The 247262-nt window shown below is 48.8% G+C and overlaps 8 protein-coding genes across 25 annotated transcripts; 4 read left to right on the top strand and 4 right to left on the bottom strand.

Annotated features, from left to right (window-relative positions):
* Window positions 1-17328: 17328 nt before the first annotated feature.
* Window positions 17329-38592, top strand: SMTN (smoothelin). 8 transcript variants are annotated; one of them, XM_032883438.1, is made up of 21 exons: window positions 17330-17485; window positions 19223-19350; window positions 22913-23061; window positions 23463-23556; window positions 23648-23726; window positions 23823-23920; window positions 24840-25160; window positions 25247-25319; window positions 25918-25995; window positions 26077-26598; window positions 26800-26972; window positions 30023-30175; window positions 30263-30338; window positions 31446-31610; window positions 31708-31770; window positions 31990-32056; window positions 32970-33143; window positions 33360-33477; window positions 34058-34209; window positions 35173-35338; window positions 38291-38403. In XM_032883438.1, exons 2-20 carry the CDS (start codon window positions 19300-19302, stop codon window positions 35315-35317), a joined length of 2751 nt encoding a protein of 916 aa, XP_032739329.1. In that variant the 5' UTR covers window positions 17330-17485; window positions 19223-19299; the 3' UTR covers window positions 35318-35338; window positions 38291-38403. The 8 variants fall into 8 exon arrangements, with proteins under 8 accessions (XP_032739328.1, XP_032739329.1, XP_032739327.1 ...); XM_032883437.1 differs by lacking the exon at window positions 35173-35338 and having other exon boundaries at window positions 17329-17485; window positions 33363-33477; window positions 38291-38592; XM_032883436.1 differs by lacking the exon at window positions 35173-35338 and having other exon boundaries at window positions 38291-38592.
* A 162-nt stretch (window positions 38593-38754) lies between these two features.
* On the bottom strand, window positions 38755-41445 carry SELENOM (selenoprotein M). The gene is made up of 5 exons (XM_032883445.1): window positions 41266-41445; window positions 40038-40073; window positions 39609-39643; window positions 39190-39268; window positions 38755-39112 (listed from the first exon to the last, which is right to left on the bottom strand). The coding sequence occupies exons 1-5, from the start codon at window positions 41383-41385 to the stop codon at window positions 38954-38956; spliced, it is 429 nt and encodes a 142-aa protein (XP_032739336.1). The 5' UTR covers window positions 41386-41445; the 3' UTR covers window positions 38755-38953.
* A 7203-nt stretch (window positions 41446-48648) lies between these two features.
* Window positions 48649-57400, top strand: INPP5J (inositol polyphosphate-5-phosphatase J). Its single transcript, XM_032883446.1, has 13 exons — window positions 48649-48852; window positions 50454-51613; window positions 51976-52092; window positions 52248-52356; window positions 52594-52710; window positions 53051-53226; window positions 53603-53714; window positions 53856-53965; window positions 54106-54289; window positions 55871-56008; window positions 56135-56212; window positions 56325-56429; window positions 56632-57400. The coding sequence occupies exons 1-13, from the start codon at window positions 48742-48744 to the stop codon at window positions 57136-57138; spliced, it is 3024 nt and encodes a 1007-aa protein (XP_032739337.1). The 5' UTR covers window positions 48649-48741; the 3' UTR covers window positions 57139-57400.
* Window positions 57401-57478: 78 nt separating this feature from the next.
* Window positions 57479-64788, bottom strand: PLA2G3 (phospholipase A2 group III). 3 transcript variants are annotated; one of them, XM_032883454.1, is made up of 8 exons: window positions 64528-64788; window positions 62333-62537; window positions 61184-61316; window positions 60804-60938; window positions 60186-60493; window positions 59422-59551; window positions 59197-59313; window positions 57479-58626 (listed from the first exon to the last, which is right to left on the bottom strand). In XM_032883454.1, exons 1-8 carry the CDS (start codon window positions 64687-64689, stop codon window positions 58428-58430), a joined length of 1389 nt encoding a protein of 462 aa, XP_032739345.1. In that variant the 5' UTR covers window positions 64690-64788; the 3' UTR covers window positions 57479-58427. The 3 variants fall into 3 exon arrangements, with proteins under 3 accessions (XP_032739345.1, XP_032739344.1, XP_032739343.1); XM_032883453.1 differs by lacking the exon at window positions 64528-64788 and having other exon boundaries at window positions 60819-60938; window positions 62333-63097; XM_032883452.1 differs by lacking the exon at window positions 64528-64788 and having other exon boundaries at window positions 62333-63097.
* A 13534-nt stretch (window positions 64789-78322) lies between these two features.
* On the top strand, window positions 78323-115721 carry RNF185 (ring finger protein 185). 2 transcript variants are annotated; one of them, XM_032883456.1, is made up of 7 exons: window positions 78323-78388; window positions 103760-103980; window positions 106619-106637; window positions 107812-107924; window positions 109343-109397; window positions 112720-112837; window positions 114325-115721. In XM_032883456.1, exons 2-7 carry the CDS (start codon window positions 103805-103807, stop codon window positions 114420-114422), a joined length of 579 nt encoding a protein of 192 aa, XP_032739347.1. In that variant the 5' UTR covers window positions 78323-78388; window positions 103760-103804; the 3' UTR covers window positions 114423-115721. The 2 variants fall into 2 exon arrangements, with proteins under 2 accessions (XP_032739347.1, XP_032739346.1); XM_032883455.1 differs by lacking the exon at window positions 78323-78388 and adding an exon at window positions 101456-101506.
* Window positions 115722-120727: 5006 nt separating this feature from the next.
* Window positions 120728-179562, top strand: LIMK2 (LIM domain kinase 2). 4 transcript variants are annotated; one of them, XM_032883448.1, is made up of 16 exons: window positions 120728-120854; window positions 132520-132619; window positions 162573-162708; window positions 163365-163474; window positions 164052-164240; window positions 165434-165539; window positions 165901-166097; window positions 167995-168181; window positions 169020-169106; window positions 170007-170138; window positions 170300-170356; window positions 172439-172504; window positions 173498-173672; window positions 174391-174446; window positions 175464-175621; window positions 177733-179562. In XM_032883448.1, the coding sequence occupies exons 1-16, from the start codon at window positions 120839-120841 to the stop codon at window positions 177875-177877; spliced, it is 1917 nt and encodes a 638-aa protein (XP_032739339.1). In that variant the 5' UTR covers window positions 120728-120838; the 3' UTR covers window positions 177878-179562. The 4 variants fall into 4 exon arrangements, with proteins under 4 accessions (XP_032739339.1, XP_032739338.1, XP_032739342.1 ...); XM_032883447.1 differs by lacking the exon at window positions 120728-120854 and adding an exon at window positions 132324-132423; XM_032883451.1 differs by lacking the exons at window positions 120728-120854; window positions 132520-132619 and adding an exon at window positions 146187-146246.
* A 1111-nt stretch (window positions 179563-180673) lies between these two features.
* On the bottom strand, window positions 180674-191575 carry PIK3IP1 (phosphoinositide-3-kinase interacting protein 1). Its single transcript, XM_032883457.1, has 6 exons — window positions 191491-191575; window positions 190410-190526; window positions 190204-190323; window positions 189071-189271; window positions 188895-188973; window positions 180674-182365 (listed from the first exon to the last, which is right to left on the bottom strand). The coding sequence occupies exons 1-6, from the start codon at window positions 191573-191575 to the stop codon at window positions 182161-182163; spliced, it is 807 nt and encodes a 268-aa protein (XP_032739348.1). The 3' UTR covers window positions 180674-182160.
* Window positions 191576-216090: 24515 nt separating this feature from the next.
* Window positions 216091-234764, bottom strand: PATZ1 (POZ/BTB and AT hook containing zinc finger 1). Of its 5 annotated transcripts, none has more exons than XM_032883179.1 (5): window positions 233106-234760; window positions 231645-231708; window positions 224986-225157; window positions 219062-219199; window positions 216091-217594 (listed from the first exon to the last, which is right to left on the bottom strand). In XM_032883179.1, the coding sequence occupies exons 1-5, from the start codon at window positions 234374-234376 to the stop codon at window positions 217179-217181; spliced, it is 2061 nt and encodes a 686-aa protein (XP_032739070.1). In that variant the 5' UTR covers window positions 234377-234760; the 3' UTR covers window positions 216091-217178. The 5 variants fall into 5 exon arrangements, with proteins under 5 accessions (XP_032739070.1, XP_032739069.1, XP_032739071.1 ...); XM_032883178.1 differs by having other exon boundaries at window positions 216091-217597; XM_032883181.1 differs by having other exon boundaries at window positions 217439-217597; window positions 219062-219134.
* Window positions 234765-247262: the final 12498 nt, after the last annotated feature.

Raw genomic sequence — 247262 nt, forward strand, 5'->3', positions numbered from 1 at the left:
GCTGAGGGTATGGACACAGATCTGAGTCCAGACCCAGTCTCTTCCTCTGACTGGAAAGGGAGTGAGGGCAAGTCACTTTCCCTCTCTGAATCTCAGTTACCTCATCTGTAAAATGGCACCAAGCTATAGGGATGGTTTCCTGCTGGATGAGCTTGGCACACAGTAGCAATAAAGGAATGTTAGTAAATTAGCCTTGGCCTGGTCTGATGTTCTATGTTAAGCACTTAGCACAATAATAATTCATTGTCTGAGCACCCACTGTGTCCCAGGCACTGTGCTAAGTGCTTCTCAAGCATTATTTTATTTCACCCCCCCAATACCTCTCAAATGGGTCCTAGCACTGTCCCCATTTGTCAGAGGAGAAGAGGTTCAGAAAGGTTAAGTCACTCTCCCAAGGCTGCACAGCTAGCGAGGAGCAGAGCTGGGATCTGCTGTACTCTAAACACTTCATACCATGGCTTCAAGAAAGATCTAGCAGCTAATTCCATGCTCTGCTCCTTGAAGCCAGGCCACCCCCTGATGTGGCATGTGACCAGTGCAAGGGTCTCAGTTCCCCCAACTGAACTATAGGGAAGATCCTCCCTGCTCTGCCATCCCCTGTGGGGCTGAGGTGAGGATGCCAGTGACCTTGAGAAGGACTTTACGGGTTATGAGATGGGACAGACCCTCTCAAAGGCTTAGAAAGGGGAGCCGGGGGAAAGAATTAATCCTCTCTAGCCACCCTGTTGAGTGTCAGCTCCAGTCACAGAGGGGCTGGAGGAGGGAAAGTAAGTGAGGGACAGCTGTCTCAGAAAGGCTCTGGGTTAAGGTGACTGACTATTCAGAAGCTAAGAACTGAAGGAGAAGGACACCTGGGTGGCTCAGTCGCTTAAGCATCTGCCTTTGGCTCAGGTCATGACTCCAGGGTCCTGGGTTCAAGTTCCACATCGGGCTCCTTACTCAGCAGGAAGCCTGCTTCTCCCTCTCCCTCTGCCTGTTGCTCCCTCTGCTTGTGCTCTCTCTGTATCTCTGTGTCAAATAAATAACATCTTTTTTTACAATGTTATTAAAAAAACAAAGAACTGAAGAAGTGGTCCCAGTCCTCCCCCCAAGGGCCTGACCTTCATCATGATCTGTCCCTCCATTAGGAGTTGGGTCCTACTGCCTCTGGAGTCCAACAGATCAGGGAAAAGTCTCAGCTCTGCTCCTCTCTGCTAGGCATCCTTGGGACTTCCCTCTCTCAGTATCAGTCTTCCCAGTGTGAGATGGAGGTGATAATAATAGCTTCACCAGGACCATAGTGAAGATAAGCTTTGGGCCATGGATAGTGGTTGAATAATTATCTTCTAGTGCCTGGTCTGCAATCCTCAAGAAGCTTCTAGTCTGCAAGGAGAGACTGGCACATAAAGTGACTGCATAGGTCAGAACCCACTGGATGGAAGGAAGGAAAGAAGGAAGGACAAAGGGAAGGGAGGGAGGGAGGGAGACAGAGATGGATGGATGGATGGATGGATGGATGGATGGATAGATGGATGGATGGGTGGATGGGTGTGATGTGTGGCTCCAGGCCACATAGTCCAGAAGTATCTCTTCCGGATACCTCACACTGGGCACCAAAGAATACACAAGAGCTGGTGAGCTGGCCCAGGTAGAGGGGACTTCATGAGCAAAGGCTTGGAGTTAGCAATTACTGTAGCATGGATGAGACACTGGTCTCACATGTTCTCCTTCAGTAACTTGCTCAACAAGATCCCACAAGGAAGGGGATCTGAACAGAGGTTCTCCCAGAGTCCTCTGGGGCAGAGCCAAGAGGTTATATCGAGAATAGGGCTCCACGGCCCAGATGAGCAGGCAGGAGCAAGCCCAGCCTGGGGGTTGGGCCTCAGAGGGCCCGGTCTCGCCATATTTGGTTTTCAAGGAACTGGGAAGCTTCTTATGGGCTCTGCTGCCCACGCACAGGAGCAAGGCCACCCACAGTTGCTGAGTCAGGCAGGCAGCTGGGGTCGGGAGCAGAGGCCCACAAAGGAGTGACTGTATGGAACACAGTTGTTCAGAGCCTGGCCTCTAGAGTCAAAATGTGGATTCAAATTCTGCCGGACTCCAAGAACTGTGTGACTAGGCCAGCCACATCACCTCTCAGAGAGTCTGTTTCCTTCATGGATAAAACACCAGCAGCAAGGACAAGCACCGCATCTGAATTTGCTTATATATCAGTCTGTGCCGAAGGCTCTTCCTGCATTATCTTGTTTCCTTCTAGTCGTGATAGAGAAGCATTACCATTGTACCCAGGAAACACATCACGTGAGACCAGTGTTTCTCATGCAAGCCACAGTAATTCCTAATCCCAAGCCTTTGTTTCAGACCCCTCCACCCGGAGCACCTCTCTCTCCCTAAGCAGCTCTCTGTGCGATTCAGTGCACAGTGCGACATCCTCACTGTGGGACCTGGCTCTCTCCAGACAAGGAACCTGAGGCACAGAGAAGTGAGGTCACCCACAAGTAAGAGATATAACCAAGAATAGCTAGGAAGTACTTAGTGACCTCCCTACCTTCCCATTTCAAAAATTTCATCATTTTCTACTCAAATACTCCCAACTGCCCCTGTAAAACAACTCCTGGCCCCCGTCTCTCCCTGCTTCAAGTTTCCAAATTGCTGCCAAAGCCTTACTCAGCCCCTCATAAGAGCCCCATGCAGAGGTAGACTAGACAGCACCCCCATTTTACAGATGGGAAAACTGAGGCTTGGAGAAAGAAAGTGAGTTGCCTGGGAGTTAGCAACCAGCCAGCGGGGAAAGCAGAGTTGAACTGCAATGCTATATGACTCCCCTTCCCGTGCTCCCTCCCCACCACGGTGAGCTGACCCTCCACGTTCTGAGAGGAGAGTTGCCATCCCTCCTCCCAGTCAAGCTGCCCTTCGTTGGACATAAGGATAAAAGAGAAAATTAACCTGAGGTCCAATGGAAAGGAAAGGTTAGGTGGGACGAGGGGGGAATTTTGCAAATAGATAAATCTGGCCTGATTTGAAAATCATAAAAGAATGAAGTGAACCAACAAGCTATAACAGTTCTGAATCAGATCATCCCCCGTGACAGGCAGGAGATGAGAGCAGCTCTCTAAACCCATTAGCTCATTTCACTCCTTTCCAAGGTATGCCCTGCCCTAGAGTATCAGGAGCCTGCTGGGAGAGCTAGGCGAGGGCTCTGGCCCAGAGGAGTCATTACCTGACCAGTGCTTCCCAGACTCTGGGATTTGACATCCCAGCGAAGTGTTCTCCCGAAATGGGGCATCATTTGTTATTTGTCAAAGAGCACCAAAGAAAAGGAAAAATAAAGCATTGCTTTCTACTGTCACCATAAAATTTAATAAGGACTAATCTCAGAATTTAGCAATTAAAAACAATTACCTTTATAACTCACCACTTCTAGTTTTTTCCCTAGCTGCAGGCCAGTGAAAACTGTATCTCAGTGGGCATTTGGCAATCTCCAGATGAGTGGGAGAAAGAAAACATTTAGGGGAATAATTCAGAGTAGCTATATTCTTTGAGTGTCTTCAGGTTGAGAGCTACATAAAACTATCCTGGCTACCTTAATAAAGATTTATTGGGAGGAGATTTTGTTGGGAGATTGGATTCTGGGGATTATGTAGTAGACAGTAGGGTTAACCGACCAACCTACACCTGGCAAGAACAGAAAACTCCAAAAACGAGCAGAAACGGTCTCTCTCGATCTCACTCTCTGCTGCTCTCTGTGTTATCTGTCTTCTCTCGCTAGTGGCAGACAGGGATCCCCCTATGTAGCAGAGAAGGTGACGGCTAACAGCTTCCACGTTTCGTAACTCCCAACACCAGCCTTCACAGACAGACCAATTAACTTCTCAGTTCCGGAGGTGGGAGGGAGGGGTCCAAGAAAGTGTCTGATTGGCCCAACTGAGTCACATGTCCACCCCTGGACCAATCAACTGTGGCTCGGGATGGGTCTGTAAAAACAAGGCAGCTCCAAAAAAAACAAAAACAAAAACAAAACCGTGGCAGCTCCAGTCAGAAAGTCGTGGTTGGAATCAGAAGGGGAAAGAAGAGCCAGGCAAGAGGACTAGGTGGAAAATACCATAATTGTCCATCATGGAGATGATAAATACCCTAATAAAGGGGCAGATAAAGTATCACTGGAGTTTAGGGGAAGAAGATATAACTCCTAGCTGTGGAGATCGAGAAGACCTTGGAAGACGTGACTTTTGAGCAGAGAATATGTAAAAGGTACAGAGATTATAAATGCCATCTCAAATCAGAAGAGAAAAAATAAGCACTGGTAGAGGAGACGTTATCATCTGAAGAAGCTACATATTCATGCTTTACTTTGTCAAGATTTGTAGTGTTTTAAAAATTGAGATATAATTTATTTATCATCAAATTCATAAAGTGTTTTATCATGAAATTAAACTTACAGAAGTTTGCAAAAACAAGTTCAGAGTTCTACTAAAATCTTCACCTTCTGTACCCCTCACCTAGCTTCCCCTAATATTAACATCTTACACAACTGTAATACGATGATCAGAACCAGGAAATCAATACTAATATAATACTATTAACTAACAAACAGACATTGTTTGAATTTTGCCAATTTTCCTTTGAAGCTAAGTCAGAATCCCACATTGCATTTACTCGTTATGTCTTTTTAGTCTCCTCCAGTCTGTGACGGTTCCTCAAGCTCTCTTTTCACTTATAACCCAGACACTGAAGAGTGCTGGTAAGTCATTTTATAAAATATCCCTCAATTTGGATGTCTGATGTTTTCTCATGATTAGATAAAGATTATGCATTTTTGGCAAGAATACCACCAAGCAGTGTTGTACCCTTCTTAGTACATCATTCAGGGGCTACATTCTGTCAACATGATTATTACTGATGATGTTAACGTCGATCACTTGGTTAAGGCTTCTGCCAACTTTCTCTATTGTAAAGGGCCCCTTTGTAATTAGCAAGCATCTTGTGGGGAGATACTTAAGACTACACAAAAATATCCATTTCTTGTCATTTAAAACGTGCTATCAAATGTATAGTCTCTACTTGTATTCCACAAACATCCGCTGTACACCCACTAAGCCCTGGTGCTAGAAGCATGGCTTGGTTATGTGTTGCTCCAGGACCTTGCTAGACTTTAGGATCCTTATCTGTAAGATGGGTATAATTCTATCTAACCACTCAGAGCTGCCAAGGATAAAGGATGACCACACTCTCAGTAGTGTTCTGCAATGCTAACTAGGACTGTTCATTCTTTTTCCAGGGATCTCAGCTCTGTCATCACCACCACCTGTTATCACGTCTCCATTTCCATCCTGTGTGCATCCATGTCCCCCTGCTTCTATCTGCCCTCACTGGCTGGACTCCCTCCCTACTTGCCAAGCCTTGCTTGTAATGTCATTTAGTAAGTTTTGGAGACCTAAGGTGAGCCCCATAGAGACTGACAACTTCCTTCTCCAATCTGTCTGTCTGTAATTTTGGGAGCTGCCTCAAGGTGCCAAGTGACACCTCACGTCTGTCTCTCATGACAGAAATAAGTAGAAGAAGTAGGAACTGCCTTCCTCCAATAATATGTTGGCCTTGAAAAGGAAACTCACACCCCACCAAGTAATGAACAAGCTTGGATGGAGGCTTGTTTCTTACAAAGAGCTCTAACATGGGCATACTTTAAATGAACAACTTCATAATGTGAAAGGATGAGCTCACCCCTGACCCAGCCTCCTAACTCAACAGCACTTCTAATTTGAGAACAGAACTTTAACAAACCAAGAGGGAGGTATAAGTTAAGTAGCAGCTCTCACTAAACCTAGCTGTTACAGTCACTCACTGGGTTGAATTCAACCCGATTTAGAGGCAGAAGCCATCCATGCTTGGCTGTTTCTTTTTGGTCCTTTGTGCGAGATCATTATGAAGATCGAATATGATAAAGGCTAAAGGGCTTTGAAACTCCCCATAGGGCCAAATCAATATTGCTACTCTCATTCTGTGCCCAAGGGGAGCTTTTAGGAACTGCTTGCCCAGAGCAAAACAGGACGGTTGAAGGTCCCCAGCTTTGACATCAGCCCAGGCCACCCTCTGACTTCTTCCACCAAGCATATGACTGCCTTGAAATAGAGCCCCCTAAGTAGAGACCCAGCAGCATACAGGGCATCCCCTCTAGGGTCAAAAGTGGCTTCCTCCTTTGACAAGTCACAGGACTGGGTTTCTTTGGCCCATCTCCCACCTGCCCCACTAGCACCTGGGCAGAAATTTGCAGCAGCAGCTCAAGACTGTTCGCCTATTTTATTGACCTCTCCCCAGTGGGCCCTGGAAAACACCCACCTCCTGTAGACCACCAAGGAAACAGCTCTTCTCGAAGGCCTAGGAACCTTCAGGTTTATGAACCATCCTCCTTCTCAGCACCCAGTTGATTCTTGTGGCCACAAACTCAAACTGTAATGTGAACATGAATCTCCCTGAAAATCTTCTTGAAATACAGATTCTGGTTCAGTAAGTCTCAGGGGAGGCCTGAGACTCCGTGTTTCCAACAAGTGCCTAGGAGATGCCAAACTGCTGGTCCACCGACCACACTTTGAATGCAGGAAGTGTGTACTTCTTACCAACAGGCTGATCACAAGGAAGCCTGGAAACCAGAAAACAATTTGGACTAAAACAATGAGTCTGCTGTTTCTAGAGTTTTATAATCTTGATACCACTTCTGATGGCCTTCTAATAGTGTCCCTTCTGCTGAGGGTGATCCATGGAGGTTTCTAATTTTTGCAAAGAACATTTCCTAATACCCAAAAGCATTTTGCCCCCCGAAGTAAGAGCAGGTTAGTCTCAGTCCCCCTCCATACCTTCCAGTCCCAACCACTGCAGCCTGGTTAGACCCACCTGCTTCTCAAAGGGACCAAATACTTTGAGAGGGGCTTCTGAACATTTACATCTCCTTCAACAATATAAAAGAGTTTTTCAAAAATTACCCTGGGGATTCCTCATTGCCCTCTTAATATTTTTCCAGAAAGAGACCTGAGGTTCCTTTCTGAGCTTCCGTCCCTTGTTCTCCTCCCAGCCCCCTAGCTCTCTATTGTGCATTAATTAACTGGTAACAAATTACTCCCTAATTGCAAGCCAGTTTACCCATTATATACAGGCTCTCACCCACACCAGCAACACCAGGTCATGGGCATCCCTCTTCCCTTTGGCAGAGACTGGGGGCGGGGTTTACTTTTCTTGGCCCCACCCCTCCATTATTCACCTGATTGGTCAGATTCCAGAATCCTGATTGCTTCTGGGTGGAAAGTAGGGCATTCTTTCTTCAAGGTCCAAAATTCCACAGGCCCAGTGGGGGCTTAGGGCAGAACCCCTTCATTGGAGGACTGACTTCACAAGGGAGCAGCTATCCTGGGGGAATCCAGACCCAGGCTGGAGACTACGGTGAAACAAAAATGCAGATTTCCCTGTGAAATTTCCTGATTTTTAAATATCAGCGACAAATTTAAAAAGGTTTTAAAAGCTGTGTAGGGGCTCCTGGGTGGTTCAGTCGGTTAAGCCTCTGCCTTAGGCTCATGGTCCTGGATTTGAGTCTGCTTCGAGCTCTCTGCTCAGCAGGGAGTCAGCTTCTCCCTCTCCCTCTTCTCCTCCCCTGCTTTTGCTCTCTCTCTGTCAAGTAAATAAAAAAACCTTTCAAAAATAAAATAAAATAGAAAGCTTTGTGGGCCAGAGATATGTCTGTGGGCAGGACCTGGCCCACCAGGCACTGAGAGGTGCGGTGGGGAGTGGTAAATGCCTAGAGGTAGCGGGGATGGAGAGGAGGAGTCAGGAAGGACACTGACTACATCCTGGACCCTGGAACACAATTACCCTGGCAAAGATGGGCTCCACGGGCAGGTATCAAGCAGCTATTATATGCAAGGTCTGTGCTAAGTTGGTGGGATGGGTTACAGAGCACACTGTGAGGCTTCACACTCCTCCAAGGCAGGGTGGGAAAATGTCAGGAGACCTGGGTTCTAGTCCTGGCTTGCCCTCCTGTAATTGCTTTGTGTTTGAGTTAGTTCATCAACTCTGGGATTCAGCACACGGCCTGGGTTGGCAACAGGTTAACTAAATCGTGGGAGGGCAGATTATGAAGGACATTGAGTATCTTGTAGGGAGTTTGGGCTGGATCTGATTGGGGGTAGGAGCCATTACAGGTTCTTGAGCAGGAGAATGCCCTTCTGAGGAAAGCATTTCAGGAAATGAATGGGACCACCTGTACAGAGAAGAGGGTCACATACCACCCAGGTGTATAAGCAGCTAAAGTTTATGCAAATCAGAGCTTATCACCCCTAGCTCAAGAGCCTTCAGTGGCTCCCTCCAGCCCTCAGTGAAGTCCTTCCTTCTTACCATGGTCCACAGGCAGGAACAACATCACAAGTGTATGATCTGTGCAGTGCCACGAGGTACCACACTTGGTTTAATGCTCTCCTGTCACAATCTTGAAATTCGTAATGATTTTTGAACACGGGGTTTCCTGTTTTCATTTTGCACCAGACCCCACAAATTATATAACCATTATCACCTACGAGGACCCTTTGGCCTGGCTCCTGCTCCCCTCTCCCTTTTCATTCCCACCTGACTCCTCCCTTACCCTTCACACTGCAGTCACATTGGTCGTCCATCAGTTCCTGGAGGTTGTTCCTGCATTTGCACAGCCCATTCCCCCTGCCTAGAACACCACCCCTCACCCCAAGACCAACTCAGTTCTTTGTTCAGCAAATTTCTTCTTATCCTCCAGATCTGACCATAATTATCTCCTGAGAGACACCTTCTCTGACCTCCCAGGATTATCCATTCGAGAAACACATCTTGAAAAATGATTTCAAGAAGGCTCCCAGGATGTTCTCCCATGGTCATGTGGCCCCTCCTTCACGAGCTCACCTGAATCTGTGATGATAACTGATTATCTGTCTGCTGAGTCTGTCTCCCCATCCAGACTGTCAGCTCCACGAGACCTGCCAGGTTTCAGCATATCCTCTTGAACCTCTGGCTGGCTGGCTGCAAGGAGAGGCTCAGAGATGGCTTACATGGGGAAAAAGGAGGGGAAGCCACTTCTTACCCATCTTGGACTTTTCCTCTGTGTGACAGACATTTGCAGAATGCCCGGACCACACACCCAGCAGGGTCTGCTCTGGCTCTGGCCTTTTCCCAGCTGGAGCCCATCGGCTCCAGACCCTCTCGCCCTGCCTCTTTCTCAGTGATGGGATGTCCTAAGGGTGCATTGGGAAGGGGATGTATTTCACAGGGCCACGCTTTAGTCTAAAAGGAGCCATAATGAGGGCATTTCAGACCTCTGTCAGCAGAACACCCATGGGTCTTTGGGGGCTTCATGCTTGTAAAGGATTGTTGAGTGACTAATAGCCAACCGAGGAAAAGTTTTCCTCTCTTAACCAAGTAAATAGACCATTCACACCACAAGACGTGGAGGGAAGGGGTGGAGTTTGCACAAAACATATAAAATTGTTGACCCTGGCAAGGTAATTTCAGAAGTAGCATCACATCTGTTCAGATAGCTAATACTTATTAATAAGCAGTGCCCACATACCAGGATCTAACCTAAGCTCTTGACACACACAAGTTCCTGAACGCTTACCCCCGACCTTATGAGGTTGGACCTATTCCTCTCCCCATTTTGTGGATGAGGACATTGAAGCCCAGAGAAACTAAGTAACTCTCCTAATGCCACACAGCAAGGAAGTACCCAGATCTGTCCAACTCCAGATCTGTCCTGAACCTTTACTACCACAAAACAGCTGCTCAGCTGGCTCACTGTGTGATTTGGGGCAAATTCCTCAACCTCTCTCAGCCTCAGATTCTTCACCTATAAATTGTTCCTTATTCAAACCACCCTGTGCTAGGTGCTAGAATTAATTCTTTATAAATGTTAATTCTCTGCTTGACCCCTCATGACAGCCCGGAGAGAGAGAGAAAATGTGGCAGAAACAATGCTTTGGGTTCTCTAACCTATTCCCTCTTCCTGTGCACACAGGAAGGGCACAGCCTCAACCTCTCTTGCAGTCCTGGGCAAAACAATTAAGAGTGTGTGAGCCTCTTTTGATTTCTGGGTTCCCTTTCTACATGTGTAAGACTCAAAAACAGATTCCAGGAGGGTGTGAGGGAGTTGTTGCTTGGAAAAGAGGTGCCTTCCAAAAGAGATGGGTTAGGAGAGCTCTGCCCTTTATCAGAGTTTGTGTGAGTGAGAAATAAACTCCGATTGGGTTAGGCCACTAAGATTGTTGGTTTGTTACGTTAATTACACTGAATAAAACTGTATACCTGGGCACCTGGCTGACTCAGTGGGAAGAACATGCGACTCTGGATCTCGGGGTCATGAGTTCAAGCCCCACACCATGTGTAGAGATTACTTAAATAAATAAACTTAAAAAAAAAAAACCTGTATACCAGTTATTAATTGCCACAGCAATGCTGCATAACAGATCACCCCAACCTTAGTGCCTTAAAACAGCAACCATTTATTTAGCTCATGATTTCACCGATGGGCAATTTGGGCTGAGCCTAGCTAAAGGTTCTTCTGGTCTCAGTTGGGCTTACACATCCATCTGTGGTCAGCTGTGGGATCAGCCGGTGACTGATGAGCACAGCCACAGCTCGGACAACTCGTTCCTGTTCCAGTGGTCTTTCATCCTCATTCAAGAGACCCCAGTCTGGTCACATGCCAGCCTGGAAGTTTCCAAGAGAACGAGCAGAAGCTACAATATCTCCCTAAGGATTCAGTCTCAGAACTGGCAGTGTCACCTCCCCTGTATTCTGTTAGCGAAAATAAGTCATATGGCTGAGCCCTGATTCAAGGGGAGAGGAAACAGATTCTGTCTCCTGATGGGAGGGGTTTCAAGGTCACATTGCAAAGGGTCTTACTTAGAAGGAGCAAAGCATTGCAGTGATTTTTGCAAACAATCTACCACGGGAGATGTTAGTAACCCCCAACTGAAAGACAAGGAAACTGAGGCCCAGTAAGAAGAAGCAGATAGTAATTGGAACAGAATCCAGCACCCTAGCCTCCTAGGAAAGAGGGCCCCAAATCTGGATCTTGCTCTAGCCTTTGAGGATGGGGAAGATCTTGAGCTCCAAACCCAAAGTATCTGTGATTTCAGTGAGCTGGGACTGGCAGACAACTTTTCCCCTCCTGGCCTTCGCGCATCGTATGTCCCTAAAGACCCACCTTGCTGTGTGACGCAGGCATAGCCCACACCCACTCTGTGCCTCAGTATCAGAGGCAAAGTATAAAAAGATAAGAGCTCAGCCTCTGGAATCATAGCACTGGGTTCCAATCCTGACTCACCTGCTATGCATCCCAGGCAAGTCCCTTTCCCTCTCTGAGCCTCCTGTTTCTCTCTTTTCTGCAAAACGGGGGGACGAGAGGAGTCCCCATTTCAGGGGCTATTGTGAGAATTGAATTCGTGAATGTATCATGTAAATGCATACTATAAACCACTTACTACCCCCCCAGATGGGCTTACTATCTGGCGGGTAGAATAGTATCTTCTCAGCCAAACCCCCATTTTAAGAGGAGAAAACAGAGGCTAGGGCTAGGGATGCAAATTGCCAAGGCCACACAGAGCTAAGGAGCCATGATGTCCCCAGCACAGTCAGGTTTGTCTGATTCCAGAGGCCAAGGTCTTAACTTCCCTAGAGTTTGGGAGTCCTGGGTTTGAGTCTCGACTCTGTCTCTTGAGCCACGTGACCTTGGGCAAGTCCCTTTTCTCTCTGGTGTTTTTTTTCCTCATCTCAGTAAATGCAACCTGCCCCTAATGCCTCATGTAGTTTCCTCAAATGGGAAAATACACGAAAGTGCTTAGCACAGCGTCTGTGACAGACGTGTATGTGCTCAGCAGCTGGAGGCAGCTGCAACCATCAGAGGCAAGCTGCTTAACTCTCTGTGCCTCAGTTTCTCTATCCTTCAAATAGGGCTAATAATAATCTTATCTCAGTGGATGACCGTGAGGAAAAAACGAGTTACTGTGGGCTAAGCCTTAGCACCAATCTTGGCACCTGTATGTGCTTCATAAGCCCTTGCTATTTTTTTTTTAAAGTTCTGAAACCTGTTCCAGGCCAGCATGAGACAATGGGGGGGGGAACCCCAGCCCTCCACTTGCTGTAGCTCCGGGCCCTGCCTTTGCTGCCACTCAGCTATTATTAGGCCCAGAGTCCTCATCTCAAATCCAGATGGGGAGCTAGAAGGACGGGCAGGGCCAGGCCTGGCTGGCGGATATCTGGGAAAGCTGCTCCGGAGGCGGGTTTGGGTTTGGGCCCCACCCCGCCTGCCCTCCCTCGCCTGCAGCGGGTCCAGCCGCCACGTCTCCACTTGGCTCTAAGGCCTGCACAGAGCACTCCCTCCCACCATGGCCGCCTCCTCTGGGAAGGTTCAGAGCATTTCCACAGCCTCAGCACTTTTCTGCCTGGCCAGGAGAGGCCAGGCCTGCGTGGAAACTACCAACTGGATCCTGCTTGCCTCTGGAGCTGGCAAAGGGACCATATGCCCTCCGGCCTCGAGGTCTGTGCCTCCCATGAGGGCTTTCAGGTCCTCCAAGGGGAAGGGGCCACACAACTGGGCTCAGGCCTCAGCCCTACCACTGACATGCTGTATCCACTTGAACAAGTGACTTTCCCTCTCTGAGCTTCAGTGTCTTTATCTATCAAATGGGTATAATCGGAGCATCTACCTCATAAGGCCGTGGTGATGATTAAATGAGTGAAGGGCACATAATGAGCACTCAGTATGTGCCAGGTGTTGGTATCTCAGGCCTGGGTGTGCCAGGCTGAGGGGGAAGCAAGGGATTTGGGAGGCTAGGATCGGGGGTACGGAGGGTCTCCACTTCCAAGCTGCTATATAATCTAAAGCCTGTTCCTTGCCCTCGTTGGGACTCAGAGCACTTATTCAGATCACAAGGTGGGCATCTAGGACTCGACAATGCCAAGATTCGGCTGCTATGCTGAATAGTTAAGAAATAGGACAAGACCCATGTGGGCAGATGGCAGATCCCAAACAGCAGAGGAGAGGGCAGGGTATTGTGGTTAAGAATAAGGATTCCAGGGACACCTCGGTGGCTCAGTCGTTAAGCATCTGCCTTCAGCTCAGGTCATATCCCAGGGTCCTGGGATCAAGTCCTGGGATCAAGCCCTGTATCGGGCTCCCTGCTCTGCAGGGAGTCTCTTCTCCCTCTCCCACTCCCCCTGCTTGTGTTCCCTCTCTCGCTTTCTCTCTCTCTCTCTGTCAAATAAATAAATAAAATCTTAAAAAAAAAGAAAAGAAAGAAAGAATAAAGATTCCAGGTTCAAATCCTGTGTGAGGTGTGGACATGGCCTGGTCTCGCTGAGCCGGTCTCCTCTTCTGTATAATAATGGTCCTTCCTTAGAGGGCTACAGAGCTGTGAGGGTCTTGGTAATAACAAAATTGCCACTCATGTATTATAAGGGCGATCTGGAGCCAGGCTCCAACCCACTAAGGGGCAATTACACAGGGCTACTATCATGACCTCAGATGGATGTCAGGCATCAGAAAACCCCCCAGAAGTCACAAGAGGTCCAGGCCAGCCCATCCTGAATCCTCTCCTTTTTCCATGAGACTGGGTTAGTGGGGTTCCTGGGCATCTCAGGCCCCCTTCTTCCCGGAGACCACTTGCCTCCAAGCTTCCAATGAAGAGTCACTCCTTTCCCATCCTTCAGCACTTAAAGCCAGGCCCCCTTCTTCTCCAAGGCCGGAAGTTTATCTGGTACTGTTGCTCAGAGAACACAGCAGCTGGATGACATCATACAGGCGACAGCCTTGCCAAACTGGTTTGCCAAACAGGTCCCCAGTCCTATTCCTGGGGCTGCTGGCCATGACCGTGGGAGCCTCCAGTTCTGCCTATGAGGAAGAAGGTTACAGCCCTTGGATTCCACCAAGCTCAATAAGGACCAGTTCTCCTCAAGGACCTTATGCTCTAGCTTCATCTACTTGACATTTTCCCAACAAAATCCTCACAGTCCTACCTCCCTTCCTTTGTTCATGCTCCTCCCTTCACCAGATTGCCCTTCCCCACCCCCCTCAGCATGCCAAACAGCAAGTGAGGGCTTCGTTCTGTACAATTTTTAGAGTCCACATACCATGTCTCCCCCTACTCTGATTAGGCTGTGAGATCCCAACAGCAGGCACAGCTCTGATCCATGTCTAACCCTCCTTGTGCCCAGCAGCCACTGGACTCCCTCATAGACCCAAGGTTCTGGCCTTGGCTGGCCTCACAGCCACTTGTGAGCATATCCCAAGGTGGGGCCTCCCTGAAAGTCTTGGAATTTTATGTTGTATAGTCTAGTGGGGAAAGGGCTTAGGTAGCTCAGGCCATAATTCCTCCACTCTGCATATAAGGAAATTGAGGCTTTGAAGGGACCAAAACTTTGCCTGGGGCAGAGCCATTGCTAAGACCCATCATCTCTCTTGCCTTCTGCAGGACCCAAGCTGGGGGAAGGGGAAGCCAGGGTGATTCAGGGATCTGGCACTGCCAGCTTGGTAAAATATTTATTCTCAGACTCGGGCACTGGAACAAAATATTACCCTTAGCTCCTGAGCTGCTCCATCCACTCCCTGCTCTGCCAGTCCAGGACTGGACCTGGAGGAATCTGGACCCTTTCTGTTATAGCCCCTTGCCTGGGGAAGGCCTGAAGCAGGCCCGTCAAATCCCCTAATTTTACAGATGGATAGACTGAGGCCCAACCTCCCCAGTGCCTTGAAGATACGTACATTTTGCTCACCTGAGATTCAGGGCCCACCTCCATCTCCATTTCCTGTTTCATCTACAACCCATTTCTCCTCCTTTTCCTACTTACAAACCTCCCAGCCTTAACTCACACTATTCCCTGCCACAAGTACCCTTCCATGCCTTTCCCCATCTTCTCTGTGTGATGGATTTCTTCACACCCTTCCTCAAGGACCAGTAATGCAAATCACCTCCTCTGAGAAGCCTTCCAGGATTTCCCCCATCCTAGAGGAAGCAAGATGGAGGAAAGGGCCTTAGGCATGGGGCAGAATTCCACTCAAGTTTGAATGCCATTACCAGCCCAAGGTGCCTTCACTTCCCTAAGCTTCTTCCTCTGTAAAATCCAGGTAATACTTATCTTGCACAGTGCTTAACTTGCAGTAGGCCAAACCCTGTGTCTGACACGCAATGGGTGCTCAATTACTGAAAGGCTCTCCTCGTGGGATGTTTACTCCTTCCTGGGCTGTGGATGAAGGCTTCTGGGGCACTGTACCTGGCTACCCTTTGATCTTTGTTTTGCCACCCCCGTCATCCCGCCCCACCCTTTGCAGGGAGGAAGAAAGAATCTGGGCGGTAGATCTGGAGGAGGACCCCAGCCCTGAGGGTTCAACCTCAGGAAGGGACCCACGCACCTCTTCCGTACTGCCAAGACCTGGTGAGCGTGTGCGAGAATTGGTAAGCCCTAGTAAGTCCGCAGGCATAGAATCACCTGTGTGGTTCCTCCCAGCCTGCAGAAACGGGGTATTGGGCGGGGGGGCGGGTGTGGGGCTAGCAAGAAGCAAGCCATTCATTGGAGCCACACAGGCAGGCCCTGAAAAGCTGAGGTAGCCTAGGTGTACCCCACCCCAACCCACTGTTCCGAGGGCCGCACAAGGCTTCAAGTAGGACCAAGTTAGCCTTGGAGGGGGCTGCCCCTCATTCTGGTGAATAAGACAGTATCTAGGTCAAGTAGAGAGGGCCTAGATGGGGCCCACCCAGAAGGGGACCTCCAAACGTGGGCTCCCAAACTGGGTTCTGTTTGCTCCTCCTACTGTGTGACCTTTACAAGTCTCTTCCCTCTCTGTGCCTTGGTTTTCTCAGGGGTAAAGTGGAACCACCCCTCAGGGAGACGGGGATGAAATAAGATGACACCTTTTAAAAGAGTCTGGGAGTGTACTGGCCCTATCTCTAGATGGGGTTGAGGTGGGTTGGGTGGGTGGGTGGTCACAAGGATCTGGACAGCAGGGCTGTGGGGTTCTGCTGGGGCAATAGGCAGAAACTACTTCCCTCATAACCCCACATCACAGTGGATAAAAGCAAATTCTGGGCTCAAAAGGTGCTGGGATGAATCACAGTTCCACCATCAGCTTTGTCCTCAACTGTAAAACGGAACAGTAACCCTGGGCTCAAATGGTCGTTATAGGGAGTATATATACCTGGCACGCGGCAAGTACAAAATAAAAAAGCTGGAATTTTTTTTTTTTTTTTTTTTTTTTTTTTTTTTGGATAGACAGGACTCCAGACCCCACCTCCGGAGCTCCTTGAACAGGTAGGATCCAATGACCCTGGATCTGGGGGTCGGTGGAAAGGTCCTGAGCCTCCAGTACGAAATACCGGGGACCACCCTCCCCAGTGGATCTGAGCTCTTGGGTCCCCTGGCTGACTCCTGGTGTTGTCTTGGGCGTGTTCAATCTCTCTGGGCCTGTTTTCCCCACTTACTGAATGAGAGTCTGGACTCCGTATTCCCTATTTAGGACGCTAGCGCAACCAGAGGTGGTCCCTGGCCGGGACGGGGGCTCGGAAGGGAAATGCATGACAGATAAAGGCGACGTCCGTCCAAAGGTGTGTCGACTAGGGAAGGATAGTTGTGATGGATCCTACTCCACCTGAGATGCTCCTCGAGATGCACCAACATAGGGTCGACGTGCTGCCCGGTCACAAACCCTGCTCTTGGGACGCCTGGGTGGCTCAGTTGGTTGGACGACTGCCTTCGGCTCAGGTCATGATCCTGGAGTCCCGGGATCGAGTCCCACATCGGGCTCCCGGCTCCGCAGGGAGTCTGCTTCTCTCTCTGACCTTCTCCTTGCTCATGCTCTCTCTCACTGTCTCTCTCTCAAATAAATAAATAAAATCTTTAAAAAAAAAAAAAAAAAAAAACCCTGCTCTTAGGTGGCCGGGACCAGGTGTCTCGAAAGCAGCTTGGGCGGCAGCCAAACCCTACCGCTAACGCGAGAAGGGGGCGGAGTCGGGGGAAAGGACAAGGTCTCACGAACAAAGAGGAGGGCGGAGAGGGGCTGTTCTGAAGACTCCACGAGTCGGACGAGCCCGCGCCACTTACCCCGGCTTGGGGCGCCCTCCACTACTTTGGTGCGAAGCTGCGTCCTCCTGCCCACGCCTGCCCAACCAGCCAAAGTCGGGGCTGCAGTGGCCCCCAGACTACGATCCCCTACCTGGCCCGCGTAGGGCGGGGCCTGCCCTGGGGGCGGGGCCACCAAATTGAATTTCCCCAATGGGGCACGAGAATGGGCGGAACCCTCCCAAGAATTGGCTGGCGCGGCAGCGAGGGGTGGGGATGTCAGGGAGGCCGGCGAGGCTGGACGGGCGGCGCTAGCAGAATCTCGGGGACGGTTGCTGAGGGGGACTGGGATCCCGGTCGCGGCGCCTTCCGCCTGACCGCTCCTACTCTGTCGGATCCCAAGCGACCTGACCAGAGCCAGCGCCGAACCGGTGGGCCGGACTGAGAGGTGGGTGTGCAGGCCTCTGGGAGGTACCGGAACCCCCGACGGGTCCTGGGGGTGGAACCCGGTTATCTGGACAGGGGTTCTGGGACTCACAGACTTGAGAGCTCCCACCCATCCACGGGGGCTGTAAGCCATGGCATAAGGTTCTAGACCGCGGGAAAGGATACCACCCACGGATCTTCAGGAGGTTCCACGAACCTCAGGGTCCCTAGTCTGTGGGGGCACACACTTTGGGGAAGGTCCCACATTACTCTAAGGCCTCTCTCAATCCCTGGGGACCACAGACTATGTGTGTGATAGGGAGCTCTGTAACTGAAGTGAGGCAGCAGCGGGAATCACTAAGGAGAAGGACACTTCCTATAGTAGTACCCTGGCGTCCTGGCTTACGCATTAGGGAACCCTGCCCCTCAGGAGACATGGGGGAACTCAGAGTGTCCACAGAACCTATGTCAGGTGTTGCTGAGGCACTCTGGGGGGATTACCCCAAAGTCGGTAGAAAGAGGCAAGGACCCCAACAGAGGGAAGATGGGTGGTTGACACCTATCCAACCCTAAGGGGATGGGAAAGGCAAGTAGCCACTTGAAAAGGCAGGGTCTGAAGAACCCCAGCTGTGTGGATTAGGACATCCCACCACCACCAGACCCCTTCACCAGATGGGGTGACTCGACAAGTGAGTGTTCTGGGGAGGGGAAAGGCATAACTGAGGAATGAATCAACACGAGGTTGGGGGGGGTGGGCAATCCTGGGGCCATTTCAGTCACCACACATTAACTAAACACCTGTGGTGTGTCAGGCTGTGGGCCCTCAAATTCCGTAAAGACATGAGGGCTGAGGAAGGAAGGAAAGAGTTGGAAGTTTAGGCCAGGATTTAGGGGGCCATGATGGGCAGTGATGGGGCAAGAGGGAGTGTCCTGAGCCCCTAGGGGCACTTTGGAAGGGGGCTTCAGGAGCAAGAGGGGGCCAAGATTTTGATTAAATCCATCTCTGCCATGGGTCTTTGGGATCCTTCTTCCCCCCGGTGACAAATCCCTGGCCCTTTTCAGTCCTTACTTTGCCTATCCAGAGGTTGGATGGATCAGGTTCTGAAGGCCATTCTAGCTGGGGAATTCAATTCTAAGTCTGTAAACTGGTAGGAGGAGCTAAGTGCCTGGACACCTGGCTTCATGAGGTCTAGGCAACTGGCATCAGGGGGAGGGCAGGATAGGGAGAAGAAAGGAGTGTGTATAGAGGGCTGCCGTCAAGAACTGGAAGACAGGATGCTATCTCCAAATGGATTAAATCACCTGGGGAAATGTGGGGCAGTGGCAGCATGGATTTGGATATGGGCACAGCCCACAGCCAGGGAGCCTGAGCTTTTGGTCCGGGAGGGAGCTGGGCAGGCCCTGGGGATAGGTGGGTGGGGCAGGAAACTGGAGTCTGGCGGGCACCCCCTGGTGGTGAGCAGGCTGTGGTGGGCCTTAATTCAGGTCTCTACTCTCCCTGTGAAGAGCCCAGTTTAGGCCACGCAGCAGGCTAGCCTTAAGTTAGCTGGGCTTGAACCAGGGACTCCCACCCTTGGTTTGTTAAGTTTTCAGCATATCAGCCTAGGACTGAGGGAAACTCCCAGTCCGGAGCCACAGGGAGCAAGGAGGGGACCCCAACAGATGATCATGGGTTAGAGAGGGAAACTGAGGCACAGAGCCCAAGTGCCTGTGTTTTCCAGAGGTCCGGACATGCCTAATTCATGTCTGTCTCCTACAGAATTCCCTGAGCTGTCAGGTGCCACAGTCACTGGAGATCTCACGAGGAGGGGACGGACAGAGGTAGAGGCCAGCAAGATGGCAGATGAGGCCTTTGCTGGGCTGGATGAGGGAGCCCTCCGGAAGCTGGTAAGTGGCCCATTCATCCCTGCTGTGATGACAGGCAAGCCAGGTCAGAGGCAGGGCCTGTCCAGGCTACCTCTCCGCTAATGAGGGGAGGGGTGGAGGGAGGGGGCAGGAGGAGGGCTCAGGAGAACAGGACTAAGCCTGTTATGCAGGACTGATGCCGCGGACCCACTAGCATGTGCCTGTCCATGCTGGGTACTAAGGCCTGATCCCTCCCAGGCCCCCACTGCCACCACCTGTTTAAACAGTAACGGCTGGGGACTCACCCATGTGCAGCTATAGGTGTGGGGAGGCTAGATTTGCTCTCCCAAGCAACTGCCTGGGCAGTGCCTGCCCCCCGGAGGCTGGCCCAATGATAACAGTAGCACCAATGATTAAAAATGCCAGGGCACAGGGGCGCCTGGGTGGCTCAGACTCTTGGTTTTGGCGCAGGTCGTGATCTCAAAGTCCTGGGATCCAGCCCCACATCTGCCCACCCTGCCCTCCCCAGCTGGAAGTCAACTTGAGGATTCTCTCTCTCCTTTGGCCTTTCTCCCTGCTCTCACACTCTCACTCTAAAATAAATAAATAAATCTTTAAAAAAAAAATGCCAGGGCACAGCAGGGGTCAGGCTGGGTGCTAGACCATCTCACAGAAGCTGTGACTACAGCTCCAAAAGCCAGGAGGGCACTGTGGCTCAGAGAGGTGAAATCACTTCCCCGAGGGCACCTAGCTACAAAGAGGGTGTGCCAGGATCCAAACAAACCCCAAAGAGAGCCATGGGGGACCAAAGATAAGTCAAAGCCAGAAGAGCCCATAAAGAGGGAAAGGCCCTTGGGGGGCTTTGGGGCCCCTTATAAGCTCTGTGATTTCTAGTGTGTCATTTTTCCCTCTCTGAGCCTCAGTTTCTTTACCTGAAAAATGGGAGAGGGAGATCTGTGCAAACATATATCCAGGTCCTAGAGTTGGCATGGGGATAGAAGGAGGCATGGGCCCCTATCTCAGAATGGAAGAATAGGCCCACTCTTTTCCCAGCTTCTTGATCGCCCTATCTAAATATAGCCCACCCGTCCGGGTGCACAGAAAGGCTGTAGGGCAACGCAACGGGACGCGCACGTGACCACTATCAGGGGCAGGGAGCTACTGAACTGGAGGAAGGGCCAGAGCCCCGCCCCCCAGCCCTTAACCTTTGGGGCGGGGAGGGGGGTGAATTGTAGATTTACCTTTCCTAGGAAAAGGCTAGTGATCTACCCACCCCCATACCATTCTTCTGGGGACAGGAGTCACTGGGCAGTGGCCCGTGTTGCCATGATGTACCAAGGCAGTCAGCCTGTGTGCCCTCAGACCAGCCCCTTAGATTTTCTGGGTGTCTGCCATCGCCACAGCCGGCTGTGTGGCAGATTGGTTTTCCAGAAGTCCCACCACGTCAGCTTGACCTCCCCTCAGGAAGTCAGCCGAGGGTAATAAAGGCAGAGCGTGCCAGAAAGCAAGCCAAGCCCCCGCGCATCTCCGTCTTTAGGGGTCCCCTCGGAGGCTCAGGGTTCTCCAGTCGCCAACCCCGACTGGGCCCATGTGGGCTCGTAAAGAAGCCCAAGCGGTAGCTGCTGTCGGCCCAGCCCAGCCCCCTCGCTGGGAAAGAATTAACTAGACGCTGCCCATCGTCTTGGGACCGCGAAGCAGCTCAAGGTCATTCCCACTCCAACACCGGTTCCTCCACGGCCGCCGCCCGCCATTACTTCGCCCCGGCACTGCTGAGGGTTCCCGCCCCGAGCGCCGGCCTGGCTCCCGCCTGCTTCGTGGCAAGAACGGGGGCGTCCCAAGCCGGGCTCCTCCCCGCAGGGCCGGGCCTTATAAGGGAAAGCTGGCTGGCGCCCCAGCTTCGGGCCGATTCGGGGACCCGGGCAGCAGCTTCCGGCCTACGCTCCCGCACATTCCTGAGGACGGGGCGGGGTGCCTGCGCGGGATGGGGGCACTCGGGGACAGGCACGCCGCGTGTCCCTCTGCCACATACCCGGACGCCTTCCGCCTCGGTCCTGGGGTTCGAGTTCAAGCTCCAGCGCTCACTAGCTGGGTGACCTAGGGAAGCTGCTTAAGTGCTTTGATTTCCTCTCCGGAGCCGGGGACATTAAAGCAGGCGGTGGCGGGGGCTTCCTGTCTGGCTCCCCACCAGGCGCCCAGTTCGGGGCGGCAGGAGAGGGGCGTGGGCGGTGCCCTGGAAAGACTGGCGGATCCGGAGCCTGTGGGCCTTCGGCGCCCCCTGGCGAGGCCTCGCTCCATTGCCGGCCGGTCTCTCGGGGTAGCTGGAGGAGCTGGGACTGAGGAAATGCCTGGAAAGTCTTCTGTGTAGTACTGGTGGGGAGACTGAGTCCCAGAGAGATGCTGGGGCCTGTCAGACCCCACCCCCCACTCCCCAAGAGTGAGGACAGAAAGGCCCGGAGACCCGGCCTCCCAGGAGGAGGAAGTGCCCTCTTTCATCCCGGGAGAATTTTACTGGGCAGTTTCGGAAACGGCCCTATCCTCTTCCCCCTCCTTCTTGTGGACGATGGCTCTTTGTACTTCCTTCCCTCCCTCCCACAGCCCCCTCCACACACCACGGCGGGGCTTGAGAGGGCGGGGAACATAAGCCACACAATAGGAAGGAATGATGGGGGAGGAGGCTATAAAGGAAGGAGGTAGAGGGTTCCTGGACCCTACCCCTGAATGATTTCCCTGGGCCAGTCCTCTCTCTCTTGAGCCACAGACTGTAGAGGGGAGAGATGTGGGGCCTGAGCAGAGGGGAGTGCAACAGAATTGGCTGACTGCCCAGCAAAGGTACCCTTTCTGAACCTGGTTAGACCAGCCACCCTCAATCTCCCAGGGATTGAGGGGCTAAGAATCTGGTGGGAGCACCTCCCCCCCCCCCCGGGCCATTTATACCCTCTCTAGGGCCCTGGGTAGACCCTAGTGCAGCTATATTATCTGTCTGGGGAGCTGACCCTCCTACTCTGGGCCCTGGAGCCTTTGATGGTGGTTAGGACTGGGTCAGTATGGGGGGGAAAAATAGCCTCTAGCCAAACAAGAAACTGGGACTCCTAAACACCTGCTTCTGCATAGGTTTTTCCATCAGTCCGATGTGGATGAGGCTGCCACCCTCAGCAAGGCTGTAGTGCTTTGGGACAGAACATGGGAATCTTCCTTGCTCACATGGTGGACTCTAGCCATCCTAAGCATGCTTTCCTCCCTGGGGACCCTGTTGGGAGCCCATAGGGTGGCCTCACTCCTCCTGACTCCCAGGCTGCTTTAGGGGGTTCAATGAAGGACTCTGAGACAGGAGTCAAATCTTAGGAAGCAATGCCCAGGCGGGTGGTCGCTCTCCGCCCACTCTGTAAACAATCATGCACAGTGGGCCATCTAGGAGCTCTATTTCCATGGGCCGGGTCTCTCTGAGACCCTGGGTGGGTGGGAGGGCAGGCTCGTGACAGGCATGTGGCAGAGAGAGTAGACACAGACCACTCATTGTGGCCCAGGCCAAGCTGTGGGCAGCTGGTGCCCGCCCTCTGCCCCAGCAGCCAAAATGACTGGCCCCTCGCCCCCGCCTGTCCCACAGCTGGAGGTCACAGCGGATCTGGCTGAGCGGCGCCGCATCCGCTCAGCCATCCGGGAGCTGCAGCGGCAGGAGCTGCAGCGTGAGGAGGAGGCCCTGGCATCCAAGCGCTTCCGTGCTGAGCGGCAGGACAACAAGGAGAACTGGCTGCAGTGAGTGGCCGGGGGGCTTGGTCACACAGGTGGGAGGAGGCTACACTGGGGGCTCAGCAGGTGTTGTGCAGGCAGGTGGGAGCACAGGTGTGTCTGCTCCCCAGCTGGGTGTGCAAAGGGCAGCACAGGCAGGCATCTGGAATACGCTGGGATGTCTGTGGGTCCGGACCCCTCGCCAGTCGTGGAGTCCTAGACACGCCCGTGTCAGTAGCATATCGGAGCCCGTGGTCTTAGTGCTCACGTACACGGGCATGTGTGTGCCAGTGTGTAGCCAGAGGGCATGCACTGCCACCTGCCCCCCTGCCAAGGTTCTGGGTACCTAGTCCTGGCCGCTGCCCTCAGCCCGCATCCTCTGTGACCTGGCTATGGCAGTGGGGGTCAGAGTCCTGATGTCCCCGCAGCTCTCAGCAGCAGGAGGCGGAGCAGCGAGCTGCTCTGGCGCGGCTGGCTGGGCGGCTGGAGTCCATGAATGATGTGGAAGAGCTGACCGCACTGGTGAGGCCCAGGCCAGGGCAGGGGATGGGCCAGGGTGGGTTAAGAGCCAGACTCCACAGTCCAGCTCTCACGGCCTGCTTCTCATCCCCAGCTGCGAGGTGCCGGTGAGTATGAAGAACGAAAGCTAATCCGTGCTGCCATCCGCCGCATAAGGGCCCAGGAGATTGAGGGTATATGTCCCGCCCCAGTCCCGCCCTGTGCCCTGCTGCTCTCCACCCACATCCCTTCCTGGCCACTCACCTGGCATTTTTTTCCTTCCCTTCCAGCCGCCACATTGGCCGGGAGGTTGTGCAGTGGGCATGCCAACAGTGGCTCAAGAGAGGAGAGCAAGGGGCAGGCAGCACAGAGGCTGGAACAGTGTGAGGTAAGGAAAGTGGGCAGGGTGGGAGGGTAGCCCAGTGTCCTGCACCCATGAATGCCAGCAGCAGAGAGCACCAGTGTGTCTTTGCTAGGCTGGTACTTGACTGGGGGTGGGCGGTGTTTGGGGGACACTAGGGCTCTGTCTCAGGCCTCTGCCTATTCTCCTGCACAACTTCTGGCCACGTGTCCCCCAGTCCAGGCTCTGCATCTAGCCAGGCCGTCCCCTCAAAGCCATCTTGTCTATACTGCTCCCGAGTGTGTCTCCCATTACCACCCTGCTGGCTTCCCAACTTCCATGCCTGCCTCTCACCCACCATGGCCATCCGGCCCTCCATGGCCATCAGACCTCTGCTCTGTAGCCAATGCAGTCTCCCTGAAATGCAAATCTGACCCTGGTACCTCCCCAGCTTAAATCGATCCTGAGGCTGTCCCTCCCTATCCTGAAGCCCACATCCTGACTTTGGCTTATCAGGGCCTACCTATCACACCCCAGCTGACGGGTGGAGCACTGTTGGGAATTGACTCTTCTCTAGGGAGTGTGGGTGAGAGGTCAAGCTGTGTAGATTCCCTAAGTGGCCAGCAGAGGCCGCTGGGTCCCAGTCCCTGAAGGACTACCCCCACAGACGCACACACTGATTAGCCTGGCTCGATCCAGGGGTTAGGGGGCCTCTGCTCCAGGGATCTATTAAGGCCAGGAGTCCCCAGCAGGTCTCTTGTCATCCCCGACCCTTGGCATAGGATCTGGTCCTCTCCAAACCACCCTCACCTAGGCAGTGCCAGGAGGCTGGGAAGTGAAGATCAGCCTGCATGCGTGTGCGGGTGTGCCCATGGGAAGCTCTGCCTACCCCCTCTGCTTTGCATGCCCTGCCCTGGGCACCTGCCAGTCTGGGGAGCCTTGGCTGCATCCTGTGGATCACCCACAGGTGCCAAAGCCAGAGAAACAGGAGCAGCAGGCAGAGGTCCCAGAGCGAACCCCACCCCCCCAGGGCACCACCCGGGATGTGACCACAGTGACACTCCTGCTTCGGGCCCCACCTGGGGGCACACCCAGCTTACCTGCCTCGCCCGTCAGTTCACCCACCACTGCTTCTCCTGAGCCTCCACTAGAGCCTGCTGAGGCCCAGTGTCCTACTACAGAGGCTGTGGGCAGCCCCGAGTCACCCTCCAGGCCACCCAGAGCCACCAGTCCTGAGCCCCAGGAACCACCAGCCACCCCCAGCACTGAGAGGCAGGTGGTCAGCAAGGTGAGTCTGGATGAGGGACAGGGATACCAGGCAGGTGAGCTCCTTGATTTGGGAGTCAGGCTCTGCCTATGCTGTTTCCCCTGCAGCTCCTGCCTGGCCTCACAGAGCCCCCAGCCGTCCAAGGTCCCACCAAAGGTCCCGCCAACACAAAGAGAGCAGGTGAGGGTCCCAGCAGAGGTAGCTACAAGCCTCCCCTTCTGTGTCTGGAAAATGGGCTCTAGTGCCTAGACAGCTTCAGCTTCTTCAGCTAGGCAGTCCCTGACACTCCTCCCACTGCCCTAAAGTGTCCCCACCCCCAGCCTGGCCCGTCCCCCCACCCATGGCCAGAGGCCTCCCAGCAGCCTTGAAAGGCAACGGGCCTCAGGCACATTCTTTTCCCCAATAAGGGAGTGCACCCATCTCCCAGCTGAGGCCATGGGCAGTACTGCCCCCCCCAGGGGGGGTCCCCCACCCCCATCAGCAGGGAGGATCTGGGCACCCTTCCTCCAGCCCAAGCCTGGCCCCAGCCCCCAGGAGTGTCCAAGTCATCCTAGGGTCAGTGTGGGAGGAGAAGGAGGAGCCTATAAGCTAGATACAGCTGAATGGGGAGGCCAGGAGCTAAGGAGGTACAAGATGGGATGGGGAGGCTGGAGTACAAGAAGGGGTTGAGAGGCTGAGGTGGTGTGGAGAAGAGAACTGTGAGAGGTGGAACCCCCATAGCCAGTCTCCGTTATCTTCCCCCCACCCCCACCCCCCGGCCACCACCATTTCTCCAAAGTGCTAGACCTGGCTGGACCCCGTCCCTGCCAACGCTCCCTGTCGGTGCTCAGCCCCCGCCAGACAGCCCAGAACAGAGGTACTACCTGTTCCCACTTCTGGAGACTTGGGGCAGTCCCTGGCCCACCATGTCACTGATAGCCCTCTTAATCCCTTCTAGAGCCCCCCAACCCTGCCGGTGGACCTTCCCCATTCCAGCGGGCCGGCTCCGTGCGGGATCGTGTGCGCAAGTTCACCTCTGATTCTCCCATGGCTGCCGGGCTCCAGGATGGTCCATCCCGATTGGCCCTGGGTTCCTCGACCCCCGCAAGACTCCTGGGCCCCTCCCACATCAACACTACCCCTGCCTCCTCTTCCAGCGGCTCCTCCTCTGGGGGCCCCAGTGACACCTCCTCCCGCCCCAGCAAGGAGCCACGAGGAACAGCCAGGCCCGTGGCCCAGCTTCAGAGCTGCCCCCGGGAGGAGGGCCCCAGGGGGCGGGGCTTGGCTGCCAGGCCCCTTGAAAACGGAGCAGGGGGGCCCCTGGCCCGCTCAGAGGAGCCCAGTGCCCCGCTTCCCGTGCCTGTCGGCATTGCAGAGCCAGGGGCCAGTATGAAGACCACATTCACCATCGAGATCAAGGATGGCCGTGGCCAAGCATCCACTAGCCGAGTGCTGCTGCCCACAGGCAACCAGAGGGCAGGTAGGCCTCCCTGCTCTCTCGCCACTGCTGGGAAGGAGTGTCTGCAGCCAGCCACCCACCCAGCTCTGCAAATAGGACCAGCGCTGTGGCCAGGGTTCAGGGTGTCTCCAAAGACTGTGCTGGGAGCAAGGGGCACCATTAGCCTTGGCTGGCATCTCCCTCACTGCAGCTGATCTGACAGTAGCCCTTCTCCCCCTCCAGAACTGACGCTGGGCCTCCGGGCGCCTCCCACCCTCCTCAGCACCAGCAGTGGGGGCAAGAGCACCATCACCCACATCAGCAGCCCTGGGACCCTGGCCCAGCTGGGTAGCATCACTCACGTCACCAGCTTCAGCCATGCCTCCCCTGGTAGCCGGGGAGGCTGCAGCATTAAGGTGAGCCCCTCCTTACCCTACCAGCCTCACAATCCATCAGTCTTCTATAGACCGCTTCAGGATGTAGGGCTAGTGGGATTCCTCTGCTCCGCTTCTCCCCCATTGCACACACAGGGAAACTGAGGCCCGGAGAGAGAAGGTGGCTACCTACAGTCCAGAGCCAGTTGGCGGCAGAACTAAGGGCAGACCCAGCAGGTGTGTCAGGAGCTTACTTTGTACCGGCCTCAGGCTTCCCACATGCTGGTGTGGTCCTTACTCCAAAACCGGTTGGTTCATTCCTAATGAACAGATGGGAAAATTGAGGCTCAGAGAGGGTAGTGCGGGCTTGCCCCCTCTTCGTGTGGTAGCCCCAGGGCTCCTGCTCCTTTCCAAACTGGACCTCAGCCCCAAGAAGCAAAGCTGCTGATCTGCTCATCCAAGATCAGCCTGGCCTCTTAGGAGATTGGAGATTAGTGATTACCATCTGCGTCTACATCTCTGGGGGGTTGAGCAGAAGCATGGGTGGGGGGATAGGCAGGAGGAGGCAGCAGCCTAACAGGTGCCACGGGAACTGAATACGCCGTACCTTTCCATTATTCATTCCCGAGCCTGGGATCAGCCGGCTGGGAGCTCAGCTGGGGAAGGAACTCCCCAGTGGGCCGTCTGGCTGCCCAGGTAATGTCCTCTTGGCTTCATTGGGGACTGAATGGGATTTTGGTTGAGGTGAGATGGCTAGAGCCAGCTTTGGGCCTTTTCGGGGGTGACTGGAAGAGGGTGGGGGCAAGAAAATACCCTTTCCCCCTCAGAGCAGGACATGTCTGCTCTCTGCCAAGAGAGTGAGGGGATGGTGCCTTTGGGGTGGGTGGGAGGTAACAACAGTGAGTCTTGCATCTAATGCCACCAACTCACCTCAGTTTCCCCATCTAGAATCGAGGGAAAGCAGAAAAGTGCCTCAAATGGGCTCAAAATCTGTGGTTAGATCCAAGGGCCACAGGCAGGCCAGAGAATGTTTATGTCAGGGACGAGACACTCGTTCTAGCACATTGCTCAAAGTCCTGCCTCTCTGCCTCCATTTCCCGCACTTGTTCAAGGCTTTCTAAAATTGCATGGCCTAAAGGCAAAGGAGCGCAGGCTCTGGAGTCTGGCAGGCTGGATCCTCACAGCTCATGCAAATGGTGGCCCAGGCAGGCCCATTCCTTGCTACCTGCCTCGGTTCCCCCATCTGTGGGGCATGGGGCTGTGGCCTTGGTAGTCCTTCAGAACCTGTGCAGCGTTGCTGTGCTGCCCGTCTGCGATCTGTGCAGGGCCAGGGCCAGGCCTGGCGGTCTGCCTGCTTGGGCAGGCCACCCCTCCCCCACAACCCCCTCCACAGGGAGCCCAGAATAGGTTTCTATTTGGGCCGGGGCCCCAGCCCCAGCTGGCGGGTGGCAGGCTGAGAGGCTGGGAGGCCAGCAGGGGCGGGGCAGGCCCACTGCCCTTGCCTTCGCCCTCAGGCCAGCTGCAAAGACTCTGATACTGCCAGCCAGAGGCAACTGTCCCTATCCCTGTCCCCATCGCACCCCACCATAGAACACCTGCCATCACCATGCCGGGGGTCCCGGGGCCCGGGTCCGAGCTGGCTGTGGCCCTTGAGGAGCGATTGGGCTTGGCATTGGAGGAGCTGCGGGCAGTGGCTGAGGCTGGCCGGGCGGCAGTGACCCACGCAGCTGAGGCAGCAGCCTCAGCCATGGAGCCCGTGGCCCGGGCCGCTGAAGAGCTGCGGGTGGAGACGGCAGCGATGAGCCGGCGGCTGGATGCACTGGGCAGGCAGGTGGAGGTGCTGAGCCTTCGGCTGGGGGTCCCACTTGCGCCTGACCTTGAGCCTGAGCTGGAGCCCAGCGAGCTGCTCCTGGCCGCTGCCGACCCCGAGGCCCTCTTCCAGGCGGCTGAGGATGCCGGGACCCCTGTGGCCCACCCGCCTGCCTTCAGTACCCGCCGCCGCTCCTCTGCCGGCCTAGCCCGCAGCAGCAGTCTCGTAAGTCGCTCTGGGCTGGGGAAGCAGGGCCCGGGGGGGTGGTGTTGAGGGGGTTCTGCATCTGCTGAGGGTCCTTAAGATATGCCTCTACCATCACTGAGCCTCAGTTTACCTATCTGCAGAGGGGCTGGGATGCTGGTGCTCCAATGCTCAGGCGAGAGGGCGCCAGGCTCCTGGCCCTGAGGCGTGCTTGGTGGCTGCCCCAGCAGCCCTTGGCCAGGCCCCAGCCCCCACCCCCACCCCCATCCGTACTCTGACCCAGCCAGGCTGAGTCTCCCTAAAGCAGCTGCCATTTCGGCTCTCCTTACCCTCACAGCAGACAGAGAGGCCCTGCCAGGATGGGAGGGGCTATGATAACTGGGCTGGGGGCTTGTCTGCAAGTGGTTGGAAGGTGGCCTGGGAGGGGTAGGGCAGTGAGTTGGGGCTGCATGCCCCCTTGGAGGGAGCAGGGGCAGGCTTCAGAGAGGACTTGGCTCTGAGCAGCCCCAGACAGACACCTGGTCAGGAGCCCAAGGGCCCCGGTCCAGCCCCTTTGGGGCATGTGTGTGTGTGTATGTGCGTGGCTTGTGCTGCCTAGGCACTGGCCCAGAAGGACCCAGGCCTTGGGAACTACCAGCACAGCCTGCCTAGGAGGGGGCTGGGGATGAAGTACCAGAAAGAACTCAGACTCAGGAGTTAAGGTACCTTCAGCTCAGACCCCAGGCTGCAGGCAAGTCATGCAGCTACTCTGAGCCTCAGTTTTCCTGTATGTTAAATAGGGACAATAAAATCTCTAGTGTTTATACAGTACTCACTACCAAATGAGTCACCAGTATTGGTACCATTGATCGTAGTAACACAATTCCAGGGAGATGGGAAGCCCTATGGCAAGGCTGTCAGCACCTCTTACCTGAGGCTGACCACAGTATGACCATCCTCGCGTGGGCAGTCTGACCAGTTGCTAGTTATTTCCAAGGCTGTGCCAACAGACCCAGGGCCTGGTCCCCCATCCCCTGGGGACAGGGTTGGTTTCATCTATACCCCTCCTTAAACTGCGTGCCTTCTCCCCACCCTGCAGATGGAACCTGAGCCAGCAGAGCCCCCCTCTGCAGCAGTGGAAGTGGCTAATGGCACCGAGCAAAGCCGGGTGGACAAGGGACCAGAGAGGCGGAGCCCGCTGAGTACTGAGGAGTTGATGGCCATCGAGGATGAAAGCATCCTGGACAAGATGGTGTGGCCATATCTGGTGGACTAGGGGTTGGCAGGGGCCAGGAACCAGCAGGCAGCAGGTGGGTAATGACAGCGGTTCTCTCTGCAGCTGGATCAGACGACAGACTTTGAGGAACGGAAGCTCATCCGGGCTGCACTACGCGAGCTCCGACAAAAGAAGAGAGGTAGAGAACCCCTTGCCCCACTCAATATCCAGTTGCTCCCTTGCCCAGTTGCTCTGGGGTCCATTCATGGACACTCTAGTTCAGTAAACTGCCCTACCCAGCTTCTTCTCTAGCCCCAGATGTTCCCTGCCTCCTTCCCCCTGGATCCAGCATCTCCCTTCCCTAGACCTGCCTTTCCCCCTGGCTATTCCTGTTATACCAGCCCCAACCAGCTTCTCTTCTCCATCCTAGACCCAGTTACTCCCTTTCCTAGCTACTCCATCTTGGATCCTATTGCTTCCCCAAGTACTGCCAGCTACTCCTTCCCTGAATCCAAATATTCTTTCCCCCAGCTGCTTTTCTCTCCTTGAGAGCCACTGATGACCTCTGTAGCCTCTGCCCCCACCCAGCTTCCCCTTCCCTGAGCACAGCTATTTCCTGGATCCAGCTATTCTTTCCCTCAGATTCTAGATTCACTTGCTGCTCTAGATACTCTCTGAAGCTGACTGCTTCCTCCAGGCCCCACTGATGACCGCCTAGCCCCTATGCTCACCTGCCTACTTCTTTAGGCCCAGTTACCCTTCTTGCCAGCTTCTCTCCTCACCACTCTTCCCCTGGATTGAATTACTTCTCAGGTACCCCGAATTACTCCCTCCTTGAATCTAGATATGTCTTCCTCCAACTGCTCTTTTCCCCCTTAGACCCATTAAAGACCCATTCAGCCACCAGCCTCACTCAGCTTCTCCTTCCCTGAACTCTGCTACTTCCGTCCTAGATCTTCATATTCATTCACTTGGGAATAAACTAAACTACTCATTCCCATAGGAACTCCCTTCTTGGATCCAAATACTTCCCCTTTGAGTTTAGCTAGTCCATATTCCCTTGTTGCTGCCTGAGTCCATTGCTACCCACCACACCCCACCCCCTCCTGCCAAGTTATAGCTGTCTCCTCACCCTCAGCTACTCCTAGAGAGGGCCCTTGTACCCTGTGTCTTCCGTATTTCTAACAAGTTGCCCTCCACCCCACCTTGTATGCCCTGTGTGCCCGTGCATATGTGCTGTGTGGGTGATGGGTGGCCCTTCTGGGCATGCATGGGGCTTCCCCCTTGCCACCCCCACCCCACCCAGACCAGCGGGACAAGGAACGGGAACGGCGGCTGCAAGAGGCACGGGCCTGGCCAGGGGAGGGCCGTGGCAACACAGCCACTGAGACCACCACGCAGCACAGCCAGCGGGCAGCTGATGGCTCAGCTGTCAGCACTGTCACCAAGACTGAGCGGCTCGTCCACTCCAGTAAGGGGCCGAGCGGGGCTCAGGGCTACAGGTGGGAATATAGCCAGCCCACTGGCCCCATGCCTCACATTCCTCCTCTCACCCCCTGCCCCTCCAGATGATGGCACGCGGACGGCCCACACCACCATGGTGGAGTCCAGTTTTGTGAGGCGCTCAGAGAGTAAGGCCGCCTGGTGTCGCCCTGTGCCTGCCTGCCTGCCCACCTCCTCAGACTCTTCCTCAAGCTCTCTCTCCGTACCTTCATCTGTGTGTCTCTGTCCAGCAGTCACTTTCTCTTCTCTGCCTGTGGCTACCACCATCGCCCCCCTCACAACCCCCCACCCTATCTCCTGACGTTTAGCCCAAGCCCTCACCCTGCTCCTCTTCCCCTTTCTTGCAGATGGTGGCAGCAGCACCATGGTGCAAACCAAGACCTTCTCCTCGTCGTCATCCAAGAAGATGGGCAGGTGAGCACAGGTACCCATCCCCGACTACATGGTACCTCACTGCACACCTATTCTACAGAGGGGTAGACCATGGTGCTGGAAGGTAATAAGCATACAGGCAGGGAGAGTCAGAGTAGGAATCCAGCCACTCCTGCTCCCCTTGTGATCTCTCCTGATCCGCAGCCACACCACTGGGGAGACCAGAGATTTGCTTAGGGTCTCCCAGCTCTGAGTGGCAGTGATGGCATTGAGCCCATAGAGAGGCGTGCCTGCCCCTGAGCTGCCTGGTGGCCCTGCCACTTCCCAGTGTCTGCAGACCACATCCCATGTCACAGAGCACTCTGCACCTTATTCTCATGAGGGAGGAGTACACCTCTATCCTACAGAGTATCTCGGGGCTGGTAGGCTCAGAATGCAGGCTGGGAACCAGTGGGGTTCAAGAACTCTGAGTCAGAAAGACCTGTGATCACATTCTTGCATTCCCCCCCCCCCCCCGCCATGCCCTCTGAAACCTGAGGCCTGTTTTCTCAGCTTTGGTGGAAATGGCAAGGGTCCTCCCTCCCCTCGTGATGTTTAAAATGGCACATAGGAAAGGCTCAGTAGGTATGAGCTATTATTATTACCATCATTCTGATTACGCTGGTGGGCATTACTGATAATGTCCAGAATCTGAACTCACCTAGTAACTTGATCAGAGATTGAGCCTTCTCAGAGAACTCCCCAGGGCCCAAGTCTGTTGAAAAGAGTGGCTCCCATCTTTATGTCCTTTGAGCTTCAGTCTACTCTGCAAAACTGGTGTGATGAGGATGCCTCCCTTGCTGACCGGTGTTGCTGGTGGTGGATATACCGCAGGGTGTAGAGTACAAGACTCCTCCCTTGGCAAGTGGGGGTTGAGGCTCAGGAGGAGCCTAACAGTCGCCTCCCTAACCCCCAGCATCTTTGACCGCGAGGATGAGACCAGCCCGCGGCCCGGCAGCCTGGCGGCACTCGAGAAACGCCAGGCAGAGAAGAAGAAGGAGCTGATGAAGGCGCAGAGCCTGCCCAAGACCTCGGCCTCTCAGGCGCGAAAGGCCATGATTGAGAAGCTGGAGAAGGAAGGTGCCGCAGGGTGAGTGGCGGGGTGTGGATGGGCGGGGCCTAATGACCACATGGGGCGGGGCCAGAGACGGGAAGGCGCAGTGGTAGCCGTGCTGGGAGGGGCCTGAAGGACGAGGAAGGCGGGGGCTGGGACAGGCTGGGTGTGCGGGCCGAGGCAACAGCCCCTATGGTCATGTGACCTGGCCTCTTCCCCCACCCCCCCACCAACCCCAACGCACCCCTACAGCAGCCCTGGTGGACCCCGCGCAGCCGTGCAGCGCTCCACCAGCTTTGGGGTCCCCAACGCCAACAGCATTAAGCAGATGTTGCTGGACTGGTGCCGAGCCAAGACTCGTGGCTATGAGGTGAGCTCTATGAGGCCAGGCAGCCTAGCTTCTTTCTTCTACCCCCAATCCCCACCCTGCAGCTCTGCACCTACCTCTTTGCAGAACTCCTTCTCACACTCTGTGCTTTTCACAGCCCCCCATGCCTGGCAGGGAGGATGGAAGCCCTCTGTGGGATGAGGAAACGGGCTCAAAGAGGACACACAGCATGCCCTAGATTGCAGAATAAGTGATTAAGTGGAAGGGTCTCATGAGGGCCCAGTTCAGAGCCAGACCTCACCCTTAGAGTCCCCTCTCACTGCTTTCTGAAATGGGAGTTGGGGAGCTCCGTAAATTTATATTAGCAAGGGAAATAGTAGGGGAGGCATGACCATGGTCTTAGCTGGGTGGTGCTGGGCTTCCTGGTGGCTCTGTGCCAATAAGTAGCAGAGTTGACAAACTGAATGGAAGGATGCTCACATTCCCACTGCCCAACCGCTGTGCATCCCTGGGCGAGCTACAGGGCCTCTCTGACCCCAATTGCCCTACGTCTGGAATGCCAAACACTGGGGGCACAGAAGTTACAGGGAGGCTGACCGGTCCTCCCACCACCCATACATAGCACGTGGACATCCAGAACTTCTCCTCAAGTTGGAGTGATGGGATGGCCTTCTGTGCCCTAGTGCACAACTTCTTCCCCGAAGCCTTCGACTATGGGCAGCTCAGCCCGCAGAACCGGCGTCAGAACTTCGAGGTGGCCTTCTCATCTGCTGAGTAAGTGTGGGCCCCAGCCCCGCTGGTGTCAGCTGGGCATCCGGGGCTACGCATCTGGGCCAGGCCCAGCTGCCCCAAAGACCCCTGGAGCTGGCCAGCCTCGCTGTCAGACAGCGGCGGAGACCCCCTTCCCCAGAAGGCCCCTCCCCTCTCTACCCTGCCCACCCGCCGCTGAGTGTGCCAGGTACCCGCTGGAACGAAGGAGCCGCCGGCCCGCCTACCAGCCCCTGCCAAGGCCCACCAGGTGGCCCTGTCCATATCCACTCCATCCTCCCTCTGTCCCTTCCTCCCTCTCTCTCTCCCTTTCTCTGTCCTGCTCTCCTCCCACCATCACCAGAGCTTCCTGCTCCCACGGGATCCCGGCTGGAGATTCCAAAAGGAGGCTCCTGGCCTGGGCCCTGGGCCCGCCCAACCTATATAGGTGTTGCCAGAGGCTTATATAGGACATCAGCAAGCCCTCCACTTTGGAATCGTTACCCTGTCTGCTCACCTCACCCTCAGCACCCTCCATCTGTCTTTCCTTTTCTCCTTTTCTCTTTCTGGTTCCCCCAGATTTCTTCCTCTTCCCCCTCCCCCACCTCCTCTCACGCCTCCCTCACCCCCCCTCCCTGGGGCACAGCCCTCCTCTCCAACCTCAGTTGCCAACGCCATTGCCCCCCCCCCACCCCATTCCCGCTTGCCCCGAGAGTTCTCTGCACCTGTGACTGGTCTGGCCCCCCACCCCTGTCTGCATCGCACACCATTAGTGACGGGTAGTGAGCGGCACGTCCACAAGGGGGAAGGGGCATGCGGGGGGGGAGCCGAAAGACTGCAGCACTGAGAATGTAACTGAACTCTTGTCTCTGTGTGTGTGTGTATGTGTGTGTCTCTCTGTTCTCCTACCCTTTCTCTTCTCTGCCTCTTCCCCCTCTTCTCTCCTGGGCCCTGCCTCCCCACCCCTTCCCGGCCCCCTACCCTCCCCAGGACCCATGCGGACTGCCCGCAGCTCCTGGACACAGAGGACATGGTGCGGCTTCGAGAGCCTGACTGGAAGTGCGTGTACACGTACATCCAGGAGTTCTACCGCTGTCTGGTCCAGAAGGGGCTGGTAAAAACCAAAAAGTCCTAACCCCTGCTCAGGGGCCCCACGGTGAGAAACGCCGCCTCGCCCACCTGTGCTGTATCTGGAATCTGCTCAGAGGGGCACAGAGAGAGACCCGGGAGGTGGGTGGGGGAAGCAACTGGACCCCGAGAAGACCCAGGAGGAGCCAGAAATGGCCCTATCTTCTGGTAGTTCAGGGCCCAGCAGGCAAGACCATTCTATAAAGGGGCAGTGATCACCCACATGAGCCGGACTGAGATGGAGCAAGCCTAGGAGGGAACCCCAGAGGAGGCACCTGACCCAGCCTGCAGGCCCAGGACAGTTGTCTGAAAAAGTGCAAACTGAGCTGGGATCTGAAGGACAAGTTCAGGCTAAAGGAGGGAGAGGGAGTCCCGGAAAGAGGGATGAGCCTATGCACAGGGCTGGGGGCAAGAGGGATGGAGAGCATGGCACACCCAGAGGGGAAGGAAGTTTAGTCTGGGTATGAAGGGAAGAAGGGGCCATGAGAGTCTGAACTACCTCCTGAGGACAAGAGTCATAAAAGCTTTCCAAACAGAAGGGATGTATGTCGTCTGGTAGGCATTTTAGAACAATGCCTGGATGAGGGATGGGGAGGGAAGGAATGGGCTAGATAGCTGGAGCAGCTTAATAAGAAGCAGGACAGACTTCCTCATGTATCCAGCTGGGAAGAGAGAAGGAAGCTCAAGGGATCTGCTGGGCCCTGGGGAGCTGGTGGTGCCGTACTCATTGGAGAGCTCAAGAGCGGGGACAGTGTAACAGGAAGATGTTTCTGGATCTCTAAACCAGCTCTGGCATTTTCTCTCTAGTCACCTCACCTCAAAGCCACAGTAGAGAATTCAGGTCCTGAGCTAACTGTCCATTACAGATAAGCTGCTCAGAGAAGGAGAAAGGTGGCCCAGCATCCTGGAGGTTTTAGGTCAGAGACAGGGCCAGAAACTAGAACTCAGACTCCCCACTTAGCAACCCATCTTCCTTACCCCATCACTTTCCCATCTATTGTGTAGAGAGAAGAAAAGACAAAGGCTCAGAGTGAGGGGATTGCCCAAAGTAATGTGAGTCAGGGACAGAGCTAGTGGTGAACTCAGATACCCCTCAGTGCCTGGACCCGGGGTGGTGGGGGGGCAAGCCAACATGTACACACATATACCCAGAGAAGCCATGCAGGTGAGGGGAGGATGGGCTTGATTCTGTCTCCAGGTCATATATGGACTTAGGAGCTGCTGCCCAGCAGGCTGGCCTGGAAGGAGAGGGGCCCAACCCAGCCCTGATCCAGTTGGAAAGTGTGACTCAGCCGTGCTGTTGCTTGAATTGCCCTGTGTTTGGCCTGTCACTGGGGCAGCTGGAGCCCTGAGCCGTGAGCCCCAGTGTAAACAATGGCTTTATAAGGTCTCTAGGGAAGACACCAGAGGTGGGAGGGAGCTCCACGTTGGGGAGCCCGGGATCCCTGGGGAGATAGCCACAGCTTGAAGAAGCTGCAGAGAGAGGCTGTCTTTTTCCCTATAGTAGAGCCAGGGAAATGAATCCAGCCAGGGCCAGAGATGACCCCGAGGGCACCATAGCACATCAGCAACAGAGTCAGAAACCACCTCATTCATCCTAAGTGCTCCCAGGGTCTCCCATGAGGCCGAGATGTTGTTGCTATAAAGATGGAGAAACTGAGTCACAGAACAGGGCAGAGCTTTATCTAGCACACACAGCTGATTAGGGGTACAGCCTGGACTGAAACAGAGGTCTCCTGCCTCCCAAGTTTCTTCCATGAAGGAGTCCAGGTGAGCTGGGAGTAGGCCCCAGCCCTACCATGGTCTCAGGTTTGACTTTGATCAAGGCACAAGATGAGAGGAGGTAGTCCTGGACCCTTTGGTGTGTTGGCAATAGAAATAGTTCCTGCCCTTATGCCTTTCCTGCCAAAGGAAATTCAGTTAACATGGACATGGGAGGGAGCAGGGCAGAAAATGTCTTGCTTTGGGAGAGGAGGAGGAAATGGAGCCAAAGAACAAACACCAGCTTTAGAGCTCTGGGCTGTCAGTTGCTTAGTGGCTGCAGCCCACTGACTCTGGAGTGGGGAGATGGCTCCTGTAGTAGGGAAGAGGGGGCTCCAGGCAGGTGTCAACACCCAGGGCTGGGGTGCTTGAGTCCCAGGAGGCCCAGCCCTGCACCTACTAAGCTATGAGTCTTGAAACATGCCTCCTGGTCTGTGACTCAGTTTCCCTATCTGTAAAGTACAGCTAGCACTCTGGAGGATGACAGAAGGGCGGTCCTACCTTTGAGGATGTTGTAGGTGGTCCTGTCTGTATTGGTTGGGACCTTCATCTGCCTCCCCTGCTCTACCCAAGGCAGGTGGTAAGAATTAAATAACTACCCCCCCCCCACACACACACACGCACTGTCCTCCATCTTATATAGCAGGATTGTCCCCTCATGCAAGGACAGTGGTTCCCAGGCCTTTCTGTAGGAGATACCAGGACAGGCATCTGAGAGCTAATCCAGGGCACAGAGGGTTACAGGGGCAGGTCCTGACTGCAGGGAAAGATTTCCCATTGGTAAGTCCCCACTGGATACAATGGCCCAACCCAGAGGCTTGTGCCAGCAGGAGTGTGCCATTGAGGCTGTGTAGGAGATGGCCCTCCAGAGAGAATATGGGTGGGATCTGGAGGCAGGACACCCACCCACCCCCCACCCCGGGGGCTAGGGGTAAAGAGCTGGACTGCCCAGAGTTGAATGGGGCATGGCACCCCTCTCCCATCTCCACCTCCACCTACCTGGCCTGGCTCCCATAGTGAAGCTTCTAGGCTTGGGTGAGTGTGGCCTGAAGTTTCCTGTCTTCCCAGAATGCTTTTACCCCTTCAGTCAATCAAGAATCTGGAGTTTATGGAAGACCCAACAGGCCGCAAGCAGTGAAAAGACCTCCAGGTAGAGGGTAGCAACAGGAGGTGGGGCCGGCGCTGACAACCACACCCCCCCCGTGCCCCCTCCCTACAGGATGCTGGTGGACTGCGTGCCCCTGGTGGAGGTGGAGGACATGATGATCATGGGCAAGAAGCCCGACCCCAAGTGCGTCTTCACTTATGTGCAGTCGCTCTACAACCACCTGCGGCGCCACGAGCTGCGCCTGCGCGGCAAGAATGTCTAGCCTGCCTGCCCGCACAGCCCGCCTGCGGCAAGCTGCCCCCACCGTCCAGGCACCGTCCCCTCCCTGTGCGCCTGCCCACTGCTGCCGTCTGTCGCGACACCCTCCCCCGCATACACACGCCGCGTTTTGATAAATTATTGGTTTTCAACGACTCTGACTCCTCTCTGCCTCTCTTGGGCTTGTTAAATTCAGGGCAGCTTGGCAAGGGGTGCACACATCCCCACTCCAGCAGCCAGGTTTTTGGGTCTCTCGAGAGTATTAGGGGGGCTCCTATTCCCCACCCTCCCGCAGCAAGGAAGGAGTCGAGTCTCAGTTGATGCGGAAGAGGATTTAATTGATCTGAGTAGGGAAGAAAGGGGTTAGGAGGTAACCCCAACTCCTTCTCTGCCGGCTCTGGGACGAAGCGTCGGCCCTCAGCGAGGGAAGTGCTCCCGGGACGCTGAGCACTTCATTCTGTCCCCAGGGCTCAGGCGGGGGCGTTGGGGGGGGGGTTGGGGCCCGCGTTGAGGGACTTAAAGGTCAGGGCGATCCGGAGCGCCTTCGGCGGGCTTGGCGGGCGCCTGCAAGTACTCAGGAGGAACAGGTTCGTCGGGCGCCGCCTTGCGGTAGAAGCCGAGCTCCTGCACCAGCTCATTGATCTCCTCGCGGGTCATTTCACTGAGAGGGATCCGCTGAAGTAGAGGACGGGTGGGGTCAGTGCGCCTGGCCCCGCCCCCGCCCCGCCCCCGCCCGGCTTCTAAGGCCTCACCTCTAGTTCTTCGTAGCGGTGGCCCAGCAGGACGAGCTCTGGGTCGGCCCCTGGAAGGTGTTTCATTACCAGGTTGTGACTGGAGTTGTTAAGGTGTGTGGTGGTGACCCGAGGCAGATGGGGATCTCCCACCTATGAACAGCAGGTGAACAGCTCTGCCTCTTTTGCCCAGGTAGGGCAGGGATCCCCCATTTACACGTGAGGAAATTAGAGTTCATAGAAGTAAAGGGCCCTCTTCTCGGTTCTTGTCTGCGGCAGTCATCACTAGTCAATTTCTCTTGCCTAACACCTAGGGAGTCGCTCGGCAGTCACTATCAATTCCACTTGTCAGATGAAAACCCTATCTCTGAAGGTAGGGGAAGGAAATTCTCCCAGATCCTCCTCCCCACTCACCCTCCCCCACGACGGAAGAAGGATACTATAATGGGATGTCCTGGGTGACGAAGGCCTTCACCTGGGGAAAAACCAAGAGAATCAGACCCCAACTCCTTCCAGATACCAGCATGAAACTGAAGCCAGCTGAGATCACACATTCTTGACTCCCACTCCAGGGAACGTCCCCCCAGCTAATCTATAGGAATACGTTACCCATCCCCCAAGGAGCTGAGTGGAGACAAAGCTGGAGACTCATTTCTTCAAACTTACTTCCTTCAGGGTGGCCTGGCTGGCTCAGTCGGTTAAGCGCTGGACTCTTGAATTTGGTTCAAGTCATGATCTTGGGGTTGTGAGATCGAGCCCCGAGTTGGGCTCTGTGCTAGGTGTGGAGCCTGCTTAAGATTCTCTTTCTCAATCCCTCTCCTTCTGCCCCCTCTTCCTCTTTTAAAACAAAAAACAAAGAAACAACTTACCTCCTTCAGGCGATTCAGCTGTCATCCTCCACAGGTCTGGAGGGGGACAAAATCAGATAGGTCAGGAGTCCTTCATATCTTTCCAAACACACCCTCAAGACCATTTCACCCTACTCCCAGAGTTGGGTGGGGCTGTGGATTACCCCTGGAACAGCAGTTCCCAAGATGTGAAGATGGAATTCCCTTATGACAGAAGGGGGAAACACTGTACAGATAGGAAAACTGAGGCTTACGGCCATCAGAGAAAAGAGGAGCAAGACCAGAGACCCAACGTGCTTACCAGCCTTGGGGCTCTTGCTTGCACACCTTACTGTTGACTCATTCCCAATGCCCAAAAGAAATGATTACTTCTCTCAGGCAGTAGAGTCCTGGGCCTGGACTTTGGCCCCTAGAACCTCAGGTTGGAGGCAGGCCAGAAGGAAACAGCTCTGAATTGCCCTGCGAGACCCCATTAGAGATACCTGCCATCTGGTCCCTACCTAGCCCCATGCAGAGCTGGGCCTCCATCTGGTTGCTTCCGCAACATGGGAGCATCGTGGAACGATGTGTGGGCCCCTCCCTGCACTCCCAGAGGGGAGGGACACCACCAGCAGGAGTCCACACCCCAGGACCACCTATTCTAGTCCTCCTTCCTCCTCCCCCACCTTTTGTCAGACAGAAAACTAAGGTCCTAGAAGATCTGTGATGGTTCAAGTCACACAACAAAACGGGGACTCTGACGGGTAACTTCCCCACAGAGGAGGCTGGGGCTTGCTGCAAAGTTAAGTGTTGGTAATGCAGTTGGCTTTTGCATGGTGGGGTAAGCACCCAAAAAGTCTTCCCTCCCTCTGGGAAGGGAGAGACAAACCGGAACTGGGGTGGGGGAGGAAGTCCGGGAAAAAGTGCAGTGATGGGACGATGTAAAGTTAGGCTCCAGAGGGCAGGTTTGGAAGAGTCACAGGCTGGGAGTAGAGTTAGGGGACAGGGCCAGTATGTCTGGGGACCCGCTGTCCAGGCGCATGGGAAATTAGGGAGGAGTTCGGTTTTCCAGGCCGCAAGATCGGGTGTCTCAGGCTTCCACAGTGGGTGCTGGGGCGTCCTGAGGCTGGGGAAAGGAAGGGAGTGTCCCGGCCCTGAGGGGGACTTGGGAGTCGTGAGGGTCCTGGGGCCAAAATGAGCGGTGATTCCAAAGCTAAGAGGCCACAGGGTTGGCGGCAGTGGTCCCTGAGCTAGGGATCAAAGCACTCACCTCTACCCGGGCCCTGGCCAGGCCGTGCAGACGGTTCCAGTCGGGCCGGAAGGTAGTGACGGCGGCCGCGAATGCCGCGAGAAGCAGCAGCAGGGGCCGTGGAGGCAGCGGGAGGTGCATCGAAACCGGCCGAAGACGACCCGCAAGATACAGCCGAACCGCCGGACCACTGCGCCACGTCTCGGTCCGCCGGCTGGCCCCGCCCCGCCCCGCCCCTAGCTGTCAGTCTCCGCCCCAGGGCGGGCTCTGGGGCCTTCAGCTCTCTTCTGGCAAGGTTCGGAATCTTCTCTGGTTCGGGATCTTTTCTGGCCCTCAGGCCTTTATTTTCCCAGCCCCGAGAGTGTCCACGCTCCCTCTGCCGACCGAGAGCGCAGACGCTAAGGCAGGATGCGGCCAGACAGTGCCCCCTTATGCCAGCAGGGGGCGAGGGAGGGATGCGGACGGACAAGGGAGTTTGTGGGCCAGCCACTTGACTTGAGGATGGGGAAACTGAGGCTGGGGAATTCTTGTTTGTGTCTTTAATTTCTTTGGGTGAAATTCCGATCTAGATTTCAAATCCCTAGAGCACACATTATGGCGGAATGTGGGATATTACGTGCTCTGTAGGGGCTGGAAGGATAAAAGTGTCAATACACATAAAGCCCTTTAGAAGAGTCCCTGGCAGTGTTAGCTTTCATTATTTCATTTCTTACCACATAAAGGCCCCTGTGAACTCCGTTTTGCAAGTTGAGAAGCAGGATCAGAAAGGTAGACCGATGACGTTGTGGATCTGGGAATTGAACCTGAAACGTCCCTACGCTCATTTCATCAAACCAAAGATGACTAGATAAGGACGCCTCCTCCCCGCTTTAAGCCTGAGGCAGACACAGCAAATTGATCGCACTGCTCTTTGCTGTTGAATCTAGACTGGGAATCAGAATCCTTCTCAACATCAAGTCAAAGCTGCATTATGACTCTCATGGACCCCTAGGCACTTTTGCCTTCCTGGGCCTTTTCCCTCATTAAACAAATATATATTTTAAAAGGCATTGTAAAATAAATTTAGTTAATTAATTTTTTAAAATGGCATTTTACAACGGCTTTAATTTTTTTAAAAAGTGAATATAATCCTGGCTGGATTCATTATTTTTTTTTTAAGATTTTATTTATTTATTTGACAGACAGAGATCACAAGTAGACAGAGAGGCAGAGAGAGAGAGGGAAGCAGGCTCCCCGCCGAGCAGAGAGCCCGATTCGGGACTCGATCCCAGGACCCTGAGATCATGACCTGAGCTGAAGGCAGAGGCTTAACCCACTGAGCCACCCAGGCGCCCTGGATTCATTATTATATGTCTATTTTTTTCTTTCAATTTTAAAAGAAATGAAAATTAAAACATGTTCATAACCTCCAAAAGTATCTTGGGTCCACAACACTAAGCCTAATGGATTACGTCAGGTTTGCACCGAGACCTTTGCTTATACCCTGCTACCTCACATTCACTGACTTGATTGTAAAGATATAATAATAATGGGCTTAGAGTTGTTATTGAATACCCATTCTTTGTAAATACAGTAAGGCACTGTAAATATAACGGGTTTTATCCAGATTGTTGACATGATAAGCTATGTCTAACACTCTATTTACTGCTATGGAAGTGTGAATTCATCTGAGCTTTCTGAAGGGCAATTTGACTCAATAAATCAAAACCCCAGAAACATTGCTTCTACCCAGTCATTCCACTTGTCAGGATTTGGCTCAAAGTAACCATCAGAGAAGGCATCAATTGTTAGGTTAAGTTTGTTTATTGAAACACTGTTTACCCAGCTGTGGTTGTCCTACCGGCTCTGGCTAAACTCTAGCCCCCAAGGCATGGGCAGCATCCATTAGAGGAGTTGCTGAGTAGTTGCTGGGCACTGGACTCCTTGTACCTGCTAGTTTTTGTGTTTCAAGGCGTACATCTGTGGAAGATAAGGCAAAACTGGAATTCCCCTGTGGAAGAGAAAATTCTATCTGTGGACTGCAACATCCCCTCCTGCCTACAAGTTCCAGACAGCTGGCCTGCCCCACAGATTTCAGACATGCCTACTGGCCCCCACAGTAGTATAAGCCATTTTTTTTTTTTTTGCAATAAATCTCTTTATGGCTTAAAAAAAAAAACAATGTTTATAATGGTGAAAAACTGGAAATACAACCTAAGCATGTCTCCTCAGGGAATGAGTTAAATAAATGATGGTACCTCCATAAGATAGAAAATCATCCAATTGTTTTAAATGATGCAGCATAGTGCTGAACAACTGGAGAATGTTCATAGTTATGGTATCAAAAAATTTTTAAGCTATAAAACAGTAGTATCAGTTGGGAGTTGTGACACTTTGGGCTGCAAGTCACAGAAATCCCAAATTAAACTGGCTTAAACAATAAAGGAAATCTGTTGGCTCAAAAAAAAAAAAAAATTCAGTGGCAGGGAGGGCTTCAGGTAAGGTTTGATCTGGTTGATAAAGTCACCAAGAACTGATTTCTCTCCATTCTGCCTTCCATAGTGTCAGCTTATTATTAGGCGCATTAGCTACATAGTATCAAGATGGCTGCCAAGAGTAACCAGGATCGCAGACTTCTTCATTTATATCTAATGAGGAGGAGATGATCTTTTTTGGTAACCTTCTCAGGAGAGAAGCGAGCTCTCTTTCGTAAAAGTCTCTTTATATCTCACTTGTCCATCTGTGATCCAGTCTTGTGGCTAGGGGAATGGAAATTTCTCATTGGCTTAACCAGTTGAGAACCATTCCTCTCAAGGGTGTGGGCTGCAACAGATGTTGTAACATCAACATAGTAGCAAGCCAGTTTTATAAAATACATATATATAGAGAGAGAGATATATGCCTAGACCAAATAACAAAATCTAGGTGGAAACAACCCAAGAAATCAAAATGGTCATCTCTTGGTAGACAGAATTATAGGGTGAAGGTTTTCTTCTTTCTACTGTTTTCTCTATTTTCTATAATAATTATGTATTACCTAAATACAAACAGTAAAATTTATTTACAAAAATAATGGGGCAAATGCCTTGGATTCCCTCACCCTTAGCCCATACCCCAGCAAGAGCCTCAGAGTGGCTAAAGCCAGAGGCCCCAAGGAGCCTGTGGCTTTTCTGCTGACAGAGCCAAACCTCAGCTCTTCATGGGCCCACGTTGTTCACTGGACAGATGCCACCAAACCACTCTCAATGCATTAACCTAGATGTTGTGGCCTAGAGGGGCCACAGTCTGGGCTGCTGAGGGTTGACTAGCCAGCCAGTGGAACCAGTGGTAGAGACACTAGCAGGAACATTCTGGCATCAGCACCCATGGGAAGCCCAGGATCTCCCAGAACAGATCTCTGCTTGTAATCCATGCCCTTATGTAGCATTTTTTAAAATCTAGGCTAGCAGCCTTCCTCAGATGGGGCTGGGTTTGGTGTTTAGTCTGCAATGGGGTCAGGGTCAGGGTCAGCCCTTGGCCCAAAGCCAGGTTTAGAACCAAGTCTAGGGCTGGAGTCAGGTTAGGGCTCAGTCAACAACTGGACTTGGACCTTAGTTTGTAACCAAGATCAAGCCTCAGTCTATGACTACATTCAAGGCTCAGCCTTTGACCAGATTCAGTCAGTGCACAGTCTGAAACGAGGGTTCAGTGTGTGACCAGAGTTATGTGACCCAGGGTTAGAGCTCATTTTGAAGTCAGGATTCAATCAATGATTTGGCTCAGGGCTCAGTCTGTGACCAAGATCATAGCTCAATCTGCCACCAGGTTCGGGATTTAGTTAATGACTAGACTTGGAGTTCAGTCTAGACCTGGGGTCGGGGCTCAGTCTAAAATCAAGGGTTAGTCTGGACTGGGGTTAGAATTCAGTCAATGACTATGGCTCAGTCTTAGATGAGGATCAAGGCTCAGTCTGGGTCCAGACTCAAGGTCTCAAGTTGGGATCAGTCTTAGTCAGGCTTGGATAGGGTTCAGTACATGGGTACCATCTAAGACTACACTCAGGATAGGGTATAGGGTCAGTCTTGGCATGGGATCAGGGCTCAGTTAACACCAAAATCAGGGCTCAAACTGGATCTGGGCTCAGGGCCATGGTTTAGTCTGGTTCTGTGCTTTGTTCTGAGCTCCAGAAAAACAATTCCTGGATACATGAGAGCCCAGGGCATCTTGGTATGCAGGAAATGTGAGCCCCCAGGCAAGCTTACGTTCTTGCAGTAAATCTCCCTTTTCCTGCTGAAGCCGGTGTCCTAGAGCCTTCTAACCTACATGGCTCTGCTGCCCAAGATCCCCTCGCACCAGAATAAAAATAGCTGCTCACTTCAGAGCAGCTGACAGCGGGTGCTGGGCTGCCCGGGAGGAGGGGGAGCTGAGGAGAGGGAGGAGGGATGCCTGAGTGCAGCCCCAGCTGTGTGACCTCGGGAAAGTCACTTGTCCTTGAACCCATTTCCTGCAGGGCAGAATGGGAGGTAAGGATGACACCTGCCCCAGAGCGGGAGAAGGAGGAGACAATAACATAACATGTGGCACTTGGAACCAATAAGGAACCCTGGAGCAAAGGGAGGAGAAATGTTCCTCTATGCCCTGTATGCTTCCTCCTCAGGGAAGCCCTCCTCAATGCTTCCCTCTTCCACCTTCCTACAGGACCCTATGGCACACTCTACATCACAAGGGATTTATTTATCAGCTAGTGGCCACAGTGTGACCTCCCTCTCTGTGGGTTGGGGTGACCAGGGAGCAAAAGGAAAGAGGCTAGGCCCCTTTTGTACCCTTACCATCCTCAGGTGCCCCTGGGAGGTGGAAGAAGGGGAAGGAAGAGGAAGAGGGGGGAAGGAAAGAGAAAATCTCTCTCCCTTTCCTGCTTAGAGTGGGTTTACTCTGAGCCGAAGGACCACAAGGGCACATATCCAGGTTTTATACCCTGTCATACATAGCCTGGACCTTCCGCACTCCATTCTTCTGCCCCTGCTCCTCCCTCTGCTTCCCAGGGCATGTCTCCTTTTTTTTCAATTTGGCAACACCAACTCTCCTTCAAAGAAGGAGTTCAATGGCCACTTCTATAGGGGAGAATTATCCACTCTCTCCTGGGAACCCCATGCTCTGTCCCCTAATGGCTGTGTAATCCCTAGAGCTCAGTTTCTTCCCCTGTCAAATGGGGATCTTATTACCAACCTCCCAGGGTTACTATGGAGAGTGAGATAATTTGTCAATCACCAGCTCTCTCCTTTCCTATTCCTGACCTAAACAGCCTGAAGGGTAGCATTAAGAGTTTCCAAGAGGGGGGCTGGACAAGATGTACCCTCTGCCTCAGCACACCACCCCCCTACTCCCTGGAGTGAGGAAAGGGAGGGAACCAGGAGGGGCCTTTGGAGACAGCCGTCTCCAGGGGGGCGGTTCTCCCTGGCAGCTGCCCCCAGCCTGCCGCCCAGAGCCCCAGAGCCTGTTATCAACCTCCTTAGTCATCACACCAGGAGCTCAAATATAGCTCTTACCCTGCTCCCTTCTCAGCCAGGGTCCGCCTCCCCCACCCCCTTCTCCTGGCAAAGCCATGTCTGGGTCTCACAGTCCCTGTCCCTTCCCCCAGGAATGCAGCTAACACTGGGCCTCAGTTTCAGCATCCGCTAAATGGGCAGGTTGGAGCAGATGCTGATGATGGTGATGTTGATGCTGATGACGGCACTGATGATGTTAATTGCAGAGCAGCTGCCCTCACGGAGAGCTCACTGAGAGCTCTGGCTCCGTGGCTAAACACTCCATTTACATCCTCTTGATCAACCTTCACCGAAACCATACGAAGCATCTGCTGTTTTCGTCTCCCTTACACAAATCGCAAATTGGGAATCAGAGCAACCTCCCCAGGTAAGTCAGTGGCAGGGCCAGGAACAAAGTCCCCTATGGGATCTGACTTCAGGGAGGGACAGTAACGAGAAGTCCTGGGCTGCCTTGCAGCCTGCAGCAGGCCTCTGTATGCTCATTTGCATGACATTTGCCTGGTCTCCAAAGGACACTGATGCCCCTTCTCAGCGGTGGATGGCTGAGCCCTGTGACAGGCCCCAGGGACTAGGATCTGCCCTGCCCCCACAACTTCCGGGATTGCATTGGAGGCCAATCCTCACGATCATCGATCCTCATGGGTCCTCTGTTTTCTCATCTATACAATGGGAGTCAGAGGACTGGGAGGGAGAAGTCCAAATTTTCCTTCCCTCTCTGGGAAACACAGATGAGACCCAGAGACAGTTAAGCAGAGGGAGGAAACCCATCCAGGAGAAGGGATGAGGCATCTGTCCATACAGCTTTCATGCAGGGGACCACACAGGCCCATGAGGATACAGAGGTGACCGTGGACCACCAGAAAGCTCTGGGTATAAAACTTTGGGCATTTTCTAGCCACACTGAGTGCAATCACTCCTCTCGAAGCAATCCAGCAATTCTGGAAACATCAGGATCTCAGGGATTACTTAGCCGATGAGAGAGAGAGAGGGAAAGAGGCAGAAGCAGAGGGCCCACCTCTGAGCCTTGTCACTCATTTACTCTCCTCACTCATTGACTGAATCATTAGTTCATTCAGCAAACATTTCCAGGGACCCTGTGCTGGGTCCTGACCATCGAAGTTTCCCGGGCCTGTTTTTCACCTTCCTGCCAGCCTGTTTCCCCCACTGCTGGGCCTTTCTCCACCCTAGTTTCCTGCCCCCAGAAACCCCAGTTGGCTCCCAAGGGTCTTGGGTCACTGAAAAAGCTCCCTTCCTTCACTGAAACTGAGACGCTGAGCCCTCCCCACCAGGTGACCTTGAGCTAGTCTCTCACCCAAACCACACCCAGTTGAGTACTGGAAAGAGAAAAGCTGCCAGAGAGGGGCTGGGTTCTGAAAACATCCGGGGCAGGTGGCCAGGTGTCTGCAGAATAGCAGGGGTGGTACTGAGGCTGAAGACAGGAGGGGACTCCAGTGGCTGGAGCCGGAGTGTCTGGCTTTGGGATGGGAAGGAGAGAGCCAGGCAGGGGGCGGGCACTAAGGCCCAAAAATGGGACAAAGGTGGGGGCCAAGGCAAGCCCTGGGCTGGCAGGGAGTCAAGGCAGCTCACAGGATCATGGCAGGGACTCGGATGTCTCTGCGGCCCTGGAAAGGGTGCTGACCTCTGAGCTACCTGTCTCTATCTTACCCTCAGGTGTGTCAATAACCCACCTTTGAGTAAGGACCCACAGGCCTAATGGCTGGAGGGTGGGGGCAGACAGGTGCCAGCTGGGACCCCAGCCAGGCCAATGGGCACATTCTCTACCCCGCTACATGACCATTTCAGCCTCAGCAGTCAGCTTGAAGGGTTCCCAGAGAGCAAGCCACCTTGCCTTGGCCACCTCTAGGTTGGGAAGTAGGTGCCTGTGTCTTTAAATTCTCAGCAGGTTGAAACGGCTGATGACATCACTGGTTCCCGGGAGCGGAGGAGCTAGAGCCAGAGCCCGAGGGAGCCCGGGCTGCTAGGGGCTGCAGACATGGAGGGCCAGAGCAGCAGTGGCAGCAGGAGGCCAGGGACCCGGGCTGGCCTGGGACCCTTGCCGGTGCCCGTGCCCCGTGGGGTTTCCCAAACTGGGGCACCCTCCAAGGTAAGACCCCTAAAACCTAGTCCCCCATCCCTGATCCTTGGTCCCACACACCCCCACACACCACAGGCACTCTGGTGCCCCTGGCTGAGGGGTGGGCACTCTCCTCTGCCCACTGGCAGGGGCTAGGCAAACAGGGCACTCTGGGGGGTGAGGGGGCAGTGGTGGGACACCCAGAGAGAGATGGAGTTAGCCATCTCTGGGAGCCCCCAGGAGAGCCCTGGGCCGGGTGTCGTGGGATCCAGCTGTACTCCAGCTTTGCTGTGTGACCTTGGGCAAGTTGCTTGTCTTCTCTGAACCAATGCAAAATGAGGAGGCTTGTCCCTGAAGACTAAAATGGTGACATCTGGGATGTCTAAGTTGTTAGTGCTGGAGGCGGTATGGTGGTTGGGGGGACACTTGGAGCCAAGGAGGACGCCCAAAATGCAGCCTCAAAGAGCTAAGTTTGAAGAGGAATGTGGAGGCAGAGTTTCAGGTTCTCTGAACGGAGAAGGACATGGGACACAGACAGAGCTGCCTGTCTGGAGGCAGGGATGGGCCGCCTCAAGGCGAGGGTAAATCTTCTTCTGCCCTCCCTGGCAGAGGACGTTTTATCCTGTCTTCCGGAGACAGGGGCATCAGAAACAGAGGACACATGGGAAAGAGAGAGGAGGTCCCCTCAGAGCCTCACATCCCCCCACTCCACCTGCCAGACAAAAGGAAGATACCTGCTTGCCTGTCCTCAGAGGTGGGGGAAACAGGGGAGAGGGTACAGCTGGGCACAGAGAAGTGAATGCCAGGATCAAAAGAATCCTGGACTTGCTCTGACTGTTAGAATCACACTTGATAAGGACGGACTATTCCATGGGCTCGGATGGAATCCTTGCAAATGTTCGGCTCATAAACACAGAGAATAGGAGACCGAGGCTTCTCAGGAGCAAAATGTGGCCAGCAACCCTTCACCAGACGCTTTCATTTTACAGACAAAAACTGAGGCCCTGGGCAGAGAGGTGCTTGCCTGCAGTGAAATGGAGCTGGGCTTGGAATTGACATGGCTAGTCTTAGCCTTGGGCTCTTGCTCCTATATGGAACTCTGGGACTGGGACCAAGGAGTTTGGGATGCTTGGCAGGGACAAAGCTAGGGGTTCCTCGAGGAACTGTGGAGGAAAGGAGACAAATTTAATAGGCTAGATCCAGGGTGTCCAGAGAGGGCAGATCTGGGGTGTTAGGTCAGTAGCCCTTAGCCAGGGGAGCAGGAGGAAATGCAAGGAGGGCTGACTCTAGACACCCAACCTCCAGCATGCCCAGGGAGTGGGTGTTAGTCAGGAGGGCAAGGAGAGAGCCCTTGGGTTCAGGTTCACAACCTGCCTCATTTGAGTTGGGGTCTTAGGTTCCCCATCTATGAGAGGGGTCAGACTTGAGGGAGGGGATAAAGTTCTGCATCCCGTTTCTTCCAAAAGAGAAGCTGATTCATGACAGAATGGATTGAGGTGAGAAATTAGGGAGTACGTCCTTGCAAATACATACCTTTCTTAGCTAGACGGAGTCTGCTGGGGTCTCTATGGAACTTGGGGCCCAAGCCCCTGGTTAGGATTACCCTGAGTCTTTGACTTGTCTTCTGCAAGGTGGATGCAAGTTTTCAGCTCCCAGTGAAGGAGAACATGGCCCTAGCACCCTCGGAACCAAGATTGGCTCTAGTGCCTATGGGCCCAAGAGCAGCTATGCCACCTTCCACAGAGGGTCCAAGGTCTGCTCTGGTGTCTCCCATCCTGGCTCCACTGTCTACCCCGGGAGGGCAGAAGACAGCTCCTACCCGCCGAAGTTCCAGCCTAGCTCCAACATCTGTGGGTCAGTTGGTCGTGTCTGCCTCAGGTGGGCCAAAGACTCCTCCGGTGACCTCAGGCTCAGTCCTGGCTCCAACATCCCTGGGACAGCTGGTGATGTCTGCCTCAGCAGGGCCGAGGCCTCCCCCACCCACCCTGCGGCCCCGGCTGTCTCCGACATCCAGGGAACAGAAGCAGGTGCCACCTGCCTCCGTGGGACCCAAGCCAGCGCTGGCTGCCTCAGGCCTGAGCCTGGCTCTGGCCCCTGAGGAGCAGCCCCTAGAGCCCCCCTTCAACTCTTCCCCAGTGCCCAGTCCAGTTTTGTCATCCTCTCAGGACCAGGTCCTGGCTCCAGCTTCTATAACATCGACCTCGGCCTCTGGGGGATGGACACCAGCTAAACAGAGGGATCCCCCAGCCCCTAAACCTCTCCCCTCTTCCAAAGAGCATCTCCAGGCTTCAGCTCAGGCACCTGGTCCTGTGGGCTCCACATCCTTGAGCCAAACCCCCCCAGACCCCCGAATCTCCCCTTCCTTCAGAGCCCGGCCTGAGGCCCCCCGCAGCAGCCCTGAGGATCCTGTCCTGCCCCGGCCACCCCAGACCCTGCCCCTGGATGTGGGCCAGGGCCCTCCAGAGCCTGCCACCCGTTCCCCAGGACTTCTGTCCCCTACCTTCCGGCCAGGAGCCTCCTCAGCCCAGACTGTGCCCCCACCTCTGCCCAAGCCACCCCGGTCTCCCAGCCGTTCCCCCAGCCGCTCCCCCAACCGCTCCCCCTGTGTCCCCCCAGCCCCTGAGACGGCCCTCCCTAGGCCTGGCACCCAGGGTGCAGGGTCTAGTGGGCACACGAGCCCCAGTCTTCAGCCCCAAGAAACGCCAGCTCCGGTCACCACCTCCCCTTCTACCTCCACCTCATCATCCTCTTGGTCAGCTCAGCCTACCTGCAAGAGTGACCCTGGCTTCTGGTGAGGGGGCCCTCTCCCAAGAAACATTGGTGGGGCTTGAGTTCTGAAGCTAGCCATCTTCCCAGGGTGGCTTACCCTACACTACCCCAGTTTACTTGCCCGAGGAAGATTCTTTGGGGGTACTGGGCCTACTGTGGGACCCTCAGGAGACAGCATCTTCTCCTGAGGGACTTGCCCACCCCTGCCTCAATCACCCTCCTCTGGGAGAGTGTGGTAGGAGGGATATTGGGCCCACTTGTCCTCCTTCTGAGAGCTTACACCCACACCTGCCTCAGTTTACTTCCCCAGAAAGAGCCCTGTGGGAGGAAGGTTGAGGAGGGAGTGGTGCCCAGTGGTAACCCCTCTTATACCCCCAACCCCAGGATCACTGTCGTCACGTGGAATGTGGGCACTGCCATGCCTCCTGACGACGTCACATCCCTCCTCCACCTGGGCAGCGGCGGCAATGACAGTGACGGGGCCGACATGATTGCCATAGGGTGAGGGCGCGGGGGGGGGGGGGGGGGTGTGGACCCCGTTCCTGGATCCCTCCTGCCTCCCAGACCCTTGCCCATGGGAAGGACTTCTAGGGCACCCCCAACCCGACAGCCACCTCACCCCCCACCCCCACCCCTATCCCCACCCCTACCCGCAGGTTGCAGGAAGTGAACTCCATGATCAACAAGCGGCTCAAGGACGCGCTCTTCACAGACCAGTGGAGCGAGCTCTTCATGGACGCGCTGGCACCCTTCAACTTCGTGCTGGTAACGTCTCCCTCAGCCCCTAGAAGGGGGGAGCCCCCTGGAGTCCTGGCCTGAGCTCTGCGTTGATTCACTGTGAGGCCTGCTGGACCTCTGTTGCTGGGTCCGCGAAACAGGATGGAGGAGCAGATCTCAAGAATAGGGGAAAGCGCACAGCCGGGCGGGGGCGGGGGGGGGGGGGGGGGGGGGGGGGGAATGGGGTTGTGTCGGGTCCCGCAATCACCTTGCCTCCGGCCGCAGGTGAGTACAGTGCGGATGCAGGGCGTCATCCTGCTGCTGTTCGCCAAGTACTACCACCTGCCCTTCCTGAGGGACGTGCAGACGGATTGCACGCGCACCGGCCTGGGTGGCTATTGGGTGAGCATCGGAGCGGCCCGGGAAGGGACAAGGCCCTAAGGGGTCTATAGATTAGTCCTCTGGGTGCTCCACGCACTGGTAAGGTCTCCCCATGCTCCGCCCCTTACTCTGACGCCTGCCTTTCCCCAACCCCGCCCAACACCCCACACCCCACACCATTTTCTAGACTCAACCCTCTTCCAGTCCCAGCCCCATCCCACGGTTCTGCTCCTTTGCCTTGAACCCACCCCTCTCTAAGCCTTTTCCCTGGCTGGCGGCCTCGCCCCTCTCTATGCCCCGCCCAGTGCCTCCTCCCCTTGCCGAGGCCCCGCCCATGACTCGACCAACCCTGTCTCCCAAGGGCAACAAGGGTGGAGTGAGCGTGCGACTGGCGGCTTTCGGGCACATGCTCTGCTTCCTGAACTGCCACTTGCCCGCGCACATGGACAAGGCAGAGCAGCGCAAGGACAACTTCCAGACCATCCTTAGCCTCCAGCAGTTCCCGGGGCCCGGGGCGCACGGCATCCTGGATCACGAGTATGGGCTCAGGGCGGGGCCAAATGGAGCTTGGGCGGGGCTAGTGAAGGAGAGGTGGGCCTCAGAGTCTCGAACACTTGGCCCCTGGAACCTGAGTACCAGCCTGGGTGGGCCTTGTAGGGAGAGGCAGAGCCTATACCGGGTGGGCGGTCCCCCCGAACTACATCTAGGAACACGATTGCTGGTAAGTTTGATGGGGGACAGAAACTGCCGGGTGGAGCTTTGCCCAGAGGCACCGCCTTGGTGGTGGTCCAATCAAACTTTCTTTTTTATCTACATCCCCCTGCTGTTTCTTGGTGGTTTGGTTGTGGGTGGAGAAGGATTTGGGTTGGGCTTTTTCTCCCCACGGACCCTGCTGACCCCCATCCCCAAACAGCCTCGTGTTCTGGTTTGGGGACCTCAACTTCCGCATCGAGAGCTATGACCTGCACTTCGTCAAGTTTGCCATTGACAGCGACCAGCTCCACCAGCTCTGGGAGAAGGACCAGGTGCAGAACCCCAGCCCGCAACCCTAAACACCAAACACACAGAACATGACCCACCACACTTTTGTCTACTAGGCTCTGGCTCTTGGCTTCACCTGTCCCATCCAAGCCATTGTCCAATTTTGCCCTTTTGAACTTTCACAGCTCAACATGGCCAAGAACACCTGGCCCATCCTGAAGGGCTTCCAGGAGGGGCCCCTCAACTTTGCGCCCACCTTCAAATTTGATGTGGGTACTAATAAATATGATACCAGGTGAGCTCAGCACTGGGATGAGGTGGAGGCATGGGCTGAGGTCTTCTGGATAGGGAAGAAAGGGAAGACGATTGGCAAGAAGCAAGGTTGGGGGCTGTGCCTCAAACCCCTGAAACTTAGGTCACCCCTGCCCACTTCAGTGCCAAGAAGCGGAAGCCAGCCTGGACAGACCGTATCCTGTGGAAAGTCAAGGCTCCAGGTGTGGGTCCCAGCCCCTCAGGACGGGAAAGCCACCGGCTTCAGGTAACACAGCACAGCTACCGCAGCCACATGGAATACACAGTCAGTGACCACAAGCCAGTGGCTGCCCAGTTCGTCCTGCAGGTGAGTCCTGGCCTCATCCTCCCATCATGACATCCCCAGGTCCAACTCAGCATCACCTGGCCTACTGGTAACCCCTTGTACCTGCCCTCAGCAGCATCCATTCACTGTAGCAGAGTAGGAGTGGCTTATGACCCCCATTTTCAGATGAGGAAATTGAGGCTCAGAGACATGGCATCACATCGGGGTCACACAGCTGGGAAATGGAAGAATTGGAATTTGAACCCAAGCTAGTCTGTTTTCAGAGTCCATGCCTTCTCCACTAATCCCTAACTTGGTTCTTCTGAGAAAGGATTAGGACCACTTTTGTGAAAATTCACATTATGTAGTCATATAATAAGACCCACAAAATCAAAATGTTTATTCAAACTTCATATAGCACTCAATTCATATTTATTTACCATTTTACCATGTGTCAAGCACCATGAGTGAGGTAGTAATGGGGAGGAGGAGTTGAGAGATGAAAAATACAAAGCTAAATTCTAAACAGTTACTGTAACTTAGCATTGTGTGTAGGGGGAGGTGTCTGGTTGCCAAAGTAAAAAGAAATGCTAGAATGTCAGAACCGGACCTGGGAGACCACGTAGTCCAACAGTCTATTTTTCTATGGGGAAACTGAGGCCCCCAGTAGGGCAGGCATGTACCCCAAGCTGCACATCAGCCCTAAACCCCAACTCTGGGCTCTCCAATTCCCTTCCTTGATCTCATAAGAGGGAGCCTGCAGGCCAGAGAATGTTTTCCCTGGTAACTCTGTCATGTGGTCAGTCCATGGGACATTGGCCAGTATCCTCAGCTGGGAATGGAAAGCTGCCCAAGTCTGGCCTCCTGTGACTTTTGGTAAAGGAGTTGGGTGTGAGGTTCACCCTCAGTCAGGGGCCTCATCTTGAGAACCACTCCTTTTTGGTGCCCTACCCTGACCTTCCCTCCTCATCAAGGACTCTGACCCTTGCAGAATGTTACCTGTTGAGTCCCTACTGCATGCCAAGCCCTGGGATTCTGTCATCCCTTTGAATGCCTTTGTAGGCCCTGAGAGATCCAAATTCTCCTCCCAGTTTTACTGGTGAGGGAAACTGAGACTCAGAGAACTTAAGTCTCTTAACTGAAGCAACACAATCAGAGTGGGACTTAGTGAGAGTTTTGACCTTGCAAGTCCCCAGAGAGCATTTCCAAGAGGCCACCCCTGGCAAAACTGCTGTTAGGAACCTAGGGACAGGGAGAGGATGTTCTGGTTTCTTCTGAAACAGCCTGGCTCAAAAGCTGAGGAGGGAGGGAAACCTGAAACCCGATAAATAGGAGGGGAGCAGACAAAGGCCTGAGGCTCACATGCCATCTGAGTCCTTCCCTGAGGGACAGAGGAGGGGCAAGGGCAGAACCAGGGCTGCCCTATTCCCTTCAAAGCTGTATCCTTGCTCCCTAAGGAGGCTGGGAGGTGAGAAGCCTGGCATTTATCCTAGACCTATTCAGCCTTGGTTTCCCAATCTGTAAGGTGGTTTCGGAGGCCCTGTCTCTCAGCTGATTTGTGCTGACTCGGGCCCAAGGGCACTCGGGAGGGTCCCCCCTGATGTTGCTCCCACCCCTGGGCAGTTCGCTTACAGGGACGACATGCCGCTAGTGCGGTTGGAGGTGGCCGATGAGTGGGTGCGGCCCGAGCAGGCAGTGGTGAGGTACCGCATTGAAACCGTGTTCGCCCGCAGCTCCTGGGACTGGATCGGCTTGTACCGGGTGAGAAGGGCAGGGATGGTCAGTGCCTCAGGGAAGGGAGGAGCAGGAGGAGCAGCAGGGGTGCGGGGATGGGGGGTAGGGGTGGGGGGTTGATAGGAGATACCACCCTGAATCCGCTCACCCCAGGTGGGTTTCCGCCACTGCAAGGACTACGTGGCTTACGTGTGGGCCAAACACGAGGATGTGGATGGGAGCATCTACCAGGTACTGAAAGGGAGGGCGAGGGTGAGAGGAAGCCCCCATCGCCCTTGGGGCTTGGGACTTGACTTGGGCAGTCCTTGAGGCTGCCTCCCTGACCCCAACCTGGGCCCTCCAGGTGACCTTCAGTGAGGAGTCACTGCCCAAGGGGCATGGAGATTTCATCCTGGGCTATTACAGCCACACGCACAGTATCCTTATTGGTGTCACTGAGCCCTTCCAGGTGAGTAGGTCACACTGTGGGAGTGGGGGCTTCCCAAAGACCCTGTTCACAACGCTGTAGCCTCTACCTTCTGCTCCATGGTCTCCTACAAGTAGCCTGACTTTTCCAGGGTCTGCTCATGGCCAGGGTGGGAGTGGTTCCAAGACACCTTGAGTGGCTGGCTGGGGAGTAGGGCAGCCCAGTGACCAGCCTTCTCCCCCAGATCTCTCTGCCTACCTCGGAGCTGGCCAGCAGCAGCACAGACAGCTCGAGCGCCAGCTCAGAGGATGAGGATGACAGTACCCTGGAGCTGCTTGCACCCAAGTCCCGTAGCCCCAGCCCTGGCAAGTCCAAGAGGCACCGCAGCCGCAGCCCAGGCCTAGCCCGCTTCCCCGGCCTTGCCCTGCGGCCTTCATCTCGCGAACGCCGTGGTGCCAGCCGCAGCCCCTCGCCACAGAGCCGCCGCCTGCCCCGGGTAGCCCCTGACAGGAGCCATGATGGTGGCAGCCGGGGCAGTAGTGAGGAGGGGCCCTCTGGGTTGCCCGGTCCCTGGGCCTTCCCACCATCTGTGCCTCAAAGCCTCGGCCTGCTGCCTGCCTTGCGCCTGGAGCCCGTCGACCCTGGTGGTGGGGGTTCCTGGAGACCTAATCGGGAGGCCCCAGCCCCCAGCAGCCTGTCTACCAGTCCCCAGGGCCAGCAGGGGCTGGAGGAAGGGGATCTGGGACCCTGAGGGTGGGTGAGCCGGTGGGCCCAGGAGGCCGCCGCTGTGCCCTGATCTCCTGCAAACCCACCTGTGTCCCTCTTGCTGCTGCTCCAGCTTTATTCACACCTGCCACTCTGTCCTGGCCAGGGGTGGCCACGTGGGGTCCCCCAAACTCAGTCCTGGCACCTCAACTGTGACAATCAGCAAACCCCTATTGACCCCCATCTGAGATGGGGAAGGGGATGGGATCCTGGAGGCCATCAGTTAGAAATTAAATGCTCCAGCCTCACTCCTGACTCCTTTCTAACTTGTTAGCAGTCTGGGGGTGGGGGTAGTCAGAGGAAGGGACTAAAGAGGCAAGAGGATGATAGATCTGACAATTACCAGGTTCCAGCTGTATACATTACAGATGCCATCTCTTTTAACCTACACCACAACCCTGAGTTGTGGTGTTGAGTTCAGTGCAGTTCTTAGACATATTTCATAGGTGGGCAAACTGAGGCCCCCAGAAGGCAAACCTCTCAGAATCAGACACCCAACCACAGTCTGGCTATGTGTTAGAGGAAGAGAACGTTTACTAGGTGCTAAGCACTGTTCATGTATTGGGTTCCTTAATCCTCAACAATCCTATGAGGTAGGCCCTCATCACACTGCCCCTTTTCAGAGGAGTTACTAAGGCTCACAGTGGGGGAGGTCCCTCGTTCAAGGACACAGAGGAGATCTGAGTTTTAAGTTTAGGGTAGGAAAAAATGGGCCAGGACTGGGCCAGGAAGGGCACAGCAGCTGTTGAGAAGGGATTCCTCAGGGAAAAGGGTTGGACAGTGGCCCCCCAGCCACCCTCCCCTTCCCTGGATTCAGACACAGGCGCTTCTGTGACATCCCATTTCCCACCGGCTGCCTCAGGCTTTAGCAAGTAGGTTCCTGGGGCTCCTCTGGACAAGTTTTTGAGATACGTGTTGATTTTGCAACCAGGAGATACAGTACTCTTCCTCATACCTCCGGAGGCTGCTGTAATAAATTACCCTTTCTTCATTCCCATCTGGCAAGGTCCAAGCCCAGAGCATCAGATTGTGCCTCCTGAACACCACAGCCAAGCACAGAGGGGTTGGGTCACCAGCTCAAAATCACCCAGCACAGCAGGAGACGTGGTCCAGCATTTCAGCCTCAACTCCCCTTGCCTCCTGGCTGTCCACGGGATCCCGAGCCATGCTTCAGTCTAACACACGGAGAGGAAGCCAAGGACCCCTGGGGCCTAGCAGAGCTAGGGGCAGGGCCCCGTCTGGTGCCCAGGAGAGCTGGAATTGAGATCACCAATTCTAGGATTTCTCCCTCCTGTTGGGTCTCTGCAAGGTCAGCTGCAGGCAGCGGTCATAGAATGACATGGGGGCTCTTGGGTGATCCGAAGGCTTCAACTGCCCCTCACCTGTGCCCACACCCCAGAGCTGGCGTCGCCTCTTTTGAAGTCGCCGCAAGTGCCAGGCTGATACCTTAATGGCCCTAGGGTCTCCGAAACAGCTGTGGGCCAAGAAAAGTGGGGCAGGTGGTCACGGCTGCCAAAGATCCCACCCTACTTTGCAGACTCGGGGGCTGAACCTGGCGAGAAGCAGGGCTGGGGCCAGGGAGGGATTACACCTCGAAGGGGGGAGGCAGAAGAAACCTAGGTTGGCACCCGGAGGCCCCAGTTTGGCTACCAGCTTGCTGCAGAGACGTGGGCCAATCTGGGCCTCAGTTTCCTCAGCCCTGAAATGGGGATGGTAACAAGGGGCTTGCTCTGGGAATCAGAGCTGAAATGAGATTTTAGGTGAGGAGTAAGAGTTAAGCAAACATTTTACTGTGTGCCAGGCAGGCCTTGGGCTATTTGGGTTGCACATTCCATTTCCTTGGTTTCTACAAGCTTTTTATAGGTAAGAAAATGGAGGCATGGAGAGGTGACTGAGCTTGCAGGGAGCAGGGGGAAGATGACAATGGAACTCAGAACTGCCTTAACCTGCTTCCCCATCCCCTTGGCCCTGGCACACAAAGGGAGGATGGGCAAACCACCCCTTGGGAAAATGCCCCCTCCCTCCTGGCCTGGCCACCACTTACCCTTTGCCCTCAGCACAGTCCAGTGGAGGGGCAAGCTCGAAGCAGGTCATGCCTAGCAGCTCCCAAAGCACGTTGGTGCCCTCAGGTCGGCTGCGGAGCCTCAGGAAGCGTGCCAGACTGAGGGCAGAGGCAGGCTTAAGCTGGGGCAGGGTCCGGCCAACCGGGAGCCCCTTCTCACAGACTGGCAGCAAGCCGCCCACCCCCAAGGGTCCAAGCAGGCCTCACCGACGTGTGCAATTGCAGTGGAAGAGGGGCTCGTGGGCGCTATTGAGCAGCTGGAACTTGTTCTCCTGAGGCCCAATCTGCTGCTCGCATTGATCCAGACGGCGGAAGCTGCGGCAGGCCCGGCGGGCATCTGGATTTGGGGGCATGGTGGTGAGGGGAGCCCAGTCCCCCAGCAAATCCCCACTGATGCCCACTGCCATTTAGGGGAAACAGAGGCACACGTGCTCAGCCACACAAACACAGGGTCCTCCTGTCTCACATCCTTCCTGTCTCATGTACACACACACACACACACACACACACACAGCAGTGCTACCCTAGAACCCAGAATGTTGGTCAGGAAAGGCTTTTTGGAGGAAGAGACTGCTGAGCTAGTACAGGAAGACTCGGGAAGAATGCTCCAGGCAGAAGGAAATGCATGTGCAAAGGCCCAGAGGTGGGAGAGAGCAAGCTGCTTTTGAGGAACCAAAGGAGGCTTATAAGACTGGAGTTTCAGCTGGGGAATAGAGTCTGCAGGACCAGTGCCTGAGGACCCCTGTATGTGGGCACATCGTGAGTTAAGAGGAGCCATGGTAAGGGCTCAGTGAGGAGTGAAATGGTCAAGTTTAGGGCTTACAAAAATCCTTCTAGCTGCAGCATGACCTGATAGGAGGTTGGGGTATCCCAGGAGGAGTTTGGAAAAAGAAAGGAAGCAACACAACCCCTCACAGAGGCAGGGCCACCTTCCCATATCAGGAACCTCCAAAGTTAGGTTCTGCGCTCACCCCAGGGTTTTAGGCCATTCTGTGGCCGCTGGAGGCCTGGATGGGTGACCTCCAGCCAGGCTGTTGGGGACATATCAGGTTTGGTAGGGGCCATGGGGACCCAGAGGGCTGTGGTGTTGGTTTTGTGGGTGTGCTTAGACCCTTTCCACTGTGGCGGCCGCTTCTGAGGATGCTGCTTCTGTCGAGGCTTGCTGGGGGCTGGGCTTTGGAGGCTGGGAGTCACGGGGGTGGCGGGGGAGCTCCAGGAGGCATTGTAGATGGTCCTGGACTGGAGGCGGGCAAGGGGTATGGAGCCATATGTTCTACACCTGGAAGGTAGCAATTGGTGGCAATTGGTAATTCACAATCCCCTTCCTCCCCCGCCCACCACCCCCCAATCAAGAAGCCCCAGGTTCATCTCCATGGAGACCAAAGCTCTGCCAGTCCCATCCCTTATCCCACTGGCCTGTGTAGAGCACCCAGGGAAGTTCCACATCCTGGGCCCTTCCCTGAGGAGAGCACAGGGAGGATGAGGCATCATTTGCTGGAGGACGGACATACAGACAAGCCTCCGCCTAAGGCTTGGAGCCCGGGCTCCCCCTCTGGCTGGGAAGGAGATCGAAGGGAGCAGCCACATACCCTCCCCACCAGTACCACGCCACACACGCCTCCTGCTCCTCAAGCACAAAGCAGGGGATCTCCAGCACATTGAAGAAGGCCACGCCCACGATGTCCGAGATGGAGTCCCGCTGGTTCTGCAGGCATTGCTGGAACCTGCCCAAGAGCTGGCACTCAGGTCCCTGGACCAAAGAGGGCCCCACGGCTCCTCCTCCAAGACCACCCAGTCACTACCATGCCAGTGGTTTGGGATCCAAGAGTCTCTTCTCCTAGGCCTCAGCTTTCCCACCTGCAAGGTGGGGTCTGGCTGGCTGATCCTTTAGGGTTCTTTGGAATCGCAGTCTCTACACCCAGGAACTACCCCACCCGTGAGCCCCCAGCCCTCTCTACCCACTGCCAACCTGGCATCACAGTCACAATGGGAGATGGTGTGGAATCGGTAGTTTCGGATGCCGTAGCTGTACTGGAAAGGCGAGATGTTCTGTGGGCAGCGGTCATGCTCCCGGCAGCAGAGATCAGGGCCATGGAAGACCCCTGCAGGAAGCAGAGGGGGCATCAGCTGAGCGGGGTCTGGGGCTCCCCATGCTGGCTATGCCTCGCTGGTACAGGGAGCAGGGGCCTTGTTCTTGCCCCAGCCCTGACACAGATGTCCTGAGTGGCCTCAGGTCACTCTCCCTCTGTGGGACTCTCGGTTTCAAAGCTTAAAGAGAGCAACCAGGCACAGGCTTTATTGGGCAGCTCCAGATGCCAGGGAGCCCACCCAGGAGGCTTTGTCTGGGAAAGGGACTTCCTCGGGGGAAGTGAAGTCTGCCTCCAGAGCTCCCAAGCTCACGCCCCGAATAAAACTCCAAAGTTATGAATGTGCACAGAAGGGCATGGCAAAGAGGCAGAGTGCAACCTTTCTCACTGGCATGATGAAGCATTGATTGCCACGATGCCAATCTGCTCCAACTCAGGTGCCAAAGCCCTCCCCCAACCCGCCGTGCATGCACAAAGACAGCTGTACTGAGTGCAGGAAAGTCATCCAAGTTTGTTACAATCTGAGCAATGGTGCCTTTTACTGAGCATTTCCCAATTGCCTGGCACTTCCCACAGCCAAGCTCCCAGCAGCTCTGTGAGGGAAATGTCACCTCCATGTACTGGTGAGGAAACCCAGGCTCAGAGTTGGGAAGTGACTTGTTTAGCTTGCATTTGCTAACCCAGGCCTTTGGGTCTCAGCGTCCACTCCCCTGGGCATTCTGCCTCATAAAACCTCCTCTTGGGTAATGGGTTTTGGCTCAGCCAACCTCAGACCCATCCCAGTCCAACCCCTCCCAGGCATGGTGATTAATGAGGACTCCAAGTTTGACGAGGACGTTTCCCATCTATGACCTAAATTAAGCAACCCATGATGAGACTTAAGGTCACCCCCATTTTACAGAAAAGGACGTTGAAATACTGAGTGATTAAGTCACTCGCCCGAGGACACACAGCCTGGGAGAGTCCGGGCCAGGGCGAAAGCCAGCACTCCCCCACTGCCCCCCAACACAGTCCACATCCCCATGCCTCACCCAGCTCTGAGGAGTTTCCAGCAGAATCCCCTACTCCACACCACAGCGTGCCAGGCATGGTCCAGCCTCTCTTCACCCGCTGAGGTCTTACGCTCCCAGGAGCTCCACCTGCTTGCTCTTCCCTGGTCTCTGCCGCTCGCTTCTCCCTAGCCCCTTCAGGCCCTCGGCAGGCCCTCCACTGACTCCAAAGGGTGGCCAGGGCTCTCTGCAGCTCGGGGCCGGGGGTGTGGATGAAGGAGCCCCGGGTGATCTCACCAGCACAGAGGGCACTGAAGGCTGCGGTGAGCTCTGGCTCGTCTTGCCAGCTACATGCTTGCAGCCTCCCTTGCCGGTCCCAGTGGGTGTGGAACAGGGTCAGTCCTTGGGCACCCTTGCTCAGAAAGCTCAGGGTCCCCAAGGGGCTGCCGGGGATGGGCCTGACCAAGTGGCAGGAGGTGCTGTCCCAGCGGAGGGCAGAGGGGCCTCCCATAGCCACTCCCAGGAAGCTCAGCATCCCTAACAGCACTACCAGAACCCCCATTCCGTCCTAGGCCAGCCCAGTCAGACAAAGCCCCCAGGACACCTACCCCCGGCAGCCCACGAGGCAGGAGCTTCAGCAACTGAGCGGAAGCAGTGCCCTGCAAACCCAGTGCAGCGGGGCCAATGAATGGAGCTTTGGGAGGAGTAGGAAGGAGGCTGGAGTATGGGGTGATCTCGGGCTTGTAACTGAATCCACCGGCTGGGCAGGCTGCTGATTGGCCAAGGAGTGCACTTGCCAGGGCCCACGCCCCCATTCACCATGCCTTTCTTATCCAGTCACCTGCTGCCAGCCCCGCCTGGGGACTGGGGAGCCAAAGCCTTGGGATGTGGGGCAAGGGGCCAGGAGGGGATCTCTACCTTCCTGGGGAGGGAAGAGAGTTCAGGGGCTCAGAGGAAGCTCCCAGAACTCCGTCCTCAGACCCCTTCCCCAGTGGTGGCTGCCACACCCACCTCCATGAAGTTGGCAGAGAGCCATGGCCTCTGCCAGACCGGGGTGAAGGGGGTGAGGGAGGGCTGGGGTCCTGTGGCCACTACCCCGCGCCCCAGGGAGGTCCTGAGGCTTCTGGGAAAGGGAGCGCCTATCCTCTGGCCACCTGGGGTACACCACCGCTCAGAGCTGGTTCTAAGAAAGCCTCTAGGCATAATCAGGGGACAGCGCCCCAGGGCTCCCCACTTCCTGAGACTCCAAGACACAGGCCTGGCAAGCAGCAACCCTCCCAGTCCGATATATGGTGGAGACAGAGCCAGAGCAGGCCTTGAGAGCACAGCATAGGGCAGGGCTAATGCTCTGGACTTGAAGGGACTGGAGTTCCCAGAGGAGTGGATGGCTGGGCAGAGAGGGCTGAGTCTGCAGCCAGCTCCATCCTTGGACTGTAGCCACTAGTGGGACACAGCAAGCATCATGCGTTCCCCAAGGGACAGGAATGATCTCTCCATCAGGGAAGGGCTACTGCCAGCACGTGTTTCTGTGTCCCAAAGCTAATGTATCGCCCAGCTTCCAACCATCCAGGAAAGCTGGGATGCTCACACCCAGCTGGGACTCACAACCATCCAGGAAAGCTGGGATGCTCATATGCTATTATGAAGAAACTGAGGATCATCAAGGGGGAGGAAACTTTAGGTGACAGGCTCCAGTGAGGGAGGACTTCAAGGCTGGAAGCACGGCTCTCAGAAAGCTTTGCTGGGAGGTCAGGGCTGGCAGGGACAGTGATCTGTCTGTCTGTTTGTCCATCAGCCCATCAGCCTACTGCTCCCCAACATCCCTCTCAATCTCCATCCTAGTCTCTTCTAGGATGGCAAGGCCTGGTGAGGCAGGGCCGTGGGTAGAGCTGGGGAAGGGAAGCTCACTGTACATAGCAGGGGGAAGGAGGTGTGGCTGGGTGTGCAGGCCCATCTCTGTGCTTCAGAACCAGCCGGCTCCTGCCTCTCAGAAGGTCATGGCTGGGGACAATGAAAAGGGAAAGAGGGTGGGAATAGCCCAGGAGCCAAAGTCCTTCTCTCCAGAAGCAGGGGAAGGGAGTATGGACTAAAAAGAGTGGAGGCAGGAAGGGTAGGGAGACCTGGGGTTCCCAAAGGTAGGGACACCACTGAACAAAGGTGGGTCTCTCTGGAAAGAACTCTACTGTTTGGAAACCATGTTCTGGTAACTTTACCCAGTTGTAGGAATGGCCACTCACCTCTGCCCTCTTTTCTGTACTACAGAGTCCATCACCCAGGAAGGCTGGGAGGTCCGGTGGCAAGAACTCAACTTTCAAGGTCAGACACATGTAACTTGGGTCCCGGCACTGTGGGACCTCAGGCTTTGAAGTCTTAACTTCTCTGAGCCTCAGTCTCCTCATCTGTGTGATGGGTATAATCACAGTAGTCGGTTCACGGAATGTTGGGGAAGGCTCTCTGCACAGTGACTGGCACTCAAGACACTGTCGCTAAAGCCTCAGGACATCCCTGGGCAGGAAACAGTTTAGCTAGGAAAAAGCAAGTCCCCAAATTTTCAGACCACAGCATCCACGGGAGCTAGCTAGCTAGGCCATGACCTGGTTGTATGACTTCATGCTAGTCCCTGCCCCTCTCTGAGCCTTGGTTTCCTCCTCTGTACAGTGAAGAAAACAATGGAAGTGACCTTTGAGGTCTCTTCCTGTCTAGGCCCCAAAGGAAGGCAGGCTGAAGCCTGCCTAGGCCTCGAGGGAAGGTGTCACTGGGTTTTCACTTCAGATTCCACCTGGTGGCCACGTCAGTCAATGTACAGGATAGACTTCGGAGCCCTGCCTCCCACTAGAGTGCCCCTCAGAGGCCTTGGCACAAAGGATCCCAGAAGCCAAACCAGCAGGACAGGATAGGATGGGCCCCGCCCTGCAGACACAAGGGGAAACGAAACTTTCCTCTGGATTCCCACATGTCTGGGGTTGGGCAGGGTGCACAGTGGGTGCCAGGGAAGGTGAGAGGCTGGGGTCAATGGGATCTGATCATTTATCCCTGTCTCTGTCCATCAGTCCTCATCACTCTGTCTCCCTGGGCTTTTCTCTCATCCTTCGGTCTCTTGGTCTCTTGCCCTCTCTGGCTCTGATTCTCCTCGTTTCTTTCTCTCTCTCTCTCTCTCTTCCATTCCTTCCTCTCCATCTCATTTTCTCTTTCCTTTCCTTTCTCTTTCTCACCTCTGTCTCTCTGTGCCGGTTTTTGCTCCCCCTCCCTCTGAGTTATTGTCTCTGCCTGTCTCCGTCCCACCCTCTCTTCTCTCATTTCTCCACTCTCTGGCTCTGAGTATCCCTGTCCTCTCCCCAAACTCTTTCCCTCTTTTTCCCGTTTCTCTCTTAATGTTTTCCCTCTCTTTGTTTTCCTCTCTTTTTGTTTCTTAATGTCTTCTTGTTTCTCTCCTCCCTTCCTCTTCTCTTTCTCATTCCTTCCCTTGTTATGTCTCATGGTTTCCTCGTTTGTGTGTGTGTGTCTGTGTGTCTGTTTCTCTCTCTTCATTCTTCTCTCTTCCTTCTCTGTTTTCCCCCTCTACACTCTGACTCCAGGCCCAGGACCCAGTGCATCCTGCCCTTTCCAGGCCATGACCTCATCTGATGCTCACAACCCCTGCCCCTCCCTAGGGAGACTGGCAGGGCAGGGCTTTCTCAGCCCATTGTTGAGATGGATGGAGTGAGGCTCCACAAAAGAAGGAACTTGCCAGGAGTCACATAGTAGACCAGGGGAGAAGACAGGTCAGATTTTTCTTGGCCTGTGGGGAGGACCTCCTGTGACCCTGGGAGACTCTTGGCTCCCCTAACCTCTCCCCATCTCAGGCACTTCCTCCCCACTGCGTGGAGCCCTTGGAGATTGTGTTCCCTCCCCCTTCTGGAGGTCTCTCCACAGCTATCTGTGCTGGGAGAATGGTGCGGGCAGTGCCTAGCTCCAGAACATTCTGCGTTCATTTGAAAACAGTTGAGTGCCTACTACTGCCAGGCACAGGCAGAAACCCTGAACAGAGGGAGGAGGAGTGGAGGGACAGAGCATGTTCAAGTCAGGAGATGGAGAGGAACACATTCTCTGCCGGGGCAGGATCTGGCGGCCCAGGGGAGCCAGGCCTTAGTGTCAGTGGGGTCCTCTAGGAAGCCACCACCAAAATGGAGTTAGAAGTGCAAGAGATGTGGTGGAGGAAGTGCCTGTGGAAGATAGAGGGGATAGGGAAGACGCAGGATTGGGCAGGGAAAGCCTTCAGACTGTTGCAAGTCTGACATCTATGAGGAGAGAGTAGAAGGGAAGGAGAGCTGGGTAAGAGCATCACACCTCGGTGCCAGTCTGAGCAGATCTCAGCCAGCCAACGGGGAGCTCTAGGGCAAAGATTGCCCATGGAAGAGCCCCAGCTGGGCAAACACAGGCAGGCCCGAGTGCCCTGGCTGTGCCCTGCCATTGGTTGGGGGCTGCCCAGGAGGACAGTGGCATCCACCCCGATGTTGCTACAGATGCTGAAGTTGCTGCAGCTGGTGCTGCCACATCTGGGAATTTATCCGCCCATTTGGCTGGAGCAGCCCCCGCCGCAGATCAGAAGAAGAAACTCAATGGGCAGATGGAGTCTGAAAGCTGGGAGGAAGTGCAGTAGGCAGTTTTCTTCCAGAGATTCCAGGGCTGAGGAGTAGGAATCTGAGTATAGGACTATCCCTCATAAGATTTCCAGGTAGGAGGGGTGCCTGTGTGGGTCAGTGGGTTAAAGCCTCTGCCTTCTGCCCAGAGTCCTGGGATGGAGCCCTTCACGGGGCTCTCTGCTCAGCAGGGAGTCTGCTTCCTCCTCTCTCTCTGCCTGCTTCTCTGCCTACTTGTGATCTCCGTCTGTCAAATAAATAAATAAAATCTTTTTTAAAAAATAAAAAAAAAAAAAAAACGATTTCCAGGTAGGGATTCAAACCCAAGTATTTGTGGCATAAATGAAGCCCAGTCCCAAGTCTCAGGGAATAAATACTGAGAAACAACAGTGTTTCAAACTAGACATCTCAGAGGCCGTTAGTGGCCCAGTTGGTTAACCATCTGACTTGGTTAACCAACTTGGTTAACCAACCATGCAGGGTCTTGGAATCGAGCCCTGCGTGGGGCTCTCTGCTCAGTGGGGATTCTGTTTCTCCCTCTCCCTCTGCTCCTTCCCCCATGTGTTCACTCTCTCTCTCCCAAATAAATAAAGTCTTTAAAAAAAATCTAGACATTTCAATAGATAGGAAGAAACACATTAGATTCAATTCAACAGCTTATTAAACTATGCGTAGGAGAGAGAGAGAGATGGGAAGTCAGAGGGACCCTGGAAACTATTCTACTAACTGAACAATATTAGAAGCTGTGGGGTTTTAAAGATGTGCACGAATTCTCTGATATTCCTCCCTTCAAGTGGTGAAGGCTACTTCCTCTCCCCTTCAGTGTGAGCTGTACTCAGTCACTTGTTTCTAATATATAAAATGTGGTGGACATGACGTAACTTCTGAGACTAAGTGATAAAAGGCATTGTGCCTTCCTTCTTGCTCTCCCTCTTGTATCAATCACTCTGGGGGAGCCAGATGACATGTCATGAAGACACTCAAGGACACTCAAGTAGCCCTACAGAAAGGCCCACATGGTGAGGAACTGAGGGCTCATTCAACAACCATACTAGGAAGCAGATCCTTAAGGCCCAGTCAAGCCTTCAGATGAATACAGCACCACCTGACCTCCTCTGCCCTCTGCCTTTGGTAATAGCTTTCTTGAGATATCATTCACATACCATACAATTCCCTCACTGAAGGTATACAACTTAATGGTTTTAAGTACAGAACATTTTCATCATTTCAAAAAGAAATCCTGTAACAAGTAACAATCATTCTGCCTTCCTCCCTTCTCCTAATTAGCCACTAATCTATTTCATGTCTCTATAGAGTTGCCTATTCTGTACATCTCATATAAATGGAATCATACAATAAATGGCCTTTTGTGACTAGCTCCTTCCACATAGCATGATGTTTTCAAGGTTCATTTCTGTTGTAGCATGTATTAGTACTTCATTCCTTTTTATGACTGGATAATATTCCATTGTATACGAATGTTCCATTTTGTTTATTCATTCATTAGCTGCTGGGCCCTTGGATTGTTTCCACTTTTTGGTTACTATGGATAACGTTTCCACAAACATTCATGTAAAAATTTTTGTGTGAACATATGTTTTAATTTCTCTTGGGCACATACCTAGAAGTAGAATTGTTAGATTATGTGGTAACTCTATCTTTAACCACTTGAAGCACTGCCAGGCTGTTTCCAAAGTGGCTACACCATTTTACATTCTCACCAGCAGTGTTTGAGAATTCTGATTTCTCCACATCCTTGCCAACATTTGTTGTTGTCTATCTTATAGCCATCCTTAGTGGGTGTAAAGTGGCATCTCATTATGGGCTTTGCTTGCATTTTTCAGCTAATGATGTTGATCATCTTTTCATGCTTACTGGCCATTTGCATATTTTCTTTGAAGAAATCTGGCATATATCTTTACTGTAACCTTGTGAGAACCTGAACAAGAGCCACTCAACAAGGCTACCCTTTAATCCCTAATTTTCAGAAACTGTGTGATAATAAATGTTTGTTGTTTTGAGATATTATGTTTTGAGATATTTATTACACAGCAAGACATAAGTAACACAGAAAGATTCAGGTATATGTCTTGGGTACCCACTATTAATACTACTGGAAGTCCCAGCCAATGCAATAACATAAGAAAAAGAAATACAGGGGCACCTGGATGGCTTAGTAGGTTAAGCATCTGCCTTTGGCTCAGGTCATGATCTCAGGGTCGTGGGATCAAGCCCTGCATCGGGCTCCCTACTCAGCAGGGAGTCTGCTTCTCCCTCTCCTTCTGCCTCTCTCTCAGAAATTAAAAAAAATATACAAATTGTTAAGTTTGAAATGGAAGGAAAAAAAACTGTCATTGTTTGTAGATTGATTTATCCATCCAGAAACTGCAGGTGTATCCAATGCCTGGGATGGGAAAAGCAGTGTAATGGAATAGAGTAAGTCCAGAAAGATCCAGATTTGAGTCCTAGCTTCTCCCTTACTTTCTGTGTGATCTTAGGCAAGTCCTTTTGCCTCTTTGTGCCTATTTGTGAAATGGGGATGAGAATAGTGCCTATACCATGAGGACTGACGTGATTGTATATAAGGTACCTCCGTGGCTGACATATAGCAGCCTTGGGTAAGTAGACAGGGATTTGAAGGCAGGAGCCAGGCAGGATCACTGGGTGACTAATTTAATGCCCAGTCTCCAGGCTGCAGAATGTGGGCTCCTTCCATTCTTCCAACTGACTCCCGCCTGCCAGTCGGATCCCAGGAGGTTCAGTAGATCTTACCCACACCCTGAGTTCAACCTCTGATTCCACTTCCCCTCCCTAATCAGCTTAGGGGAAGTCCTTTATCTTGGCTGGATTCCCATGATATAATCTATCGGTTGGCGCACTCACACCTACCTTTTTCTTTTCTTTTTTCTTTTCTCTCTCTCTCTTTCTCTCTCTCTCTCTCTCTCTCTCTCCCCCTTTCTTTCTTTCACTTCCCAGGAGTTAAAGGAGCTCACTGACATCAGGTCATGAATAGACCACGTGAGTTCATATGGCATGAGATCCCACCTCCAGAACTGTTGGGAAACAGGGAGCAGAATGGGCCCTGAGAGCTCTGTCTAACTCAATGTGGTGACCACAGGGGGTCTTGGGACAGAATGCCACTGAGGACAAGAATCACAACCCTCCTATTCAGGTGTCACTTGACATTTATATTTTCACCAAGCCCAAGTGGTAAGGTTGCCACATAAAATACAGAGATGCCCAGTTACGTTTGAATTTCAGAAATCAGTGAATAATTTTTAGTTTAAGTGTATGTTCCCGGGGCACCTAGGTGGCTCAGTGGATTAAAGCCTCTGCCTTCGGCTCAGGTCATGGTCTCGGGGTCCTGGGATCGAGCCCCACATCAGGCTTTCCGCTCAGCAGGGAGCCTGCTTCCCCCTCTCTCTCTGCCTGCCTCTCTGCCTACTTGTGATCTCTGTATGTCAAATAAATAAATAAAATCTTAAAAAAAAAAGTGTATGTTCCCAACATTGCAATTATTTTTTGGTTACCTGAAATTCTAATTTAAGTGGGTGTCTTGTGTTTTTTATTTGCTGCATCTGATGACCCTACATAGCAGTGAGATGAGGATAAGCAGGGCAGCAACTCTTCATCCCCCTTCACAGTGGAGGCACAAGGAGGAGATAGGACTTGCCCAAAGCTCCACTGCTTATCCACCTTTTCAATCTACATAGGGCTCTTTGTCTGAGGATAAAACCTGGGCTATTTGTTGGCTCTAACTCAGAGACCTTAGCTCACAACCCCCCCTTCGCTCTTGGGGTTGGGCTGGCCCTTGAGGACCTTGAGGACCTTGGGAGTCTAACTCACTCAACAGAACTGAGAGGGTGGTGGGAAGCATAAAAGAAGGATCAAGAGACCAGAGGGGGATCTGACTGCAGAACTCAAGCCCTGGTAGACTAAATAATAAATATCCCATTTCTACAGCCAAGCACTCAAGTTCTCAAGCATAATTTTTGTTTTGTTTTGCTTTGTGTTTTAAAGATTTTATTTATTTACTTGACAGAGAGAGAGCACGCACAGAAGCAGGAAGAATGGCAGGTAGAGGGAGAGGGAAAGGGTGAGGCAGGCTCCCCCTGAGCAGAGAGCCCGACATGGCGCTTGATTCCAGGACCCTGGAATTATAACCTGAGCTGAAGGCAGACACTTAACCGACTCAGCCACCCAGGTGCCCCTCAAGAACAGTTTTATCTGTCAATTTGCCCAAAGTCAATGACAGATAGAAGTTAGAGCTAGAATGAGGCTTTGGGCCTCTTGACACCCAGGGCTCTTCCTACTGCTCTTGGGTCTGGACAAGAGGGCCCAGGGGGAGCCCCCTCATGCCCAGACTAGGGAGATGGGAGCAGGAAGGCTTGTGGGTTCAGCAGAGTACACCCTTCCGGAGCCCACAATGTTTGGGGCAGCCTCTGCTACCATCTAGTGGGCACTCAAAGCCAGCACCTCGTAGAGAACCCGAACAAAGAAGGCTGTCTTTGCAAGTTTCTGGTCCCTTTTTGCACCTTCCTGGTCCTTCTTCTCTGGGCTCTACCCTCTAACTCACTGTAGAACCGTGATAAGCCCGTCGCCTCTCTGGCTCTCAGTTTTCTCTCTTGGAACACAGATTCTCCAAATTGCAGCAGGCCTGATCTTTCTAAAACAGCCCTCGCCGAGTCTGTCCCCTGACCCACCCTGGGCTTCAGGTTGAAGCCTGTCATACCATGCATGATTTAAGCCTACCAGATCCCCACTTCTCCACTCTAGTGATACAGGGCTATTTTTATTTCTTTAATAACTAGCCCCTCTTAAGACTTTTGTATATGCCATTCCCTTTGCCTAAAACGCTCTCTTTTACCTGGCTTATTCCTACTCATCCTTCATGTGTCAGTTTAATCACCCACTTCAGGAAGCCCTCTTTCTTGACGCCCCCAGCCCAGGACGGCAAGTGTACTTTAGGCCCCCAGAGAAGATTGATTTAGGTCTCAAAGAAGATAGGAACCTAGAAGATGTCAACTTCAGTCCTAGAAGAGGTCCTTTCAGCCCATTCAGCCCACCCACAGTTTCAGGGTTCAAACTAACCTGATTTTCCATCCCACTCTGCCACAGTTAGGCAGTGTGAACTTCGGGTCCACCTCTTTCTCACAGGTGAATAAATCACACTCCGTCCACTAGTGCTGGACAACAGAACTCTAAGGTGAGCTACAAACATAATTTGGAATTTTCTAGTCACAGTTTAAAAAGTAGAAGAAACATGGGAAATTCATTTTCATGATCCACTTTTTTAAAGAGTTTATTTATTTATTTGACAGAGATCACAAGTAGGCAGAGAGGCAGGCAGAGAGAGAGAGAGAGGGGAAAGCAGGTTCCCCGCTGAGCAGAGAGCCCAATGTGGGGCTCAATCCCAGCACCTTGGGATCAGGACCTGAACTGAAGGCAGAGGCTTAACCCACTGAGCCACCCAGATGCCCCTCATGATCCATGTTTATGTAATCCATGCATAAAATATTATTTCAAAATGCAGTCAATATTCTAAAATTATCAATGACTTATTTCACATTCTTTTCCTCAAACTAAGTCTTTGAAATCTGGTGCGTATTTTACACTTAATGTGTGTCTCAATTTGGATTCCATGTTTCTAGCACTCATGAGGTCAAAAGCCACTGTATTGCACACACACATCTGTGTGGGTATTACCTGAGTGTGTACATATGTAAAAATTTGTGGAGCTGAACACTTAAGACTTTGACCTTTTTTGTGTGCAAATTATATCTAGTCTTGAGAAAAAAACAAAAGAGTAATTCCAGTTCTGGCCTGAACTTGGATGGACAAAGGGTGGAGCAATTTCCTGGAATGGGAGAGGTTGAAGGTAAACAGATGGGGTACAAGGTGAGAAAAAGCTGAGAGCCTGAGGGTTTTTGTCCCTTTAGATCTTTGTTGCTCCCAGGCCCTGGGAAAGTGTGCAGAGACACCTAACCAGGAGCTGTTCAGGTAGCAGGTGCCAGGGATCAGGTAGACTTGGTACCTAGGACTTGTCCCCAAGACTTGAGAGGGGGTCATGGGTCCCATCCAAACTTCTCTCCTGGACTCCACAGTCCTAGGCTCTTCCCATTCTCATGTAGGGGCTATGGGCATCTCCTCTACCTAGGATTGCTAGATTAGGAAAAAATAAAAGTCACCAAGTTAAATCTGAATTTGTGATAAACAACAAAAAATTTTAGTATAAGTATGTCCCATGTGTTGTTCATGTGAAATTCAGACTTACCTGGATATCATGTATTTTATTTGGCAGCCTGACTTCTAGCTCATCTCCAGGACTCTGAAACATGCAATCTGGCTCTACTTCCCGGTGGGATGTTGACATTTTTTCATCTCTCTTAGCTTTAGTTTTCTCGTCTGTAAAATGGTCAATAATTCTTTCTTTAATGATATATTAAGAGGACTCACTGAGAAAAAATATTTAAAAAGGACTCCCCATAAAGCCTGGCACATAGTAGGCCTTAAGTGAATATTCTACCTTTTCTTCCTGGGCTTCTGGAGGTGGAAGGCAGAGATGGGCTGCCCAGTGAGGGCCCCTCCTCCCTACACCCAGGGCTTGGACCCCAGGATATCTTAGTGCATTCCAGATTTTCCTCTCCTTCACTAGTTTTCCCCTTCCTTGGTTTTCTAGACTTGGTTTTCACACCTCATGTTTTGGGAACATCCCAGAATCCTCTGGAAAGAGCCTATCTCCCTGGAATAAGGTGTTCCTGATCTGGATCCCAGAAGATTCCAGAATACGGCTCTGACACCATCTCGTGGCCATGTCCCTAAACAAATAATGCTATCCAGACCCAAACCTAGGAAGCCAACAGGTCACCATAAGGGCAGAGTCCTAGGCCAGGCTCCAACAGGAGGCAGAAGAAACAGACCCTAAGCTGTCCTGGGGCACAAGGCTTAATGGCAGGGGTGCAATGAGCTTTATCTTAACCTTAGGACCTAGGCACAGAGAACAAAAGGAACCTAAGGCCCAGGGGTTTAGTAACATGCCCGAAGGCATAACAGCAAGGATTTGCGCATTTGCCAGGGGTTGGGTAACTAGGTCATGTTCCTAACCTGCCAGCCTCCTTCGTTTAAGGGTTGGAGTTGAGGAGGATTAGGGGATGATTTCTCTGGCCTTTTCTCCCTTCTGTCTGCACACATGGTCTTCCTCTCTGAGCTTCCTGTACCCATGAGGGGAGGCTGACTCCAGCCTAGGGTGAAGGGTGAGGGTGGGGGTGGGCCAGGCCCAGGGAATATTCTCCCCCATGTCAGGTGAGGAGACTGGAGTAAAAACGTGATGCCATCCACCAGAGTTGGGCTGGTTCCTAGGATCCTGGAATATTTCCCCCCTGCATTGAATAGAAGAGAAAACTGAGGCTCAGAGAAGGGCAAGGACCTGTGAGCCTCAACTGATCCAAGAAGCCAGAAGGTCTACCAGACTTCTTGCCTCTCCTCAACTGGCAGATACACATCTGAGGCCTCAAGTCCTTAATCATAGCTTTCTCATCCCCAATTACTTCAATTACTTGCCTTTTCCCACTGTTCAACCTTCCTGGTCCTTCAAACTCCTTGACTGATATTCCTGCTCCCTCTGAGGCTCTGCAGTGGCCTCTTACTTGTCTTGTGCTCCTAATCTCCACCCTCTCCTCTGTACCCTGGAGAAGATCTGAATGCCTCTGCATGGATTCCAACCACGCGTGCCCTAGCCCTTTCCTTCCTCTCCAGTCCCATCCCTCCCTCCATCCCTTCACAGACCCTACTCTCTGGCCCAGGGTAGTGAGGCAACATTTCAACAGGTGCTGGTTTTGTAGGCAGATTCCAATCTTGAGTGTGAACTTTACCAGCTGTGTGGCACTGGGCATGTTGCTTAACTTCTCTGGGTCTCTAGATCCTCATATGTAGTAATACTTGCTTCATGATTCAGGGGTGAGGATTAAATTATATAAAACCCTTAGCACAGTGTGTAGCACCTTAATAAACATTCAATAACTATTAGCTGCCAGCATTAGTATTAATATTAGTATTAATATCAGAAGAGGAAGGGGAGGGGAAGGAAGGGGGCAGGAGAAAGGTTAGAGCAGTTAAAATGAGAGTCCTTGGGATGCTCAGAGCAAGCAGAAGAAGAAATAAGAGCATTTCTATTTATTTTAATCTTTCCCACTGGAATGAATATTTTTTTAAAAGATTTTATTTATTTATTTGACAGAGAGATCACAGGTAGGCAGAGAGGCAAGCAGAGAGAGAGGGGGAAGCAGGCTCCCTGCCGAGCAGAGAACCTGCTGCAGGGCCTGATCCCAGGACCCTGAGATCATGACCTGAGCTGAAAGCAGAGGCTTAACCCACTGAGCCACCCAGGCACCCCTGGAATGAATATTTTTTATTCATCATAATTTGTTGTAAGCATTAAATAATATTAAATCCAGGCTGGGTCATAGGAGAATACATGCAAACATCACCAACAGTGTGTTTTTGTGGTCCATAAGTGCCTTAATGTGGTAAAACAGAGAAGATATTACTTGATATATTTTTTAAACTGAAGTGCTTCCAAGTTTGGTAGTTTCAATTCTGCTATTTCTTGAGAATGTCTTTAATAACAAGAACATGAAGAAATAAACAGTGCTGGTTCCCTAACATTAAAGTTTCAGGAATGTGGTTATTGCTTTCCAGAAGAGACCATGAGAATGACCTTATTTCTGACAAAGGAAAAGTTGAACTCCTGCCTTTAGTCTGCCTGATGAACCCAGCAAAAACAGAAAGGGAGAATGTAATTGACAACTTTGTCTTAATTGAAGCTGATGCTCCCATGTTGTTTTATAATGATGGTACTCTGGCTTTTTCAAAGGAATTAGCTCAAGCAGGAATTTTTAAAAGTATACAGAGCTCATTCAGTGCTAAGCTTGTTCTACATACTCAAAATAATCTTCTGAAGAAATAAATTTCCCCATTAAATGAATGAGGAAATGGAGGCTTCTGTAAGTGAAACGGCTCATCTAAATTCACATAGTTGGTGAGCATGGGAATTTTCAATGCCCTCCAGCCAAAGACCACAGGAACATACCTGCGGTTGGATAGGTTGGTTTATTACTTGTTATCACAAAGTGGGCAATGCAAAACATAAGGAATGATGGGGCATCTCAGTAACAGAGGGTTAGGAAGGACATTTAGGATTTGGGCTTGGATTAAGTAATTTGGGGGAGGGTATATGTTCAACAGGCGAACACCAAGGCCTACCTGTGTGTGCCACGCCAGCTCCTGGATACCAGGGACTGCTTTTATTTTTCTCAGAGCCTGAACCCAGATCCAGGTTTGTGTGGTTGGAAACATTTCCCGTGTTACTCTCTGTTCGTAGAAACCTGAAAAGAAGACAAGCAGACAAAGAATTTCATCTATGAGTTTATTTCGTCTACTACCTTCACCACCCACTCAGACTCAACCTCTCCTATAGTCCTTGGGATAATTGCAGACAGTTAATGAATATTTGTTGAATTAATGAAATAATGAAAATGTCAAAAACTCCAGAGAACAACTATCTGGGTGCAAATTGCATCTCCACCACCTATCAGTATGTGATTTGGAAATTCTTTAAAAAGATTTTATTTATTATTTATTTGTCAGAGAGAGAGCACAAGCAGGGGGAGCAGCAGGCAGAGGGAGAAGCAGGCTTCCCACTGAGCAAGGAGCCTGATGCAAGACTCGATCCCAGGACCCTGGGATCACCACCCAAGCTGAAAGCAGAGACTTAACCAACTGAGCCACCCAGGCATCCCTGGAAATTTTTAATTAAATGATAAAACTGTGTAAACTTTAAAAAGTTTTTCTTTACCCATTTGTAAAATGGAGATAACCACCAAAGCCATTCAAAGGACTGCTGTGAGGGTCAAATGAACTATTGTGTGGAGTGTGCTTAGTTAGAGCTCAGCAAATGTTAACTATTGTCATTTTCAGGATAAGTAGTGTGTTAGTTTTGTGATCACGTGTTCAAAATTTTTCCCACGAGGCATGAAAGCAAAGATCTTGTCTTGTCTCTTATCACCAGTCCCTAACACAAACAAATGTTTGATAGATAAATAAGTAAATTGGCTAAAACCCAGGAACTCCCACATTTAGATGATAAATTTTAATAACTTAAATAAAAGTTGCAAAAGTATATAAGGAACTTTCATGTACCCTTTACCTAGATTCACTACTCTTTAATATTTCACCTCATTTGCTTAATCATGCCCCCCCCCCACATACACGCATTTTTCTCTGAGTAATCCAAAATTAAGTTGTGCCCTTTTAGCTCCAAAATACTTCGGTGAGTATTTCCCAAGAACAAGGGCATTCTCTTAACAAAGCCACAATAGAGTGATCAAATTTAGAAAATTTAACATTGATACAATAGACATTAAGAACTAGTCCACAATCCATATTCAAATTTGTCACTTATCTCAATATTGTACATCACACCTATTCTGCTTCCCATTCCCCCTCCAGAATGCAATTTAGAATCACACACCACATTTTGTTGTCATGCCCCTTTAATCTCTTTTAAACCAGGATAGCTCCTCAGCCTATCTCTGTCTTTCATAATACTGACAGTTATTTTGTAGAGTGCCCTCGATTTGGGATTATTTCATGCTTCCTTGTGAGATTTGGGTTATACATTTTTGACAGAAATATCACAGAAGAGATGTTGTGCATCTTATTGGAAGGACCATGATCTTTACTTGACCTATAATTTGGATCACTTTGATTCACTTGCTCTTCGAGATTATACCTCTGTAAAATTACCATTTTCCTTTCGTAGTCAATAAATAATTTATGGGAGACACTTTTAATGTGTAATTACCCTGTTCCTCTAGTTTTACCGTTTATTATTGTTATTCTAACTCCATCAGTTTTGTTAGTTGGGATTCTACTAAAAGGAGGGGTTTTCCCTTCTCCTTATCTATTTAATTCTTTATTTATATCAGCAAAGACTCGTGGGTTACCATTTTATTTCATTAGTTACACTGTCACTATCATCATGTATTTTGATGCTCAAATTGCCCCTATTTGGTCAGTGGTATCTCCTTCAAGTTAGCTCCTGTGTCTTTTAACACGTTCTCCTCATTCTGATTCCCATCATCCTTACATTCCGATTCAACAAGATGTTCCTTTCCCTGGTACTTTCCCTGCCCTGACTCAGGCTCTTTGAAAGAGCTGCCCAAGAGCCCCTGTTTCTCCGCTTCCCGCCCTCAGGCGGAACCTTTGAGCCCGTGACCTGGGCGGGAGAACCGCGCTGCGGACCAACCTTTTCCGGTTATGGCCGGAAGTCCTCTAAGAGGGGCGGCTTTGTGTCAGGTGACCGAGTCTGCGTAGGAGTGATCGCAGTTCTTACCCGACAGCCTAAAGGGACGGAGTGGCAGGGCATCGGACGGACGGATAAGCTGGGTTGGCCGCAGCGGTGTTAGCTGGACAGAGGCAGGTACGTGATGGGCTCGGGTGGTAGTTTAGGGGCTGTCGAAGTTGAGGGACGCGGGCAGGGTTTCTGCCTTAACCGGGCCCACAGGCTGAGACACCTGACCCAGCGGCGCAGAGACAACCACCTCCGCTCTGCTTGGGACCCTCCGTCCCAGAAGAGAGGTGCAGTCGGCGTTGTGGTCTTTTATCCTGTGATTATAGTTTTGGGAAGGAAGGAAAAGACAGCCACGAGCTCTCCTTTCCGGGCAGGAACTCACTCTGACTCACTTTCTGTCCCCGGCTCGAGACAGCCTTTCTCAGGTGGATGTGCTTTAAATGATTTTGCACAGTTGGGCTTGGGAGTGAGAGAGCCGAGAGACTTCGCTGCATACAGCCAGTTGTGCGTTATGGGCCCAATCCATTCCCTTTGTTGAGCCTCAGTTTCCTCGTTTGTAAAACAGGGCAGTGTGCCTAAAATATGGTTCTTATAATGGTCTGTTTTGAAATGTCTCGAGGTGCATGCTTTACAGTGCCGTTCTCAAATAAGACTTCTGATTTAGAATCTGGGTCGAAACCTGGGATCGTTTTGAACATAACACCTCGGGGGTCCTGTACACACTGATGTTTGAAGGCCACTGATTTGAAGTGCTTTCCTGCTGTGAATACTAGATATCCGTATTCTTTGCTTTGAGGCAGCTGGAGCCATCTCTGGATCTTTGAAAGAATTGGGATGTTTAGCCCAGAAAAGAAAAGTAGAAGGAAACTGTCTTTTAAAACGGAAAACAATTGTTATGGTGAAGAGTGCTTCACTTTTTATCTTTGGGGTTGAAAGTGGCAGAGCTCGGACCAGTAGGCAGATTCTCTTGGTTTAATTGAAGAACTTAATGCTGGTCAGAGGTGACCAGCAATGGAATGGATTGGCTCCAAAAGTAATGAACTTCCGGTTAAAGGAGGTATATAGATATTAGATGGAGGTCCTTTCCAACCTGAAATGTCTGATTCTAAGTAACTCTTTCAACCTTTCTCGTGCTGACTGACTTATATTTTCTGCCCTCTTTTCTTGACACCTCCATCCCCCCCTCCCCCAGCCTACATTTTCTAGAAGTAAGGCCAGTGGTGTGAATTAATGTAATCTATCCCTGTGCACCATCTTTTTTTTTAATTTAATTTTTAAAAAAGATTTTATTTATTTATTTGACAGAGATCACAAGTAGGCAGAGAGGCAAGCAGAGAGAGAGGAGGAAGCAGGCTCCCTGCTGAGCAGAGAGCCCGATGTGGGGCTCAATCCTGGGACTCTGGGATCATGACCCGAGCCAAAGGCAGAGGCTTTAACTCACTGAGCCACCCAGGTGCCCCTGCACCATCTTTTTTTTCAGGGACTTTGGAATGGCCCATCTGATAAGGGCTCCTTAAGTGTTGTTGAATAACTAAGGAGGTACCCCACCCCATTGGTTTGTAGCTTATGTTCTTAGAGTAATTTGGAAATGCTGTTAAAGACTTCGTGTTTGAGGGCACCTGAGTAGCTCAGTCAGTTAAGCATCTGCCTTGGGCTTAGGTCTTGATCCTGGCCTCCTGGGATCGAGTCCCGCATTGGGCTCCTTGCTCAGCGGGGAGTCTACTTCTTCTTTGCCCTCTGCTCATGATCTTTCTTTCTCTTTCAAATAAATAAAATCTTTATTTACTTGAGAGAGAGAGAGAGAAAGAGAGACTGTGTTTGATCAGGAGAAGCCAGTGAACTCTTTGGCTCACAGAATTGAGGAGCCTCTGTCAAGAAGGGCCCCTCAGGGTTGTTCAGGCCGGCCTTTCCTGCCCGGGTCATAAATCCCTCTTTAATCCTCTCTCCACCAATGTATTATATAATATAGCTCTTGTATCTAATGAGAGAATTTTTGCAATCTGTCGGCTAACTTTTCATCCAGCATTTAAAACCAGTCATCCTAGGGATTTGACTTGCCTGCCAGTTCATCCTCCCTAATGTACAATCTACAGGTAATGCTTCTAGCATATCTTTAGTTTTCTTTTCTTTTTTAGATCTTATTTCTTTATTTGAGAGAGGGAGAGCAGGAGCTGTGGGGGTGGGGAACAATGCAGAGAGACAAGCATACTCCCCACTGAGGGCAGAGCCCCAGGGCTCATGCTTGGACCCTGAGATCATGACCCGAGCTGACCGACCCACCCATGCACCCCTAGATTATCTTTAGTTTTCTTTTTTCTTTTTTTTTTAAATTTTATTTATTTATTTGGAGAGAGTGTGCACTAGTGAGCTCAGGCACACAAGCAGGCAGAGTGGCAGGCAGAGGCAGAGAGAGAAGCAGGCCCCCCGCCAAGCAAGGAGCCCAATGTGGGACTCGATCCCAGGATTCTGGGATCATGACCTGAGCCGAAGGCAGCGGCTTAACCAACTGAGCCACCCAGGCATTCCTGTCTTTAGTTTTCTAGTAGAATGTTGAAGTTCCTAAAAGTAGGTCGTGTTTTCAAAACTTGTAAGAATATTTAGAGTGCCCTATGGAGCAAAGATTCCATATTATGACCCAGTTCTGCTCACATCCTATCCCCCTCCCGAAAAATAGATTGTGTTTGAGTTAAGGCTTCCTGCTTGTGTTTACCTTCCTGCTTTGTTTGTGTTTCCTAGGATTAAAAACAAAATTGTGAAATGCTTATTCAGATATTATCCAGGTGCTGGTTTAAAATGATCATAAATTGGTGATATCTTTAATACTTACTAATCTGAAATTTTCCTTTTAAAAAAGTACCTGAATCAGCATTTCCAAAGTGTGCTCTTCAGGCCACTTCTCGGAAGCGATGCCTCTGAAAAAAAGTGTTCCATAGTAAAAATAAGTTTGGAAAATGCTGTATATCATTATCTTTTCTTGGAACTTCTCAGCGTATAATACCACATTAAATATAGTGAGATGTCCTATAATAAAGAAACATACCTAATCTTGTTTAACCTAGCGTTGCCAGACTTAATTGATGTGCATGCAACACTTCTTTTTTAATTGAAGCACTCATTGGCAAATTCTTTTTTTTTTTTTTTTTTTTTTTATTTATTTAAGTAGCCTCTACACCTAATCTGGGGCTTGAACTCATGACCCTGAGATCAAGAGTCTCATGCTTTTCTGGACTGGACCCACCCTGGTGCCCCTTACATTGACAAATTCTCATCTGGAGAGTCTGCAGTTTATGGTATACAGGCCAAATCTGGCTCTATTGCCTGTTTTTGCATGGCATGTGAGCTAGGGATGGATTTTATATTTTTAAATGGTGGGGAATAGATCCAAAAAAGAATAACGTTTTGTGATATGTGAAAATTACAGGAAAATTAAAAGTATAAATAAGATTTTATTGGAATACAGCCACACCCATTAATTTACATATCATCTTTGGCAGAAGAGTTGAGTGGTTGCTCCAAAGACCATATGGTTTACAGTCTAAAGTATTATGGTATGGCATTTTACAGAAAGAATTTACTAGCCCCTGACTTGCATTGTGTACATTTTTTAAAGTTTTTTCCATGTACATTTTTTAACTCTTCGACTTTTTTACATTTTTAACTTTTTTAACATTTTAAAACTTTTGTATAATTTATTTTATTTTGAAATAATTTTAGACTTACAAAAATAATACACAAACTTCCTGTATACTTTTCACCCAACTTTCCCTGATGTTAACGTTTTACATAGCCATGTTAAAATTATCTAAATAAGTAATTTAACATTAATACAATACTACTAACTAATCTATAGACTTTATTCAGATTTAGCCATTTGTCTGCTAATGTTCTTTTTCTTTTCCAGGGTCCAGCCCAGTTTCCCACATTGCATTTAGTTGTCAAGTCTCCTGAGTCTCTAGTGATCTGAGACAGTTCCTCAAGTCTTTTTTTTTATGTATAAAGATTTTACTTATTTATTTGACAGAGAAGTCACAAGTAGGCAGAGAGGCAGACAGAGGGGGAGTGGGTAGCAGGCTCCCTGCTGACCAGAGAGCCTGATGCAGGGCTCTATCCGAGGACCCTGAGATCATGACCTGAGCTGAAGGCAGAGGCTTAATCCACTGAGCCACCCAGGCACCCCTCCTCAAGTCTTTTTTGTCTTTCATGACTGTAAACTTTATTTTTTTAAGCTTTTATTTATTTGAGAGAGAGAGAAAGCATAAACGGGGGGGGAGGGGCAGAGGGAGAAGCAGGCTCCCCACTGAGCAGGGAGCCCTATGGGGTGGGGGTGAGGGACTCATCCCAGGACCCTGAGATCATGACCTGCATGACCTGAGCTGAAGGCAGAGATTTTTGTTTTTTAAAGATTTTATTTATTTATTTATTTATTTGACAGAGATTACAAGTAGACAGAGAGGCAGGCAGAGAGAGGGGAAGGGAAGCAGGCTCCCTGCTGAGCCGAGAGCCCGATGCTGCAGGGCTCAATCCCAGGACCCTGGGATCACGACCTGAGCCAAAGGCAGAGGCTTTAGCCCACTGAGCCACCCAGGCGTCCCTGTTGATTTTTTTTAAAACAAAATTCACATATTATAAAATTCACCATTTAAAGAGTATAATTCAGTAGTTTTTAGTATGTTCATAAGGTTGTATAATCATCACCACTGTTTTAATCCCAGACCATTTTCATGTCCCCTCAAAGAAAACCTGCACGTGTTTGCAGTCACTCCTTGTTCCCCCCTCTTCCATCCCCTGGCAGTCACTAATATGGATTCATATAGTATGTGCCCTTTTTACTACGTGTGGCTTTTTGTGTCTGGCTTCTTTCATTAAGCATATGTTTTCATAAGGTTCATCCATGTTGTGGCCTGTATTGGTACTTCATTATATTTGATGAATAATATTTCATTGTATGGTTACAGCACATTTTGTTTATCCATTCATTAATTTATTGACATTTAGGTTGTTTCTGCCCTTTGGTTATTATGACTAATGCTTCTGTGAACATTCATGTGCACATTTTTGTTTGAACATATTTTCAGTCCTCCTAGATGTGTCTCCTTAGGAGTGGAATTTGCTGGGTCATATGGCAACTCAATGTTTAACTTTTTGAAGAACTGCCAAACTGTTCCACAGCAGCTGCACCATTTTACGTTCCCATTAGCAATATGTGAGGGTTCCATTTTCTCCACATCCTCTTCAACACTTGTTATTGTCTCTTTTTGTTGTTATTATTATAGCCACCCTAGTGGTTGCAAAGTGGCATCTAATTGTAGTTTTTATTTTCATTTCCCTAATGACTGATGATGTTGAACATCTTTTCTTGTGCATATTGGCCATCTGTGTGTCTTTGGAGAAATGTCTATTCAGATCCTTTGTCTGTTTTGTAATTGAGTTATTTGTTATCACGCACATTTTTGCATGTAAATATTAAAAGAGTTTGCAGATTGCCTGAAGCCTCTTGAAGTAACTGAGAGTGAGCTGAACTGCAAAATCTGGGGCAATGCCAGTAACTCCCTGATCTGAATGAGGTTAGATTTGGACATGCTGAAGTGCAGAGTAATTGTCCCTTTGAAACTGCTGACCATTCAGAGCTTTTCTCAGCTCCAACCACTGCTGATCATGCAGAGGTGGGAGGGCCATAGTCAAGTAAAAGGGATACTACAGTATTATTTGAAATGTGATAAGACCACTAGGAGGTCCTGACATCTGAGAGCTACTCTGGTGGTTGTCTGGTCACAGTGGTGACCACAGGAGTCAGTGGTGGTTTGGAATACTCCAGACTTGTGATATTGGGCACCTGCTTGGGGTGGCAGAGCTACCAGTGCACCCATACCTCTTTTGACATCAGAGCATTTGGCTATACCCAGACCATCTTGCATATATAATTAAAAAATAAAACAGGGGCGCCTGAATGGCTCAGTTGGGTAAGCATCCAACTCTTGATTTTGGCTTAGGTCATGATCTCAGGGTTGTGAGATCAGGCCCTGCATCTGGCTCTGCATTGTGTGTGGAGCCTCTCCCTTGAGGTTAAGCATCTACCTTTAGCTCAGATCATGATCTCTGGGTCCTGGAATCAAGTCTCACGTCGCTCCCTGTTTGGTGGGGAATCTGCTGCTTCCTTTCCCTCTGCCCCTCTCCACCTCTTCCCAACTTGTGCTCTTTGCTCTTTCTCGTGCTCTCTCAAATAAATAAATAAAAATAAATTAAAAAAAAAGATTTTAATCTGTCCCTCTCCTTCTGCCCCTCCCCCTCTCTTTATTTTATTTATTTATTTATTAAAGATTTTATTTATTTATTTAACAGACAGTAGTAGGCAAGTAGGCAGAGAGGCAGGCAGAGAGAGAGAGGAGGAGCAGGCTCCCTGCTGAGCAGAGAGCCCGATGTGGGGCTCGATCCCAGGACACTGGGATCATGACCTGAGCCGAAGGCAGAGGCTTAACCCACTGAGCCACCCAGGCGCCCCTCCCCCTCTCTTTAAAAGAAAGTTTTTACAAGGAAAAGAGACACTTTAATTTTCAATATTTCTAATGTTTTAAGTTACAGTAAACTAAATGAGTATTTTATTTTTCACTTCACTAAGCATGTGTACCAATAGTAAGAGTGTTTTTAATGTGATAATATTTTAAAAGTTCACAGACAATTGTGATTTTCCCATTATTATGACCATTTTTCATAGTATCAGCTTGCATTTTTATTGTTCTGCTTTACTGTACCAAACAAGGGTTGTCTGCATTTTCCTCCAGCATTTTATTTGTTGGTAGAATTCGTGTCCTTAATAAAAAAAATGTCCAAAATGCAGAATCTTTACATTTAACTAAGAGGAATTATTCAGTTAGACTAATGCACACCATTCCCCTTTTACTTCAGACTTATACCAGATAAAGAGCATTTCTAGCATTAGGGGCCTGAAACGCTCTGACAGATAAATAAAATCTTAAAAAAAAAAAAAAGAAAGAAAAGAAAGGATATGTTTCCTTTTCCAAAAATTAGAAGGACTGGGAGATGAGGAATGAGATATGATAATCCTCACAATTAGGAACCAAATAGAGGCATATTCCTGAGAACAATTAATTGAGTAATTCACTCATTTAACAAGTATTTTAATAAAGTATATAGAAATTAAGATGGGAGACATTACAGTATAGATAACAGATTTTTCTTATTGATTTAGAAATAAGAAAAGATTTAGCCAAATGCCAAACTTTAAAGATGCAAGGAAAAAGGTATATTTTGGGGAGCAAATACCTTGAACAGGTGAGAGGAAATGTAATCCATGTATGAGTGGGTAGTTTAGCCTTAGTTAAGAGCAGAGATAGTTCATGCATGGTAGTAAAGAGAGAAAGAAGAATATAAGACTACAGACAGAGCCAAGTTGTCCTGTTTGGAAGTAGAAAGATAAGGCAGCTCTCTTGTTTTTAGTTTTTTTCAGGGAAATAGTAAGGATGGTCATTAGTGAAGGTGAAGAGAAAGTAGGGGCTGTTTATAACTGAAGGAGTAAAAAGTTACGAAACAGCCATCACAGACTCATAAATTACATTGACTCAAAATATGGTGAAAGGATTGCTAAAAATTGCAAGGGGTTTGGGGTGCCTGGGTGGCTCAGTTAGTTGTTGGGTGTCTACCTTCTGCTCAGGTTCCTTGCTAAGCGGGAAACCTGTTTCTCCCTCTCCCACTCCCCTGCTTGTATTCCCTTTCTTGCTGTCTCTCTGTTAAATAAGTAAATAAAATCTTTAAAAAAAAATTGCAAGGGGTCTTGAGGTCATAAATTCAAGGTAAGTTGATCAGAAAATCTCCTTCTTGTAGGCCTATTCAATTCTTTTAATATATCAATAAATAGGAAGTCATTATTTTACTGGTTTACATTTTTAAAGTAAGTCCTTTATGGAAACTAAGTGGGGGAAGGAAATTATGGAGGTATGCATATGGGGAAAAGGATGGACCATGAGATCTAAATAAGCTAAAAAGGAAGAAAGCACTTGAAGAGCCTTAATGTGCAGTAGAGAGAGGGTAAAGTTAGTGAACCAGCCATCCCAGGTATTTGAAGTCTTATCAAACTGAACAGTTAAGAAGGAATTTGCTAGAATTTGGGAAGTGGTGGTCAGATGATGAGACTACTGAAATACATGTTTTAATAGTCCAGTAATAGTTAATGACAAATTTTAGAGCCTAGCCACAGATGGGGGTTGGTGAAGTTGAGCAGAAAACAAGATATTAATGAAAAGCTTAAAGAAGCAAGTGGCTGGATCAGGTACCGGGCAGGTTATCTCTGGAGATATTGAACATACTCTTAAAAATAATGGGAAATGTGGTGGAGAGAAATGCAGTTACGCAGATGCTAAAATAGAGAAATTAAAGGACATGACCAGCTCAGTCAAAGGAAATATGTGCGCTGATTAGATTAGACTTGGTAACAGCTACACTGATAATCTATTCACAATAAGTTCTATTTAATACTTTCTTCTTTGAAGTGACTTTTTGTGTGTGTGTGTCTCTGTTCTATAAATTACACAGTGTTCTGTGAGGAGTTTGTAGAGAGGTACCTTTGCAGGTGTAAGGGGGGGGTCTGTGGACCATCATTAAATTTTTCTTCGTTCACTGATCAACCTAGAGGTTGGAACTATGTTGTAAAGAAGTCAGCTGTTTAACGAGGAATTAGGGCTAAACGAAGTACAGAGGTTTCTTTCAACCTAAATAAATTTTCCGCAGTTAATTTTGTTTTTTAATAAGCCCTATTTCCCCTATTAATAGGTATCACAGTACCTTAAAAAGGACACATAACTTTGGAACTTGTTTTTTGAAACAATTAGGAAGTTCTAAGTTGAAACTATTTCGGGTGAGAGGCACAAAAGAGTAATTTTAATTGTGAAGGTAATATACGCTCGTTTTGGGAAATACAGAAAAGCTTCCCTCTCTTCCTACCCACATTGTTTCTGAAAAGAGCCTTTATTAAGTTGCTTTATTTCCTTGTTTCTCCCCCAGTGTGTACATTTTTAATGGTTAGAACCATTCAGTGCACATAGTTCTATAGCTTGCTTTTTCCTGTTAGCATTTTTTTTTTTAAAGATTTTATTTATTTATTTGACAGAGAACACAAGTAGGCAGAGAGGCAGGCAGAGAGAGAGAGAGAGAAGCAGGCTCTGCACTGAGCAGAGAGCCCGATGCGGGGCTCGATCCCAGGACCCTGGGATCATGACCTGAGCCGAAGGCAGAGGCTTTAACCACTGAGCCACCCAGGCACCCCCCTGTTAGCATTTTTTAAAGATTTTTTATTTTTAAGCAATCTCCACACCCAAGGTGGGGCTCGAGCCCACACCCTGAGATCAAGAGTCATACACTCTAAGGAAGGACTGAGCCACACAAAGGCCCCTCCTGTTAGCATTTTAATGTTGATGTCTCTGTGGTTTTGCCAGCCTTTTTTGTAAGCATTACTTCTGATACATACACTTAACCAGTCGGTTATTCAGTAAGTTAATAAGTATTGCTTGGGTATATAGAACAATGACTCAGCATGTTCTTAGTGAGTAGAATTCTGGTTTCTTTCTAATAAGGAGCACAGATTCTTTTAAAAACTTTTATTGTGATAAAATAATACATAACAAAATTTACCATTTAACCATTTTTAGGTGTACTATTTGGTGGCATTAAGTATATTCACAGTGTGTGCAACTATCACCACTATGTGTTTTCAAAGCTTTATCATTACATCATTACATCAAACAGAAACTCTATACCCATTAAACAGTAACTTCCCATTCCCCCTTCATCCTAGCTCCTGGTAACCTCTATTCCACTTTTTATCTCTATGAATTTGTCTATTGTAGATCTTTTCTTTTTTTTAAATTAAGACAGCATTCACTCATTTCTATTTTTATTTTTATTTATTTATTTTTTTTAAGTAGGCTTCACACCTCATGAGTTCAAGAGTCACATACACTGGGGCACCTGGGTGGCTCAGTGTTTTAAGCATCTGCCTGCGGCTCAGGTCATGATCCCAGCATCCTGGGATCAAGCCCTACATTGGCGGGGGGGGGGGGGGGGGGGTGTCCCTGCTCAGCGGGAAGCCTGCTTCCCCTCCCCCACTCCCCCTGCTTGTGTTCCCTCTCTTGCTGTGTCTCTCTCTGTCAAATAAATAAATAAAATCTTTTTTTTTTTTTAATAAATAAAATCTTAAAAAAAAAAGTCACACACACTACCAGCTGAGCCAGCCAGGAACTCCTGTTGTAGATGTTTTCCTTTAATGGAATCATAAAATAAATGACACTTTGTGGAAACATAGGGATCTTTTTTCCAATTTTTTTATTGTAATAAAATACACATAATAAAATTTATCATCTTAACCATTTTTAAGTGTATAGGTCAGTGGTATTAGGTACATTCATACTGTCGTGCAGCCATTACCACCATCCATCTCCAGAACTCTTCATTTTGGAAAACTGAAACTCTTGTACCCATTAAACAGTAACTCAGGGGTTCCTGGGTCGCTTAGTGGGTTAAAGCCTCTACCTTCCGCTCAAGTCATGATCCCAGGGTCCCAGGATCCAGCCCCCACATCGGGGCTCTCTGCTCAGCAAGGGGGCCTGCTTCCCCCTCTCTCTCTTTGCCTGCCTCTCTGCCTACTTGTGATCTCTCTCTGTCAAATAAATAAATAAAATCTTTAAACAAACAAACAGTAACTCACCGTTCCCTCCTTTCCCATACCTCTGGCAACCACAGTTCTACTTTCTGTCTCCATGATTTTGACTCTTCTAAGTACCTCATCTGACTGGAATCCTACAGTGTTTGTCTTTTTTGCAACTAGTTTATTTCACTTAGCATAATGTCCCCAAGTGTCATCCATGTTGTGGTATGTGTCAGAATTTTTTTTCTTTTTAAGACTGAGTACTCCATGGTATGCATGTATCACATTTTGTTTATCCATTTATTTATTTGTGGCTGGATATTTGGGTTGCTTCCATGTTTTAGCTGTTGGAAATAATGGAAATATTAACATGGGTGTACAGATATTTCTTTAAGACCCTGCTTTCAGTTCTTATGGCTATATACCCAGAAACAGAATTGCTGGATCATATGGTAATTCTGTTTTTAATTTTTTGAGGAATAGCCATAGTGTTTTCCACAGCAGCTGTGCCATTTGACTTTCCTACCGAAAGTACAAAAGTACAGTAAGGTTCCAGTTTCTCCACCTCTTCAGCAACAGTTGTTATTTTCTGTTTTTTGTTTATTTTGTTTTTATAGTAGCCATCTTAATGGGTATAAGGTGGTATTTTGTAGTTTGGATTTGGATTTTTGTAATTTAGTGATGTTGAGCATTTTTTCATGTTGTTTTTGGCCACTTGTATATCTTTGGAGAAATGTCTATAAAGTTCTTTCTTTCTTTTTTTTTTTTTTAAGATTCTATGTATTTGACAGAAAGCCTAAGCAAGGAGAGCAGCAGGCAGAAGGAGAGGGAGAAGGTAGCTCCCCCCACCCCCCCTGCCCTGCCCGCCCAGCAGGGAGCCCAATGCGGAATTTGACCCTGGGATCGTGACCTGAGCTGAAGGCAGATGCTAAACTGACTGAGCCACCCAAGCTCCCCTCCTTTGCCCATTTTTGAAATGGACTGTTGTTTCATTGTTGTTGAGTTTTAGGAGATGTTTTTTGTTTGTTTTTAAGATTTTATCTTTTTATTTGACAGGGAGAGCACAAGCAGAGGGAGAGGGAGAAGTAGGCTCCTTACTGGCAAGGAGCCCACTGCAGGGCTTCATCCCAGGATCCTGGGATCATGACCCGAGACAAAGGCAAACGTTTAACTGAGCCACCAGGGTGTCCCAAGTTTTAGGAGTTTTCCATATATTCTGGATGTTGATCCCTCAGATACATGATTTGCAAATATTTTCTCCCATTCTGTGAATTGCCTTTTTATTCTGTTTAGTGTCTTTTGATGAACAAAATTTTAAAATTTTCATGAAGTCTAATTTGTCTATTTTTTCTTTTGTTGCCTTTGCCTTTGATGTTTTATCTAAGAAAACATTCCCAGAAATGTAGTATTTAAAGGAGGGAAGAAGCTACCAAGTGGGTTCTGGCTTAAGAGTCTCTGAAGTGGCCTGAATTGTCACATAGCTACTACCATGGCCCCTACTTTTCTACTCTTCACATCAGCTAGGATGTCATGAGTACATCTCATTGAGCAGTGGGAGGAAAGCACGACTGATTAGTGGTCTAAGGACACACAGAGGTCAGAAGCAGCAAGCTGTGACTTGGTTCTGTGGAAACGGTCTAGTGGTCTGGCTGGCCATTCCACTCTTGATGTCAGTCACCAGGTTGACTCCCCCGGTAGTCTCGGTAGCACCTGATTCTTTGATATCCATGCTCCCTGTTGCTTCTCAGAAGTGCTGTGTGGTATAGGCATGGGGGAAGTTTTTAAAGAGGAACAGGTCTCTCAATATGGGAGTGGGTCCTGGGCAAAAGCCCAGGAAAATTACTTGTCTTTTCTTAGCACTACCAGCTCTGCAGAGGCATTTTTCAGTGAGATTCTTTTTTTAAAAGGACAGTTATATATTATGACTAGACCATAGATTTCTTGAGGGCAGGAACCAGAACTTTGTCTAATTTATTTTTATCATTGAGCATAGTCCTTGGCATTCTCCAAATGTTTCCCAAACTGCTCTGACAATTAACATCAAGTGGCTCAGGACACAAACCTGATTTGTAAAAGTCAGTATTACATATTATTCAAAATGGTATCATTTTGGTTTTATTACTTTAAACTGTAGTTGGTTTATCATATATGTTCTCTTGATGGACCTCCTTTTCAAAGGGGAAGTGAGATCATTGTTTTGTCAAGTATGAGATAGGTGTTATTAAACTCTTAGGAAGTTTTCTCCTTAATTAGTTAAATCTTATCTTTTATTTTCTTTTTATACTCTACCTTCAGGATATTTTAGAGCTCTTTAGCTCAGCCTCAGGTAAAATCTGAATTAATGAGATTTTATAGATTCTGTATTAATAAGGATTTACTGACCACATGAAAACAAAGGCAAAACTCATTTTGAAAACTTTTCTGAAAAAAAAAAAAAGGAAGGGCAGACACAGTTACTTTATTTGCAAGTGAGGACCCTGGCTTAGTAAGTGGCAGAGCTGAGTGTCAGACTAGTTCTTCTGGTTCCAGATTTTTCCTTTCACTGTATTATACTAGAAATCTACAGCCCTTAACTGAGATCTGTCCAATCTGAAGATTTTTTTTTAAGATTTTTTAAATTTATTTGACAGATAGGGAGCACAAGTAGGCCGAGAGGCAGGCAGAGGGGTGGGGGGAAGTCTGTTTGAGTCGTATAGTTCTGAGTCTGGCTATCAGATCTATCAACCCACGCACATTTATGAGGTGTTCTTCAGGTTCCTGGCCCTGTGCTGAGTAAGGCACCTGGAAGCTGGGACCAAGGACGGAGACACACAAACAGCTCACTGAAATGTGTTAAGCACATTGGCTTGGGAGTTGGGAAGCTTAGCCTCTGACTGGCTCTGATCAAATGACCCAACTACTCTTAACCCTTAATCTAACAATGCTAACAATGGTATGGTAGTACTTACCGCAGAGGTAGGTTATGAAGATTAAATGAGATAATTCATATAAAGAATGCTGTGTGTTAGCTGACATAATTCATGGTAATAATAAATATTAAAAATGGCTCCTGATTTTAAAACTTTTGGTGAAAATCTGATTTTGCCTGAATCAAATTAAGTGTATCCCATTCTGGATTTTCTCATACACAGTTCTGATGTTGCACCTACTATGCCTTCAAAGAATGATGGCCATTCAGAAAGGGAAATTGTGACTCATTCATTAAGCAAATTAACCAAGTACCTGCTTATTACATAGCTCTGTGGGGAATATAAAAAAAGGATGACTTTTTTATATTTTGTGAGATCTTTGTGTACTTTGTGAGATCTGACAGTGAGGGTGAGATTAATATTTTTCAAGCACTTAAGTCTGCTGGCACTGTGCTAGTGCCTTATTGTTTTATCTCTTTAATTCTTATAAACTGTCCTGGGAGAAAGGTAATAGCCCATTTTACGCATAGGAGTAAAATAAAGGCTCAGAAAATAATGTCTAAAGTTACCAAGTAAGTGGCAGAGCTGAGATTTGAACCCAAAGCCATCAAATTCCTCTGCTATGCTAGTTTTGTTTGTTTTGTTCTTTAAAGATTTTATTTATTTTAGAGAGAGAGTGTGGGCACGTGAGCTCTGGCACAAGCAGGGGGGAGGTGCCCCATAAAGAACATTTTAAGACGGTGATAGAAGGGATGATAAAAGGCAGCTCTTGGATGACCCGTGAAAGTTTGTATCGTTGGTCATCCAAATCTTGCTTTACCTTTTCTTATGAAACCTGGTAAGCGTTAAGGAAAAGCTCTGAAGGGGTGCCTGAGTGGCTTAGTCAGTTAAGCATCTGCCTTCAGCTAGGGTTGTGATCCCAGGGTCCTGGGATCGAGTCCCACATGGGGCTCCTTGCTCAACGGGGAGTCTTCTCCCTCTCCCTCTACCCCTCCCCTCCCCCTGGCTCATTCTCTCTCTCACTCTTTCTTTCAAATAAATAAAATCTTTAAAAAGGGGGCCCCTAGGTGGCTCAGCGGGTTAAGCCTCTGCCTTCAACTCAGGTCATGATCTCAGGGTCCTGGGATCAAACCCTGCATCAGGCTCTCTGCTCAATGGGGAGCCTGCTTCCTGCTCTCTCTCTCTCTACTTGTGATCTCTCTCTCTGTCAAATAAATAAATAAAATCTTAAAAAAAAAAGGAAAAGGATTGAAGTTTAAACCAAAACAAAGAAAAACCCTTTCTATGCAGAGGTACCTGAAGACAACGTGAAAAAGTAGGAATAGCTGATCCCAGAGTGCCCACTCAAATATGAAGGGCACAAGGAATCTAAGGCCTTTCTTCTGTCTCAATCCCAGCCCTTCTTGCCTTACCACGCTCATATGTGCCCTGGGCTCCAGCCACCCTGAACCCAGCACAGTGCATTGTCCACTTCTCCTGTGTTCTGTGTCTCCCCAGCATGCCCTAAAGTCATGCCCTCTATGCGTATTTCCGTCAGCACTCAGCAAGCTAGGCTGCCTTGTTTACTTGTTTGTCCCCCCTTAGACTGAAACCCTTTATCTCTGTATCCTGAATGCTTGGCATATAAGATCTTTTTTTTTTTTTTAAGATTTTATTTATTTATTTGACAGAGAGAGAGATCACAAGTAGGCAGAGAGAGAGGAGGAAGCAGGCTCCCCGCTGAGCAGAGAGCCCAATGTGGGCCTCGATCCCAGGACCCTGAGACCATGACCTGAGCTGAAGGCAGAGGCTTAACCCACTGAGCCACCCAGGCGCCCGGCATATAAGATCTTTAGTAAATCTTTGAAGATAGTGCGTCTGAGTGGTTCATCCAGTTAAGCATCTGCCTGCCTTTGGCTCAGGTCATGATCTCAGGGTCCTGGTTGGGCTCCCTGCTCAGCGAGGAACCTGCTTCTCCCTCTCCCTGTGCTCCTCCCTACAGCTTGTGCTTTCACTTCTATCTCAAATAAATAAATAAAATCTTAAAAAAAAAAATCTTTGAAGATAAGTGAGGGGTTAGTTGAGCAGATAGGGAGGTTAAAGGATGCCATAGAAAAGGAGCAGTGCTGCCCCAAAGAAAAGAGGCCATTCTCAGCTTCCTCTCTTCTTTTGGACTTGGAAGGTCATTCATGCCCATGGTCCTGTATTTGAGGGCCAGACCTCTCTTTAGGGACCTACCTAAACAACATTCAGACTCTAAAATTTTAGAGCCTGGTTTCTGTGTGTTCCAAGTTCCAATCAACTTACTTAGATTTCTTCCTACTCCAGTCTTCTGTGAGTGTGATGTAGACATTTTCAGAATGCAGTTCTCATCTCTGCCTACACATGGTCCAGCAGCAGCCTAATGAGCAGCACAGATAGGCTTGGGCAAGCTACAGCTCCTGGCAGAAAGCTTCCACGTGAGGGCACGTGAACAAGCATGTGTCCACAGGAACAAGAACTCTTCTGGGTATCCTCTGGGATCGTGCTGGTCATTTATCACCCAAATTTATAATCTTCATCACTAGGATTAACTTAGATACCTCAGCATACGCTGTTCCAAGAATTCTTAGAGTTTAAAGGCACTGAGAAGGCAGATTTTGAATACCTGCGGATCTATAGAACCTGAGAACTGAATACGAGAATGCTATGAAGAGATTTCTTCATGAGGTCAAGTTCCCCAGGGTTTCCTGAAGGGATATGCAACTTTTGTGTTCTCCTCCTTGCTCAGTTCCTGTGAGGTAGACCAAGCCAGCTCTGGGAAGGTAATAGGAGTGAGGATGCTGGGTCAGCCAATACCAGCTTCCAGGCTCTGCATTCCTAAGGGATCATTAAGTATTGCAAATCTGCTTTAGTCCCAGTACCACTTGTGCCAACCTGGACATCTCATTTTAGGAATGTTTTTTGAAACTAAGTATGAATTTGTTTCTTTAAGGATCGGTTCTGTCTTAGATGGACCAGAAGTGCTGACTGGTCTGAGATCTCAGCTGACTTGTCTGTCTCCCATCCCCCAAGTTTATCTGACCTCTTTGTACTGTAGCTGGGGTTTGTACATTTGTACATTTTGAAGGACAGGCCCAGAGGTCGCTGTCCCTCCCAAACTCTGTGTTGTGTCATATTGCTTTGTGCTTTTGGTAGAGTTTAGAAGCTGGGTTTCCAAAACTTCATCAAAGAATTACCTGATGTGAAAGGTAGGGACACTTATTTGAAAATAGAGATTCTTGGGCACTGTCCAGATCCAAATCCTATTTTTTTTTTTTTTTTTTAAAGATTTTATTTATTTATTTGAGAGAGACAGTGAGAGAGAGCATGAGTGAGGAGAAGGGCAGAGAGAGAAGCAGACTCCCTGTGGAGCTGGGAGCCCGATGCGGGACTCGATCCTGGGACTCCGGGATCATGACCTGGGCCGAAGGCAGCTGTCCAACCAACTGAGCCACCCAGGCGTCCCCCAAATCCTATTTAAATCACTGAGTGGGGGCGCCTGGGTGGCTCAGTCTGTTAAAGCCTCTGCCTTCGGCTCAGATCATATCAGGGTCCTGGGATCGAGCCCTGCGTCAGGCTCTCTGCTCAGCGGGGATCCTGCTTCCTCCTCTCTCTCTGCCTGCCTCTCTGCCTACTTGTGATCTCTGTCTGTCAAATCAATAAAATCTTTAATCAATCAATCAATCAATCAATCACTGAGTGGGAGGCGCCTGGGTGGCTCAGTGAGTTAAGGCCTCTGCCTTCGGCTCAGGTCATGATTCCAGGGTCTTGGGATCGAGCCCCGCGTCGGGCTCTCTGCTCAGCAGGGAGCCTGCTTCCTCCTCTCACTCTGCCTGCCTCTCTGCCTACTTGTGATCTCGGTCTGTCAAATAAATAAATAAAATCTTAAAGAAAAAAAATCACTGAGGGGTCTAGGAGCCAGATTTCTAAGAGGGTGCCTTGTTTAGGAAAAACAGGCAAGTTTGATGGAGCCCTTGGATAAGAATTCTTATAATTATCCATGTGTCTTCTTCAGCTCTTATTCCAGATTCCAGAGCCTCAGCTTGGCTGTGGTCTTTGTGACTTCTCTCCACACACACAGCTGGTAGCCCCAAGCCTTAAATGTAGTTGGTGCTAGACATATATTGATTGAATGCATGAATGCATGAGTCACACTCACTTCAAAGAACACAAAAGTTACAGCATTGCGCAATAAACTTGATGGAAAACAAAGACCAGGTATTTAATTTTGTAACGCTACATGGTAAAGCATAACATGTAAAAGTGAAAAGAGTGCCAGTGTTGTGTTGGAAAGTCTGAATGGTGGCCTGGCCTTGGGCAAGTCCTCCAACCTCTCTGGCCTGATAGCCTGATCTATAAAGTGGAGTGAGAATTAGAGTGGAAATAGATGTGAATGTGCTTGAAAAGCAGAAAGTAGATTCAGATCAGGAGTGAAGAATTGTCCTGAGCAGGATTGCTGTGTGGTCATGTTGAAGTTCATAGTCTCTACCAGGACCAGGAGAAAGTTTTAGTAGGACGGCAGCTCAGGCATGCCCAGGATCTGCTTCCCTTTATTCTGTGCACTTCCTGAGCCAACCAGGGTCCTCTGGCCTCTAGCCACTGTCCCAATTCTGCTGGGTACAGGAGGATGTGGTCACATTCTCTCGTTCTGCCAGTGTTTAGTAGCTAGCCCCCAGGGAAGGTTGCTCATCTCTGCCATACTGCCTTGGTGTGGTGAGGTTCCTTTACATGAGGGTAGGGAGGAGGTGAGGAGAAAAGGCTCCACGGATAGGTGCACAGCTCTAGGGCCCATGATGTGTTGCAAAGAGAGGTTTGTGAGCAGCTGGGCTGTTAATCAAAACCAGTCACACATGCCTACACCCACTCACTTCGCAAACATTTGAGTGCCTACTAGGAGGAGGCTTTATTTTTTATTTTTATTTTTAAAGATTTTATTTATTCATTTGACAGACAGAGATCACAAGTAGGCAGAGAGAGGCAGGCAGAGAGAGAGAGGAGGAAGCAGGCTCCCCGCAGAGCAGAAAGCCCGATGTGAGGCTCGATCCCAGGACACTGGGATCATGACCTGAGCCAAAGGCAGAGGCTTTAACCCACTGAGCCACCCAGGCGCCCCTAGGAGGAGGCTTTAGAGCCTGAGTAGGGACCACGTGGTCAGTCTACTAAGAATTAGAATGAGAGTTAATGTGGTCTTCTTGGAGTTGAAATGTGCAGGCCTGTCCAGTGTCTAACCTGCTGCAAGCCTGCTGCTATCTGCAAACTGACCTGTCCTGTTACTGTCCCCTGACCATTCCCACCCTCACACCTGCCTTGATCCTGACTGTCCCCTTAAGCCTTCTGTCCCTTAGGAGTATGAGCCATGCAGAGCCTTGTTGGGTCCAGGGAGTAGGGTGGGTAATGAACCAGGATAAGGGGTGTCTGTGTACATCTGCCCAGTAGCAGTGGCCCCCTCCTACCTTGGTGGACCCTCTGGTGTCACTGAGGGTCTTGGTGACCCTCTGGTCACTGTATTATCTCATAGGGCCACCTTTGCAGTCCTGTAGAAGGCATGACACCCTCACTTTTCAGGTGAGAAAAGAGATTATAGTCATCAAGGTATCTACTCAGAGTGGTAGATTTCCAGGATTTGGGGAAAACTGGAACACTGAGAAATGTTTTTGTTTTTGTTTTTTACTTTTTTTTTCTTTTTTTAAGATTTCATTTATTGGAGAGAAAGAGTGTGCACACAGCTGTACATGCGTACCTGAAATGGGTAGGGGCAAAGAGAAAGGTAGAAGCAGATGCCCTGCTGAGCAGAGAGCCTGTGGCAGCTCAGGGCTCCATTCCAGGACTCTAGGGTCATGACCTGAGCCAAAGGCAGATGCTTAGCTGACTAAGCCACCCAGGTACCCCAGAGGTTGTTGTTTTTTGTTTGTTTGTTTGTTTGTTTGTTTTCAAATGCACGATTGCTATTGTTTTCTGATTTCAGAATAATACATGTAAAAATGTCAGTTTTGTAAATGTGGAGAACTAAGAAAATATGTCACTACCTCTAAGCCCCCATCAATACAGATAGTCACTATTAACAGTTTTAAAACAGGTGTGTTTCAGAAGGGATGTCCACTATCACCACTGCTATTCAACATAGTACTAGAAGTCCTAGCCTCAGCAATCAGACAACAGAAAGAAATAAAAGGCATGGAATCGGCAAAGAAGTCATCAAATTCTCGCTCTTTGCAGATGATATGATACTTTATGTGGAAAACCCAAAAGACTCCACTCCAAAACTGTTAGAACTCATACAGGAATTCAGTAAAGTGTCAGGATATAAACGCACAGAAATCAGTTGCATTTCTATACACCAACAGCAAGAGAGAATAAAGAGAAATTGAGTCAATCCCATTTACAGTTGCACCCAAAACCATAAGATACCTAGGAACAAACCTAACCAAGGAGGCAAAGAATCTGTACTCCGAAAACTATAAAGTACTCATGAAGGAAATTGAGGAAGACACAAAGAAATGGAAAAACGTTCCATGCTTATGGATTGGAAGAACAAATTTGTGGAAATGTCTATGCTACCTAAAGCAATCTACACATTTAATGCAATCCCTATCAAAATGCCATCAATTTTTTTCAAAGAAATGGAACAAATAATCCTAAAATTTATATGGAACCAGAAAAGATCCCGAATAGCCAGAGGAATGTTGAAAAAGAAACCCAAAGTTAGTGGCATCACAATTCTAGACTTTAAGCTATATTACAAAAGGTGTAGTCATCAAGACAGTGTGGTACTGGCACAAAAACAGACACATACATCAGTGGAACAGAATAGACAGCCCAGAAATAGACCCTCCACTCTGTGGTCAACTAATCTTCGACAAAGCAGAAAGGAATGTCCAATGGAAGAAAGACAGTCTCTTCAACAAATGGTGTTGGGAAAATTGGACAGCCTCATGCAGAAGAATGAAACCGGACCATTTCCTTACACCACACACAAAAATAGACTCAAAATGGATGAAAGACCTCAGCACGAGACAGGAATCCATCAAAATCCTTGAGGAGAACACAGGCAGCAACCTCTTCACCCTCAGCCGCAGCAACTTCTTCCTAGAAACATCACCAAAGGCAAGGGAAGCAAGGGCAAAAATGAACTATTGGGACTTCCATCAAGATCAAAAGCTGTTGCACAGCAAAGGAAACAGTTAACAAAACAAAAGACTACTGACAGAATGAGAGAAGATATTTGCAAATGACATATCAGATAAAGGACTAGTATCCAAAATCTATAAAAAACTTACCAAACTCAACACCCAAAGAACAAATAATCCAATCAAGAAATGGGCAAAGGACATGAACAGACATTTCTGCAAAGAAGACATCCAGATGGCCAACAGACACATGAAAAAGTGCTCCACGTCACTTGGCATCAGGGAAATACAAATCAAAACCACAATGAGATACCACCTCACACCAGTCAGAATGGCTAAAATTAACAAGCCAGGAAACAACAGATGCTGGCGAGGATGCAGAGAAAGGGGAACCCTCCTACACTGTTGGTGGGAATGCAAGCTGGTGTAGCCTCTCTGGAAAACAGCATGGAGGTTCCTCAAAAAGTTGAAAATAGAGCTACCCTACAACCCAGCAATCACACTGCTGGGTATTTACCCTAAAGCTACAAATGTAGTGATCCAAAGGGGCACATGCACCTGAATATTTATAGCAGCAATGTCCACAATAGCCAAACTATGGGAAGAACCTAGATGTCCATCAACAGATGAATGGATAAAGAAGATGTGGTATATATATACAATGGAATACTATGCAGCCATCAAAAGAAATGAAATCTTGAATTTGCAACGATGTGGATGGAACTGGAGGGTATTATGCTGAGTAAAGTAAGTCAATCAGAGAAAGACAATTATAATATGATCTCCCTGATATGAGGAATTTGAGAGGCAGAGTGGGGAGTTTGGGGGTTAGGGAAGGAAAAAATGAAACAAGATGGGATCAGGAGGAAGACATACCGTAAGAAACTCTTAATCTCACGAAACAAACTGAGGGTTGCTGCAGGGAGAGGAGAGGGTGGAGAGGGTGGTTGGGTTATGGACATTGGGGAGGGTATGTGATATGGTGAGTGCTGTGAAGTGTGTAAGCCTAACGGTTCACAGACCCTGCCTTTGGCTCGGGTCATGGTCTCAGGGTCCTGGGATCGGGCCCCGCGTGGGGCTCTCCGCTCGGCGGGGAGCCTGCTTCCCCCTCTCTCTCTGCCTGCCTCTCTGCTTACTTGTGATCTCTCTCTCTCTCTCTCTCTCTGTGTCAAATAAATAAATAATCTTTAAAAAAAATAATAATAATTTAAAAACAAAAGAAAAAAACCAAAAAGCCAGGTGTGTTTTTCCATGTTTTAAAAGACATTTTCTAATATTTATATTTCATTATTGTAACTAATGTAATATTATACATACATTTTACAGTTTTTTTAAACGTTCTTATAAAAGTAATACCCTGCTTGTCATAAAACATTAAAACAGGATGAGAGTATAAAATTCGAAGTTCCACATTCCCTAATCCCAGAAATAATTGTTGATAGTTTAGTGTGTGCCTTCTAGATGTTTTCTTTGCCTGTGTGTCTGTGTATGTATATATGTATATATTCTTTTATATATTTTGTATTTTACCCAAATAAGTTTAGACACATACTTTTATGCATCCTCACCTGTTTTTTTTAATTCCTTTTATTGCAGAAATGTACAAGCACACACAAAAATAAGCTAATGGGATAAACCCCCATTCATCATCTAGTTCCAACAACCTCCACCTTCCCTGTTCTTAGTCTTTTCTCTCCATTTTCACTTCTCCCCCTGGAGTATTTTTTTTTTTTTTAATTTATTTGACAGACAGAGATCACAAGTAGGCAGAGAGGCAGGCAGAGAGAGAGAGAGGAGGAAGCAGGCTCCCCGCAGAGCAGAGAGCCCGATGCGGGACTCGATCCCAGGACCCCGAGATCATGACCTGAGCCGAAGGCAGAGGCTCAACCCACTGAGCCACCCAGGCGCCCTTTTTTTTTTTTTTTTAAAGAATTTATTTATTTATTTCACAGAGATCACAAGTAGGCAGAGAAAGAGGAGGAAGCAGGCTCCCCGCAGAGCAGAGAGCCCGACTTGGGGCTGGATCCCAGGACTCTGAGATCATGACCTGAGCCGAAGGCAGAGGCTTTAACCCACGGAGCCACCCAGGCGCCCCTCCCCCTGGAGTATTTTAAAGCAAATCCCAAACATCATTCCTTCATAAATATTTACATATATATTTCTTGGGGTGCCTGGTGGCTCAGTTGGTTAACCGTTTGCCTTTGGCTCAGGTCATGATGCTGGGGTCCTGGGATTGAGCCCCGCATCGGGCTCCCTGCTCAGAAGGGAGCCTGCTTCTCCCTCGCCCTCTGCCCCTCCTTCCTGCTTGTGCTCTCTCTCTCTCTCTCTCTCTCTTAAATAAATAAATAAAATCTTTTAAAAAAAATATATTTCTAGCAGGTGAGTATTTCTTAAATTGTGCAATACCATTGTCATACTCAATAAAATTAACAGTAATTCCTCAAGATCAACTAATACCCAGACTAAATCTAATTTTAACAGTCATCTCGCAAGTGTCTTTTTACAGGTGGTTGTTTTGAACCTGGTTCCGGTGAGATCCTCACACTTTCAGTGGTCGATATATCTCAAGTCTCAATTTAGAACTCCACATCCCACTATTTAGTTTTTAAGAACTTGGATTATTTGTCTTTGAAAGATCCTGCATTCTGGAGTTGTTAAAGACGTCCTTCTATGCCCCGTATTTTCTGTAAATGGGTAATTTATTTTGGAGACATCATTAGAGTCTGTGGGTTTTTTTTTTTTTTTTAAGATTTTATTTATTTATTTGATAGAGATCACAAGTAGGCAGAGAGGCAGGCAGAGAGAGAGACGGGGAAGGAGGCTCCCTACTGAGCAGAGAGCCCGATGTGGAGCTCGATCCCAGGACCCTGAGATCATGACCTGAGCCTAAGGCAGAGGCCTTAAGCCGCTGAGCACCCAGGCGCCCCTAGAGTCCATGTTTTAAGAGTGCTTTATTGTTGGTGATATATACTTCCTATTGCATCACATCAGGAGACTATCATTAAGATTGATCAGTGAACCTGACTTTATGATTGTCTTTCCACTTCTGTATACACGGTCCTTAATGTTAAAGGTTTTATTTATTTATTTGAGAGAGAGTGAGAGAGAGAGATCATGGACAACAGGGAAAGGTAGAGGGAGAAGCAGATTCCCTACTGACCAGGGAGCCTGATGAGGGACTTGATCCTGGGACCCTGGGATCATGACCTGAGCTAAAGACAGATGATTAACTGACTGAGCCACCCAGGTACCCACACAGTCCTTAATTTTAAAAGATAAACATATTTTAAAGAAGCTCGCACAGGTTAGGACTTGAGCTGGAATGACATGTGAAGGCCATAACATGGCCCTCAGAAGCAGCCTCTATCCTAAGAAGAAGAGAACAGTTGTATGTGGAGAGGAAGAAGCACTGGGTCAGGGAGAAGGTCTTGGAGCTGAGGCCATTGAGGCACTGGTGCTGCCAGCAGCCAGCTGCCCTTCAGGGATATTATGTAAAATGATGTAACTGAGTGAAAAAGTGGCAATGAGCCGGTCTCCTCTCCCTGCCCAAGTCACAGAGCTGCTGTGGTGGTGAGGGATGCTTGTGAGTCCAGAGTTCTGAGTTGGTGGTGTGTAGGAAGGCTTGTTGGTCTGAGAAGACTGGCTTTTTGGTCCTTCACATCTTCAAACTTTGGAAGCTGAAATCAGAGCGGTCTTTTGGCACCCCAGTGGTGAGTCCCACACTTACGGTAGGGGCTGCCCACTTTGGAAAGAGCTGATGAGATGACCTGGAGTAGCACAGTATCAGAGCTAGAAGGAGACTACTAGGAGACAGTTTACAGATGAGGAAACTGTGGCCCACAGAGGAGAAGGGAGGTTCTTAAAACATCTGCCAAGCTGGAGGCTCATCTCAAGCCAGCATCCCAGCTGGTGGTTCTCTGGCTGTGATAACCAGCCAGCACTTCCCGCTTAGAATTTCTAAGATGGTGGGGATGGCCCGACCAAGCTCTTCACAGATTCTTAATCTGCACCCAGAATTTCTGGGTGTCCTTGGTGTTGGTCTTGTCTACATTCTTGTTCAGTTCCTGGCACGTTCTTTGATTTGGAGGCAGTATTGAATAGCAGTCTGTTTCTCTCACCATTTGGTGGCCAGCTTGATCTGTGGCGGTGTGGTAGTTTGAATACAGACCGGGTGTCATGAGTTCCCAGTCTCAGCTCCACATTAGTCAGTTAGAGGAGAGGTCTTGGGCTGCAGTTTTCTGAAGAAACTGGCCCAGATCAAGTTTGCCTAAAGCATTATATGAATGTGCCACATGATTCTGTGGGAGGATAAACAGCTTTTCTGTCATTATGTATTTGTATTTATTTTTCACTTACGATAACTAATAACTGGTTTTTTATGTATAGCAGTGACATAACCCTTCTGGTCTAAGCAGATTCACCTGCCAGTATAGAGGCAGTCCAGAGTTAGAGGACAAGTCTGTGAACATTTAGTTTTATTGAGCACATATTACCTGGGTTGGTTATCCTGGGAGAGTGTAAAGACATGTGAGAAAGGGTCTCAGTTCCTTTGGAGAGCCATCTGCATGGAGGATGTTCTGTTTTTGTGCAGTATGTTTTGCGTGGTACTCTCTAGGCTATTCATGAAAGTTTTTGAGTCATTGTTCTCTGGGTAGTGCCCCATGAGTATCATCCTCTGCAGCCTCTGCAGAGTCTGTGTAAAGGTTCAGTCATCTGAACTTCTGGAGTTGAGAGAAGATTAGGGTATTGCCATGGAAGCTGGGGAGAGTGGTCTGCAGAAATGGATAATCAAGGCCTCTCTGCCTTTCAGGATTTTCCTAGGGAGAATCTTCAGTCAGTTTGCTGACAGCCAAGGATGGCGAGCAAGGGGCCCTCAGCCTCTGCCTCCCCTGAGAACTCCAGTGCAGGGGGACCCAGCGGTAGCAGCAATGGTGCTGGCGAGAGTGGAGGGCAGGACAGCACCTTCGAGTGCAACATCTGCCTGGACACAGCCAAGGACGCTGTCATCAGCCTGTGTGGCCACCTCTTCTGGTCAGTACCCCTGCGACCACCCCCAGAAGACACATGGCCATGTTTAGAAAGCCTGTGGCTTGGGCAGCTTTGGAACAGGTGGTTTCCCACCCACTTTGGGTCTCCTGATACGATCAGGTCCAAGAAGCAGAAGCCCTGGGTTCTTATCCCAGTTCTGCTGCTGATAAGCTGAGTGATCTTGGGCAAATCCTGTCCCCACTCTGGACTCTGTACCCCCACCTCTAACGTGAAAATACTTACCAGTTAGTGAGCAATTACGATGTGCCACTTGCTGTGCTGAGTGAAGAGGCACTATGTACAGTGGTTATACTGTAGTATACCATTCAGCAAGGACAGTGGAGCCAGACTTCCTTGTTCTGAATCCTGACTCTGCCACTTCCATCCTGGATGACCTTGGGCAAGGTGCTTATATACACTCTGTTCATTTTACAGGTTGTTTGTGAGCAATCAAATGACTCAAAATACATAAAAAGCTTAGAAGAGCACATAGCACACACTGCATACTGTGTGTTAGCAATGATCCTAATAATTGTTGCTATATTTTATGTATATCAAAATGAAGTGGGAGGGTTAGTTTCATTCTGGCCTCCATCATAGGAGTCCCTCATGGATCTGAGGTTCTGGGTAAATGTTACGATTTTATTCTTCTCCCTTAATTTTGAGCTGGACCTTGAAGGGTGAATTGGGCTAAGTGGAGGGGTAAGAATGGCAGGTAAGACAAAGAGAATGTGCCCCCCAGGGCAGACATTTTCTAGGGTAGACATACACACTTTTGGGTATGAGACTTCAAGACCCTGAGACTGCTGTGTATCTCAGATAGCGCCTTGGATGGGGGACTGGGAAATGTTAGGGAACAAGAGTGGTTAAGAGAGCATTGGGCCAGATTATCAAACCCAGATTTGATTGAGTAGGACATAAAGCTGTGGGATATTTTTGAGCAGGGAAGTGGTGTGAAGAAAGGGTCATTTAAGTATTATTTAAGGTAGTTTAAGATAAAGAGATAACTTTATTGAATTAACAGAATGGGGCATATTTTGTTCTGGGAGCTCTTGCCCTAATCATTAAGTTTTATGCAGAAACCGTTGTTTCCTAGAAATTGAAGATTCTCTGGGGCAGTATAAAACCAGGACTTGAAACAAGTGACAAAATTAAAAATAAATCAAGGTACCATTAGAAAGAACAGACTCTAAAACGAGACAGATGCTTCCTGTCAGAGTGGTTTATCCCTGGGCAAATATGCAATCCTCTTTCTACCTCAGTATCCTCTTCTGTAAAAGGGAGTTAATTATACTTTGTCTTAGGTTAATATGACCCTCCAGTGACATTAACAAATGGGAAGCTAATCAGCCATGTCCTGGCACTCAATAGTTGCTTAATAAATAGAAGCGATCACCATCTTTGTTTTAATTTTGAACTTTCTGCTAAAGGAAAGTCACCTCCACTTCTCCCCCATAGACTTCAAGGGAAGTTGCCAGTGGAGGAGATCTGTGATTTCAGGTGCATTGGGCTCAGTTTGGAATGACATTGCAAGGTTAATGTAGGAGTCAGATGTCAGGTGTGTCTGTTACATCCAGGGAGATTGCATGTCTGGATGGTGGGGCTCTGTGGGTCAGGAACTGGGAAAGGAATTAACCTCTGAGTCCAACAAATTTTACTCAGCTGAAGGAGTTGTGTTTTATGAGGGACAGAAACCGTGTCCACATTTTCCACTGTCCTGGCACACAGGAGGTGTGCAGCGGATATCTCTTAGTTGGATGAATAAACCAAGAGAGTAAAAATGAAAAATCTAGAGTTAGAGTAACTTTTCCTTCAATTCTATAAATGTCATTTTTTGCACCCAATGCTGGGTGATAGAAGGGACAATAAGCTGAAAGTCAGGAGACTTACTTTTTAGTCCTGGTGCCACAGGCAAGTTGTTTCTTGTTTCTGAATTTGGTTTCCTCATTTGAAAAATGAGAGACTGGGCAGCTGTTCATTGTAGTACAACTCATTAAGCTGTGAAGGTAGCCCTTTCTGCCAAGCAGCATCCCCATTTTCATGATTTAAAGATTTTTTTAATAGTAAACTTGAACTTTTAAACAACTTCCTGCCAGCAGAGCACTCAAGGTTGAGGACAGCCTGAAGATTCTCTTAAACCAGATCTAGAGTCACACATTGTGAGTCTTAGGTTAGGAACCCACTGAAATGGAGTCTAAAATATGGTGTGTTTGTGTGTGTGTGCACGTGCGTGTGTGTACGTGCTGTGTGTATGAGAATGCCTCATGAATTTTTTTGCATAGAGGGTCTTTAGCCTATATTGGATTCCTTCAGAGGTCACAATCCCTCAGAGGTTGACTTGTAGAGAAGCTGAGTCTGGGATGGTCTGGGACCTAGGGGTCCTTTACAAGTAAGATCCCAGAGGTAGATAGAGACTGGGGTCTTGTCTCTATTGCCTGATTTTTCCTGTGATTTTAGCCCATGCTTTTCTGTTTTCTGGTACTAGTGATTCCCCACAGACACGCAGGGGGTTGCAGTGCTCCATAGTTCCACCTTGTGTTCCCATTTTTTCTGCTCCCACCCTTGGTGTTTTTTCTAATGAAAGCATTTTGCTTCCTTTCTCTTTCTCCTTGATGATTGGTTGCCCTGGGGACTCTGGCAGTTGGCCATGTTTACATCAGGTAAGATGCATTTTGTTTTACTTTGTCTTTCATCAGCTATGGTTGCACAAGACACCCCTAATCTCAGGAGACTACTGTCAGAAGCTGCAATCTCCCCTGTTTGTGGACTCATTTGCTTGTTTTACCCCCCTCAACCCTCTTTATACACCTGCCCAATGACAGGTACTTGCTGAAAACAAGGGGTCAGTATAGTACCTGGGATGGTCCTGATTCTGTTACTGATGGTGTTTGTGGCCTTAGCAGGCCACCTCTCTGGCTCACAGTTCCCTATCTATAGATTAGCTTGGATTTGATAGTGTGTGTGGTTTTTATTTTTGAGATTCTGCCTCTATAAAAAGAAGCTCCTAGAATATCAACTATTCCCCCTACCTGTAAAGGCCTTGAAAATGTTAGGAAGGGAGAAATTTTTTTGGTCTCAACAGAGAGTTTTTGTGTGAGGGGGGAAAAGTCTGTTTTCTCAGCTCTAGATTATTAGGAAAACCAGTCAGTTAAGTATTCACCAAGACCCAGGCACATGACCGAGACAGAGCAGGGCTTGGCATTCACAGCTGGCTGTGAATAATCACTGTGAGCTGTCTCCACAGTTGTTGGCAAAAGAGCTCCACACTAGTAGGTGGTTTAGGAATGTAGGGGGAGGACAGAAGTTCCAGAGCTCTAAAGTCTCAGAATCGAGGTGGGACAAAGAAGCAAAGGAAGGAAGAGAGGGGTTCCCACTACGTTTAGGGCTATGCATTCTGACCTCCAGCAGAACCTAATAAATTTATAAATTTATCTGCTGGAAATTTATAAAAAGCACATAACATAAGTTTTGAAGCTTTCAACAGTAGGATAAAGGAAGTGGGATATAAAATCATTAAATGCTGCTTTCTCCTTGACCCCTTGACAGCTCTAGGCTTGCAGTTCCTTCCTGTTGTGTTGCAGGGAGCCCCTAGAAGTAATGAAGCATGAGGAAGCCTGTTTAATTATGAGGTGTTTAAAAGCAATTTTGATTTCACCGCTAGTAAATATTTACTGAGTGCCAGGAGCAGGAATCAGAGAATTGGGTTCCTTGAAGTGTTCCATGCTGGTGTTGGTGTTTCCAGTTTGAGGCCCCTGACCCATGTTGTTTCGCTGTCTGTGATTGCTCTGTAGTGGGCTTAAACACCATTCGTGCATTTTTCTCTCCTGTTTGCAGTGGTTGGAGACCAGACCTAACAGACAAGTGTGTCCAGTTTGCAAAGCCGGCATCAGCCGAGATAAAGTGATCCCGCTCTATGGCAGGGGCAGCACTGGGCAGCAGGACCCCAGGTGAGGCCTTGGGGCACCTCTCACACCTACTCCTCCCTTTGGATATGAATTTACTTCCATTTAGCACCTTCTCACTTCACCCTCTACTTAGTGCTTACAGACCCTCAGTTTTGAGGCAATTGGGATCCAGATGGGAGTTCGTCAGGAAGGGAGGGAAGCCAAGTTGCTCCTCACTGGGCTATAATATGAATATCCACTTAGTGTCTCCCAGCGAGCAGGCAATGTGCTAGGCAGTGCACAAGATAGCACAGTTGTAAGTATGCAAAGTGCTGTGAAGGAGCAGCTTGGGAAGCAGGGTGTCTAGCAGGAGAGTCTGCAAGGAGGGGGGTTGCTGCAGCAGTGATATATAAAGTACAGAGGGAAGAGGGGACAGGAGGTCTGGGAGGCTTTGTGGAGTTTGGGGTGTGGATGGGTCTGTCATTCTACAAACACAAGTTCTGAGAGCCCTTCATGGTCTGCTCACACACGTGCACACGCTCACACACCCCTAGACTCTCCCAGCAGTGTCTCATACCGTCTCTTACCCCACCCCAGCATACCCTGTATCCACATATACTGGACTTCTCTTAAAGGAACTTAGCCTTTCACATTCATGAGCCTTCGTAATTGTTTTCCCTCTGCCTCTTCTGCCCTCCCCAGTCCTGCTCAACACCCTCCTCCGCTAATTTCAGTCCATCTTTAAGGAGCAGTCCTGAAGTTACCTCCTCCTTGAAGTGGCCCTTCTTCCTCACATCAGTTGCTCTCACCCATGCTTCCACCCTATGTGGTTGAGATCTCTGTTCAAGAAGTCCCTTCCCATGCTGTATTGTGATTGGTTGTGGCCCCCTTTAAACCATAAACACCTCAAGAGTAGAGTCCATCACAGTCTTAGTATTGGTAGTGTCCTGCCTAGTGCCTCACGGCTAACAAGCCCTCAGTCCAGTATGTTGAGGATGAGTGATAGAAGAGGCTAAGACCCAGAGGCAAAAAGCAAAGTGTATAGGGTACTTACCAAGGAATAGTGGGAAGTAAAGCTGAAGTTAATAGGGGCAGATAGAGAGATCCTGAATCTCAGCCCTCTATGCTGACAGGCCATTCCTGTTTCAGTTTGGATTTGGGATTTTTAACATTGGTGACCCCTATATTACACAGGTCCAGGGAAGGTGTCTGGCTAGCATTCATAACCAGTCTGGGTCAGGCTCCTGTGAGAGGAGTAGGCTCTAGTGCAACATGATGAACATCTTAGAATAAGCAGATTTTTCTTTCTGCTTTTCTGTATAGTTGACAAAACAGTCGCAAGTAGAATGAAGGTTAGGATTTGGTTTAATTTGGTATAAGTTCCTATGCTGTGCATAGTGGACCTGACCCTGAGCTCCCACCCCACTCGGAGCAGCTGAAAGCATTTTATAATTATTTATTTTATGATGTTTCTGTTTCAGAGAGAAGACCCCTCCCCGTCCTCAAGGACAGAGGCCAGAGCCAGAGAACAGAGGGGTGAGGAACATTCTAGGAGAAGCTTCTAGAAATGAGCTTATGGCTTTAGAAGTTTCCATCTTGGCCCTATACTTTTTCTCCTTGATTATAAAAGTAATGGAAAAATTGAAATACACAAAGGAAAGGAGGGGGAGTAAACTTACAATCACACCATCGAGAGATAACTACAGGAAATATTTTGGTCTATTTTTTTCTATTGTTCTGTACTTATATATACACACATGTAAATTTTATAGATCTATTTATATGCACGTATTTTATAGCTATATTGGGCATACATATATTTTTGTTTATTTTTAACAATACTTGGCTCCTGTTTCGTAGCTCTTTTTAAAAATTTCATTCATTCTGTATTAAGTGCCTTCAGTATGCTGGGCATTATTCTAGGCACTGGTGATACATCAGTGAACATAGCAAAGATTCCTGGCCTTACCAATTTATATCACAGAGAGGGAGACTTTTTTAATGACATTATCTTGAGATTTTACATGCCAGGCTGTTTAGTGTTGCATTGTATGAACTTGACATTATTTGATCCTTTGTTGGACATTTAACTGTTTTCTTTTTTTCATTTTAAAAATACTCTGATGAACTTATAGATACATTTTTGAGCAGGTTCATGGTTATTTTACTAGGATAAATTCTTAGAAAAATCACCAGCTCAAAATTGCTAATTTAAGTCAGATGTTAGTATTAAAATTTTCTTTTCTTTTTTTTTTTTAAGATTTTATTTATTTGACAGACAGAGATCACAAGTAGGCAGAGAAGAAGGCAGAGAGGAGGAAGCAGGCTCCCTGCTGAACAGAGAGCCCAACTTCGGGCTTGATCCCAGGACCCTGGGATCATGAGCTGAGCCGAAGGCAGAGGCTTTAACCCACTGAGCCACCCAGGAGCCCTAGTATTAAAATTTTCTTGTTAAAATATTGAAGAAATTGGGGCACCTGGGTGGCTCAGTGGATTAAGCCTCTGCCTTCAGCCTGGGTCGTGATCTCGGGGTCCTGGGATCAAGCCCCGCATTGGGCTCTCTGCTTGGCGGGGAGCCTGCTTTCCCCTCCCTCTCTGCCTGCCTCTCTGCCTACTTGTGATCTCTGTCTGTCAAATAAAAAAATAAAATCTTTAAAAAGTAAAATAAAATAAAATATTGAAGAAATTATAAAAGCAGAATATTTATCCACACTAACAAGTATATTTTCATTTCTCCAGATTAAAATATTAAAATTTTTGAGGGAAAATACCTATCTGTATCTTGTCTACATCCCTACATATTGTCCTGAGGATTCTTGAGACCATAGTGTTCAGTTTTGTCTGACAGTGTGGTCACAAGAGTTTTTCATTTCCCCACAAGAATTAAGAGCATGGGTTTTTTGGACCATATTGACAGGTTTTTTTGTTTTGTTTGTTTTTTTAAAGATTTTATTTATTTATTTGACAGAGATCACAAGTAGGCAGAGAGGCAGGCAGTGAGTGGGGGAGCAGGCTCTCTGCTGAGCAGAGAGCCCAGTATGGGGCTCCATCCCTTGATCCTGAGATCATGATTTGATCTGAAGGCAGAAGCTTAACCCACTGAGCCACCCAGGTGCCCCAGGATCATATTGACAGTTGACAGTTTTTTATCTAAACGCTATTGACATATTGACAGTTTTTGGTCTAAACGCTACCCCCTTGACTACGAGGTGGCATCACTTTAACTTTCACAGACTCTTGTTTCTCAACAGAGAGCATCAGCTCCTAACCTCAGGAAGCCAGAGGTCCTAGTGCATAGCTGTAGCACATACAAGTACCTGCAGCCACCAGTGATGCTTTTTGCCTACATTTTCCCAGGAACATAAACCCCGCATATGTGAGGGCTTGTGGAATTGTGTAGAAGTTGCTAAAAGGGAGGCCATAGGGTCAGTCCTCGGGATTACTCTCAGTGAAGTGGTAGTTCGTGATGAAACAGTTGCACCTTCCTGGGTAAGGCAGCCTCGGTCCCAGGAGCCCTCAAATTCAACCATGCTGGGTCTGAATAGGACCATCTGCACTGAGGAGATGGAAAACTGGTTGTTTTTCTTCTGTCTAGGCTTACCCTCTTGTTACATCTGTTACTAGGCTTTATGTAGGTAGTGCCACCCAGCAAGATGTTTGGAGCTGGATGCCAGGCTGCTTGGTATGGCATAGGGAACAGCCACTTTCATGACTTGCAGAAGACTCATAAGTGAAAGCCAACCAGCTCTTTGTGGAGCGCAGTTGACCCAATACATTTTCTACTTATTATTTTTTAATCATTTGCTCTAAAGATCTACTTAGGTATGTGGGGGAGGAAAGAGGATTTAATAAGATGTGCACAGTAATTAAGAGCATGGGTTTTCAGATCATACTGACCTAGTTTCTGGTCTAAACTCTACCCCCTCTACTATCTGCAACCTTGGTCAAGATAGAAAACAGGTTACTTTTTCACAGTGTTAGAAGTCTTTTCATATGAAAGATGATGTGGTATAGGGGAAAGTTGAGGGTGGGAGAAGGAAGGGGAAAGCTGAGGATAAGACACCATGAGGATGGTGAATAAGGAGACCTCTGACTTTTTACGTCAATTATTCCTCTAATGTGTAAGTTTCTTATAACAAGCATATATATGAAAATAATCAGAAAAAAATAGTCTTATGTTTTTTAAATTCTTAAAAATATTAAAACTGAGGGAGAATACCTGTTTATATCTTGTTCCCATACCTTCATGTTGGCATGTACTTGTGACCATAGTGTTCAGTTTTGTCTGTTAGCTTGGTCACTGGAATTTTTCTGTGTTGCCGCATAGTTAGCATGATGGTCTTTAGAGAGTGTGTATCAAGATTTTGATCATGACCTCCATCGTTGGTTAATTAGGGTTCCACTTTTTTTTTTGCTATTATCAGCAATGTGCCGCTTGTTCCAATGTTCCCTTGTAATTAGGTATAGGGGTTGTTGCCAGTTTTGCTTGTTATATTTCATATATATATGCAATATATATATAAGATGCATGTTATTAAAGCATGTAGAAAATTTTATTGACTAGGGTGGGGTTCTGGGAAAAAACGTGGTGCTCTAAGAACCCTAACTTGCACCAGCAGATTGTTTTACTTTGGGCCAGAGCCAGTCCTTTCTGGCATTCACAATTCCTTAGCTGGAACCCCTTGCAGGCCAGGAGGGCAGAGGGACCACCAGGGTTCCTCTGCCTAGCAGTCTAAATGGGAGGAGAAAATTTCCCCCTTGGAAACAGGTGGCAGAGGGTAGGGAGGAGAGGCAGATGCCACCTGTGGGTGACATGTTTGACAGGTTGCTTATTCTGAATTGCATTTCTTCCATACAGGGATTTCAAGGATTTGGATTTGGAGATGGTGGCTTCCAGATGTCTTTTGGAATTGGGGCATTTCCTTTTGGGATATTTGCCACAGCATTTAACATAAATGATGGGCGGCCTCCTCCAGGTGAGACCCTACTTCCTTGATAATTCTGCTTGAAGGCTGTTTGGAATTCATTAGTATGCAGATTACAGATAACTGTCACTGCTTGATCAATCAGCCTTTTCAAAATGTGAACTCTTCGGATTACTGGTAGTCATGATAATGTATATTGCCCACTTACTAAATATTAGGCATGTTCAAAGTGCTTGTCATCACAAATGCAGGGGATCCTCACCATAAGCCTGTGGGATGAGTGTTTGTTTAGCTCTGTTTTACAATCAGAAAATGCTCAGTATGTTTCCCAAGACCTACTCTGTGCCTATAAGTTGAAAAAGAATAAAGTGATACCTAGGATACCTAGCTAAAGAAAAGCCTAGTCCTGTGCATGTCCCATTTAGGGACAGAAAGGAGTGAGGCAACCCACCAGGATTCAAGGCCTTTCTATTCTGTGGTATCTCTGTCCAGCTTCCCTCAGGATACATGTGGAGCTTGGGACCAGCCCCCTTTCTCCCTTTCTAGGTCTGTTACCTGCTACTACCTTTCTCTCCAGCCAGTTTAAAGGTGCCAGCTGCACCTTGCTGGGCCGCAAGGTGGGTGTTCTGTATTTTGTCTCAATCTGGCACCTGGGCCAAGATCCTTACCATGGAGTCTGCAGAGGTGCTGAGGTCATTTGAGCTCTACTTGCACTCATTGGAACCTCCTGTGTGCTGGGCACAATGTGTGGTGTGGAAGGGATCAGTGTGTGGTTCCTGGTCAGGAGCTTGTGCTCTTAGGAACAGAAACCTATTTCTGGGTCATCCCAGGAATTTTCCTCACCCCCTATCCTGGTGCTTGGCACATTGCAGGCAATCAGTGCAAGTCTTTGTTGACTGACACCCTGCATGAATCATCAGAGCACCTACCTGGGGAGTAGTACAGCCCCAGGAGATCTTGGAATGCCCTTCTTTACTTCCTCTACCTCAAAGGTTTCTCCTTCCTTTATGCATTTTCCTCAAAGGAGACCCCAAAGGGCAGGGTGTGCTCTGCCCTGAAGGAGGGACAGGGCACTATGGAGGCAGCAAGAACCCTTGGCAGCTTGCTTCCCTTCTTGCTTCAGGGCACACCCTGGGTTCCTTAGGTAAAGAGAGTTCTGCAGTCGGGTGGACTCTGGATCCCTTTATCTCCTTGCCAGGATCACAGTTTTCCTTTGTCACATTTGATAAAACTTGCCCATTCTGGATATAGATTTCTTACTCTCCTTTCCCCAATGTCTGGACAGCTACATAGTAGCTTTTCTCAAAGCAGGGAGGAGTGGAAGCCTAGCTCTGCCCCTAGTTTGCTGTGTGATAGGCAAGACAAGTCATTTTACTTGTCTGGGCTCTATTTCCCCTCCTCTGGAAAAGGAAGACACTCTATGTGGAGCTCCCTGTAAGGAGATGAAGATTGATGCTGTCAACTTCTGGCCCAGTTGGGTAGCAGTGTGCACAGCTGCAGCGTTCTGACAGCCTCTCTTTTCCCTCCTGTCTCTGCAGCTGTCCCTGGAACACCCCAGTATGTGGATGAGCAGTTCCTGTCACGCCTCTTCCTGTTTGTGGCCCTAGTGATCATGTTCTGGCTCCTGATTGCCTAATGCTGGGCTCCCAGCCTACATCCATGGCAGGGCCTCTGGACTGGTGACATGCCACACCCACTCTCGATGTTTGGCTTCCTGGCTAATCCTGACCCCTGGAATCGGTGGCGTCAGTAACACATCAAGGAGTTTTGCTTCTCCATCAGAGCGTAGGGACTCAAGACCAGTTGTCAAGGACTTCAGAGTATGGCCACTGCTGTAAACACCCTGCTATAACCTCAGTCCTTGGCATTGAATCATCTCTCATGAGTTACACCCTCCAGTCCTGTTCCAGCCAGCTCAGCAGGTCCTGACTCTGCACAAGGAAGAGGCAGGAAGAGAGAAACTGTCAGTACAATTTCACCTGAGTTTGATACTAGGAAAACAAAGGGATGAACCAAATAGAAACTTTGTTTCATCTCTTTAAATACCCCTTGGTAAGTGGCCTCCCCAAATCAGTGGACTCCTCATATAGAGGTTCCCCCCCATATTCCACTGCTCCTCTGCCCTATCTCCTCCTCCTGAGTAGAAATGCAAGAAATTGCTGTTCTGTGACGATCATAATTGCAGCAGCTAAAGCTGGACTCATTTCATGAATTAATCAGAGATCCAAAGATCTTGTATTGGCTCTGAGCCATGCCCAGTCTCTTTGGCTCCAGAGAGTGGCTTGAATGATCTCCTGGTTTCTTGGAGTAGATTATCCCCAGAGACATGTGGCTTTAGTCACAGATTTCCCATCATCTTTCCCTCCCAAAGTATGCACATCTGCCAGAGGACCCACAGTGGAGACTACTGTTGAAGCTGGGACCGACTGCTGCTCATTAGGAAAGACCTGCCAGTGGGACTCTGGTGGGATTTGGAGCTCTGCTGCAGGAACAGCTGAACAAGCAGCCCTGTCCCCAAGGCTACAGAAGCTCTGGGTGCATCCAGTGGAATGCTTTGTCAAGTCAGCTCAGCTGCATGTTGAAGACCATCTTCCCAGAAGCCAGATTGTCCTTTATGAAGGAGGCAGGAATGGGGAGACCCACATGTGACCCTGGTTTTGGTATGGTTTGGGTGGATACCCCTGAAAACTCCTTGCATGTGTGCTAAAGCCAGAGAAGCATGAAACTGCGGAGCAGGCAACTCCTGATGATTTCTAAAGCCAAGCAGCAGGGCTTAAGAAGCTTGGCATGATGATATGGTGTGGTCTTCCCCAGGAAATTTCCAGGGGGAATCACCTTCCCAAGCCCTTGACTTGTTTTTTTCCATTTCATAATTTTTTTCCTCAGAATCTGATTGAGGGAGTGATTCCAGGCAGGAGGACAGTTTAATTGTAGAATGGTTTGTGCTCTGCTGGTGGGACCACTTCCTAGAAATCCAGTCTCTTCCAGGAGATTCCAGGGATGGAGGGAGATGGACATCTTTTGGAGGTCTCTCTATCACTTTTTCATCCGCAGTGCTCCTGGCTCACCTGCAGCCAGAGCCAACAAGTGGTAGAAAGCCCCATCTAATGGTTTTTTCCAGAGGTGGCTCTGCATAGCATGTGGAAACCAAGACCTTGAGGAAGATGAGAGAGGTCCTCCTGTCCTCTCCACAGGCCCCACCCCTTCCCCTCCGTACCTGTCAGTACCAGATTTCAGTGTTTAATCAGACAAAATGTAAGTATTGAATAGGTGGTTGGTTTGCCAAATTCATTTGGTAGGACTAAGCCACCAGCTTTACAGTGTCCCTGATGGATTTTAAACCTTGGGATACCCACCTACGAGTGCTTTTTTTTCCTCTTTAATCACCTCCTGGAAATCCCCAAAGTTGGGAAAGTTGCGGGGAGGGAGATGTCCTGAATTCTCAGCACAAGTGAATTGGTGGGATCTCTCAGTCTGGTAGCCCCACCTAGTGGTGAGAGAGAGGACTTCCGTCAGATGGGCCCAACCAGAAATGGGTTTCCAGAAAGAAGAAAGGTTAAAAAAGAAGGGTTGTGGATAGGAAGAGAAATCACTTGGACTCTAACAAAGTAGTAAGAGAAGTCCACCAGCAAAGGCATCCCAGGAACCTGTAAGCAAAGCCAGGTTTGTCATGTGCCCTTTGATTTTGAACTTTCTAGGTCCCCACTCAGCTTCTATTGGGAGCTAAAGCAGGAGAGCCAACTTGGGACTGCTGGCCCAGCCCCAACAGGAAACCCCCTTCCCACCACCCCTCTGCAGGTTCACCACCTTGCCCTTCTACCAAGGCGGTTTTCCTTTCTTTTGTGTGTTGTCTATGTTCTTGGCCTCCACCCCCTTCTGCCACCTTTGTGGATTAGGACCAGGTCCCACCCACAGTCAGAAAATGACGCCATGTACAGTGGCACACCTTGACCAGTCACTAATTTTCACTGTTGTGAAAGTGATTTGATTTAGAATTAAACAAATGGTTTTACATTACTGTGAGTTGTGGACTTGTCTGTGTAAGGGGATGGGGTGGGGCATGGATGGGATGGGGAGTAGTCACACTGGTCCGGCCTCTGAGAAACAGCCCTGCGTACATGAGAATGTCACATTGAGGAGCAAAGGCTCAGGTAGCCATCGATAATTAGAGATGAGAAGTGCTTCATACACAGCCCTGCCCAAGGTGTGACCCATCTGACGGTCCTGGTCCTGACAAGTGTATGGAATTCCTAAGCTTGCAGGCTGCCATGATGGAGCTTAGCTTGTGGATAGTCAGAACGTTGAGGACAATGTGAGGTTATTCAGTGTCTGCATCTCCACGTGTTCTGCAAGGGGGCAGGTGGGCCCCTGGCCAAGCCCTCTATCTAGAGCAGTGGCTGTGCAATTTCCTGAGGTTCCTCAGTAGCACAGTATGAGATGGAAAATAGGTTACAAACCTGGCCTGCCTCAGGCTCCCCAGCACACCAGAGCTGTTGGTCACCCTTTGAAAAGGTCTCTTTTCTCCTTCTCTTCCACTTTGACCTAAGAGTTATCAAGTTGAATAGCACCAAGATTGGTAGGAAATGCGAAGGTGAGGGATTTCCAAGAACTTCTGAGCCCGATAAGGAATGGAAAACAAAACCTACACTGAAGTAGAGCAGGACAGTTAAGCCTCTATGTACCAATGAGCCAACCCCAATAATCATCAACTTGTGTCCAATCCTGTTTCATCCCCACCCTCACACTGCTTCCTCTCTCCTGCCTGGACTATTTTGAAGGGAATCCTAGTCCTATGCCATCTATTAGATATTTTATTTTTTCATTAAGTATTTTAAATACGCATCTCAGTGGTAAGGATTTTTTTAAAACATAACCAAAATACTATTTAATGTACCTTAAAAAATTAACAATAATTCCTAAATGTCATCATATATCTAATCATTGCTCAAGTCTTCCTAGTTGTCTCAACTTTTTTGTTCAGTTTGCTTGCACTGAGATCCAAATCAGATCCATACCCTGGTATCAGATTTCTCTTCAGTCTCTCTTACAGCCATACGTTCCCTCTTTTCTTTTTCTTGCAGTTTATCTGTTAAAGAAACCAGTTCATTTGTTCTGTTGATTTTTCCCACAGCTTCAGTGTTTTGCTACATGTATCACTGGTGTTAAGAAGCTCCTCCTCCTCTTATATTTCCTATAAATTGGTTGTTAGATCCAGAAGCTTGACCAGATTCAGGCTTGTTTTTTGGTATAACTATGTCATAAATGGTAGTGTATACTTCTTGTTGCATCATTTCAGGAAGCACATAATGCCTGGTAGTCCCTCTTTGTGATGTTAACAGCCTGTCCTGACCATTGTCTAAAAATAGCACTGTCCAACAGAATTTTCTGCCATGATGGAGATGTTCTCTATCTGCATTGTCCAACACAGTAACCACTAGGCACAAGTAGCTAGCAAGCACATGAAACATGGACAGTGGACTGAGGAACTTAATTTTCAGTTCTATTTCATTTTAACTTAAATAGCCCCTTGTGGCTAATGGGGCTATCAGTGTGGATTTTGATTAATTTACAGGGTTTGTAAAATTACATAATTGAAAATAATGTGTTAAGCATTTAGAGACGAGTGCATTTCTGGGTAGAGTAGGGCAATAAAATTACAGAGAACATGGAGGGGTTATAGGAATGGCAGAGTGGTACAAGGGCAGAATGTATTCAGGAAAAAGAGTTCTGGAGTGAAGAAAGTAGGGAGAGAAGGCTGCAAAGTGAGATGTAGTTCACTCATGAGGGTCTGGTTTGGCCTTTATTTTGTTGGCAACAAGGAGCTATTGAAGGTTTTTGAGAGGCAGAGTCTGAACCTTAAGGTGGTTTTCAAAGTGTCCAGGTTCTCATTTCTATAGGTCCAAAGAGTTGACTGTGAATCCGTCAGCAGGATCTGGCCTCAGGGACTGACCAAACTATGGTCAGGTAATCAAACTGAACTGGTGACTTGGGCACTAGAAACCCCCATCTTCTCCCTACCCAGGACTTTTCTGTCCTCCAGAAGTTCCCCTCAAGTTCACAAGTGATTTGGGACTATTCTCTGGATCTATATTGGAACGCTATCTCTTGGTTGTACCATTTCTACAGATTACTTTCTTTCTTTACATTTCAATTTGTGTTTCTCAAAAAATACCTAAATTTACTTGGAGGGAACTAGGGGGAGTTGGTTATCCCTGCATTCACTGTTAGGGAACACCTGGAGGCTGGAGGTGGGAAGGAAGTGGAATGAGAAAGTTAGGAGGGAGAAGAGACAGACCTGTGTTGCTATGGGGCAGAGAAAGGGGCCAAACAGGGGTCTTGATTCCCAGGCTGTCAGTGCCTGTGAGCCTGGGAACACAGCATGACGTCTTTGCATGTATAGGATGAATAAAATCCCTGCTTTCTTTATGCTAGCCACAGGTGGCTTGTCAGGGTCCCCTGGAACCCTGTCACTTTAATTCAACACAATCCCGTGGCTGTTATAATCAGAGATTTCCTCAAACTGTAAAAACCAACCACTGGAGGTTCCCAGGAATTAAAGGAAGTCAGGCACATCCCCTCCTCAGCACTTTCTCCCCCTCAGCACTTTCTCCACACTCAGGACTTCAGGAGCCACCTGCCACACCCAGAGGAGAACCAACTGACCTGCATCCGGTTTGGATTATAGAGGGCAGGAAGAAAGAGAATTGTGCTCACCTTTGCTTACTCAAGTGCTGGAACTAGATACAGCAGGATTGAACTTTGTCCTTGGTAGGGGCATCATGATCCATTTCCTTGAGCCCCATCCCTGCCTCTTCCTGGTCATTTGGACACTTTTCCCATGACCTAAATCCAGTTAGAGGAAATGACAGCTGCCAAACATCCAGTACCAGAGAATTAGATGGGAGGGACTGCAGGTCCAGCTGATGTAGTCCATCCTTTGTCACGTGGAAGACCCCAATTCCTTACTAAGCCCAATGAAGGGAAGTGGTTCTCAAGATCCCTCAGCCAGCTAACAGCTGCCAGGAACCAGTCTGCTGTTCTAACTCCTTTTCCACTGCTCTCTCCACAAAGAGGATCCAGCAGGGCAAATCCACTCCACAAGTGTTTCCTTTGGTCTACATGGCTTAAAAAATTTCCAAATATTACCAACATTTAAAAAGTGGGAAAATTCACCTAAATACCTGGAGTTTTGGCTTATCTTGAAAAACTGGAAGATCTGGTGTGCTGGATTCATTTATATACCTATTTGGCTTCAAGAAGGATCTGCCCCTGGAATGCTGGTTGCACCACCTTCATACCAAATTTGACCTAGAGATTGTCTACTGGGTGCCAGTTTACTCATAGTGGCGCAGATAAGTGGCTTCTCTGAGCTGGAAGCTTCTAAGAAAAGTCCACCCTCAGTCTCCTAAGTTTTGTGGGGTATCTTCTCCATATTCATTTTTTTAGTTTTTTATTTTTAAGCCATCTCTACACCCAACGTGGGGTTTCAAATTTACAACCCTGAGATCAAGAGTCACATGCTCTACTGACTCAGCCAGTCGGGCATCCCTTCATACATATTCTTGACCCCAAACACTGTACTGGAAAGAGCTTTTGCCTGGGAGTTAGGAGACCTGGATTCCTATCTCACTTCTGCTTCTAATGAGCTGAGTCAAACTTGTTCCCTCGGGTCCTAGCCTGCCCGCATCTGTAAAATGGGCTGAAGGTCCTCTGATGAGACCTCCAGGGAGTCCTGAGGACTCTCCTGAGGAGCCAGCTCAGGGCCTCTGACAATCACCTTTACCAGCTCCGCGCGGGTCGCAGTAGGAGGCGTCAGGGTCCCCACAGAGCCCGAGCCAGGGGGCGGGGCCTGGCCCCGGGGGCGGGGCGGGGCGGGGTGTCGGCGGGCGGACCCCGGTGCCAGGTGCGGTTTGGTCCTCCCCGGGCGCCGTAGGCGATGCATCCTGCTTGCGCCCGGGGCTGAGTTCCTCCCGCGCCTGAAGCGGCTGGCTGCGGGATCTGAGAGGAGCGGCTGCGGTCCCCGCCACTTCCCCATTTCCGCGTCCCGGGACCATGGCCGCGCAGGCGGGTAAGGAAGGGCCTCCCCGTCCTGTCCCGCCGTTATCTCGGAAGTCCGGGCCCAAGACGCCTGAGGGGAGCTGGCAGCCTCGGAGGTTTCGGGCTGAGTGGACTCCCGTGGGTTCCCGCTCTTTAGCAGAATTAGGGGGAGTGAGCATAACACTCCGCGAGGAGGTTGTGGGGCTTCGAGAATTGGGGGGCCGGAGACAGAAGGCTCCAAGGAGCAGGCGGGTTGGGAGGCTCTCTGAGAGTTGAGGTCTCTGAAGGAAAGGATGCTGGCTCTGTCAGGGGGCCAGCTTTTCTTGTGGATCTGGTGACCACAAGCGCTCAAATTAAAACTCTAAGAAAGCTGGGGGTCTGGGTTCCCTTGGCGTGAGGGATATGTGGAATATGGGGAGGGCGGGATCTTCAGGGTTCGGGGCAGTTATAAGGGTATAGAGAGTTACCCTGGTTTCTGCGTTTTCTGTGGAAAATGGAGGACAGTATGACTTCTCTGACCGGATCCAAGGCTTCTCGCCGATATCTTGGTGCCTGTGACCCCTAATCCTTTGCCGGAACCCGGAGCGTGAGCTCCCTTGGCGTTTAGGAAACGGATTAGAGGTTAGAGTTTGGAGCATTATTCCTGGGGAATGTAGGCCCCGTGGGGTTCTGGGGCCTCCATGGGAACTGGGTCCTCCTTTGGCCTCTCTGAGACAAGAGAGAAATGTGGCCAAACCCCTCTTGGAAGGAAGAGTTGTCCAGAGGTGAATGGTCGCTTTAGAGTTAGGTTAGCCAGGCCTGCAATCCCTTCCCAGTCACCTCACACACCACCTTACAGCTTCCTGCCCTTCTGGCCTGTCCTCCCTACACCAGGACTTTCTGTTGGCTATGTTTCCCAGCCACCTGTGTGGGTGGCCTAGCCTCTAGGTCGACCCCGGTCAGCTTCTAGAAGATTTCTAGAGGTGGCAGGAGGGAATGGTGGAGGAGGGAGGCTGTCTTGGATATCTGCCCCCACTTCCTGGCTTTCAGCTTGTGGACAGTCACTTCCTCCATCCTGAATACAAGGACCAGGCCACCAGTGGGTCACACTTCCTCACCATGGAAGCATGGGATTTTTCTTCTCATTCTTGATAATAGGCTTCTGGAGCAAGAGGGCTGGGGTATAAATATCCCCTGTCCCTTTCTCAGATTTTTTTTTATCTTCCAGAGTTCTTCAGCTCAAATGATTTCCAGTGACTTTTCTAACCTCTGTGTACATTCCCTGTTTTGAACCTTGATTCACAGAAACTTGTAAAAGATCCTAGAGGGTGATAGTGTTTATTAGATGCTCTGAGTGAACCAAAAGCTTTCTAGAGGTATTAAAGTGTCTAGGTGCATTAGTTTAGACATTTGTCCGTAAAAATATTTGTTGGATACTTCTGTGCCATGCACTTAACTACATGAGTAATATAATGGGCTATAATGGACTATATATACTACTATAAAGTAGTATAATGGACACAGTCCTTGCCTTTGTGGTGGTTACAGTTCTAGAAACAGATAGTAAAATAATTGAGGTAACAATGGAAATAAATGCTATAATAATTGAGATAAACAATGGAGGTAAATGCTGTAAGAGTAAGGGATTGGAGAATGAATAAAGCAAATTTATGCTGGTCCTTGAGGATAAGTAGAAATTAGTCCAACAAAGAAAGGGCAAAGAACATTCCAAGTAGATGTAACAGCATAAAAAGCTGCCTTCGAAGAGTTGAGAGTAGGCCAATATGACTTTTTTTTTTTTATGTGTGGGGAGACTCAGGCTCAGAAATGACTTGTTCAAGGTTCTGTAGCCAAATAAATGGCAGTGGTCAGAGTTCATATTTTCCAACTTCAAATTCAGTGCTTTGTCCTCTCACAAACACCAGAATCCTTTATTATCACAAACACCAGAATGAGGTTGTCCCGTGGAGTCAGAGAAGGAAGTGGGGTTTAAACTTTTACTTGTTCTTTCTAAACTGTTCCAAGAATACTCAGATTCCTGTGTAACGGGAGAATCAACAACAAAGAAACCAAATATTTACTGAGTACCTGTGATGTCTAAGGCACTGAGCTGGGCCATGTTTTACCTTTTATAAATTTTAACAGATGCTAGAGCCAGGAGAGACTTGAGATAATGTAACTCTCCTTGTTTTACATGTGAAGAAACCCAGGGAGAAAAGTGGATTTGTCAAGGGTCACTCAACTAATGGTAGAGACAGGGCTAACCTAGGATTTCTCCTCCAGTGCTCTTTCTGATACTCTAGCTGCTTGAGGTAAAGAGTCTGGCACACAAAAAGTCCGTAATAAATATTTGTGGAAATGAATAATATGTGGTTTGTCCCTTTCACTCTCTCTCTCTGTCAAATTAAATATCTTAAAGAAAGAAAGAAAGAAAGCCTGTATGTGATAACATTATAGAATTTCAAAGGCAGGGGAGAACTCTATTCATACATCTATCCCAACAAATATATATTGAATTCATACTATGTGCCAAGCATTTCTAGGCCCTGGTGGGATCAGCAGGAAACTAAACAGACCAAATCCCTTCCTTAATGGAGAGTATGTTCTGGTGGGAGAGATAGACAATATGTAAATATATGAATATTAAACATCAGTGATAAATGCTCCAAAGAGAAAGAAAGTAGGATAAAGTTATAGGGATAGTGGGAGGTCAGGGAAGACTCCCTGGTTATTGACATCTAAGCGAGAAATGAAGCAAGGGAGTGAGCTATTTGGATATCTGTGGGAGGAACGTTTTAGGCAGAGGGAATAAAAGGGAATGAGGCATGGCCCTGAGCCAGGAATGTGCTTGGCATGTTTGAAGAAAAGCAAGATATCCAGGGTGGCTACCAGATCTGGTCAGGAAATGCTGACCAAAATTTGAGGTAAAATTTGTGAAGTGTTAGGTAGATTAAAAGTGGTGTGGAGGGTGGAGTGGGGTATGATATCCTGGTAGGGAAGAAACTGGAAGTAGGATGCATAGCTGGGCAAGTTTCAAGGTTTTCACAAGGGATAGTGAATTGATACATGTGGTAGAGGCTAGAATGCACAAATGGGGAAATTATAGGAAGTGAAAGATAAAGCTGAGAGGGTAGGTAAAGCCAGACTGTGCAGGGTTTAATGCTAGACTTGTGGAATTTGTAGAGACCATACGTTTAGAGGCTGGGAGAGTCATGATGTATTTTATTTTTAGACTATAAATCTGACATTGGTGGGCATGATGGATTGGACAAGGCTGAGGAAGGCATTAATCTGGAGGTGGGTACAGTGGGCCCTGAGCTTAGGTGTTAGTGACAGGAATGGGGAAGAAGGCACAGACCATAGGAATTACCTCATGTTGGGCAGGGCAGGGTGACTTGGATGCCGTGGATATGGGATGGAGGGAGCAACATAGGGTCCAAGAGGACCACAAAGTTTTAAAGCTAAAAAGAAACCCATCATGTTCAAAGGGCTCTGTTAGGTTTTCCATGTCTTCTGGAGGCTGAGCTGATTACCATTGCAGAGCTGGCTTTTGATCAGTGCAAACCTGGAAAGGGCTAGGGTTCAGGGGCATATTAGGAAGGGATGTTGTATAACTTTGGCATTTCAGTGAGAGGACCTGGAGTTCTAGGATTCTACAAGCCTGTCAACTTTCTCACTCTTAACCTTTGTTTATATAGTAACAAGAATTAGACTCTTTTGACCTATTAATATATACCCAGCAGGAGCTAGAACATGAAACCATTGCCTAGTTCTATTAGAGTATTCCTTGAGCATCTACCTTGGCATTTTATCGTCAAGTCTTTCTGCCTGTAATTTCTTTATTCTAGGAAAGAAAATCTAAAATATAGTTAAACACATAGACTTTGGAGTTAGCAGACCTGGGTCTAAACCCAGCTCTAACACTTGTTAGTTGAGCTTTTCAGCTTCATCTTCATTAAATGGGAATAGTAATAGTCCTTCAGTATGAGTCTTCATCTTACAGGATCTTTATATTCTATTAATTCATGCTCACATGTGCTTAGGACATCATTGTCCAGTTATAAGGACTCAAAAGTAGTTGGTTTTTTCCCCATATCATTGACAATGGGTAGTGAACTGCTATTTGGGAACATATTAATTGGTTAACCAGTTCTCTGATAAGAAAATGCCTTCCCCCAGATAAGAAAATGCCTATTCATTCACAGTTAAGGAGACTTATGGTTGGAAAGGAGAACCTGAGCGCTAGAAAGCCACAGGAACCATCTGTCTCATTTGTTTCTCTACCAAGTATCTTATTACTCTACCAAGTTTGTGCTGCTCTCAGCACCTAGTTTGTCCCTCTCTGACATGTGTTATTTCTGTACACATCCTTGTCTCTTACACTCCATGACTACTCACCAAGACATGACCTAGTCTTTGTCTTGCACACGGGCACATAGAAAACGTTTGTTGAATTTGTTTTGAAAACATTTCCTACAGATCTTAGAGGTTAGTGTAATTCAACTCAACCCTTTCCCTAGCGAACTCTCTAGATATACATGAAGGAAAAAAAGAAAAGCTTTCAGTTGCCAGCTAAGTGCCAGGCCCCGCAGGAGGTATTTTCACAACCATTAAGTATTTCTCTTCATCTTCTTGGTAATCCTGTAAGGTAGGTGGTTATCCTCTTTTTAAAGATTAAGGGACAAGTTCAGAGAGGTTTAATAATTTGCCCAAAGACACAGAACCAGGTTTTAAACCTAGGTCTAGCTCCTGCTCTTCTTCTTGACCCTTACAAAGTTTTCCTAATAAAATAGAAGGCAGATGGAAACAACAGCAAGAATGAAACCTTCTGAGATGTCTGTGTATGTGTCTTAAGCTAAAAAATAAGTGTCCCCCAGTTTGGTGTCACCAACTCAGAGCTAGAAGGAATAATTTGATCCCTCCTTTTATGAAGGAGGAATATAAGGTTTGGAGAAGTCTAGAAGCTCCTTTAAAAATCATCTAATCCTTGCCGGGGTGGGGGGGCCGGGGGGGATGGGGAGGTGGGGGGGGTAGGAAGCGAGTGGTGGGGTTATGGACATTGGGGAAGGTATGTGCTATGGTGAGTGCTGTGAAGTGTGTAAACCTGGTGATTCACAGACCTGTACCCCTGGGGCTAATAATACACTATATGTTAATAAAAAAAAATCTATTTTTTTTTTCCATAGACACTTGGTAATAGTTGGTAAGCTAGTGACGAGGAAAACCCTTTGGGATATAAAGGAGAGTATCTAGAGGAATGTTAATCATACTGTTAGTCTTGTTGGTACTCACTTCATTAAGGTGTGATCTTTTCCCTTTTGGTTGATCCCTACCAGTTGCTGCCCTGCCCTTCTGCTTCCTGCTTTATCCTGGGACAAGTGGGATTTATACACCTGACCTGCCAGTTCCCAGGGAGCACAGCAGTTACCATACAAGTTGTTTTGTGCTGCACTGAACTGGCTGGGTTTTGTTCCTGGTTCTCATTGTCTAGTGGAACATGAGAAGCATCAAAGATTTTTCTCAAATGAAAGGATTGGGTCTGTGCATGTTGGTTCAGGCTAGGCTTTATGGTCTCATGAGCTTTCAGTACCTGGAATTTTCACCACTTTGAAGTCTGAAAAGGGCTAGTTTGCAGAAACCCAGTTCTTAGACCAAGATTAAGGTGAACGTTAGTGTCTTGTGAGAAATGCGCTGGCACTGAGCTGGGGTACCAGGCTGAGCCCTTCCACTGAATAACTGTGTAGTCTTAAGCAAGTCCTAACTTGTCTGAGGCTGCATACGATAATAAAAATGCAACTGGTCTGGTAGTTTCAGAACTTGGATTTGAGCCCCTCTTGGACCAGCTTTCTGATGGTTAGGCAACTCAAGTTTCCTTCTTCAAATCCATTTTTCTTTCAAAAAAATAGAAAGACTGGACTAGAGTAGATGATTTTTAAGGGCCCTTCTAGCCTTACCTTCCTGTCATCCTACTGCCTGCCCCAGTGGATTCAGAGATTATTTGAGGGCCACATCACCAATTATTAAGGTGGGAGAGAGAAGTGTGTATAAGCTGAATATATGTATGTATTTTTTAACTAAATATATTTTATGCCAGGACTCAAAAGATCTTGAAGGTGAGAACCTTAGTAATGAGCCATTTATTGTAATTCTCACCCTCTTTGCATTGCACACATATAACTTCTTAAAAGCAACAAATTGCAATAAGAACTGTGAAATTTTCTGATTATTAAACTCCTAATAAGGGTCCCTTATTGTTTTGAGGCTGCTGGGACATTTAATTTGTCAAACTCCTTTTCTGGCCTCTGACAATCACTAGGCACGGTTGATAAGTCTGCAAATATGAGAAGTAAATATTGTAGAAGTAGAGGGTGAAGGTCCTGGTGCAATGAGGTATTTTCCTAGATGAAATATTTTCCAGGCAGACTGGACTCTGGATTGGTCTTTCACTGGGCCTCACAGTAATCTCCAGGACTTTGTATTATTATATTTCTCTTGCATTCCTTAGAATAAAGGTCGTAAAAGGGTTGGGGCACCTGACTGGCTCAGTTGGGGGAGGATGCAGGTCTTGATCTTAGGGTTGTGAGTTTGAGCCCCACGTTGGGTATAGAGCCTACTTTAAAAAAACAAAGTTGTAAGAGAGTTAAGATCATCAACTTTCAGGGCTGTAGAGAGCTGAAGAAGCCAAGAGTTTTCTTTTAAAGAGTATCTGGGCTTGAGAAGCTGAAGGCTTTGGGTGAATATTCTTGCTCAGGTGCTTTTTTTTTTTTTAAGATTTTATTTATTTACTTGACAGACAGAGATCACAAGTAGGCAGAGAGGCAGGCAGAGAGGGGGAAGCAGACTCCCTGCTGAGCAGAGAGCCTGATGCGGGACTCGATCCCAGGACCCTGAGATCATGACCTGAGCTGAAGGCAGAGGCTTAAAACCACTGAGCCACCCAGGTGCCCCTCTTGCTCAGGTACTTACCTGAAAAACAGTGTGAATGCTCAACAGAAAAACTGAGGCCTGTGCATCTACATGTGACTTTACCCGTAGGTAGTTAACCTGAGAGCCCGAACCCTTATAAATGGAATCATTCCTCTGACTATTGAAGTTTATCTTTGGAAATTACCTTTAGAGTTGGCAGTTGGTCCAGCTTTTCAGTTGGATTTGCCACATAAAGGAGTGTCTGTTCTGCATCAGGTTTTATGCTAGGCTCAGGAGATTTGAAGATGATCAAGTTGCAGCCTTTATCCCTTAGATCTAGGAGTGGGGATGGAGAACAGAGAGAGGGAGGGAATGAAACATAATGAACTATAATCACAAAACAAATGATATAAAGCAGGTATAGAAAAAGTGAAAGAAGTCCCCCTCTGGGGGACCATCAAAGAAGGATAGAAGTTTAAGGAAAGAGACAGTAAAGTATCTTAAACACCCAATAGCTTGAGATGTGAATGTCAGTATGCAAGAACAAGAATGTGTGCAGCAGAAACAGAAAATAGATCAAGATGTGATTAGTGGGGTGCCTGGGTGGTGGCCTCTGCCTTGGGCTCGGGTCATGGTCTCAGGGTCCTGGGATCGAGGCCCACATCAGGCTCTCTGCTCAGCAGGGAGCCTGCTTCCCCTTCTCTCTTTGCCTGCCTCTCTGCCTACTTGTGATCTCTCTTTCTGTCATGTAAATAAATAAAATCTTTAAAAAAAAAAAAAAACGATGTGATTAGAGCATCCCTTTGTAACGGATGTGAGAAATAAAGGTTCTTTGGAGCCACGTTGTAGAGGGCCATTCATTCCTTTAATATTAGACTACACCCTTCTCTCATACCCTCCTGGTTCCACCTTCCAAATGTCTCTCCAGTCCTTTCCTGTCCTTCACCACAGCTTGAGTTCAGGTCTTTCACTTCTTTTCCTGTCTACAGCACAGTCTTAGCTGGCTCACCCAGACTTCCCAGTGTCTGCAGAAGAAAGGCTCAACTGTTTCATATGTCTATCCTATTCCATCTCTCAGAAAATGTGCGCTTTCTGTTATCTCTACCACTACTCCCTTCTCCATTGGCTCCTTCTAGTTATCATTTATATTAGTTCAAGTCTTTCCCATTTAAAAAAAAAAAATCTGGACCCTGTTTTCTTCTTGAGCTACCACCCTTCTCCCCTTTACAGCTACACATATTAAAAAGTTATCTACACATCACTGCCCTCATTTCCTCACTTCCCACTTACTGCGATCTGACTTCCGCCCCCACCATTTCTCTGAAACTGTCTCACTGAGGGTCAAAGTGACCACTTATTGCTAAATTGAATGGACACACTTTAGTCATTCTTTCAGCAAATATTTATTCCATGCCAACTATGTGTCGTGTTGGGAAAGAGCAGCAAATGAGAAAGAGATTTAACCTAGATATATCTTTTTAAAGATTTTACCTATTCTTTTGACAGAGAGAGAGAGAACACAAGGAGGGGAAGTGACAGGCAGAGGGAGAGGGAGAAGTAGGCGCCTCACTGAGCAGACAGCTTGAGGTGGAGCTCAATCCCAGGACCCTGGGAGCATGACCTAAGCCAAAGGCAGTCTGGAGTTGTGCCCCTAGAGCTTAGCACAGAGCAGGTGCTAAATAAGTGTTGGTGGATGGCTTTGGGTTTCTCAAGACAAGAAAGGGCAGGTTCTGGAGGGTGTGTCAATAACAAGTTATCTTAAATATCCTCATAGTGGAAAGTCCTGATCATTTTTTAATTTTGTAAATAGCCAGAAGTCATTCAGGGCCAAGATGCTGAATTGTTGAGTAAGTGGGTGGTCAAGTTAGAGACCATTCCTTTGGGTTAAAAAATAAAAATTAGAAACAAGATGTGGCTTAAAATAATGAGATTTGCTGGGGATAGAACAAAATAGTTCACAAACTGACCTAAAAACCCTTCCCTTTAAGAGTTCCAAAAACGTTTCAAACCTGTACCTCTATAACTTGGAAGATTCATTTGGACGTTTGTCTTCATTGAAAACCTTCTTACAGGGGTGCCTGGGTGGCTCAGTTGTTAAGCATCTGCCTTCAGCTCAGGTCATGATCCCAGGGTCCTGCAGGGGAGTCTGCTGCTCCCTCTCCTTCTGCCCCTCCCCATTCCACTTGTGTTTTCTCTCACTGGCTCTGCGCTCTATCTCTTTCTCTCTCTCAAATAAATAAATAAATAAATAAATAAATAAATAATTTTAAAAAGAAAAGAAAACCTTACAAATTCATTGCTTGTGCACTATCCATAACCCAATTTGAGTAAGTCTCTCAGACTTTGTACCTTTGAGTTTGTGAGGATAGTAGTGCATTCTCTGGGTCACTGCCACCCAAAAAACCAAAAAGGCCCCTCTTGAGAGTCTGAGAATTTTTAGATTCATGTGGTGATGGGCATATATGTCTTACCGCTGTGGAACTGGTGGGTCAAGGTTTTAAAGCCTTCTGCCAGCTTGTTTAAGCTGCCTGTGTCCTGGCTGTCGCAGAATGCTGCTGAGCAATCTTAAGTGTCTGGAGCTGTGCATTGTCTATTCATGACCCCTGTGCCTGTGAAACTGGGTTCAGTGACTGTCACCGTGCCTGTGGCAGTCTGGAGTTACCCAGAGAGAACAAAGCTGCATACACGGAGCATACAAGGGAGTTTTGTAACAACCTTGTCCTGCTTTCTGGGGCTGAGTCAGGTACCACAGCTTGATCTCAGCTGCCTTCTTTATTTCAAGAAGTTGGTATCTGAGCCACAGCAGGGATATTGTGTTTTGTCCTTTTTGGAGGGACATGGATTCACTCTGTGTTACTGCGCATGCTAACCTCTCAGCCTACACAGCCCTTCCCCATCTTTACTCAGCCTCAGGCAAATCTTCTTCATTCTTCAAGGTTTAGCTCAAGTATTAGCTTCCCTTACAAAGACTTTCTTGACTTCGCTAAGTGGAATGAGCAGGAATCAACATGGTAGAGTGAGTGAAAAGAGCATGGACTTTAGTATGAGCTGGGCCTGAGTTGGAATGCTGGATCTGCTGCTTGGCCTGACACCCCCTAGCCCTGGGTTTCAAGTCTCCCACCCCTAGAATAAATTTAATACCTGTTTCACAGGATTGTTTTGAGAATTAAATGAGATTGCGTCTCTGAAAGCACCTAGCACAAGCCTTGGTATATAGGAAGTGTTCATTAAATGTTCTTTCCCTTCTATACCCATAACTTCTTTCTCCAAACTAAAATAACACTTTGCTTCTAACTCTGCAATAACATGTAAGGGAAAAATTACAATGTGGGAGAAGGATTCCTTTTCAGTGGATTTGCTCCTTGAAGATCAGAGATGATGTTATCCAGGAGTCTCCAACATAGAGCTTGGAGAGGACCCATGGGTCCAGTAAGAGGACCCATGATGTTGGTTGAATGAATGAGCTCCTGGACTCAGTGATGGAATATCTATACAACCAGGGCTTTTGAGGAATAGGAAAAGGCAATAACATGTTTAACCCAGAGAAGTTTTTCTGGGTGCTGACTGGGAATAGTCATAGGAAGGCCTGACCCTGAAGAGAAAGAGACCTTGTTCATTTGATCTACTCAGAGCTATAATAAGCAAGGGCTGAAATTCTAGGAAAAAGCAGGTTTTGTTTCTGTGGAAAAAAGGAACAATCAGAACATTTCTAGAAGATGGAATGAGACTCACCTTTTTTTTTTTTTAATTAACGTATAATGTATTATTTGCTTCAGGGGTACAGGTCTGTAAATCCTCAGTCTTACACAGTTCACAGCACTCACCATAGCACATACCCTCCCCAATGTCCATAACCCAGCCACCCTATCTCTTTCCCCCACCCCCCAGCAACCCTCAGTTTGTTGCATGAGATTAAGAGTCTGTTATGGTTTGTCTCCCTCTCCGGTCCCATCTTGTTTCATTTTTCACACTCCCTTCCCCCCACGATGCCCCGCCCTGCCTCTCAAACTCAAATTCCTCATATCAGAGAGATCATATAATTGTCTTTCTCTGATTGACTTATTTCACTTAGCATAATATCCTCTAGTTCCTTCCACATCGTTGTAAATGGCAAGATTTCATCTTTTGATGGCTGCATAGTATTCCTGTGTGTGTGTGTGTGTGTGTGTGTGTGTGTGTGTGTGTGTACACCACATTTTCTTTAACCGTTCATCTGTTGGTGGACATCTAGGTTCTTTCCATAGTTTGGCTATTGTGGACATTGCTGCTATAAACATTCAGGTGCACATGCCCCTTCGGATCACTACATTTGTATCTTTAAGGTAAATACCCATTAGTGCAATTGCTGGGTCATAGGGTAGCTCTATTTTCAACTTTTTGAGGAACCTCCATGCTGTTTTCCAGAGTGGCTACACCACCTTGCATTCCCACCAACAGTGTAAGAAGGTTCCTCTTTCTCTGCATCCTTGCCAACATCTGTCATTTCCTGACTTGTTAATTTTAGCCTTTCTGACTGGTGTGAGGTAGCATCTCACTGTGGTTTGATTTCTATTTCCCTGATGCTGAGTGATGTTGAGCGCTTTTTCATGTGACTCAGCTTTTAAGGCCATGAATTCCTGTCCCTGGGGAGATGAGCAGGCTGGATAAGTGCTTCCCAGAGAACTTGTGGAAGGGGGAATTGTGCATTTATCAGAGCACTGGCCAGCCCTTTCATTTTAAGTCCATTAATTCAATCTTACTCTGCACGATAAGAATCCTGTCCTGTACCTCCTGCTACTCTGGGCCTCTAAACTCCCTGGTTTTGTGTGCAGGTGAAGAAACCTGGAAGTGTCGGGGCTGTGGGGACCATGTCTCTCCAAGCCAGAGGCGGTACAGGACTGTCAATGAAGCCTGGCACAGCTCTTGCTTCCGGTAAGTGGGTCTGTCCTCCTGTCTTTGCCAGTGTACTATAGGCCAGCCACTACTTCATGTTCTGGAAAATACAAAAACGCATTTCTGACTTGAGAGTTCCCATTTTGGTGTGGGTTGAGGGGAGAGGGAGGGATGTGCCAAGGAAGAGCACGTGAGCAAATGTCTGGTGTGAAAGTGAAAGAGTCACAAATGGGCTGGGTACAGCTAGAAGTAGGGTGAAGCGGTGGGAACAGCCTCTCCAAGGTGTCCAGCACCACCCTCACTTTACAAATGAGGAAAGTGAGACCCAGAAAGACACAGAAAGAATGAGTTTCCCACAGCTACACTACTCATTATGCAGGTGCCTCAAGGGTTGTTTTTAGTGCAGTTGGCAGAGTCAGCCCTTCACTGCAGGATGCCTCCCTAGTTTCCTGCTTTTTGTTATTTAATTTTATTTTAGCTCTTAGATTATTGTTTGAAGGCAGCTCTGTTTCTTAAAAATAACAACAGAGACTTTAAAGTTGGATTTGTTCCTGTTGTCTGAGACTCAGTTTTCTCATCAGGAAAACACGGATGTTAAAAATTTATCTCATATACTTGTTGAGATCGAATGAAATCCTATATGCCAAGGGCCCAGCTCATGGTAGGCACCCACTGAATGGTTATTTCTTTCCCCTGTGAGACTGGAATCTTCAAGAGTGGGAGCCTGTCTGCATTCTCCAAAACATAAAACAGTGCTTGGCCTACGGTCATTCCACACTGGAGGCTGGGTGGGCATGTGTGCCCACGTGGTCTGAAGTGGTAGGGCTGTTGCTCACATCTTTAGAATGGGACAGACTGTAGACAGGCACCAAGTGCTGTAGATTCCAGCTCCTACACACAGTTCATGTTACAAAGCATCCCCCATGCTGATATCAAGTAATGTAATTGACCTTTAAGCACTTGCCTCCACCCAGGAACCATGTGGGGGGTTTGGCCTGGAGAGCTCTGGCCTGGAGAGCTCTGGAAGAGTTGGGGAGGAACTGCATTTTTTTTGCCCTTTCAGCTCAAACTCTGGGCTCTCCAGTCTTCTCTGTGGATCTAATTGCTTTGATTCATTCTTCCTTTTACCCTCAGGGAAGCTGATTCTTAGTAAGGAGTGGAGCAAAAATGTCAGAAATATAAGGGACCAACAGATAAAGCCTTTGACTTGCCCTTTCATTTAGAGCTGAAGCGAATCCTAATGAGTTTTTAGGCCAGGGCTCATCTTGGCACCTAACCCATATAGTCATATTTATTCCTGCTCTTTTCCTATTTGTGTTAACATTTTCGTTTTCTTTTCTTTCCTTTCTTTCTTTCTTTTTATTTATTTATTTGAGAGAATGGGAGAGAGAGAGAGCATGAGAAAGGGGAGGGTCAGAGGGAGAAGCAGACTCCCTGCTGAGCAGGGAGCTGGGGACTCCAGGATCATGACCTGAGCTGAAGGCAGTCCCTTAACCAACTGAGCCACCCAGGCGCCCTTTGTTAATATTTTCTATCCAGAATAACCAGGACAGAATAGAACAAGTTAATTTTTGGGATTTCTGGATTCTCTGAACACTAAAGAAATTCAGAACCAGGAGTTCCATCTATTGTGTGATCTAACCCTTCATATCACAGTTGAGAGGCCTGAAACCAGCAAGACAAAAAGAGTTACAAAGACAGGTCATGGATGACCAGAGTTGACCTTAGAACTGAAGTCGGGGCGCCTGGGTGGCTCAGTTGTTAAGCATCTGCCTTCAGCTCAGGTCATGATAGATCAGGTCCTGGGATTGAGCCTGCATCAGGCTCCCTGCTCAGTGGGGAGCCTGCTTCTCCCTCTCCCGCTCCCCCTGCTTATGTTCCCTCTCTGTCTCTCACTGTCAAATAAATAAATAAAATCTTTTTTAAAAAAAGAAAAAAGAACTGAAGTCTTAGGTCCAATTAGATGCTAGTTTTTAGGGAACGTGTGTGTGTGTGTGTGTGTGTGTGTGTGTGTGTGTGTCAGAGTGGGGGGTAGAGAGAAAAACATATACGCACATACATGTTCAGAAAAAAGTAAGGTACGTGATCCTGGTGGATGAGTGCAGGTTCTGGAATGAGACTGTCTGGTTTCAAATCCTGGCTTTGCAATTTATTAACTGTCCTTGGGTGACTGCCCTGAGTATTAGGCAGGCATCTATAAAATGGAGATACGTACTCATCCCACAGGCTGTCAGGGAGGATTAAATGTGATAATCTATATAAAGTGCTCAGCATAGCATCTGACACATAGAATTCCCCTAATATTCAGTAGCTGTCACTTTACATTATATTTTGAGTGTGTCTGTATACACCTATGTGCATGCATTTATTTCTCTTAATACACACCCATTGGTCTTCTAATGTGGAGCCTCAGAGATTAAGGTTAACTTTGAACTACCTGGCACAGTTACACCAAAGATCATGCCTGTGGGGAAGTAGAGCATCTGGGGTAGGTCTCCTAGTTACATCTTTGTCTCAAGGACAGAGTCTCTCTAATCCAGCTCTATTGAAGGAGCGCATTTCCTGACTCCTGATCTTTCCCACAAAAACTGAATGACATGAAGTCCTCAAACAGAGCCTGGTAACTTGCCCTGGGGAGACAGACTGCTTTGGAGCCAAATGACTTTTGCCCAGATTGGAGAAGGATCTACAGGGCTGGGAACAACTGTATCTGACCCCAGAAATAACCTGGTTATAAGAATCATGAGGCCTCAGCTGAATGTCTTTTAAATTCTCTGATAAATTCAGTGTATAGGCACAGTGTCTAGGTTCTGCTAAAAGCAGGATCTTCTTCCCTGCATGGTACCCAAAGAAATTCATTTTTCATGACTCCCTTCCAGCCTTGCTCTTACCCAGTTGAGTAAGTTACAATAAAGGAAATGACTTTTCTTTTCCCCTTCCCCCACACCTTTGTTTTTCTAGTCACAGGGTGGAGCTGGGTATTCAATGGAGAAATTGCTGGGGTTTGGCCCGAACTCTCCTTCCTTTACCTTCTCCTTATATTACCCCATCCCTCTCATCTGTAGCTGGTCCATAATCCTGCCTCTGATAAGCTTCCGCCAGATTCTCAGGTGCCTGGGACAATAGGAAGTCACTGAAGGCTGGAACCTGGGACTGTACAGCAGAGGTCAGCTGACAGCCTCCTGGAAGTAGCATAGTCTGGTGCAGTTGGGCACCTGGCCAGGATCCTTCTGATACTGGATGCTTGTCTGAGTAGCCCTCCTGCCTCTTCTTCGCAGCCTTCCCAACAGGCCTATTTGGACTCTTAAGTACCTCCGGCCTTCCCTTGCCGTGAGCAGTGCCACTGGTTCTAGAATTGGGGCCATTCTCTCGGAAGCTCTCTGGAACTGGTTTTCCTCTCCATGAAGGAGGCCAAGAAGGCAACCAGACTGCATGTTGTTTGTAGCTGAGGTTAAAGTATAGAGCTGGCATGTTTTTAATGGTGACTTGGCATGTCGGAAAACCAAAGAAACTTAACAAGTTTTCTGATTGTCCTTTAACCCTCATCAAAAGTGCTTAGCCAAGGAGGAGGGGTTGTGGAAAAAGGGAAAACTGCCTCTATTAATTCATCTTTATCGCCCTTACCTGAGACTCTCTAGCTTGACCTGGTTCCTAAGGACATTATCAGAGGGAAAATACTGAAGTATTTTCCATACTTAAGTCTCCTGGGAACATTTCAGACCTCTTTTCATGGGAACATGAGCACAGACTCTTTGAGCTTTCTCTTTTTGAGAAGTGATTTCTAATGCCTATGCTCTGGAAAAGGAATAATACAAATATAAAGCTGTCATTTTATCGGGCAACAGACCACTTCTGCTAAATTTGTGACTTCAGGATAGGTGAAAATAAGCAGCCAGAGACTGTGGTGTGATGGGCTGGTGACAATAGGATAGCTTCTGTGATGCTGAAAGCCATGGTCATTTTCTTAACCCGCACCCCAACCTCGACAAGCGTAGTACATCATAATTATAGTAAGGCTACCATTTATTGAGTGTTTACTATGTACCAGACACTGTCCTAAGCATTTCACATTTGTATCATCTAACTTAATTCTTTTTTTTGTTTTTTAAAGATTTTTTTTAATTTATGTATTTGACAGAGATCACAAGTAGGCAGAAAGGCAGGCAGAGAGAGAGGGGGAAGCAGGCTCCCCGCTGAGCAGAGAGCCCCATGCGGGGCTCGATCCCAGGACCCTGAGATCATGACCTGAGCCAAAGGCAGGGGCTTTTATCCACTGAGCCACCCAGGCGCCACATAACTTAATTCTTATAACAATGTAATAACTATAGTACTGGTCATACTTATTTTACAAATAGAGAAATGAAGTTTACTTGCTCACAGTCACAGAGCTAGTAAGTAGCATAGCTGAGATTTGAATCCAGGCATTCTAACTCCTTGCTTACAAGAGTCTCTGCATTCCTGAATATGGTCATGTCGTCATTTAACCTCCCTGAAGCTCAATTTCCTCTTATGTAGCTTCAGAATAAAATACACTCACCCTGCCTGTCACACACTGGTGGTGTCAGATAACACTGAAAGGTACTAGTTCAAAGGCTTTATGAACTCTCAAGTGTCAAATAAAAGTGCTGTTAGGTTTCTTCCGGGTCTCTGGCTCCTGGCATGGGAGTTCATGTAGCAACCCTGCCCTCTGCTGTTGTAATTTTGATGTTGCTCCTGCATTTATGGACCCAAGCCTTTGATTTTAGTTTGCTTATTTGTCTAGTTTATCTCTAAGGAAACAGCCAGCCAGCAACTCATTAAGGCTGGCCAGTTAAACAGGGGACTGGGGCGTGCCTGACAGAGGACAAACACCTGGGCCTTCCTCTGCCCACACAAAGGAATCCAGCATGAACACAGAGTGGGACTCCTAGCATAGAGCAGCAGTATGTGACCTTCAACATGCCTTAATACTGCTCTGTTCCTTGGGAAGAGAGAACGAAGATCCCAAAAAAGCCCTATAGCTACTGACTGGGGCAGAGATGAAGAGGAGTAGAGTGGAGCCAGGGATGGATGACAGACATTTATTAAGCATTGTATTGGGAGTTTCACTTAGATTATCTGATTCAACCCTTACAATAACCCTACAACCCCATTTTACACAAAACAGCAAGGTTCAGAAAGGTAGAATAACTTGCTCAGGGTCGCACACATTTGAACTCAGGTCTCCCTGGCTCTGAAGAGGATCCTCTTAACACTGGGACACAGAAGGAATAGTAGACTTGGAGTCAGAGAAGCTGGATTTGAATCTTAGCTGAGCCAGGCTGGTGGTATAACTGTGGGCAAGTTCCTTTGTCATTGTGAGCTTTAGTTTCTCATCTATAAGATGTGGTAAAAGTAGGGGCACCTGGGTGGCTCAGTCAGTTAAGTGTTTCCCTTTGGCTTAGGTCATGCTCCCAGGGTCCTGGGATCGAGTTCCACAGGGGACTCTGCTCATTGGAGAGCCTGCTTCTCCCTTTCCCTCTGCCTGCCACTCCCCCTGCTTGTGCTTGCTCTCTCTCTCTGTCTCTGTCAAATAAATAAATAAATCAAATTTTTTTTAAAGTTAAAAAAAAAGATGTGGTAAAGGTAATCTACCTCATGAAGAAGTTGTGAGGATCAAAGAGGTGATGGATAAGAAAGCACTCTGATAACTGGAGGATGGTATGTTGTAAAGGGTTAGCAGCAAGCTGCACATGGCAACTTTGTGCTGCTTACATTAGCAGTTCACTTATAATTTTGAGCATCATTTGCTATATTAAAGTCACCAAATTAGATGATGTTGGGGATACAGATTTAACATAGTGGCCTCGTCTCCTAACTGACTCCCTCAGACCCCTAAAGAACAGGTCATAATATGGAGCATTTCTAATAATGGACTCTAGTCTGGCTTCCATTCTCATTTCCCTGAAACAGCGTTCCCTTGGTAAGTTTCCAGAGGACAGTCACATTGGTCCATTCACTGGCTGCTGTTCAGGCTTCATATTATATGACCTCCCAAATTGCACTAGAGGTTGTAGAGACAAGTGAATGAGTTTGGAGTCAGCCTGGTTGGGTTTTCGTCCTAGTTTATCTTGAGTCAGCTGACTTTGAGTTTCTTTGCCAGTTTTCTCACCTAGAAAAGGGGAAGAGAAATGCTTCCTACCTCGAAAAGTTGTGCTGATTAAATTTGATCATGTATTCAAAGCCCTTCACACAGTACCTGGCCATATTGGGATTTAATAGATGTTAGCATTTATTAGTATTGTCTTTGTCACTCTTGAAACCCTTGGCCTCCATGACATTCTATACTGTCCTGGTTTCCACCCCCATACACATTCTTCTGGTCATTCCAGTTTGCTTATCCTCTATCTGGCTCTGAAATGTTACTGTTTCTCCAGGCACATTCTGTTTCTCCCCAGGCAATCTCACTCACACCTATGGCTTCTGTTGTCCTCCACACTCTGATGACCCCGAAATTCATATCTACAGTCTGAACCGTTCCACTGGGCTCTAGTCTTGTCTGTCTTGCTGTCAACTTCCCCTGCCCATTTGAGTGTCTTCCAGACATCTCAGACACAGCTGGACTTTTAATCTCCTCCCCAAACTGGCTTTTCAATATAACCTGTCCTGTTTAATGGCACAACCACCCATCCCTCTGCCTAAGTCAGAACCTAGAAGTGCTTCTTGATAGCTCTTCTCTCTTATCCCATATCCACACCTGTCAGTTTTTTGTCCAGATTATATAAATATATTTTTAAAGATTATTTATTTTTTTATTTGACAGACAGAGAGCACAAGCAGGCAGAGAGGCTGGCAGAGGGGCGGGGGAAGCAGGCTCCCCACTGAGCAGAGAGCCCGATTTGGGGCTCAGTCTCAATCCCAGGACCCTGGGATCATGACCCGAGCCGAAGGCAGAGGCCTTAACCCACTGAGCCACCTAGGCACCCCTCCAGATTATATTTTGAATGTGTCCATGTCTTTCCATTTCTCCTACCACCACCGTGTTCAGGCTACCATCATGTCTCACCTGGATAATTGCAGTAGCCTTCTAATTGTGCAGTCACTCACACTACCCAATCCATTCTCCACAAAGTGGCCAGAGTGAATGACCTTAAAAAAAATCCGTTTTTTTTTCACACTGCTGTCTCCCCATCCTTATATATCTCCATGACTTGGTAGCACTCTTGGATAAAGACCAGTCCTTCATGTGGCCTACAAAGCCCCTTGTGGTCTGGCCTCTCCACAACTTCCTGCTCTCTCTATTCCAGTCTCACTGCTTTTCTTCACAGGGCCCAGAATACACTCTGCTTCCTTCTGACAGGCCCTTGTCCCTGCTCTTCTCTCTGTGTGGAATGTCCTCACTCCCTTTTGGCCTAATTAACTCCTCCTCAACCTTCAGATCTTTACTTGGATGTCTCAGGGAGATAGCAATAGAATAGGTCATGGCCCCTCTTCTATGCTTTCACAGACCTTCTGTTTGAAGCTTTTTTTGTGGTTTTAACTTTACATTTATTCATTTGATCATCTCCTTAATGATATCCTGAGACCTCTAATATTCTATAAGTGTAACCTAGTCATGGACCATGAGACATTTTGCCCCCCATTGTGTCACCACTGAGCACATCATTGGTATGGGGGAGATATTTGTCATATGAATTGCCAGGGGTGGCCAAGAGATATGATGTAAGTGAGGCTTTTCCCTGCCCTTCTCCATATCCTTCCCTTAGCAGCCACTGTGGCTGCAGTTACTGTAAGTGGCAGAGAGGAGTAGGTTCCAGAGATTGGGTTGTTTTGGAAAATTGCCTGCAAGTGTCCAGGCGAGAAGTTAAAGCTTTGTCTTCTTCCCCTAAGGAGATAAGGATGACCCAGAGTTATACTTCTTTGTAGGTACTGGCTAGACAGGAACAAACACTGGAGAGAAAAGCAGTAGAGGGAAGAATGAGTTCAACTACTGTAGATGAAACAAATTTGAATTGAAATCTGACAAATTTCATAAGTTTGTTTGTTTGTTTGTTTGTTTGTTTAGTGGGGGAGAGAGGGATAGAGAGAGAGAATCTTACGCAGGCTCTATACCCAACACAGAGCCGAACACGGGGCTTAATCCCACAACCCTGAGATTATGACCTGAGCCCAAATCAAGAGCCATATGCTTACCTGACTGAGCCATCCAGGTGCCACTATATTTTAATTTACTAGGGAGAGAGAGAAAATGAGGAAAGTGCATGGGGGGAGGAGGGGCAGATGGAGAGAGAGTCTTTTATTTATTTATTTATTTATTTTTTATTTTTAATCTTTTTTTTTTTTAAGATTTTTATTTATTTATTTGAGAGAGAGACAGTGAGAGAGAGCATGAGTGAGGAGAAGGTCAGAGAGAGAAGCAGACTCCCCACGGAGCCGGGAGCCCGATGCGGGACTCGATCCCGGAACTCCAGGATCATGACCTGAGCCGAAGGCAGTCGTCCAACCAACTGAGCCACCCAGGCGTCCCTGGAGAGAGAGTCTTAAGCAGACTCCATGGTGAGCATGGAGCCCAACATGAGGCTCAATCTCAGGACCCCAATATCAGAACCTGAGCTGAAACCAAGAGTCAGACACTTAAATTACTGTGCCACTCAGATACCCCATTTATTTGTTTTTTAATATTTTATTTATTTATTTTAAGTATTTTATTTATTGGAATGAGAGAAAGCATGAGCAGGGGGGAGGAACAGAGGGAGAGGGAGAAGCGGACTCCACAAAGCAGGGAGCCTGATGTGGGGCTTATCCCAGGACCCCAAGATTATGACCTGAGCGAAGGCAGACACTTAACAGAGCCACCCAGGTGCCCCTGTTTTTTATATATTTTAGAAATCTTTGAAGGATAGCATTAGCTAAAGATATACATAAGTAGAGTGTGGAAAAAATGGAATACTTACAAAGTATCTTTTACTTATGGGTAATTTTTGGTAGGGAGTGGATTAATAGGTTGGTGATTCTCCAAGAAGTTAGAAATGAAATTTGTCCTCTGGAGGTTAAATACTTAGATCTACATGTAATAGGAGTGTCATGTGGTCGTTAAGAGCACAGACTCTAGAACCAGATTGCTTGGGTTCAGATCCTGATTCTGTCATATTTATTAGTTGTGCACGCTGGACAAGTTACTTACCCCTTCTGTGCTTCATTTCTTCATCTATCTTTTTTTAAGATTTTATTTATTTATTCAGCAAAGAGAGAGAGACAGTGAGAGAGGGAACACAAGCAGGGGGAGTGGGAGAGGGAGAAACAAGCTTCCCGCTGAGCAGGGAGCCTGATGTGGGGCTCAATCCCAGGACACGGGGAACATGACCTGAGCCAAAGGCAGCTGCTTAACTATTGAGTCACCCAGGTGCCCAAATTTCTTCATCTATAATATGGAGATACTAACCTTCTGCCTAGTTTCTAATGTTATCATGGAGGGGTAAATGAAGGAAGTCCTGTATAGTATTAGGTAGGAGTAGGGCCTCACAGGGAGTGAGCACTCATGAGTGTTAGCCATTTACTACTACTAGGGAGCCACATGTCTCTCAAAGCTGAATAATATGTGAATCGGTGATTGTTAAGTATCTGAAGAAGTAATGCTATTTTTTCCATTAAAAATTGTTGAAGGCGCCTGGGTGGCTCAGTTCGTTAAGCCTCTGCCTTTGGCTCAGGTCATGATCCTGGGGTCCTGGGATCAAGTCCCACATTGGAATCCCAGCTCAGTGGGGAGCCTGCTTCTCCCTCTCTCTCTGCCCCTCCCCCTGCTCGTGCTCTCTCTCCTACGCTCTATCTCAAATAAATAAATAAATAAATAAATAAAGTTTTAAAAAATGAGTTAAAATCCAGTGAAGTATTGAGTGGCCAGATAAAAATATTGAATCTGGATTTGGTCACCAGAAGGGGGTTCTTTAGTGTAAACAGGGTTGGTTGGGCTGACTCACTAGTGCCAGAATGAAATTTCCCTCTGTGGCTGCTCATGTCCCTTTAAGTCCATGCTCATAGAACAACCTTCTGATGCCTAATTCAGCTTCTTGCACTTCTTGATAACTGGAAGGGTCTGGAGGTGGTAACTGTAAGATGATATAGGTGTTCTAATTTCAAGTGTGAATTCATAAATGGACCATGGAATTGATGAATGGTTAGAGCCATCCTAGAATGTCTTCACCCCTCTGGGTACCTGTTTCTGGACCTCAGAGGCCAAAAATGAGTCCTGAATTAGGGTCATTCACCAAGGTAATGCTAGCCTTGGAAAGGTCCCTGGGTGATCAGCCAGTCCACCTTTTTCTGACCACAACCCTTCCCTGTGTCTTCAGTATTGGCCTACTGTTGTGGATTTTTTTTTTTTTTTTAAACCTAAATCCTTCCTTTTACAGAGGAAGAAATTGAAGCCCAGAAAGGTTTAATGGCTTGCCTCAGATCACATAGCAAGTCTATTTTTAGCCAGGTCAAATTATCAGGTCTTCTCTTTCAGGCCAGGGTTCTTTTCCTGGCATCACCTGGAGATTTATTAAGGTATCCAAAGCATTTATTTTCCAGTGCAGCCAAGAGAAGAATGTCTATGTAAACACAGTTTTGGACACTGAATGTTGGACATTAATTTGTATCACAGAGCAACAGTAGATGATTATCTATAGGGGGGTCACAACCTCATTCTTAAGTGCTTGTAGCCCATACAGGCAAATTTCAGCTGATAAAATGGCCAGCTCAGTCTCTACTGTTGCCTGAGGATGAAGGCATAGTTTGCTGTTTGTGAACACTAACTGGCCAGCAAACTTCAAGTGGGCATATCTGCAGCCAGTGTAGACTTGAGACATTCAAGGAGACAAACTGACCACTAAAGACCAGCACTGTCTTTGGTGTTTTAGGCTTTATGTTCCATTTATTGTGAACCTCTGGTTGCTTCAACACCTCTGATAACTCTTCACTGCCTGTGGGTGACTTTTTCACCTGACAGACCTACCTCTTAGTGATCTGCCCTAGCCCTCTCCCACCATCCCAGCCTCCCCTCTGATCACCTTTCACATGTGCCCTGCTCTGCAGCTTAGGGACCGTACTGTGTTACGCCTCAGTGCATTTGCACATGTTGTTCCATCAGTCTGGAATACCTCTTGTCTGCCTGGTAATCAGCCTTTAGATTGACCTGATACATCTTGTCCCCTGTGGAAGAGCCTCACCAAATCCACCCTGAACCTTCCCCACCAAACAGAGGAGCCTTTCTTCTTTGTTATTCTCATACCTCCATTATAGTTCTGTTGGTATTTATTTACACATCTAACATCACTCCAGGTCTGGAGCCATATCTAGTTTGTCTTTGTATCCCAGAGCTTAGCAGAGGGCCCAGAGCATAGTGGGTACTCAGTGTTTGTTAGGCAAATGATGTTTTTGTCAAATGACCACCTTTCTCTTTGGACATGTGGATGAGCCCTTTCAGTATGCATCATCACCATCTCTTTGCTCTGCAGTTTTCTCCTAAGCGAGAGCTTTCTTTCTGAAGTGGGAGCATGGAGACATAGGCAGACCTCTGCCTATAAATGTCATTACAAAGCCTAAAACCATCAAAGCTCAAGGGATGGCATGGCTTCTGTACTGTGGCAGCTAATTTGCCTTGTATTTTTCCCCCAAAGGCTAATAGAATCCCTTTTCCCTTGGGCAGTACTGGAGGGGTGCTAACAAATGCTCTTTCTCCACATTCATCACTATTACCAGGAAAAACTTCCCAAGTACCTCAAACCATATTTGAGGACAGTTTTCTTCTCTCTGTCAGTCATCTTCTGTTCATACCTTCCTGAGACTGCTCTGTAGTGATCCAGCTTAGATTGGAGGGGCTCGACTGGGCCCCCCTCAATAGTACTGACTCTTACAGTGGCATCAGCTGTTTCTGAAATTGGCTGATGTCAGCTCTTGTGTTTTGTCTCAGTTCCAGAGGTGGCCTTGCATGAGATGACCCTATATGCTGGAGCCATCTTTTCCCACCGTACCCTGAATACCACTATAATGTCACTGAAGAAAAAAGAGAGGCAGCCACTGTGGGGTTACAAATGAGTAAGAACAATACAAGGAAGGTGAAAGTCCACAGTGAGCCAAGGCTTTACAAAATGTCAGCCTCCAAACATTTATTTTTTAAGCTCAGTCCACAATAAGAAGGTGAACAACCTATCTGAATCGTTTCCTCATTTGTAGCCAGGGGTAATAATGACCTATCCTGCTTGCCTCTCAAGGTTAATGTGAGAGAAGAATGAAATCAAATGGAAGAGCCCATAGGAAAGAGTAAAGTAGTGGATTCAGTCTTCAGTGTGCATCAGAAACACTGGGGCTTGTTTAAAATGCTGATTCTTGGGCTCAGTCTAAGCAGTTCTTACTATAGGCTTCGGGTAAGGCTCTGGAGTCTTCACTGTCAACAAGTTGCCCCCAGGAGTCTGATGCTGCTGTTCTCTCAACTACATTTCAGAAATACCCTGCAAATCAAGCAGCAAGTGTAAAATAGTTATTTGAGGCAACTTTACTGTCTTGGATCTGGAATCCAAGGACTTGGGTTAAATCCCAGCTCTGCCAATTCCTAGACCGATGACCTCAAATCACAGCCTTCTCTGTGAACTTATTTCTTCATATGTAAAAAGGAGATGGCAACCTCAACTTCACAAAGTTTTGAGAATTAAGTGAAAGCATATATGAGCAAGCCTATCTCAGTGCCTAACTCATGGAACTTAGTCAGTGTTTTGCAGAGTATCCACAACTTCTGGAATGTGGTGTCATGTTAACAAACACCCAGCAAAAGATAATCCTTGGCATCCGTCTTAAGTGTCATGGAAATCTGGATAGAACCTTAGAGATTTAGTCCAATCCTTTGATTTACAGCTCATCAACTTGAAACTAGGAAGGGAGGATGGGAAGCCCAAGATGCATGAGGGTACCCAATCACATGAAATGTGTTTAGTTTTTAGACAGAAAATTATTTCCCAGTATACTGGAAAAAAAAATGGAAAATCTTTGTGACATAGTAGCAGAACCACTATTGGTAACTTTTTGGAGAAACCTGGTAGAATGGGGGCAGTACCCAAGTATAATGATTATTTGATCCACACCTGCCATGTACCAGGGATCTATTAAAATAAGGTGGAAATGGCTAACTGGCTCAGTCTTCAAGAAGGAGGAAAAAGAGGTCCTGAAAAAAGCAAACTCATAATCCTTTTGACTTGACTCCCTCATCAAATCCTAATGGAATTCTGTGGAATTTTGCAGATGATAGACTAGGTGGACAGGGAGCACTTAGAAAAGAGCCGATCACTAGGATTCAGCAGTAGTGAATAAGTCATGACTTCATGTTTTCACTGGGTTGAAAGTCATGAGACCCTCTCTTGATTGCCACAGGGCTTTTGTTAAACTCTTTCATGATCCCGACAGTAAGAATATGGGCAGGAGACCTAGAAAAATCAGATGCAGGAATTCAACACACCCAGCAGTTTGGGTCTCTATACTGGAGAGGTGGGATTCCTAAACACCTTGCTAGGTAGGGCTCACGTTGAGGAAAAGGCATGGGATTTGAGGTCAGCAAGGCAGCTTTTAATCTCAGTGTTGCACTTCCCAGCAGCATCCTTGGATGAATCACCTAACATCTCTGGGCTTCCCTTACCCGGTCTGTGCTATAGGTAGTCCTCATGAGGTTGTTTAGATGGTGAGTATAAAAACCCTCCGGAAACTGAAAAAGCATTGTAAACATTAGTTAACATTGTCATTCTACTACTGTAGTTGCTCATAAGGCGGTTCCTGAGTCTATGTTTCGTAGTGGCCATCTCTGGATGCAGGGTGAGCCTGGTATGGGCCTCGCGTAGTTTGATATGATACTAGACAGATACAGGCTCAGAGCCCTTCCTGCGTGTGGTGCTTAGGGACACATCATGGGAACTCTTCCCAGAGGAGATTGAGTGCTCTGGTGAAGTTAGACATGGAAAAAGGAGGAGACAGCCACCAGCCTGAAGATGGAGGAGACTTTGGGAGGAGCTAAGACAGCAAAGGCTTGGGCAAGCCTATGTCACTGGGTGAGGAAGTGGAATGGGGCAGGAGGTGGCCAGAGCCATGACCCTGCTGGGGAAGCTGAAGAAAGAACCCCAGGAGGGGCTCCTGGGTGGCTCAGTCAGTAAAGCATCTGACTCTTGATTTCAGCTCAGGGCATGATCTCAGGGTTGTGGGATCAGGCTTCTTATCAGTGGGGAGTCTGGTTCTCTCCCTCTTCTTCTCCCCTCTCCCCCTCCCCCCACTCTTGTGCATGTACTCCTTCTCTCTCTCAAATAAATAAATAAATCTTTAAAAAAAAAAAAAAAGAAAGAAAAAAGGAAGAAAGAGCCCCAGGAGTCTTCAGTGCAGTGCACCCAGGCAGGCTTTGTCTTTGGACAAGAGCACTAGGAAAAAAGTGTAAGGAGGTGTTTGTTCTAAATCTTGGGACTTCTTTTGGTTATTATCCATTTATCTTTTTTTTTTTAAGATTTTATTTATTTATTTAATTTGACAGGGAGAGAGAGACAGTGAGAGAGGGGGCACAAGCAGTGGGAGTGGGGGAGAGAGAAGCAGGCTTCCCACTGAACAGGGAGCCTAATGCGGGACTGGACCCCATGACCCCTGGACCATGATCCAAGCCAAAGGCAGACACTCAACGACTGAGCCAGGCGCCCCTCCACTTATCATTTCATTTATTTATTTTTTTTGGGGGGGGGAGATTCTATTTATTTATTTGACAGAGAGAGATCACAAACAGGCAGAGAGGCAGGCAGAGAGAAGGAAGCAGGCTCCCCGCCGAGCAGAGAGCCCGACGCGGGGCTCGATCCCAGGACCTGAGATCATGACCTGAGCCGAAAGCAAAGACTTTAACCCACTGAGCCACCCAGGCACCCCCCACTTATCATTTTAAAAAGCAGCACTTGGGGCACCTGGGTGGCTCAGTGGATTAAAGCCTCTGCCTTCAGCTCAGGTCATGATCCCAGGGTCCTGGGATCGAGCCCCGCATCGGGCTCTCTGCTCCGCAGGGAGCCTGCTTCCTCCTCTCTCTCTGCCTGCCTCTCTGCCTGCTTGTGATCTCTGTCTGTCAAATAAATAAATAAAATCTTTAAAAAAAAAATAAAAAATAAAAAAATAAAAAGCAGCACTTAAGTGTAAGAAAATAATGCAAACAGTATCAAAATGGTAGAAAATCAATGCTGTTTTTATCCCTGCTTATAGATGTCTCACTACTTGAAAGGAGAAACTGATAACCAAGTAGTGGGGTCTTCCAGATGTTCTTTAAGGATTGTGCACATAGTTTTTAAATAATGGAATTATAGTGTACACTCTCTCTGACACTTGGATTTTTTATGTAACACCTTCATTATTTTTAACAGCTGCATAATATTCTATAGTGTGCTTATGTAATTGTATTTAGCCCACTCCTATTTTTTTTTTTTTTTTAAGATTTTCTTTATTTGACAGAGAGAGAGAGAGAACAAGCAGGGTGAGCGGGAGAGGAAGAAGAATGAGGGGCTCAATCCCAGGACCCTGAGATCATGGTCTGAGATAAAGGTAGATGCTTAACTGACTGAACCACCCAGGTGTCCCGAGCTCACTCCTATTAATAGACACACGACTGTTCCTAGTCTTTTAGTATTAAACAGTGCTGGATATGTTCTAGCTCATTTGTAGGAATATTTCTCTGAGCAAAATTTCTTTCTTTGTTAAGATTTTATTTATTTGAGAGAGAGAGAGAGTGAGTGCACACAAGTAGAGGCAGGGGCAGGCAGAGGGAGAAGTAGGCTTCCGGCTTAGCAGGGACCCTGATGACACAAGGGGTGGGTGTAGAGAGGGGTCCTCAGTCCCAGGACCCTGGGATCAATGACCTGAGCAGAAGGCAGATGCTTAACTGACCCAGGCACCCCTTCTGGGCAAAATTTCTATCAGTGGAATTTCCAGGACTCCTGTTTTAGAAAGATGACTGCTATAGTCATATTGAAAGAGAGGAGGAGAGGCACCTGGGTGGCTCCGTGGGCTAAAGCCTCTGCCTTCGGCTCAGGTCATGATCCCAGGGTCCTGGGATCAAGCCCCAAGTTGGGCTCTCTGCTCAGCAGGGAGCCTGTTTCCCTTCCTCTCTCTCTCTGCCTGCTTCTCTGCCTACTTGCGATCTCTGTCAAATAAATTAATAAAATCTTTTTAAAAAAGAGAGAGAGAGAGGAGAGGAGCAGAGGCAGATGGTCAGAAAATAGGGGTGGCAGTGCTCACCTTTCAAGGTTCAGAAGCTATAGAGTCCCCAGAAGCTCCCTTCCTTGGATGGAGTCCTCCCGACCAATAGAGGGCCCACACAAACACAGTTTCTTGGGCTTCAGATGATCTAACCAGAGCTGCCTTCTGAGGGGAGGTCCCCGTGATTCATTCATTCACCACTCCTCAGCAGAGTGCTCACTTGGGTCTGCCAGGCTTGAAGGCTATTGCCTTCAGCCTCTCGCATCCCATTTGGCTCTGAAGAATCAGTTTGCTGGGCTCCTCATCAGGTTTCCAATTTATGAAATGTGCTGGAGATTAGTACCTCTTCTGTCATCTTGTCCTGTCCGTAACTGCCAGTCCAAGGATCCTTGCAGTTGCCTCTGTCATTTGTAACTGCTGAATCCTCTGCCAGATGCTGTAGGGACCTAGAAGAGCAGCTCTCCACCCAGGGCCAGTATCCAAAGGCAGGAAGGGGAAGTATAGTCTCCATTGTGACCTTTCACCTCCCAGTTCTGGTGGTTTAGGCCTTTGAAGTTCGCCTTGAGGAACCACGCACTTGGGTCTGAGCAGCCAACAGCTTATCACATCTGGTGATCAGTCCTTCAGTGGTTCCTCCTGAAGTCTGGATTTATGGAGGTCAGATGGATTCCACCTAGGAGGGGCTTCCGCTCATGATATGGGGAGACAGCTGCCCCTCTTTGAGGGGGAGGCAGTTTTCATAGCATTGAGAAGCCCTCACATTAGTTCCCCACACACCCGCCCACCCACCCACCGAGTCCTTTGTAAGCAGAGTGGGGGGAATAGAGAACGCCTGCAGCCTCCTGCTCGCATTCCTAGACACCGACTCACTGTGCCCGCCGCCGCTGGAACAGCAGAGCTGTGTGAAATGTCAAGAGGAGTTATGCTCATGGGCTCCCTGGCCCCAGTCTCTTTGTGGCTTGCATTTTCTTCCATCTGCACTCTGTTCATCAGATGGAAATCAGAGGGTGCAATTAGAAGATAATTTGCTAGTTCCAGACTTAATTTGGGGCCCCCTTCTGGCCTGATCAAATTACAAGGGAACATAATAGATTTTTGGTGAGAAATAGTTGGCTCTATCACTGGGAGAAAGAGAGCTCCCAGCTTTCCAGCTGGACAGGCCTTTTGGTATCCTTTGTGTTGTTTACCCTTTCCACCCTGCCTTACCTCCTCTGCTGCTCCTGTGTGGCTCCCAGGTTGGGATCCCAGTCACCTCAGAGCTGGCTCAAGAGGTTTAAACTCAATTTGAGACCCAAGGAAAACAGGGAGCCCTCTGCAAACTCTTAGGGTTGACAAATGTTGAAGCCGGAAGCTATTTAGAGACATATAACCAAGGCCCAGACGGAGGCTGCGACTTGCTGAGGGCCACATAGCTAGCCCATAGTGGTAGTAACAATAGTCTTAATGATATTAGCAGCTAACATTTATCAACCGTTAACGTGTTCCAGACTCTGTGCCAAGGGCTTACACACACTGCATTGTCGCATTCAAACCCAGACAGTCTGGCTCCCGGCCCAGACTGGGCTCCAGCATAGCGATGGTAGAGCTCAGTATAGAAACTGTGGTTCGAATCCTGGCTTGTCCTTTCACTTATACAACTGGGTAGCCTCATACAAGCAATTTAGACTCTGTACTTCAGTTCCTCCCTCTGTAAAAAGGGAGAAAGAGTTGGAGAGGAGAAGGGAGTTGGGGGAAATCGGAGGGGGAGACGAACCATGAGACTCTGGACTCTGAGAAACAAGCTGAGGGTTTTGGAGGAGGGGAGGGGGGTGCGGGGTTGGGTGAGCATGGTGGTGGGTATTAAGGAGGGCTTGTATTGCATGGAGCACTGGGTGCGGTGCATAAACAGTGAATGTTGGAACACTGAAAAAAAAAGCAAATTAAAAAAAAATAGGGAGAAAGTATAGCACTGACTAGTGTGGGTTAAAATTCATTTTTATGTGTGAGTGCTGTGAGCAGTGCTTGGTGTAGAGTGAGCGCCTGTCCAGTGCTTACTCCCTGCTGGCTGCCTCTGAGTCTGGAGTGTAGTGTGTGTGTGCTAGTAGATAGATGTGGCTGAGCTCTGCACACATGCCAAAAGCTGGTCTTCAGTATTAGGGGCAGTTCACAGAGTGGTTGAGTGCCTTGGCTACAGAGTGAAGGATGGCAAACTATAGCCCATTGCCTGGTTTTGTATGGCCTGTGATTTTTACATTTTTTAATGACGGCGGGAGGGGAGAAAAAGAATGTTTCATGGCACATGAAAATTCCATGAAATTCAATTTTCATTGTCCACAAATAAAGGCTTATTGGAAAATAGCCATGTCCATTTGTTTATATTTTATATATGGCCACTTACGCACTGCACTGACAGATTCTGTATTTGTGTAGGCCTGCAAAGCCTAAAATATTTGTCTCTGGCCCTTTAGGGGAAAAGTGTCTTGACCCCTGATCTACAATCACACTGACTAGGTTTGAAACACAGCTGAACCACTTACTAGCTGTTTGTCTTCAGGTTATTGATATAACCCTTCCAAACCTCAGTTTCCTCATCTGTTAAGTGGGGATGATAATATCTACCCTGTATATTAGCAGTTTAAGTATGATAGATAACAAGTGGAGAGCACTTAACACAGAGCCTGGAACATACTAAGTGTTTAATAAATGGAATCTTATAACAGGGTTTAAACACAATCTCTCTTACACATTCATTGTTACCTGTGTGCCCAATCAATAGAGGAAAGGAGAAAGGTTCCCTTGTAACCTAGCCACCACCTTTGCCACAGATTTTCCTGTCACGGTGACAGGGTGACTTCAGTAGAGAGGAATGTGTGCCTGGTGAGAGAGAGCTGCTGTTACTCCCTCAAGTCCAACAGTGAGGTCTGGACGTGTCCCACTCCAGCAACCTTGCTTTCCCCCTCACAGTCCTGCAGGCAGAGGGATAAGGGGCTTTCCCAGTGGTGAGCTCCAGTTTGGTCATCCCCTCAGCTGTTACTCTTCTGCCAGGCCACCCTCCAGATACCAAGGCACATCATCCCCCCAGACACTTGTCCTCCATCATCCCCCATTTTTCAGTTTGAGAAGCCTGGTTGCCATGGCACAGCGGAAGAAGCACCACTGCCCCCTGGGGCCAATGGATGGCATTCTAGCAATGAAAAAAAAAAATGAGAGAGGTAACAGGTGACCTGGGCTCCAGTTCCTGTGCTATTTCCAACTTGAAGAAAGGCTTTGAGGGAGTTATTTCCCCTTAAAGAGTCAGAATGAGCTCTGGGCTGAGAGCTCTGGCTGTGGAGCGCTCATAGGGACCTACATTTAAATCCCAGCCCTGGGGTGCCTGGGTGGCTTGGTCGGTCGGGCATCTGCCTTCCACTCAGGTCGTGATCCTCTGGTCCTGGAATTAAGCCCCGCCTCGGGCTCCCTGCTCAAAGGGAGCTTGCTTCTCCATCTCCCTCTGTCCCCCCACTCACTCTCTATCTCAAATTTAAAAATCTTTAAATCCCAACCCTGCTACTGAATAATATTTTGGCCTTGGGTTAGTTAGCTAATCTCTCTGAACCTTGCCTTCCTTGTTAATGGAGATAATTCTCCTCTTGGAGAAATAAGAGAGTGCCTTACAGGGCTTGCCACTTGGAGAAACATCAGGTGTCAGTTAACACTCTAGGTCTGCTTTCCTCCTGCTTAGCACAGCTCTGCCCAGAAGTGGAGTGGCAACCCGCGTTGGCTAGCTCTGGGGGCTGTCCCCAGGCCAGGCAGAGGAAAGGGATGAATGGGGACCTAGCGCCAGGAGCCAGTAGATACCGGCCCGGAGCACAGAACCTGGAGGGCAGCTCTCTAGACCTGGCTCTCTATTCTCTAGACCTGCCTCCCCTGCCCAAGATAGCCCCCTCCCCGGCTTTTGGGGGGGGCGTGGCTTGGCCTGGAATTGGTATCCTGTGCTTTCCTTCATCTCCTAGCAGAACTGACTATCCTTTGGGTGGCTCCTCAAGCTGGGGACGCTCGGAGGCGGATGGGCTCTTTTTCTCTCCCTGCCGTGCCCTTCCCCAGCTCAGGGATGGACGCTCAGCCAGTCCTGGTTATTGTCTGCGGCGCTAGCCTGCAGCCTCCCTCCAGCCCAGCTCCACCCCTTGCCTGCAAGGTCTATTTCCTAATAGCTGCTCCAACCACACACCTCGGTTCCGCGAGGAGCCCCTCCTCTTCCTCCCTCCCTCCCTCCCTCATCAGGGGAGGGACTGAAGAAGAAGGCTAACTTGACAGCCGTGCTTCTTTCTTAGCTAGTCACCGGCCCGGCCCGAGAATCCCTGTGTGTATGTAGCCTCTGCAGAGAGGTCTTTTCTCCCGGAGTCCCAAGGGTCCGCTGGAGCTTCTGAGAACTGGGGAGGAGCCGTCCCAGTCATGACCCCCTGCGGGAATCTGCTGGGGGGCAAGTGGCCTGGAGTCCTCACGCCCCTCCGGCTTCTCCGGAGGGAGAGGTGAGCCCTGGGCAGCCCGCCCACAGCCAGAGGTGCCGGGAGCCCTGGGCCTGTCATGGTGGCCGTCCGCAGCCAGCCTGAGGCACTCCCAGACGGGTTTGCAGCTGAGCTTGTTTATCTGGTGTGGGAAGAAGATGGGGAGTTACTTGTCCGTCCCGGCTTACTTCACCTCCAGAGACCCCTTTCGGTGAGTTGGGCTCTGAGTCCCCCTCTCCATCTCCTCTTCTGGTCCCTGGTCCTGAGGGGAGGGCCGAGGTCTCCCTGAACCTGCTTCTCAGATTTCACTTGTCCCTTCACCATCGATACTGTCAGGCAGAAGCTAGCAGAAGCTCTTCCCAAGCAGAATAGGCCTGGTGAAGGCTTCCACCATGTTCTAGGAATGGTGAGGTGGGGGATATGTCCAGACGGAAGCTCCTGGGGAACTCCAGCTCTCCTTCCTTCCCAGGCACACCTGGAAGAGCCTCCAGAAGATGCCGGTGACCCTGCCTGTTCTTACTGCTTCCGGGGGAAGAGCACAAATAGGGTGCTTTCCTCCAGCTTTCACATGTCTTACCTGCAGGCCGTACTGTCTGCCAGGAATTTGTCCCAACAAACAGGATAGGCAGGTTTTGTCAAACAGCGTGGAAGAAGCTGGCAAGGCCTGGGTGTGGGCAGCCTGGTACACAGTAGGTACTCTATAAACGTTTTTTCTGTTAATGGCAGGCACCTTTGCCTCTGGCTCTGAGGGCTTCTAAGCTCCCAGGTGAGTACAGTTGCTAGGGAAAGACCTGGGCAGGTGTTTCCAAGACTGGGGCAATTGGTTTTGGAGTGTTCTGAGCTTCTGCCTACCCTCCGAACACCCGCCCCATGCAGGCCAGGTCCCCAAGCCTGAGACCTCTGTGGGCCTTTTTTAGTAGGGCTTCTCGAGGAAGACGTGGAAACTTTCTACTTCTGACCTGCCTTTCTTTGCTTCTGCCCCACCCTACCTCCAACAGAAACTCCCCAGGGGGTTTCTGGCCCTAAGGGTCCCTCCTGAATGGAGCCATTCCTGGCCAGGGTGGGGCTTGTTTTCATTCTTTGGGAGCAGCCTGTTGTTCCAAGGGCTGCCTCCCCCTCACCAGTGGTCCTGGTCGACCTCTCCCTTTTGGCTTCCCCAGCTCAGCTCCATGCCCAAACCTCGCTGCCAGGATACTAGTCAGGTGGCCATGCCCTGAGCAAAAAAGCAGAACACCATGTGGTTTTCCGGAATTACTGGACCCTGGTAGAGTGGTGGGAAGCCTTTGGATTTTGGGGGAAGGGAAAGGGAACCGGTCCTCAGTGCTGACTCTTCCAGGCATTCTGCTAGGCACTTTTTTTTTTTTTTTAAAGATTTTATTTTATTTTTTTTGATGGAGACACAGTGAGAGAGGGAACACAAGCAGGAGCAGTGGGAGAGGGAGAAGTAGGCTTTCCACCGAGCAGGGAGCCCAGTGTAGGGCTCCATCCCAGGACACTGGGATCATGACCTGAGTCAAAGGCAAACTCTTAACGACTAAGCCACCCAGGCGCTCCCCACCACCCCCGCCCTCGCTAGACACTTTATCCTTTGATTCTCTCAGAGCCTTTTGGAACTATGTATCCCCATTTTACAGAAGAGGCAACCACTTTCAACAGAATTAACATGTGGGGGGATCTCTGGTCAACTTTTCCAGTCTTCCTGAGTTTGTTTCATCCTTCAGGAGGCTGCATCATCCTCTGTTCACACCTCCTGCAAAGGCAAGTCTCAGATTTGCTTTTCTCTCCCAGCAGAGACTGTCCAAAAAGGGCCCCCATAGTTTGCCTGGCGCATTGAAGGGATGGCAAAAATTCTTTTCTGAAGAGCAAATGGGAATTGATCTTGAGTTTAGGAGTAGGTTTTACCATGTGGAATCAAGATGCCAAGTGTTTGAAGGAGCCACTAGTTTAGACCAGGGCCTCATTAATCCTTTTACTCTTAATCCTGGAAAGGCAGCTTGGGGGAGGGGTTGTTCCCTTAGGAGCAAGGAATGCTGTGCCCCTTTTAATCTCTGGGAACTGGACACAGTTCAGGAGCTAGAGCAGATAATGAACTCTCAACCTGGACCTTTTGAGGGTCATGCCCCCAATGCTGCCCAGGTCTGCCTGTTCCTTGCCTTGCTCTCTCCATGCCTCTGGGGAACTGACTACCTTCTCTCTGCCCCAGTTCTTGTTTGCCCAGCTGGAGTCAGGGGTGTACTGATTCACTTTAACCCCCCACAATCTCCCCCAAATGAGAGGCCACATTCCTGGAGCCACTTCTGAAGAGATAGCCAGCAGGCAGGGCCCTGTGCCCCATAGGAGGGATCACCTAGACTTTCTGCTCTCCCAGGTATCATTCTAATCAGTCACCTGTCACTGATCAGAAAACTGCTCCCACTATCTGCCTCCTCCATTATTACAGGGCATCCTCAAGGGCTCCTCACTGGCCAGGGGCCAGTCCCCTCCCTGGGCCTCAGTTTCCTCCACTGCAGGGCATGGGGGTTGGACTTCCTGGGCTCCTGAACACAACCCTTGACAGATTTTGTATCAAATTAAGTCCTTGACCCCAAGTATCTGGGGGAGTACGAAGTCCACAGGAGTTCTAGGACTGTGGTTGCAGGAAAGTGACGCAACCAAATTCCATGAGGACATGATCAGGCGTGACAATGCACAAGGGAGGGATGAGGGAGCAGGGAACAGAGAATGTAATTTCTGTACCCTGTACTGCCCTGTCTGACAGACTGCACTCAGCAGAGTGCATGGTCTTCTCTGCCATTGCCCCTAGTGAAAGGGGGGAGATACCATTATAGGTGTGCTCCCAAGTAAGAAAACACTCAGATTGGAATTTACAGAAGAGGTAAATTAAGCAGTGACTTTTTGTCTGATATGTTTAAAGGACTTTTTTCTTAGAGAATTTCACTTAACGTCCAACATTGACTTAATGGATTTGATTTACACATTGTCTCTTGAAGAAAACAAGTACATCTTTGTATTCTAAAGCAACCCATGGTTGGTTTTTCTGTTGTTGTTTTTGCAACCCATGTTTGTTTGTTTTTAAAGATTTTATTTATTCGACAGACAGAGATCACAAGTAGGCAGAGAGGCAGGCAGAGAGAGAGAGGGAGGCAGGCTCCCTGCAAAGCAGAGAGCCTGATGTGGGGCTCGATCCCAGGACCCTGGGATCATGACCTGAGCCAAAGGCAGATGCTTTAACCCACTGAGCCACCTGGGTGCCCCTGCAACCCATGTTTAAAGGGAAAAATTATTCTTAACTCTGTCCAGCTTAGCAGTAACATTGGCAGCTTCCCTAGGTCCTCTAGGACTCTTTTTATCTGGAAAGTGAAGGACTCCGATCAGGTGAGTGATTCCTGTAAGTCCGCAGCTCATGGGGCTCGTTAGAGACACACAAGCTTTTTTCCTTATCATGAAGGCTTTACCCTGAAGTGTGACTACACGCATTCCTTGAGTCTACACGTTTCCTGGCTTTTGGTTGGAACTGAATCAACACACTCTGGTAACGCTTATTTCTTGCTGATCAGAGGCTTATGTGTTTGGTTAATTTTTTTAAAACCGGATAACAACATACTCCATAATAATTACAGCTTCATTGACAGCCTGTTTCAGTCTACAGGTTCTGCAGGAAGAGGAGTAATAAAGGGATTTTCAGTGGTAGGGGACTGAGTTCTGATGGTCCAGTGTCACTAGGCCCCGGTTACATCTGCCCTTCGGTGCCTGGGGGAGAGTTGGCATCCCTGATCACAGTACCCTCAGGCTGTGGCAGAGACACCTGCCCATTTTCCCTTTTTAGCCCAGTCAGAGCTCAGAGGCAAGGGGCTGGAAACAGCTGCTCTCCAACAGTCTGCTCATCCAGGAGGCTAAGGATGAGCATCCAACCAGGCCTTTACCAGGACGTGGGAGGGCTTGTTCTTTAACCTTTGCAAATACACTGTAATAGTGGCTGCTTCAACCACATAAGGTTGAAAATTTAACCTGTAAACATTTGGTCTGAAGAATGTGCATGTGAGTGAGGGCTGGGCTGATGTCTTACTTGGCTTCTCCCAGCACAGCACCTTGCCTGTTTGGTCTTGCACATCCTAGATGCACAGTAACTATTTCCCAATTGATAGGAATTGATAATAATCAATTGCTTTCTAACTGGTTTGATAAATAATTCATTTTATGACATTCTCTACTCACAGAAATCTGTTTGGTTCTGGGCCTAGGTACAGATCCATACTGCTTAGGCACAGAGGGAAAGGAGTCTGCTTGCCTTTGCCCTTGTTGTTCTTAAATTAAAGAGGGGAGGGAGGGAAATGAACATTTACTGGACACCTGCCTGGGATCATTCTAGGCATTTGTACGTAATTCTCATAAACTCATGAGGCTTTATCACCAGTGCACAAATGAAACTAAGGCCCCAGAGTCATGAAATAACTGGCTTGAGGTGACACAGATAGTAAATGGCAAAGAAGGAATGTAAACCCAGGTCTTGAGTTATTTGTGAGAATCTCAACCTGATTATTATTATTATTATTATTTTTTTTTTTTTAAACTGTGTGTTCCCTGCTGTCTCAAAAGTCCTGAGTTTGGGATCCCTGGCTGGATTGGTTGGTGGAATATGTGACTCTTGATCTTGAGGTTGTGGGTTCAAGCCCCACATTGGGTAGAGCAATTACTTAAAAATAAAATCATTAGGAGCACCTGGGTGGCTCAGTGGGTAAAGCATCTGACTCTTGATTTCGGCTCAGATCATGATCTCAAGGTCCTGGGATTGAGCCCTGCATCAGGCTCCATGCTCAACAGGAATCTGCTTCAGATTCTCTCCTTCTCCCTCTGTTTCCCCACCCCACCCTACAACCCACTCACCCACTTGCTCTCTGTCTAAAATAAGTAAATAAAATATTTTTTAAAAAATAAAAATCTTTAAAAAAAAAAAAAAAGTCCTTAGTTTGGATCTGAACTGCCCACTGAACTGACCCCCAAGTTTCCGTTCACTTGGCGGCTACCCAGGCCCACTTTAGTGCTTTGGGAGAGGAATTTTGGAGGTTGCCCTCAGTGCATGTGGACCTCTCTGTGATCTCTCCTGGCTGGAGGGTTTCGGGTCTATTCACTCTGGTTGTTTGGGAGAGGTTGTTGACCAATGCCTCAGACCTTGATTTATAGCTCCACTACTTCTAAGCTGGATGCCCTTGGGCAGCCCACAGCTAGGGCAGATTTTGACTTTCACTTGAAACTTTAAAAAAAATTGAAAGCTGGAAAAAAAGCCTTGGCTTTGGAGAAATATATTGTGACCATGGCCTCCAAGAATCTGAGGGGGGATTTTTTGGAGTAGCTCCTTAAATTTCCAGAGTGTATTTTAGATTCTTAAAAAGGCAGAGACTGCTGGGGAACACACAGCTGTGGACTAAAGGAAGGAGAGAATTATTGTGCCATTTAACATTCAGTACTTGGATTTAAAGAAAAACCTCATTATGTGTTAACCCCCAAAGGGACTTGAGCTCTCAGGGCTCCAGACTACCTTATTTTCACAGATGCAAATCCTGAGGCCCAGCTTAGTGAATGTGCTGCATTACTCTGGTGATGCAGTCTAGTGGAAATGGCTTCATGGCCAAGTATACACAGGTTAAAACTCCAGCTCCATCAATACATATTAGGTGACTTCGCAGAAGTGATTTGACTCTGCTTTTCAGTCTCTGGTCTTAGAATAGGGATAATCCTGTCACCTTGCAGGATGTGATCAAGATTAGAGATGGTGGAAGTAAGGCACCTCATACAGTGCCCAGAATACGGTTGGCATTCAAGTAACAGGTAATAGTAACTCTCCTTCATTTCTAAACTAGGACTCTAAGTCTACCACTCCAGTGACCTAAGAACCAGTTGTGACAAAACAGCTTAGGGACCCACAGCCAGCCCTCCTATCAGCTGTTCAGCTTCCTGTTCTTCAGACACCTGTGACAGCCAACTTTGACTATATAGCTGGCCATACCCTCCAAAAGGCATTTCTTGACACAGATGTGTGCATTGGTAATGTTCTCCAGGCAGGTGTTCTTCCCAGAAGCCTGGCGTGGCTCTGTCCGGCATGTCTGCACTCGTTTCTCTCCCCACTCTCCTGGGCCTGGCCAGGGCTACTCGCAACAAACAAAAGCAGGATATTGGCAGTAGAAAGGAGGACGTGTTCTGGTACTCCTGTGCCCTGCAGCACACATACCATTGAGAGGGTGTAACAGGGCCCAGGCCTGCAGTTAGGTGCAAATACAGCTTTTCTCCACTGCAGACAGCAAAGGGCAAGACCTGGTGACCGTGAGCCACAGAACGCTTGTGCTCCCATCTAGACTGCCTGTTCTTGCCACTCCCACCATTTTCAGTTGGAAACATCTGCCAAGGGCTTACTCTGCTAGGCCCTTTGTTAGGTGCTGAATCTACCAACAGTAAATGGGACTGCTCCTGTCCTCAAGGAGCTCACAATCTAGTGAAGGAGAAAGACTGGTACCTAAGAGCTTCAAGTCAGAAGCTGGGAGGCAAGAAGGAAGCCCCTGCTTCTAGTGCTGGCCATTTGCTAGGCTTCTCACAGTCATTCAGAACTGGATTTAATGTCCTCACTGTTACCCTGAAAGTAGGTGGTGTCGTCGTCATTTCACAGATGAGAAGTGAAGCCGCCAGCCCAACATCAGTTAGGGTAGTAAGTGGTGATTCTGAGATTTGAACCTTGGATCATTTAGGGAAAGACCTGATATGCACAGGATTAAGGGAAATGGGGTATAATTACCTCATTTTACAGGTGGGGAAACTATGCAGAGAGAGAAAGGGCCTTGTCCAAGGGCAGGTAGCTCCCAAGAACTTGAACCAGACCTCATTCTTCCCAATTCAGAGCTCATCTTGCATGCCTTTTACACTGAAAGGAGTTTGAACTGCTTGCCCAGAACAGGGTCTTCCTCCACCACCTCCTATAATTCATGGTTCTGATTATACACCATTCTAGGTACTGCATACCCATACTCTTCATGCTGTACCCAGCTCTCAAGTCCTTGAAGTTCAGTATCCAACGAACAAGAGGAAATGCTATAGGATGGGAATGATTGATGGCAGAAGCCATCCGAGTTGAGCACCAAGAGGGAACTGGACACTCCTTAAAGAGAAATTCTCAGGGTCATGCTTCTCTAGACCTCCCTCGCTTGGTTGCTTTCCACAGCTGCTTCAGTGCCTTCCTGTCTCCCTCCTCTACCTCCTGCAGTGCCCGGAAGTAGTAGCATCCATTGTGACCTCTTAACCTTTCATTGTAAAGTTTTGTTTAGACTTTCTCTTCCCTAACTCATTATAAGCTCTTGGAAAGTGGAGTAGGGAAATTTGTACCTCTATCTTTTATATCTACAGTGCCTGCCAAGTTACTGTAATAGTATACTTGCTTTGCTCTTCACAGTTTGCAAAAGGCTTTCCTCATATATTAGCTCACTTGATCTTCACAGTGCTCTTTGTACTAAGATGCTGTTGGTCACATTTTGTCAAGGAGGAAAAGCAAATGAGAGAAGTTGTCCAGAGCTACCCAGCTAGTGGAGGAAGTGGCAAATAATGTTAGTGGCTAGCATAATTATCATCTGCTCTTAGCAGTTAACACTTACTGAGTTCCTCCTGGACTTAGCCTTTTATACAAACATCTGTATAGTTCAATACGTGTTATTTCATTTTCACAGTAGTCCATTTCACAGATGAGGAAACTGGGTCAAAGAAATAAGGTAACTTCCCCAAGATGACATGAGTTGGCGGGGTCAGGATTCACACTAAGAGGTCGCTCCATCCTGCCTCTTAGAAACAAGGATGTGGCCGGGGTGGGTGGTACAAAGTCTTGACAACAAGAGTAGATTCTTAACTGGAAAGATAACATGGGCTCAGCAGGCCAGGAAGCACATAGCTCTGGGTCCTGGGAGGCTCAGAAATGAGGAGCTTAGCTTATGTAGACTTGGCCTGAGAACACACCCAACCTGGCTGAGGGGTGGAGCTTTACAACCAGGTAACTTGGAGGAGAAAGGAGCTGTGGGTCTAACCTGTGTCTCACACAGTGCTAATGGAATTTTGCCCCCCACGGTTATTTTATTTTGAAAATTTTCAATTATATAGAAGAGTTGAAAGAATAGTTCAAAGAATACCCATGATTTGTTAACCTCAAGCCCTTTTTTCTTTAAGTATGTACACACAGACGTGCACACACACACACACACAGTGTATTTTATTTTTGCTGAACTATGAGAAACTAGGTTGTAGATAACTTTCACCCTTACTCTAACAATGTTTCTTCTAAAAATTCTTCTATATAACCAAAGTATCGTTATGGCACCTGAGGAAGTAATAGTAATTTCACAATATAATCTAATGTACAGCCCAAATTCAAATTTCCTCAGTTGTTCCAAAATGTCATTCATGGCTGTTTTGTTTTTCAGTCCAGAATTGAATCCTAGGTTTAAGTGTTGCACTTGGTTGCCGTGTCTCTAGGCTTTTTTAATCCCTGTACCTTTATTCCTTCACGACATTAACTTTTTGGAAGAGTCAAGACCAGTAGTCTTACAAAATGACCCACATTCTGGATTTGCCTGATTGTTTCTTAATGCTTAACATAATTTTTTCACAAGAGTGTTACATCAGTAATGGTGGTGGTGGTGGGTAGGTTTTTTAAACAGAGGTGATTTGAGCTTTTTTGGTTCATCAAGATACCTGTGGAGACCAGAGGTTTTTAACTGGGGCCATGAATTGGTTTAGTCCTTGACACACATACACATATACACACACACCACACACACACCCCATACATAAATAATATGCACATTTTCAGGGCACCTGTGTGGCTCAGTGGGTTAAGCCTCTGCCTTTGGCTCAGGTCATGATCTCAGGGTCCTGGGATCGAGCCCCACATCAGGCTCTCTGCTCAGTGGGGAGCCTGCTTCTCCCTCCCTCTCTGCCTGCCTCTCTGTCTACTTGTGATCTCTCTCTGTCAAATAAATGGATAAAATCTTTTTTTAAAAATGCACATTTTCCTTGTGTGTGCCTTTTTCTGAGAGAGGCTTCTTGACCTTTGTTAGATTCTCTAAGGGCTTGAAGACCCAAAAAGGTTAATGTCTGCTAGGTGAGGCAGGCAATACAGAACTGGGATCATCTTCACTCTGAATCAACTTCCTTTGAAGGGCTAGCAGTAAACTGTAACTTTCCCCCATCCTGGCTTTGGATCAAAGAGAGGTCTGTCCGTTTTGTTGTTAAACATGGGAGCTAGAGACAGCCTGTATAGCCTGGTTCCAAGGATCCAGAAGAATATCTTGCCTCCTGCCTTTCAGGTGTTCAGAATGCCAGGATTCCCTCACCAACTGGTACTATGAGAAGGATGGGAAGCTTTACTGCCACAAGGACTACTGGGGGAAGTTTGGGGAGTTCTGCCATGGATGCTCTCTGCTGATGACAGGACCTGTCATGGTGAGTGAGTCCCTCTTGGTCATTAGAGTCCATTGATGGCACATCTGGTTCCCCATGGCCTTTCATCTTCTAGTCTTCCATCAGCCAAACCCTCCCCTTTTATTTCTTTAGCCATTTAACAAATGTTTGTTGAATACCAGTTAAGTGCCAGGTAAGATCTTTCCCTTAAAAACTTAACAGTCTGATTTTGGGTGTGGGTGGGTGGGCAGGGAGGAAACACAATACAGTGCAGTGAAGACCTCAAAGAGCATTACAGGTTGAGGAGGATACACTCACGTTGTGTGCAGAGAATCAGAAAAGGAGACCCTGGAGTGGGGCGCAAGAGAGAAGTTCTACCTTCCCTACCTGCTCCAGAAAAGGGCTTTAAGCCTAATCACAGATTTGCCAACCCTGTGTTGGAGGAACGGTCCCTTTCTAGTGGGGATGATGACTTCTGGCGACTTGCTTTCATGGATTAGACCAAAACATTTTGTAATCTCAGAAATGACAGGGAGGCACCAATCTAACTCGTCCTCTGGAAGCTCCTAGGGCAAGGAATGCAAAGGTAGATTGTGACTGGGACCTGTACATCCTTGATTGAAGGTCACCTCACCTACCCCTACCCTCCAGCGGTGATGTCTGTCATCTTGTCGACCCTTCTCCCTATCTGCTAACAGGTGGCTGGGGAATTCAAGTACCACCCAGAGTGCTTTGCCTGTATGAGCTGCAAGGTGATCATTGAGGATGGGGATGCATACGCCCTGGTGCAGCACGCCACCCTCTACTGGTAAGGTGGTGTCCATCCTTCCCCTGTAAGAGTGGCCAAGAGAGAGAAAGAGGTGGCAGTGTGAGTTGGACAGAAACAGCGAGCATATCACAGCACTGGATTCCTATCATTCCAAGGCCTGTAACCACCTCTGTAATCCGTAAGCAAGACAGTTAACATCTCTCTGCCCTCTGTCCTCACCTGCTGTGAGAATAATGACACTTGGCCCTGGAGTTCTTCCGAAGGGAGAGTGGCTGGGAAAATGCTCTCAGAGAAGGATCCCAGAAAGTTAAAGGCAAAAGCCCCTTAAAATTCACTCGGTCCAATTACCTCAATTGACAAAGAAGTCAGGCTGAGGCCCTAAGAGGGGAAGGGGGCTTGGTTCTCACTGAGTCAAAAGCAGAGCAAAGAGAACCCAGGTCATTGCGCTTACATTCCCAGGCTACCCTAAAGACCCTGGGCTCCTCATTCTGAGCAGACAAGGATGGTAATAGCGTGAATGTGGGTACTATTGCTTGAAGCCACATGGTGCAGTAGTTGCTGGGGGCTTCCAGGTGGGGCTCCAGGATCTTAGCCCCCTTTATGTTCCTCTTCCCAGTGGGAAGTGCCATAATGAGGTGGTGCTGGCACCCATGTTTGAGAGGCTCTCCACGGAGTCTGTTCAGGACCAGCTGCCCTACTCCGTCACACATATCTCCATGCCAGCCACCACCGAGGGCAGACGGGGCTTCTCCGTGTCTGTGGAAAGGGCCTGCTCCAACTACGCCACCACTGTGCAAGTCAAAGAGTGAGTACTCTGAGGACCCCTAGAGCCGGACTTGTTACACAGAGCCCTTAGATGGAGCTCCAGGGGTGCGGAGTTCCCTTCACCCCCATCTCCTATCTTTCTCCTGGAGCTCGCTATGCTGTAACCCCACCTGGATCTTGGCACATACTCTTCCCTCTGACTCGGTTGCTTCCCACCAGATACCAATGCCGGAACGGCTCACCTTTCACATGTCAAGTTTCAGATCATGTTTATTCTTTGAAATTATCTGGCTTGAGTATGTGTATTAGTTTATCATCTGTTCTCCTGATGAGTTCCTTGTGGAACTTAGTCTTGTTCGGTATTGCATGCCCAGGGCCTAGAATGGTGCCTGGCATGTAGTACATGTTCATTGATTATTGTTTTGTTGGTTGAGTAAATGGAGGAAGGAAGAGAAAAAAGTTAAGATTTCATCCTAGGTCCAGGCCAGAGACCAGATAGGAAAAGAGTCTGTGTTTGTCTAATACCATTAGTGAGGCACCTGTGGCTGCCAACGCTGTAAATAGTGATTGTGTGTTTACTGTGTGCTGAGCACCAGGTGCTTGCAGTATAGGTGAGAGGTACGAGGGTTGGGGGAGTCATCAGGAAGTGAGATCTGCACTCAGACCTCATTAGATGAAGAGGGGAAGCCATTGTGTTCAGTGCAGAGGTGGGAGTCCGTGATTGTGTCTAGTGTAGATTGGGTGGTTGGGAATAGCCAGAAAGGGGGCTATTAAGACATATAAGGATTATGAAAACTCAGGAGGTCTTTTGAGGGATAAGCAACAAGGTTATGCAACCCAATTAGTGTTCTAGAAGGATTGCTGGGATGGGTGCTGGATGGGAGAGGCGCAAGCCTGGTATTGTAGAGACCATTTAGGAGGCTATTGAAAGATCAGGTGAGAGGTGTTGGTAACTATGGTGATGAAGTGAAGACAGGGTTTTTGAAGACAGAGGGGGTTGGGGGACTCCAGGTAGAGAAGATGCCATCCAGGTCTCTGGCTTAGGCCACCGGTTGAGTGGGGGTGCCCTTCACAGAGGGCACCCTGTAAAGGACATTGCATTTCTCCTGTGAGTGGTTTGAGTCTTGAGGGCTGGTAGGAGCCTGGGGCGTGGTGAGCCTTCCTGCACAAGTGAAATTGGTCAGATACATTTTTAGGATGTCTTCGTCCTGCCTCAACTCTTGTCTGGCCCAGGGTCAACCGGATGCATATCAGTCCCAACAACCGCAATGCCATCCACCCTGGGGATCGCATCCTGGAGATCAATGGGACCCCTGTCCGCACACTCCGAGTGGAAGAGGTACAATGTGTGTCCTGTCTGTCACGTGAGGATGGGACGTGGAACAGACCCTCTGGGACATCATGCTATGGCCTTTGCCTTTCTCCACCCCCAGTCTATCTATTGTCTTGCCACAGAGCTTGTAACCACTGGTGACCTCTTCTGTCAGGCTGGCACATTCCAAGGACAGCAGGGATGGCCTGACAGATGAGATATCTGACAGTATGCCAGGGACAGGGCACTGGGGGGCTCCTGGCAGCTGGAGGCCACCATTAGCAAGTTGAACATTGGCCATAGTGTGCTTGGATCATCTGGGCTGACGGTGGGTGGCCTGGGTTGGGACAGCCTGTGGGATCCAGCCTTACACTGCTCTTGGCTACAGGTAGAGGATGCGATTAACCAGACAAGCCAGACGCTTCAGCTCTTGATTGAACATGATCCTGTCTCCCAGCGCCTGGACCAGCTGCGGCTGGATGCACGACTCTCTCCCCACATGCAGAATGCTGCACACTCCCATACCCTCAGCACCCTGGACACCAAGGAGAATCTGGAAGGGACACTCAGGAGACGCTCCCTGAGGTGCTACCTCCTATCCTGATCCGTGCTGACCCATGCTTATCCCTCAGATGAGGTTGAGCTGGCTTTGGGAGGCTGGCAGGGTTAGGAAGGGAAACCGCTGGCCAGGGACGGGCCATGAGGATTGTGCTGACCCAGCTCCCCCCATGGGAGTCACAGTTTATAGCTAGGGCCTGTGTGTGATCTGACCCACTGTCTACCAGGTTTCTTTAGAAACCGGATAATCAGGCCCTGTCCACTGAACTCTCCTGAGCTGAACAGGAAGCACCAGTGCTGGCTCCTAAAGGACCAGCAAAGGGAGGCATGGGGCTCAGAGGTTGGAGTAGGGGTACAGGGAGGATTAATAAGTATAAATAAGAACACTGGAAAGTATAAAGCAAGAGATGAATGCAAGCTGTTTTAGATTTGAGGGACCAACATTTAAAACCCCAGAGTTGTCCAGGTGCAACAGGAGGGAGCACTCACCCTGGATGTAGGTGCCAAGTAGGGAGACTGAAAGAACAGGAGTTAGACGCAGCAGCTGTCTAGATAGACACACCCATACCATGCCTTTGAGCTGAGCTCCCTCCCTTCACAAATCACTTCATCTCTTGAGCTTCTGTTTCTGCATCTATGAAGTGGGGTTGTAAGACAGAGATGGCTGTCTCACCAATTACATAAAGATTCAGTGTGGAAAGGGATGCAAAGTAGCACAGTGCCAGCAAAGGGTCAGCACTAAGTGAGGTGGTGTTAGTATCATTAGGAGTCAAGCTCTCTGTCCGCCCTCCTGATCATACAGACTGAATCACTCAGGTCACTTGCCTGGCATCTGGTGGAAACATGGCCCTCCCCACAGGTTGCTGGCATGAACTTCTGGCTGCCCTCTTGGCCTCGGCGCAAGTGAGCTGGTAGAGTAGTGCGCCCGAGGGCAGAGAAGCCTTGAGCACGTGGGGGTAGCCAGAGAGCTGCTTAGATATCTGGAGGGCCATCATTGTGGGAGAGAGGGCAGCTCACCTTATGTGCGTCTGTGGGCGTGGTTGGTGGGCGGCAAAGAGAGTAGAGCAAGGGCTACGAAGCCTGTGGACGGTCCTTTCTCAGAGCCCAAGTGAGACAGGATGTACGGGAGAGAAGTTTTCAGGGTTGCAGTTCACCTGCAGTGACTTCAGCCTTCTTGTCCCTTCTTCAAGAAGCAGTAACAGCTACCGACCATTACTGTTACGGACTGCTCTTAAAAATGTAAATACGCTGGCTCTGTTGCTGTAAGAATCATACATGCTCATTATTTTAGAATTTGGGAAATGTAGACAGGTAGAAAGATGAGCAAAATAGCCAGAATCCCATGTCATTTTTTTGGATGGTGGTAGGCTCTCTAACCCATTTTAGCACTTTGACTCAAGCAGACGTGGGAAGTGGTGGACTGCCACCTTACAGCGCTGTCACGTATTGAGTGCTGTAAGCTAGTAACAGTCATTCCAGGTGAGTACTCAGGGTTCCTGCCTTTTTTTTTTAAAAAAATTATTTATTTATTTATTTATTTATTTATTTGACAGAGAAATCACAAGTAGGTGAGCAGGCAGAGAGAGGGTAAGCAGGCTTCCCACTGAGCAGAGAGCCCGATGCGGGGCTCGATCCCAGGACCCTGAGATCATAACCCGAGCTGAAGGCAGAACTTTAACCCACTGAGCCACCCAGGCACCCCGAGGGTTCCTGCTTTGATACTTAAATAAACTGCTGATGTTTGCAGCCCCAAAATGGTACATCTCTCTGATGTAAGAGTTCCTTCCCCTCATCATAGCACCAGAACTACAGACATTGGGATTGGAAGGGTAGTAGGGTGGCCTTAAGGTTTCTACTTCCAAGGTTTTACTGGCGGGTCTCTGAGGACTATCCTAGCCCTATCCTCATCTTTCTTCATCTTTAGGCGCAGTAACAGCATCTCCAAGTCCCCTGGCCCCAGCTCCCCAAAGGAGCCCCTGCTCTTTAGCCGTGACATCAGCCGCTCAGAATCCCTCCGCTGTTCCAGCAGTAACTCACAGCAGATCTTCCGGCCATGTGACCTGATCCACGGGGAGGTCCTGGGGAAGGGCTTCTTCGGGCAGGCCATCAAGGTGAGTACAGGCAGTAGCTGCTCTGCTTTTCTTCCCCCAACCTCTCTCTCACCTTCTTTCGGGGAGTTCTCATCACATGCTCTCACTCCACACCCTACAGGACACCAGGCCCCTTTCCTGGCTGCAGGTGATGGTGTGAGGGCTACACTCTGGCCCTCCCAGGCCACCTAAAGGCAGCGTTGCTGTCACAGTGAGCTTGGTGGACCTGGAGACCCAGGTTGGGATGAATTGTGCCCATGGTTCTGCCACCTCCAGTCAGCAGATGTTTTTAGGTACCCTGAGGCCTCAGTGCTGGGCATATTGCAGGGAGCACACGGGGGAGTGGCTCTTGCCTCCCTGATGAACAGTCTTGGGGACTAACCTCTCTCTCTTTCTCTCCTCCTCCTCCTCTGCTGAGAGCTGGGAGGGGGGGTCAGGTAAGCTGTGTGTCTCAGCTTTCAGGGCCTTGGGGCTGGAGAGCTCACCCTGACCCACCCAGCTCCCTGGTGCATGTCTGTGGCACTGACCCTCCTGTCCCTAGACTTCTATTTGCCCAAGGGATTCACTCCTGTGTCAGATGACCAGAACCCCTGCTTGGCTTGGCAGTGTCCCCTCCTGCCTCCTACACTTCCCTTTTCTGCATTCTCGCCTCCCCTCTGTGCATGCCCAGCTCTCCAAGGAAGAGGGTATGCTCCCCTCTGAGGCCCCTGTTACTTCATGCTGTGTCTTCTACAGATGAACTCTGTCAGTCTGATCTGGCTCAGTGTGTCTTCCAGGGGATGGGATGCCTAGTTGCATATATTTCCACACAGTTCACCAGGACTCTGTGCCAGTAATAGTTGCCCTCCTTTGTAACTAGGTAACACACAAAGCAACTGGCAAAGTGATGGTCATGAAGGAGTTAATTCGGTGTGATGAGGAAACACAGAAGACTTTCCTGACTGAGGTAAGAGGATGGGGTGGTGGGAGTTAGGAGTTCGGTGTCACTGTTGGAAGAGGGAAAGATCTTAATAAATAACAGTTTCAGAGGAAGCTATTTTATTTTAAGATTTTATTTATTTATTTATTTGACAGAGAAAGACAGCGAGAGTAGGAACACAAGCAGGGGGAGTGGAAGAGGGAGAAGCAGGCTCCCCGCTGAGCAGAGAGCCTAACGCAGGGCTCTATCCCAGGACCCTGGGATCATGACCTGAGCTAAAGGCAGACACTTAATGACTGAGCCACCCAGGTTCTCTGGGAGGAAACTTACTTTAGAATCACTTTCTTAAAAGCAGAGGAGAAAAGAGCTCTAGATGAATGGGTAATTATCTGTTCAGTGAGCATTTACTAATAACAGCATGATCTGGGTACAAAGGATACAGTAACAAATGGGATGTGGTTCAGAGGAGCTTACAGCTAGTGGGGGTGATGGACATGAAAACAGACCAGTTTAGGACAACTAGGAGTTACACTCACCACCTGAACACCCTGCTAAGGGAGCCTGGAGTGGGGCCTCCCAGAGAACTGTCATCCCTGGAGTGTTTACACAGTTTTTACCACCCTTCCCAAGTTGTTCCATTCCTTTGGTTGGTATTCCTGTGGTCTGGCCATTGCCCTCCAGGCCTTTGTTTTACTCTCAAACCCTCCTATTTCAGTTCCCCCCAAATAAAATTCCTAGAAAAGCAGGATCCCAAGGGTGAGGCCTCTGAGGCATCCCTATCCATGTGGAAGTATTCTATCCTATCACATAAGACTGGAGGCAGGAGACGCAGGTGACACTTGTCAGACTAGCTCCCTGGAGGGAAGGGGATAAGGAAGACATAGTAGGAAGTAACCATCCACCCTCCTTGGCCTTTACCACCCCCAGGTGAAGGTGATGCGAAGTCTAGACCACCCCAATGTGCTCAAGTTCATTGGTGTGCTATACAAGGACAAGAAGCTGAACTTGCTGACAGAGTACATTGAGGGGGGCACACTGAAGGACTTTCTGCGCAGTGTGGTAAGCAAACCACCTTCACGGCTTTGCTTACAAAGGGTCATGCTGGGCAGGACTGGGCACAGGCAGGGAGGGTTCACTGGCAGACCACGTTCACCCGTGGGGGCTGGATTCCAAATGGGACAGGGCCCCACAGCCTCTGATGGCATTCCTTCATCCCATAGGACCCGTTTCCCTGGCAGCAGAAGGTCCAATTTGCCAAAGGCATCGCCTCTGGAATGGTGAGTTCTGCCAACAACTGCCAGGGGTGGGAGTGAGGGGCGAGGCGGGCTGGGGAGTCAGGATAGCTGCAGGGATTATAGGCAGGGGCCGGAAGGCAGAGCCCCCAGCCTGGGCAGCTTGTGTGGCCTGGGTCAGTCAGCAGCTATTTAATGAGCTTCTCTCAGTGCCTGTGAAATTGTCCCCAGTTGCCTTCTCTTCACTTACAACCTACTCTCAACGAGTTCTAAATCTTTAAGGCAAACAGGGCATGGGTAAGGCAAATTAGTAGTGTCCAGCTGCTGTGGGAACTTGGCACAGGTAGAGAACTTCATGGCCTATGAAATCAGAGAGGGGCATATATGTTCTAGTTAAGCCTGAAAGATGGATCAGAATTAGATAAAAGTTCCTCTTGGCAGAGAGGCCCCAAGGTTGAGGTGATGACAGCAGCACAGACCTGGGAGGAGGGAGGAGGAAATAGTGTGTTTCACCTGGGGATGGAGACCAGTTATAGTAGTAATACCAGTGACTATTGCTGAGTGCTTCCTATATGCCACGCACTGAGCTGAGGGAGTGACATGTATGTATGTGTTCCTCATGACAACCCCAGTTTCCAGATGAGAAGCTGATGCTAGAAAGGGACAGAGCAAGGAGATTAGGCTTGTCAGTCTGACCCCCAAGCCTGAGATTTTAATCACTGCTCTTCATGTGGGGTCCATGAAGACTGTTAGTCTGGAGATACATGAAGATCCCTGTGTTTCAGACTACTGAGTCTGGATTTTATTTAGAAAGCCAAAAAGACGGGAGTAAAAGATACTTAAATAAGTTTTGTGAGCAGAGCTGTGGTTTTTTTTTATTTTATTTTAATATGAGTCTGGTGCAGTCAGTAGGTGGGGGTCAAGTTAGGAGAACAGAAGGCAGGGAGACCAGGGGTGGGGCTAGTGAAACATTTCGGGTTTCTGAGTTAAGGTATGGCTGTGGGGATGGGAGACTGGGAGGCAGGGTGCAGAGAGACTAGTTGGCAGCAAGGGAGCAGAGGTACGGGGAGGAGGAGTTGGGGTGGCTTGAGGTACCTAGAAGAATGGGGGTCATTTACCAGATGTTTGCTGGGGCAGTGATGTTGGGGAAACAGGCTTAGGAAGAGCTAGTGTTGGCTGAGGCTGATGTGTGGTTAGTAGGGGTCAGCATGTGTAGAGAAGGTGGCTTTGAGGAGGCTGGAAGGAAAATGTGGGCACGTTAAGAGTCTCAGGAGTAGGTATCATGGGAGAAGTGCAGGCAGCCTTTGGAGAAAGGACAGGCAGGCAGGTCACAAGAGCTACAACATTCAGGAAGTGCTCCCTGAATATGTGAGCAGAGCCAGGAACCTCTGGGATGGAAGCAGTATTGTAAGGGACTGGAGGGGGTGGTGTAGGTAGCTCCTTCCACATTCTCTGGGGAAGGGAAGAGAAAGAAAAGGAAGTGGCTGCAGAGTGACAAGAGCCAGGAGTGGAGGCCTGGATGTTGTGGGGGCAGGGAGTGGAATAGCAGAGATTTGCATGAAAACATTGGGGTAGGAAGAGGGAGAAGTTAAAGTGTAGACAGGGAAGAGCAAGGAGCGTGCTGAGACTCAGGGAAGGAGAATGTTAGGAATACAGAACCAGCTAACCAGGGGGAAGTCACTGCTTCCCCTATGACAGGCAGGAAGGATCCAGGGCAACTGAAGCCAGAGATTGGGGTGAGGATGGCAGTGAAGGGGCCTAGGAGCAGTGCATCTGAGGGCACTCACTTCAGGTGGGTAGAGGAGCTGGAAACATGCAGGAGCCAGGGCCCATAGAGTTGGGGACTTTAGGAGGGAGCTGTGAGGGTCTAGAGCAGCCACTGGGTTGGGGTCAGTGAACAAAGGATAGTCAGAAGGTCGTAGCAGGAAGAGAGAGGAAGCCCAGGCAGCCTTTAGCTTTCTATTGGTGTTGGGACAAGGGAGTGACTACAGGAGGCCCTCGCCCTAGGGTCCAGGTTGGGTTCTGAAGCTGAGTAGGGATGGCCTGGGAGAAGAGCAGCCCCCAGTTGAGGAGTCTGCAACTGCTTCAATTACTGGCCATTGGCCTCAGTTGGTACTTCTGTTCCAGGCCTATTTGCACTCCATGTGTATCATCCACCGGGATCTGAACTCACACAACTGCCTTATCAAGCTGGTATGTCCCACCACCCTGAGTCTCCCTGGGGCCAGCCCTCTTGCCGTGTCACAAAGGAAACTTATTGTCCCCTTGTGCTTTGACCTAAGTTGTCACCTAGGGCTCCTTTCTTACCCTTCCTGCTGCACCTGATGCTCTCCTCTGTCTTCTGGGGCTCTCAAATAGATGCCAACACAATTACACCTCCTCCCAGTAGCAGGCTTTGAAATCCTTTGGTCAGAGGGAGTTCCAGAAGTTCCTTAACTGTATATAAAGCCCTGTTGTTTTTCCTGGTTCCACCCCATGGTAGTTCTGTAATGCAGCTCCCTATACACCCTGTTCTATAGCTGTGGCACTTCGAAGCCTCACTCTGAGGCCACAGAGCTGGTAAATAATACAGTGGCCAGTTTGGGGCCAGCATTTTTCTCCACCACCCATCAGCTCTGGTTGTTAGCAAGTCTTTTCTCCTGTTAGCTTGCAGTCTGGCTCCCTGGGTGTCCAGTAACTGGCTCTGGCTGGATGACCCTCTGGGTCCATACTAAATAATCTTAACCCTTTTCCGCATGACTGCCCTGGAGCTATTTGAAGAACTTATCTCCCCCCAAGTTTCCCCACTGACTTCTCCACCTTATCTTTTTCTGTCTTATCCTGCTTCTAGCCAGGCCTTAAATCTGTTGGGGAACAAGGCAGAATGGCGAAAGAAAGAAAAGAAAGAGAGAGAGAGAGAGAGAGAGAAAGAAAGAAAAGAGAAAAATCCCTTTTTCTGCCCCTGAGTTCCACTTTCCAGATCCCAGAGCCTTACCCTCCAGGCTCCAGGATATCTGCTGTGAACACCCCAAGGTCTGGGGAATCTGTTACGCAGATGCAGACTGTTAGAAAACAAATAACTAAGCCTTGTCAGCCAGAGAGATCTTATACTGTGACTCCCCTTTACTACATACCTTTTCTCCCTTTCTCAATGACTTCTTTTGGTAATGTTCTCACCAAGCCCTTACCTGGCCCTTGTCCTACCAGGACAAGACCGTGGTGGTGGCAGACTTTGGGCTGTCACGGCTCATAGTTGAGGAGAGGAAAAAGCCCCCAGTGGAGAAGGCCACCACCAAGAAACGCACCTTGCGTAAGAATGACCGCAAGAAGCGCTATACAGTGGTGGGAAACCCCTACTGGATGGCCCCTGAGATGCTGAACGGTGAGTCCTGACACTGGACAATGGAGGGGAGTTTGGGGTCCACATCTTGGATCAGAGTCCTGGGTGTTCCAGGGGAGGCCTGTGAAGTGTAAGACCAGGTACCCACATCTGATGGCTAGATGATTTATCCTTTGCCAGACTGGATCTCTTAAACTCCTTCCTCCCTGATCTCCTGGACCTAGGGTGAGATCTGACTGACTTGTGCCCCAGGGGTAGCTGAGAACTCCAGGTGTTCATTGCAAGATTTTGGCTTTTCTTTCACCCTGCTGAGAGCTGAAGTATGGTGCCCCCTTGTGGACAATGTTCAAACCAACCAGAGATTACTGGGGCTGGGATTCTTGAACTGGACTGGGTTGTGAGGCCTCAGAAATGGCCTGATTCAACTGTTTTATGGAGTCAGAGGCCCAGAGAAGTTCAGTGGCTTGCACAGGAACATACAACTAACTAATGACAGTGCAGGTCAACCCCGATCCAGTTCTCTTTCACTGTCCCATGCAGTTTCATTTTGGGCAGTGTGTTTTATAAGACTCTGAGGCAGCCCACGCAGGGCTGAGGAAAGACAATATTCAGAGGGCGCTTTGTCCTGGGCAGCCTTTACGGCATCCCAGCGGAGCCTGTTCTAGCCCTGGTTTTTGGCTGTGGCCTGGTTTGGCCCCAGACTCAGTACAGAGTGGGTAAGAGACTAAACCTAACAGCCTGCTCTCCTGTGTTCCCCCAGGAAAGAGCTATGATGAGACGGTGGATGTCTTCTCTTTTGGGATCGTTCTCTGTGAGGTGAGCTCCAGCCAGCACAGAGGCCAGGCCTGAGGCAGCAGGCCTAGTAGTTCTGCCCTGCCTTAGTACTGGGACTACTGTTCCTCATGATGAGCATTTCCACCATAAAATCCGCACGAGTGGTGTAGGGTTGTACAGTTTATCACACATCTCTTGACACACTGGAATCTCCTTGGTCCCATGAGAAGGATTGGGCAGGGTTTTTTCAGGTGGTGAGAGAGGCTCAGAAAGGGGCAGGGACTTGCTCTTAGTCCCATAGCCAGTAAGGGGCAGATGAGAGGGTCCTTACAGTTGTCTGACTAGCTCTTGGTCCAGATGCAACCTTTCCCTTTGGTCTCCCTTCCCTGGGTCCTAGTAGTGCCTTGGTCCTCAGCCCCACAAGTGGAAGTAGCCACTGCAACAAGTGCCAGCCTGTCTAGCACAGTACTGAGCACTAGGGGTGGACACTGTGAGTCTTGGGAAGATCTCTGCCATTAGGAGCTTAGCTCAGTGTGTCTGGAAACAGTCAAGCACATATGTTCAGAGTCTTCTATAATTCCTACAAATGGTGAGAGGAGACAAGGGACAGTTGGAATAATGAAGGAGGGTTTTTAAAAAATTATTTTCTTTAATAGAAGTCAGTTGAACATTTATTGTGTGCAAAGCACAAGGCTGCCACTGAAAGGTTGCAGACATGAATCTGACCCAGGACCTCACTTCCCAGAGCCTGAACTCTGACAGGGGACATAGACATGAGGGGACACAGCAGGGCAGAGTGGGATGTGTGGAACTGCCTCTCCAATTTGAAACCCCTTGCTTCTACTACAGTGAAGCCTCTTCTAAACCCTCCTCAGTAACCAGATTCTGAGTTGAGAGAAGAGTCTGAATTAGTGACATTTGGGCATGGGGGACAGTTCTCTAATCTTGGTTTTTATCTCCCTCTTCTACCCATCCTTCCTGTCCATACACTAGTATCCCACTCCCCTGTGACTGCACCTACCACAGTCCATTCCTGACCAGCCATCTTCTCATCTGCAGATCATCGGGCAGGTGTATGCAGATCCTGACTGCCTGCCCCGAACACTGGACTTTGGCCTCAACGTGAAGCTCTTCTGGGAGAAGTTTGTTCCCACAGACTGCCCCCCAGCCTTCTTCCCCCTGGCTGCCATCTGCTGCAAACTGGAGCCTGAGAGCAGGTTGGTATCCTGCCCCTTTCCGCCAGCTCACACAGGCCTGGGATGGTTGCCCCAGCCTTGGCCATCCCCAAGCCCTTGCCAGGTACAGGGGTGGCAAAAGCCTTGAGCTCAAGGATGTGGCTGTCAACCACTGAAGCTGCCCTAACACTGCTGACATGCCTGGTGGGGTTCTGAGGGGGACAAGGGCATAGCCATGAGTGACCTAGATATAACACAGACACAGCCATGAAAACAAATTGTAACAGAAGAAAATTCACAGAATAAGTGTTTTTCATGTTCACCTATGTCCAAGTACATATAGTTATACTCTCAAATAAAGAAAAGTTTTATATTTTGCCCTGCATTTTCCTTGTTACTACCCAGTCTTCCTGTTTATCATTTTTTTTTTACTATGTGAAGTTCAGTTCAAGAGACTGTCGGAACATATTATAATATACATAATGTAAGATACTTGGGTTTTTTTCAGTTTTTCCTTATAATAGGTAATACTGCAGTGAACGTCTTCATGCGTTCAGCTAATCATCTCCTTTAAAGAAAATTCCTTAAATGACCTTTATTCATCTCAGGTTATGGTTTTCATTATTGTCAGCACTACCCCAGTTCTTTCTAAGTTTCTGCATTAGACAACTAGAATCTGTGCCTTTTTTTTCCTGCTCTCAAAAATCCTTTCTTTTAAACAAATCCAAGGGGCACCTGGCTGGCTCAGTCAGTGAAGCATCTAATTCTTGATCTCAGGGTTATGAGTTCGAGCCCACTTGGGGCACAGAGATTATTTAAATAAGTAAATCTTCAAAAAAAATTCATATATGACTAAAATAGATAGCACAGAAAGTGCACATTTTCTGTGATTATCTAACCATCATGCCCCTCAGCTCTCCTCATTCTCCTGCTCCATCCCCTCAAGATAACCAGTTGGTACATAGCCTTTATTTTATTTTTTTTAATTTTTTTTTAAGATTTTATTTATTTATTTGACAGATAGAGATCACAAGTAGGCAGAGAGGCAGGCAGAGAGAGAGAGAGAGAGAGGGAAGCAGGCTCCTTGCTGAGCAGAGAGCCCGATGCGGGACTCGATCCCAGGACCCTGAGATCATGACCTGAGCCGAAGGCAGAGGCTTTAACCCACTGAGCCACCGAGGCGTCCCCCATAGCCTTTATTTTAAAATGATTTCCAAAGGTCCATGTTAGAGTTGGAATTTGCTTGTGAGAGGCTCTACATTTTGTTCCTTCATGGGCCAAAGGACTGCGGTCCTTCAATAATACCAGAGTAAGAGCATGAGGAGAAAATGTGAAGCTATATAGTATTTGTTTGCTAACAGCCCTTCCTAGTCATTTTAATTGTCCATGTTTAATTCACTCAGAAAATACTGAGTGCCTACCCTGAGCTCGACATGGTCCTGTCCTCCTGGAACTCACATTCTCACAAGGAGAGATGATAAGCAATAGGTAGAATACCCTTCACTGAATATTAGGAAGTGACAAATGGTATGGAAAAAAGCAGAACTGAAGAAAGAGGGATGTGTAGAGTGCGAATTGTCATTTTAAATACGGTGGTGAGAGTGGGCCTTGCTGAGAAGGTGACAAGATGGTTAAACAAAAACATGAAGGAGGTGGAGGAGTAAGCCTGAGCTGGCTTAGGGTTCCAGGCCAGCTAAGCTGTTTCCACAGCACTGGGAGCCTGCTGTTTGTTTTCCCCTTGGGAAGAGCTGCTGAGTATGAAACGTCCCTTCCTGAGCAGATCCATTGATGTGAAAACAGTCTGAGGACTGGAAAGAATCTTTAAAAAGGCACTTAGTCCAATTCCATCTTTGATGATTGCATTTTCTCCAAGACATGAGACGAGCTTTTTTCCCCCTGGACCTTCTTTTTTTAAGCTACCCCCTCGAGCAAGGCCAGCCTTGTCACAGTGCTATCTCTCATCTTCACAGCATCCCTACACAGTAGCTGTAAAGTTATGTAACCTCCCCGCTTCCTGCAGAGGCACAAGGTTAAGGGGTTTGCCCAAGGTCACACAACTAGGAAGTGGTTGAGCTGCAGGCCATACACAGCATCCGTGGCCCTGCCCTTGTCTCACCTGCCTCCAACTCACCCCCCCCCCTTTTTTTTAATAGACCAGCATTCTCAAAACTGGAGGACTCCTTCGAGGCTCTCTGCCTGTACCTGGGAGAGCTGGGCATCCCGCTGCCTGCAGAGCTGGAAGAGCTGGACCACACTGTGAGCATGCAGTACGGCCTGACCCGGGACTCACCCACCTAGCCCTGGCCCAGCCCCCTGCAGGGGGGCGTTCTGCATCCACCATTGCCCCCTCTGCGCCCCATCCCTGCTGTGGGCAGGGTCACCCGGGCTTCCTGTGGATTGGCAGCTTGTTTAGAAACAGAACAAGCCATCCCTACTACCTCCCCAGGAGGCGAGCGGGTGCAGCACCAGGAAAACACATCAAGGTTTGGGGGCCTGGTTAATGTCTGTAGATCCAACACTCGCCTGAAAGCTGTGAAGAAAAAAAAAAAGAAAAAAAAAAAAAGCATGGCCCGTGGGCCAGGAGGAATCTGTTACTTGTGACAACTTGGGACCTCCCTGGCACTGGGATTCCAGGAGGCTCTTCCTTACACTAATCAGCATGACCTGGACCTGCTGGGCAGGATTCCAGGGTGAACCTGCCTGTGGGCTCTGAAGTCTCTAGTCCAGCTGGGTACAGGAGGACTTCAAGTGGGAGTGTGGACAAGAGAAAGGCTGGTGGCCAGGCGGCTGTCCGAGGATGTGAAATGACAGTGGTGCTACCCCTCCCCTTCCACTCTGTGTCCCACCCACCCTCCTCTGGGATAGGGGTTGAGGTGTCAGGTTTTGAAGAGCCCCTTCGTTTGTGGTGGAACTGGCCAGGAGTCAGGGGAAGGGCTAGTTTGCTCATCTCCCAGGCCTAGGGGCCACATCAGTGTGAGGGGGAGCTTCCTCCTCACACTATCAAACTGTACTGCTAGAGGCTCGCTGAGAACTCCTGGGCCTCTCTACCTGCAACAAGCACTCACTCACAAATGCAGCAAGAGACTGGGGCCTGGAGAGAAAGGGGCCCTACCCTTTAGAAAGCCCATACCCTGGCTGCTGTCATTCATTCCCTGGTGGGCACCTCAGTCAGAAGCCCAGACCCTTAGCTTAGTGCTGGGTGGGTTCTGGAGGATTGTGTGGCTTGCCACAGGCCCAGCATATTAGTCAAGAGAATGGCTGTCTCAGCAGTCTCAGCCCTTCCCTTGTGGCAGCCATTGCTCCCCCTTCACCATGCCTGGTCCAGGCAGCAACTTGGGCAGGAAGAGGTGGTGGCAGAGTGTAGCTGGGATGCTGGGGGAGGTTGCTCCCTGAGCTGGGCTTTCTGGCTTCTACCTCCCTTGTTGGTTGGCCCAGATCATTAGCTCCTTGTAGCTCATGGCTGCAGCTTCCTGGCACAGCTATGGGCACTCAAAAGCCCTGGAGGCATGCTCTACATTGGCTCCCAGAACTTCAGGGACCCTTCAACACAACAAAATTTGCCGCCTCCTGTGTGTCTGTGAGCTTGCACCATATTTAACAAATTGGGAATGGGTTTGGGATATTATTGCAATGTGTGGTGGTTGTGTTTTTGGGGGGAAAGGGGGAGGTAATGGGGGGGGAGTGATCCAGGAGAGTGGTTGATGTTAATACCGGTTTTGTTGCTTTATCTGTTGGGTGATATGTGAAAATACTGTACATAGACCTGATAAGTTGTGGGATTAGATGTCCTCTTTGGACAGAGTTTACCTGCTTTATAGACCATACTTAAGTGTGGAGTGTGCAAGCTTGCTGTAGGGTTGAGTCGTGGCTGTGAGCAACCCTAAGCCAGCTGGTTGTGCCTCAGCTGTCCCCAGCAAGCATGGGAATGGTGGGCCCATGGTGGGCCATTGAGCAGACCAAATAAATTAAGCAGTTAACATAAATGATGTTACTGAGAATGAAAAATTGACTTGGGGCCTGACTCAGCAGGAGGATAAACACGTGGGGAGGGGGTGGTCTGCTGGCCACTTTCAGGCCCCTGCCTGATGACTCCCCACAGCACAGGGATTTCTCATGCCCCACCCCACCTCCAACTCCCTTTTATTTAGACACCAATCTGCTCCAAGGAACAAGGCAACCCATTCCTTCCTTTGGGGACAGCGCTTCTACCCTCTGATGCACGTATATTCCTATAAACATGGATATCCTCTCTGCAGGGCTGGGTGCCACCTTCATAAAGGGAAGAAATGAATGCAAGTCACCTCCACCCCTTGTGTTTCCCTTCAAGTGATTGAGAGAAGACCTGCCTTGCTTCTGCACATGGGAGATATGGAGCACTGGACAGGATAATATCTGGCCAGTAGGATCCTGGGCACAGTATAAATCCATATAACCCGAAGGGGATTTCTCACAAAGTTTGGGGAGCTCAATTTAAGGACAGAACCTGGTTTCTGGCTAAACTAATAATCCAGGGTATTCCTTGTTTGCAGAAGTATAAGCAATGTCTAGGCATGGGCAGAGATCACCCTGGGTGTTCAAGAGGTAGAGAACATGTTGCTGAAATCTCATGCTGAAAGTCCAACAACTTCTATTGGTAGCTTCTTCTGGAGCCCTAGGAGTTAACCCCACAGGGGACTTCCTCTAAGCTAAAGCTCTCCCTGCAGCCCAAGGACCATCCCCCTCTTTGGCTGCTGCAGCACCACCATCCATTACTTCTGTCTCCAGCCCCTACTAAGGGCTGCCTGGATGTTCATTTTAATTACCTCCACCTTGGGAAGAATGCTGAGGTGGGAGATTTGCAGTGACCAAAATCACCTGTGGGGAAGCCATCTTTCCTACAGCTTCAACCTGAATGATTCCTAGTGATGACAGAACACAGGGGCAGCAGTTACCCACCACTCAGTTGCTGCCTCCCCATTACAGGGCCAGGGTTAATGATGGACAGAGAGCCAGCACTTGCCACACAGGTGTGGACAAGGTAACCAAAAACCAGCTACCTTATAAGAGGAGTGTCCTGGTACCCCATGAAAACTTGGCGATACGGAGTTTTTTGGGTTGTTTTGTTTTTTAATTTATACAAGTCAAATGCAGAGCAATCTCCTGCACTGTATATGCAGGTATCAGAATGAGGTATATAAAACATGTACACAGAGAAAATGCTTTTATAGAAAAGTAGAAACCAGTAATGTACTGTTCTTCTCTTCAGCATCACTAACACCAAGGGACCCATGAGGCCTAGGTCCCCTCAGCAAACCACTCCCAGAAATAGTCTGCTGAAGAGAATGGGCCCTACTGACCCCCCTCTCCATGTGGGGCAGTGGAAGGGCTTTGGGAAGGAAGCACTGGATAGGGAGCACTGCTAAGGCCTCCAAGTGTGACATCAGGGCTTGGAGGCCCTGCTGAGCCACTGGCTCAGGGCAGCACAGTGCTGTGGAGAAATGTTACTCTCCTCTTGGCCATGCCAGCAGCTTGCTCTATAACCTTGAGCATTACTTTCCCCCTGTGGGCCCCTGTGTCCAAAGACTTAAGGAACCCTAAGGTCCCTTCCAATGGTTCTGATTTAGAAGTTAGGGGTTGTGACCCTAGCTCTACTACCCCAGAGGAATGCACTGGCCTGGAGGCCACAGAGCCACCTGCAAACTCTGAGCTTAGTTTCTGAGTTAAGAAGCAGAAGCAGCTCACCCCACAGTGTAATTCCCATAGGTTAGTTAGCTGTTGTCTTACCCCTGAAAAATGAAGAGGTCATTATCCACCCTGAACAGAGACTGTCTAGGGTACCCCAGGTCCCCCTCAGGTCCTGTGGCCTAAAGCAGCCGCGGATCCTTTTCTACCCTCTTCCCAAGTGGAATGTTCAATGTGATTCTGAATCCCTTCCCTTCTTTTTGAAATAGAAAGAGTCCCTGGGCCCAGAGCCAGCCCATGGTTATCAAGGCACATCACCACCAGCAAGCTGGAGCACACCCAGGACCCCCAGCCTAGATCCCATTCTCAACCCACAGTTTTGACTTCTGTATGAACTCATTTCTGGTTCTCGGAGGTCAGTTGGGAGTTCCATCCCAACTATTTTAAAAACTAAATATATTTTTTAAATACTGCCTCTTGACCCGCTTGACCTGAACTATGGATAACAGTATGCGCCACTCAAGCCCACAGAAACAAATGGAAGGGCGGAGACTGAGGCCATCTTAGATAATAAAGCACAGAGGAGCCTGGGGGAGCTCCTTGTCTGTCCCTGGTTCAGTTCCAGGGCACAGGCAATGTTTGGAAGCCCTTGTCAGCAGCACTGCTGTGTGGGCTGCTGCTGTCTCCATCCATAGGCAAAATCCTGCTCCAAGGGATGGAGGAGGAGCACTGGTAAGACCCTGCCCAGCCTCGCCCCCCTCAGCACAACACCTGCTTCTGTTTTAGAATTAAAAAAAAAAAAAAAAAAAAAAGTCGAGGGTCAGTTTTAACCACAACAGAAAGTGTAGCTCCTCCCAGCTGTAGGAGGGTAGGCTGTCCTGTACCAGTATCTGCCTGGGTTCCTGCCCATTATTGGTGGCTCAGGCCCCAGGAGTGCCCGCCTGACCCATGAGGGGAGTGCTACCCTCCTGAAGGTCCACTGGAGTCTGGTTGGTGTGGACCACAATAGTCTTCTCATCCACGATCTCACAGGTAGGGTTGGTGAAAGCAGACAAGGGCAGGGTAATTCGCTGCATCTCCCTCTCACACACCTGCTGGTCATGCTGCTCTTTCAGGTCCTTCCCCCTGGCAAGAAAAGAAGGAAGCATTCAGGCTGTGCCTCCCGAGTGGCTTTGCTCATTAAATAGCATGGCTGCACCCAGGAAGAGGCAAGGGCTAAGCATAGAGCAAATCGGTGGCTCATATATGAGATTTCCATTCTGCCAGACTGCCTTAACAAGAAGCTCCCACACCTGTGGTCTCTGCTTCCTCATCTGTAAAACTGGTGTATAGTAGCGTGGACCTCACACAGCTGTGGACAGGCTCAGTGAAGACAGTGTAGAGGGGAGAGACTGAAAGCAAGATATGGTTTTGTTCTTTCAGCCAAGGGCTCCAAGAGACCCAGAGAACCAACTCAATGAACCATCTCAGTCCTAACTCATAAAGTTGTGCAGAAAACTGACCTATTCCAAGACAGCTATCTTATTTTAAAGTTCAAGGAAGATGTGAGCACTGGCTGGAAACAAGGACTGTCCCCAGCCCATGCAGGGGGTAAAAGGGACTAAAGTCTGTTCAGGTCAATAGGAGACAATGAAACAGTGACTATCAGATCCCTCCATGTTCACACACCTTTGAATTCTCATAGTGCTCAGTGACCCAATCAGACCATGACATTGCCCATTTTATTCAAATGGGAGTGCTCACTCCATGCTAAGAACTTTGTGTACATTATCTCATTTCATTCTTGGCTGAACCCCAGCAATTAGGTCTTATCATTCATTTTAGAGATGAAGAAATAACTCAGAGAAGTGAAGGAACTCTCCAATAACCTAATGGGCTCAAACCCAAGTCTGTTGGACTCCAGCTGATACTCAGGGAAGTTCTGACCTGATCGGGTCATCCCAAAGAAATGGTGGCACAGGGACTCAAACCTAGTCTTCTGGCTGCACACGTAGGGCCCTTCCCACTGGCCTGGACCATGCCTGTTGTAGGCCAAAGAGTTTGGTGAGTGCCTAGCACACTACACACCAGAACCAATACTCAGGACCTAAATCAGCATACTCTGAAGTCACAACTAGACACAGATTTCAGAGGAAATCTTCCTAGAAGGAACCCACCCCAAAGAGGCTTTGAAATAGGCAGCTGATGGATGACTTGGTGAAATAACACAGGCCTACTTCAGACCTCAGGGAGAGCAGATGGATTACACATCCATCGTATGAGGTACAATGACAAGTTTCTGGAGACTGAGGGATATTGAGAAAACAGCAGGACCTGGAGGGGGTGGAGTCTGCACAGGTGCCTCAGAACTATGTAAATCAACCAATTCTATCGCATTCTAGTACCAGCCTTGGCTAAGTGACACCTGGCAAAACACTTAGCCTTGCTGAGCCTTGGTTTCCTCATCTGTGATATGGGACAATATCTGTCTCAAAATAAGATAATGAATGTGAATGCATTCTGAAAACAGCAGAAAACAGCTGCTGCTGCCTGCCTCTGACTCCTCCTCACAGAGGAGGTTATGATTTGCCCTGAATATGAGTGACTCACCAAGCCATGTTATCTTAATCTGTTTCCCAAGGAAACTCCTACTGACCAGCCAAGGCAATTATTGTTTATGTGACCTCAGCAGCTCGCCTTCTTTCTGGACCTTAATTTTATCATTTGTAAAACAAGGACTTGGGCTTGATAACCTTCAGAGCCCCTGACATGTAAGATTCCTCACATGAGATGTGCTCTGATTGCCTATTTTTCATTGTAAGGTCACAGAAGGCAAATTTGTGAGCTCATCTCCCTGAGTCACCCTGGGTGACTGAGTTTCTGCATATGCAAGCCTGAGGCACTTACCCCATCCTTATCATTAGCCTCTGTACTGGATACCACCAACTCCTGCAGCAAAATAACTCCCAGAGCACCCCGAAAGGAAATGGAAGGACATGGGAAGATGGCTGTCTGGCCCAAGTGTATGCCCACTCAGCCTAACATTCACTTTGCCCTCCTCTGCTCATCAATTACAGCTGCCACCACAAAAGGAAACACCTCCTTCCATAATAAAACAAAAAGCCAGATTCTTCAAGGTTGCCCAAGTAAGGAAAAACTTGGAAGGTCTGGATTTAATTTTATTAAGGGAACCCCAAGCCAGTAGAAGGCCAAAAAGCAATTAACAAAAGCAGAGGAGTATGCAAGTGTCCTTTGCCGAGGCCTGAATTTCGGAATCTAAGGGACTGGAGGAAGAAGGAAAGTGAGAACTCATACATCCTGAGTACCTAGTAAGGTGCCAGGAAATGACCTTCCCATTATCCAAGATGAAAAGAGCTACCTACGCACCTACTGGATGCCACATACTTTACATATGTACCACTTCCACACCAATTTTGCAAGATAATATTATCCACATTTTATAGATAAAGAAACTAAGGCTTTGGAGTTGTCCTGCTTTCCTCAGCTACCTTCCTTACCAAGCACCTGGCTGTGGCCAGCTGTTGATAATGGTCAGGCTGCATCATAACTCTTTAGGGGACAATATATCAATTCCTATTAATGGAGCAGAACAGGACTGGAAGAACAGCCAAGGGTAAAGAAAGGAGGTACTGGGATTCATCTGGATTATAGTCTCATCCATTTAGAAGCCTCAAAACACACCCGACCCCATGGGCCTCCTGTTAATGGTGCTTAGGAGTCTGGAGATGCAGAGGCTGTCCCTAGCTCCTGTCAAGATCCAAGAGAGACCACCAGGCCTGCTGTATTGACCATCAAGCAGCTCAGTCCCTTCCTACTGCCTTGGTTGGCGGGGTGTGGTGGGGGGGTGGGCATCCAGGCTGTTGTCTGGCAGCCAAGAACGAACAAAAGGCTTATTCACTGACTCAGCTCCTCTTCTAAGGGGGTGGAGTAGTGTTGACTTACAGTTTTTCCCTTGCCTTTTTATCAGAAAATAAACGCTCCCTCTGGATAGCACAGACACGGTTCTTGGGGCAGGGACAGGGAGCTGCAGACTGGCTGGCTGAACCCTGTAGCCTAGACAACCATGACAAAGACCCGACAGGCTGAGCCTTCACCCACCCCCACCTGCGGCCTTACTCCCCTGAGAGGAAGCCTGGTTCCTGCTCGCCCTTCCCAGCCAGGGGAAAGCTCCATCCCATTAGCCTCCTGGTCCTTTGCAGAGTTCAAGGGTTACAGTAATTCTATCCATGACTACAACAGAGCCATGATCAGGAGCTGGGCTGGCCAGAGTCAGCTGGCGTGACTGCAGCTGCTGCCTGCCTCTGACTCCTCTTTGGGGTGATGGAAACACCCCAGACTTCCTTCATGCAACATAGGTTTCTTCCAATTATTCTTTCACTATTTTCCCAGTTGGAAGTAGTGCTGTGCCATACTGCTGCTCAGGAAAAGTTCCTCAAGGTAGCTATATCTATGCACACAAACCCTATGCCCAACTACACTGTCTAATTTCATCCTCACAACAAACCTATATGGTATCTATTAGGATCCCTGTTTCAGGGATGGGAAGGCAGGTGCAAAGAGGTTAAATCATTTATTTAAGCAAATAGCAGATCTGGGATTTGAACCCAGTACTGTCTGTAGCCACCAGCAGGTAATATTGTCTTTTTAGGAAACATTAGAACTCAGAGGATCATCACATCTGACCTCCTGCCTTTACACTTTTTACAGATGAGGAAACTCTGAGGAAACCAGAGAAGGTAAATTACTTGTCCAGTGTCGCACCCAGAATTGGCAGCAGTTCCAAAACTACATCCTGGTTCTTTTGACTTCTAGACCCAGCTATTTTTTCAGTTTCCATTTTTCCTACTGTACTTTGCAATTTCAAAGCAAATTTGCATGACGCTGCTGAGCCTTGCTGGGCTTTGGGGAGATACTGATAATCCTTGGACACATCTTACTGGCTATGTAGCTTAGACATGGCACTTAACTCTTCTAGGTCTCAGCAGCTTACTGTAAAACGTGTAAAAAGTGAGCCTTGTGGGGTGCCTGGGTGGCTCAGAGGGTTGAGCCTCTGCCTTTAGCTCAGGTAATGGTCTCAGGGTTCTGGGATCGAGCCCCGTGTTGGGCTCTCTGCTCAGCGGGGAGCCTGCTTCCCCCCCCCCCTGCCTGTCTCTCTGCCTACTTGTGATCTCTCTCTCTGTGTTAAATAAATAAAAATCTTAAAAAAAAAAAAAGTGAGCCTTGTAAGTATGGTCATGAGGCTTGAGCTAGATCATCAGGGAAGAACATTCAGTAAGGTCCTATGTATTTAGAAAGCATGCAATAAATGCTGGCCACTATCATGATTATCTAACCTGACTGGTGTTCTGCTTATATTTAATACTTATGATAATCTTGGGTGGGTGGGTATGGGTGTATGGATGGGGATATATCCCCATTCAACAATCAAGAAACTGAAGTGCAGAGGAACAGCAGAACCTACACTCAACAGCTCTTTCCAGTACACACTGTTCTCTGACTTTGGAGAGAGATGGGAGCTGAGAGCTTGCTCTAGCCCACATGTGGTTTCCTGTTACAGTGTGTTCTCAGAACACTTTTGCTGAGGAAAGGGGTGGTCCTGTGGTTAGTGACATGGAGTCTGGTGACTTGGTGCCTTGCCCTGAGTTTACAGGACAGTAAATTCAAGGCCTCGGGGCAGTCCTGTGACAGCCTAGAGAGCAAATTTAGAAGAAAAAAGGCCTGGATTCCTTACTGGGCATGAGAGCTGAGCTCAGAATGAAGAACATTTAGTCAGTTCAAGCACCTGGAAACCGTCACAAGATTGGAGAAGAGCCAACTGCTAAGCAATGGTTGAGGAAGGAGGAAATATTTCAAGGGCTCAATTCAGCCAACAAGTTAGGGTCTGATTATGAACTGTAGGCCAGGGCTACCACATCATTTTCTCTAACTCGCTGAAATGAACAAGCAGGTGTCCCTGGACCTGCCATGTTAACCATTCCACTAAGGACAACAGCCTCAGAACAGAAGTCAGGAGAGCCTCTTAGGTCAATACTTGATTCTCTCTGAACCCGTGCTTCCTGAATCATAGAAAACCAGAGAAGGAACAAGGGCTCAGAGAGTACTAGTACAAGACTCACATTTTACAGAAAAGAAAACACAGCTATCACTTACTGACCACTTACTATTTGCTACACGTTGAGCTAAGCTCTGCAGTAGGAAACGGAAGCAACTTGTCCAAAATCACACAGATAGTTTGTGGCAAGACTTAAGACTTGGCTCCACCAAATGCTAGGTGTGTGACCTCACGCAAGGTACATAACCTCTCTTGTCTGTTTCCTAATGTGTAAACTGGGGATAATAACAGCATTTGCCTCATAAAGGTGATTGTAAGAACTGAGTTAAAGCATGCAAATTGGTTGAAGCAGGGCCTGGCATATGGCAAATGTTCACTTTTGCCGCTATTGTTGTTGTTATTATTGTTAGCCAACACTTCTTCTTCATCTGTAAAATGAGGAGGGTAACTACACAGTCTCTAAGGACACGCTAGGTTTATTTAATGCTGGGTGACCCACCAGCGCTGTGAGCTCAGCCATAGCCCTTACCACTGGAAAATGCAGGCTACCATGTCACTTCCCTTTCAGAAAGCCTTCTCAGACCACAGAAGAGAAATATCACAAGCACTCAGGGCTAGAAGTCAAACCTCCTGATATTGCCCAGACTGGCAAATAATTTCCCTAATGCTGTAAAAATGAATGCAACTCTGACTTATCACCATGCACCCACTATGGACTTTGAGAGCCTTTTCCATAGGATATTTCAGAGAGTCTCTCAAAATGAGCATTTCTCCTCCTGTTGTTCCAGCCACAGGTCAGGTTCCTGAGTTTCCCAGGAACCTCTCTGGCTTTCTCATATGTGGTGATGAATAGCAAACAGTCTTCCAACTCATTTTTTCCTCCTGTTCTGAAGGAGATCCCACTTAGGGTCCAGGGTATTCAAGCCCCAACTGCAAAAGGAGTGGCTAGGAAACTTTTCTAGTAGGATTTTATTTTATTTTTATGTATTTTTTAAAACGGGCAGGGGTGGAAGGAATCTTAACAGGCTCCACACCCAATGCGATGGAGCCCAACATAGAGCTCAATCTGACAACCCTGAGATCATGACCTGAGCTGAAATCAAGTTGGATGCTTAACCAACCAAGACGCCCAAGTGCCCCTCTGGTAGAATTTTGTCACAGAAAGAAAGAAATCAACCTCTGGGACCCTTCAATGAGTGTTCAGCCTGATTTCTGCAGCACCACTCACTTCATACCAGGCATTTGGGTTAGGCAGTAGAGAATCTGGTATCAAAAGAGCTGTGTTTGAATCTTGGTTCTGCCACTCCCAGGCACTGCAACCATGAGCAAGTCAATTCACCTCTCTGGTGAAAGCTTTCTCATCTGTAAGAGAAACCAGAGCTCCTATCTGACAAGGCTTTTGGGTGAGGAGTAGAGGCACCAAAGGAAAAGGTTTGTTCAGGTCATCTGCTAAAGACTAGAACCAAGTCTGTACATCTTAAGCTAGTTTTCCTCTTTCAAACTTCAGTTCCTTTTTGGGCATGGATGCCACAAAGAAGGCGGATTCGGCTTTATTCACCTTCTTCCCCTCCTCTCAGAGAGCCCAGAAGAGAAGCTACTGACCTCTTGTAGGTATAGCCCAAGACGATGCCAGCTCCGATGGCGATGATGATCACCATCATGGTAATGCCCAGCACATAGCCTGCCAAGGAGAGGGCACAAGGTCCCATTAGCCTCACCCCAGACGATCAGAAAATATTTCTTGATGATTGGCACAGGAGGGGTTGGGACAATCATACCGAGGGTTCCCAGGTCTTTTTTCTCCTTGGAGTTCACCCGCACCCGCTGGCTGATCCCAATCACTGGCTGCACGGCTGCTGCCTCACTCCGGGCAGGCAGGGCGTTGGCAGGAGCGAACACCTGCACCTCCTCTCCACTTGGCACTTCAGACGCCTCCTCAGTTTCTGTTGTGGAGGTTGGAGGGGACAGGGAAGTGGTCTCTGGAGGTGAAGTGTAAAATATGTCTCATTAGAGTGGCCTGAGTGAATTTCACAGGGGAAACTGGCCTGGAGTGTTGGGGGAGGTAAGGGGAACGGAGTTCACTTTAGGATGCCTACACACACTGAAATCCATCCTTGCCCCAAGGGCGAGACCAGGTCTGAGGGGGCCACACTACAGTTGGGACAAGGCAAATCTGAGAGGAAGGACTAAGAAAGAGCCTCTCTTTCTTTAATCCTTATCTGTTCAAATCCTTGCCACCTTTCAAGGCCCGGCTCAGTTTGCCGTCTTCTCAAAGGGGTCTCCCTCTGCGCTAGGAAACAATCCGTGAATCCACTTGTTTACCAATCCCTATGTTATATGCGTTACACATCCCATTTAATCAGAGAACGGTCTAGCCGCCTCAGGAGCAACCAGCCTTCGCTCTGCAATCTAAGAAACTTCAGATTCAAATCTGGACCCTGCCATTTCCTCCCGTATGTCGCTGAACTTCTCTGAGGATCAGATCCCCCCAAACACCTTCTTTTCAGGGGCGCTGCGAGTAGAGTGCCTAACACACAGCAGACGCTCCACAAACGACCACTACACACTAAGAGACTCGCTAAGGGTGTGGGGCTGGGAGTTAAACCCCGAGAGCTCCCGGAGGCTGCGCACCAGGGAGGGAGCGCTCGGCCAAGAGGTGGGGCCTCGCCTCCCACGGTTGTTTACAAGGCGCTCGCGGAGGATGAGCTCACTCCGAGAGGCGGCAGCGGCCAATGGGCTTTAGGCCCTGAGGCCTGGAGACAGCCCTGGCCAATCGGACGGCGCGGGGGCGGGGCGGGGCCGGCCGGCGACGCGCGGACGCACGTGCGCGGCGGGTGTAACGGCCGCTCCCAGGCCTCCCTGGGCGAGGGGGTTTCGGGGGTCCTCAGGTCCTCGGAGTCCGGGCGGGTACCTGGGCAGCGCAGGTCCTCGCAAGACCGCTTCTCGGGAGCGCCGGCGTTGCCGCTGACGTAGCACCAGGGCCCTCGCGGGTCCTGGTCCGGGTTCCGGCAGTAGCTATGGTTGCCGGCGTCTGGGAGGGGAGAGAAGGCGCCATGGGACGGGGCCAGGACCCAGACCGCGCCCGCCGCCTGCCCGCCACCCCCGGCAGACACTCACCCCACTCGGGGGCAGACGCCAGGCCGCTCTGCGCCTGCAGCCAGTTGAGGCAGCGCAGGCCCGGTGCTGGGGAGGGCTGCTCCAACCGGTACAGGTGGCCGTTGTCCCAGAAGCAGTCTGTGAGGAAGAGGAGCCCCACCAGACACTGAGTGACCGGCAGTGGAGCCGGGCCTACCCCGCCTGGGCGACCACGGGCCGGCTGGGCCTCCCAGACCTCATGTGGAAAACCCCTGCTGCCTTGATTGATGGGTTGTTGTGAGTCCCGAAAAAGAAGGAAGAGAAAGCGCATCTAAAGCGCCTCTTTGGTGCCCGGCCCTCACTCAGCGGTCAGAGCATGTTAGCTTTGCTTTGCTTTTTGTAAGCCGGAAAGCACTGCACAAGTGCAAGGGGTTGTTATTCTGGAACTTGTGGCCACTTTGGAGGAGTGTGCAGGAGAGGCCTTGGTTCGAGTACCTTTCTGGAGATGTTGGGACTTTTGAGTCGGTGGGTGGCCGGACCTGAAATTCATCCCTGAGTTGTAATTCCACATTACATAAACTGGGGTATTCCTTTCACGGATATGGCCACACTGGCACTGGCAACACTCCCTCCCAAGAGAATTCTACAAAAGCCTTGATTCAGTCAGGCGAAAGAGAGCCTCAAACTGGAGGGAACCTACCTCATCGCTGCTTGGATGTGACTCCAAACTCCCACTCCCCTCATCAGGAGAGCATGGGGAAGGAGGGCCTGTGCCCTAACCGTACCATGCAAAGCCCCTGAAAACAGCTGGACTTAGGGAGTAGGGGAGATGAATCCCAAACTCCAGGCATTCATGAGCCACAGGCAAGGAGAAGGACAGAGAAAGTGGCTATTTGCCTTTGTTCTTAATGGCAAATATGGAGCTGCAAACCTTGACAGGGAAAGGAGGAAAAAGAAGAGGGAAAAAAGGGGGGGTGGGTGGAGAAGGCTTCTTGGAACAAGAGAAACCAGCTAAAAGCTTCATTTCCAGTGATCTTCCTGTCTAGCCTGGCCATGCTTGGGAAACTGCTTTACCCTTTCTACTTCATTAAGTTGCTGCAGGAAGGAAAGATTGTAATCTCACCTCCAGATCCATAGGCTTCTGCTAGGAGCATGTTGCTGATGAGGAATGTTTGCACCCAGGCCAAGAGCATCCTCACCTCCTTCATCTTGCGGGTGATTGACCAACCAGTGTCCAACCGGGGTCGCCTTGATGTCGGCTCTGCCTCCCAGTCCCGGCCTTGCAGTCAGACCTGCCCTTGTTATGCTCTTCTGGTAAACAGCCTCTCTCTAGAACTGGGAGCTTCCCAGCTAGCTTGCTGCAGCGAGGTGTTTTTCGGCTGAAAGGCGCCCCCTGGGTCCTAAGCCTCCTATGCCATGCAAGATCACTAAGCCCAGAAAGGAACTCCACCCAGACAAGAGAGAGGCAGAGAAGTTCAGGTTGTACTTAGCAGAGGATCAATTTGAGACCTACACTGACTGCATCCCAGGGCTTTTCATCTCTTCTGTTTCCATTTGTGTGAGTACAGAAAGAGTAACTCTGTCAAAAGGCTTCGTTGTGGGGAAGAAGGTTTGAAATTATAGTCACAAAAGCAGAACAACTTAGGACGTGCTAACTACACAAGCAGGAGGAACTCAAGACCACATAGGGGGCTCAAATAAGAGTATCCAGGTGGAAGGAACACTTTTTATCCATTTCTGAAAAAAGAAAAAGGGCCTTTGTGGCTTATACATCTTTATGAACACTGACTTTTTTTTAAACAGTATAACTGCCAAGATCAGATCAGTCACTTTACATTATTTATATATGTGTTGGGGGGGTGTCATGTATAGTAGGAATACAGAAGGGGTCTCTTTAGTTGAAAACACATGTTATACAAACACTGGGACATTTGCTCGGCTGTATTTAGTAGTGTACCCTTTCTACAGCCCTGAATTCATATAGAGAAAGCTAAGTCAAATGTTTGACTTTTTTCATCCACCCTGTGGGAAATCCATTCGCAGTGATTTATGTCCATCATTAAACCTCACCACATTCATATGACTTAGGCCTTTTGGAGTTAGGCAGAAGGGTCCTCTTCCTGTTTGGCTGACAGTTTGAGTTCCCAGGCTGTCAGTAAATGGAGAGACAGAGCAGAGTGATTCTCCAAGACTACCTTGTGACTCAGGCAAATCTCAAAATAGAAATAGGAAACTGTTTCGATCTGAAGGCTTGTATCTTTACAGCATAACTTGGGCAGTAATTTAGGGAGAAGGAAAAAAACTTCACTAACTCTCAAAAGCTTTATCAAGGAAGAAAGCTAATGTCAATCCAACCAATCTCTAGTAAATTTGAATTTACTACAGTCAGATTTCAGATATAGAAAGGACAGAGATAAATTTAGTTTACTTTTACAGAAGTTTGCTGACTGTGTTTGATTCCCTCAGTCCATTTAATAAGATGTGTTGCTTTGTTTTTACAATCGTGCTTCTGTTTCCCCACACAAGCTTCTGATCTTCTGACTCCTGACTTGACCTATGCTGAATATTATTACACAGAATCTATAAATTTACTCACATATACATACACACAGGTATGCCAAAATTTTAGGATTTAATAATCCTAATATATTATTCAGGGGTCTTTTAAAAACACATTAATTTTGTAATTTTTTTGAGAACTTTCTACATACTAGATACAGTTCCAGATACTGAGAACATATCTGTGAACGAAATACTTGAAACCTCTGCCCATACAGAGCTTGTATTCTAGTTGGGAAAGATAAGTGATAAATAACGTAAAGTGTCAGGTGGTCTTAAGTGTCATGAAAAACAAAGTGAAATGGTCAGGGAGAGAGTAACAGGGTGTATTTCATTTGCTAAAGAAAGCTTACATTATTTTTCAGGGAATCAGTAGGATATTTCTATAGGCAGAAGGCTGGAGGAGAAGGGCTCTTTGCACGATTTTCCTTGAGGATCCTAAATCCTCTTACATCACTGCAAGAGAAGTATAATGTACATCCTGTTTCATTACATAAAATATATAGGCTTGAGAAAATGAGAATGCAGTTTTTAATTTCAGAGTAGCAGGGAGTTCTTTTGGATTGATTCCTCAGCATCTAACCTATTGCCTGTGTATGCAGTGAGTGTTCACTTACCTGATGAAATGCTCTGCAGACTCTGAAGGGCTACTTCTGCCAGATTATAATACTCTCCCCTCTGATTATAATAGAGACAGGCTATACACGGGCCAGCACTTGTACCATTTTCAGATTATCTATTGTGCCCATGTAGGGCTGCCAGTATTTCTTCCTCAGGATCTCAAACTGCATTACCTGTTGCTGTTATCTAAGGTTTCTATTCAGAAAACTGCTATCTTCAGTAACTTACCTTGATATACAGAGAAACCATATTTTGTGCCATGTGTCTTATCAGGAACAGCACTACCTAGAAACGATATAAGACAGGCTAGAGGAGATTTTTTTTCAGCTTAGTCATCTCTGCTTTTTCTCGCCTGTAAGACATTTATCTGCATGATTTGATTTTTTTTTCTAGAATGACAGACTGGTTTCTCAGTCCTTCAAAGGCGTATTATATTATAATAAGTTCAGTACTTATTCCTTCCTCAGGGAAATCAGATTTAGTTCAGAGATGTGCCTTTCATCATCACTAATGATGTTTTGGTATTTTTCTTATGATCTAGTTTTGAATTTTGCTTCATGTATTGGTGCAATATGGCCATATTTCATGGCCTGTAGTTACTCCAAATTCCATATTTCTCCCAGAAATATTACTACAATAACAATATGATACAGCGCTACTCATATACTCATTTTGGATTGTGTATATCCTTGAAGACAACGTTGTGAAATATAATACTCATATTTTACCAAATATTTCAGGGATGTTTGATTCTCAGTTTTATATTAAATCATTACTGATCCAGAAAGACAAAGCCATACTGTTAATTCAGGAAATAACCTCCAGAGCATTTCCCAAGAAAGATGGGCAGTTCATTTTGATAACAGGGAATGTTAGTGGAAGAGCTCTAATAAGTCTTGAGAATCTTTTTTGTCAGCAAAAAAGGGCTAACATGTTGGTAAAAATCTTTGGAGTAAGATCTAATGAGTTGGCTCCAGCTACTCTCTCCATATAATGTGCTATAGAAGTAGCTACTGAGATTTTGCTGAAAGATACTTGGGTGTATAATTGCAAACCGAGTAGAGGATGACTTTATGAAGCTTGTTAAGGAAATAGTATTCCAATATCTAAACCCCAAGCCCGTTTTCTTTGAAAATATGGCCTTCAATGAGTTAGGTTATTTGCATTTTGATACACAGTTAAGTAGTTAATAAATGTTTGAGATAAAGGGGGAAAGCAGAGTACCACACAAACATAAAGAGTCTAATAAGCCTACAGAGGATGGTAATTTTTTAAGTGTAAACAATAAAACAGCCAAGAGGGCTTGTGGATCATAGGTTACTTTCGGAAACAAGACCTTCTACACTGAGGAAATGAGGAGCCACAAAAGCAGAGAACTTGGGAATATCACATAACTGGTTTTGAAAAATAAAGGGAATAGGAAATTTCTGAATGAGAGTCAATTTTTACTTAGAGGCCAGTCTTAGAAAACATCGGTTTTCACACTGAAGAAAACACAGTCTTCAGTGTTGCAGGGATAACACTAGAGACTATATAAACTAAGTTGGCTTATAAGACTAAGCTGTTGATATATTTTTTTAAAGATTTTATTTATCTATTTGATAGAGATTATAAGCAGGCAGAGAGAGAAGAGGAAGCAGGCTCCCCATGGAGCAGAGAGCCTGATGCAGGGCTTGATCCCAGGACCCTGGGATCATGACCTGAGCCGAAGGCAGAGGCTTTAACCCAGGTGCCCCTAAGCTGTTGATATTTAAGGTAAATTAACCCAATAAGCTACAGTGATGCCTCCTTGGGAAGGGAATGTAATATTCTTCAATCTCAGGAAACTAGAGCTGCAGCTTTTAAAATTTATCAACACCTAGTATGCGTTTTAGTGCTGACATTTAAAGCAAGAGAAGCCTTATGCCAGATAGTTAAGGGTGTAGGATTTGGAAAGACCTGGGTTCCAGTCTCAGCACTACAGTATGGTCTTGGGTAAATTACTTAGCATCTGTAATTCTGTTTCCTCAACCTGTTACTGTGGTTCAGAGTACAGGTACCAGGGGTGCCTGGGTGGTTCAGTGAGTTAAAGCCTCTGCCTTCGGCTCAGGTCATGATCCTAGGATCCTGGGTCCGAGCCCCGCATTGGGCTCTCTGCTCATTGGGGAGCCTGCTTCCCCCTCTCTCTCTGCCTGCCTCTCTGCCTACTTGTGATCTCTCTCTCTCTCTGTGTCAAATAAATAAATAAAATCTCTAAAAAAAAAAAAAAAGGAATAAAGTACCAACGTCAGAATTCAAATCCCAGCTCTGTCACTTACTGGCTATGTCATCTTAGGGAAGCTACTAAATTCTCTATGACTCTGTTTCCTCTAATGGAGGTTGAGAGAGATAAAAATAGGATGTACACCACTGGACTGTTGATGTTCACTCAGCCCTGAATAAATACTAGTTGTGTCAGTCTTTGTTTCAGCAACCTCTAACTCTGAAGTACTGAGTATATTTGCTATCTTCCAGAAACTCAGAATCTGGTCATAAAGATCAGGCTAACACACATGAAAATGAAAATATTACACGGCATTTGTAAGTAGGTGTTAAAGAGTGTGATACAGACAATAAAGGATTATTGATTCAGTGATTATTAAATAGCCACTGCATACCAGGCAGGCACTAAGCTGAGTACTAAGGATACAACAGTGAACTCTACAAGGTCCTTGTTCTCAAGAAGCTCATAATTTTGTGATAGAGCAGATACTAGTAGGCAAAACAACAGTGAAATAAATGCTACAGTGGATATTAGTACTGGGGGCTGTGGGAATGCACGGGGCGGGTGGGGGGTTATGGCCTAGTTTTAGGATGTTAGAAAAGGCTTAGCAGAAAAAGTATAATCTGAATGGGGAAGGAGTTAGTGTTCTTGGCATGTCAGACAATGTGCAGAAGCCTGGAAATGTAGGCTATCACTGTGCTAGTGGGGCAGTCAGGATGGTGATTAAAATGAGGCCAAAAAACAAGCAGCCAAAGAGGTGAATACTTGCTGACCAGGTTATGGAGGTCCCTGAGTGTAGACTTTATCCTGAAGGCAATGAGGAGTCAGTAAAAGTTTTAGGCAAGAGAGTGACATGTTTTAACAAGATCACTCAGGCTGCAGAGTAGAGGATTAGAAGAAGCCAAGACAGAAAGACCAGCAAGGAGGCTTTTGGACTAATGTAGGTGAAGGAGAATGGTGGACCTGGACCCAGAATTAAGTCAAGCTGCCTCAGTTTGAATCCTGCTCTGCCACGTAATAGCTATGTGACCTTACGAAAGTTACTTAACCATCCTAGGTCTCTTCCTAATCTGAAAACTGGAGATGATAATAAAATTTACCTTAGGGGCTTGCTGTGAGGATTAGAGCACCTAGAACACTCCTGCCTGGCACATAGTAAGTGCTCTGCAAATATAATGAAGCTGAAGAGAGGCAAACTAGGAAAAAGAATAGGTAAGACTCCATTACTGAGGGATGTCAGTAGCAAGTAGGAGAAGCCAAGGAAATTGGTTTCTGGATTTAGAAACTTAGGAGATGGTGGTGTCATTCATTGAGATAAGGAACAAGAGGAAACGCTGGTTTGGGAGAGGCTGAAAAAAAGCAGTCAAAGATGGGTAGATTGCAATCAGGAGAGTGTGGTGGTAGAGAAGCTAAAGAAAGAGTGTTGCAGGAAGGAGGGAGTGGTCAACATTGTTAAATGCTACTAGAGGGTCACTTAAGAACTAAAAAGAATCCATTGGTTTTAGCACAAGAAAACCATTAGTGATTTTGTCAGGAGGAGTTTTGTTTGGGTGGGGTTGTTCAGGGGAGCTAAATGTATGGATTATGGAAGGAAAAGGAGATGATGAAGGGAGAATGTGAGAATGGACAACTGCCTAAAGTTCAGCTGAATAGGACTGGAAGTGGCTAGAAGGATTATGGGCAAGCCTGACATTGGACCCAATATACTGATCTGGCCTACCGGTCCATAGTTCTCTAAATAGTTGTGCCTCCATTCTAATTGACCCATAGCTATGCAAGGGAGGTTGAGAGGGGGAGCTGATTTGGGGATAAATAATGGATTTGGCCTCAGGATTTTGAATTTGACATATGCATGTAGAAATGCCCAGCAAGCAGTTTGATATGGAACTAATGGACAGAAAAATCCGAGTAAGATGCAGGTTAGTGGGGATGAACTAAGGAGGTACCAGAACAAAAGGAGGCTGGGAAGAAGGCACAAAGGAGTTCTGGATCTAGACTTAGAACTCATGAGCACAATGAGAGTGTGTGAAATCCATGAAGGCAGGTGCTGGTGTGTAGGAAATGGGTCTCAAAGTGGAAGTGAGAAACCAAGCCAAGAGAATTCACAATAAACAGAGTTGCTCAGAGATGGAGCCCAACAGTTCTAAACTGTCAGGGAGTGGGAGCAGGAAAGGAAAGTCCCGAGTTTGGAGTTGGAACAATTGACCTTGGCATGGGCTCTATTGGTTAACTTTCGGAAGGCAACACTTTTGTCCTACTGTTTGTTCTGTCTTCAAAATGTAAAAAGAACATTCATCTGTGTATTTCAGGTGTGTCGAGCCTGGACTGTGGTGTGTTTTTGTTTGTTTTAAGATTTTATTTATTTATTTGAGGGAGGGGGAGAGAGAGCGAGTGAGTGAGAGAGAGAGAAAGGGAGCACAAGCGGGGTGAGGGGCAGAGGGATAAGCAGACTCCCCACTGAGCAGGGAGCCTGATATAGGATTTGATCCCAGGACCCTGGGATCATGACCTGAGCTGAAGGCAGACGCTTAACTGACTGAGCCACCCAGGCACCCCTGGACTGTGGTGATTACCATGAATTACCTTTAATTTATCATTTAGTGTTGTAATTAGCATTTGTATTTACATAAACAATGTAAGTCTGATGTTTATCTATTAATATATGCTGGGTCTGGGAGTAACAAGGTAGCTGGGAAAATACGTCTGTTCCACCTTTAGAATCCTGGTATTTCTTTCTCCTGTTACTGTTTTTATTCTCTCAGTCCTCAAACAGCTCTAGAGTATCTTCTGTGTCAAGCACTGCTTTTCCTTTTATTATCTATCTCAGTTCCCTCCTGGGTGTCTCTATCATGTTGCACAGTCACATGAACTATTCTTTTCGAAACTTCCTTCATCTATTTTTTCTCATGGTTGGCTCCATTCCCTCTCAAGAGAGATCCTCTGAAGGATTTGTATGTCAGGGAATGCTAATATATGTTATATATTCTTCACTCTGTTACAGTGAAATGGAGAAAAGAAAAAAGGAATCCCAAACAAGATCACAGAACAATTGTGGCTGGAAGGAAATGCAAGGACAGGGGAAATCAACATCTTGGTACTTTGAGGCCCAGCCATAAGAGATTGCTGCTCTAATTACCTCCGTGAAGCTCAGATAACAGAAATGAGCAGTATTATAGACACGAGGGGGTGTCGTAAGTGAACTCAGATTTGTCCCAGCATGGCAAGACCCTGAGTTCAATAATAGAAGGTTAAGTACCAGCTTCAAACACTCAATGTGTTCTCTGAGTTCCTAATGATATTTCTACCTGGAGCTTTCTTTTACATTTATCTTAATGGCTCAGTTGGAAGTCAGCCATCCCTGCTAAGTGTCTTGAGTTTTATGCAGTATTGGCAGCAACTTCCTTATTGTCCTGACATTAGAAATAGAAATTCTGCCCAGTTGCAGCCACGTTGTTGATACCTCGGCAGTGGTGGAAAATTTCCACTTTCTAGGATCTTGTCCTCTCCAACACTGAGTGGCCTAAACTTTTGTCACCTTCATAAGTCATCAGATTTATGAGAAAGGCTCCATTCCTCGAATAGCTCTGCCATCAGGCTAGTAACAACCTTTTTGCTCTGAGCTTCTGCTATCTTGGATATAGTAGGGAAATCTCCAATAAACATTAAATTGTTAATGTATGTAAAGCATTTGGAAGAGCACCTCACATGTTAAGAACTTCTGCTGTTATTATTAATGTGTTGCTGTTGTTGTTACTGCCACCATCTAGGATCAGAAACTAGAGCCAAGCTGAACCTCTGATTTTGCTCCTATTTTGCTGGATAGTTTAAGCAAGTCCAAATTATCTGGAAATGGAATTGAAAATATTTGGTTTCCTCTGTTTTATAGCTATTGTCAGCTCAAAGAGTCTTAAAAAGGTCAAAACATTATCACACTAGTATTTTTACTTATTAGAGCTTTAATAGCTCATCTCTGGATTCCTTTTTATTTTTTAAGACTCTAACTATATATTTGAGAGAGAGAGAGAGAGCGGGAAGCACAGAAAGAAAGTGAAAGGGAGAAGCAGACTCCCCAGCCCAATGTGGGACTCGATCACAGGACCTCAGGATCACTACCTGAGCCAAAGGCAGACACCCAACTGTCTGAGCCACCCAGGTGCCCTTCCTCTCTGGGTTCCTAAGAGACTATAGTCCTCCCTTGCCAGTGAGTTGGATAATCCAGCAATCTCTGCCTAGAATGATGTACATTTTATCCAGCCATCCAATATTTACCAAATAGTAGCTCAAATTGTGCCAGTAATAAAAGCATCATAACTAACATTTATTGAGCACTTAGTATGTGCCAGATAATGTTCTAAGAAGTTTTTTTTATTAAGATTTTATTTATTTGAGAGAGAATGAGTGAGAGAGAAGGAGAGGGCGAAGCAGACACCCCGCTGAACAGGGAGCCCAATGAAGGGCTCAATCACAGAACCCTGGGATCTTTTTTTTTTTTTTAAAGATTTTATTTATTTTACAGAGAGAGAGACAGATCACAAGTAGACAGAGAGGCAGGCAGAGAGAGAGAGAGAGCAGGGAAGCAGGCTCTTTGCTGAGCAGAGAGCCCAATATGGGTCTTGATCCCAGGACCCTGAGATCATGACCTGAGCCGAAGGCAGAGGCCTAACCCACTGAGCCACCCAGGCATCCCGAACCCTGGGATCTTTACCTGAGCTGAAGGCAGATGCTTAACCTCCTAAGCCACTCAGAGGCCCCATAAGTATTTTTTTGTATACATCCCATCTATTCTCCATAAAACCCTATGTGCAAGCACAATTATAATCCTCGTTTTATAGATGAAGAAACGACCATAGGTTAAGTGATTTGCCTAAAGCAAAGGACAGTAAGTGGAAGAGCCAGGATATGTACCCAGGCAGTCTGGTCCCATAGCCTGTGCTAAAACCTGCCTCACTGTACTGACAGGGAGAAGCCTGGAATTGCACAGAAACCCAGTTCTGATCTCAACCCCTCTACTCCATCACTTAACAAATCAAATGATCTTGGGAAAGTTACTCAACATTTCTTAACCTGCCTATTCATCTGTAAAATGGGGATGGTAATATATACTTTACAGGATGGTTGTAAAGATTATTTGTTATATACTCTGCGCTAATGGGCATTCCATCAGTGTTGGTTTCTTCTCTTCCTACTCTGTTCTAAACACTAAACTGGTGGTAGAGATGGAATAGGAAAGCTGTGCCTCCTCAGGGTCTTTGTCTGAAGTGAAGAGGGAGGAGGAAGGAAAAAGGACAGACATGGCACTAAACCACTACAATAGAATATAAGAAATGCCACTATAGAGGAACATACAGAGAGAGGTACAGAGAAAGTACATTTTCTGAGTTGGGGTTAGGGCAAAGTTGGAGGAGTTTCAAGGCACCAGGGACATTTGTGCTAGGTATTGAAAGACAAGATAGGATTGGATGAGGTAGACCTAGGGCGTGAGTGTCCAGACAGAAGGAGCATCATGAGCACAGGTGCTAAAGAATGAAAGACCTTGGCAGTCTGTGTTCTTTAATGGCTAGGGGTTTGGTATGCAGTTGTGGATCAGGGATGAGATGGAAAATGATGATGACAAGTGAGTTGCAAAGAGATGGATGCAAGCCTTCAGATTTCAGTATATTCCTGCACCATTAAGACCAATGACACATTTAAAACACATTTAGGGGTTACTGGTTGGCTCAGTCAGTTAAGTGTTAGCTTTCAGCTAAGGTCACGATCTCAGGGTCCTGGGATCAAGCCCCACATCAGGTTCCCCGCTCCGCAGGGAGTCTGCTTCTCCCTCTCTATCTCCTTCAGCTCCTCCCTTCCCCAGCTCATTCTCGCTCTCTCTCAAATAAATGAAATCTTTTTTTAAAAATGTAATGAACTTTAGGAAAATTTATCAAAAAACTTATGAATGCTCTACTTGTTAAAATTGAGCTATAATTCACATACTATAAAATTCAATTTACAGCTACAATTGAGCAGTTTTTAATATATTAACAAGGTCATGCAACCATCATCACCATCTTAATTCCAGAATATTGTCACCACTCCAAAAAGAAACCTACTGTTAGCATTCACTCTCCATTCTCCTTGATCTACTTTCCCTTTCTAGGGATTTGCCTATTCTGGACATTTCATATCAATGGGATCATACTACATTTGACCTTTTGTGTCTGGCTTCTTTTCCTAGAAGTAATGTGTTTGAGATTAATCTGTGTTGCAGCGTGTATCAGTATTTCATTCCTTTTTGTGGCTGAATAATAATATCCCTTGTATGGGTATACCACATTTTCTTGATCCATTAATCAGTTGGTGATTTTTTCCACATTTGGCTATTATGAGTAATGCTGCTATGTACATTCATGTACAGGTTCTTGTTTGATATTTGTTTTAATTTGGGAGGGGGCATATATTCCCAGGAGTGGAATTCCTGGGTAATTCTGTGTTTAACTTTTTGAGGAACTGCCAATCCACAGTGACTGCTCCTTTACATTTTTACCAGCAATGTGGGAGTGTTAAAATTTCTCCATATCCTTGCTAACACTTGTTATTCCCACTCACCCCCCACCTTATTTTTTTATTGTCATCTTAGTGGGGTAAAGTGGTATCTTATTGTGGTTTTGATTTGCATTTTCCTAATAACTAATAACAAGATGTTGAGTGTCTTTTCACGTGCTTGTTGGCCATTTATCTTCTTTTTTTTTTTTAAAGATTTTATTTATTTATTTATTTGACAGAGATCACAAGTAGGCAGAGAGGCAGGCAGAGAGAGAGGGGAAGCAGGCTCCCCGCTGAGCAGAGAGCCCAATGCGGGGCTCGATCCCAGGACCCCGGGATCACTACCTGAGCCGAAGGCAGAGGCTTAACCCACTGAGCCACGCAGGTACCCCCATTTATCTTCTTTGAAGCAGTGTTTATTACAGTCATTTGCTCATTTTTAAATTGGGTTGTTTGTCTTCTTTGTTTTTGAATTGTAAGTGTTCTTTATACATTCTGAATAGATTTTTATCAAATATGAGATATTTTCTCCCAATCTATGGGTTATGCTTTCACTTAAAAAAATTTTTTAAAGACTTATAAAGATTTATTTATTGATACAAGAGAGAAGCAGAGAGAGTGTGTGAGCAGGGAGAGAGGGAGAGGGAGAGAAAGAATCTCAAGCAGACTCCCCACTGAGGGAAGAGCCCAACATGTGGCTCGATCCCAGGACCCTGAGAGCATGACCTGAGCCCAAATCAAGAATTGGACACTCAACCCACTGAGCCACCCAGACGCCCCTTTTAAGTTTTTATTTATTTATTTATTTATTTATTTATTTTAAAAATAATTTTTTAAAAGATTTTGTTTATGTATTTGACAAAGAGAGGGTGAGAGAGAGAGAGAGAGCACAAGTAGGCAGAGCGGCAGTCAGGGGAAGAGGGAGAAGCAGGCTTTCCACTGAGCAGGGAGCCTAATGGGGCTGGATTTTAGGACCCTGGGATCATGACCTGAGCTGAGGGCAGATGTTTAATGACTGAGCCACCCAGGCGCCCCTAAAATAATTGATTTTTTTTTAAAAGATTTTATTTATTTATTTGACAGGCAGAGATCACAAGTAGGCAGAGAGGCAGGCAGAGAGAGGAAGGGAAGCAGGCTCCCCGCTGTGCAGAGAGCCCGATGCGGGGCTCGATCCCAGGACCCTGGGATCATGACCTGAGCCAAAGGCAGCGGCTTAACCCACTGAGCCACCCAGGCGCCCCAAATAATTGATTTTTTAAAGTAATCTCTATATCCAACGTGGGGCTTGAACTCATGACCCTGAGATCAAGAGTCACATTCTCTACTGACTGAGCCAGCCAGGCACTCCAGTGCTCTCATTGTCTTTTTTTTTTTTTAAGACTTTATTTAATTATTTATTTACTTGAGAGAGAGAGAGAGAGAGGGAGAGAGAGAATCTCAAGCAGATTCCACATTGAGTGTGGAATCTCACATGGGGCTCAGTGTGGGCTTTGATCCCGGGACCCTGAAATCATGACTTGAACCAAAACAAAGAGTTGGACACTGAACCCACTGAGCCTCACAGGTGCCCCCTACTTTTATTTTGAAGATTTATTTATTGGGCCCCTGGGTGGCTCAGCCGGTTAAGCATCTGCCTTCAGCTCAGATCATGATCCCAGGGTCCTGGAACAAGTCCCGGATTGGGCTCCCTGCAGCGTCTGCTTTTCCCTCTATCCCTCCCTTGAACTGGAGCTCTCTCTCTCTTAAATAAATAAATAAAATCTGATTTTTTTTAAAAAAGATTTTTATTTATTTGACAGAGAAAGAGAGAGACCACAAGTAGGCAGAGAGACAGGCAGGGGGGGGGGAAGCAGTCTCCTTGCTGAGCAGAAAGCCCAATGTGGGGCTCAATCCCAGGACCCTGAGATCATGACCTGAGCCGAAGGCAGAGGCTTAACCCACTGAGCCACTCAGGCACCCCTAAAATCTGATTAAAAAAAAAAAGATTATTTATTTATTTGAGAGAAAGAGCACAAGCAGGGGGAGGGGCAGGCTCGCCACTGAGCAGGGAGCCCAGTGCAGGGCTCCATCCCAGGATCCTGGGGTCATGACCCAAGCCAAAGGCAGATGCCCAACTGACTGAGCCACCACCCCCCCTTTTTTTAAAAGATTTTATTTATTAATTTGACAGACAGAAATCACAAGTAGGCAGAGAGGCAGGCAGAGAGAGAGAAGGAAGCAGGCTCCCTGCTGAGCAGAGAGCCCGATGCAGGGCTCGATCTCAAGACCCTGGGATCATGACCTGAGCCAAAGGCAGAGGCTTTAACCCACTGAGCCACCCAGGCGCCCCAGGTGTCACAACCCCCCTTTTTAAAAAGGTTTTATTTTTAAGTACTCTCTACACCCAACATGGAACTCAAACTCTTAACCCCAAGTTCAAGAGTCCCAAGCTCCATCCATCAACTGAATCAGCCAGGCACCCCTGCTTTCACTTTCTTGATAGCTCTTTGACGCATGCAAGTTTTAAATTTTGATGAAATCTAGTTATTTTTTTCTTTGGTTGCTTATACTTTTAGTGTCATATTTTGCATATGTCTATCCAACTGTCCCAGTACCATTTGTTGAAAGACTATCTTTTCCCCCATTAAATGGTCTTGGTACCTTGTGGAAAATCAATTATCCATAGATGTATTATTTTATTTCTGGATTCTCAGTTCTATTCCATTGATATATATATTTATTATCCGTACACTGGTACCATGTTGTTTTGATTACTGTGGCTTTTTGACTTCTCTATGTTTATTACTGCAAGCATGCTTCTGAGTACATTTGTGTATTGTGATCAGTATTTTGTATTTTTCTTCTCACTTTTTTTGGAACACAAATTTCTGTGTGGATCATTTGTATAATCAGTACTCTTGTCATTTAAAATAATTATGAAGTGTTTGTTTTATTTCCTCGCTCTGCTGTGCCATTTTTGTTAAGCTCTTATTTCACCCTGTTTTCTGGGTTGCTTTTAACTTTTCTAGATAACCTTGTTTTTTGCACTGTTTCTTCTGGACCCAGACTCATTAGCTATCAAGCATCATCCCCCTAATGTAGGAGAATGCTGGCTGCTGTTTTTAGGTCATGCTCATAGAAACACAGACCACTCCTATCTGCCTCAGCTCAGACCCAATACTTCCTGCCAGTTGTGAGTTGAGTCTCTGGGGTAGGAGGTCTGCTAAGAAAACCTCTTTCTTAAAGCAGAGCTCTCCAGAGATCAAGAGTGGCACCAACCTTACAATCTACCGTAGGCTTATTTGTAAATAACCATTCCTGAGATGTCATACTGATGAGACACATGGGAAAGAACCGGTCTCTTGAATTTTCCTCATGCTGCCAAAACAAACATCCACAAGTAGGGTTTCCATATGTAATATGTCCTTGTCTTGAGAAAGGAGGAGTTTCAAGAGATTATGGGATTTGTTCAAGGTTGTCCAGTGACCTTACATTGCTACTGGGAACAGAATTAATCCCTGACTCCCACTGATCCCCTTCTCTTCATCATTACCACACAACTCCTTCCTTATTGGGCAACAGAAGATAGAATTTTCTTCTCAGTATTTTCCCCAAGGGAGGTTTTGAGTTTCTTCTTCCCCGCTTTGGTAAATAACACAGTTAAGGAGCCTCAGTGAATAACTTGCATTCATTGTGCCATTCTTTGAAGGATCAGAATCCTGGGGTCTGGCAACAGACCTATGAGAGAAGTGGGGACAGGAGAGAAAATGTCCACAGCCTCAGTGTGTTCTGTACTCTTCAAAAGTTTTGGATGAACAGAGATGTGTCTTCTGTGAAACCTGTCTGTAGTGTTATTGACCAAGTTGTTGGTACATATGAACTTTTCCTATGAGAGTTTTCAAAGATATGCAAAAGTAGACAGAATAATATAATGAATTAGCAGGTACCTGCCACCCAGCTTGTGAAATCATCAGCATGTGGCCAATCTTCTTTTATAGTCTACTTCCATCTACTCCTTATCCCCACTGGATTATTTGGAAACAAAGCCAGTATATTGACCAAGTTTTCAGTTTCTTCTTGTTGAAGCAATTTCCCTTAAATGAGGAGAAAATTACCTGAACCTCTTGAGAAGTAGCTTTTGTCCTTGACCCCTTTTGTCTCACTGAAGAATCCGGATTTTCCTGGCTCCCCCTGCTGGTCTCTCCCGGGTAGTTGCATACAGGTGCCTCTGGTGGCAAAGGATTGGAGCCAGAGCCAGGTTCTGCCAAGGGAAAACAGAACATTGCTGTGGAGTGCCCTAGCCAGTCCAGGCAGGTCTGAGGAGGAAGAGAACAGCTTGTTGAAAACAGTTCAGGGGAGTGCAGCTTTCTGTATAAGGGGCAGGGAAGGTAACCCAATGCCAGCTAAAGTCAGAAGAGCGGGGTTGGGGCCTGTAGCACCTGAAGACAGGAGTACCATGATCACGTGTACCCATAAATGAGCTGGTCATTATGTGGGGATCAGCCTCTATGTTAAAGAGAATAGAGACATGCTCCTTCTCCCCTTAAGACAAAGCTCCCTGAGGTCAGACATAGTTATCACGCAAGTTGAATGGCTACTGAGTTTTCTTTTGGCCTCCTGTGAAAGTTGAACCAAGTGGGGTGGCAAATGTAGATGGGAGCGTCCCTAGAGTTCATGGTCTTATGTGACCTCCATCTCCCAACTCTTAAGACCAGTAACATCTCTGTGGATCTCCCGGTGGATCTCCTGCTGGGTCCTCCTCCCTCCACCCTCTGTAAATACAAGAAATGCCCCACACCTACCCACTTCCTAAGTCACATTTCTTGGTTATTTACGTGTATTTGTCTTTACCACAGTGCAACTTCCCAGAAAGTGGGCTGTGGCAGAATGCATCCTGCCAGACTCCAGCCAGCTATAGACATCAGGAAGAGCATCAGAGATGGTCAGACACTATGGGCGAATCCCCTCCTCTTCTCTCCAACCCCAAACTCCAAGTGCCAGGATAATTACCACTTAAAGTTGAACATAGAAATGGGCTTTGTTACCCTTCAGGACCTAGAAGGAAGCATGTGATTTTCCCCAATACACAAAGAAGGGAACCCAATCCAGAAGAACCCAAGGGAATGAAAATTGCCACTGGACTTGGGCAGGTTTATCTATGAAATGGTCGTTATAAAGAAATGCTTGGAAGGAATTCATTTCTTTACTTGGTATTAGGGATATAACACTGGGCAAAGTCCTGCATTTTAGTGGGAGAAAGCAGACCATAAGCAGATAAATATGTAACATGTCAGGGGTGCTAACTGCTAAGAAAGGGGAAAAGGCAGAAAAGAGGGACAGGGCAAGAGTGTGTTGTTCTAAATTTGGTGATCAGGGAAAACAACTCTGTTGAGGTGAGAGAGCAAGTCCTGTGATCATCTGGAGAAAGACTATTCATGCCAGAGGAACGAGGGAGTACAAAGGCCCCGAGGCAGGAGCATGCTTGGCTTGTGGGAGGAACATCGAGAAGATGGAGCAGCTGGGGCTAATTGAGTGAAGGAGAGAGTGGTAGGAGCAAGGTCAGAGAGGAGACTAGTGCCCAGATCATAGACCTTGTACACCTTGGCAAGGGCTTTGGGTTTTACTTTGAGTGAGATGGAAAGCCACTGAAGGGTTTGGAAGCAAAAGTAATCTGAACCAACTTCGGTTTGACAAGGCTTACTCTGGCTGCACTGTGGAGCTGATCGCAGGGAGGCAAGGGTAGCGAAGGAAGACCAATTAGAGGACAGTTGCCCGAGAGAGGTGAGATGGCTTGGACGGGTAGTAGCAGAAGTGGGAAGAAGCTATTGACTTGTAGTTTTGGTTTAAAAGTCAGCACAGTCAGCTGAGGGATTGGATGTGAGTGGGGTGTGAGAGAAGGAGAGGGCCACAGCTACTCACAAAGGTTTGGCCTGCATCACTGGAAGGATGGAGTTGCTCTTTAACTGAGACGGGGAAGACTGGATGAAGAGCTGGGAGGAGTTGGGGAGGGTGATATGCACCAGTTCTGTTTCTACCTATTAAGTGAAATACCTATTTGATCTCTAAGTGGAGGTATCCATTTCAGATAATAGTAGACATTCCGAATAATAGGCTCCTCAAAGTAATAATAATAGAGAATATTGTTTACGTAGTTTCAGCTTTACATGTTGAACTTTACATATTCAACTTTGCAGTTGATAGTGCTCCCACATACATTATTTTATTCTGTTTCCGCACCACCCACATAACAGCATCTGTTTTCTTTCTATAAGGAAGGTGAGATTCAGAAAGTTCTGCGCAAGAGAGCCAGTGTTTTGATGGTGCCAGACAGAGGAAGATGGAAACCAGCAGCCAGTTAGCCTTGAAGAGCAGCGGCCAACCATGAGAGAGACCATGGCTTCCCCATGGCTGTCAGATAGGAAGACCTGGGCCTCCCTAGCCCTTTTCCCAGCCCTCCCACGGAGAGGAACCAGCAGGGAAGTCGAGGACAGCCTGTGTTCCTCCACCCTCGCCTCAAACCACCAGAGGCACGGCCAGGTCTCGCCTCCCTAGGGAGGCGGTGGGGCAGGAGCTTTGAAGGGGAACTTGAGACAGACATTTCAAAAAATGAGTATTTTGGGGCGCCTGGGTGGCTCAGTGGGTTAAGCCGCTGCCTTCGGCTCAGGTCATGATCTCAGGGTCCTGGGATCGAGCCCCGCATCGGGCTCTCTGCTCAGCGGGGAGCCTGCTTCCTCCTCTCTGCCTGCCTCTCTGCCTGCTTGTGATCTCTCTCTGTCAAATAAATAAATAAAATCTTTAAAAAAAAAAAAATGAGTATTTTTATTGTGTAAACATTTAAAATTAATCTTAAACACCAGAAGGAGACTGACTATTCTAATTCCTGGAAGTAGCGTCCATCATTAAAGCCTACCCAGTGAGAAAAGGGCGGGTGACATTTTGTCACTGAGGGCAGCTATTGAAAAAGATCCAAAACCTTCAGGTTTATACGGGAGAAGATGCTGGAATAAACCAGTAGCAACTGCATTTCTTTCCAGTCTTTTCCCATATATCTTTTTAACATTGTTCACATCTTACCACATAGGTAATTTTGTTTTTCCATAACCTGCTGTTATCGCATCACTACTTTTGACACAAACATTTCCCCCCATGGTACTAAACATTTTTTGTAATAATCATTTTCAAATGACTGTTTATTAACCAGCCATTTAGGCTGCTTCCACAATTTATATACACCCTTGTACATTAAGCTGGTGAAGCTTACTTTGTTAGGTATCTCCCCAAAAGTAGAAGTACCATTTTAAGAGATATAAACATTTTTAGGCTCTTGATAAATTCTAATGATTTGCCAGAAAAGTTCTGCCGTTGGTATAGAAAAGTAAGAGTGAGCCTTCTGATTCTAAATCTCAGGCTGTTTAAATTTTTTCCGTGCTGGATTTATGAACTTTGGTTTTCTTCTTGTGAAATGGAGACAAGTACATGTGTCATGGTCAGAAGCCTCAGAACTATGTAGTCAATAAATAGCAGTAGTTCTTGTTATAATGAAAGGAGATTTGCAGAATTCCCCTAGGAAATTGTCTTTGTTCAGTCACTCACACTGGCCCCCACACTGGAGCAGTCTGCCCTGACAAGCTCTTCTTCCCAATCTGACGGCTGGCTGACTTTCCCCAGCAGCCCCTACCCAGTCTGAAATAGCCCTTTTCTCCCTCACTGGCATAAGGGGATTTATCACTTTGATTATCAGCTGGTATCTGGACTTCAGATACTTCTGGGCTGGTATCTGCTTGTGCCCTTCCTTTTCTGAGCCCCTTTGCTCCTCCACCCGTCCTCCATCTTCAAGTCCCAAGGCTGTGGCAGGGTCGTGCTCTAACAGCGTCTTCTCAGACCTGGCTGGAACATCATCCTTCTCCAAATCATCAGAGGGGAGAACCCTCACCTCTCATGTTATATTGTTTCTAGTGGTACCGACGTCTGTTTATGGGTACATCCCATGTCCTGTACTACTCTGTATGCTTAAGCTCCTTAAGAACAGGAATTCAGTCTTTCTTTGAACACAGACAGAATATCTGTCGGATGAATCAGTGGTTGCTCAGTACCAAGCATTGTTCTAGGTATTGGGGATACAGAAATGAATTATGTTTGCATGAATCCCATTTTCAAAGAAACCTGGTCTCATATGGGGAGATAGAGTCATAAAAACATGACGCCAGAGTAGAAATATGTGCAGAACAGGGAGATGGCACAGAGGGAAACATAGTGATGGAGCTCTGGGCTCTACAGTCTGAGCAGGTCAGGATTCCAGTCGGCTCTGCCAGCTTCACAGCAAAGTGACATTGGTAGTTACTTGGTATCTCTGGGCCTCAGTGAGAACAAAACAGTAGCTACCCCTCAGGGCGGTTGATATACATAAGGCCTCTGGCTCATTGCATGGCACATAGTAGTGAGGATAATAATTGAAAACTCTCTTTCTTCTGGAGGAAGCAGAGAAAGCTGTACAGACAAGGGGGCTATGTGAACTGAGCTTCTGAATAAAAATTCCTCAGGCACACAAGAGATAAGGACTTTATAGGCAGAGGAAACCACGTGAATGAGCATTTCTTTCCAAAAAGAAAAAAAAATGAACACAGGCCCTGCCACTTGCGGAGCTTGCGCTCCTTACCACGGGCGCCAAAGCATTCTGCAGGCTCAGGGCACAGATTTTGACTCAGCAAAGGAGAAAATCAGAAGAGAATGCCCTTGAAGGAGGAAGGGAGATGTCAATAATCACACAATTTCCTCTTCAGCGCTGCCACAGGCTTTGACCTCTGCCTGGTGTGGACTGGCCATGGGGTAGGGCAAGGATTTAGGGAGGGCAGCAGATTTTCCCCGAAGCAAAAATAAGTTGTTTTCCTGTTGTACCCATCCACAGTGATACAAAGAAGCTTTATTCAGAGGCACCTACCTCCACACTGCCCTGTCCTCAAAGGAAACATGTTTTGTTAGGACAGATTTCTTCTCTTAGATAAATATTTGGCATTTCCCATCACAGCAGTTTAGCAAGAGATGCAGATCCAGACACTTACTGCTCTGCCCTCCTCCTCTCCAGCCGCAGTGAGAGCGGCTTCGCAGGGTCTAAAGGCAGCCTACACTCCAGGAGAGGTCCAGAGGGTCAGAGGAGGCCATGAGAAGGGGAAAGGAGTGTGCAAGGACTAGAATTCTGGAGGCTCTGCTGCCAGGCACTCAGTGGTCAGGCACCATTATGTAAATTGGAGGAAATCCCACCAGCCTGCTTTTTCTAAGGCCCAGAATGGCTTTTAGAGATGCTAGTAATAACTTCAGGCAAGTTTTTGGTAACTGCAGGGTGAGTGCTGACTACTGTCATTCAAACATAAAGAGGGGGCATGACACGGAATTTCCTCCTGCAAGGGGCACTCAGGAGAACTGTGAATTCTGAATTCCAATCTAGCAGCCTGGGGCTTCTTCATCTTCAGTCCTTCGGAATCCAGACCTTTCAGAAAAGCTAGGAAGCAGAGACAAATAAGCCCCAAGGAAGAACTGGGGCAGGCAATAACACGGCTCTCTACAACTCCTTCCTCTTGCCAGCTCCCTGTCTACCTTCCTCCCTTGATCCTCCTGTTCTCCTTCTACCCCCTGGAGACATAATTGAAAACAAAGGGACCAGAAAACAGGGTAGGTGACCTGGGCAGGCCATTCTTGTTCTGAGCACATTAGGCCCTTCTTTGCGTGGGCTCTGGAGTTCTTGGAATGACCTTGGTTGGGGGATGTGGCATTGTACTCTGAGGGGATCGATGGATTGATCGGCAGACCAAGAAATCACAAGCCCTGGGTGTCAGAGCAGCTTAATTCACACGAACCATGAGCCCATGGTAGGCTGGGACCCCAGTCTGGGTAAAATCAAACATTTGCAATCCAGGGAGGGCCTGGAGAAATGGCCCTGGGCAGTAGTCAGTAACTAACTGTAGCCGGGGGCCAAGTCAGGCCTGCCAACCTGTTTCTGTACAGCCTGTAAGCTATGAATGGTTTTTACATTTTTTTAAAAAGATTTTATTCATTTATTTGACACAGAGCGATCACAAGTAGGCAGAGAGGCAGGCAGAGAGAGTGAGGGGGAAGCAGGCTCTCCACTGAGCAGAGAGCCCGATTCGGGGCTCGATCCCAGGACCCTGAAATCATGACCTGAGCGAAGGCAGAGACTTTAACCCACTGAGCCACCCGGGCGCCCCAGTTTTTACATTTTTTAATGGTTGGGGGGAAATCAAAAGAAGAATATTCTGTAACATGTAAAAATTACATGAAATTCAAATTTCAGCGTCCACCAGTGAAGTTTATTGGCACAAGCCATGTCCATCCATCTACCTATTGTCTACACTGGACTGCTCTCACACCAAGGGGCGGACGTCAGTAGCTTTGACAGAGACCATAGGGCCCACAAAGCTGAAAATGTTTACCCTCTGGCTATTTACAGAAAAAGTTTGCTGATGTTCGTTCTTAGGAAGGTGTAGTTTGATTACGGAGATAGTACAGGTCAACTAAAAGGGAGCTTTTTGAGTGTTTCCTAACGCGCTCACAGGTACCAGTCCATGTAATCCTCACAGCGGCCATGTGAATGGGGAACTATTATCCTTGTTTTCCACACCAGGAAAAGGAGACGTACCTGTCAAAGGTCACCCAGTTGGAAAGTGGTGGCACTGGGATCTGCACCCAGCTGGCTATCCCTGGAGACTACTGTGAACCAGGGCACAGTGGTGACGACCCAGGAGAGCAGCGCCAACAAAGGCTGTGAAAAGGGTTAGATTCAGATGCCCAGAGCTGCAGAGGAAGAGCCTTCCAGGCAGAGGGTGTTCCGTGGGTAAAGGCCCGGCCCTGGGAATGAATGGTGTGTGCTGAGAACGGAAGGCGCTGAGTGGGAGCTCCCAGGGCCCCTGGGGTCAAGCCATGGCACTCCTGCTTGCCGGGCAGGAATGACAGACTCTGGGCCTAAGTTCAGGTCCTCAATGTACCACTTAAAGCTATGTGTTTTGGGTGAGTTTCTTAACTGCAAAAATAGTGTCTACCTCTGTGGGCAGTGGTACAGACAGACTGAATTAATATATGTGAAGTATTCAGAAGGGTACCTGGCACTTGGTAAACACGACATATGTTGTTATTAAGGTTATTATTGTCAGAAACTGGATGTGACTTGAAGGTTGGCATAAGTAAAGGCCTGATACAGGAAAAATGAAAGCGCAAGTGGGGACATGTGCTTTGGGCATACCAAGCAGGGAAAGTGTGATTGGAGCCAGGGAAATACAGAGGAGCAAGTTGCTGTGGAGAGTCAGTTTTAGGGGGTCCCCCAAGGCTCTAGAGGGAGAATGGTAGAGAGCAGGAACAGAGGGGGGCCGGGCAAGGGGCCAAAGTTCATTCTTACTCGTGGGGAGCCTGGCTTTGTGCCCAGCACCTGGTATACGTTATTAATCCTCACTACAACCCTTCCAAGGCAATCCTCCATCATCCCCACTTTACAGACAAGGAAGCCAAGGCTTGGAGAACTGCTGGAATTTAAAAGTATCTCACAAAGTATATCCTGGGACTGGCCACAGCCCCAGACCTGCCAGGTCCCCAGTCCCAGCCACTTTTGCCCGTCAGTGGTCAGATTTCTCAGTAGCCCGTGCACCAGGGTTCCTTGGTGCCATGAGGCTTCCTTAATCTCTGCCAGGGGCAGAGGTGGGTGATCATTGCTGTGGGGAAGTGGGACCAGTGCCCAGTCTTTGCCCAGGCCATCAGGTAGTGGCTGGATGGGTTCCTGGTGTCACAGCTCTGCCCGGAGCAAGTGATCTGGAGTGGGGTGCAAGTTACCTCAGAGGGTAGCATGAAGAGTGCTTACCCACAAAGCGTCTCTGGGCACTCCTTCTGGCACGGGCCTGACTTCCTCCATGGCTTTCTTCTGCTGCACTGTGCAAACCCTTGTCCTGAGGGCCTGGCCAGGTAAGGGCTTGCTCTGTGCCCAGCGTAGTAGTGGGTATTTACCTGTGTGTAAAGGCACTGTCACGGGAGCTTGGGAATAAAGATTCTGGAGTCAGAGGGGACCTGAATTTGTATCTTGGCTCCAACACTCACTATGCGACCCTGGGGCAGAGGTGGGAGGGCTGCCTCTACCTCTCTGAGCCTGTTTGCTGATCTACAGGAGGGGAATGGTAATGGAACCAACTTAACAGGTTGTGCTGGGAATAAGGCACAGAAAATGTTAGCTCACAATGGTCTCCCTTAATCTTCATGCCTATAGTACTGATGAGGAAACTGAGGCTCAGAGATCTGCCCAGGTTTGACGGCAGATGGTGGAGCCAGACAGCCTAAGATCAAGCTCTTTACCCTTGACCATGACAAAGTCATTCCGTCTTTACACACCCATGTTCTGCACAGTGTTCTTCCATGTGGCCTGATGGGTACAGGTATACAGAGGAGACAGAGGTTGGGGAGCAGGCAGGGGACTACTTCTTGCTGCTCGGGCCTCCAGGTGAGTAGTGCTTTTTAAGAAGCACCCTGCTTGCTTTGTAGTTCCCCTCCTGCCATGCACAGATACTGCTACCTAACTGTGGTCCCTGCCCGAACATGACATGATCAGGGGTTAAGACCGGGGCAGGACTGATAATGTTTCAGTTCAAGGCCAAGTTCTCTGCTCTAATGCTTGATGGGTGCTACCCCCAGCTGGCAGACCTTGTGGTAGTCACAAGGCCACATTCACAGGGCCTCAGCATTTTAGGGTCACCCTTTCCTCTAATACTACTACCAAGTGACCTGAGCCTCCATCCCACACACTACATAGAACCCAGCAACTTAACCAAGATTTCATGTAGATGGCTTAGAGGTTGTTACTTTGTTGTTTTTTTTTTTTTTTTTAATCCAGCTCAGAGTCTTTGCCTTAAACCAGAGCAATGTAATTAATAATATAAATGTGGGTCTAAATCATTTTATGCCGTTTATCCTTCCTGGTCTATATCGATTTTTCTCTCCTTTGTCACTTTTTCCCCTACTTGTTTGGAGGTTAAATGTTGTTTCACCGAGTTGAGGCGTTTCCTTCTTCCTCAAGGTTTCTCAAGATGACCAGACTGCTTCAAGCTGGCCAGTCCCCTCTTGTTGCAATTCTTGCTCCCACTGCTTCCTTGTGTTCATTTCTTGCCTCCTGTTTGCTGTCCTCTTCCCCCTTCTCTTCATACATTCACCACAAAGGGTGCAGCAACCTTTTACTTAACCATGTAGGTAACAGAGGGTGGAGGGGGTTTCACATTGCTGAACTTCTTAGAGCTCCTTGGCCATGAGAATTCTCTCCGTGCCCGTGTCCCTCCTTAGTCCTAGCGGGTCGCTACACTGGGTCCTCTCTAAGTCCAGGTCTTCTCTCCCAGAGCCCTACTCCCTGCCCCTCACCCTCCTGGACCACTCTACCTACCCTTCCTCTGTCACTGTCCTCACCTTGCCCGGTTTTTCTCCCTGGACTTCTTGTTACCTGAACTCATGGTTAAATCTGCTTACTTGTTAACAGTCTCTTTTCCAGTAAACTCCACAAAGGTGTCCTGCTAACCAAGGTGGTCTGAGGCTGGGGCTGGCGCACAGCAGTGAGGACAACAAGGAGTGAGTATTTGTCGAACAAACGGGTGAATGCTGGCAGCTGAGTCCTCAGTGGGAACATCTACCTATCAGTCCCATTGCAGCTGGTGCAAAGAGGAGGAAGAGAGGTCTCCTGGGATCCCAGCTCCACCCCAGGTGCCCTCCCTCTGGGTTCCAAAGGGCCCCCCACCTATGGCTGAAAAACTGGACTCAGGGGAGCAGGTGGATTAACGTACTAACGTTTTTAATACAGTCTGATCAGATCAATTCACATCACCAGGTCAACCTGGGCCTGCTCACATGTGACACAGCCGAGGTACACGATATCCCCACCTGCCAGCTCTCCTGCCTTCCTGGCTACCAACAACATTGAAATCCCCTACATCTCCCTGATCAGACTGGCATTTTTAAAATTTTGCATAAAACTATTTCTTCCATAGACTTCAAACAATCAACTAGCCAAGTTAATTATGGTACATCTAAACAAAGTTTAATACTAACCCTAACGTGTGACTGCGGTTTACAAAGAGCTCTGTATCACCTGGGATAGCTTTCAGTAGCAATTCACTACAACTGGTCCTAAAAAATAATAACAATAATAATAATAATTAGAGAATTAAAACCCAACAGCAAGTTGAATGGTGAAAATCACATAAGAACTGGAATTTGGGGTGGGGGTGTCCTCAATAGCTGAGCTTGTCCTAGTAGCAAAATGCTAGCCTCCATGTAGGGCTCAGAGAAAGGTCTGGGGCCCTCCAGGTCAAGAGTCAAGCTCAGTGGCTCTCAGAGGGCACTCACCCCATGGTCCATGGGATGCTGTAGGCTTCCAGCTTCCTTGAAAACAGTTGGGCATCTGTATTTGTGTAAGTGGGTGGAGACCCTAGATGTGGTTTCTCTTGAAGGATGTGAGAAGGGGGAGGGGACCCAAATCACCGCGGTCCCAGAATGCCATCAGGTGTGGGTTTGGGATTGGGGTCACTAAGAACTGAGCACCAGAAATTCCAGCTTCCGCCCATTAGAGAAACCGGGACTGGTGTTGCCCTGGAGGCCTATGTAGTGTTTTCTGCCCTTATCCCATACCAGGTCTCGCAGATATTCCTGCAGAGTATCAGATGAGAATCTATTTCTAAAGACCACTGAGGGGATGGGTGGTGGAGGGGAAGTGGGGGGTGATAGGCTGGGGGGAAGGGGGAGTTAAAAACGAATAAAAATCTCTCAGCTACAGAACCCAAAGACATTACTTCCCTCCGCATTCACAGCATTTCTCAGCAGTCCCCGGTGGCCATTTCCGTGGGGACACAGCATCTGCCTCACTTCCCCTCAGGCCCCATGGGTTGCTGGTCAACCTCAGGATCTACTAAAGATGACGCAAACGCTGACTGAACAATCTGAAACCCAAAGGACTCGAGGAGAGACATGTTTTGCTGGGGAGAGAAAGGTGAGCCGAGGGCAGGACCCAGGTCCCCCAGGGGGCCCCCAAGGGCCCGCACATGCACCTTCTGGATGTGTTTGTTCAAGTAGGACTTAGAGCGGAAGAAGCTCCCGCATTCAGGGCAGGGGTACTTCTTCTCCCCATCAGACTCCATTTTGTTTTTGGGGACTGCCATGTCACAGGAGAAGGAGCCATTGGTGCTCTGCTTCTCGGGCGTCTTCAGGTCACTGGCGTCCGAGAGGTCACCATAGGAGTCGGAGCTCTCAATCGGATCCTGATGTGAGCATTTCTGGCCTTCTAGGAAAAAACAAAACACATAGGAGAGATGAGGCCGGGCTTTGGAGATGCCCCCTCCTGGAGGGGTCGGGAAGGGCCAGCTCACAGGCCTGTGGAGGGCAGCGGATGGCCAGCCACCACCCTGGCAGAACCCCCGGAGGTTCAGCTGGTCAGTCTGGGAGCCTGGTGTGCCTACAGGGGTGAGACAGCAGGGCCCTGGGGGCTGCCAGCCTCCCTCGCCGCGGACTCTTCATGCAGGTGCACGTGTATCGCTCACCACCATCTCAGCCTGCTTCAAGGAAGAGGGTACGGAGAGGGGACCTCCACTGCTTCCACCCAGAACAACTCAGAGACCCCCCAGTTCCTAGGTGCTCTGTTGGCTGCCCTTGGGGGTAAGACGGCTGTTCTGATGATGCTGAGCAGGTACAGCAATGGCCTGACCTCCACACCGGACTAGCTGCACCCTAGCAAGGCAGAACCAGAGCCTAGAGGTCCTCAACCCGGCAGACCCCACTGGTGGCTGAGACCGAAGCCAGTCCTTTTCCCAATGCTGCAAACACAAGCCCTGCCCTCACCGCCTTCCTGCTGCCAAAACCTACCCAGGGCCAAGCGGCCAAAGCATAGAGATTAAAAAGCAACTCTGAACAACTCAGTCAGCTGACTGTCCCCACGCATGGCTCAGGACAAGCTGGGCCTCGAGACAATCCTCATTGCTCTGCCCTGCCCTGCCCATACTGCAGTCCACCGATCAGCAGCTTCCTGCCTGGGTTCAAAGAGCCATGCCGGGAAGGGAGGTCTGTGATGGGAGCGTGGAGCATGCCATCTCTGCCATCTGCCAAGCCCCTGGCATCATCCTCAAGGCGACAACGTGAAATACCACAGAACAACCTGAGACAACAAGTGAAGGTGGGGCCTGGGGAGCTCTCTGCAGACCAGTTCCAAGTCAGAGGCAGTCACGTAGCTCATTTATAGCCATGCATCTCAAAAATGCAGCCAGAGGCCCTCCAGAAAGGGCCGCTCACAGCAACCAGTCACCCCTACAGAGGGGGAAGCCAGTCCTTGGCTCCCCCTTGCCCACAGGGTGGAAGGAAAAGAAAGCATTCAGCCACAGCTCCACACCATCCTTAAAGGCCACAGGCTACGGACAGGCCCAGAGTGACTCATCATGCAGGGCTTGTCTTCAGCCTTGGGCCCGGGGCATCCCTGCAGGACTCCAGATGGTGGGGGCTGGTCAGGAGCAAGGGAGGAGGGCTGGGGAAGAGGAGGCGGGGGCTGGATCTTGGCAGTGCCCTAAAGCCTCACTCACGGCCCTGGAGTGAGATACCCACTGTGACTTTCGTCCTGGAGGCCACTGCCACTCAGATCTCAGAGCCTCCTTGAGGCGGCCAGCAAGCTGGCAGCCTTCCCGCCTCCCCACGCCCGGCCCAGCGCCCCCACAACACAGTCTGCGCAGAGAAGCAAAGTGCAGAGCAAGGGGTCGCTTGCCTTTGTTGCCATAGGTCCTGGCGCAGTGGAACGCTGCTCCCCCATTCGGGATGGGCTCCTGGTGCCTGGAGACCTGGGGAAGGGGAACACCGTGGTGGGTTTTAACATGGACCTTTAAGTAGGAGGCAGAGGAGAAACCTAAACAAGACAAAAGGAGATGAGATCCCGCGGCCAGCACAGAGATACCTCTCTGCTTCCCCCGTGCCTCTCCTCTGGCCGCTCTGGCTAGCACTCCCAGGTCAGCTGCACCTAGAAGGGGCCCCCTTGTTGGTTCAAAGACGGTTGCAACCACAGAAGCCACCTGGCTCAGGATAGGTGGCACTGTCCTCTGATCGGCTTCTCTGCAGAGCCCGCTCTGCAAGGCTGCGGTGGAGGACTGAGGCCGGCTGGAAGCGTGGCCCGAGATCCTGCTCCTGCCAGGGCTAGAGGCCAAAGGCCTCTAGGCTTGCTTGGTGCCTCAGTAGTGAGTGGCTGGAGAAGATGTCTCACAGCCCCAGGTCAGCTGCAGAGACCACGGCTAGAAATGTCGTCAGAGAAGTCATGAGGCTCAAGGGCAGCCACAGGACGCCAGCCAAGAGAATGCCTGCGCGACACATGTAAGGTAAACTGCACAACAGACCAGATGGAGGCAAGAGGAAATCCCGAAGGATGGCCTCGAGAAGTCTCCCTTCTTCTAGCTAGCAGGACGTGTTCTATTTTGCTACTTTCTCACTTTCAGAATAACTGGATTTAATAACTCTTCAGACCTTCCAAGGAACAACAGAAATAGCAAGTTACGCTAAAGGGACTCAGTCAGATCTTATTCGTGGTCATCTTTCTGGTTGGGTTTTGGAGCAGCTGTCGGGATCGTCTTTGTCTTTACTTTGGAGGAGGCGCAGTCCAGCCCTCTTGAGTCTGCAGCAGCCCAACCCAGAGGCTCCGGTCAGTTGGAGCCGGGTGGCGTCTCAGGCAGAGTAGATCTTGGGCCAATTTCCACACCAGCCACAGGTCTGAGGGCATGAAACCAGGTAGGCCAGTCAAAGGATACGGACTTGGGTTTTGCAGAAAGTTGTGTCCTCCAGCTCCACCGTGATCGAGGCTTGGAACGTGCCTTCAGCAGGAACTGAAGCGTTTTAGCATAAGGTCCGCCTGGAGCGCTAGGGCCCTTTAATCTACTCCAGATGTGGCTGACACATTCTCAAGTGCTTTTATTCCCCTTGAAAATTACAGTTCTAGGATAACAGTGGGATCCACTCTTAATAGGTCAGAGGCTGCGGAGTACTGTATAATGTCTGCATAAGACTTATTTTTTAAAAATCCGATTTGTCATGGCCTTTCAAATGCTGCTGGAACAGTAATAAAGGTTCACTTTAAGCAAGTGCTAATGGTGTGCCAGGGCCCAGCACACTGCATGCATTCTTCCGTAGAACTCCCCCAGCCACCCTATGAGCTAGGAATTGTGAGTGCACCTATTTCGTGGATGAAGAAATAAGAGGGCTGGTGAGGTTAAGTAACTTGCAGTCACACGTGCAGCTACTAAACGGCAGAGCCTGGGCTCCAATCCCAGGACCCTGTGCCACCATGTCCTTAAGCCGAGCAGACTCTTCAGTGGGCCCTGGCCCTGGAAACCATCCCTTGAATTTCGGCAGTAGGTTCGTTATCACCATTTACACTTCTGTGCTTCTCTGCCATATTGGTGGGTTAGAACGGCAGCTGCTAGCAGACAGGAGCTAACCTGTGGAAGTCTTATTCAACAAACATTCCCCTGGTGATGGCAGCTGGTGGTTTTGGAGGAAAAGGGGACTGAGTGAATTTTCCTTTCATTCCTGATGCAGCTACTTTATAGATTAGGCTGGTCTAGTTGCTGGTGTCCTGCCCTGCCTAGCACAGCGAGTTGTCCCGTGCTGGGACCAAGTAGTCTGCCTCGGGCCAATCACGGGGGACAGACTGGCTTAAAAGGGTCCCATACGAGCATCCCTAAGAGGGAGGCTTCAGTCAGGAATAAAGGGACAAGCCAACAGGAAAGGGGACCTTAGCCCTGCCCCTGGGACTGGTGCTGTGACCCCTGGCAATCAGCATAAGGTATCACAACTTTCCAGTGACACCATGACACCACTTTGGAAGGGATTTTCTTTTGCTTTTTAATCCCTGTGGAGCTTCTGAAGTGGTGTGAGGCCCTCTCCACGGTGTACCAGGGCAGGTCCACTAAGAATAAAGGGAACGGGAAAGGAGGAAAGGGGCACCAGGAATTATTATATTTACTCCCTGTGGGAAGAGATCTACTGGGGGAACAGAGCAGATGCTCAATGAAAATTTGCTGTGTTTTCCTGAAAAACAGTCTGAGGAACACATGGCTGGGTCCTCCTGACTTTACCCCAGCTGCAGACTGTACTAACTATAGCAAAACCACATGGCAGGGTGGTACGAGTGGATCCACAGCTGCCACTTAAAGCCCAGAACTTAAACACAGAGCCACTCAGCAGCCAAATGTTAGGCTAAAACAGTAGTCAAGTTTCTGCGAAGAATGTATCTTTGAAGCCAGAAATGTTTAGCCGGAATTCTGAACTCACCTGCCCATTCACCAGATTAACCACGAACCAAAGAGGCAGCGTGATCCAGGCACCAGAACAATGAAGACAGTGAGCACACACATGACTTCACTACAACCAACAAGTCGCCCTCCCTCGCACTCCAGAGATGAAGAATTTACAACCAAAGCTACTATTCCTGCACTGCATTTTCTTGCTCGGTACACTGCAATTTGCACTCCAGAAGCAAATCTCCTCTTGCAAGTTTCACATCCACCCAGGGGTCAGGGACTGCTTTCTTCTTGTCCAAACCCTGATGGGGTCATGCCCAACAGAGCTGTGCTGGAGGGAGGCACTAAGCAGGTTTGTATCAGCTCAGTCCAGGGCAATGGCAGGCTGTCTGTGTCTGTGACTGCCACAGGTAACAACTTGTGTGCTCACCTCTGACCATGGAGAAGGCTTTCTTCTACCTTTAAGCATTGATGTTTGAGTTCTAATGTTGTCTCCATCAAAGGCAGATTTCCAACAAGCAATCCCTCTTTCTCATACCAGTACATGTGCACATACAAAGACCCTGCTATGAAATTTAGAAAGTAAGAAAGAAAATCATGGCGCTCAACCAGGTCTTTCTCTCCTTCCCACCGTTCAACTCAACTCATTTCCTGATTTGCAAATGAGGAGACAAGCTTTTCTAGTCATCATAACTCCTTCCACTGCAAATAATCTTCCTCTATGGATGGTATGCCCCACAGTCCGGTATGTCTCTAGGACAAAGACAAGGTCATCTGTCTCAAATGTGTGGTTAAGAGCCAGCAGGTTGCCTCTGTTCTCTCTCGTGCTTCATGGCGAAGAGTCATTTGTGTGGCGAAGAATGGCAGATCTGCAGCAGTGAAGTTGTTGCTACTGAAGGGGTTCAAAAGGCACCAGATCCAGCCGCAACCATCTCACCATCTGGCAGACACCAGCCTTTGCTGGAACCCTTATGGAGACAAGTACATTCATTTATTTTGGTACCTTGTCCTGTATCACAGCCTTGGTGGTGGACAGTATGAAGGATGACCCAGAGTTTTCTGCAATCTGATTCCGGGGTCTTGATGTCTTTGGTATCCTTATCCTCTTCCTGGACAAACCACCTTCCTCTTCCTCTTTTTCTTTTTTTCCTCAGGAGTCATCTCATCCTACTTCTGCCCAATAAATGAGTCTTGAAGTAGAATCCTGTTCCTTCTCTTCTGATACAGACCAAAATTGTTTTCTCTTCCTTCTGTATGCCTAGGGAGGGCTGGACCAGAGCTCTCTTTTTGTCTTCTTGGAGGAATGGGACTTCCCATTCTGACTCTGGGACCCAAAGGGGTTTAGCCTATGATCCAGATCAAGGCTTGGCTTTACTGAGAAAAGGTGGGCTCTGGTTTGACTCTTCTGGCTCCCCCAGCCCAGTCACATGGCCTGTGGCTGCTGCCCAAGTCATGACGTACGACAGTAGTTGGCTTTGCCACATCAGCTGTCTCCTAACTGGGTCGACTTTCCCTGCTGTTCCTGCCGCTCTCAGCTCTTCTTTCCTCCTGAGCTGGGCCCTCCCGGGGCTGTGGCCCTGGGTCTCCCATCCAGTTTTTGCCCCACTCTGCAATCTGAGCTAGGCTCTGAGTTTCACCATTAACATCCTTCTCCACTCTAACTGGTTTCCTGCCTCTGGTCTCTGACCTCAGTTCTCAGACGGAGAACCTCAGGCTTGAAAACTTGACCAAGTGCCTGCGGACAGCATGTTGCCAGTTTAGTTTTTTATGAGGCATGGGGGCGGGGGATGCTCTCAGGAAGCCAGGTTAGGATGAAGCAAGATAAGAAACCATTTTTTTTCTAGAGCTGGGGCAGCCACGGTCAAGATGGTCAGCCACAGCCTGGTAATTCCCTCCCTCGCACAACCTCGCTGCTCACTCAGGGGAAGCTCCTGCCAGAAAGGGTCCGACTGACATGTCAGAAAATAGGACAGACGCTTCAGAAGTTTTTATGACTGCCTCCCCGCTCTCACAGCAGGTTTCCCGGTGGTACAAATACCAGTATCCAGTGGACTTCGTGGCAAACCCCAGGTGTGCAGTCCCAAGAAAGGCCCCAGCTCCAGGGCACCAAGGACACCCAGCTACCCTGCAGTCTCCCTCCACCAGTGGCCTCAGGCCACATAGAGACAGCACAGGCCCCCAAAGGTGCCAGCCAAGGACCGCAGGGGTGTTGTGCTCCAAACCAGAGTCAGTGAGCTGTGTGTTTCCTAACACGGTTACAGAGTGTAAGGATGGGACCTCCCAAGTGTGCAGCTCCTTGTGGGGAGTTCAGAGAACTTTCACCTACCTTGTCTCCTGGGATCATCACAACAACCCCATGAGGCGGGCAAGGTGCGGGTGTTCTTAACCCCTTTTAAGTGATGAAGAAACTGAGGCTTAGAAAGGGGAAGGGAGAGCTCAAGGTCACAGAGTGTAGGGCAAGGCAGGAGGGCAAATTAGGAGGGGTGTGGACTAAACCCTGGGTCCCCTGACTCCAGTTCAGTACTCAGTCCACTAAGCCATACCCAAGACTTCCAGAGGCATCGGGACAAGACTGTCCCAGGAGAAAGGACTTCCCAGCAATGTCCGCACCTGGCCAAAGCAAGCGCACCGTGCAGAAGCATCTTCGCACCCACCACAGACGGCTGCCCCGACCACCTTCAGCACAGATCCGGCGCAAGCCTCCTCCGCTGACACTGTGCTTGCACGGCACAAACCTTAGCCCTCCAACCACCAACAAGCCCTGGCGGCAGCTCAGGGTTAGGCCTGACGTCATCAACACAGCACTGGGGCCACAGGGCCAGACTCTACCTAGGCCAACCTCGGCCTCAAGCACGCTGTCCTGCTCAGAGCACATTCCACTTTCCTGTCTCATCAAGGCCACAGTCTACTTGGGTTTGGGCTCTTTTCTGACCGTCTGTTAGAAACTTTCTGCCCCTTGTCCATCTCCAGACTCAACCTCCTTCTTTGGTTGTTGAATTTCACATGCCAGTGAATCAGCCAGCAAAAGCTCTCAAGCAGGACCCCCTTTTTCCCCACCTCTTGGGGCCTAATGACTCTCCCACTGACCTCAGGAGTTCAGTGGTGTCTACGAAATGTATCCATCGTGCCATCTGCACAGCACATGTTAACGAGCCCAGGCTTGGAAACCGTGCTCTCTCCTTCCGTTCCCACTTGCTGTTCTCCTAGGAACTCCTATTCCAAGCATCCCAAGGACAGGAAGGAAGAGGTGGGGCTAGCTGGGCGATGAAGGTGTTTATCGTTCAGTGGGAAGGGAGGGCCAGCCGTGCAAGGAGTGGAGTCTGAGGCAAGGTGATCCAGACACCCCTGGCCTCCCACACAAGCTCAGGCCCAGCCCCTGGAAGTGAGGAAATAGCAGGGAGATTACCTCGGTTACAGATACTGCAGAAGTTGCTGGGCCCCTCGCTGTGCTTCTTCAGGTGGTCTGCCATGTACGCTGCCCGCAAGTACTTCCCACACACCTGGCAGGGCACCTTATCTTCATGACAGGCCAGGTGGGAGCGCAGACGGTCTCGAGTGGCGAAAGATGCATTGCAGGTCTGAGGGCAGAAAGGAAAACAAGATGAGGTGAAAATGGGCATCATACTCCTGACTCCCCACCGAGCACACCAGGAAACAGAATCTGTTTCCCGCCAACGCAGGGAATCCCTGTGTAAAGAGAGCTTCACATGTGGCCCACGCTTCCTCCCCAAAAGGCAAGTAAGCTGCTCTTATTTCCCATGATGCCTCCTCATGAGACCCCTGAGTTGGCCACCACAATGTGCCCAGAACATGGCACACTAGGTGTCACGCTCCTTTACAAAATGAAGATGAGGCATTTGCTCGCTCTTAAACAAGAAGAACTGACTTCAGTAGCACTGACTGTGAGTGAACGTATAGAAGGTAAATAGGCATATGAACAGATTCCTGTCCTCCGTCCTGGGTTTTCCCTATTTGCTTTGTACAAAGAATTCAATTTCTCCACTTTATTCAAAAGTGATGTTAGCAAACAAAATAAAAAATCAAACGTGAGGGCGCCTGGGTGGCTCAGTTGGTTAGGCGACTGCTTTCAGCTCAGGTCATGATCCTGGAGTCCCGGGATCGAGTCCCACATCGGGTCCCAGCTCCATGGAGAGTCTGCTTCTTTCTCTGATCTTCTCGCTCATACTCTCTCTCACTGTCTCTCTCTCAAATAAATAAATACTTAAAAAAAAAATCAAATGTGACATCAGTCTTGGCCACAGGGAAACGGAAAAGAAAGGCAGGACAAAGCACAGAGATAGCTCCTTATAATATTCTGGTGAGTTTGTACTGAGAAAGCAGCCCATAAAATGATAGTGTCAATTCTGCTAACGTGAGAATTAGCAGAGAGAAGGAAGGCCACACGATTCAGGAGCAATTGTGGAACGTTAAGCTGGGGAAGTGCTGGTAATAATAAGAATGATACCACCCCACGTTGATCGAGCGTGCATTCTACGCCTGCCTGGCATACGGGAACTCATCTCATGCAATCCATCCTTACAGGGGCCCTCCAAAACAGGCCGTGTTATTATCCTCCAAGAGAACGTGGCCATAGAATACCATGGTGTGAGCACCAACTCTCAGCCAGATCCCAGGAGCGGATGACTCAGGAGCTGAAGGTCAGCACCGGCATCCTAGGAGGCAGCCTCAGGTCCCCAGGCATTTCCTGTCCCTGAGGCCCTGACTCAGTCTCAGTCCGTGACCTCTCCCCCAACAGCCCTTCTTCATCTGAGGGCTTGCCCAGGCACCCTAGCCCTGGAGGTCACAGAATGTCAGGGAAGTTGTTGGGGGAGTTCAGTCTGGAGACTTTCAAAACTATTTTGGTTCCATGGAGATGTTTCAAAGATTCATGTCAAGTTTGATTCCTTTCTCTCTGTGTGTGTGTGCTTACTATTTTAGAACTCCTACAAGAAAGCAACAGTCACCTTTAAATGCGTTACAGCGCGAATATCAACCCACTGAAGAAGACACACCACCCCATTTACTCAGTAGAATGGAGGTGCACCTGCCGTCTGTTTGACAGAGGCACCTCCTAAGATCCCAGGACCTCAGGGTAAATGTCTGACCACTGTCAACCATGTACAAATGTTTATATCCTTACTGTATACAGCCAAAGCAAGTAGCCGGTATATGGGATACTGTCTTTGAGGCTAAAGACGTTGCAGTTCCTACTCCAGTCCCAAATGTCTGTGTGCATCAGGATATGCTCTGCTGCTTTCAGTCATCATCTCTAAGTAACTGCTACCCATTTGAACCAAACACCTTACTGCTAATGAAATACTGGCTTTATCTGTTTTATCCACTGAGTTGATTCATTTGACAAATGAGGAAGCTGAGTTTGGAGAATGATTGGCCCCAAGCACATGACTCAGCTACTAGATGAAGCTGTGGTCAAAACCTTGTCGCTGCCAGGCCAGCAGCCAACCTACCCTCCCGGCTTCCCTGAGGAGATCCAGGCCGGCTGGAAGGTGAACCAGCCCCTGAGCCGGTGCTCTTCCCATCTCCAGACTCAGCTGGGATATAGCTTCTGGTGACGGAAAGGTACTGATGCTTCTTAACAGTGTGTGCGGTGGCCAGGACTCCCCTGAAAGGGTGAGGTGACAGCATTTGTGCAGAGAAACTGGAGCACTCAGGTGACTCAGGAAGCATCATGGGCCCTTGGTCTCCTGGCCATGGGTGGTCCCCTCCTCAGTCAGGGACCTCTTGACACAATCACAGATGACGGTGGGGGAAAAGTTCCATCTTCCACCCAGCCCGCCAGCCCTGTAAACCAGAGCAAGGGCTGCCAAAAACACCCCAAGGAAGGGGGATGCACCTGACAAGTTATCTGGGGATAATCTGCCAGCTTTGCCAACCAGTGACCTGAGGACAAGCCTTCCAACAAGAGGCAGTGTGGGCTATGCCTAAGAAGTCAAAGGAACCAAACACGGGCCAGGTATAAGAAAATGCGGTGAAGGCACACATTCAGAATCTTCGGCGGTCCCTGGGAGAGGCACCACTAGGGGAATGTGAAAGCAATGCCTTGTTTCTCCTGCCAACCTCCTTTTGGGGTCTGTCCCTTAGCACTGCCTGTCATACTGTGCTACCTAAAGATAACAAACAGACAAACCTCAATTATGCACAAGTGTATTATCCATTTGAGGGATTAGCTAGGCAAAATTAAAATCCCAGACCAAGCCAACTCCCTCCCCCCATTGATTATCTCTCAAGGAATGAAAGCTAACTTTAGCCTGAACAAACATAATTAGGAATGTAAATCTGCCGCTCGGAGGTGAAATAAAAAACCAAAACCCACAAACACAACAAAAACTTTCACTGTATTACAACGCCAAGCTGGAGTTGGCTTCACTGAGCCAGAACTGACCTTTCATGGCTGAGTCCCCAAGGTTTTCTTGGGGGGGGATTGTTGAAGTGTACAAGCCCGAGTCTAGGCCTGTCAGAAGTTCAAACACAGAACATGAAGAGCCTGGTCACACGACACAGAAGAGTGGCCAAAGGAGAGACGGATCTCAAAGAAGGGGACACTTAGAATCTGTATAGTGGGGCCACTCAGGAGAAAGGCACTTCTCATCCTGGAGACAGAGAGAAGACACAGCGACCCTGATGGGACAAGAGTGAGCCAGGACAGCATGCTCTGATCACCCTTGATATTTGGAATGGCTGCCATCTTGGCCTCGGCCCTGTGCCCAGGCATTGTTAAGAGCACACCTGCCAGGTCCCAGCCCAGCAACCCTGAGCTTGGGTCTCCTCTGGTCTTCCCCACTCAATACTGAGTCTCAGCCATGCTCCCTTCACCCCCTAACAGTTTCTCTCCATCCCAGAATGCCTAAAGCTTTTTTTCCTAAGAGTTGAACAGCTCAGAAATGGGGCCCAAATGGTATTGGGGACACTAGCGTACACCCAACCTTTGGTGACCTTTGAAGTCTGGCAGCCTGGAGGTGGGGGGAGGGGGTGTGGTCTCAAGCGGTCTTTTTTATAGTCCTGGAAAAGTCTAAGGACGATACATGGAGGCCCAGTGCCATTGGCCTCGCTGGCCCCTTTCTTCTTGGGAGTGTCAGGCCCCTTGTCCTCATTTCAATTCACTCTTTCTCAAATGAGCTATCCTCCAGCCCAAACCACCCCAACTAGCCCCTGAGAAGTGGGGTCACTAAAAGTATGGGAGAGGTCTTGAGTTGCTCTAGTCTCTTGGCTGCAGGCTGAACTCCATGTGGGGGAAATGTCCCAGCCCCACTGTGGCCATTAAGCCAGCAGCGGCGCCTGAGGCATCTGAGCCGGCTAAGGACACTCAGGCCAAGCCCTGAGGAGATTTGTGTGTCACTGACAAGCCTGAGGCTTTATACCCCAACATTCAGATGGTCTTTTCACTCAAGCTGTGGCACCAGTCTCTTTTACTGGCCCCTTCTGTCATCTGTGGCATCAGGAAAGGTGGAGAGGTATAACCTGGGCCCAGCTCTTGTCCAGGAAACCAACTCCCAGAGAGCCATCTCTTCAACTCTCATGCTTTCAGAATATACACCGTGCCAAACAGATGCCCCCGCTGTTTAACGAAGCGCTGACACACTGCCCAGCCTGCCCAGAGCAGGACAGCCAGCGTATCTTCACCTGCTGGGTCATCATTACAGGAGTTCTGGCTAATGGGGCTGGAGGTGGGGCCAGCAGGTCTGTGTACTGGAGGGGCGGGGTGGGGCGGGGGCGGGGCAGGAGTAGGCTCCATACGTACACCGAGGGACAATGATGTCAGTGTTATGACAGAGACCAAGGACAAAACACACAAAGCCTCAAATGTTAGAATGAAAACTTTTATCATCACTCCTGTTATCCCCGCGGAGGCAGCAGGGGCTAAAGAGCATCTCATTGGGATCCGGGAAGGGGCAGGGGGAATCTACATCTGCTTTATCAGCCCCCAAAGCCATATATTGGGGTTACCCAGTATAAAGCTACTGGTTAGTCTAGTTCCTGAGCAGACCTGCTAGTAAACCTCAAAAACAAAGAAGTTGAATTCACTAGCCAGAAATGAAAGCGGGACCTGTCTGAGTGGGAAGGGAAGAGGGCAGCATGGGTTGACCCAGCTGGAGTTGCTTCATTCTCCTCTGGAGGGGAATTCACCCCTAGAGTTGGGGAAGGGGTGGCCAAGCCCCATTCTAGAAACCCCACACCTTACAGGACGTGATGCTAGGAGAGGGGAAACTCGTAAGCCCATGACTTGGTTCTTGGGAAAGCACCAACCTCTACAATCACCCAGGCAAGGACAGATACCCAGGGGTGCCATCTGTTAAAGGGGGAGAAAAAGGCAAGAGAACCCAGAAAGAAACCTGGAGGGTGTGGGGGGACCCAGAAAGGAGCTCCTTACTACCCCTGGGGTCCCTGAGCTGGGAAAGACTCTAAATCACACAGGAAGGAGCTGGGCACGGTGGGCAGGAACCATTTTGCTGGCCTCTCCCAAAAGCAGGGGTCTCAGAGCAACCGCCATTCCCATTCCCCTCCACAGAAAAACCTTCTCTGGGGAGGCCCAGGCTAGCCTACAGGCCACTGGGTAAAGGCCCGGCTGCCCTCTGAGGCAGTCCAGCCCTGCCTCAGATATCCTGGCGGGGCTGGGCAGAAGAGAGCGCTGCTGGAGTGTGCTGGGCCCAGGTTTTCGAGGGCTGGGAATGATTTTTTTAGAGAAAGGGAAAAGGCGGTGTCAGGAACCGAATGGGACGACCTCCACAAAGCAGGCTGGGCAAAGTCCCATGATGGCAGGTCGCTAGGAAGAGATTCCAGGGGCGGCAGGCCGCTGCTGCTCCCAACCCACACCTGGAAAAAGGGCAGAGAGTGCAGGTTACCCCCCTAGGCCACCGGGCACGACCCCACTGCCCTCTGGGCTCCTCCTACTCTGCCAGGCTGCTCAGCACACTACCTGGGAGAGTCAGAATGTGCTCTGTGATTAGAGAATCAGAGACAGAGAGAAGGCAGCGAGGCACAGATGGATCCCAGCATGCCCACCCTGGGTCGTCGTCCTCGGGGGGGGGGGGGGGGAGGCCACCGTCCACACCGGGCCCCCTCGATGCCCGACTTACAGCACGTCCATTCCTCCCTGCAGGTCTCCCTGAACCCTCCCTCCTTGCCACCAACAGGACAAGAGAAGCAGGTTACCCTACCAGAGGCTATACCAGAACCCCACCACTCTGTTTCCCCCTCAGACGGCGGGAACTTTACACTGGAAGGGGGATGGTCAAGGAGCAGATAGAGGTGTTTTCCATCCACACAGGAACGCTCAGTGGCCAGGAGAGGACATGCAATTTTCTGGGTACCACAAGGCCCCCAGATATTGCTGAAGCAGACAAACCAAGGGTAAGAATCTTGCTCAGCCTTCCCTACCTACTGCTACACAAAGAGCTCACAAGGAGAGGAAGCCACCTTCCTCCCCAGGCCTCAGAAGTCCTGGCTGTTTGCACACATGGCTCGGGATGGGTTAAACAGGTGCCAGTGCTCAAAGAATGAGACCGTCCACTCTCGTCCTCCTACACTGTCATTCCTACTGCCACCCCTCGTGCCCTAAGCTCAAGGAACCCAGGTCAGGCTGCCTGGCAGACAAGGGGAAGCGCTATTAGTTGGACCACCAGGAGCTCTCCACAAACACTTCTTGCTTCCCACTCCGCGGTGGCTCCTGCAAACTGCTGGGAACCAGAACCTAGGCCCAATGGGGAGCCAGTGCCCCCAGGACGACACTTGTGCAATGTGGCCCACCATCCAAGGAGCTGGCAAATGCCAGGAGAGGAAAGCCAAGCAAAAGAGCGAAGACAGAGACAGGGTGGGAACCAGGACCCAGCAACCAGGAGGGAGGGGACATCAGCGGTGGGGGGGAGGGGGCTGGGGGGAAGAACAAAGGAGAAAAGCAGACGGAGGGTGGAGGGACAGAGGGGGAGGTGTGCAAAGCGGTGGTGGTCAGTCAGCCGGCCCAACACACATATCAGCTGGCTTGTGGCTGGGCTGTGAGAACAGCAAAATTCTCTTTCAGCCCATCTCTGCCCTGGCCCCGACCCCTACCTGACACTTGTGAGGCCGCTCAGAAGTGTGCACCTGCTTGATATGTCCGTTCAAGTGATCAGGCCTGGAAAAAAGGACCAAGAGAGACTTTTAAAAAAAGAACTCAAAAGATGGGACCACAAACTTGGCCAGACTCCCCACCTATACCTACACACACCAATGGAGAGGACTCCCTCTTCCCCATCCCAGCATGACAAAGACAAAGTCACCACCCAGCTCCATAGGCCCAGGCCTCTCTACCCCGGTTTTTTTCTAGAGGGGGAAGGGAAGTGAGTGTTTGTCTCTGACCTTGCCTACCCATTCCGCCCCCCTTCCCCTGCCCCAGCTCAAATGATTTCTAGGACCAGAAGAGGTGGCTTTAGAATGAGACAAGGCTGCCTTACTGAAGCCTTTCTGGGAGGGGGTATGTGTGCCTCATTGTCCTTACTAAAGCCCCTTAGAAACTCAGTATTCCCTTCCCCCAGCCTCTCCCACCAGGGCAGCCAATGAATGCCACCCGGATGGAATTCACTCCCCAGAGGCCAAGGGATAGAGCCTTAAGTCCCCAGCTGGGCTGGTAAACCAGATGCCCGCCAGAGCAGGTGGGCAGGGGCTGCCTGACCGGTAAGACTGGTTTCTGGTTGGGGCCCCTCCAAGGGAGTTCTCCATCCGTAGGTTCACATACCCACAAGGTCCTCAGTATCCAGGCAAGTTAAAACCAGCCTTTTATTCTGAATATTCTCTTAAGAGGAAAAATAAAATCTTCTGCTCCCAGGCAAGTTCTCAGTTCCCTAGCAGGCTCACTAATAAGTGAATCTAAAAAGACATTCTGGCCCCCTCCTCTCTGTCCTGAAAACATAGAGGGTATCTGTGGGTCCAGTTAGGCTCTGGAGCCACCAGGTCAGAGCAGATCAAAGATTCTGGTGCTAAGAGACTCTGGGTACAGAACTCTGTGCCCCCTGATCTCATGAGGGTGTGAGGGACGAATCTTGAGTCTGCCCATCCAGGATAGCTAGTGCTCTGTGGGTGGGGGTGGGGGGATTTCGTGGCTTGGAGCGTAAGGAGTCCCAGATACACTTGTTTCAGTCCCTCCCTCAGCAGCCATTCAAGCAGGGAAAGTCGCTGGAGGAAAAGACTCCCGCCCCCAGAGGGGGCCCCACGCCTGGTGCCGGAAACACAAAGGGAGCCCAGGGAGAAGAATGGTGAGGCCCAGTGGCTGTGGCCTGAGGAATCCAGCCCCTTCCCAAAAGGCCCAAAGGAAGACAGACAGTAGGGCACGCCTAGTGCCACAGAACTTCCCTGTGGGAAGAGAAAGCAGCTCTTGGCCACAAAACCAGGGCCATTAAAATTATCTTCCCAAACCTGTTATAGTCCTAGAGGGTCAAGTGACTCCCACAAATCCCACACCCCCGATCTCAGCAAGAAACTGTCCTATGAGGCAGGAATAGGATAGGTCATGGGGTAGGGAGCACCATTCCTCACCTGGAGAAGCCTTTCCCACAGCTCTGGCAGATGTAGGGCTTGCCCACCGACCCATCGTGGGATCGCACATGATAGGACATGCGATCTTTTCTCTTGAACCGCAGCCCACACACTGGGCAGGAATAGGGCTTCTCCCCCGAATGGGAAAGCTTGTGCCGATTGAGATGGTACACGTCCCGGAAGATCTTGCCGCAGATCTCACATGCCACCTGCTTCCTGGTCCGGCTCCTCTTTCGGGGGCCGTCGGGGTCCTCAGAGATGGGTAGCCCATTCTCACCCAGCCTCGGTGGAGGAAGGTCGATATAGCCCAGCTGGAGGCTGGTGACACCATGCTGGGCCTCATGCTGCCGGAGCCGGTTGGCATCAGTGAACACCTTCCCACACAGGCCACATGGAAGGATGCCCGCCTCCCTCAGGCCCCCTGGGGACCCGAACATTGAGTCCAGCAGGTTGGCCTTCCTTGGGCGGCCCCGGCCTCGCTTGCCAGTCAGGGGAGGGGCACTGGATGCCACATTGGGGAATGGGGAAGTCAGCAGTTGGGGGGATAGGGGTCCGGCCACCATGGGCAAGCGGTCCACCCCAGGTAACACAGGCAGGGAAGCTTGGCTCGCAATCGCTGCACCAGCAGCCCGGGCTGCCTCCTCCTCGGGCTGCATGCTGCCTGCGATGCCATTGCTGTTGGCTGCCAAGGCTGCCCCGTTGGTCATGTCCAAAGGGAAGCCCAAGTCCGAGGTTCCAGGGGGACGAAAGAGCATGATGTCTGCCCGGGCAGGGGGCACCAGGATCTGCACATTAGACTGTTTGATGACTTCCTGGCAGATCTCAATGACCGACCTCATCAGTAGGAACTTGGCAGCCGTCATGAGCTCGGGGAAGCTCTCCAGGCGAACCACGATGCGGGAAGTGTAAGCGAAGTCCAGGATGTCCCCGAACACCTTGGAGCTGATGGTGTGCATCTCCAGCTCCCGGCTACCCCCAGCCCCGCCGCCTGGGGCTGCCGCTGCGCCCCCCACGTCAGCGGGACCCCCGTCTGCAGCTCCGCCGTCGCCCAACTGGGCGCTGAACACCGACTCAAAGTACTCGCTGCAGGCGGCCAGCACCGCGCGGTGCGCTGGGAAGCTCTCGTCGCCCACCCGCAGGAGCACGTCGCAGAAGCGCCCGCCGTTTTTGCGCTGCTGGTTCAGGTTGTGCAGCATCTCCGTGCTGTGCCTGCTCACCTGGTAGGTGTAGCAGCCCGATGGGCCGCAGGAAGCGTCGTTCACCCGCTCCATGGCCGCCGCCCCCTCCCCACAAACCGGGCCGCGGCACTTGCCCGCCCCCCTCCCTTCCCCTAGGCAGCGAGAAGCGGGGCGCAACGGACGTATCTACACTCCCCACACGTGCCGGCCCGGGGCTCTGTAGTCTCGCAGGTGCGCCGAGCGCACACGCACCCTGCCGGGATCGGACTGTCTAGACGGCAGGGCGCACCACCTCCCACATAGCTGCCCCCACCCCTGCTGGACTGAGCGCTCCTCTCTCCTCTCCGCCTGCCCGCCTCCCCTCCCAGGTCTACCTCCGGGGGGGTACGCGAGCAAAGAGGTGCGCCCCTCCTGCAAAAGCGCCTGCCACCTCCCCTCCCGCCCGCCAGGCGGCGCCGGCGCGCAGCCAAAAGGAGCGCGCGCGCGCGGGGAGGAGGCGGAGGGGTCTGCCGCGCAGGCGTACGCGCGCGCGCCGCGGCTTTTCCCGGGCCCGCTGGGGGCGCGCGCTGCGTCCCCTGCAAAGCGCGAGCCGGGGCGGGGGCGCCGGAGCGGAGGAAACAAAAGGCGAAGGCGGCGGCGGTGGGGCGCGCACGGGGGCGGCAGCGCGGGCCTGGTCCCGGAGCCTGGCGGGCGGTGGCGACGGCGAACGCTGGAGCGACCGGGCAGTGGCGGCGGCAGGGTGGGCCTTTCCCCGGGCTGGGCGAAGGCGGCGGCGGAGCGGCGGCGCTGCGGCCCCGGCCTCCGTGTGTTCGGAGCGGAGGAAAGATGGCAGCGGCTGCACTTCCTCTTGCACTTTCACCCCTGGGGGGAGGAGAAGGAGGGGGCGATACCAACAACACCCCCCCCTCTCGCTTGCAGGGAAAAAAAAAAAAAAGAAACGGCGAGCTCGGCGTGGGGGGCCCCCGGCGCCCCCGGCCCTGCACGTGCGCACCCGGATCCCTGGCCCGGGCCGCCCCGCGCTGCAAACTTTCCCCTTTCTTTGTGCCGAGCGCCCCCCCCCCCCCCAACCCGGGGATGCACGCCCCCCCTCCCCTATTTATCCCCCCCCCCCGCAGCTCCGCTCCCCCCGCTTCCTGCCCCCCCTCCCCATTCCCCAGCTCCGCCAATGCTGGCGCAGACTGAGCCCCCGTCCGGCCCCCGCCTCCCCACCCCGCCCGCGGGGCCGGGGGCTGCAGTCTCAGCCCCCCCGGACCAATGCAAACGAAGCACCAAGCCAGCAAACCAGCTCCCACTGTCCCTCCCTCCCCGCCGAGAGTGGCGGCGAGCGGACGAGAGGGAGGGGTGAGCGGCCGAGGGGTGCAGATCTGAGCCCCCCAGCCTTTGCTGTGCTCCCGTAAGTCGAGCGGGCGTCGGTTGCCCTCCGGAGCCCCACTTTGATGCGCGAAATCCCCAGAAGTCGCCTGCGACCGCCTCCCAGCTCGCAACCCCAGCGAGGGCCCGGGGTCCTGGCTGGGGGCAGGCCGAACCGAAGGGTCTGCGTGCCTGGAAGAGCTGGGCAGATGAGGCCATAGTCCAGCCTTTCTCCCCATCGTCCAGCCTTTCTCCCAAACCGCCACACGCCGAGCTTTGTGCCCCAGGGAGCGGGAAGTCACTAGCTCAGGGAGGCGACAACATAGAGGCAAGGGCGATGGACAGGAATACAGGGGTCTCCGCGCACCCCAGCAAGTCCCCGGGAATCGGGGATACTGGCGGTTCCGGGGAGCGCCGTAAAACCTCCTGGGGCCGGGAGCATCCCTAGCGCCCGCAGCCCAGAGAGTCGCCAAGCGCTCAAGACACGGGCTCCGCCAGCAGGGCCAGGGTGCTTTGTCCCCGGCGGGCCTGGGGATGCTGCCGCGCGCGGCTTGGATGCGGAGGTTCGCCGGCCCGGGAAGCGCGGGCGGCCGCCAGCGGCCAGCCCGACTTGGAGCCCGGGGCTGCAGGCACCGCGTGTGCGGAAAGGAAGTTCCCACAGTTGCAAAGAGGGAGCGAAGTATGTGTTCCAAACTTTCCACGGTTCCAAACTGAGCGCTTCCATTAAGAGAAGCGGTGTGCGGGGGAAAAGCATTCTGGGTATTAGCATGCAAATGAACGGTCCCGGCTTCCAACTCCGCTCAGGATTCCCACAGCCTCGCTCCGGGATTGCACTGAGCCACGCGCGCCGTGGGGGGCTTCCAGGCGAGGCGCGGTGGCGGGACCCGAGTTCGAATTCGAGACCTCGGCTTTCTGGTTGTGTGTTCTGGTGTCACTTGGCTGCTCTGAAGCTTCTGTTAAATAGAGTCAGTGTCCTAATATAAACACCCGGGACAGCAACACCTGTCTCATGAATAGATGAGGATTCGAAGGTCACGTCTACACAGCACTTAATTCTATGGTGGATCTCTCTCCTTACACACCTCCGCCCTTTCTTTGGCGTAGCAGTTGCCAAACGCCTGTTGGAGAGAACATGTGAATTTAGAGGCTTGAGGAAAGTTTCCTTTATCTGGAGGCAGGCGATCTGTGTTCTAAGGCCAAATGAGTTGTGTGACCTCGGACTAGTTTCCTTAGCTACAGCTCAGAGATTCTTGGGCGGATCGCAGTAGCTGGCAGTATTTGTGTTCAAGAGCCATAAAGAGGAAAGGAATCTGATTATTGAGAGCTAAGGGTACACACACATCGTCTCTCTGAGGTGGCTGTAAGTACATTCTACTGCTGAAGAAACGGGGAGACGTGTGACTCGCCCAGGGCCCCACAAATCCAACCAGTTAACCCGCGTGTGCTCTTTCCACACGAGTACCTCATGAACCAGGAACTGGCTCCCATTGTACTGGGCTTCGGAGACTGTCCTGTGATTGCTTTCATCTCAGAGGGTTCGCCCAATGAAGATGGAATCAGAGTGCTCTCAGGACCCACATGCACAGTGCAGTGAGGGTAACTGAAGATGCATCAGCCCCTTTCTGCAGATAGGAAGCCCAAGACTCAGGGAGCTTGAGTCAGTGGCCCAGGATCCCACCCTGGAAAAGTGGCCAGAGACAGTTCCAGATCTCAGTCCTGGCCCCAGCTGCATGTCACCTTGGCAGTATAATTGGGATGGGGGCAAGGCTGCTGTGATGATCTCTCAAACTTATCTCTAACTCATCCTTCAGTTTTGTTCATCTTTTAGGCTCCCAAGATTCCATTCTGTAACCAGGCAACAGGGTGTGCTTACAGGACAATTTTTTTTTCCTTTTTTGTAGTTAATTCACTAGGTGAGGCAAAATTCACCTAACAAAAATAAATCACTTTAGAGTGTGTAATTCAGGAGCACATACTATATTCATAATGTTATACGACAATACCTCTATCAAGTTCCAAAACATGTCATTACACTGAAAGAAAACTGTGTATCCATTAGGCAGTCCCTCCCCACTTCCAGCCCCTGTCAATGACCAAGCTACGTTACGTCTCTATGGATTTACCTGTTGTCAATATTTTAATACACATGGGATCATACAACATCTGATCTTTTGAGTTGGGCTTCTTTCACTTAGCATGTTTTTGAGGTTCATCTACGCCAAACCAAAGTATGTCATAACTTTTAATGGCCGAATTCCATTGTATGGATATACCATCTTTATCCATTCATACACTAATGGTCTTTTGGCTATTGTGAATAGCACTGCTATGAATATTCATAGGCAAGTATTTGTTTTAATACCTGTTTTCGATTCTCCTGGGTATTTACCTACTGATAGGCGTGCTGGGTCATATGATAATTCTGTGTTTAACTTTTTGAGAAACCAAACTGTTTCACAGCTGTTGTACCATTTTACAGTCTTACCACACACATCTTTTTATAATTAATTCTAGAGTTGGTCAAACCTATTTTATAAATGAACATGAAGCTCAGAGAGGTTAAGTAACCTGTCCAAGGTCACACAGAGGGTCCAGACTAGAACCAATCTTTCCTGAGTCCCTAGCCTTCCACCCACTAAGAGCCTCCCAACCTGTTTCAAAGACCCAACTACCCATTCATTGATATTTTTGATGGATCTATACAGTGAAGAACTGAGTTAACCATATTTATGAAGCTCCTTCCTTTCCCTCAACATTTGTTGAGAGAGCCCACTGCATGTTCCCAGTTTCCAGGCTGCACCTCGAAAAGATGCAGAGCTCACAATTCCTGCATCTGCCTCCTGCTGCTGGCCAGCAGCCCCTCTTCTGTTGCCATGGAAACCACGCACCTCAGTTTTGGCAGTGCACCAGCTGGTCAGGGAACTGAGAGCACCCTTGTCTCCTAGGCTAAGTGGAGCTGTTAAAGTTATTCGCTCACCAGATCCGTATTTACTGAGCACCTACTAAGCACCAGGTTTGGGAGTTCTTTGCTTTAGATGCTAGAGATACAGCAGTGAGCAAGCTAGACTATGGATGGTGCCCCTGGGAGCCCCACAGCCTAGGGAAGGAAACAGACAAAACACAAAGAAATAAAAAAAAATTTGTTCTGGCTCCCATCCCCAGTTCTTTAAATTCTCCCATCTTTTCAAGGCCGGCTCAAATCCCACTTCCCCTGGGGCATCCTTGCAAGCTCAGATCCAAGTGATAGCTCCTCTCAACTCTCACAAAGCATTTTTCTTTCTCTTGGATTGCAAATAATATGTGCATTGCAGAAATATGTAGAGAAGACACGAGAACACAAAGAAAAATAAAGCTCTCCTGTAATTTTACCACCAAGAGTTAAGCACTGTCAACATTTCCTTCTGTTTTTTTTCCCCTTTTGACATATGTATAATATTTTGGGGTTTTTCAGAATACAGTTGGGTCCGATTTTAGATAGTGCTTTGTAATCTTGTCTCATAATAATATATTTTCTTCCCATCACGTTTTGAAGTACCCTGAGGACAGGGACAGGGTGTTGATAATACCAGAGAACATTCATTGTGCCGTGGTTCTGAGTGCATTACTGAGTTGACCCTCTGTAATTCTCAAAACACCCTTATGAGATGCCTACTGTGGGATTCTCATTTTACAGATGGAGAAACTGAGGACTGGCCAGGTAAGGAAGGGAAAGTAATGGCCAAAAGCGTGCATGAGACAGAGTGGCCCTTGGACCTTGGTTTGCTTCTGGGGTCTTCCCCATGTGCCCCTGCTGCCAGGCTTTGTTGAATGATTGGTCATGAGCCAGGGACCCTACGGCAGGAGATGATAGAGTAAAGCGCAGAAGAGAGGCACTGTTGTTTCTGCAGGATAACAAGAAACCACCCCACTCACCTTTAGTTTTTTAAGGTTCTCAATTTTTTTTAGTAATCTCTACACCCAAGGTGGGACTCGAACTCACAACCCTGACATCAAGCGTCCCATGCTCTTCCAACTGAGCCAGTTGGGCACTTCCCAACTTGCCTTTATTGGCCTTGCTTAGAAGGTATGCGAGGATAACCCACCTTCATGCGCTCTTTTCAATGCTGACCTGTATCTGGTTCTTTCTGGTTTCGTTGTTATTGTTATTTGTTTGTTTGTTTGTTTGTTTGTTTTTTAAGGGGGGGAGGAGGAGCAGAGAGAGAGAGGGACCAGCAGAATGCGTGTGCACACTGAGGGCGGAGCCAAACACAGGGCTTGATCCCATGACCCTGAGATCATGGCCGGAGGCAAAATCGAGTGTCAAACTTGAAACCAACTGAGCCACCCAGGTGCCGCTGTGTCCGGCTCTCTAACAATAGCGAGATTATTTGTGGTACAATCACAGTACCTTGTACAGGTGCAGAGCTCTGGGTTTGGAGCCAAACAGACGGGAGTTCAAGTTCCATCTCTGCTTCTTGCCCACAGTGTAGCTCTGGGTGAATTGTGCCAGTGTATCTAGTCCTGCCAGCCTCCCTCCGAGGGTAAGATGACTGCCCCCCTTTTAGAGGTAACTGGGAAGTTAGGTGGTTCATCCAAGCCTGCAGCAGTGAGGGATGGGGGCCAAATTGAGTGCAGGCCTCCCTAACTCTAACAGCCAGGCTCTTCCCACTGAACCCTGGGCCTCTTTTCTTTCTCTTGACAATTGGGGTTTCCTTTGTGACTGGAAGGAGTGTGCAAATCATCGGCCTGTTGTGTTCTTCCTGTTCTCTTTGATCCTCACCACGGATCCTGCAAGACGTACAGGCTCAGACGCTCCTGCCTCCTGCCCCCACCAGGGTTATCTAGGGCCCTCTGTGCTGTGGTCTTAGGGGGTGACAGTGCTCTTGTGGGCCATGGCTTATCATCCGCACTATTTCCTGCCTCTGTGTCACCAGCAGGACCTTAACTCTTTTTCAGTTAATCAGGAACAAGAAAGGGGAAAAAAATCCTCCTATACAATTGTTCTAGATTTTCTTTCTTTCTTTTTTATTTTATTTTATTTATTTATTTGAGAGAGAGAGCGCACAAGAGAGAGTAGGAGCAGGGAGGAGAGGGAGAAGCAGACTTCCCAGGGGCAGGGAACCCGATGTGGGGCTCGATCCCAGGACCCTGAGATCATGACCTGAGCTGAAGGCAGAGACTTTAACCCACTGAACCACCCAGGTGCCCCAGTTTATTTCTTTTTTGGATTTAATTTATTTGTCAGAGAGTGTGCGTGTGCTCGCACATACGAGTGGGGAGAGGGGAAGAGGGAGAGGGAGAAGCAGGTTTCCTGCTGAGCAGGGAGCCTGATGCAGGGCTTGATTCCAGGACCCGAGGTTCATGACCTGAGCCGAAGGCAGCCGCTTAACTACAGAGCCACCCAGGCGCCCTGATATGCACACTTTAAGATGGTTACAATGGTGACTTTTTTATATGTGCATTTTACCTCAACTTAAAATTTCTTAAAAAAAAAAAAAAAAAAAGAATGCCCTAGGGGCGCCAGGGTGCTCAGTCAGTTAAGTGACTACCTTCAGATCAGGTCATGATCTCAGGGTCCTGGGATCAAGCTGCACTTGGGGCTCCCTGTTAAGTAGAGTGTCTGCTTCTCCCTAGTCCTCTGCCCCTCCTCCCACTCATGCATGCTCTCTCTCTTTCTCAAATAAATAAAATCTTTTTTTTTTTTAATAAATAAAATCTTAAAAAAAAATTGGGATTCCTGGGTGGCTCAGTGGGTTAAGCGGCTGCCTTGGCCCAGGTCCTGATCCCAGCATCCTGGGATCGAGCCCTGAGGGCTCCTTGCTCAGTGGGAAGCCTGCTTCTCTTTCCCTCTGCCTGCCACTCCCCGTGCAGTCTCTCAGTCAAATAAATAAATAAGATCCTTAAAAAAGAAAGAAAGAAAGAAAGCCCTAAAGGAAAAAAAAATGTGCAAAGGACACCAGTAGACAACTCACAATAGAGGAATACAAATGGCCTACAAAAGCTAAATACTATTCCCAACGTACTAATTGGTCTCTGCTTAAATGCAACTTCCTCAAAGAGGCTGCCCCAGACACACTCCTAGTTAAGTCCTACTGCATTTCCACCAGGGCCCCGAGCTCCCCCAACACTGACACCACTACTCCTTATAATAATTATAATATATAACATATATTATAATATAAATAATATAAATATAATATATAATAAATATATAATAATAAGCAGTAATAATGACCACTTAAGTTGTGTTCCCTCCCACCAGACTGAGTCTCCAAAGGCAAGGTCTCCTACTATCTTGATCCCATGTCTTCTCCATTGCTTAGCACGGTGTGTGACTCTCATAAATATTTGTTGCATGAACACAAGAAAAATCATTTTTGGCTGTCAAGGTATCAAATATTTTGCGACCTATCACTCTGGCTGGCGATGGCCTAGAAAGAAGGACCCAGTGTTTTCATATCACGCTGCTCGTACGGTACACTGGGGCAACTTTCTGGAAAGCAGTCTGGAGACATTTTAAAAGTCTAAGAAATACACTTACCTTTTGACCCAGCAATTTCTCTTGTAGGAATCTGATGAAATAAGCACAGTTGTGCTTCACGACATCGTAGGTTTAAGAGTGTTCACTGGAGCACTCTTTCTACTGATGAAAACTGGAAACCAGAGGCGCCTGGGTGGCTCAGTCATAAGTGTCTGCCTTTGGCTCAGGTCATGATCCCAGAGTCCTGGGATTGAGCCCCGTGTTGGGCTCCCTGCTCAGTGGGGAGTCTGCTTTTTCTCTTTCCGGCTTTTCCTGCTTGTGCTCTCTCTCTCTCTCTCTCTCTCTCTCTCTCTGTCAAATAAATAAAATAAAATAAAATTAAAAAAACCAGAAACCATCTAAATGTCCAACAGGGCGGGCCATTTGCATCAACAAAGGTGGTGGTGCTTGGATTGAGTTAAGCTTTTAGCCGAGTATTTGGGGTGCTGTATGATCCAACTAGCGGCTCCTTCTGAGCTCATTGTATGAGCACAACCACACCATGAAAAGGCAGAATGGTCCCTGGCATAAACTTTGGCTTAGGAGTTTGGGGTGTTAATCCAAACCAGTTAACGGTCACCCACCTCAATCCCACACTGGGACAAGGATAGGTGAGGATACAAGCAGAAGTTTGTGATTCATGGTTCACATTTACAAAAATATTGCTAAGCCTTTTGAGGTTCCTTCCTGGGATGACTTCCCAGCCCTGATCTATACAAACCTGACATTTCAAGATTCACGTGGGGATGGGGCGCCTGGGTGGCTCAGTGGGTTAAGCCACTGCCTTCGGCTCAGGTCGTGATCTCAGGGTCCTGGGATCGAGTCCCGCATCGGGCTCTCTGCTCAGCGGGGAGCCTGCTTCTCTCTCTCTCTCTCTCTCTGCCTGCCTGTCTACTTGTGATCTCTCTCTGTGAAAATCAATAAATAAAATATTAAAAAAAAAAAAGATTCACGTGGGGAACTTGGAAAGCCAAGGTAATAGAGTAAACCCACATCCTCAGGACTTCAGGTCTCACTTGGTTCTGAAAATCCATTTCTAGTAACCGAGGGATCGAAAATAGGAAGAGCATCAGTTTCCTGTCAGACAGGAAGGTCTGAACCCACTTCCAGCTGTGGGATTTGGGGTAATTTACTTTACTTCCCAGAACCTGGGGATTTTTATGGGGAATTAATGAGAATATTATTATGCACATTGTAAATGTGTAAGCAAATGGTAGCCATTTTGTTGTTATTGCTTGCAATTCAGTGTTAAGTTCTTTGATGAAGGAAACCAGGATTAAAACTCACATCAGGGGTGATAAAACCCAGTCTAGGGGAGCAGGGCAAGCTTCCTACAGGATGCCATTGACACATTCCAAATGGTAAAGGAGAAAGCCCAGGATATTTCTTTTCTAAACCATTCTGAGTGAGAATGTAGCATATTCTAATGCCAGGTGATTCCCAAACCTGGGTGGGTTAGGGTTGAGGAGGTGGAGGGGTTGGGGTGGTGGGTTATAGAGGGAACTGTTGTTCCATTCTCTCTGAGGCCCGTGGCATATAGTAGGCTTTCGACCTTCACGTCAAGCCTGAGGAGTCCTGGTTTTCTGGTTCATAGCTTGTTCTCCTAAAGAAACACAGAACCGGGAATTGTACCCCAGAAACTAGCTGGAGTCTCCAGTCTTTGTGACCCCAGCTGAATCCCTTCTTGTCTCTAGGATTCAGTTTCCTCATCTTGTAAAACATTGTGGGCAAACTCACATTCCTCCAGGCCCCAAGGGAACCTGGTGAAGTGTGTGGGCCCACTGGGGACTCCAGGCTTAGGAAGGTACCACAGAAAAGGACAGCCAGAGTCTAGCCAACCATGGGAATGTAGGCCCACTATTGTCAAGTCTTCCTGTTTTTCATGAAAATCTAGAAATCTGAAAATCTCTCATTTTTAAATGTTTGGTAACTAGTCCAAACTTTTCAATAAACATTGTGCTGGCCAAATGAAACAGGTCTCTGGGCCAAAGTGGGCCCCCAGCTCCCAATTTATCATCTCTGGGATGACTCTTCTCACAGTCCTCTCACTCAGTTTGCCATTTTATGTGCCTGGAAATTGCTCCCGGGATTCCCAGGTGGGCCTTTCTCTGCCAATAGTATGTAATATATGACCTTGGGCAGTGAGGTCAAGTGCTTTGAGCCTGCAGGCTGTACTCCCACCATAGAAGTGCTCTAAGATGGGGCTTGGGCCTTCAGATAAGTCCCCGGTAGCCTCACACAAACTCAGATCTTTCTTAGAAATTTCTAGAAGTTCCGGCAGAGTCCTCCAGCTTTGGAAGACTTATCTAATCCATTAGACCCAGGTGGCAGGTCAGAACTTGGATTCACGGGTAGCCTTAGTCAGTCATCTAGTTCAATGTCACCATTTTGCAGACCCAGAGTGGTCTGTAAAGGGATAGTGGTTACTAGTGAGCACTCAGACAGGTCTGGGTTCAAATTCTGGCTTTGTCACTTGCCAGCTCCTGATGTTAGCCCTTTTTCAAGATAAATAAAGCTGTCCCCGATCCACTTGTGTTTCTCACCTTTGCCTTGCTTGATTTCCTATAGGAACTCCACTTTCCCTCCATTTTTCTCTTCTTTAAAAAAAAAAAAATCCTTCTTTTTTTTTTTTTCAATAGTTGGCTCAGATTTCAACTCCACTCTGAAAACATTCGTCCATCTATTCATTTGAATAGGCAAGATATTCACAAACACACTCAAAATTCAAATGCGTGAAGTCCTTCTTGATCTCTATCTTCTATCCCAGAAGCTTTGACCTCTCCCACCATTAAGCTGCCTCAGTGTCCAGGATGGGGTCTTGCAATGAAAGGCGAATGGTTGTGAAAATAAGATTCAGCTGTGGGAGGAAATCCCATGCAGCTGTTAAAGATGAAGTAGAAGAATTCTGGAAAATACTTAAAATTGTTGCTGAGCTGAAAGAGTAGGTTACGCTTTCCTTTTTTTTTTTTCCTTAAGATTTTATTTATGTATTTGAGAGTACGAGCAGAGCGGACAGGGGCAGAGGAAGAAGCAGACTCCCCACTGAGCAGGGAGCCAGGTGCCGAAGCTCCAGCCCAGTACCCCTGATCATGATCTGAGCCAAAGGCAGTTGCTTAACAGACTGAGTCACCCAGGTGCCCTTAGGTTACCCCTTCCCACAAAACAGTAGGATCCTAATTTTGTCAGGCAAAAAGAAAAAAAAAAAAAGACCTAATTTAGGGCATTTAGTCAGGGGCAGAATTACAGGCAAAATTTCTTTTCTACTCCCCCCCCCTTTTTTTAAAGATTTTATTTATTTATTGACAGAGGGAGAGAACACAAGCAGGGAGGAAGGGTAGAGGCAGAGGGAGAAGCAGACCCCTCCCTCAGTGAGCAGGGAGCTCCACTTGGGCCTTGATCCCAGGACCCTGGGATCATGACTGAGCTGGAGGCAGATGCTTAACTGACTGAGCCACCCAGGTGCCCCTCTACTTCTCTTTTCAGGTTATTCTTTATTTTCAGAATTTTCTACATAATCATGTATTCATTTTGTGGTCAATATAAAATAACTTCTTTATACCATTGAATCGTTAATACTCTGTTATCACCCAACAGCTGCTGTGATCAGTAAAGTGAGAACTGTTATTCCCATTTTACAGATGCACAGACTAAGATTAGAAGGGGACCTAGGGCTTGCCCAAAGCCTAAAGCTAAGAAGCAAACCCAGATCTCCCAAGTCCTGTTCTTTGCTTTCTTAAGGGAAACCTTTCAGTCACTTCCTGCATTCCCCTAGCCGTGCACATGCGGTGTCTAAAGATTGTGCAAGGTGCAGAGAGGCCAGTGAAAACAGACGTGAGGCAACATCTTGTAATAGGGCCGGGGTAGTTTTGTCCAAAATTGATTTCCACAAACATATGGGCATATGTCAATACCTACATAGATACAAATGTGTTGTTTTAGTCAAGCTCTTTTGGAAGCAAAGATCTATTATTTTAAAAGATTTTATATATCTGTTTGACAGAGAGAGAGAGATAAAGTGAGAGAGGGAACACAGGCGGGGGAGTGGGAGAAGGAGAAGCAGGCTCTCCGCTGAGCAGAGGAGCCCGATGCGGGGCTTGATCCCAGGACTCTGGGATCATGACTCGAGCCGAAGGCAGACACTTAATGACTGAGCCACCCAGGTGCCCCCAAAGATCTATTTTAAAAAGCTTAAGTGAACAGAATAGGAATTTACTGGAAGGGCACTGTCACGTCTTACTGAACCCAAAAGTAATGGGGCCTCAGAGGGCTGGAATGAGACAGGGGTAGAGCTCTTTTGGGTGCAGGTAACAAAGTCAACTCAAACTTGGTAAATAAAAAACTCTATTGGAAGACTCTATTTGGAAGACACCAGGGTGTTTCCTAGAACAAAACGGGAATCTCAGAAGGTCCAGAAGGAGGGACAAGAGCACTCTGGGGACTGAGGTAGTCCTTTCTCTCTGGGATTTATCTCCAACATGCTTTTCTCAGGCTGCAGACCAGTTACTCTGTTTCTCTTGTCTCTTTGGGGGGAAGAGAGCATGTCTGCCCCCAGCTTCCCAGTGTCACATGTGTAGTTCTAGCACACAGAGAGATGGGACCTCTCACCAAATTCCTAGGGGAAAGACTAACTGGCCAGACTTGGATCTGCTGCCACGTGGGTCCAGTCAGCTGGGGTCAAAGGCAGGATGGTACTAACAAAGCTGCCAGGAGCTGGTTCTCGTTTCTTCTTTCCCCTTGAGCATCCTTGCCCTCTAGAGATCGACTTCTCAAAAATTTCCTGGATTTTGCTATGTTCCCCATCCCAGCCACACTAGTAACTGACTAGAACTGCCAAGCCCAATGCTGAATCCCTTGGACAGAGAATTGGATGGGTCCAGCTCAGATCTGTCATGCAGCAGTGTGTGGCTAGGAGACAGGGGAAGGATCATGTCCTATCACATATTTGCCCTGGCTCACACGTGGGGAGAGGGCAGTTCTTGGAAAATGTGGATTGTTATGAGCTGGTCAGATGCCTCACAAGATGATGGTTCTTCCCGATGCAATTATATCACGATGGCGCTACTAAGCCTGAAAGCATCTTCATAAATGAGGCGCTCGCTTCATTATCTTCTCTGGAAGTGCCAGAAAAAC

Source organism: Lontra canadensis, unplaced genomic scaffold (genome assembly GCF_010015895.1).
Source record: "Lontra canadensis isolate GAN:19392208 unplaced genomic scaffold, GSC_riverotter_1.0 scaffold87, whole genome shotgun sequence".
Taxonomy (NCBI): domain Eukaryota; kingdom Metazoa; phylum Chordata; class Mammalia; order Carnivora; family Mustelidae; genus Lontra; species Lontra canadensis.

Bases quoted from the DNA above. Each gene is read 5' to 3' on its own strand.
- SMTN (XM_032883444.1), top strand. From the start codon at position 19,300: ATGGCAGATGAGGCCTTTGCTGGGCTGGATGAGGGAGCCCTCCGGAAG. The intron at 32,057-32,969 runs GTGAGCACAGGT...CCTAACCCCCAG, and splicing joins TCATCCAAGAAGATGGGCAG to CATCTTTGACCGCGAGGATG. The intron at 34,210-38,290 runs GTAAGTGTGGGC...CCCTCCCTACAG, and splicing joins GTGGCCTTCTCATCTGCTGA to GATGCTGGTGGACTGCGTGC.
- LIMK2 (XM_032883447.1), top strand. From the start codon at position 132,339: ATGAGCAGGCTGGATAAGTGCTTCCCAGAGAACTTGTGGAAGGGGGAA. The intron at 162,709-163,364 runs GTGAGTGAGTCC...ATCTGCTAACAG, and splicing joins TGATGACAGGACCTGTCATG to GTGGCTGGGGAATTCAAGTA. The intron at 164,241-165,433 runs GTGAGTACTCTG...TGTCTGGCCCAG, and splicing joins ACCACTGTGCAAGTCAAAGA to GGTCAACCGGATGCATATCA.
- RNF185 (XM_032883456.1), top strand. From the start codon at position 103,805: ATGGCGAGCAAGGGGCCCTCAGCCTCTGCCTCCCCTGAGAACTCCAGT. The intron at 107,925-109,342 runs GTGAGGCCTTGG...TTTCTGTTTCAG, and splicing joins ACTGGGCAGCAGGACCCCAG to AGAGAAGACCCCTCCCCGTC. The intron at 112,838-114,324 runs GTGAGACCCTAC...CTGTCTCTGCAG, and splicing joins TGATGGGCGGCCTCCTCCAG to CTGTCCCTGGAACACCCCAG.
- PATZ1 (XM_032883178.1), bottom strand. From the start codon at position 234,376: ATGGAGCGGGTGAACGACGCTTCCTGCGGCCCATCGGGCTGCTACACC. The intron at 231,709-233,105 runs GTGAGGAATGGT...CCTTTTTTCCAG, and splicing joins TGTGGGAAAGGCTTCTCCAG to GCCTGATCACTTGAACGGAC. The intron at 225,158-231,644 runs GTAGGGGTCGGG...TTCTGCCCTCAG, and splicing joins AGCGGCCTCACAAGTGTCAG to ACCTGCAATGCATCTTTCGC.
- INPP5J (XM_032883446.1), top strand. From the start codon at position 48,742: ATGGAGGGCCAGAGCAGCAGTGGCAGCAGGAGGCCAGGGACCCGGGCT. The intron at 52,357-52,593 runs GTAACGTCTCCC...CTCCGGCCGCAG, and splicing joins CACCCTTCAACTTCGTGCTG to GTGAGTACAGTGCGGATGCA. The intron at 52,711-53,050 runs GTGAGCATCGGA...CTGTCTCCCAAG, and splicing joins CCGGCCTGGGTGGCTATTGG to GGCAACAAGGGTGGAGTGAG.
- PIK3IP1 (XM_032883457.1), bottom strand. From the start codon at position 191,575: ATGAAGGAGGTGAGGATGCTCTTGGCCTGGGTGCAAACATTCCTCATC. The intron at 189,272-190,203 runs GTACCCGCCCGG...CTTCACCTCCAG, and splicing joins CGAGGACCTGCGCTGCCCAG to AGACCACTTCCCTGTCCCCT. The intron at 188,974-189,070 runs GTATGATTGTCC...TCTCCTTGGCAG, and splicing joins AAAAGACCTGGGAACCCTCG to GCTATGTGCTGGGCATTACC.
- PLA2G3 (XM_032883452.1), bottom strand. From the start codon at position 62,852: ATGGGGGTTCTGGTAGTGCTGTTAGGGATGCTGAGCTTCCTGGGAGTG. The intron at 60,494-60,803 runs GTATGTGGCTGC...GCTACCTTCCAG, and splicing joins GCGTGGTACTGGTGGGGAGG to GTGTAGAACATATGGCTCCA. The intron at 59,552-60,185 runs GTGAGCGCAGAA...CCCCAAATCCAG, and splicing joins GAATGGCCTAAAACCCTGGG to ATGCCCGCCGGGCCTGCCGC.